The 252,799-nt window shown below is 40.7% G+C and overlaps 10 protein-coding genes across 16 annotated transcripts; all 10 read left to right on the plus strand.

The window, feature by feature from the left end:
• The first annotated feature begins 2,355 nt into the window (after positions 1 to 2,355).
• LOC118917839 (protocadherin alpha-1-like) lies at positions 2,356 to 4,767 on the plus strand. The gene has a single exon (XM_057490536.1). It carries the CDS (start codon positions 2,356 to 2,358, stop codon positions 4,765 to 4,767), a length of 2,412 nt encoding a protein of 803 aa, XP_057346519.1.
• A 6,745-nt stretch (positions 4,768 to 11,512) lies between these two features.
• Positions 11,513 to 145,047, plus strand: LOC118917847 (protocadherin alpha-2-like). The gene is given in 4 exon segments (XM_036896106.2): positions 11,513 to 14,074; positions 14,076 to 14,194; positions 142,199 to 142,257; positions 144,986 to 145,047. Coding segments are annotated over 2 exon segments (2,385 nt in total). The 5' UTR covers positions 11,513 to 11,803; the 3' UTR covers positions 14,190 to 14,194; positions 142,199 to 142,257; positions 144,986 to 145,047.
• LOC130680287 (protocadherin alpha-3-like) lies at positions 17,922 to 20,318 on the plus strand. Its single transcript, XM_057490537.1, has one exon. The coding sequence runs from the start codon at positions 17,922 to 17,924 to the stop codon at positions 20,316 to 20,318; it is 2,397 nt and encodes a 798-aa protein (XP_057346520.1).
• Positions 33,832 to 36,225, plus strand: LOC130680288 (protocadherin alpha-5-like). The gene has a single exon (XM_057490538.1). It carries the CDS (start codon positions 33,832 to 33,834, stop codon positions 36,223 to 36,225), a length of 2,394 nt encoding a protein of 797 aa, XP_057346521.1.
• Positions 41,737 to 185,855, plus strand: LOC118925177 (protocadherin alpha-C2). 7 transcript variants are annotated; one of them, XM_036896038.2, is made up of 5 exons: positions 131,600 to 134,308; positions 142,199 to 142,257; positions 144,986 to 145,074; positions 183,108 to 183,209; positions 183,654 to 185,855. In XM_036896038.2, exons 1-5 carry the CDS (start codon positions 131,744 to 131,746, stop codon positions 183,722 to 183,724), a joined length of 2,886 nt encoding a protein of 961 aa, XP_036751933.1. In that variant the 5' UTR covers positions 131,600 to 131,743; the 3' UTR covers positions 183,725 to 185,855. The 7 variants fall into 7 exon arrangements, with proteins under 7 accessions (XP_036751922.2, XP_036751960.2, XP_057346953.1 ...); XM_036896027.2 differs by lacking the exon at positions 131,600 to 134,308 and adding an exon at positions 41,737 to 44,286 and having other exon boundaries at positions 183,108 to 185,855; XM_036896065.2 differs by lacking the exon at positions 131,600 to 134,308 and adding an exon at positions 47,680 to 50,210 and having other exon boundaries at positions 183,108 to 185,855.
• Positions 52,154 to 54,924, plus strand: LOC130680426 (protocadherin alpha-8-like). Its single transcript, XM_057490971.1, has one exon. It carries the CDS (start codon positions 52,345 to 52,347, stop codon positions 54,841 to 54,843), a length of 2,499 nt encoding a protein of 832 aa, XP_057346954.1. The 5' UTR covers positions 52,154 to 52,344; the 3' UTR covers positions 54,844 to 54,924.
• On the plus strand, positions 79,387 to 81,897 carry LOC118917855 (protocadherin alpha-13-like). The gene is given in 2 exon segments (XM_057490972.1): positions 79,387 to 81,780; positions 81,782 to 81,897. Coding segments are annotated over 2 exon segments (2,319 nt in total). The 5' UTR covers positions 79,387 to 79,530; the 3' UTR covers positions 81,851 to 81,897.
• PCDHAC1 (protocadherin alpha subfamily C, 1) lies at positions 89,703 to 96,707 on the plus strand. The gene is given in 5 exon segments (XM_036894196.2): positions 89,703 to 89,717; positions 94,220 to 95,856; positions 95,858 to 95,897; positions 95,899 to 96,175; positions 96,178 to 96,707. Coding segments are annotated over 5 exon segments (2,481 nt in total). The 3' UTR covers positions 96,690 to 96,707.
• Positions 185,856 to 225,801: 39,946 nt separating the features above from the next.
• On the plus strand, positions 225,802 to 229,288 carry PCDHB1 (protocadherin beta 1). Its single transcript, XM_036896006.2, has one exon. The coding sequence runs from the start codon at positions 225,923 to 225,925 to the stop codon at positions 228,377 to 228,379; it is 2,457 nt and encodes an 818-aa protein (XP_036751901.2). The 5' UTR covers positions 225,802 to 225,922; the 3' UTR covers positions 228,380 to 229,288.
• A 19,168-nt stretch (positions 229,289 to 248,456) lies between these two features.
• PCDHB2 (protocadherin beta 2) lies at positions 248,457 to 252,107 on the plus strand. The gene is given in 2 exon segments (XM_036895993.2): positions 248,457 to 250,593; positions 250,596 to 252,107. Coding segments are annotated over 2 exon segments (2,352 nt in total). The 5' UTR covers positions 248,457 to 248,619; the 3' UTR covers positions 250,974 to 252,107.
• Positions 252,108 to 252,799: the final 692 nt, after the last annotated feature.

Consider the following 252,799-nt stretch of genomic DNA (forward strand, 5'->3'; position numbering starts at 1 on the left):
TCCTTACATAACAGGAATAAATCCCACTTGCTCATGGTGTATAATCTTTTTAACATGTTGCTGGAACTCAGTTTTCTAATATGTTTTTGGAGGATTTTGGCAGCAATGTTCATAAGGGATATTGATCTGTAGTTTTCTTGTAGTGTCTTTATTTGGCTTTGATATCAGAGTAATTCTGGTCTAATAGAATGAGTTAGAAAGTCTTCCTTCCTCTTCAATTTTTTGGAAATATTTGAGGATGGTATTATTTCTTCCTTAAATGCTTGGTAGATTTCATTAGTGAAACCATTCAAGTCAAGAAATTTCCTTTGTCAGGAATTAAAAAATTGTTACTGATTAAATCTCTTTACTAGTTATAGGTCTATTCATATTCTATAGCTATTTTCTTTGTAGTTACCATGGAAATTACATTTCATATCTTTAAGTTATAACACTCTAATTTGAGTTTATACCAGCTCAGCTTCAATAACATACACTCTGATCTTTTAACAGCTCTGATAACATTTTTTTCAAGGCACTAACCTCTTATTTGTTTTCATATTGAGGATTATGATCACTACCATGAAATGAAGTCCATTATTAACTATTTTCAAAGTTTCAATTAAGTGTCATCTCATTAATATAAATGACAATTGTCTAGAAAATATGTCCAAATCTCATCAAAAGACAAAAAGGATGAAATGTTACAATATGGTTTGTAGTCAAAATTATATTTAAAGACTATTGTAGTTCTCAATAATAAAATATCAAAATTGTATAATTTTCAATTCACTATAGATATGTTTTAAGAGGTAAAATAAGTTTTTAACTGTAAAAAAAAGTATATTTAGCTCAATAGTTTTATGTTTGAGGTATTTGAATGCGAGTTGATTGAATTAGCATTTATTCTGTGTATTCTTCATAGTAATAAAATGTATCACAAGGAAACTTGTAACACATTAAAGTACTTTGCACATCAAATATTGACAGATTATCCAAATCACCTGACGTTAGAAAATGTCCAAGTTCTAAATGTGTTTCTTTTTGAAAACAGGATATTGATGGATCTTGTATTGTTGTATCTTTGTAAGAAAGTAATTAATATACTGAATATAACTATTAAAATTATAACTTTTTTAAAAAAGCATCATTTCGTGTATATCTTAGTTATCAAGTAAACAATGATTTCACTTTCTTATTATGAAGACATAATATATTAATCTTATTAACATGAATATCCTTAAATACCCATAATATTCAAAGTAGAAATGTTAAGGCTATTTTAAAGAAAATTAACTAGTGATAGTTTTATTCAGACCACATTTCTAAGACAAAATTTGAGTAGCTATGGTGTTCTGATTATGAACTGGACTGAAGTTGAAAGAGAAGTTTATTAGTAGGGTATTCTCAAAGAGTTTCTTCTGAAAACCTGATCTACACCTTAGATTTACATTAAAAATTTTGATTATGGGCTATTACACAATTCTCAGAAATTTGTACTTGATAGTAAATATTTATATTGTTTATATTAAAATATGACAATATTTTGTTTTAATAAGAAAAAAATATGGCCAAAAACTTGATGTAGGAATAAAGAGCCAATGGACACTAATTCAATTTGGAATAATGACTTTTGGAGGACAAAGTTATAAGATCAGCACTTATGTAGATGTTATTTAGCGAGCAACAAAGGGAAATGCCACAAATATCATTCTCCTAAGATTTAAAGTATCAGAAATAATGTCATTGTTCACACAAAACTGAAGGAATTTTAAATGTATTTCAGAAACATTTCTAAAAGTTTCATATGTAAGAACCAGATACATCGTTTAAAAAATAAACAACCAAACTATCCTAGGATAAGGCGAACTTTAGTGGTCAAAGACCCTTATTTTAAAACTCCAGTATTCAGTTACAAATATTTAATAATAAAAATACATGAGTTGATAAATTATTTTAAGTAAAAAGATATAAGGTTATTTTACATATCTTGATTTTCCCCAAATTCCTAATATCTTTGTGGTAACAGCTAAAGGAAATACTGAAATACATACTCCTAAGTGAGATTTGCAATATTCTGGTCTTTAAAGGACATAAAATAGAAAATGTGCTGAGTATATTGCAAGTGAGTATAGAAGACTATTTTGAACAATGAATGCATTTAAAATCTACATCATTAGCCACATGATGTCGCTGTGTACCACAAAGTCTTGTACTGGAAATGTACTGGCAACAAAACCTAAGGAGGAAGTTCCATTTCGTCACTGCCCATAAAAGATAAAATCGGTAAGGAGAAAAATTACTGAAAATACGAAGTAAAAAAAGCATAATTTTTAAGTAAGGAACGAGCGGTACGAAAGGGGTCGTGCTTTTGCGATGCTGTTGCCCAGGCGAGGAGGCCCGGGAGTCCGGCGTCTGCTGCTGTCGCTTCTGCTCCTCACAGCCTGGGAGGCGGGCAGCGGCCAGCTCCACTACTCGGTCCCCGAGGAGGCCAAACACGGCACCTTCGTGGGCCGCATCGCCCAGGACCTGGGGCTGGAGCTGGCAGAGCTGGTGCCGCGCCTGTTCCGGGTGGCGTCCAAAGGCCGCGGGGACCTTCTGAAGGTAAATCTGCAGAATGGCATTTTGTTTGTGAATTCTCGGATCGACCGCGAGGAGCTGTGCGGGCGGAGCCTGGAGTGCAGCATCCACCTGGAGGTGGTCGTGGACAGGCCGCTGCAGGTTTTCCATGTGGAGGTGGAGGTGAAGGACATTAATGACAATCCACCGGTTTTCAGATGGAGAGAACAAAGGTTGTTTATTCCTGAATCTAGACTGCTGGGTTCTTGCTTCCCTATTGAGGGCGCTGCTGATGGGGACATTGGTCCCAACGCTCTTCTAACATACACCCTCAGCCCCAATGATTATTTCTCTTTGGATGTACAGGCAAATGATGAACTGAGTAAGTCACTTTCTCTTGAACTGAGGAAATCTTTGGATAGAGAAACAACACCAGAACTTCATTTGTTATTGACAGCCACTGACGGTGGCAAACCAGAGCTGGAAGATACAGTTCAGCTGCTGATCACGGTGCTGGACGTTAATGATAATGCCCCGTCGTTTAGCCAGTCCGTGTACAGAGCATATTTGTTAGAGACCACGGCAAATGGAACATTAGTGACAACGTTAAACGTCTCTGACGCTGATGACGGTGTAAATGGCGAAATTGTCTTTTCCTTTGGCGATGATATTCCCTTTAACATTCAGAAAAACTTCAAAATTGATCCCAGCTCAGGACAAATTAGGCTAATTGGCAAACTGGATTATGAAGAAACAAAATCCTATGAAATCCAGATAAAAGCAACTGATAAAGGAAGTCCTCCCATGTCAAATCATTGCAAGGTTTTAGTGAAAGTGCTAGATGTAAATGACAATGCTCCGGAACTGTCAGTCACATCGTTGTCCTTGCCTGTTAGAGAGGACGCTCCACTCAGCACCATCATCGCCTTCATCTCCGTGTCCGACCGTGACTCCGGTGCCAACGCGCAGGTGATCTGCACCCTGTCGCCCCAAGTCCCCTTCAAGCTGGTGTCCACCTTCAAGAATTACTACTCGCTGGTGCTGGACAGCGCCCTGGACCGCGAGAGCGTGGCGACCTACGAGCTGCTGGTGACAGCGCGGGACGGGGGCTCGCCTCCGCTGTCGGCCACCGCCAGCGTGTCCGTGCAGGTGGCCGACGTGAACGACAACGCGCCGGCGTTCGCGCAGCCCGAGTACACGGTGTTCGTGAGGGAGAACAACCCGCCGGGCCGCCACATCTTCACGGTGTCGGCGCGCGACGCGGACGCGCAGGAGAACGCGCGGGTGTCCTACTCGCTGGTGGAGCGGCGCGTGGGAGAGCGCGCGCTGTCGAGCTACGTGTCGGTGCACGCGGAGAGCGGCAGGGTGTACGCGCTGCAGCCGCTGGACCACGAGGAGCTGGAGCTGCTGCAGGTCCAGGTGAGCGCGCGCGACGCGGGCGTGCCGCCTCTGGGCAGCAACGTGACGCTGCAGGTGTTCGTGCTGGACGAGAACGACAACGCGCCCGCGCTGCTGCCGCCTGGGGCGGGCGGCGGGGGCGGCGCGACGAGCCAGCTGGTGTCGCGGTCTGTGGGCGCGGGCCACGTGGTGGCCAAGGTGCGCGCGGTGGACGCGGACTCGGGCTACAACGCGTGGCTGTCGTTCGAGCTGCAGGCGGCGGCGGGGGCCGCGCGCAGCCCGTTCCGCGTGGGGCTGTACACGGGCGAGGTGAGCACGACGCGCGCGCTGGACGAGGCGGACGCGCCGCGCCAGCGCCTGCTGGTGCTGGTGAAGGACCACGGCGAGCCGGCGCTGACGGCCACGGCCACCGTGCTGCTGTCGCTGGTGGAGGGCGGCCAGGCGCTCAGGGCGTCGTCGCGGGCGTCGGCGGGCGCCCGGAGCACGGAGGCGGCGCTGGTGGACGTCAACGCGTACCTGGTCATCGGCATCTGCGCGGTGTCCAGCCTGCTGGTGCTCACGCTGCTGCTGTACACGGCGCTGCGGTGCTCGGCGCCGCGCCGCGAGGGCGCGTGCGGGCCAGGGCGGCCCCCGCTGGTGTGCTCCAGCGCGGTGGGGAGCTGGTCGTGCTCGCAGCAGAGGCGGCAGCGGGTGTGCTCTGGGGAGGGGCCGCCCAAGGCCGACCTCATGGCCTTCAGCCCCAGCCTACCTCTGGGTTCGAACACTTCAGAAGGAAACGAACATCCAGAAAGAAATTCAGATCTTTGTGATAATGTAAGTTCACCTTTCTAGTTTTGGTTTTAATTTTTTTTAATTGACGTTATCCAACCAATTTTCAAATGCCACTCTTTAAAAGGTATTAAAGGTATTCGCTAATATTGAAACAAATCTTACCACTTAATGTAGATACTTACTGGGTGACTTGCAGTTGCACGTTGAATGGAATTTGGGACAAAAACAAGGACAAATTGTCATATGCCTTGATTAAAATAGGATACTAAATCACTGAAATTCTTAGTTGTCTTGAACATATTTAACACAGGATCCAAGTATAATCAAATACAGTAACATCTCAGGTATATTTATTACCTTATATCTCATAGTGAAATTCAAGCCCTGACAAAAAATCACAGGTAACATTACAGAAACCGTCTGACTTCACTGACTTCAAAGTGGGCAATAAAAAATCATTTTAAGCGATAATTTAAAATATATTTATTGTGTCACATTTTACCTTAAGTCATACAAACTTTACTTCATTGTCAGTATGGGCAATTTCCTGAAGCCAATGACCTTCTTGTGTTCTCCTGGGTCTAAAAGGCTTAATAATTTGTTATCCAGAGGATCCAGTTAGGAAAATATTATTGAGCCCCTTTCATTTATCCACAAATGTTCGAAAAACGCTGTATTTTTAAATTATCCGCCTTTCCAATAACTTTGTGGATACTTTAGTCGCATGTTGTGGATAAAGGTGCTGAGGTTCAGAAAAACTAAGTTCAGTATTTTTACCAAGTTTTCTCCAAATTTCCCAAGGATATCCAAAACTTGCTTGATTTAATGCACTTCTTTGCCTTTCATAAAATATTTAAGGTAACTTACAATGGACAAAAATTGCAAGAGCAAATTTTTAAAAGATCTGTTTAAAAGCCAAAGTAAAAGACCAAGAGAAGTGTGGGAGCAACTTATCCAAAAATCAAGCATAGGCTAAGTGTTAGTCCTGGAAGTGAATAACAGAAATATGAATCTAACAATAAAAAGAAATGACACTAATTCTTAGGGAGAGGAAAAAACACTCTTCCTGCTATACATTCAAGGAAGAGTTGATACCTGATTATTTAGTAAGGGTTTAGCAATATACTGAACAGTATGTTTGATAGCAGTTTTTCAAAGCCAGCTGAAAAATATTTAATAAAGATAGTATTGTATTTTCTAGTCATTCTGAAGTTACAAAGCATTAAATTAATATATTTTTGTTTGCAAACATTAAGATAAACATACAGGAAAAATTCCCATGACAGTCCCCTTGTGAAAACAGTCTGTAAGAAATTAATATAATTTGGTAGTTAAGTGTTTGGAGATTTGAGTTGATACAGAGCCATTGCTTAGAGCATTGCACAAAATAGGCTGTAATTTTTCAAATTTTAGTATCATACCCAGCTTTTTGGCAAAAATATTTTGGAGTCAGGTTGCTAAGAAATTATCAGGTCCTCTAAATATGAAATAAATTTAGCAAGATTATAAAATCCTGACTAGGGAGTCACAGAATAATTTCTCTTCCCCAATTCATATTACTATGTCCCCATAGCTACATTTGCTAATTATATTAATGTCCAGGCTTAGTATTTCCTCTAGAGACTTTCAGTATTTACTTATGGATCCATTCCACAAGCACATATGGAGAGCCTCCTATATACCTGCTGTAAAACCTAGGGACACAGCAACAGTGAAACAAGGTAGGCAAGGTGTCTGGCTCCAAGGAGACCACATTCTAACCTATGTAAAATAACAAATAGCCTATGTAAACTAACAATAGTCTTTTCAAGAAAGGACTTGAATTTGGTGTAATATTGCTTTTACATTTTTCTTTGTCTAACCAAAATGTCTGTGAAGGAGGATCTCATTCTATTTGTGACTTTTTAAAACATAGGCAATGAAATGCTGACTGCTATTAGCAAGTTTCCTGGAAACAAAGCAGATGAAGGCTTTCTTTATGCTAGTAGTACTCAGAAAACTATGTGTAATTCTCATCGCCTTAGCTGAAGAGAAATATAGTCAAGTAGATAGAAAATGCCCTAGAAAAGGGAATATTTTTAAATGATCAAAAAATTGGGAGGGATAGCGAGGTAACTGTTTTGAGGCCAAATTGAAAATTACAAATAGCATGCAAAAGGTAAACATATATTTTCTTCTGTGAAGCCAGAAAAACGAGTTAGAGGCTGGCATTTGAAGCTAGAGTAGAATAACTTGAGTTCAAGAATCTACATAGGTTGATGAAGCCATTATCTAGCTACCTCACCTAGAGGTTAATAATAACATTATTACTGAAATTGAGCATCAATTGTTGAATATCAGTTGCCTTTTAATATGACCTGAAGATATTAACATGGATGTGAATCTCAAATATTAGCAAATGACCAGTAAACCAAAGACTACAGAGTTTGAAAAGCAACTTTTTATGAAAAGGTAATTTTGCAATGGAGGAAAAGATGATTGTGGAGTGGTATTGTTACTTAGTATTTATTTTAATATAAAAATGAATAGATTTCCCATTGGTAGTTAATGTTCTTGTCCCATTCAGAATCTTAGTGTAGTTAACCTAACTTTCAGTAGTTTTATCTTTCTTTATCAGATTTCTTCCAGGAAATGTATTGCTTCCTCTCTTCTTCCTTATAAAGACAAACTAGCTGATTTATTTTCCTACTTTTCCGCTTGTTTTTTCCAATGATTAATGTGTTATTCACTGAATATTTTAGTATTAATAAAAGCATAGAATAATATAGATTTATGAAAAAATATATTCTTAAGTACTTGTTTCATGGTATATTTAAAATTCAAATTAATTGTTCATTTAGGGAACTTATTGACTTAAAATTGGTCTTATCCTCGAAAGTGAAGTTCTGTATGCTGAGAAATTATTACCAGATTATAATCATTGTTATGATTGGATTAATTTTGGTTAATATTAATGATCTATTCAAGTTAGCTGCTTCACACCTTTGTTATCTATTTGAAAAAAACTAGGCAAAGATCCTTGTCCTATATACATACTGAGAATAACAGTTTGTTCTCATTTTTCTGTAGAGGCTCCAATTTTCAAATACCCCAGTGAAAACAAATTCGGAGGGAGGGAGAAAGGTATTCCAGGTCCTTAGAAACATTGAATAACTGCAGTATATGCCTTATACCTCCAGTATATTTCAGTAAAATACTGAGAAAACATACGTTATTATCTTTCAATTATTCAATTTCAGTAATTAGTTTCAGTTTCATGACTATGAGTTTAGGAACTGTAATTTTATTGTCAAGTTACCTTGGTACACTGATACCGATGTAATTTCATCGGTAGGGAAATATTTTTACATCGCCTGAAATACAAGGGACAGCACTTGAGACGAATATTCCTTGTATGTTCCCTCTTTTTCAGGAAACTTCTTTGCTAAGAGTAGAATTATAATTCTATTTTTTGGAATAACAATAAGTAATTAGAAAAGTAAGGTATCATTTGAAGCAACTTTGAGACTAGTGGTCATTCAAGAATATAAACATATGAGAATGAGAAATAGTTGTATGTTTGAGTAGCTACTATGAATATTTCTGTTCTCTTTCTGGGAACACTGAAGGATTTTACTTCTCTGTTACCTTGAGGGGTGATTTTCTTTAACCAATGAAATGTGAATGATGTAGGTCACCTCCAAGCAGAAATATGTAACTGTGAGTGCAAGACTCTTTTCTGCTGTCTTTTCTTGTCACAGCAGTTAGAGAAGCACAGGTTGATGTTGAGATGCCATAAGATCAAAGCAGTCTGGGGTGCTAAGCAAATATGTGGAGAAAAGCTGTCCTAGGCAGTCTCCCATTACCGCAGAGGACTTTGTAGGAGACAGAAATAAAATTGTGTTGATTTCAGAGGAAAAACTAAAATAGTCTATGTAGAGCAATGTATTCCATGGGGTTCCACTGCCATTAACCTAATATGAACAGAATAAACTTTAAAAGGAGAAAATTACAATAAATAATAATACAATTGATAGGAGAACATTATTATTATTGACCTTTTTTTTTTTTACTAAGGCATCTGACCATCAAGCATATTAGATAACTTGGATTCCACAGAAAAAATTATTGTGTTTTGATTTCTTTTTCTTATTTATAAAAGGTAGAAGAAGAAAAATAAACTAAATTTAAAATGTTTTAGTCACCCCTTCTTTTTTTGTTCTTGCCTACCACTTCCCCACCCTTCCTTTTTTGAACTTTTGGTGCTTTGTTGTAGTTTTGTGAAAGACTGGGATGAAGATTTTGCAAAAATGAATGCTCAGATGCATAAACCTTAGGAATTGACAGGTGGCTTTGATAAGTGCAAAGGATATAATTTTAGCAGTGGATTCTATATTAGTTTTGTAGGCTGCTGCAACAAATTACCACAAACTTCGTGGCTTAAAACAACAGAAATTTATTCTCTTAGGGTCCTAGAGGCCAGAAGTCCAACATCAAGGTGTTGGCAGGGCCACATTCCCTCTGAAGACTCTAGGGGAGAATTCTTCCTTGCCTCTCCCAGTTTCTGGTGGCTCCTGGCAGTCCTTGGCCTGTGGTAACATAACTCTAATTTCTGTCTCTCGTTCACATATTATTTGATTTGTAGCCCACCTTAGTCTAGGATGATGCTAGGGTTAGGGTTAATTCAATTATATCTGTAAAGATCATAATTCCAATTAAAGTCACATTCTGAGGTTTTGGATAGATAAATAGTAGCCCTTTTGGGGGCTACTATTCAATCCACTACAGATACCAAGAGATGTCAAGCTGGGTGGTATTTGTTGACCATGGCTTGTCAGTCTCCTTTTCCCAGTGGGGCAAGTGTGCTTGGATTTCTGGCAATAGCACTCAGTCTCTCGGAGGGAGGGAGAGAGGTATTCCAGGTCCTTAGAAACATTGAATAACTGCAGTATATGCCTTATACCTCCAGACATGTTATTTTGAAAATCCTGCAAAATCACTTTGTAGGTTTGCAAAAGTTGCCTCAGGCAGGCATGTTTCCTAGAGCTAAAGCCTGGATTCTAGATATAACTCCTTAATACATCAAACAGAAGCTGATATGTTGACCACTGACTAAATAAAAATTACTGGGTATTACAACTACATAATGATGTGATAGCCAGTCTAGTCACGTGCAATCAGTTTAAGCTCCCGGAGAATTTAGATACATGAGACCTTGCACTGACCTTCAAAAGAACTAACCTCCTTATTTTCAGTCCACATAATTTAGGCATGGCTGATTTCATCTCCTGACTTCAAGAATGAACTAGCCCATGTTTAGCCTAAGAACCATTACAGCTCTTGACTAAAGCAAAGATATGTCATCTAAACTGGGTCAAAGAAAGTGACAGGCTACAAATTTTGCTGCTGCTATTAGGAAAAGGGCACCTTTTTTCTATTGAGAGTCACTAAATGTACGATAAAGGCCACTTTGGCCATTTTGCCATCACATGGCAAAAGCCTACCTGAGAAGAAAGTCAGCAGAGGAAAATAAATCATAAATATGGAGATATTTTCCTTATGGTATTATTGAGTTGTGTATATCCAGCTCTGCCTGAAACCAGTTAATAATTATCCATTTCCTGATATAAGACAATAAATGATCCTCTGCTTTTCTGCTTAAGCCAGTTTACTTGAGGTTCATTGTTAAAGTATGATTAATATAAATATACACTTCTGAGGATCGGGTGAATAAGCATCTTAAGATACTGAACTCAAGGGAGAAATTAATATTGATCTTCAGTATCAGGAAAAGTTAGTTTTTTTAATCAAGTATTTTGTTTTCCTTTTGTGGACACTGTAAATCATGCAATTAATTTTGTTTTCCTCTTTACTGAAAGCAAAATGTTTGACCTCAGCATAACTGGCATTATGCATTTTAAATATTGACCCACCACTAATTCATTTTATTTCATCCCTATGATACCTTTATTCATTTTCATATTGTTTCGGTGTGAAGGGTCCAGCTAAGAATTAATAAAACAAGGTATTTTTTAAAAACACTGAAAAAGAGATCAATTGTACTGTTTTCCACAAAAATCCAAATTCAGTAGACAAGGGAAAATTGCTCAATTAAGAACACATTATCCAAATGCAGAACAAGTAAATGATCAATTTCCAAACAACTGCAGTTCAGAAAACAAAATTAAATCACAAAAAAGCCAACAATGGAATATACATGTATTTTCAGTTGACTGAAATACCCTTTGATTGTTTGATTCCTATGTGCTTCATTTGAAGAAATGGTAAAAAAAAAAAAAAAGAGGTAATGTACCCAAAAGAACTGAAAAGCAGGGTCTCAAAGAAATGTTTTCATATCCGTGTTCATAGCAGCACTATTCACAACAGCAAAGAGGTGGAAGCAACCCAAACGTCCATACACAGAGGTATGAAAGCGTAAACAAAATGTTATACATATATTAGAATATTATTCGACCTTAAAAAGGAAGGAAATTAGTCACATGCTATGATATGGATGAACCTTGAGGACATTATGCTAAGTGAAATAAGCCAGTCACAGACAAATACTGTATGATTCCACTTATATGAGGAACCTAAAGTAATCAAATTCATATAAAGTAGAGTGGTGTTTAGCGGGGGCATAATATGGTGGTAGAAAAGGGGAGTTGTCTTTTCAGAGTTTCAGATTTCAGAATGGCAAGTTCCAGATGTCCGTTTCAGAGCAAGGTGAACACACTTAAAATTAATAAACTGCATATTTAAAAATAATGAAGATGGTAAATTTTGCTATGTGTTTTCAACATGATGAAAATGGGAAATGACATATTTCAGAGTTTAAAATAAGGAATTTTTCTAAGCTGAGTGTTCTTAGTAAACTTAGACCAGACAATTGTCTAGTTTTAAATCTACAGGATAAATACTAGAGCCTACATTTTGGCCACATGATGTCGCTGTCTACCACAGAGTGTTTTCCAGGAAGAAAAATACCCAGATGCCATTGGCACTCAAGAGAAGCAGAACAATAGAAGTAGCAGGACTTGAGCAGAGACTAGAGGGAAATATTTAAAAATTTGCACAACATGATCTTTTAATTTGATCAACTCACTGAGGATTGGTAATGGTGTCTTCTATGAGAAGGGGCCGGGAGGTTGGGCGACTGCTGCTCTGGCTTCGGCTCCTCGCAGCCTGGAGGGCCGGCACCGGTCAGGTCCACTACTCGGTCTCCGAGGAGGCCAAACACGGCACCTCCGTGGGCCGCATCGCCCAGGACCTGGGGCTGGAGCTGGCAGAGCTGGTGCCGCGCCTGTTCCGGGTGGCGTCCAAAGGCCGCGGGGACCTTCTGGAGGTAAATCTGCAGAATGGCATTTTGTTTGTGAATTCTCGGATCGACCGCGAGGAGCTGTGCGGGCGGAGCCTGGAGTGCAGCATCCACCTGGAGGTGGTCGTGGACAGGCCGCTGCAGGTTTTCCATGTGGAGGTGGAGGTGAAGGACGTTAACGACAATCCACCAGTATTTCCAGCGGCGGTAAGGACTATCCGGTTTCACGAATCCAGGCTGCTTGACTCGCGGTTTCCTCTAGAGGGAGCATCTGATGCAGATATTGGAGTAAACGCTCTTCTCTCCTACAAGCTCAGCTCCAGTGAGTTTTTCTTTCTAGAAGTAGAGACAAATGATGAACTAAGTCAGTCTTTGTTTCTTGTACTGAGGAAATCTCTGGACAGGGAGGAGACTGCCGAGGTTAATTTGTTACTGGTGGCTACTGATGGGGGCAAACCTGAGCTCACAGGCACCGTCCAATTGCTCATCAAGATATTAGATGTTAATGACAACGAACCTATTTTTGACCAATCAGTTTACAAAGTACAGTTGTTAGAGAACACCACGAACGGAACATTATTGGTTAAACTAAATTCTTCTGATGCAGATGAAGGATCAAACAGCGAGATTGTGTATTCATTTAGTAGCGATATGCCCTCTACTATAAAGACCAAGTTCAAAATAGATCCCAGCTCAGGGGAAATCAGAACTAAGGGACAGTTGGACTATGAAGAAACGAAATCCTATGAGATTCAAGTCATTGCATATGACAATGGAAGTCCATCAATGTCTGGGCACTGTAAAATTTCAGTAAAACTGGTGGACATTAATGATAACATACCAGAAGTCTCCATAACCTCTCTTTCACTACCCATCCGAGAGGACGCTCCGCTGGGCACAGTCGTCGCCCTCATCACGGTGTTCGACCGTGACTCCGGTGCCAATGGGCAGGTGACCTGCACTCTGTCGCCCCACGTCCCCTTCAAGCTGGTGTCCACCTTCAAGAATTACTACTCGCTGGTGCTGGACAGCGCCCTGGACCGCGAGAGCGTGGCGACCTACGAGCTGCTGGTGACAGCGCGGGACGGGGGCTCGCCTCCGCTGTCGGCCACCGCCAGCGTGTCCGTGCAGGTGGCCGACGTGAACGACAACGCGCCGGCGTTCGCGCAGCCCGAGTACACGGTGTTCGTGAGGGAGAACAACCCGCCGGGCCGCCACATCTTCACGGTGTCGGCGCGCGACGCGGACGCGCAGGAGAACGCGCGGGTGTCCTACTCGCTGGTGGAGCGGCACGTGGGAGAGCGCGCGCTGTCGAGCTACGTGTCGGTGCACGCGGAGAGCGGCAGGGTGTACGCGCTGCAGCCGCTGGACCACGAGGAGCTGGAGGTGCTGCAGGTCCAGGTGAGCGCGCGCGACGCGGGCGTGCCGCCTCTGGGCAGCAACGTGACGCTGCAGGTGTTCGTGCTGGACGAGAACGACAACGCGCCCGTGCTGCTGCCGCCTGGGGCGGGCGGCGGGGGCGGCGCGACGAGCCAGCTGGTGTCGCGGTCTGTGGGCGCGGGCCACGTGGTGGCCAAGGTGCGCGCGGTGGACGCGGACTCGGGCTACAACGCGTGGCTGTCGTTCGAGCTGCAGGCGGCGGCGGGGGCCGCGCGCAGCCCGTTCCGCGTGGGGCTGTACACGGGCGAGGTGAGCACGACGCGCGCGCTGGACGAGGCGGACGCGCCGCGCCAGCGCCTGCTGGTGCTGGTGAAGGACCACGGCGAGCCGGCGCTGACGGCCACGGCCACCGTGCTGCTGTCGCTGGTGGAGAGCGGCCAGGCGCCCAGGGCGTCGTCGCGGGCGTCGGCGGGCGCCCGGAGCACGGAGGCGGCGCTGGTGGACGTGAACGCGTACCTGGTCATCGGCATCTGCGCGGTGTCCAGCCTGCTGGTGCTCACGCTGCTGCTGTACACGGCGCTGCGGTGCTCGGCGCCGCGCAGCGAGGGCGCGTGCGGGCCGGGGCGGCCCCCGCTGGTGTGCTCCAGCGCGGTGGGGAGCTGGTCGTGCTCGCAGCAGAGGCGGCAGCGGGTGTGCTCTGGGGAGGGGCCGCCCAAGGCCGACCTCATGGCCTTCAGCCCCAGCCTACCTCAAAATCCAGGCTCCGCAGAACAAAGACAACAACCTTCTGAGTCAGAACTCTTAGGAGGGGTGAGTCTCTTAATTTTTCCTGTCGTCTAGAATTGTTTTATTTCCTTTATTTTTTATGATTCTGTTACTTATTTTGATTCATAGCTCTGCCTTTATTTTGATATCATCATCCTGTTCTGCAATGTATGATATGAATTACATATCAGTTTCTTGGCATTGAGATCTATTTACTTCAATAATTTTCTTATTTTTACATTTGTCTTTCCATAATTCATTCTCTCTATGAATAATAGGACCTTAGAGGATTGAAAAACACTTGAGAATAATTTGGAAAGAACATTATCTGCAAATATGTTTCTCAATTTTAAAAAGTCCCAATTGAAAGAATTTAAAGAGTATGGTTGTATAATACATATTTCCAAGTTTTACCATCTATCCATTCTGTCAGAATATGTTGGAATAAGACTATAGTATATACCTGGACATTTCCTAAATTATTCTTTTGATCAAGAATTCGTTTTGTCCTTATCTGTTTTTTCTTTTCCTTGTATTTGCAAGCTGCCTGAATGGATCTTTTCATGCCAGTACCTCCAAAAGTGTCTTTCATAGGTTATTACAACATATGAAATCACTTACAAATAATTGCTAATCTTAGGTCGATCTTTCAGTTATAAAATAGCCTGTCACTTGTGATAAAGATTCCACACTTGCAAAATCCTCGGAGTTTTAAGGCGCAATAGTTAATGGAGGAAAGAGTCCCCTCTCAATTTTAATTTTAAAAACTTAAAAAATCACGTTATGAGGTGGCCTCGTAGTGGGACTTTTTCTTCACAGAAGTGGAGAGAACTCTAACCCAGTCTTTGTATTAGTGGGCTGGTCAGTCATCCTTCCAGTACCAGTATCACTGTATGCAGGCCCATGTATGCAGGCCTCCCAGTGTGCAGAGATTAGCCACCTGCCTCTGGCACTACACTCTGTTCCTGGGACAACAGTTTTGACGACTGTGAGCTCACTCATTTTCTCCTGATAGCATCCATATTCCTACCGAACTTGGAGTTTTTCCAAAAGGTAAGTGTTAGTATTGGATGACTACATTTTCATTGGAAACTCCTGTGATAGGTAATTAAAACACTAAACTTGACAAGTAAATGTTACACTTGGAAGAGAATTTTTTAAAACTTTCAACCAAAGGAAGATGTCTCGAGGTGAAATAAACTAAATAGTTTAAATACTAAATACACTAAAACTTTCTTCTACTCTTGGGTTCTTAGTTATATGCTGTTTTCCTAAATGTATGTGGATATTGAGCATTCATAGAAATTACTTCCACTAAATGATCTTAGCTTTAGTCACTTCACAGACCACAGTGTCAATTTCCATCTGGGATTTGTTTTTAAAGGAACTAAGGAGTTTGATGGAGAAATCTTGAACTCCATTTAAGGATAGTCTGCTCCTACAGGAAACGTATTAGTTCCTTGGAGTTGATATGCCTCTTTGCTCAACTTCCAGTGTTTATTTTTCCTGGGAATCAGAAAAATTCATCTGAGTCTTTATAGAGAAAAACAAATGGCTTGAACAAATGAGGAAGAAGTTCTTTTTTGGGAAGATACCTGGAGTATCATCTGCTCACCACCTTCTTGAGACACAAAGTATGAATGGTCAGGTGGAATCTGTCCTACTAGAAGTCTGGCCACTGTGTTTCTACTATAGGTAAATGCTGAGCTTTAAAAAATATATTCAGGTATGCCCAGACCTCTGAGAACCACAATCTATCACTGCATAAGTTCCTATTGGTTTATTATTCTGTATTTACATTTTTTATTAAGTTGCCTGAGGAGATGTCTAAGTGAGGGTAAATGTTATTTACTGATATCCTCACATTGGCTCAATCTTCTAAACTTACAGTATACTTTCATCTCCTAATAATCATTATGGAGCTATTCTGGTATAAATTCATTGTGGCATCCCATTTTGCATTTAGTATACTCTTAAATGTCAAATGTATAGCATTACAATAAGTTTTCAAGGGCATTTTATCAATAACTAGCTCTGAAGAGTCATCAAAACTCTAACAGGTATATTGATATTTATAATTATTTCCTAGATCCATGCTTTTTCCAAAACAGTTCTAAAATGTTTACTTACTTCTTCATGAACTAGTACAATAGAATGTATTAGAAATTATGAAAGTTTGATATTACCAAATATCATTAATATATCTTACCTCTTATGTTACTTGAGAAAGCTGGTTTAAAAGGTTCACTTATTTACCCATTAAAACATTAACTGATGATTTGGTCTATTTTAAATATGAATGATAAAATATAAGTTAGTTGTAATCCTGGCTTTACATTCAGTGAGTACCCAGAAAAAAAATTGTTATGAAAACTTTTCTTCTAATACTTAAGTCACCTTTAAATTAAAAGGGTCTTATTGTGTTCAAATTTTGGAATTATCTTACCCATCTAAATTCAACCTCTTCTCATGAATTTTCTTTGCTCAACTTCCAGTGTTCAGAGAACTCATGCATCTCACTGAATTCACAGAAATCTTTAGAATGTTTCATTGCTTCATCTTGCCTATGCTGAGTAGTGAGTCATGTTCCAAAGTTACTTTTCTCTCTTTAATGATTGGTTAAATCACCAATGCTTTCAACTAGCAAGTTTTTAGGAAAATGGAATCCAGAAATTCATCTAGAATGCAGATTGTTAAAAACACAATTATTTCATATTGTGAACATTTTAGGATACATAGATAAATTGAAATACAAAATGGTGTGGAGACTAAAAAAACGAATATACTGTTAATTGGTGTGATATGACTGAAATAAATAACCAAATCACAGTGTTGTCATGCAGCAAAAAACAAATTTACAGAACGGCACTGTAAAACTTACTTCTGATATTTTAATGTAAATAACAGTTAAGACAGCTAACAAGGATATACTTGTTAGACAAAGGACACAAAAGTGGTTTACAGACATTCAACAAATAATAAAATGAACATATTTTGCACATTAACAGTTATAATACAGAAGTAAATATGTTTGTGTCTATAGATAGGTATACACATATATTTTCAGTGTTTTGAAGGTCACAAATATCAATGGCCTCATTGTTCTATAAAATGTAGAATTTAAGGTCAACCCCACCCTAACACCACCAGTTAATATAATTTTTTAGTTATTTAATCTAGTAATGAACCTAATAACTGTTTCCACTTGCTTGTTTGTAAAAAGTCAATCATTCTAATACCTGTCTCAGAGGGTTGTTGTGAAAATTAAATGGGATAACCCCATTAAAACAAATAAACAGTGCTTGTCACATAGAAAATATTTCCATATAGGTATGCACTACTGTTATAACAGTAATCACTATTTTACTACATTTAGCTGTAAGCCATGGGTAGGCATAATTGAAACAGACAAATTAGCATAAAAGGTCTAAGGATATGTTTTGGTAAGATATATGGATCTTGAGATTTGCTCGAAGGAAATTACAACGGAAATAGAAATTTTGGAAATAGAAATTCTACAAATGAAGTATAAGGAAAAGATAAATACATGTATTTAATACTTACAAGTTTAGCCACATGATGTCGCTGTCCACCGCGTCTTTCACCACAAAAGAAAACAGCGCGCATTGCGTACTCAGATACGGTTTTTTTTCACCATCTCTAAAATATGGGCTTCCTTAAAGGTCATTTAAGAAATGACGAATAAGGAACTCATCATATTTTTAATTTTGGATAGACGCAAGAGCGATCCAATATTTGGGAAAGGCTTGCAATGGTATTTTCTCGGAAAGAAAATCTCGGGGCCCGGCCAGTACTGCTTTTGTTTCTGCTCTTTCCGGTCTGGGAGACCAGTACTGGCCAGGTCCACTACTCGGTCCCAGAGGAGGCCAAACACGGGACCTTCGTGGGACGCATCGCCCAGGATCTGGGGCTGGAGCTGGCAGAGCTGGTGCCGCGCCTGTTCCGCGTGGCGTCCAAAGGCCGCGGGGACCTTCTGGAGGTAAATCTGCAGAATGGCATTTTGTTTGTGAATTCTCGGATCGACCGCGAGGAGCTGTGCGGGCGGAGCCTGGAGTGCAGCATCCACCTGGAGGTTGTCGTGAACAGGCCGCTGCAGGTTTTCCATGTGGAGGTGGAGGTGAAGGACATTAACGATAATCCGCCGGTTTTTCAAATGACAGTAAAAAATTTGTTTATTTATGAATCTTGGCCGCCTGGTTCTCGGATTCCGCTAGAGGGCGCATCAGATGCAGATATCGGAGCGAATTCGTTGTTGACCTACAGTCTTAACTCACATGAATATTTTACCTTGGATATTAAAAGAAATGATGAGGAAATGAAATCCCTTGGGCTCGTGTTGAAAAAACCTTTAAATAGAGAGGACACTCCTGAGCATCAGTTACTAATAACGGCAGTTGATGGTGGGAAACCAGAGCTCACGGGTACTACTCAACTGAAGATCACAATTCTAGATGTAAATGACAACGCCCCAGAGTTTGAGAGGGCTGTCTACAAAGTCAGATTATTCGAAAATTCACCAAACGGGACCCTAGCAGTGATTGTTAACGCCTCTGATTTGGATGAAGGAATAAATAAGGACATTGTATATTCTCTTAATACAGACACGTCAACAGATACTTTGTCGAAATTCCACTTAGATCCGGTTAATGGATACATCAGGGTAAAGGGTAACATAGACTTTGAGGAAACTAAATTATATGAAATCCAGGTGGAAGCGACAGATAAAGGAAACCCGCCAATGTCAGGGCATTGCACGGTTCTTGTGGAAATTTTAGACACCAATGATAATGTACCTGAGTTGGTCATAAAATCACTATCGTTACCTGTGTTAGAAGATGCTCCAGTTGGCACGGTGATTGCCCTGATCAGCGTGTCCGACCGCGACTCCCGTGCCAATGGGCAGGTGACCTGCACCCTGTCGCCCCACGTCCCCTTCAAGCTGGTGTCCACCTTCAAGAATTACTACTCGCTGGTGCTGGACAGCGCCCTGGACCGCGAGAGCGTGGCGACCTACGAGCTGCTGGTGACAGCGCGGGACGGGGGCTCGCCTCCGCTGTCGGCCACCGCCAGCGTGTCCGTGCAGGTGGCCGACGTGAACGACAACGCGCCGGCGTTCGCGCAGCCCGAGTACACGGTGTTCGTGAGGGAGAACAACCCGCCGGGCCGCCACATCTTCACGGTGTCGGCGCGCGACGCGGACGCGCAGGAGAACGCGCGGGTGTCCTACTCGCTGGTGGAGCGGCGCGTGGGCGAGCGCGCGCTGTCGAGCTACGTGTCGGTGCACGCGGAGAGCGGCAGGGTGTACGCGCTGCAGCCGCTGGACCACGAGGAGCTGGAGGTGCTGCAGGTCCAGGTGAGCGCGCGCGACGCGGGCGTGCCGCCTCTGGGCAGCAACGTGACGCTGCAGGTGTTCGTGCTGGACGAGAACGACAACGCGCCCGTGCTGCTGCCGCCTGGGGCGGGCGGCGGGGGCGGCGCGACGAGCCAGCTGGTGTCGCGGTCTGTGGGCGCGGGCCACGTGGTGGCCAAGGTGCGCGCGGTGGACGCGGACTCGGGCTACAACGCGTGGCTGTCGTTCGAGCTGCAGGCGGCGGCGGGGGCCGCGCGCAGCCCGTTCCGCGTGGGGCTGTACACGGGCGAGGTGAGCACGACGCGCGCGCTGGACGAGGCGGACGCGCCGCGCCAGCGCCTGCTGGTGCTGGTGAAGGACCACGGCGAGCCGGCGCTGACGGCCACGGCCACCGTGCTGCTGTCGCTGGTGGAGAGCGGCCAGGCGCCCAGGGCGTCGTCGCGGGCGTCGGCGGGCGCCCGGAGCACGGAGGCGGCGCTGGTGGACGTGAACGCGTACCTGGTCATCGGCATCTGCGCGGTGTCCAGCCTGCTGGTGCTCACGCTGCTGCTGTACACGGCGCTGCGGTGCTCGGCGCCGCGCCGCGAGGGCGCGTGCGGGCCGGGGCGGCCCCCGCTGGTGTGCTCCAGCGCGGTGGGGAGCTGGTCGTGCTCGCAGCAGAGGCGGCAGCGGGTGTGCTCTGGGGAGGGGCCGCCCAAGGCCGACCTCATGGCCTTCAGCCCCAGTCTGTCCGACTCTAGGGACAGAGAGGATCTGCAGGCAGCAACTGGGAATTCCCTTTCAAAGGTTAGTTTATAAATATGCTTTATTTAATCTGAAGTTTCATTTTTTAATTCTACCAACTTCTTTAAAAAATTCTCAGAGTGAAATTTCTTTTCTTAAATATCTTTGCTTTTTGTTGTACACCCATTTTAATTAATATCTTTTAGTAGCATAGGACAGCAAGGCAATATAAGTTGTGTTATATTTCATCTTCATTATTCATTGCATATTCATATAACTAGTGTTATGAATTTTGTGCTTACTATCTTCACCTATTTATATTCTGCTGTAGTCAGCTGTTTAGAGACTTCATCTTTTTCTCTTTATATCTATTTCAAATAATGCTGCCATTAATGTATTTGTAGAAATGTCAGTGTTCTTATACACACTTTTCTGTGTTATTTAAGTAGGATTGAGATTAGTGGGATATGCAATATGTGTTTATATTCATTTTTAATATACTAAACAATTTTCCAAATATTTTCACCTCTTTATACTCGTGGTAGCCATGTTTGAGAATTCCTATTGCTTTATATCATCTCCAAATCTTGGAATTTTCCGATTATTTCCATGGTTGTCATTTTCTGGGTGTGTTTAATGTTCCCATTTTATGTTGCCTGAATTATAAATGAGGTTGACCTCCTTTCTTGTTGGCCATCTTAATATCATATTTTGTGCAATAGCTATTCAGGTCTCCTGCCTGTTTTCCTATTGCTTTTTGAAATTTTCTTATAATCTAGACATAACTCCTTTCTTGGTTTTGTACACTTTTACTTTATGACTTGTTTTTTTCATTCTTTTGTATTTTGGTGACTAGGAAATTTTATTTACGTTTAATTTATCAATCTTCTTGATTCTATGTCTGAAGATAATTCCTTTGCTGTCTTTTGTTTCATTGGCCACATTAGATATACAATCCACTGGAATTTTTTGTCTTTGTTGTGACATAGGGACCAAGATGAATTTTCCCCCAAGGACATTCAGCTGAACCAAGATCATTTCTTAAAAATGAGTTCCACAGTTTTTACAAAGCAATTGTCCATTATGTAGGCATGGCCCTTTGTTGTTCTAATCTATTTAACGTGGAGTTTTGTGTTCATTTTTACATCAATGCCATGTTGCTTCTTTCATCTCCACTTAAATTTCTATATAAAGTCCATTAAAACAACTTGGTGAAATTTTTATTTGGATTGCACTGAGTCTATTGAGAAACAAGAAGCAAGTTGACACTTTACAATAATAAGTCATTCAGTTCCTAAGCATGGCCTATTTCTCTACATAAAATAAAATAAAAGTGTCTGTGTAAAGGTCCTATACATCTTTCATTAGATTTATTCTTAGGGATTTTCCGGTTGTAATCATTATGCATATGTTTTAAGTTAATTTTTTTTCTCTTCAGTAATGGTACATATTAATATATGTTGCATTTTTGTATTGACATGTTATGTAGCTAACTTGCCAAAATTACCAATTAATTCTAATAATTTATCTATAGATGCATTGTATTTTTCAATAGAGAAAACAATACTGTCAGCAAATAATGAGAGTAGTATTTTTTCCTTCCCAATTTTATATCTTTCATGTGCCTATGGCATTGGGTAGGACCACTAGTACTATGCTAAGTAGAAATGGCAATAGTGGGCATCCTTTCCTCATTTATGAAGTCAAAATGAAAGTTTTATTTATTTATTTATTTTTATTTTTTTATTGAAGGGTAGTTGACAACAGTATTACATTACATTAGTTTCAGGTGTACAACACAGTGATTCAACATTTATATACATGATAATTCTAGGTACCAGCTATCACCATACCAAGTTGTTACAATATTTTGACTATATTCCTTATGCTATACATTACATCCCGGTTACTTATTTACTTTACAATTGGAAGTGTGTTTATATATATATACTTTGTGAGGGCATCTCTCATATTTATTGATCAAATAGTTGTTAACAACAATAAATTTCTGTATAGGGGGGTCAATACTCAATGCACAATCATTAATCCACCCCAAGCCTAATTTTCGTCAGTCTCCAATCTTCTGATGCATAACGAACAAATTCTTACATGGAGTACAAATTCTTACATAGTGAATAAGTAACATAGTGAACAGTGCAAGGGCAGTCATCACAGAAGCTTTCGGTTTTGTTCATGCATAATGAACTATAAACAGTCAGTTCAAATATGAATATTCATTTGATTTTTAAAATTGATTTATATGTGGATACCACATTTCTCTATTATTATTATTTTTAATAAAATGCTGAAGTGTTAGGTAGATACGAGATAAAGGTAGAAAACAGAGTTTAGTGTTGTAAGAGAGCAAATGTAGATGATCAGGTGTGTGCCTGTAGACTATGTGTTAATCCAAGCTAGACCAGGGCAATAAAACATCCACGTATGCAGAAGATTTCTCTCAGAACATGAGGGGGGAGGTTCTAAGCCTCACCTCTGCTGCTCCCCATTTTCTCACCAGATGGCCTCCTGCGACTGTGCCTGTCTTAGGTTGTTCCTCCCTTGAGGAATCTTACCCGTCTCTGGCTAACCAGTCATCTTCCGGGGCCATACAGGGAAATGTAAAGTTGGTAAGTGAGAGAGAAGCCTTATTGTTTGAAAAGGTTAGCTTTTTACTTCTTTGCATATTTATGCCCTGTGGCTTCTATGCCCAGCATTTGTCTTGAGGTGTCTTTACCACTTGGAAGAATTATGATACTCGGTAAATTCGACATGTGGCACGAGTTCTATTTAAAGGTTGTGATTCGGTAGGAAGAATAAAAGCTATAGAAGTAGCAGGCAGAAGAAAACCTGGGAAGATTGATTATTTCTTTGACATATCTTCTTGTAGAGTAACTTCAGCATGGATAGGTTTTAAACTACTAATTAAATTGTGCACACACATTAACATAATAGGAATATAGTTACCTAACCAAAGCATACCTGTAATTACCAGCCATCTCAGTGAAACCAAGAAAACCAGTTAGGCACCTTAGGCATTTGTGAAAACTTATCTATGATATGGTGGATATTGTCCGACTGAACTTAAACAGTCTGAGAGAATTCAGATAAACTAGAACAACCCATTCCTGGGGACTGTTCATATCCCATATTTTCTTTTAACAATAAATAGTCTGTGGTTGTAAGATTTTGGAGTGCTACAATTTGCACTTCTCCTAATTCTTGGTTGAGTTCCAACAGTATAAATCCAGTCCAATTTTTTGTTTTACTGTATGCACAGGCCAGCTTAGATATCTCCTACATCATTCCCATGGCAAGTCCAGGAGCTGGTGGGATGAGTGCATCTACACCTGTGGCAGTGCGTGGATCTTTGTTGGAGTTTTTTTTTTTTTTTTGCTGATCATCTTCTGTCATGAGTCTTCCCGAGAGTGCTGATGTTGGAAGTTCTTTTTCATATCGTATCTTAGTTCATTTTCGGGGTAGCCAAATTAGGCTTTGATCCTCTGTATAAACACAAACAGACCCTTTACCTACACTTTTATATGCCCTTTATACCGTTGTGTAGAACTCATTGGAGGTTACCACACAGGAACTGCTTTTTTTTTTTTAATCATTAATCTACACTTATATGACGAATACTTTGTTTACTAGGCTCTCCCCTATACCAGGTCGCCCCTTTATACTCCTTTACAGTCACTGTCCATCAGCGTAGCAAACTGTTGTAGAATCACTACTTGTCTTCTCTGTGTTGTACAGCCCTCCCCTTTCTCCCACCCCGCTATGGATGCTAATCTTAATACTCCTCTTTTTCTGCCCGCCCTTATCCCTTCCTACCCACCCATCCTCCCCAGTCCCTTTCCCTTTGGTACCTGTTAGTCCATTCTTGAGTTCTGTGATTCTGTTGCTGTTTTGTTCCTTCAGTTTTTCCTTTGTTCTTATATTCCACAGATGAGTGAAATCATTTGGTATTTCTCTTTCTCTGCTTGGCTTGTTTCACTGAGCATAATACCCTCCAGCTCCATCCATGTTGCTGCAAATGGTTGGATTTGCCCTTTTCTTATGGCTGAGTAGTATTCCATTGTGTATATGTACCACATCTTCTTTATCCATTCATTTATCGATGGACATTTAGGTTGCTTCCAATTCTTGGCTATTGTAAATAGTGCTGCGATAAACATAGGGGTACATTGGTCTTTCTCATACTTGATTGCTGCATTCTTAGGGTAAATTCCTAGGAGTGCAATTCCTGGGTCAAATGGTATGTCTGTTTTGAGCATTTTGATGTACCTCCATACTGCTTTCCACAATGGTTGAACAAGTTTACATTCCCACCAGCAGTGTAGGAGGGTTCCCCTTTCTCCACAGCCTCGCCAACATTTGTTGTTGTTTGTCTTTTGGATGGCAGCCATCCTTACTGGTGTGAGGTGATACCTCATTGTAGTTTTAATTTGCATTTCTCTGATAATTAGCGATGTGGAGCATCTTTTCATGTGTCTGTTGGCCATCTGTATTTCTTTTTTGGAGGACCGTCTGTTCAGTTCCTGTGCCCATTTTTTAATTGGGTTATTTGTTTTTTGTTTGTTGAGGCGTGTGAGCTCTTTATATATTCTGGACGTCAAGCCTTTATCGGATGTGTCATTTTCAAATATATTCTCCCATACTGTAAGGTTCCTTTTTGTTCTATTGATGGTGTCTTTTGCTGTACAGAAGCTTTTCAGCTTAATATAGTCCCACTTGTTCATTTTTGCTGTTGTTTTCCTTGCCCGGGGAGATATGTTCAAGAAGAGGTCAGTCATGTTTATGTCTAAGAGGTTTTTGCCTATGTTTTCTTCCAAGAGTTTAATGGTTTCATGACTTACATTCAGGTCTTTGATCCATTTTGAGTTTACTTTTGTATATGGGGTTAGACAATGGTCCAGATTCATTCTCCTACATGTAGCTGTCCAGTTTTGCCAGCACCATCTGTTGAAGAGACTGTCATTTCGCCATTGTATGTCCATGGCTCCTTTATCAAATATTAATTGACCATATATGTCTGGGTTAATGTCTGGATTCTCTATTCTGTTCCATTGGTCTGTGGCTCTGTTCTTGTGCCAGTACCAAATTGTCTTGATTACTATGGCTTTATAATAGAGCTTGAAGTTGGGGAGTGAGATCCCCCTACTTTATTCTTCTTTCCCAGGATTGCTTTGGCTCTTCGGGGTCTTTGGTGTTTCCATATGAATTTTTGAATTATTTGTTCCAGTTCATTGAAGAATGTTGCTGGTATTTTCATAGGGATTGCATCAAATCTGTATATTGCTTTGGGCAGGATGGCCATTTTGACGATATTAATTCTTCCTAGCCATGAGCATGGGATGCATTTCCATCTGTTAGGGTCCCCTTTAATTTCTTTTAAGAGTGACTTGTAGTTTTCAGAATATAAGTCTTTCACTTCTTTGCTTAGGTTTATTCCTAGGTATTTTATTTTTCTTGATGCAATTGTGAATGGAGTTGTTTTCCTGATTTCTCTTTCTGTTGGTTCATTGTTGGTATATAGGAAAGCCACAGATTTCTGTGTGTTGATTTTGTATCCTGCAACTTTGCTGTATTCCGATATCAGTTCTAGTAGTTCTGGGGTGGAGTCTTTAGGGTTTTTTATGTACAGTATCATGTCATCTGCAAATAGTGACAGTTTAACTTCTTCTTTGCCAATCTGGATTCCTTGTATTTTTTTGTTTTGTCTGATTGCCGTGGCTAGGACCTCCAGTACTATGTTAAATAACAGTGGGGAGAGTGGGCATCCCTGTCTAGTTCCCGATCTCAGAGGAAATGCTTTCAGCTTCTCGCTGTTCAATATAATGTTGGCTGTGGGTTTTTCATAGATGGCCTTTATTATGTTGAGGTATTTGCCCTCTATTCCCATTTTGCTGAGAGTTTTTATCATGAATGGATGTTGAACTTTGTCAAATGCTTTTTCAGCATCTATGGAAATGATCATGTGGTTTTGTCTTTCTTTTTGTTGATGTGGTGGATGATATTGATGGACTTTCGAATGTTGTGCCATCCTTGCATCCCTGGGATGAATCCCACTTGGTCATGGTGTACGATGGTTCTGATGTATTTTTGAATTCGGTTTGCTAAAATTTTGTTGAGTATTTTTGCATCTACGTTCATCAGGGATATTGGTCTGTAGTTTTCTTTTTTGGTGGTGTCTTTGCCTGGTTTTGGTATTAGGGTGATGTTAGCTTCATAGAATGAGTTTGGGAGTATCCCCTCCTCTTCTATTTCTTGGAAAACTTTAAGGAGAATGGGTATTATGTCTTCCCTGTATGTCTGATAAAATTCCGAGGTAAATCCATCTGGCCCAGGGGTTTTGTTCTTTGGTAGTTTTTTGATTACCACTTCAATTTCGTTGCTGGTAATTGGTCTGTTTAGATTTTCTGTTTCTTTTTGGGTCAGTCTTGGAAGGTTGTATTTTTCTAGGAAGTTGTCCATTTCTCCTAGGTTTCCCAGCTTGTTAGCATATAGGTTTTCATAGTAGTCTCTAATAATTCTTTGTGTTTCTGCGGGGTCCGTCGTGATTTTTCCTTTCTCATTTCTGATACTGTTGATTTGTGTTGACTCTCTTTTCCTCTTAATAAGTCTGGCTAGAGGCTTGTCTATTTTGTTTATTTTCTCGAAGAACCAGCTCTTGGTTTCATTGATTTTTGCTATTGTTTTATTCTTCTCAATTTTATTTATTTCTTCTCTGATCTTTATTATGTCCCTCCTTCTGCTGACCTTAGGCCTCATTTGTTCTTCTTTTTCCAATTTCGATACTTGTGACATTAGACCGTTCATTTTGGATTGCTCTTCCTTTTTTAAATATGCTTGGATTGCTATATACTTTCCTCTTAAGACTGCTTTTGCTGTGTCCCACAGAAGTTGGGGCTTAGTGTTGTTGTTGTCATTTGTTTCCATATATTGCTGGATCTCCATTTTGATTTGGTCATTGATCCATTGATTATTTAGGAGTGTGTTGTTTAGCCTCCATGTGTTTGTGAGCCTTTTTGCTTTCTTTGAACAGTTTATTTCTAGTTTAATGCCTTTGTGGTCTGAAAAGTTGGTTGGTAGGGTTTCAATCTTTTGGAATTTACTGAGGCTCTCTTTGTGTCCTAGTATGTGGTCTATTCTGGAGAATGTTCCATGTGCACTTGAGAAGAATGTGTATCCTGTTGCTTTTGGATGTAGAGTTCTGTAGATGTCTATTAGGTCCATCTGTTCTAGTGTGTTGTTCAGTGCCTCTGTGTCCTTACTTATTTTCTGTCTGGTGGATCTGTCCTTTGGAGTGAGTGGTGTGTTGAAGTCTCCTAGAATGAATGCATTGCATTCTATTTCCTCCTTTAGTTCTATTAATATTTGTTTCAGGTATGTTGGTGCTCCTGTATTGGGTGCATATATATTTATAATGGTTATATCCTCTTGATGGACTGAGCCCTTTATCATTATGTAATGTCCTTCTTTGTCTTTTGTTACTTTCTTTATTTTGAAGTCTGTTTTGTCTGATACCAGAATTGCAGCACCTGCTTTCTTCTCTCTGTTGTTTGCTTGAAATATCTTTTTCCATCCCTTGACTTTAAGTCTGTGTGCGTCTTTGTGTTTGAGGTGAGTCTCTTGTAAGCAGCATATGGATGGATCTTGCTTTTTTATCCATTCTATTACTCTGTGTCTTTTGATTGGTGCATTCAGTCCATTTACATTTAGGGTGATTATTGAAAGGTATGAATTTATTGCCATTGCAGGCTTTAAGTTTGTGGTTACCAAAGGTTTAGGCTTAGCTTCTTTACTATCTTACTGTCTAACTTAACTCACTTGTTGAGCTATTATAAACACTGTCTGATGATTCTTTGTTTCTCTCCCTTCTTATTCCTCCTCCTCCCTTCTTCATATGTTGGGTGTTTTGTTCTGTGCTCTTTTTAGGAGTGCTCCCATCTAGAGCAGTCCCTGTAGGATGCCCTGTAGAGGTGGTTTGTGTGAGGCAAATTCCCTCAACTTTTGCTTGTCTGGGAATTGTTTAATCCCTCCTTCATATTTAAATGATATTCGTGCTGGATACAGTAGTCTTGGTTCGAGGCCCTTCTGTTTCATTGCATTAAGTATATCATGCCATTCTCTTCTGGCCTGTAGGGTTTCTGTTGAGCAGTCTGATGATAGCCTGATGGGTTTTCCTTTGTAGGTAACCTTTTTTTTCTCTCTGGCTGCCTGTAATACTTTGTCCTTGTCTTTGATCTTTGCCATTTTAATTATTATGTGTCTTGGTGTTACCCTCCTTGGATCCCTTGTCATGGGAGTTCTGTGTACCTCTGTGGTCTGAGAGGCCATTTCTTCCCCTAGTTTGGGGAAGTTTTCAGCAATTATTTATTCAAAGACATTTTCTATCCCCTTTTCTCTCTCTACTTCTTCTGGAATACCTATAATTCTTATATTATTCCTTTTTGATTGGTCACTCAGCTCTCTTAAAATTCTTTCATTCCTGGAGATCCTTTTATCTCTCTCTGCATCAGCTTCTCTGCGTTCCTGTTCTCTGTTTTCTAGTCCATTAATGGTCTCTTGCATCTCGTCCATTCTGTTTTGAAGTCCTTCCAGAGCTTGTTTTATTTCTGAATTCTCCTTCCTTAGTTCTTGCATATTTCTCTGCAAGTCCATCAGCATGGTTATGACTTTTGTTTTGAATTCTTTTTCAGGAAGACTGGCTAAATCTATCTCCCCAGATTCCTTCTCAGGGGAAGATGTAGCAGATGCCAAAGCTGTCTGGGTTAGTCTTGTCTGAATCATATTTTTCTGCCTTTTCATGTTGACAGGTGCTATTGACTGTCAGCTGGGAGGGCCAAAATTTTCACTTGCTACTGGCCTTTCTTTACTGGGACAACTGCGACCCCTAGTGGCTTGTGTTGGGTAATTGTGTGTAGACTGGGTCTTTGTGTCTTGCCTGGCCGGAAGGGAGAAATTTCCCTTTCTGTGGGCGGAATTTGTCTCAGGCTGCTTCTCTGCTTTCGCAGCGCCCGGTGGGGTGATGGATGGGGGGGCTGCTTGACTGTTTGCCTCCGTGAGGTGTCTCAGAGCTGTTGCCCAGGGGGTTAGTGCACCCGGTTTTCCCTGTAATTTCCAGCTGCTGTACTGTGACCTGGGCTGTTTCCGTCAAGCTGTTAAGTCCCTGTCCCTTTAAGACTTTCAAAAAGCCCCCGCTTTTCTTTGTCACAGGAGCATCAGCTTCGGCACCCGCTCAGAGGTCTTACTCCCTGTTCCCCCAGTATCCAGGGCCCCCTGGGCACGCACTGTGTCTGCGCTCTGGCCCGGATGGCTGGGGCTGGGTGTTCGGCAGTCCTGGGCTCCGTCTCCCTCCCGCTCTGCCTGCTCTTCTCCCGCCGGGAGCTGGGGGCAGGGGCGCTCGGGTCCCGCCGGGCCGGGGCTTGTATCTCACCCCTTTCACCAGGCGCTGGGTTCTCGCTGGTGTAGCTGCAGTCTGGCCACTGTCCTGCGTCTTCTGGTCTCTCTTTTAGGGCTAGTTGTGTTTGTTGTATTTTCAAAAGTCTATATGTTTTTGGGAGGAGATTCCCACTGTCCTACTCATGCCGCCATGTTGGCTCCGCCCCTCAAAATGAAAGTTTTTATGACTTTACCATTAATTATATTTGCTGTAGTTTTTTTCTAATTCTTAAAGTTTACTTCTATTCCTCCTATTTGTCTTCATCCCGATTTATATATTGTAATTATTTTATTTTCCCTATTTTTAAAATTCACATCCTTTTACTAATTCTTTCTTGATTTCCTGGATATTGAAACAAACATCATGGGCTTGTTAAAATGTAAATTAAATGAATAGTTTTACCAGTTACAGATAATGCTACATCCTTGAATAGTAATTTTTTTTACTTACTCCCACTTATTTTAAGTGCTGTGCATTTTAATTGTATGTAAATTATAGGCACAAATTACATGATCATTCTTGTTTTGTATAATTACTTTTTTTCCTTCCTGGGATCACTTTTCTTCTGAATAAATTCTTTAATATTTCTTTTGGTGGTAGTAAAGAATTGTCTATTTATATATCAGAAATATGCTTATTTCACCATCATGTTTGAAATATACTTTTGCTGAGTATCAAAATCTGGGTTGGAAGTTATTTTTTTCCCAGTATGTCCAAGATGACCTTCCTGAAATAAATGTCATTCTTGAGATGAATGGCTGTCAAATTTATTTTTCAGGTGATGAGCCTTTTTTCTTTGTCTCCAAATTTGCCTGTAACTTTTTCCTTGTTTTTGACTTCCAGTAACTCCATTATATGACCAGTTTTAGTTTTCTTTGTTTTTACCTTGCTTGCAGTTTTAAAAGCTTCTTGAATATGTAGCTTCATGTTTTCATCAATATAGGAAAAATTTCAGCAGTCTTCCTTCAAATATTTCTTTTACCTCACTCCTCCCGTATTCAAGGTATATGTGTGTTAAATCATTTCAGCACATCTCTTGTATCTTCCGTGCCCTTCTCTTTTTTAAAAAATCATTTTTGGTCTCTTTATTACATGCTAGATATTTTCTTATGGCCAATCTTCTATTTCAGCAATTTTCTCTTCTTCTTAGTTTAATGTATTAAACTCATCAACTGAGTCTAAATTCAATTATGAAATTTTAAGCTTTAGAATTTTGATTTTCCTTTTAGAAATAGATTACAGTTTTCTGGTGAAATCATTTACCTTATGTATTCATTTAATACATTAATCATAGTTTTTTGTGATCTGTGAGATCACTATAATAATTGGATCATCTGGGTGTCTTTTTTATTTTTATTTTTTCTCATGATCTTCTTGCTTGGTAGGCCTAATAATATTGTACTGAGTTCTGGATATTGTGCATGAGAAGTTGTAGTTGTTCTAAATATAGCTATATTCTTCCAAAGCTGGATAAGGAACTTATAAATTCTGATGGAAAAGCTTAAGTTGAAATAAATATTTTCTCTCTTTCCTTTTTTTATGTACACAATGATGTCAGTCATTGCAAATATTCTGAACCTTTAAAAAATCTCTCCTATACATTCCCTGGTTCTATTTTTGTAGTCTCATATAAAATCAGTAAAATAAACATTTTTTACTTTATTTTAAAACCTTCTTCCTTTCTTCCCCTCACTGAATCATAAAAACCAAGTTTACTGAAGTTTATTACTGTTTAATGACCCTACTATCTTCTTGTTTACCCTGGACACTGGTTAAGCTATGAGAATATTGCACCTCATCAAGTTTCCACTCACTTGAATTAGAACCTTAAAACTGGATATGACCTAAGAGATTGTCATTTCTGTCAGTTTAAGATGAATAAACTGTGGCTCAGAGACATAAAAACTTGCCTGAGACCAGATGGATATAAATGTGAATACATAGAATTGAACCAAAATTTCCTAAATTTAGTTCCATTGTCCCTTTCCACTACTAAATAAGTTCATCTGACACATATGAAAACAATGGGATTGTGATAAAATATACTTAATTTACTTATTCTTTCAGAGGTCCTTTAAAATGAATCTCAGATTATCTCCCCAGAATAGCTATATGAGTATTTTAGCACAATATTTTATAGGGAAGTTGAACCATTATAAAAGTAATGTAAAGATGCACACAGTGGGCTTTCATGGGATAAATTATTTTCCATACATAATTAAATTTGGTCAAATTTGATGCAGCTGCATAAATTTTTAATAAATCTTTAATAGATTGCTTCAACTTCCCCTATTATTTCTCAGAAATTTCTCAAATTTCTATTTGGCAGACCTATATCATTTTTTACAAATAGGAGAGGAATACTGCTTTTTATATCTATTTCTGGGGTTTCATTGAAAATGAAGGACATGTAGACTCCAATGCAAAATTAAATTTTCTATAGTAATGTCTTCCTGAATTCTCCTCAGTAAATTCAGTGGAGATGCCTCAAAACTTTGGTTTTCTTAACTTAAATTCATGTTAAAGGAAGGAATTTTATTTTTGCAGTGGGGATTAAATATAATTGAAATTTTTAGAGAAACTGTTGAGTGACAGAATCAGTCATTAAAGTAATCTATGTCACTGAAAGTAGTTTGGAAAGTGATTTTAAAAGAATTTTCTCTACCTAGGAGTTGTCTATGGAATTACGACTAGAGAGTTACAATTATTGAGACAATGGCCTTCAGAAAAAGAGTGGATCACTGAAAGACGAATGCAGGTGATGATTTAGAAAGTTAATATAGTTAACAGACATGAAGTTGGGTCAAATGTCAAGAGCCTTGTTTTCTCCCGAAGTATCTATATATTTACATGAAAAAAAGACATTCTGAAAGAAGTATCTGATCCTGTTGATGACATATTTTCCATTGAGTAATTTTTTAAGTATTTAAATATATGCTGAAAACATTCTGTAAATTACTGTGTACACATTGTTAATACCACGCTGTCAGTTTGGCAGTTAAAAATTAATGTTTTATTTTTCCAAAAATAAACTAACATAGTATAGTTTTGGAATTTCATGTCCATCAGTGTTCTATTATAGGTGAATCAACAGTAACTGATTATATATTTATAATCATATCCTTAATTTCCTTTTTACCCTTTTACATTAAATATTTTAAAATTATTATTATCTGTAACAGTTAAGTACATAGTCTGGAAAACTGATGTACACTTTCTGAATGTACATCAGTTGTGATTAGTCAGTAATAGTAACTTGAAGAAATGCTGTTCAGATTAAAGTAATTTGAAAATAGTGTCAAAATGTTTAACAAAATTATTTTATTATGATTTTGGCTTCAAGAAAAACTGTATCTTCACCTTACAATTTTTGAATCAACACTAAAACTAGGTAGGTGATATAGAGACATAAAATATATGGGTTTTCAGCAATTTGAAAATCAGACTTCTAAAATAGAACTCAGACACTCAGACAATAATGCTATTCAATTTATTTTACTTTGAAAATAACATCAAGAAAGAGTCAATACTAAATGTTGCAAATAGGAATATAAATTTGTTCTATGACTTAGTGGATGTAATATACAAACATCCCATGAAAATATTACAGAAGAACTCAAAACTTTTAATAAGGTGCATTTAAATATTGAAATGAAAGCTAAAACTTTGATTAAAGTAACTTAGGGAATATGTAGTCTCCCTGAATAGAATAGACCAATACAAATACTCTAGTAAAGCTTCCTGTGGCATGACTTCAGTAATATTGATACTGCAATATTTTAATGAAAATAGGTATTTTCATTAAAAATTTAATGATATATTTTGATTCGAAATAAGGGAAATAGGAGTAAATAAAAGTCATTGAAATAGGGAAATAATGAATTTTAGGTAAATAAAGCACAACATAAAACCCTTTCATCCACATGATGGCGCTGGAAACTGCAAGTTTGTAATTTTTTTTTTTACAACAAAGGAAATACAGTGAGTTTATCTTACTTAGAAAGGAAAAGACCACTCCATTTTTTACTCTGCTTCTGAAGCTGAACACGTGAGTAAATAAAAAATTATAGCAAATTTGGAGTTAAGTTTCCCAAAGCTATTGTGGTAGGGCGGTAGACATTTGAAAACAGCAACGTATTTGCGATGGTATATTCCCAGAGACGAAGTCCAGACGCCCCGCGCCTGCTGCTCTCGCTTCTGCTTGTCGCAGCCTGGGAGACAGGGAGCGGCCAGCTCCACTACTCGGTCTCCGAGGAGGCCAAACACGGCACCTTCGTGGGCCGCATCGCCCAGGACCTGGGGCTGGAGCTGGCGGAGCTGGTGCCGCGCCTGTTCCGGGTGGCGTCCAAGGGCCGCGGGGACCTTCTGGAGGTAAATCTGCAGAATGGCATTTTGTTTGTGAATTCTCGGATCGACCGCGAGCAGCTGTGCGGGCGGAGCCTGGAGTGCAGCATCCACCTGGAGGTGGTCGTGGACAGGCCGCTGCAGGTTTTCCATGTGGAGGTGGACGTGAAGGACATTAACGACAACCCGCCCAGATTCTTCCGACACGAACAAAAATTGTTTATTTTAGAGTCAAGAATAGCGGATTCTCGGTTTCCACTAGAGGGCGCTTCTGATAAGGATATTGAAGCAAACGCAGAATTGAGATACAAGTTAAATTCCAATGAACACTTTGAGTTGGATATTAAAACAAATGAAGGAACAAACTCTTTGGAGCTAGTGTTGAAAAAAACAGTAGATAGAGAAGAAACCGAAGAACATCGTTTATTGTTGATTGCAATCGATGGAGGAAAACCGGAATTAACAGGTACAGTTCAGTTGTTGATCAAAGTATTGGATGCAAATGATAATGCCCCAGAATTTGATAAATCCATTTATAATGTCAGATTAATGGAAAATACTCCGAATGGGACATTAGTTATTAAACTGAACGCCTCAGACGCAGATGAGGGCATTAATAAGGAAATAGTGTACCGCTTTAGTAACCTTGTTCTTGACAATGTAAAATCTAAATTTATAATCAATTCTAATAGTGGGGAAATAACAGTTAATGGAGAACTGGATTACGAAAACTGTAACTTATATGAAATTAATATTGATGCTGTAGATAAAAGTACATTCCCATTAACTGGACACTGCAAAGTGATAGTGAAACTTCTGGATGAGAACGATAATACCCCAGAGATGGTCATAACCTCCCTATCACTGCCTGTCCAAGAGGACGCTCCGCTGGGTACAGTCATGGCCCTGATCAGTCTGTCGGACAGCGACTCCGGTGCCAATGGGCAGGTGACCTGCACCCTGTCGCCCCACGTCCCCTTCAAGCTGGTGTCCACCTTCAAGAATTACTACTCGCTGGTGCTGGACAGCGCCCTGGACCGCGAGAGCGTGGCGACCTACGAGCTGCTGGTGACAGCGCGGGACGGGGGCTCGCCTCCGCTGTCGGCCACCGCCAGCGTGTCCGTGCAGGTGGCCGACGTGAACGACAACGCGCCGGCGTTCGCGCAGCCCGAGTACACGGTGTTCGTGAGGGAGAACAACCCGCCGGGCCGCCACATCTTCACGGTGTCGGCGCGCGACGCGGACGCGCAGGAGAACGCGCGGGTGTCCTACTCGCTGGTGGAGCGGCGCGTGGGAGAGCGCGCGCTGTCGAGCTACGTGTCGGTGCACGCGGAGAGCGGCAGGGTGTACGCGCTGCAGCCGCTGGACCACGAGGAGCTGGAGCTGCTGCAGGTCCAGGTGAGCGCGCGCGACGCGGGCGTGCCGCCTCTGGGCAGCAACGTGACGCTGCAGGTGTTCGTGCTGGACGAGAACGACAACGCGCCCGTGCTGCTGCCGCCTGGGGCGGGCGGCGGGGGCGGCGCGACGAGCCAGCTGGTGTCGCGGTCTGTGGGCGCGGGCCACGTGGTGGCCAAGGTGCGCGCGGTGGACGCGGACTCGGGCTACAACGCGTGGCTGTCGTTCGAGCTGCAGGCGGCGGCGGGGGCCGCGCGCAGCCCGTTCCGCGTGGGGCTGTACACGGGCGAGGTGAGCACGACGCGCGCGCTGGACGAGGCGGACGCGCCGCGCCAGCGCCTGCTGGTGCTGGTGAAGGACCACGGCGAGCCGGCGCTGACGGCCACGGCCACCGTGCTGCTGTCGCTGGTGGAGAGCGGCCAGGCGCCCAGGGCGTCGTCGCGGGCGTCGGCGGGCGCCCGGAGCACGGAGGCGGCGCTGGTGGACGTCAACGCGTACCTGGTCATCGGCATCTGCGCGGTGTCCAGCCTGCTGGTGCTCACGCTGCTGCTGTACACGGCGCTGCGGTGCTCGGCGCCGCGCCGCGAGGGCGCGTGCGGGCCGGGGCGGCCCCCGCTGGTGTGCTCCAGCGCGGTGGGGAGCTGGTCGTGCTCGCAGCAGAGGCGGCAGCGGGTGTGCTCTGGGGAGGGGCCGCCCAAGGCCGACCTCATGGCCTTCAGCCCCAGCCTACCTCAGGGTTCCAGCTCTGCAGACATCGTGAGTGGCAAAAATCTTATTCATACTAATTTTTCGTCATAATTCTTTAGTGCTAAATATTTAATATTTCACTCCACCCTTTTGAATTTTAATGATGGTTTTATAATTACATTGTAGGGGTTTTTTAGATGTAAATTCTCTCTTGGTCCTAAGTTATTTACTGGAAATACAATTCACTTAAGTTTGTTGGAGGTAATGACTCTGCTCTATAGAATATTTTAGTAGCATTCCCACTTTTATGAGATTTTTAAGGTTGGAGCTAACGGATCAGTTTTTTTTCTGGCTAGAAAGTATTTTCAAAGTTAGTTTTTTAAACATACATTTTAATCTTCAGTCTTTAGAAATGTAGAAAGATACGTGTAGAACATACTTTTGGAGTTATTCTCTCATGACTACATTGAAATATTTTAGTATTCTGTCAGTTTGCCTTTTGGTTTTTGTTGAATATCAATTATTTTGGTGTTTCTATTACACCAATTAATTACTTTTTTCAGTAATATTTGTGCACAAATGATTCCTTTCAGGTTTGAACAGTTGGCCTTTGCATAGTCATGATGAGTTTGATATTTATAATTAAAAATTTTAGCTTTAATGGCTTTATTTTATTCATTTTTTGAGTACAAAATACATTTACATGTTTAAAACTGTTTCTTTTCTACCTCCAATATCAAGGCACTTAATATATCTCCTTGAATAGTTTAAAGGTTGCAATTGTTCGGTTATCTTTCTAGAGATATTTTCTTTATATGCAAATATGCTCCCTCTCCTATTTTATTTTATTTATTTATTTATTTTTTTTTTTAAATAATTATTTTTTATTGAAGGGTAGTTGACACACAGTATTACATTACATGAGTTTCAAGTGTACAACACAGTGGTAGAACATTTATATACATAATTCTAGGTTCCAGCTATCACCCTACCAAGCTGTTACAATATCTTGACTATATTCCTTATGCTATACATTACATCCCGGTTACTAATTTATTTTACCATTGGAAGTCTGTCCTTTTTTTTGTTTTGTTTTTTGTTTTTTGTTTTTGTTTTTGTTTTTTTTGTGAGGGCATCTCTCATATTTATTGATCAAATGGTTGTTAACGACAATAAAATTCTGTTCCCTCTCCTATTTTAAAGCATAATATTCATGTCGCTTTTCTTCTTGTTTTCTTCATTTAATGTCTTCGCAATTATGATATATCAGTATTTAAAGAGATTGGTCAATTTTTTCTCATATATATGTTGTCCCATTTTGCAGATATATCATAATTTTTCTCCTTAATATCAATATTTAGTGGAACACTGATTATATTTTCTCTTGCTTTTTTTCCCATTTACAAGTTATATTGGTGGGAAGAAAATGTGAACTCTTACAGTTGGGAAAAATCTTAACATTTTCAAGATGTAAAACTTTGGTATTTATTGTAGTTTTTTTTCATTTTTTCAGATAAAAAAATTGTTTCATGATACAACCCCCACGTTGAGTTTGTTGTTTGTCAGCACAATTGTTAATAATAAAGCTGCACATGTGAATCTGCCACAGGCAAGAGCACTTTCCATCTCAAATACAGAGAACTGGTTTTTGGAAAACTTTAAGGAGAATGGGTGTTATGTCTTCTCTGTATGTTTGATAAAATTCCGAGGTAAATCCATCTGGCCCGGGGGTTTTGCTTTGGGGTAGTTTTTTGATTACCGCTTCAATTTCGTTGCTGGTAATTGGTCTGTTTAGATTTTCTGTTTCTTCCTTAGTGAGTCTTGGAAAGTTGTATTTTTCTACGAAGTTGTCCATTTCTCCTAGGTTTTCCAGCTTGTTAGCATATAGGTTTTCATAGTATTCTCTAATAATTCTTTGTATTTCTGTGGGGTCCGTCGTGATTTTTCCTTTCTGGTTTCTGATTCTGTTGATGTGTGTTGACTCTCTTTTTCTCTTAATAAGTCTGGCTAGAGGCTTATCTATTTTGTTTATTTTCTCAAAGAACCAGCTCTTGGTTTCATTGATTTTTTCTATTGTTTTATTCTTCTCAATTTTATTTATTTCTTCTCTGATCTTTATTATATCCCTCTGTCTGCTGACCTTAGGCCTCATTTGTTCTTCTTTTTCCAATTTCGATAATTGTGACATTAGACTATTCATTTGGGATTGTTCTTCCTTCTTTAAATATGCTTGGATTGCTATATACTTTCCTCTTAAGACTGCTTTTGCTGCGTCCCACAGAAGTTGGGGCTTTGTGTTGTTGTTGTCATTTGTTTCCATATATTGCTGGATCTCCATTTTAATTTGGTCATTGATCCATTGATTATTTAGGAGCATGTTGTTTAGCCTCAATGTGTTTGTGATCCTTTTTGCTTTCTTTGTACAATTTATTTCTAGTTTTATACCTTTGTGGTCTGAAAAGTTGGTTGGTAGGATTTCAATCTTTTGGAATTTACTGAGGTTCTTTTTGTGGCCTAGTATGTGGTCTATTCTGGAGAATGTTCCATGTGCATTTGAGAAGAATGTGTATCCTGTTGCTTTTGGATGTAGAGTTCTATAGATGTCTATTAGGTCCATCTGTTCTTGTGTGTTGTTCAGTGCCTCTGTGTCCTTACTTATTTTCTGTCTGGTGGATCTGTCCTTTGGGGTGAGTGGTGTGTTAAAGTCTCCCAAAATGAATGCATTGCATTCTATTTCCTCCTTTAATTCTGCTAGTATTTGTTTCACATATATTGGTGCTCCTGTATTGGGTGCATATATGTTTATAATAGTTATATCCTCTTGTTGGACTGAGCCCTTTTTCATTATGTAATGTCCTTCTTTATCTCTTGTTACTTTCTTTATTTTGAAGTCTATTTTGTCTGATACTAGTATTGCAACACCTGCTTTTTTCTCTCTGTTGTTTGCATGAAATATCTTTCTCCATCCCTTGACTTTTAATCTGTGCATATCTTTGGGTTTGAGGTGAGTCTCTTGTAAGCAGCATATAGATGGGTCTTGCTTTTTTATCCATTCTATTACTCTATGTCTTTTGATTGGTGCATTCAGTCCATTTACATTTAGGGTGATTATTGAAAGATATGTACTTATCGCCAGAGAACTGGTTTTTTACAATTCTTGAAAAGACAATGTGAGCTTAGCAGGTATTAAATATTCTAAATTCCGTGTAATAAAATCTCAATTCCCCTTTTATTGCTTAGCCTATTTCTTGCATGTTCACATGTATATAAGTTTATTAATACACTTGCATAGGACTATTTAAATATTTCTGATATCTGATATTTTGAGGAAGTCCTAGAAATTAAGGAATTCTCACCACTGTAGAAATGTATAGTTAACAATTGTCAGCTTTTAAAAAATGAAATTATTTAGTTTTAAAACATAAACTCATTGATTTATAACTGAAATCTTTTGTTACTTGGGGAGGAAGCTGTTCCTAAATTGAGTAAACCTTTTTTTTCCCTCTATATAATCATTTCCCTTAACCAGAATGAATTTTTTAAAAAGCAAGAAAAATATAAGCTGTTTCTTATGAGAAGACCAGTATTTTCCTTCTTATTATTAATCCATTTTACAAGAAGGATTTCAGTAACAATATCCAATTTTCTACCTGAAGCCTATGAGTAGAATTATTTCAACTGTTCCAATTAATTGTATTAGCAAGTTTCTGGAAATTGCTAGAAACTGCAGTGGAAAGACAGATTTGAAACTTACTTTTAAATAACTAATTTAAAAATTGAGATTCAGAATAAGAGACTCTTCACTTAGAGTTGAATTTATGGAAAACCTTAACCACTATAAAAAAATCCTTCAGCAAGACCACAGGGCAATATAGCTTTTGTCAAAGCTTATCTTCCTGTAAGTAAAAGAACATTTTATTTTGGGGTAATTATTGGCCAGCAACTGAACTGTTTGTTCATAACTGCAATAGAAGGTCAGTGATAAAGACTTCATAGACCTAAGTTAATTATTTTAAGATGGAGCCTCTTATACTGGTGGGGGTTGTCTATATTACAGTTGTTTGGGAGGATTTTACAAAAGTGTATCATAATTTAAAAAGAGGATGGGTGTTGGCATGTGTCCAGGTGAGTGAAAAATCTTTTATATAACCGTCATTTTCTCCTCTTGAGGAAGAGTTTAATCATCTTCATCTGATGACAGTATAGATGAATTCATGGTAAAATGGACATTTGGGTTTGACTTGATATGAGAGTAACATTTTTACAGGGTAAGATGGAAGTGATTTTTACATTTTACAGAGAGTAACATTTTACAGGTAAGATGGAAGTGATTTTTAAAAACAATTTGAACAAAGGTTGAATTGAAGAAGACAAGCAAGTGTTTTACACTGTCTGCAAAATAGAATTCACATTGGAGAATAGTTGAAAATAACACTGGAAATGTTGACTTGTGATCACAACTGAGGTTGGGTAGAAGTGGTTCTAACATCTTGGAATTTCTCTGTTTACTGAATAAAACAATATAAGCTGTACTCATGAGGATAAATCTAGTGATATGTGAAAACAGAAGAGTGTAGGCAAACTCTGGATAGGGCAGGTAAGGGAAAAAGTAATAGAAAATAAAATAAATAAAAAAGTAATTTAAAAACTCACATAGGTGATATGTAGAATATTCATTCCATTAAATAAAATGAGAATTTCAAGCATTTGAATTAGAAGGTTATTAATGATTTCTCTTCATAATCTTCGAATTATAATCAGATTATTTTCCAGGAGTCAACAGAATGTATAGGTGAAAATGACAGAACCACAGAAGTGGGAGAGGGGGAAGATGTAGGTTCTCAATAAAAGTTTATTTGAAATTAGAAGTGGATGAGAACACTTAATGGGAAACCATATAAAAGACTGAAGTTGAGAGAAAAGGATGAAGTATTTTAGGAGCACCTGAAGGATTAGAGAAGCAAAGAACAATGGATAGAAATTCCACGAGAATTTGCAGTGATAGAGAAATATGTGAAGGAAAATGTTTTGAGAAAGAGAATTAATATAAGGTGCAGAGAAATTAAGAAATGTAAAGAATATGCACTTAAAATTTCATCTTTAGTTATTAAATAAAATAAAATACTTAGGAGTATTTTATATTCATTAAACAAAAAAAGAATGGACTTCATAATCTATAAGGTTTAAAAAGTGAATAAAATTGAAGTTACATTCTTTTCCCATAGGAAAATATAATAGCGTATCCTGTGACAGAAATATATGCATGTTTTTTCCCACACAATGTGTGGGATAGTATGCACTTCTAATTTCCAAGCTTAGTTCACATCACACTTAAATATTTTAGGCTGGTTGATAACACTTTTTAAATTATTAGAAGGAAAGTTGCTCCACTATGAATAATCCGATCCCTTACCCTACTGTAAGTTAATAAAAGAATTCAGACAAGATGAAACAAACTCTACAGATTACATATATTAGTATATTTACTCTTGAAGTTTTTTATTTTTATTTTGAATTTAAAGACATATAGCATGGGGAAGTTTTGTGATTTGATTTTTTACTTAAACGTTTCCCCTTTGGGGCCGCATGATGTCGCTGTCTACCATGAAGTTATATCCAACTGTAATTCAAAGTACGTCCCTCAAATCGCGGCGTTGTTTCAGAAGTGCTGAATGGTAACGGGCAAGAAGAGTTGGATTAACAGACTGGAGGATCATAAAATATTTCATCTTAATGCAGAGACAAGATCTTCAGATGGAAATAAAACAAGTCTTTTACATGGTAATTACCCTGGAAGGCCAATTGGGATCTCGGCGCCTGCTGCTGTCGCTTCTGCTCCTCGTAGCCTGGGAGGCAGGGAGCGGCCAGCTCCACTACTCGGTCTCCGAGGAGGCCAAACACGGTACCTTCGTGGGCCGCATCGCCCAGGACCTGGGGCTGGAGCTAGGGGAGCTGGTGCCGCGCCTGTTCCGGGTGGCGTCCAAAGGCCGCGGGGACCTTCTGGAGGTAAATCTGCAGAATGGCATTTTGTTTGTGAATTCTCGGATCGACCGCGAGCAGCTGTGCGGGCGGCGCCTGGACTGTAGCATCCACCTGGAGGTGGTCGTGGACAGGCCGCTGCAGGTTTTCCATGTGGAGGTGGAGGTGAAGGACATTAACGACAATGCGCCGGCGTTCAGTTTAAAGGAACAAAGACTGCAGATTTACGAATCTAGGCTGCCAGATTCTCTGTTTCCACTAGAGGGCGCGTCAGATGCGGATGTTGGCTCAAACTCCTTACTAACCTATAAACTCAGTTCCAGTGAATACTTCGCATTGGATGTGAAAACAAGCAGCGATGACAATACACAAATAGGGCTCGTGTTAAGGAAATCCTTGGACAGAGAGGAAGCTTCGGAACATAACTTATTCCTGACAGCCACTGACGAAGGCAAACCTGAGCTCACTGGCACTGTTCAGCTGCTGGTCACCGTGCTGGATGTGAATGACAACGCTCCCAGTTTCGAACAGCCTGAGTATCAAGTAAGATTATTCGAAAACTCAGCCAACGGGACAATAGTTATCAGACTGAATGCTTCTGATCGGGATGAAGGACCTAATGGTGAGATTTTGTACTCTTTTAATAGCCTTGTTCCCCCCATGGTTAGTGATCAGTTTAGCATAGATTCAAATACTGGAGAAATAACAGTCCGAAAGAATCTGGATTTTGAAAAAGCGAATTCCTATAAAATCCGCATTGATGCTACCGACAGAGGACACCCGCCGATGGTGGGTCATTGTACAATTTTGGTTAAAGTCTTAGATATTAATGATAATGCCCCTCAGGTTTCCTTGACTTCAGTGGCCCTTCCGGTCAGGGAAGACGCTCCTCTCGGCAGTGTGATCGCCCTCATCAGTGCGTCCGACCGCGACGCTGGCGCCAACGGGCAGGTGACCTGCACCCTGTCGCCCCACGTCCCCTTCAAGCTGGTGTCCACCTTCAAGAATTACTACTCGCTGGTGCTGGACAGCGCCCTGGACCGCGAGAGCGTGGCGACCTACGAGCTGCTGGTGACAGCGCGGGACGGGGGCTCGCCTCCGCTGTCGGCCACCGCCAGCGTGTCCGTGCAGGTGGCCGACGTGAACGACAACGCGCCGGCATTCGCGCAGCCCGAGTACACGGTGTTCGTGAGGGAGAACAACCCGCCGGGCCGCCACATCTTCACGGTGTCGGCGCGCGACGCGGACGCGCAGGAGAACGCGCGGGTGTCCTATTCGCTGGTGGAGCGGCGCGTGGGCGAGCGCGCGCTGTCGAGCTACGTGTCGGTGCACGCGGAGAGCGGCCGGGTGTACGCGCTGCAGCCGCTGGACCACGAGGAGCTGGAGGTGCTGCAGGTCCAGGTGAGCGCGCGCGACGCGGGCGTGCCGCCTCTGGGCAGCAACGTGACGCTGCAGGTGTTCGTGCTGGACGAGAACGACAACGCGCCCGCGCTGCTGCCGCCTGGGGCGGGCGGCGGGGGCGGCGCGACGAGCCAGCTGGTGTCGCGGTCTGTGGGCGCGGGCCACGTGGTGGCCAAGGTGCGCGCGGTGGACGCGGACTCGGGCTACAACGCGTGGCTGTCGTTCGAGCTGCAGGCGGCGGCGGGGGCCGCGCGCAGCCCGTTCCGCGTGGGGCTGTACACGGGCGAGGTGAGCACGACGCGCGCGCTGGACGAGGCGGACGCGCCGCGCCAGCGCCTGCTGGTGCTGGTGAAGGACCACGGCGAGCCGGCGCTGACGGCCACGGCCACCGTGCTGCTGTCGCTGGTGGAGAGCGGCCAGGCGCCCAGGGCGTCGTCGCGGGCGTCGGCGGGCGCCCGGAGCACGGAGGCGGCGCTGGTGGACGTCAACGCGTACCTGGTCATCGGCATCTGCGCGGTGTCCAGCCTGCTGGTGCTCACGCTGCTGCTGTACACGGCGCTGCGGTGCTCGGCGCCGCGCCGCGAGGGCGCGTGCGGGCCGGGGCGGCCCCCGCTGGTGTGCTCCAGCGCGGTGGGGAGCTGGTCGTGCTCGCAGCAGAGGCGGCAGCGGGTGTGCTCTGGGGAGGGGCCGCCCAAGGCCGACCTCATGGCCTTCAGCCCCAGCCTTCCACCGTGTCCAGTAGTGGCGGATATCCGCGAACATCAGGATTTAAATGATGATCATTGTGCCAAAGTAAGTTTGAATTTTCATAATTAAGTTTTTATTTATTTTTAGGTAGTATAATTCTTTTCCTTATGTTTCTGTTTAAACTTCCTTATTTTTAAATTTTCGACTAATATTACGAATACACAGTATTTCTTCTTCTTTGAATTATTATAGTCTCTGGTTTGCTGTGAATCTTAAGGTGGAATCTCAGACATTATTTACATTCTATACCTCAAAAAAATTTTTGTTAAAGCTCAAAATTTCATTTGATATTTCACTTTATTGTATTTTTAAATTAGCATTGGTAGTTGGATGTTTAATGGTAAATTCTGTAGTTTTTTCATTTCTTTGGTTTTGATCTTCGGGGAAGTTACTTCACATTTATTCACTTTGTGTAATACAGTATATTGAAATTTCAGTACCACTGTATTACTTAATGCTTTTGTCCTTTCAGTTTCTTTATTTTCCTCTTTTGTTTTTGCTGATACTTTTATGTAGCCAGTACTTTCAAGTTATCTAGTTTGGGTCAGGAGTCTGCCAATTACATCTTATTTTGTACATGCCCCGTGGCTCTGGCGATTCTAAGAGTCTGGTATTTTGGTCTTTTGAACTATTTTGGGATAAAGAACAAGACATTAGTAACTGGACTGAACAGTTCAGATTGGGAATAGGGATATTTCATACTGTTTTAATAATCATGTGACACCATATCATTGCTCAATTTACCAAACAGTGGAGAAATAGAAATTCAAGGAAATTTGGACTTTACAATCGACTAAATTCATATAAAATCTGCATACCTCAGACACTGTAAAAATCTCTTACCTATGCTTCCATTTTATTTGGTGGGTTTCTTTTCATGGAGAGCTATTTCTTCTAGTTTAATGCTCTCACTAAACTTTTTATTGTGATTTTAAATCTTCAGTATTTCTTTACATAAAGGCAGATGTGAGTATTGTTAAACATTGAATTCTGAAGCCATCCTTCCTTGCCTAAATGTACATCCCTACCAATTTTTTTCTGTATAGCACTGATAATTGTTTAACCTGTTTCCAGTTTTCCATTGGTAAAGTAGGGATTATAAACAGTAGTATCTATCATAGAGAATTGTTTTAAGCGTTTCATAAGTTGATAGTTATAAGGTATTAGACCTAAGGTATATAGTTAAAAGGCATTAAGGTATACTTGAGTAGTATTAACTACATAGTAAGTGCTTAATAACGTTTAGCTCTTATTCTGAAGAGGAATAGGAAAATATAAAATGTCAACAAATTGTTATTGTGGCATCCATACTATTTTTATTTTTGGTAAAGATTATTTGTTTTGTCATTCATAGGGAAGCTGTATGTACCAAATTAATGTTAAATATCTATAATGTTTTGAATGCCTTCCACTACATTGAAAAAATTATTTAAATCAGTTAATAATTGAATTAAGACTGACAATAGAAAAGCTTTTTGGATTTTAGAAAGACAGTTAAGCTTCTGAGCCCTCAGTGCTCTACTGAGGTGATTTAAAATTTTTGTATTTTACCAGAAAATATTAGACAACTTTAAACTTGAATGTTCTATTTTCCCACATTTGAAAGTTTCTCAAGGTGCATCAAAGGGCTGAGTTGAGGTTTGTGCTCCCCAATGTATGCATTTTCCATTCTTGAACATTTCAGAAACCATTAGCGGTGTTTTCTGGTGTTTCGAAGTTAAGTAAAGACAAGATAATTTTTGAACACATGCTTAGATATGACAAAGTAGGCTATGGCTATGCTAAATGGTGTCATTTGTATAGGTGGTTATATATAAGAATCTTAAAAACAACACACGTTCTTGGGAAATGATGAATAACTATAGCTATCGCTCTTGAGTAAACATTTAAAAAAGGTTCTAAGAGGGGCTCTAAGAGCATGATAGTATGCCAAGAATCACTGAATTAACAAGACCCAGTCCTTGGATTCAAGAAATTCATAGGTAAATAAAGATACGTGTCATACGTAAATATGACCATCTTAGAAGGAAGATTAGAAGAGGTGCAAGAAATGTAAATCAGTGTGATTTTAATTGAGAGGAAATAGCAGCCCATTTCCCTCGTTGAAGGAGCCCTTCAAGAGTTAGGATGTTTTTAGTGGTTTTAAATAGCAAAGTTTTCTCTGGGAGAATATTGATCGTAATAGGTATTGTCGGGAATGGAGGAAGTTAAGTAAGTGAATACACAGAAAATCCCCAATGTGCCTGGAAACAGAATAGTTTGCTTTGGTCAAAACATATGGTTCCCATAGCAAAGAATATCAGATAAGGCAGGAAAAGTAATATGAGAAAAGTCTCTTGGGTACCTTTGAGTACTAGACTAGAAGTTTTGATTCACCTCTAACATCATCTGAAAGCTGTCCAAAAGTGTGAAGCAACAGCAATAAAAAGTGTTTTTCAGGAAAATGTGATGGATGAATGTGGTTGTGACAAGATGGTGCAATAAGAAGCTTTTGCAGTAGTCCACGGTAACAGCAATATTTAAACCTCATTTAGGCAGATATTAAACTTGGAGAGCATTAGAATACAGATGCAATTATTTTGCTTACAGTTGGGAAAATGGGAGTGAAAAATTCAAGAAAACTTGCTTTGTTAAGTAGAACTAAAAGGGGTAAAACACCCCAAGCTTGATTAAAGGACTGTTCTAAGAATGATCGCAGAGTACCAACATTTATCTAATGATAACGAACATTTATTATAACATAAATAACCTAAATCATATTAGAGATTGTAAAAACCAGTGTATATTAACAAATACAAGGCTTGGGAAGGATGGAAGAATGAAGAGATATAAGAATCATGAATTCCTGAAAAATAATTTATAAATTCTAATGAAGAGTGAAAATCAGAATACTTCATCCTCACAAAATTCACTTAATAGAAATGATTCCTCTTCAATGCTCCCCCAAATATTTTCCTATTGTTTTCTTAAACAAAGTATATGAATGATTTGTTTATAGTCCTTGCTTCCTAAAAACAAAAATCCTTTGTTAGTTTCTTTTCCATTAGTAGATTGTCGAGATCCTAGGTACCTAGAGAGACCAGAGTTTTAACAGAAATCTAAGAAATGGAATTACTTGGATTCTGAAAAAAGGATTTTAAAACATACTGTTGCAAATATGATTCACTCTGTTGTCACTTAGATTTTTATCTTTAATTAAACTTCATGGGAAAACATATTTTCAAGGCATAGGGAAACCACACTATGGTCACACTGAATTTTAAGTGATCAGTTCTCTTAATGTCTACAGCAAGTGTGAGAAATGTCTTCCTACACTTTAACAGAAGTAAAGGAAAAATAAAACAGCAGTTGAAATAAAACTTTGCATCTTATTAATATAAAGTTGATTTTTGTAATTCGGACTTACCATGTGGGCCACATGATGTCGCTCTTTACCGCGAAATTCCCTCACATTCAAGTAAAAATTAAGTCATCCATTTTCACATTGGAAAGATTCTTTCACTCTCCGGATGCTGAACAATGGTGGCACATCAGGATACTAAAGAAGGGATGGGAAGATTCCTCTAACTTTTGAGACACCTTGCGCTGATTAGAACAAAAAACAGTAACTTGAAATGGTGTACTTGAATCAAGGCGACTTAGGGGACCGGCATCTACTGCTGTTTTTTATAGTTCTCGCAGCCTGGGAGGCAGGGAGCGGCCAGGTTCACTACTCCGTCCCAGAGGAGGCCAAACACGGCACCTTCGTGGGCCGCATCGCCCAGGACCTGGGGCTGGAGCTGGCGGAGCTGGTGCCGCGCCTGTTCCGGGTGGCGTCCACAGGCCGCGGGGACCTTCTGGAGGTAAATCTGCAGAATGGCATTTTGTTTGTGAATTCTCGGATCGACCGCGAGGAGCTGTGCGGGCGGCGCCTGGAGTGCAGCATCCACCTGGAGGTGGTCGTGGACAGGCCGCTGCAGGTTTTCCATGTGGAGGTGGAGGTGAAGGACATTAACGACAACCCGCCTATGTTCCCCATAACACAAAAGAATTTGTTTATCGCGGAATCCAGGACTCTTGACTCTCAGTTTCCACTAGAGGGCGCCTCCGATGCAGATATCGGGGAGAACTCTCTGTTGACATACCGGCTGAGCTCCAATGAATTTTTCTCTCTGGACGTACCAACCAACGAAGAGCAGGTAAAACCTCTCCGACTTGTATTACGGAAACCTTTAGACAGGGAAGAATCTCCTGAACTTCATTTAGTACTCACAGCCACCGATGGCGGCAAACCTGAGCAGACTGGCACGGTTCAATTACTAATCAAAGTGCTGGACGCCAATGACAACTCCCCAGCTTTCGATAGAACACTATACGTGGTGAAATTAGCAGAAAATATTCCTAATGGAACGTTGGTAATTAAACTTAACGCCTCAGATTCGGACGAAGGCTTGAACGGGGATATTATCTACTCATTTTCCAGTGATGTTTCTCCAGATATAAAATCTAAGTTCTACATATACCCTGTAAGTGGGGAAATTATAGCGATAGGACCTATCGATTTTGAAGAATGTAAGGCCTACAAAATTCGAATAGAGGCCACCGATAAAGGCTATCTGCCACTGGCTGGTCACTGTACAGTTCTTGTAAAAGTTTTGGACACTAATGACAACGCTCCAGAATTGACTGTTACTTCCCTGTCTCTCCCCGTCTCAGAGGACGCTCCATCGGGCACAGTCATCACCTTGATTAACGTATCTGACCGAGATTCTGGAGCGAATGGGCAGGTGATGTGCTCAATAACACCCCACGTCCCCTTCAAGCTGGTGTCCACCTTCAAGAATTACTACTCGCTGGTGCTGGACAGCGCCCTGGACCGCGAGAGCGTGGCGACCTACGAGCTGCTGGTGACAGCGCGGGACGGGGGCTCGCCTCCGCTGTCGGCCACCGCCAGCGTGTCCGTGCAGGTGGCCGACGTGAACGACAACGCGCCGGCGTTCGCGCAGCCCGAGTACACGGTGTTCGTGAGGGAGAACAACCCGCCGGGCCGCCACATCTTCACGGTGTCGGCGCGCGACGCGGACGCGCAGGAGAACGCGCGGGTGTCCTACTCGCTGGTGGAGCGGCGCGTGGGAGAGCGCGCGCTGTCGAGCTACGTGTCGGTGCACGCGGAGAGCGGCAGGGTGTACGCGCTGCAGCCACTGGACCACGAGGAGCTGGAGGTGCTGCAGGTCCAGGTGAGCGCGCGCGACGCGGGCGTGCCGCCTCTGGGCAGCAACGTGACGCTGCAGGTGTTCGTGCTGGACGAGAACGACAACGCGCCCGCGCTGCTGCCGCCTGGGGCGGGCGGCGGGGGCGGCGCGACGAGCCAGCTGGTGTCGCGGTCTGTGGGCGCGGGCCACGTGGTGGCCAAGGTGCGCGCGGTGGACGCGGACTCGGGCTACAACGCGTGGCTGTCGTTCGAGCTGCAGGCGGCGGCGGGGGCCGCGCGCAGCCCGTTCCGCGTGGGGCTGTACACGGGCGAGGTGAGCACGACGCGCGCGCTGGACGAGGCGGACGCGCCGCGCCAGCGCCTGCTGGTGCTGGTGAAGGACCACGGCGAGCCGGCGCTGACGGCCACGGCCACCGTGCTGCTGTCGCTGGTGGAGAGCGGCCAGGCGCCCAGGGCGTCGTCGCGGGCGTCGGCGGGCGCCCGGAGCACGGAGGCGGCGCTGGTGGACGTGAACGCGTACCTGGTCATCGGCATCTGCGCGGTGTCCAGCCTGCTGGTGCTCACGCTGCTGCTGTACACGGCGCTGCGGTGCTCGGCGCCGCGCCGCGAGGGCGCGTGCGGGCCGGGGCGGCCCCCGCTGGTGTGCTCCAGCGCGGTGGGGAGCTGGTCGTGCTCGCAGCAGAGGCGGCAGCGGGTGTGCTCTGGGGAGGGGCCGCCCAAGGCCGACCTCATGGCCTTCAGCCCCAGCCTACCTCAGGGTCCAAGCCCTTCAACCAATGTGAGTCTAAATAATTATTGTTTTTAACAACTTAAAAAACATTTTGTAATTTTTATAACGATGTATTTCTTAATTCTATTTTCATTGATCGTCTTATATATAATTATGGTTTTTAATGCTATATTACTATTTGCACTTTTTCATTACCTTTCAATCCCCTTTTCTATGTTATTAATGTTTATGCAAGGTTTTTCAATACATTAGTTGTTTATTTGCTGTAGCCAGGGAAAATATTACTGTGATTACGCGTTATTCGCATTCTCACACATCTGGATTGCTAGGAACTAGAATAAAAGCCATTTGTGAGACTTAAATTTTAAAGATGAAAAATCTTTAACTAGGGCTAAGTTTACGAGAAACTTACCTGTGAAGAAAAATGTTAGTGTAAAGGGTGCTGAGTCATATCTTCTATGAAGCCTTTTCTGATTGCAAGAAAAGGAATCCTTTGTTTTCCCAAATAACTAGAATAGAAGGTCAGTAATGAGTACTTCTAAAGAGAGATTCCCATTAAATATATTAAATAAATATTTCATTAAGTAAAAGTGTTTTAAAAAATTATAATCACCTGTGAGGCTATAAGTATGCTAGAATCTTGAATAAGGGAGGGCATTTAACAAGCTATTTGCAAATTTTTTCCCCTTGAAAATTGCTTCTATATGAATTCAAAGGAGAACTTAATCACCTACAATTAGGGCATTGAAGATGATAAAGTGGAGAACTAACTTGTGAGATGGACTTTGAAAGGTAAATAGGATTCTGACAGACAAAGATGAGGTAACAGAAGAAACCCCTTGAACAAAGAGTGTGTTGAGGAAGAGACAAAGTCTTATGGTCACATACTGGCTCTCCCCATGACTTTAATGACTTGGCACTTTGTTCACTAAAAGGTAAACTTAATAGAGGTTTTACTGTACTTCAGTTAAAGCTATACTCATAAAGAGAAAAGTTATGACAACTAGAAAGAGTTGGAAAAAGTTATTTCAATCTTTAAATATAACAGGCACTGGAAAAGGAGTAAAAAATACATACAAGTAAATTTGTAGAAGGGTCATGATATAAAGGAAAGTGTGATTTTCAAACCTTTGGATTTGGGAGTAATTATTGGGTAGACTTAAAAGTTTTACTTAACTTGTTTTCTATGTATGTTAGTATATACCAGCTAATATACCAAGTAGAAAAATGAAAATCAGGGTTGGAGATTTGGATTTAGGAATATTTCAAATAATAGGCTTGTTTGAAGGTGTGGAAGTGGATAGGAACACTTAAATGAAAAGGATTTTAAAAATAAGGCTAAAGGTATAACTTTGAAAATGTCCTTATTTTTGAGAAGTAGAAAGATGAAGGGCCGTTAGAGAATACCAGTTGTGAAAACACTGCTAGGGACTTCCTTTGATGGAGAAATCTATAAAGGAAAATGCCTGTCTTAATAAGCTGCAGAGGTATTAACAAGTATTGTAATGAAACATGTAAATTTTTCTTGAACTATTAGAACAAAGTTTGGGAAATTTGACATTCATTTGGCATTCAGTTTCAGAAAAGCAGAAACTTAATATTGCACTAAAAAGATGAAATATTGAAAAGTTATTACTCATTCCAGAGTAAAATATACACACATTTTGGATGACCAGATAAATGTGAACATATTACTCCGCGCAAAAGCATGGAGTATACTTTCTATCTGTAATGTCCATGACATGTCTAGATACTAATTGATTCCAATATTCAGAATATTGGGAAGAAATTTATTTCCTTATTAAGAGAGATCCTTGGCCAAAACAAGATTAATGTTCAGAGCCAAGTGGTAAAGATAAAGGTAAAGATCCGCTAGGTAGATCCACTAAAGATCCATTAAGTAGGATAAAGGAAAAGAAAGTATTTGTTGGATTAAAAGAACCCAATTACAGCTGACATTAAGTGAATTTACGTAATCCTTACCCTTCGGAGCCGCATGATGTCGCTGTCTGCAAACAAGTTCTGTCTAAGCCAAGATCCAGACTTCCTTCAAGCAATATCTGTCTTTAAATGCCAAACAATGGCGGATGCAATCGAATGGGACTAAAAGACTCCAAGCAATGCAGTAGTTCCTCTTTATCTAGAAGAAGCTTTTCTGACACCAATAAAACGAGTACTTGACATGGTGTTTTCTTGGCGAGGAGGCCCGGAACCCCGGTGTCTGCTGCTCTCGCTTTTGCTCCTTGCATCCTGGGAGACAGGGAGCGGCCAGGTCCACTACTCGGTCCCCGAGGAGGCCAAACACGGCACCTTCGTGGGCCGCATCGCCCAGGACCTGGGGCTGGAGCTGGCGGAGCTGGTGCCGCGCCTGTTCCGGGTGGCGTCCAAAGGCCGCGGGGACCTTCTGGAGGTAAATCTGCAGAATGGCATTTTGTTTGTGAATTCTCGGATCGACCGCGAGGAGCTGTGCGGGCGGCGCCTGGACTGTAGCATCCACCTGGAGGTGGTCGTGGACAGGCCGCTGCAGGTTTTCCATGTGGAGGTGGAGGTGAAGGACATTAACGACAACCCGCCAGTGTTCCTGGTTAAAGAACAAAAGCTATTTGTTTCAGAATCCAGAATGCCAGATTCTCGGTTTCCGCTAGAGGGTGCTTTTGATGCAGATATTGGAGCTAACTCCGTTTTAAACTATAGGCTTAGCTATAGTGATTTCTTCATGCTAGATGTGTATTCAAAAAACGAGGAGAATAACCGAGTTGAGCTCGTGTTAAGGAAATCCTTGGACAGAGAGGAAGCTTCGGAACATAACTTATTCCTGACAGCCACTGACGAAGGCAAACCTGAGCTCACTGGCACTGTTCAGCTGCTGGTCACCGTGCTGGATGTGAATGACAACGCTCCCAGTTTCGAACAGCCTGAGTATCAAGTAAGATTATTCGAAAACTCAGCCAACGGGACAATAGTTATCAGACTGAATGCTTCTGATCGGGATGAAGGACCTAATGGTGAGATTTCGTACTCTTTTAATAGCCTTGTTCCCCCCATGGTTAGTGATCAGTTTAGCATAGATTCAAATACTGGAGAAATAACAGTCCGAAAGAATCTGGATTTTGAAAAAGCGAATTCCTATAAAATCCGCATTGATGCTACCGACAGAGGACACCCGCCGATGGTGGGTCATTGTACAATTTTGGTTAAAGTCTTAGATATTAATGATAATGCCCCTCAGGTTTCCTTGACTTCAGTGGCCCTTCCGGTCAGGGAAGACGCTCCTCTCGGCAGTGTGATCGCCCTCATCAGTGCGTCCGACCGCGACGCTGGCGCCAACGGGCAGGTGACCTGCACCCTGTCGCCCCACGTCCCCTTCAAGCTGGTGTCCACCTTCAAGAATTACTACTCGCTGGTGCTGGACAGCGCCCTGGACCGCGAGAGCGTGGCGACCTACGAGCTGCTGGTGACAGCGCGTGACGGGGGCTCGCCTCCGCTGTCGGCCACCGCCAGCGTGTCCGTGCAGGTGGCCGACGTGAACGACAACGCGCCGGCATTCGCGCAGCCCGAGTACACGGTGTTCGTGAGGGAGAACAACCCGCCGGGCCGCCACATCTTCACGGTGTCGGCGCGCGACGCGGACGCGCAGGAGAACGCGCGGGTGTCCTACTCGCTGGTGGAGCGGCGCGTGGGAGAGCGCGCGCTGTCGAGCTACGTGTCGGTGCACGCGGAGAGCGGCAGGGTGTACGCGCTGCAGCCACTGGACCACGAGGAGCTGGAGGTGCTGCAGGTCCAGGTGAGCGCGCGCGACGCGGGCGTGCCGCCTCTGGGCAGCAACGTGACGCTGCAGGTGTTCGTGCTGGACGAGAACGACAACGCGCCCGCGCTGCTGCCGCCTGGGGCGGGCGGCGGGGGCGGCGCGACGAGCCAGCTGGTGTCGCGGTCTGTGGGCGCGGGCCACGTGGTGGCCAAGGTGCGCGCGGTGGACGCGGACTCGGGCTACAACGCGTGGCTGTCGTTCGAGCTGCAGGCGGCGGCGGGGGCCGCGCGCAGCCCGTTCCGCGTGGGGCTGTACACGGGCGAGGTGAGCACGACGCGCGCGCTGGACGAGGCGGACGCGCCGCGCCAGCGCCTGCTGGTGCTGGTGAAGGACCACGGCGAGCCGGCGCTGACGGCCACGGCCACCGTGCTGCTGTCGCTGGTGGAGAGCGGCCAGGCGCCCAGGGCGTCGTCGCGGGCGTCGGCGGGCGCCCGGAGCACGGAGGCGGCGCTGGTGGACGTGAACGCGTACCTGGTCATCGGCATCTGCGCGGTGTCCAGCCTGCTGGTGCTCACGCTGCTGCTGTACACGGCGCTGCGGTGCTCGGCGCCGCGCAGCGAGGGCGCGTGCGGGCCGGGGCGGCCCCCGCTGGTGTGCTCCAGCGCGGTGGGGAGCTGGTCGTGCTCGCAGCAGAGGCGGCAGCGGGTGTGCTCTGGGGAGGGGCCGCCCAAGGCCGACCTCATGGCCTTCAGCCCCAGTCTTCCACCATGTCCAGTAGGAGATATGGAAGTGCACGGTCAGTCTTCCGGAGGAGATAACTCTGGGAAGGTAGGTTATTACTTTATTACTTTCTTATTTTGTTTCGGTACAGTATTGTATTTCAACCCCATTTCCCTTAAATGTATCCTCTTTATCCTTTGTTATATAGCATAGTATAATACCCGAAATGTTTCTGGTAATTCTTTGTGTAATATAGTTCATTCTAAAAGTTCGTTTTGTATTTTATCTCTTTTACCTCATACGTCAATGTTTTATTCATATTTCAAATTTAAAATGTGCCATTTTTTGAAACTTCTTTATATTTTCCAATACAAATCTTTCATATATGTTGCCTGTTTGATTTTTTCAGAAATCGTATTTTTTCTCTAACAAATATTTGTAAGATTAGTACTTTAATTTCTAATTTTACTTAATTTCACATCAAAATCTGGGTAGTGCAACATAACTTATAATGCATAGTAGATATTGACTATTCAGTGTTTACATTTTACTTTTAATAACACAGTATGTAGACTCAGAGTTCATTCATACAAGTGTTCTAGTCTATGCAATTAGATGTCTTGATTTTTTTTCATGTAAAATATTTCATAGTGGTGGTACCTGTGGTGTGTATATTATTCCTTTATTTTCTGACAAGAAAATTTCATAATTATTTACATAATTTTATACAGCAGTTCATTATCTTCTCTGTTATCAGCATGAGGCATTGCCAATGAAAATCAAGTATTAGGTCTTCCACTTTGAAGGGGTCATGCTTATACTTAATATTTGAATTTTGAAAATCACTTTAATTTCAAGGAGATTGAAAATGATTATGTCAGTCTAAATTAATATTAGAAGTTTTAATAGACAATTGAATTATCCTCTTAGAATATTTTCTACTCATCTGACATATAGTGCATTTAATATTACAGCTTCTCTAGTCTCTTGTGTTGTTATAGACTCAGAAATACAAGACCTTTAAATTACATGGTGCTCACATTACCCTATTCATTGTGCCTTTCTGAAAATGGTTGTTCCCTGATATCTATGATTTCATTTTTTGTTTATTTGATTAATTCTAGTGTTACCAAATAGCAGTGCAACTAGTTTATCATTTTTACTCTGGTTCTCAGCAATTAATTTTTCCTTTCTGTGTGCAGACTGAATTTTTACTCTGTATGTGCTTCATAAATAGCTTCTAATAAAACTTAAAATCTTTTCAAGTTTAAGAATGCCAGAAAAGACAATTGTGACAGGAATTTAAGCATGGCATTGCCTTCAGTGTTAATACATTCTGTGGATAGTGTGTAACTCTTAGAGTTTACAGATGACTTTTATAAGTACTGCAGCAAGGAAAAGAGTATATCATAAATACTGCAGAGTATTTAAACTTGTGTACAGAATCCCTTCCTCTTGTATCTGCCCTCTCTTTCAGCCCTTTATAATTTCAGTGTGCCCTCTACAGAAGTCTTGTCCAAAGGTACTTCTTCGCCTGAGCTATTAATAACATAGAATTACATGTATACTAATGTAGTCCTATTTACTTTACTTTACCTTCTTTTGGAATATACAACTATTAAAATAGAAGTAAATTACAAATATTCAGAAAATAAAGATACTTAAAAATACAAGTATTCACAAAACATTGATACAAGTGAGCATTTTATCCAGTAGCATAATAATCCTAAAGTCTACGGAAGTGCAGAGAGGGGTGGAAATGATAAGAGTTCAGAACAAAAAGTCGAGGAACAGCAAAGAAAATTTTTACCGATTTTAGTCTTCTTCTGGCTCTGTTACTAAGATAAATATTTTTTAAAGCTTTGTGGACAGTTTCTTCCATTCAATTCAGAATGTTTGAAATTTCAGAATAAAACCAGACATTTTCCGGTACCAAGGACCAGTTTTATCATTAGTCATTTCTTTTAAAGCTATAACACCTTAACTTAATCATGCTTAGCATGCTCTTTATTTATTGGCATTAAAACAATGCTAATCAGGAGTATTCTTTAGCTCTTGATGGCATGTATTTGACATAGTCTGTTTCAAGATGAGTAACCAATCCATAGTTTTATTGGTATACTATAGTTATTTAGCTATATGATAGCCTTTGAAATATTGGGCTTTAAAAACTATCTTTTATAGTACTTAATTAATAAAGCAACCCTTTAAAGCAAAAATGGAATGGACCTTCATCATGGAGTCATTCCCAAAGGGACTGGATTATTTTAATCAGCACACACACGAGGAAGTTTATTTCTTAGTCACACCATTTCCTGAATTTAGTCACACCCACATGCTAAAATTTTTCTTGCTCTTCTTTTGGCAGTTATACTGGTCTTGAATTTATGACTTCCACAATTAAAAGAAGAATTACAAGCAGTTAGAACTACAACTTTTCGGCATAGATTTATAATAATTGAATCTATTAAAATACTATTTTATAAAGCATTCAAAATGAAGACTGCAGTCCCCTATTACATAACATCTAAGATTCTCTTAGATAACATTTACAATTTTTTTTTAGTAGAGAAATATGGGATTTTCCCAATGGCTTCCATCTTACAGGAAGAATTTCAGAGATTGGATGGTTGTTTCCTTGACAGTCTTGAGACTACTTAAAATATTTTCTCTTTTCTAAGACAGCACTGATAAACTTTATGACAATTTATAGCAGTTGTTAAGCAAAATTTAATTTTATTTGGTATTTGATGCAAAAACAGGAAAATAAAATTAAGTGAATGAATGAGATTTAGAATATCTTTATACCTTAGTCTCCATACCCCAATTCTGGAATAAAGTGGGCATAAATAAACAGACAAACATAACTTGAATTCCTGATTTAGCAGGGTTTTCTTATTAGAAAGAAATTATTTTTTAAACAGCAGTGGATATAATGCAAAGTTAAATTATTCTTCAGAATGGAAACTACCATATTTACCCTGAGCAGATACAGTAATTCAAAAAAGCTTTATAATGAGAGAAAGATAAATATACTTTGTATTTCCAGGAGTCAGTACTTGGTAAGTTCATTAATATCAGAGAAAAGAAATCATTGGATAAACTGATACGTAGCTCGCCTATCAGCATTGATTTGAAACCACCATTATTTTGAAGTGGCAACTTGAACAATTTATATCCTGAGTTATCCTCTACACAACTGGATTAAATAGAATAATTTAACATAGTATAATGATTAAGCAATAGAAAATTATGGAGTGCTAGCAATGGAGTAGACTTCAAAAATGCCATTCCAAAATGATCAGTTTCTAAAAACAGTATCACTAGTAACCTACAAATATGGACGTTTCATGTTCGTATACATGATAATATAACTCTTGCAGTAGTAGTTCTCTTAGATGTCTATATCCAAGATAAAACTCTTCCTGGATTCTCATTTTAAAGACAGACCCACATAGAAGAAAAGACTTAGAAGTCCACAAGGAAAAGAAGGACCAATATGAAGGAATCACTCAAGCAATTTAAGTGAAATAGTACAAACACAAACGCACTTCCATTTTGAGCCACAGGATGTCGACCTTCACCAAGGAGAGGATTGGTTTGAACAGAAAAAAATTAAGATTATTCCCGCACCAGAAAGACGCCTCTGTTCCGGGGCTTTAACGACTATAAACACGCCCGTATTGTTAAGCTTAGCTGGGATCTCAGGAACAAAGACTCAAAAGAAAGGTTTCAAAAGGACTCTATACCACTCTACTCATGAAAAGTTGGTTTACTAACCAGAATCGAGCCATGATGTTAGCTTCAGGACCAGATGGCCAGGGATCCCAGCGTCTGCTGCTCTCACTTCTGCTCGTCGCAGCCTGGGAGGCAGGGAGCGGCCAGCTCCACTACTCGGTCTCCGAGGAGGCCAAACACGGCACCTTCGTGGGCCGCATCGCCCAGGACCTGGGGCTGGAGCTGGCGGAGCTGGTGCCGCGCCTGTTCCGGGTGGTGTCCAAAGGCCGCGGGGACCTTCTGGAGGTAAATCTGCAGAATGGCATTTTGTTTGTGAATTCTCGGATCGACCGCGAGGAGCTGTGCGGGCGGCGCCTGGAGTGCAGCATCCACCTGGAGGTGGTCGTGAACAGGCCGCTGCAGGTTTTCCATGTGGAGGTGGAGGTGAAGGATATTAACGACAACCCGCCAGTCTTCCCAGCGACCCCCAAAAATCTTTTTATTTCGGAAACCAGGGCTCTTGACTCTCATTTTTCAATAGAGGGCGCCTCTGACGCAGATATCGGGGCTAACGCTCTGCTGACTTACAGACTGAGCCCCAGTGAGCATTTTTCTCTGGAAGTACCGACCAACGACGAGCAGGTAAAACCGCTGGAACTAGTACTAAAAAAAGCTTTAGACAGGGAAGTAGCTTCGGAGCTTATCTTGGTGCTCAAAGCGACTGATGGGGGCAAGCCTGAGCTGACAGCTACCGTAGAGTTACACGTCACAGTGCTGGATGTAAATGACAATGCCCCAGTGTTTGACGAAGCAGTCCATCGTGTAAAATTACTGGAAAACGCAAGGAACGGTACACTGGTTATTAAACTTAATGCCTCGGATTCGGACGAGGGTTCAAACAGCCACATACTTTATTCCTTTGCAACGGATGTCTCCCCTAATACAGAAGCCTCCTTTTGCATAGATTCAGCCAGTGGAGAAATTAAAGTAAATGGAAAAATAGATTTTGAAGAAATCAAATTATGGAAACTTCAAATAGAAGCAGTTGACAAAGGAAATCCTCCAATGTATGGTCACTGCACACTCCTGATAGAAATCTTGGACATCAATGATAATGCGCCTGAGTTGGTAGTGACTCCACTATCGTCCTCTGTACTAGAGGACGCTCCACTGGGCACCGTCATCGCCTTGATTAGCGTGTCCGACCATGACTCCGGTGCCAATGGGCAGGTGACCTGCTCCCGTTCACCCCACGTCCCCTTCAAGCTGGTGTCCACCTTCAAGAATTACTACTCGCTGGTGCTGGACAGCGCCCTGGACCGCGAGAGCGTGGCGACCTACGAGCTGCTGGTGACAGCGCGGGACGGGGGCTCGCCTCCGCTGTCGGCCACCGCCAGCGTGTCCGTGCAGGTGGCCGACGTGAACGACAACGCGCCGGCGTTCGCGCAGCCCGAGTACACGGTGTTCGTGAGGGAGAACAACCCGCCGGGCCGCCACATCTTCACGGTGTCGGCGCGCGACGCGGACGCGCAGGAGAACGCGCGGGTGTCCTACTCGCTGGTGGAGCGGCGCGTGGGCGAGCGCGCGCTGTCGAGCTACGTGTCGGTGCACGCGGAGAGCGGCAAGGTGTACGCGCTGCAGCCGCTGGACCACGAGGAGCTGGAGCTGCTGCAGGTCCAGGTGAGCGCGCGCGACGCGGGCGTGCCGCCTCTGGGCAGCAACGTGACGCTGCAGGTGTTCGTGCTGGACGAGAACGACAACGCGCCCGCGCTGCTGCCGCCTGGGGCGGGCGGCGGGGGCGGCGCGACGAGCCAGCTGGTGTCGCGGTCTGTGGGCGCGGGCCACGTGGTGGCCAAGGTGCGCGCGGTGGACGCGGACTCGGGCTACAACGCGTGGCTGTCGTTCGAGCTGCAGGCGGCGGCGGGGGCCGCGCGCAGCCCGTTCCGCGTGGGGCTGTACACGGGCGAGGTGAGCACGACGCGCGCGCTGGACGAGGCGGACGTGCCGCGCCAGCGCCTGCTGGTGCTGGTGAAGGACCACGGCGAGCCGGCGCTGACGGCCACGGCCACCGTGCTGCTGTCGCTGGTGGAGAGCGGCCAGGCGCCCAGGGCGTCGTCGCGGGCGTCGGCGGGCGCCCGGAGCACGGAGGCGGCGCTGGTGGACGTCAACGCGTACCTGGTCATCGGCATCTGCGCGGTGTCCAGCCTGCTGGTGCTCACGCTGCTGCTGTACACGGCGCTGCGGTGCTCGGCGCCGCGCCGCGAGGGCGCGTGCGGGCCGGGGCGGCCCCCGCTGGTGTGCTCCAGCGCGGTGGGGAGCTGGTCGTGCTCTCAGCAGAGGCGGCAGCGGGTGTGCTCTGGGGAGGGGCCGCCCAAGGCCGACCTCATGGCCTTCAGTCCTAGTGTTCCTCCTGGTTCGAGTTCTGGAGATAGTGGAGACCAAGTAGAGATTTCCGGGAATGTAAGTACAGTATTTCTGTGATATATTTCATGCTTATTAATGTCAATCACAGTTGACCAACATACTGTAAATTCATTGCTTTACTGATTTGTTTTGTTTTTTTTCTCGGGATGGTTTATTTTAAAGCACATTGGAAGTCCCGCCTTTTTAATTAACTTTTCACCAAAGTCTTCATGAACTCCCCAGCAAAATTATTTAGTTGCTAGGAACAGTAGTAGTAGTAATAGCAATAATGAAATTAGATGGCCAAAGCTTCTTCTAAATAAGGAAGTTAATTCATCCAGGAAGAATTCAGGGATCACTGATGGGTAATGGAGGGTGTGGCCAGAGCTGAAATCTACTCATCAATTTTGCAGTAAGTTCATTCTTCCTGTCCATTTTCTTACTCTCATTGGTGTCCTCTACTCATTATGTTTATGCATTCAAAATTACCAGAATGATACATAATGATACATAAGTTCATAATATCATTGAGTTTTAAATATGTTTAAATTCTTAGCTTCCTATAAACTCTATTACTAATGGGCATAGGCTTTTGAGATGGCTTCATTTATTTTTATTTATTTTATTTTATTTTATTTTTTATTTTTATTTTGGTATCATTAATCTACAATTACATGAAGGACATCATGTTTACTAGGCTCCCCCCTTCACCAAGTCCCCCCCACATACCCCATCACAGTTCACTGTCCATCAACATAGTAAGATGCTGTAAAGTCACTACTTGTCTTCTCTGTGTTGCACAGCCCTCCCCGTGCCACCCCCACACTATACATGCTACTCGTAATGCCCCCTTTCTTTTTTCCCGCCCTTATCCCTCCCTTCCCACGCATCCTTCCCAGTCCCTTTCCCTTTGGTAACTGTTAGTCCATTCTTGGGTTCTGTGATTCTGCTGCTGTTTTGTTCCTTCAGTTTTCCTTTGTTCTTATATTCCACATATGAGTGAAATCATTTGGTACTTGTCTTTCTCCGCCTGGCTTATTTCACTGAGTATAATACCCTCTAGCTCCATCCATGTTGTTGCAAATGGTAGGATCTGTTTTTTTCTTATAGCTGAGTAATATTCCATTGTGTACATGTACCACATCTTCTTTATCCATTCATCTACTGATGGACATTTAAGTTGCTTCCATATCTTGGCTATTGTAAATAGTGCAGCAATAAACATAGGGGTGCATCTGTCTTTTTCAACCTGGAGTGCTGCATTCTTAGGGTAAATTCCTAGAAGTGGAATTCCTGGGTCAAATGGTATTTCTATTTTGAGCATTTTGAGGAACCTCCATACTGCTTTCTACAATGGTTGTACTAATTTACATTTCCACCAGCAGTGTAGGAGGGTTCCCCTTTCTCCACAACCTCGCCAACATTTGTTGTTGTTTGTCTTTTGGATGGTAGCCATCCTGAGATGGCTTCATTTTATAATCAAGTTTTCTTATTTATCATCAATGACATGCTTCTTTGGGATGGTGAAATTTCAGTTTTATCTTTGGGGATGATTTTACTTTTTTTGTCTTTAATCCTCTCATAATTTCAAGCTCATTTTTTTCATAGTCTTCAGCTGCTTCAGATAGATTTTTTTTTTACATTATTGTAACATCCGTTTTGCTAATTGCCTGTTGAGCTCCTTACTGTCTGTCCATCGGATTACTTTCTTGAATTCATTCCTCTATTTTATTTGGATGGTTTATTTTATCATTGATCGTACTTATATTTCTCCCATTCATGGTACATGTCATGTATGGAAGGAAATATTTTAGGGTAGGAAAATTCACAGTTCTTTGTAATTTGAATTTAAGAGAATCTTCCCACATATGAGGAAGTGTGATACTGCTGTGTGTGTTCAGCAAGTCACTTGGTCTTCCAAATGACATTGCTTTAAATAACTTAAGCATAACAGCCATGAACTATCTACAAAGGCACTTACACGTGACAATGTTGTTGATCACATTTCAGCATTTAACATGGTATGCGTTAGATATATTTGATGCAAACTCCTATTTGTCCCAATGCTAGATTCATGTAAATTGTTTTCTTTAAGAAAATCACACAGAGAACTTGTATTTGGAGCTGTAAGGGTGTGAATCAAATAATGTGGAAATTGATTTTGTTCTTTTTGGCCTTAATGTGCAAATTAGAGGTCCTTAAAAAAATTAGAGGCCCTTTAATTGTGTTATGTGGAGAAATAAATTATATATGAAATATTGACATGTGGGAGAACAATATTATAGATAGGGTAAAGTTAGTAGAAATGTTGAGAAGATATTAGTGGTTATTTTCTACCTAAAAAGTAGGATGATTTCCATAAAGATAAACATTAGAAAGATTTCACAAAAGGGAAAGCTATGCCATAATTTATGGTACTGAAATTCTCTCCGTTTGTAGCTATAGGATAGAAGAGCAAACACTGGTCACTACCTATAATAAACCACCATTATTTCAGCTATTTCTATTTGTTAGACATGGGGTGAAGGATTTAAAATACATAATTTCATTGAATCCTTATAACAACTTGTAAAATACATGTGATTATCCAAATTTTAAAGATAAGAGATTGTGAGATACTCATCTATCTTGTCCATGGCCAGCCAACTAATACATGATAGAGATAGTCAAGTGGGACTCTTAGATTTCAGAGCGATTCGTTTATTCACTGCAGAACTTTCTACACCAAATCTTTTATTTGATCAGATGTAGTTCTGGCTAGGAAAGTCAAGCACAAACTGCATACAAGTGAATCCTTTCTCAATTGCTTAGGAAAAAACCTTCATGATTAATTTTCTACAATACCATAATTGAGATAGGAATTAAGATTTTTAAAAATGATGTTAAGTGATTCTTTTCTTGGAAGAGTTCATGATCATCATTTGTCTTATTACCACATCGAGATAGGTATTTACATTAATCAGTCAATTAATAGCTAAGAGCTGTCTTTTATGGAGTATGGATAAGTTGTTTGGAAATGATATAAATAAAAATCATTTAATACATGAGAAAAATCAGAAGTCTGTGGTCTGAAATGTTCTAGTAGTGCCCCAAACCCAAATGATACATACAAAAATGATCTTGTCATTTTTAGTCTGAATAAGGATAATGTTTTAGGGAAACATAAGGGGTAATATGATTACTTCCAGAGTCCTGAACATCAACAAAGGGTTCAGTAAGTGTTCCCCAAATTGCATACTTCAGTAACACCTTATAAATGTCCCTGAAAATCTTTGTATTTGTGTACGTCTTTCAGGATTCAGTCTACTTCAGTCTTACTGTTGTCTGAGAGGGTTGTGCCAACTGAACAGATGATCTGTGATCAAGTAAATATGAGTACTTGAATAAACCAAAATAGCCCAGAGTGAACATACCTGTGTATATCCTACAATTTTGTTAATATTGGATAGTACTTCTAATCTATTGATTTCAAAGTACCTCCTAAGTTTCCAAGAAAGACTTCAAGGTTTATTTCTCTGTTTTCAATAAATAATAGAACTAGACCCATTACAGAATATTAGTGGATATGATGAAGAGTAGAACATTAAACCATGCACTCTAATACATGACTGGCAGAACATGCAGCTGAAACTTAAGACTAGCCAGGGTGATTTAATAAAGGTCAGGCACAAAGTTCCCCAGTGTTTTTAATCAATTTTACAAAATCAATGTTAATAATGACACTAATGTAACGTATTGACATTAGCTTATTGCCAGATCTCAAGTCCATTCCCAAAGATGAGTTCAAAGATGACATAATCTCTTCTCTAGAGGCTAGTTGAGATGGTAATATCTGAAATATCACAGCCAAAATGTAAAAGATGAGTCTTTGGCTCATAAAATATATCAGACTCTTATATGACTTGGTGTTCATCCATTGTCACTCCACATACTTAAAAAATACCACATTACTAGAAATAATTCTCAAGTTAACACCTGGTTTAATTCAGATAAGTAGTATCATCTCTCTTGGGTATACTTTCTTATGTTCATCTTTCTATCTTTGAAGACTGAAATTGCATGTAATATGTCAGTCCCCAATTTCCATAACGAAGTGGTTGGAGGTTTGTTGCTTCTTCTTTCTCCAAAATAAATCCGACAGGCTTCAGTATCATGTAAAATCTACTGTTATCTAGTCTAATGTTATATATTGTTAGAGGCCCATTGTTTTACAGATACATGACAGAATTCAGTATCATAAAAGGCAATCAATTTGCTTATTGGTTTTTAAAACAAATTTAGTAAGAATTCTAGCAGAATGATAATATCAGAAAAAGTAAATTTGAGAAAAGGGGAACAAGATCTGAAATTAGCAATAGAACATGTGTGCATGTATTCAAGATAAAGAAAAAATATTAAAATACAGAAGAAGAAAAGTTAGAATGTTTGGTGCCTTGATTGGAGCAATGGTAATGTGAATGCATACACGTCAAAATTCATCAAGCTGTGTAATAAGATTTGTGCATTTTATTGTATGTACCTCAGCTTAAGAAAAGTGAAATTAAAAAAATCTGGGAAGCACAAAAATAAATAAATTTAAATTTAAAAAAGAAAATAGTAAAATAGAAATAGATACACCCAGTATTTTTTCATGTCATTGCAAAATTTTTAGATTGGAGATGAACCATCAAAACCATTCAACCAAAAACTCAAGCTAGAGTGATATTTATTCAAATCACCATCTACTCTAAACATCCATGTGTTCTCTTCTCTCCATAAATCCCAAGGTTTTTAGAAAAGACAAATGTAACCAGATTACAATGAAAACTCACTCAACAATTCTCCATTTTCTATTTGGTATTTTTTGAAGTTTGAGTTCCAAACACTAAGGTCATTTGCCATTGGGTTGAATTCTTTGATTATTTTCTAATTTTTTAGAACAAATATTAGTCACTTAAAGGAGATATAATTAGAAATAATTCCCTTATTTTGGATATATTTATAATCTCAAACCCAAAATTCTTTCAACAAGAAACAAGTTAGATATTTTCATGAATACATCTTGTAAATATACACAAATATACGTCATGTAAATATACACAAACTGATGTTGGTGACTTCAAAATACCAATATGGCACAGACACTTTCCTGGTGATTTTAATTTTTTTCACTGAATGATAATAAAGCTTATTCTATAGTTGAAAGACAACTTCTTTCCTATCACTTACATCATTGCATAAAGTGTCATTTTTTGATACTCCCTATTATACTATTAGCAATGCAACTTACATGAGAAATCATACATGTCAAATATAAATGTCATCTACCTCAATAGATTTTTCTCTTACGAATTCTATGCTTTAAATTACTGAATTTGAAAATATACTTTGTTTTTCTTATTCTTCAATGGGTATAAAGTTGCTTGTAGCAAGAACACAACTAAATGTGAGTAACAATAAAGAATCAGAACTAAAGAAAATAGATATGAGTAGAAGGCAAGTGCTCATAGATAATAACACACCATGTAGAACTTAAAAGACTAAAGAATTGCTATTACAACTTCAAATTTGATTTTGAGTTTCCTGGTAGCCAAAGTAACAAGGTAGACTAGAAGTAAAACAATTCAAATTTGATTATTTTTGTAAGAAACAATATCGCAAATGTTTAATCCTACAGAACTGAACTCTTCTTTCTTTGTGTCTGTGTATTTATGTAGTACATAAAATGATAATTGTATAACTCAAACATAAGGAAGGTTTAGATTTGATGTTTAGAATAAAATGCCATTTTCCACATACAATCAATTTCACTAGACATAAAATTTGAATGGTCTCTAAATAAGCTCTTCGAAAATATTATTTTGGGGATAAAATACCATGAAACTCCTGAAATTCTGTGTGTTGGATGTAGTGTACAGTACTCACAATTTCAGGCACAAGGTGTCGCTCTTTACTTGGTGGAAATAGTTAATTCAAAGGTTGGTCTGAAAGCCAGGCACGCCCCACACCAAAAAAACGACTCCATCATGCCGGAAGCTACTGTTAAAAGGGCCTTTGAAACTTCTCAAAAATCCAGTGAAATTATTATTCCGAAACTGGAGTCTCAGGTACTGTAGGTGTAGAGAATGTTATTTCGGAAGTCAATGTCGTATGCGATGATCTGGTCTCAAAGAAGGGAATTGCGCACTCAGCGTCTGCTGCTCTCGCTTCTGCTCGTCGCAGCCTGGGAGGCAGGGAGCGGCCAGGTCCACTACTCGGTCCCCGAGGAGGCCAAACACGGCACCTTCGTGGGCCGCATCGCCCAGGATCTGGGGTTGGAGCTGGCGGAGCTGGTGCCGCGCCTGTTCCGCGTGGCGTCCAAAGGCCGCGGGGACCTTCTGGAGGTAAATCTGCAGAATGGCATTTTGTTTGTGAATTCTCGAATCGACCGCGAGGAGCTGTGCGGGCGGCGCCTGGAGTGCAGCATCCACCTGGAGGTGGTCGTGGACAGGCCGCTGCAGGTTTTCCATGTGGAGGTCGAGGTGAAGGACATTAACGACAACCCGCCTAGGTTCTCACTCAGAGAACACAAGCTGCTGATTTCTGAATCTAAGCAACCTGATTCTCATTTTCCTCTAGAGGGAGCTTCTGATGCGGATATAGGAGAAAATGCTCTATTGACCTACAGACTAAGTCAAAATGAGTATTTTTCTTTAGAACTACCAACAAATAGCAAGCATACTAAAAGACTATCACTTACATTAAAGAAGTCCCTGGATAGAGAGAAAACTCCAGAACTTAACTTGCTACTGACTGCTGCAGATGGGGGGAAACCGGAGCTCACTGGCACTGTTCAGCTCTTGGTCCTTGTCTTGGATATTAATGACAATGATCCGGAATTTGAGGAATCGGAATACAAGGTGAGATTAATGGAAAACGTAGCTAAAGAAACGTTTGTGATAAAGTTAAACGCCACAGATAGAGATGAAGGAGGCAATGGGGAGGTAACATATTCCATCATGTCGATTAAGCCCAATGGAAAACTCTTATTTAAACTAGATGAAAATAATGGAGAAATGAGGGTCAATGGAACTTTAGATTATGAAGAAAATAAGTTTTATGAAATAGAAGTACAGGCCACAGATAAGGGGATTCCCCCAATGGCAGGTCACTGTATTGTCTGGGTAGAAATCTTGGACGCCAATGATAATGTACCTGAAGTCACTGTGACTTCCCTGTCTCTCCCCGTCTCAGAGGACGCTCCATCGGGCACAGTCATCACCTTGATTAACGTATCTGACCGAGATTCTGGAGCGAATGGGCAGGTGATGTGCTCAATAACACCCCACGTCCCCTTCAAGCTGGTGTCCACCTTCAAGAATTACTACTCGCTGGTGCTGGACAGCGCCCTGGACCGCGAGAGCGTGGCGACCTACGAGCTGCTGGTGACAGCGCGGGACGGGGGCTCGCCTCCGCTGTCGGCCACCGCCAGCGTGTCCGTGCAGGTGGCCGACGTGAACGACAACGCGCCGGCGTTCGCGCAGCCCGAGTACACGGTGTTCGTGAGGGAGAACAACCCGCCGGGCCGCCACATCTTCACGGTGTCGGCGCGCGACGCGGACGCGCAGGAGAACGCGCGGGTGTCCTACTCGCTGGTGGAGCGGCGCGTGGGCGAGCGCGCGCTGTCGAGCTACGTGTCGGTGCACGCGGAGAGCGGCAAGGTGTACGCGCTGCAGCCGCTGGACCACGAGGAGCTGGAGGTGCTGCAGGTCCAGGTGAGCGCGCGCGACGCGGGCGTGCCGCCTCTGGGCAGCAACGTGACGCTGCAGGTGTTCGTGCTGGACGAGAACGACAACGCGCCCGCGCTGCTGCCGCCTGGGGCGGGCGGCGGGGGCGGCGCGACGAGCCAGCTGGTGTCGCGGTCTGTGGGCGCGGGCCACGTGGTGGCCAAGGTGCGCGCGGTGGACGCGGACTCGGGCTACAACGCGTGGCTGTCGTTCGAGCTGCAGGCGGCGGCGGGGGCCGCGCGCAGCCCGTTCCGCGTGGGGCTGTACACGGGCGAGGTGAGCACGACGCGTGCGCTGGACGAGGCGGACGCGCCGCGCCAGCGCCTGCTGGTGCTGGTGAAGGACCACGGCGAGCCGGCGCTGACGGCCACGGCCACCGTGCTGCTGTCGCTGGTGGAGAGCGGCCAGGCGCCCAGGGCGTCGTCGCGGGCGTCGGCGGGCGCCCGGAGCACGGAGGCGGCGCTGGTGGACGTCAACGCGTACCTGGTCATCGGCATCTGCGCGGTGTCCAGCCTGCTGGTGCTCACGCTGCTGCTGTACACGGCGCTGCGGTGCTCGGCGCCGCGCCGCGAGGGCGCGTGCGGGCCGGGGCGGCCCCCGCTGGTGTGCTCCAGCGCGGTGGGGAGCTGGTCGTGCTCGCAGCAGAGGCGGCAGCGGGTGTGCTCTGGGGAGGGGCCGCCCAAGGCCGACCTCATGGCCTTCAGCCCCAATCTCCCCCCGGGTCTGGATAAAGAAGTCGGAGGGGAAAGGCTGGAGACTGGAGCGAATCACCCTGCACAGGTATGATAAATTCCTCCTGTTTTAAAGTCTATGGTAAATGTTTAAAAATCCAGTTTTACATAGAAAATTTTAATGAAAACTTTGTATTTTGGATATTGCTTTAAAAAACAATGTTAGTGAGATGCAAATGATACACATATCCAATTTTAATCATAGGAAGAGCCAGGGTTTAAGCCAACAAATGTCGTATTTCTCCTAATGTTTTGGTAGAAATAAAGTGTAAGAATGACTTCTTGTCATCACTTTATTAGAAATAATTTCTGACTGGAGAAATGAGAAATAATTTTCAATGATCTAATATTGTGATTTCATCTCTAATTCTCACTAATGTAGATAATCAGTATGGATTATGTAAATTAATTCATCCTCTTTGTCTTTGAACCGTCTTTGCCTTGATATTTTCACATTAGATTGCTTAAGTTTTCTCACTTCAACTTTGTATCAAGGATTGAACAGTGTTCATTAGGTCTGAAAGGATTTACCTTTCTTTCTCTGTGGTGTTAAATATTCATCATACATTTATTGTCCATTAAATGATTTTTATTAAAGTTTTTCCTCAACTGGTTAGATAAAACCTTTTTTATATTATTTGTGGTAAAAAGTAGTCTTGCACTGTAGTATGTTGCTTTCATGAACATAATATAACTAAAAGTTCTGTCCACTTTTCATTTTGTTCCATGAAACAGGTAGAGATTTATCTACTTACATGCTCAGATTTATGCTTCCAAATAACCAAGACAAAGTTGCTCATATTATTAAATAAAGTCATTCAAACTTGCTAAAGGCATTCATACATGCCTATACTAGCTGCAGTATTTGCTAATTGCCCTTTCCTCGTTGTGTGGATTCATCTAGATAGGAAGACGTTATCTCCATTGAAGTGAAGCATATTGACAATTATCAGTTTCATCCATCTGTTATGAATTTCCTGTCTTTAAATGCTTTATCTCTAGTGTTTGTGAAATTTTCTTTCCATGTGGTATGATAATATATAAAGATTCTAGCAAAGATCATTTACGTCTAGATCGTTTTTCTAATTCAGTGTTTCTTTGCTACATATAGGGTGTTGCAATCACCCACTTCATTGACAATCTGATGAAAGTCATATATGGCTATTCTCTCCTTAACATTACACAGCATACCTTTTGGAATTATACTCAGGGACCCCATGCTGAAGCCCATTCTTGTACATTTGTTCATGAACCTTTGTACCTCAATATTAATTGGCTACAATATTCTTTATTCCAAAGCAGGCAATCAGATTAAAATATAAACTATTTCAGACTCAAAAGTGATTAAACCATCATATCATTTATGAAGCTTTGTAAATATAATAAATGTGAATGTTGGATAGGGCACACATTATTACTCATCTCCAAATGAAATTCTTGGAATGATTCAAAGTCATTTAAATTTAATAAAGAAAGATATTGGAATGTTTCAAGTACAAATTAAATGTTTGCAAATCATTTCTTTTATGGCACAAAATAATAAAAGCACATTTTAGATGATTCCAAATTATGTGCACTAATTTCTACCACATATAGTGTCATTTATACTTATTCTTAATTTCAGGATTACATTCTGTGGTGTAAAATTATAATTTCAATGTATTTTCTAGTTCAGTTGTTTAACTATTAAGGTAAATTTAGATGTTCCTATCTGCTTAATAGGAAATTGTTATGTTAATTATTAATATGTCTACCAGTGTGTGAGGGCTATATAACACACTACTTTTTCAGTAAAGTTCCTGAGCAATTATGGTACATTGACTACTTTGAAAATGGAAAATAGAAAAAGAAGCTTGGTGGTGATATTAGAGTATTTAAGTATCAAGTAGCATAAAAATTAAAACGCTTTTGATTAAGAGCCAGTTTTATAGTTAATTTAAGTTATCTTGTAGAACCATTCTTAGTTATTAATTTTTGGTTGTGAGGATTTCATATCTCAGTTTCCTTTATTATTATATGTAAAAGGAATGGAGACAAATTTTCAGTTTAAAGATTTTGACCTGAATTTTAATGAGCTTATAAAAGCTATATTTACTTGTTCACAACTAGCTGTGGGATCTTATCTATGTTTCATTTTTCCCTTAAAGCTGGTCTTGAATTAATGAATAAAATTATGAAAAGTCTTTTGATTCTCCCTTGTATCATAGTCACTATTATGATTTTCTGAAGAGAAGCATATTCTGAGTAACTACTAACTGGCTTGAAGGGAAAGACTTAAAGGGAAACCAAAAGGTCATTATGAAGTTCATAGTCTTTTGACTTAAGTCAATGAGACTGGGATCCAGAACATTTCATGGGATCTTTTTCATATTAGTGCTCCTTTGCCACATTAGAATATTGTGAAATTTTGAGGCTTTGACCCAACATTTTACATGAAAACACTTTACTCCCGCTAGAGCAAAACTTTCTAGAGTCTATACCCAAGTCTCATTTTAACATGTTATGGGAATGACAGTTGTGTATAGAATCATCACATTTGAGCATCAAGGAACCAAAACATCTTCCACACTTATGATGAATTCCATTATTCACCAGATTTATGAATACAATAACTTATATGAATGGAATATTTATTTAAAAGAAATATTTTAGTTTTTTTCCCTTTACTAAATGGGGGGATTCTTGACTTTCTCCTGAAGTCCTACAATGCAGTGTTTTGAAGGAAAAAGTTACAAGTGTGAACTATAAGCAATATAAGGGTGGGGTGATGTACATTAATCTTAATTTTATTCTCCATGATAGCTTGAGAGTAACTTCTGACATACTGTATTTCAATGATTATTTTATGATAAACTTTGAAGTAGAGTATCTTACAAACTTACAAAAATGATGGAAGCATTTGTGCTATGTTACTTATATCACATATATAAATGGACATTTACAAATGATCCATGAAAATAACCGAAAGTTAGAACAGAATTTAAACTGACCCCGGTAGTGGCTGAACTAAAAAGAACCTCAGGATCTTTCTGTACTTACATAATCAGTCACTTGATGTCGCTGTATACTCAGAAGGTGAAAAAGGAAAATTCCGTCTCAGCGCCTAGATTCCAACCATTCACAGAATAGAACTGACTCCATATTGACTGGAATGCTGGGTAAAATTTACTAAATATATACTTATAGAAAAGGGAGACGTCTTATAAAGATTCGCAGGCGAACGATCCCTTACACTGACAGTCACACCTCAGAGAACTCCCTATCTGCAATGGTGTTTTCCTGGCGAGGAGGCCCAGGAGCCTGGAGTCTGCTGCTCTCGCTTCTGCTCGTCGCAGCCTGGGAGGCGGGCAGCGGCCAGGTCCACTACTCGGTCCCCGAGGAGGCCAAACACGGCACCTTCGTGGGCCGCATCGCCCAGGACCTGGGGCTGGAGCTGGCGGAGCTGGTGCCGCGCCTGTTCCGGGTGGCGTCCAAAGGCCGCGGGGACCTTCTGGAGGTAAATCTGCAGAATGGCATTTTGTTTGTGAATTCTCGGATCGACCGCGAGCAGCTGTGCGGGCGGCGCCTGGAGTGCAGCATCCACCTGGAGGTGGTCGTGGACAGGCCGCTGCAGGTTTTCCATGTGGAGGTGGAGGTGAAGGACATTAACGACAACCCGCCCGTGTTCAGAAAAGGAGAACAAAAAGTACTTATTTCTGAATCTGCACCTCTGGACTCTCATTTTCCTCTAGAGGGAGCTTCTGATGCGGATATCGGCGTGAGCTCTCTTCTTACTTACAGGTTAAGTCTAAATGAATATTTTACTCTTAAAACAATAACGAAAAACGATAAAACTGTATTGCCTGAATTAGTTCTTAAGAAATCATTGGATAGAGAGGAAACGGCAGAACTTAATATGTTGCTGACCGCCCTGGATGGGGGTAAACCTGAGCAGCTAACAGGATCTGTTAGGATTCAAATAACCGTCCTGGATGTGAATGACAACGCTCCGGAGTTTGATAAGCCGGGCTATAAAGTAGTGCTGTTTGAAAATGTCCAAAACAACACAAGAGTGATTCAACTAAACGCTTCTGATCTAGACGAAGGAATGAATAGAGAAATTTCCTATGGAATAAGAATGATTTTACCAGCTAGTGACAAATGTATATTTTCAATAAATCCAGAAACAGGTGAAATAAGAATTCATGGGAAACTGGATTTTGAAGAGAATAATGAGTATGAAATTCAAGTTAACGCCATTGATAAAGGGATTCCTTCTATGGAAGGTCACTGCACGGTCCTGGTAGAAGTTCTAGACCTGAATGATAATACCCCCGAGGTAATGATAACTTGGCTGTCGCTCCCAGTGCGAGAGGACGCTCAGGTGGGCACAGTCATTGCTTTGATCAGAGTGTCCGACCTTGACTCTGGCGCCAATGGGCAGGTGACCTGCTCCCTAACACCCTATGCCCCCTTCAAGTTGGTGTCCACCTTCAAGAATTACTACTCGCTGGTGCTGGACAGCGCCCTGGACCGCGAGAGCGTGGCGACCTACGAGCTGCTGGTGACAGCGCGGGACGGGGGCTCGCCTCCGCTGTCGGCCACCGCCAGCGTGTCCGTGCAGGTGGCCGACGTGAACGACAACGCGCCGGCGTTCGCGCAGCCCGAGTACACGGTGTTCGTGAGGGAGAACAACCCGCCGGGCCGCCACATCTTCACGGTGTCGGCGCGCGACGCGGACGCGCAGGAGAACGCGCGGGTGTCCTACTCGCTGGTGGAGCGGCGCGTGGGCGAGCGCGCGCTGTCGAGCTACGTGTCGGTGCACGCGGAGAGCGGCAAGGTGTACGCGCTGCAGCCGCTGGACCACGAGGAGCTGGAGGTGCTGCAGGTCCAGGTGAGCGCGCGCGACGCGGGCGTGCCGCCTCTGGGCAGCAACGTGACGCTGCAGGTGTTCGTGCTGGACGAGAACGACAACGCGCCCGCGCTGCTGCCGCCTGGGGCGGGCGGCGGGGGCGGCGCGACGAGCCAGCTGGTGTCGCGGTCTGTGGGCGCGGGCCACGTGGTGGCCAAGGTGCGCGCGGTGGACGCGGACTCGGGCTACAACGCGTGGCTGTCGTTCGAGCTGCAGGCGGCGGCGGGGGCCGCGCGCAGCCCGTTCCGCGTGGGGCTGTACACGGGCGAGGTGAGCACGACGCGCGCGCTGGACGAGGCGGACGCGCCGCGCCAGCGCCTGCTGGTGCTGGTGAAGGACCACGGCGAGCCGGCGCTGACGGCCACGGCCACCGTGCTGCTGTCGCTGGTGGAGAGCGGCCAGGCGCCCAGGGCGTCGTCGCGGGCGTCGGCGGGCGCCCGGAGCACGGAGGCGGCGCTGGTGGACGTCAACGCGTACCTGGTCATCGGCATCTGCGCGGTGTCCAGCCTGCTGGTGCTCACGCTGCTGCTGTACACGGCGCTGCGGTGCTCGGCGCCGCGCCGCGAGGGCGCGTGCGGGCCGGGGCGGCCCCCGCTGGTGTGCTCCAGCGCGGTGGGGAGCTGGTCGTGCTCGCAGCAGAGGCGGCAGCGGGTGTGCTCTGGGGAGGGGCCGCCCAAGGCCGACCTCATGGCCTTCAGCCCCAGCCTTCCACAGACAGGAGATTGTTTAAATCCTTCCAGTGAAGTAAGTCTTTTATATAATTTAAGTATGTTTGTTTTCTTTAAAATCTTGCTGTTGGTGTATCAATAGATTCTCCTTTTCTTTCTGTTTTCTTCATAATGTTATAATTTAAACCATCAAATATCTTCTTTTCTATTGTGTAATCATTTATCACTTAGAACTTTTTATTTGTCCAAGTTTTATGCATTAAAGAATGAAATAGATGTAATGAAGGCCATGGATCAACACACTTTAAAATTTTGTCTATCAGTTTTCCTATTACCTATGAATGACTAGCTTTGAAGAATAGTACATTACAGTATGAACTAATTATTTGATAACTCTTAAGTTTAGTTTTCATGGAAACTTAATTTCTTGATTAGAGAAAATTTGCAAGATTAGTACAAGAGTTTCCTGATACTATTAACTGAATTCATGTTCTGTTCCTCTTGTGCATAGGTTTGTAAAATAGCTTCGTGTGTCACTATTCTTATTTCAGTATTCTTTCTCTTCATATATTTAAACAATAATAAAAGTAGTTGTTATTAATTCTAAGATGAATAAGTTTCTGCTGTTCACACGGAGTGCTTTCATTCAAGTGGGATTGACTCCTGTACTATCCTTAATTAAATAAAAGTAATAATTTCCTATTTAAAATATTATGAATATTATCATATCCACCTAAATCAGGTTGTAGCTTATAATTGATGGTTTATAATAATTTAATTGGCTGTTTTTCTTTGTAGCACATAGGTAAAAGTACATCTTACACTTAATGGCATTTTTAAATTCAACAAAATATAAGAATACTTATTGATCTCTTATTTTCCAGGACCCAAGCTAAGATCTTTAATTGCATTGTCTCATTTAATTATCAAATCAGTTCTATGGTGCAGGTACAATATTTATCATTGCCTTTTTCTCATGAGAAACCTGAAGTTAAAACCACATTGATAGAAGCGGCTCAAACCTGTTTTGGAGGGTCGCAAACCCATTAGGATATACTATTGCTCTGAGACTATTAGGTGAATCTTCCAATTGCATTTTACATCTTGTAACGTTCTTCCACAAAAGTATCGAGAGGCGTCTCTTTGACCAGAGAATAAAGCCTTAAATCCATCAGTCTGATGAAGGTATTAAACTTTCCTGCCTTCTGCCTACTACTCTGTCACATATCTTTAGTTTGGCACATGGGATACAGCATATGCTCAATTAATAATTTTTAAATAAATATATTGTATTGAAATAAACTACCTGGGTTATTCCCTCCATGTTAGAAGTAGGAATGGGCTTCAGAGATTAATCAATATTTTATTGAAGAATGCCTTGAGAAATAGATAACATTTCAACAAGAAGGTATGACAGATGGATAGATAAGTTTGAATAAATGAGCATAGTTTGCTCTAGTGAATATGTACTTGAAGGATTGAGCAGGGGAGATTCTGAAGGTAGGAAAGAATCTTGTATAATACTCTAGGTATCAAGTAAAGAGGCAAATTATGACAGTCAAAGTGGATTAAAAAAACATGTACAAGAGGCATTGACAAAGTAGAAGCAGCCTGATAATGACCAACTCAATACAAATGCTAGAAGAAAGACAAAAGTAGAAGATGGCACCAACTTTCTTAGGTCACCTGGGAGGATGAGATTGCCATTAACTGAGGTGAAGAATGGAGTTGGAGAGACTGTGTATGGTTGTGCACCAAGGAAACAGAGAGGAACATTTAAGAAATGTTACTCTTGAGCTTCTAGGAGAAAACTTTTGTGGTTGGAAATATGGGTCTGGGACACAGGGGAGATGATCGATACAGATTTGGGAATAAATCCCTTAAGGAAAAAAATAAATACATGAAAGGATAAAATCACTGAAGAGATACTGAAAGTGAAAATTAGTGTATCCAAGTAAAGAATTTAGGTGGGTTGGTGTGTTAGTTCCTGGGGATACTGTAATAAATTACCAAATATTGGGTGGCTTAAGACAAGAAAAATTCATTCTCTCACATTTTTGGAGACCAGAAGTCCAAAATCAGGACTGTACCTCCTTTGGAACTCCAGGAGAGAATCTGTTGTCTCTTCCAACTTCTGATGGCTGTCAGCCTTCCAGCTTGTGGACACACCACTCAAGACTTCTCTCATCTTCATGGTCACATTGCCGACTCTTCTCCACGTCTTCTCTTCCATGTTTGTTTTATAAGGATACATGTGATTGCACTTTAGGGCCCATTTGTATAACCCAGGATAAACACCTCTCAAAATTCTTAACTCAATCACGCTTTTTGCCATATAAAGTAATGTTCAGAGGTTCCAGGGATTAAGACATGGGCGTATCTTTGGGGGAGGGGGCTACCACTCAACCTACGACACTAGGCTTCAAATCAAGAGGTTAAACAACAAACAGCTGAAGTAAAATTTAAAGTGCAATATACCAAATAAATGATAGAAGTTAGAGTAAACAAGAGAGAAACAGAAAAGGCTTTGCCAACCCCCCCAGAAGCAGAAAGTTTAAATATATGGATATACAGTTGGCCCTTGAGCAATGCAGGGGTAGGGGGACTGACCCCTGCACAGTCTAAAATCCACATTTAAATTTTAACTCCCCCAAAACTTAATAGCCTACTGTTGACCAGAAGCCTTACTGATAACATAAACAGTTGACTAACACATATTTTGTGTGTTTTATGTATTATAAACTATATACTAGTAAGCTAGAGAAAAGAAAATATTTTTTAAAATTGTCAGAGATCTCCAAAAAATTTCAGTATTTCATTGAAAAAAATCCATGTATAAGTGGACCTGTGCAGTTCAAACTCATGTTGTTCAAGGGTCAACTGTATGTTTTAGTTAAAGACATTTGGAGTGTTTTTGTTAATGTGAGAGAAAGAAGCAAGAAAAGAAGATACTAAAGATGAGACAGGCAGAAGATGAAGATGAAAAAATATGAATGAGAATAAAATAGAGAATAATTTTTAAGAGTTGGCCTTAAAAGTAGGGACCATTTTTCCTTCGTAGGGAATGAAAAACAGAAAATAAAAAGAAAAATGTTGATCTAAGAAGATAGTCATTGAATTCCCATTTGATAACATCTCTCTGGTTAAGTCATCTGAGAACCAGGTGGGGGCAAGGAGGCTGGGAATCTGAAAAGAGGGAAGAGAATATGGAAGGATCTCTGTAGGCAGGAGGGAAGAGTCAATCATGACCCAATCAAGGTCAAGGTGAGAGTAAATTCTGTAGAGAATATACTCTCCATGGCTAAGCGATTACCTTATATTGGGAAGCTCACTAGGAGGAATGGAGAAAGTAGATGGTTCAGCTGTGTTCTGGAAGCTAAAGAAAATGTTACAAGAGTAATATAAGTAGGTGAGTGTTTCTAGGATGTCTGGCATGTTTTAAGTCATTGAAAGACAAAAACAATTAGAAGGACTCAAGGGAACAGTCTAAGAGTGAAGCTATGTTAATACAGTTAGTGGAGCTGGACTAGAGGATGAGGGTAAAAGAATACCAAATACTTATGTTTTCAGAGGGAAGCAAAGAGAGAGAAATGAACCTTATGGTTCATTATTTCTTATGGTTGTGCACAGAACAGGTAAGACAATTACTGGAACTATTGCTATATCTTTCATAGGACTATTTGGCCTTGAACTTTGTGCTTGGCATGGATAGTTATAGCAATAGATAAAAGTAAAATTCTCTCCTTCTCTTCCTTGCGAAAGATGTGTTAACATATGTGTCTACTTGTTGCTTGGAAAACCAGAGTCTATTTAAGTGATAGTTATGTTTTTCCCATAAAAGTGATGGTGTGAGATGGGGAAAAGAGGGAAGTTTAACTTATTGGTATTAATTTAAATTTGATCAAATACATAGGATGGTAGTTCTTGGCATGTTTAATACAAAGGGAATCCAGAAATTTAAAGCTTTGTTATACCTAAATGTTCTCCATTATTGTGTGTTTATGCAACACAAGCTCACATACACATTCACACACACTGAACACTTCTTTCAAGTACAGCTACTGTATCCATATTTCAGGAGAATTTATGAATGTGACTTATTTATTTAAAATTATATCACTTACTACCAATATTTTCCATATCCACCCATTTTATTCTTGTGATCAATTATGTTTCCAGTTAGAGTCAATGGCTGTTGTGTGAACATGTCTCAAAAAATATTACAGAAAAAGGATATTCTTGCCAAAACCTATAAAGCTGTGCAGAACTATATCTTGATTTCCAAAAGCAAATGTAGAATATTCCCCCCTTTTAAAATTCTGCATGGAAATTCTAAACATGCAGAAATATATTTGTGGGAAAATGGAACTCATCAATCAGTTTTAAACTAGCATCCAATGCTAGACAGAATACAGTGATTTACCACTTCTGGAAAGAAAAATTTAATCTTCAGTTACATATTTGCAATGAAAAAGTCATCAAGTGCAAGAAAAAAAAGCCTTTATCAACGGAAAATATGGAGTCATTTTTACACTTACACATTAATGCGCATGGTGTCGCTCTTCACTGAGAATGTTTCCCCAAAGAAAGCGCCCCGGCTTCTTCCTGCAGAAAATTTCTCAAATAGTGGAAAACCTTTAGCGAGTCCTCCTGCAATAGAAGGCCGCAAAATTGGACCTTGAAAGACTTTTTGAGGTAAGGTATTCTATATACTTCAGATATCTCTGAAGTCTTTTGGATGTACCATGTTGTCTTCCTGGCGAGGAGGACCAGCAGTCAGGCGCCTTCTGCTCTCGCTTCTACTCTTCACAGTCTGGGAGGCGGGCAGTAGCCAGGTCCACTACTCGGTCCCCGAGGAGGCCAAACACGGCACCTTCGTGGGCCGCATCGCCCAGGACCTGGGGCTGGAGCTGGCGGAGCTGGTGCCGCGCCTGTTCCGGGTGGTGTCCAAAGGCCGCGGGGACCTTCTGGAGGTAAATCTGCAGAATGGCATTTTGTTTGTGAATTCTCGGATCGACCGCGAGGAGCTGTGCGGGCGGCGCCTGGACTGTAGCATCCACCTGGAGGTGGTCGTGGACAGGCCGCTGCAGGTTTTCCATGTGGAGGTGGAGGTGAAGGACATTAACGACAACCCACCAGTGTTCCCTGAAAGTAAGAAGAGAATAATCATTGCAGAATCTAGACCTCCGGAAACTCGGTTTCCACTAGATGGCGCATCCGATGCAGATACTGGAGTAAACTCGGCTTTGACCTACCAAATAGATCCCAACGATTATTTCGCTTTGGACACAAAACACAATCATGAACAAACGTCTTCGTTGTCACTTGTGTTGAGGAAATCATTGGACAGAGAGGAAATTGAGGAACATAGCTTACTACTGACAGCCAATGATGGGGGTAAACCCGAGCTAACCGGCACAGTTCAGCTGCTGATCACAATTCTGGATGTGAATGACAACGCCCCAGAATTCGACCAATTCATTTATAAGGTGAGTGTGTTAGAGAGTGCATTTAATGGAACATTAGTGATCAAGTTAAATGCCACAGATTCCGATGATGGTGCAAATGGAGATATAAACTACTCATTTAGAAGGCCTGTATCGCCAGCAGTGTTAGATGCGTTTATCATAAATCCCAACAGTGGAGAAATTAGGACAAAAGGTAAACTGGACTTCGAAGAAAAGAAGTCGTATGAAATATCTGTGGAGGCAATTGACAAGGGGAATATTCCAATGGCGGGTCATTGTACCATTTTGGTTGAAATACTAGATATAAATGATAATGCCCCAGAAATTACGATCACTTCTCTGTCACTCCCTGTGCGGGAAGATGCTCAGGTGGGCACCGCCATCGCCTTAATTAGCGTGTCCGACCATGACTCCGGTGCCAACGGGCTGGTGACCTGTACCGTGTCGCCCCACGTCCCCTTCAAGCTGGTGTCCACCTTCAAGAATTACTACTCGCTGGTGCTGGACAGCGCCCTGGACCGCGAGAGCGTGGCGACCTACGAGCTGCTGGTGACAGCGCGGGACGGGGGCTCGCCTCCGCTGTCGGCCACCGCCAGCGTGTCCGTGCAGGTGGCCGACGTGAACGACAACGCGCCGGCGTTCGCGCAGCCCGAGTACACGGTGTTCGTGAGGGAGAACAACCCGCCGGGCCGCCACATCTTCACGGTGTCGGCGCGCGACGCGGACGCGCAGGAGAACGCGCGGGTGTCCTACTCGCTGGTGGAGCGGCGCGTGGGCGAGCGCGCGCTGTCGAGCTACGTGTCGGTGCACGCGGAGAGCGGCAAGGTGTACGCGCTGCAGCCGCTGGACCACGAGGAGCTGGAGGTGCTGCAGGTCCAGGTGAGCGCGCGCGACGCGGGCGTGCCGCCTCTGGGCAGCAACGTGACGCTGCAGGTGTTCGTGCTGGACGAGAACGACAACGCGCCCGCGCTGCTGCCGCCTGGGGCGGGCGGCGGGGGCGGCGCGACGAGCCAGCTGGTGTCGCGGTCTGTGGGCGCGGGCCACGTGGTGGCCAAGGTGCGCGCGGTGGACGCGGACTCGGGCTACAACGCGTGGCTGTCGTTCGAGCTGCAGGCGGCGGCGGGGGCCGCGCGCAGCCCGTTCCGCGTGGGGCTGTACACGGGCGAGGTGAGCACGACGCGCGCGCTGGACGAGGCGGACGCGCCGCGCCAGCGCCTGCTGGTGCTGGTGAAGGACCACGGCGAGCCGGCGCTGACGGCCACGGCCACCGTGCTGCTGTCGCTGGTGGAGAGCGGCCAGGCGTCGGCGGGCGCCCGGAGCACGGAGGCGGCGCTGGTGGACGTGAACGCGTACCTGGTCATCGGCATCTGCGCGGTGTCCAGCCTGCTGGTGCTCACGCTGCTGCTGTACACGGCGCTGCGGTGCTCGGCGCCGCGCAGCGAGGGCGCGTGCGGGCCGGGGCGGCCCCCGCTGGTGTGCTCCAGCGCGGTGGGGAGCTGGTCGTGCTCGCAGCAGAGGCGGCAGCGGGTGTGCTCTGGGGAGGGGCCGCCCAAGGCCGACCTCATGGCCTTCAGCCCCAGCCTACCTCCTTGTCTGAGTTCATCAGAACAAACAGGTGAAAAAGAAGCAGATTCTAAACATTTGAAAGAGGTGAGTTCGAATTTAAAACTATTTTAGCATTTCTTACAGTTTTCCGTTTAAGAATCTTCAAAATTTTAAAGATGATTCTTTAATTTTATTTATGGTATTTAATGAATGTTAACCGACATTATAGGTTTAATTATGCTTAATATTTAAATCTTAATGCATAAACAATAAATTGTCCACATGTCTAATTTTTTTTGGTGAATTCTTTGTAGTTTAGGAATTATTTATTGCATATGTGAGCACTTACAAGAATTGTGAGTACATTTACACATTGTGAGCACTTAAGCATTTAGTAACCATTTGTTTTAATGAAGGTAACGATAAAATTTTAAACATTTAAAGTTCTTTGTTATTTAAACTTATACATATACCCATACATGTTTTAAAGTGTTATTTTTACATAAGTGCTTTTTTATTTCTTTTTAAAAATTCTTTTGGGTTGTCTGTTTCCTCTGGGCATGTCAGTGTTTCTGTGTTGAGTATGCAATATGAGAAATCTTGTGATTTTCCTGTCACATTTTTATTTGCAGTCACGTAATTGTTCATATACATGCATACATATATCTGGTGTGTTTTTGTTACCACTACTTGTTTTCAGAAGTTTATTAGTACAGATGATGTGTTTCTTCAGTCAGCAATACCTTGTAGAAATCCCTAAGACTCTGATAGTTTTACTAGCTGCATAGTACTCCACAGTGTGGGAGAATTGTTTATTTATTCAGTTATTCACCTGTTGATGGGCAGGTTGTTTCAAGTGTTCTTTTGCCTTCATAAATCGTGCTGTACTATCATTCTACACATTCCTAAAATATTGGTGCTTTTATTTCACAAAATTCATTTTCAGATGTGGAATTAATGCATGAAAGATTAATAATTTTGATTTTGAAGTGTGTTGATAGATTACTTCCTAAAAATTTTGTATTATTTTTCAGTTTCTACCAAGAGGTTGAGATTGCTCTCCCATTTATCTCTAAAAAGTAGGGTTCTTATACTCTGCCAGGGTGATTTGTATAAAGTGATATCTTATTGTTACTTTAATTTTAATTCCTATATACCACTAGTGAATTTGAACATATTATCATTTGTATTTGCTTTTCTTTGATGCATCACTTAAGTTCTTTACCCATTTTTTAATTTAAAAAACTTGACTGTGTTTTTAAACTTGGTAAATTTCTCTGTAAAATATTGATATTATCTTTTATCTCCCCCCCATATCACTAGTACATTTTCCTCCTATATAATTTATATTGAATTGTATATGGTACATTTTGCCATATAAAAGTATTTTTAAAATTTCTATATTAAAATATGTTTATTTTTCTCTTATGGATTTTAAGTTTTCCACTTTAGTAAGGAAGATCTTCCCAATTCTTATACTGAACATTCACTAAGTAACTTCATTTAATAAACATTTATGTTTTAAACTAAAATTTAAAAATTGAGGTATAATTGACCTACAACATATTAGTTTCAAGTGTACAACTTAATGACTCAATATTTGCGTATATTTGGAAATGATCTCCATAGTAACAGTAGTTAACATCCATCACTACCCATAATACAATTTTTTTCTTGCATTGAGAACTTTTAAGACCCACTCTTTTAGCAACTTTCAAATATACAATACAGTATTATTATTAACTATAATCATCATACTGTGCACTACATCCCCAGGACTTATTTATTTTAAAACTGAAATTTGTACCTTTTGACCTCCTTCACCCATTTTACCCACTCCCCTGATATTGCTATAAACATCCTTCTTAGCACTGATTTCGCTGCATCCCATACAATTGAGTGTGTTGTATTTCTGTTATCATTTAAGATACTAATTATTTCCCTTTAGTTTTATCTTTGACCCACAGTTTTTCAGTAGTGTTTTGTTTAATTTCCATTGTTTGTGAATATCCAATTTTCCTCCTGTTATTGATTCCTAGTTTCATACCATTACTAGTTTCATACCTTCAGATATGTTCATATTTGCTTTATATATGTGAGAAAAGATTTATTATATGATTTTTGTCTTAAAGTTTGCTGAGACTTGTTTTGTGAACTAACATATGATCTATCCTAGAACATGTTCCATGTGTGCTTGAGAAGAATGTGTATACTGCTGCCACTGGGTAGGAAGTTCTGTATATGTCTGTTAGGTCCATTTGATCTAAAGTATAGTTTAAGATCAATGTTTCCTTATTGATTGGTTTTCTACCTGGATGATCTTTCTATTCATGAAAGTCCCCTACTGTTAGTAATGTTGTCTGTTACTGCCTTCAGATATGTTCATATTTGCTTTATATATGTGCTCTGATGTTGGGTGCACAATATTTACAGTTGTTATATCTTCTTGATGAAGTGACCCCTTTATCATCATATGATGACCTTCTTTGTCTTTTGTTACAGTTTTTTTTGTTAAGGTATCATTGATATACAATCTGATAGTTTCATATGAGCAACATGCGTTTACTACATTAACTCACATTATCGAGTCCCCCCACACCCCATTGCAGTCACTGTCCATCAGCGTAGTAAGATGCGATAGTGTCATTACATGTCTTCTCTGTGCTATACTGCCTTCCCCCTGACTCCCCTACAATATGTGTTAATCATAATGCCCTTTATTCTCCTTCTCTCTTCCTCCCCACCTGCCCTCCCCTACCCCTTCCCTCTGGTAACCGCTTGTCCCTTCTTGAAGTCTGTGAGTCTGCTGCTGTTTTGTTCCTTCAGTTTTGCTTTGTTGTTCTGCACCACAGATGAGTGAAATCATTTGGTACTTGTCTTTCTCTGCTTGGCTTATTTCACTGAGCATAATACCCTCCAACTCCATCCATGTTGTTGCAAATGGTAGGATTTGTTTCTTTCTTATGGCTGAATAATATTCCATTGTATATATGTACCACGTCATCTTTATCCATTCATCTACTGATGGACACTTAGGTTGCTTCCATATCTTGGCTATTGTAGATAGTGCTGTGATAAACATAGGGGTGCATCTGTCTTTTTGAATCTGGGATCTTGTTTCCTTTGGGTAAATTCCTAGGAGTAGAATTCCTGGGTCAAATGGTATTTATATTTTTACTTTTTTTGAGGGACCTCTATATTGCTTTCCACAATGGTTGAACTAATCTACATTCCCACCAACAGTGTAGAAGGGTTCCTTTTCTCCACATTCTCACCAGCACTTGTTGTTCCTTGTCTTTTGGATGTTGGCCATCCTAACTGGTGTGGTTTTTAATTTGAATTTCCTGATAATTAGTGATGTGGAGCATCTTTTCATATGCCTGCTGGCCATCTGAATTTCTTCTTCGGAGAATTGTCTGTTCATATCTTCTGCCCATTTTTGGCTGTTCTGGGTGCCTTGCATTTCCATATGAATTTTAGGATCAGTTTGTCAGTTTCTGCAAGGAAGCCAGCTTACATTTTTTTCAAATTAAGGTATCACTAATATACAATCTTATGAAGGTTTCACATGAACAACATTGTGGTTTCAGCATTCACCCATACTATCAAGTTCCCACTTCCAACTGCAGACACTGTCTGTCAGCATAGCAAGATACTTTAGAGTCAATACTTGTCTTCTCTCTGCCAGCTTACTTTTGATAGGGAGTTTGTTCAATCTGTAGATCAATTTTGGGAGTATTGCCATCTTAACAGCATAAAGTTTCTGATCATGAACATGGGATTTATTCTCCATTTATTTAGATCTTCTTTGTATTTTCAGCAATGTTTTGATGTCTTAAGAGTATACATTTTATATTTTTTGTTAAATTTATTAATGTTTTCATCTTTCTGATTCTATTGTAAATGGAATTTCTTTTATTTCATTTTTTGGTTCATTTTTATTTTGGTTCATGTATAAAATATTACTCCTATTCTTTGGAAGAGTTTGTGAAGAATTGCTATTAATATTTATTTAAATGTTTGGTAGAACTCATTCATGATGCTTTTGGTATTTCTGCTTCTTTTTATGTTGTTCTATTGTTACTAATTCAACCTCTTTACTTTTTATAGATTCATTCAGATTTTCTATTTCTTTTGACTCAGTTTTGATATTTGCGTATTCTAGGAGTTTGTTTCACCTAAGCTATTCATTTATTGGCATACAATTGTTCATAGTATTTTTTATAACCTTTTTATCTCTGTAAGGTTAGTATTAATGCTCTTTCACTTCTGGCTTTAGTAATTTTAGTCTTCTGACTTTTTCTCTTGGTCAGTCTAGGTAAACATTTGTTGATCTTTTCAAAGAACCAACTTTTGGCTTCATTGTTTTTCTCTACTGCTTTTTCATTCTTTGTTTCATTTATTTCTGCTCTAATCCTAATTATTTCCTTTTTTCTGCTTTTAAGTTTGGTTTACCTTATTTTTCAAGTGTCTTGAAGTGGGAAGTTAGTTGATTTGATTTGGAGTCAGTTGACTTGAAGTGAGAAGTTATTGATTTGAGATATTTCTTCCTGTTTAATGTCAACATTTACAGGAATTCCCTCTAATTCCTGCTTTACTGGCATTCCGTTGTCTTCATTTTCATTCACCTCAGAGCATTTTCCAATTTTCCATTCTTTCTTTTTTGACTCATTGGTTGTTTTAGCATATATTGCTTAATTTGCACATATTTGTAAATTCCAAAGATTTCTTTTTGTGACTGATTTTTAATTTCATTCCATTGTGGTCAGAGAACATGCTTTGTATGGTATCAATTCCTTTAAATTTATTGAGGCTTATTTTATGGCTTAGTGTTGGGAAGGCAGTCTCATGCACAGTCTTTCAATCCCCATTCAGTCACTTAAGAATGGGTGTTGAGCTTGGAACCCTTCCTTGCCAAGAGATAAAGAGCCCATCCTTTACCAAGAGATAAAGTGCTGGGCTTATCACTTTGAGTAGGGATATCTGTCTTTCCTTCAGGCTCAGTGAATGCTCTTTTGTTTCTGCTTAGATCAGTGTATCATGTGGTACCTGGCCAATCTCACTGGTATATCTGTTCCTCTGTGGAGAGAGGAGAAGGTCTTTCTACGGCAGCGCAAGGGTAGTACATGTAGGCAAATTGCCCTGCACTGGCCTCTAGGAGAGACCCACTGGGCTTGAGGGACCAACATCCATTATTGAATCTGATCTTGCTCTGTCTCTTCTCCGTGTAAGTCAAGTGTTGTTCCATCCAGAGTTTGACTGCATTGGTTCTTCTTGGTGATTCTGACACCAAGATGCATTGGGAAGCGTTGAGAATTCTCCCTTGGGATTGATGGCTGGTGCACAGTAATCTGCATGACACTTAGCATGTGGTCTATCATAGAAAACATTCCATGTGCAATTGAGAAGAATGTATATTCAGCTGTCATTGGATGAGTGTTCTATAGGTGTCTTTTAGGTCTAGTTGGTTGATAGTGCTTTTAAAATCTTCCATTTCCTTATTGATCTTCTGCTTGGTTCTATCCATTATTGGAAGTAGGATATTAAAGGCTCCAGCTATTAATATTGAGTTATCTATTTCTCCCCTAATTTCTGTCAGTTTCTGCTTCATGTATTTTGGGCTTTGTTGTTCCTGCCTATATGTTTATAATTTTTTTACCTTCCTAATTGATCCTTTTGACATTATAAAATAAACGTCTTTATTTCTAGTAATATTTTTGTCTGATATTAGTAAGTATAGCCACTCCAGCTCTTTTGTGGTCACTGTTTTCAAAATATATGTTTTTCCATCCTTTTACTTCCAACTTATTTGTATCTTTGAGTCTGATGGTATCTCCTGTAGGGAATATATAATTGGATCTTGTTATTTTAAAATCTAGTCTGATAATTCTGCTTTTTGATTAGATTGTCTAATCAATTCACAGTTCACTTATTGATATAGTTGGATTCACATTTGCCATTTTACTTTTTGCTTTCTTTATGTCTTAATTCTATTTTGGTTTTACATTCCTCCTTTACTGATTTCTTTTTATTAAGTGAATATTTTCAAGTGTGACATTTTAATTCTGTCAATAAATTTTTGAAACTGTATTTTTGAGTTAGTTTCTCAGTGATTTCTCTTGAGTTTACTGTATACATCAGATTCATACTAACTTAATTCTATTGAGATATAAAAATATTACTATTATATAGCTCTATTTCTTTCCTTCTTTTTTGTCCTATTATTATTATGTCTATTACATCCTATAGTGGGTTGAATTGCAGCCTCCAGAAAGATATGTCCACATCCTAACCCCTGGAACCTGTGAATGTGACTTATTTAGGAACACAGCTTTGAAGATGTAATTAAAAATCTTGAGATGAATTCATCTCAGTGGGCACGTTCCAATTTCAAGTGTTTTAATAAGAAGAGAAGACACAGAGCAGAGGAGAGGGTCATGTAAAGATAGAGGCAGAAATTGGAATAATGCAAATAGCCAACAAAAGCTGGACAGAGCAAGTGGGGAATCCCCACTGGAGCCTGCAGAGGGAGTACAGTCCCACCAACACCTTCAGTTTGGACTTCTTCCCTCTAGAACTGTGAGAAAAACTGTCTTAAGCCATCCAATGTGTGGCAATTTTTTTATAGCAACTCCAATACACATATATATTACAAACCTAACTATGCATCATTATAATTATTATTTTATATAATTTTATATCTTTTGAAGATGCTGTGAGAAAAAAGGAGAGCAATTATATATTTGTAGTGTTTTTTATTTAGCATTTCTGAGTGTTCATTTGTTCCTATGGATTCTAATTACCATCTGGTGTCATTTCCTTATTCAGTACCATCGTTCCCCCATCCATCTCCTTTGCATTGTAATTGGCAATGTTGTTACATTTCCCTAAGTTATAGGCCCAATAATACATTTATACATATTGTTTCATACAATTACTTTTTAAAAAGAATGGAAAAGCCTCTGGACATATTTCACAAGGCTTACTCTTCCTTTCTCCTTGCCAGAGCCACAAGGGGATCTTTCTTGAATGTTCACTGAGTGTTTACAGTTGTCTTTTAGGTCCTGGTGAGAACCTGGTAGGATTCCTGAAGGTAAAGCCCATAAAATGCAAGGGCTTTCTGAAACTGGGCCTCCAGGAGTTTCTCACTTTCAAAATAGTCCACAGCTCAGCTTCCAGCAATTTGGCAGAATTTCCATTTAATTTTCCATACCCATCTCTGGCTCCGCTGCCTTCTGTTGCACATAAGCAGATGTTTCTTGGCTGTGACTCTCTGTATTTTCTTGTATCTCCAGGTTTCAGGGTGGAGGTTTTCCCTGCAAGCTCAGTTCTCTGCTGGGTTCAAGAGAAATCATTTATCCAGCTCTTTTTTGTTGTAAGGACAAGAGGGACAGATTTCAAGCTCTTTATATGTCAGAGCTGAAAGTGGAAATACAAGTGTATGTCTCATCAGTTTAAAAAAATCTTGATAAAAAATGCATCTTCTTATATCTGATAGTCAAGGAAAACTGCCTGCTGCCCTTGGTATTCCACTAACTGCAGAAAAACTAGGCTTACATTGCTGGGAGTTGAAACTTGAAGTTTATTTGTATCTTGAAGATTTTTCTTGAATGATATCTTTGGATATTTTTCTTTTCTTGTGTTTGCTTTCTTTAAAGACAGCTTAGTATGTTAGATCTCCTATTTCTGTGTTCTAATGCTATACTTTTCTCTTTACTTCTTTTAAATTCTTTGTCTTTTTTCCACTCATTTTTCTCAACCTTCTCAAGTGATATTTCTTGTTTTTGACTGTGTACCAAGCAGAGCCTTTTCACCTTTTTTATTGTTTGCAATGTACCTTTAATTTCTGTGATGATTTTGTATTTCATTTCCATTTATTTCATGAAATTGCCAGCTCAGTTTTCATGGTCTTCTGTGGTGTTTTGTTTTCTCCCTAAAATTCTCATTGTGTTTTGAGTTCTTAATTCTCTGAGACCCTTTAAAATTGCTTTGTCAATCTTTCGATTAGAGACCTCTAGTCAAAATTTTTATCTGCTTGGTAATAAACATTTTCAGGTATATATTCTTATCTGTAATATTGCATATTTATTTCCTTATTTCTTTCTTGTCTATTTATATAGATCCTATGTTGGATCTTTTCTGGTTACTACTTCTCTTTGAGATAAATTTCTTCAGGACCAGATATCTGGAGGCAGGGAATATAAATAAATGGATGGGACAGTAATGCTCTAGACTAACATAAATATTTTCTTATTTACTGTTGGTTGAGTGGTTTGTATATACCTTAGCTTTTACATATATTTCCAGTTGGTGAGAACTGGCAGCTGCAGAGCAATTTGTTGCTCAGAGTTTTCGCTTTGCCTTACCGCATCAGCATCACTATTGAAATAATAGTGCACCTGCTCACCTGCTCACCTGCTCACTATAACATTCAGTCCTGCTTTCTCTCCTATTTTGTGCTGACAAATAGTATTGTGGGAGAGTCCTGCCTGATTCAGCCTATGTATCTAGATCCTTTTATTCTAGACAAGGGATCACTGGTTTTGCATCTCACTGTGAAGCAGTACTCTAGGAAACTCCTACCAGCTCTTCCCAAGGGGTTAAAATCCTCTCAGCATTCTCTCATATTTTGGTGCAATTTTCACGGCACTTGGTAACTTCTCTTCACATGTATTATGGTTGAAGCTCAAACATTTTATAGAGCTTCATCAAACATACAACTTTATTTTATGTCAGCTGTTCTTTTTGTTGTTCTTGGTGGGTTTCATGGGAGAAAGACATTAAAGTGTCCATTTTCATTTATCCTACCCTGTTACACTGGAATTGGACACTTCATTAATCTATTTTATAGGATTAATATTTAATGTCATCTTTTAAATTAGTTTAAAAGTACATAATACATTCCCAAGGAATAATCTTAAGGACTAAGAAAATTTTGTTTAAAGTACAATATCATTTTGCTGACAGATTCTTTCTTTGATATCAGACTGCTGTTTGACTTCAAGATCTCTATAGGGAGCTTATGCATTTTGGCTAGAAATCTATCAATTTATAGTTTAAGGCCAAGTTTGGTTGGGAGGGAGAGTTTTATAATAATAGCCTTGGCAATAAAGGCTAAGAGAACTCAGGGTTATTTTTTTTGCACAGAATCCACTTAAAGTTGTACTTGCACCTAATTGAAAGCTTGAAAATGCCTAGATTATGAGAAGCTGTGGAAAATGCCATACAATGGCAAAACGAAATATTAGAAAGGAAAGGTTCTGCTAAAGAGAAGTTTTGTTAATTCATTATTTTAATGTTCACCTAGTCATCTTATACTAAAGGAAAAATTCTTGAGACTTCCTGATCTTTGAGGTATCTAAATTTCACAGATATCTCCTAAATAATGCTTTCCCACAAATCCCAGTTATGTCTAAAGATAGGGAGGCAGATGGGACACATCTCAGTAGGTGAGTACTCTCCACTTATTCTTGACACAAATTAAATCCTTTGAAAATGAACATCAGTGTCAGTTTAATAGAAATATGAAAAAAAAAAGGAAGTAAAAAGTCTGCGAATGCTGTTTCTCGGTGAGTTTTCCCTTCTCCCTCTTCCTCCTGCTCAGAGTTCCTGAGTCAAGTATAATTGGAAGCTTGATTGCAGTTCTAAAAGTCAGTGGCCTTGCAAAATCTGAGTACATCTCCCCAGGTGTATTTTGTATTCTATGGAAAAGTGAAAAGTATAACCCTTTACCCCAAAACAGTTAGCTTAATTAGCAGCATAAAATTTTTTTTATATCGTTAATCTACAATTACATGAGCAACATTATGGTTACTAGATGCCCCCCATTATCAAGTCCCCACCACCTACCCCATTACAGTCACTATCCATCAGCGTAGTAAGATGCTATAAAGTCACTACTTCTCTTCTCTGTGTTGTACAGCCCTCCCCATGTCCCTGCCCCCACATTATGTCTGCTAATCATAATGCCCCATTTTCCCCCTTATTCCTCCTTTCCCACCCATCCTCCCCAGTCGTTTTCCCTTTGGTAACTGTTAGTCCATTCTTGGGTTCTGTGAGTCTGCTGATATTTTGTTCCTTCAGTTTTTTCTTTGTTCTTATATTCCACAGATGAGTGAAATCATTTGATACTTGCCTTTTTCTGCCTGGCTTATTTTGCTGAGCGTAATACCCTCTAGCTCCATCCATGTTGTTGTAAATGGTAGGATTTGTTTTCTTCTTATGGCTGAATAGTATTCCATTGTGTATCTGTACCACACCTTTATCCATTCATCTACTGATGGACACTTAGGTTGCTTCCATTTCTTGGCTATTGTAAATAGTGCTGTGATAAACATAGGGGTGCATGTCTTTTTAAAACTGGGATGCCAGCAGCATTTAATTTAAATGAGGAAATGAAAAGCCTAATCTCTGACACTGAAGTGAATAATTAGTTTTGGTTCTGAAATTTGGTAAAGAATAATTTAACTTTTATTGGTTATTTTACATTCTAATGAGAATCCCCAGTGATGGCTATATTTTTGACTCTATCTAACACTTTAATGTGCTGACATGTTTCTTGCTTTAATTTTATCCAAGACTTGGTGTCACGGATTTTTGATTCCTTAATTCAGAAAGATAAATTAGTCAGGGGCATCTACTACTTATATTGCCTTATGTTGTAATCTGCCTTACTTCCATGGATGAGATAAGGGATGGGTTTGTGATGTCCTGGGGAGGTGATTGGTTCTAGTGGCATACTTAGTCACCAACCCCACTTTTAGTTTTAAAACCAGAATGCTGGAGCTGCCTACTTACCCCCATCATTTTAATAAGCAATTAAAAAATTATAGAACCATCCAAACATCCTAAAGTTCAGAGAACTGTGAAGTTAACTCCCATGTTAGCATCAGCACTCAGATTCAATAATTATCAATAGTTTACGGTAGTTTTTTTTTTTTTTACCAGGAAATATAATGCCCTGAAAGCTTCAATTTCTGATCTGTATTCAGCTTTTATCTTTCAAATTTTGGTTCTTCGAGCTTTGGGTAATGCAATTGTATTAAGAGAAGAATTTGAATGAGGAATTGAGTGTTTAATGGTCATTTAAGTCAGTCAATTTTTCAGCTTGCCCCCACCTCAGGGAAAGCCACTGGTAATAGGGTGCTGGGCAGAATTGGGAGGCATTTCTTGTAGTGCACAGGTGTTTTTCATAGGATTGATCGCTGTCCCAATTTCCGTGCAGGAGACTAGCTTAAAAACGAAGTTGGAGAAAGTATGGATATCTAGCCTATTCTGACCCTGCCTCAATGCTGTTTTCTAAATATTGACAGAGCAATATTTTTACAGAATAGTTTCCTAGTCACACTCTGGATTGTACCTTAGTACTTTCCCGTTCACCCCGCACTCGCCGTTTGAGGGTGAGTTGTCAGTCCGAGATTTCTGCGTTTCTGGTGTTTGCTATTGACTGGTCAAGGGTTGCTTGCAAAGCACTCCCAGGAGGGCCGCCTGGGTAAAGAGAAACTGCTAAACCACAGTAGCGGAACGCTGAACCATAAGCTTTGCGCTCGCCCACTTTGGTGCCTCGAAAAGCTGGAGTCCTGGGCAAGCTTGAAGAGAACATTATTTCCCAGTTTGCCCCTCGCTGGTCTCCTCTGTTGAAATGTTGGCTGCTCCAGGGATAAAGAAGGTGAAGAGAGTTTAACCCGCAGCGGAGAGGCTGGGAATCCAGCACCAAATGCACTACAGCACTTAGTTTTGGGGCTCCTGTTTCCTTAAGCCTCGAAGGCGTGGTCGTTCCCGTTCACCGCCAAGGTTGTGCCTCTCTCTGCCGGGGCTCCGCGGTTTCCCTCGGAGATCCTCCCCCTTCGCGTGCGCTGCAAAGGGCCGGGGGTCCGAGCGCCTGGGACTCGGTGCTCCGCTCTAACAGTTGGCGAGAGGTGCCAGGCGGGCTCAGCCCGTTACACGCAGTCTTCTAGCGGAGGTTGTGGAGATTCAGACCGGGGCTGTCTGAGGGCTTCGTCCTAGGAAACGCCGTGAAGGGAACGAACGTGTGTTAGCTTCTCGGAGCGTCTTCCCTGCCCCGCCCCGCTCCCGCGCGGGGACTCGGGGCGACATCCTCGGCGGCCGGGAACGGAGACAGCGCCTCCCAGCCCGGGCCGTCTACCTGGTCTCTGCACCCCTAGGCGGCGCTGCGCTCCTCCGCACAGGGCCGGCGGCGCTTTCCCAGACGGCTCAAGTCTCACTTCCAGCCGCCAGCGCAGGGCAATCCCGGTGTCTCCAGGAGGCGGACCTTCGGCTGTCTCTGCACCTCCAAGTGGCGGCGGGCGCCGGCCGGCGCCTGCTCTTTACCACGGTTAGCGCTCTCCGGGAGTCCGGAGCACGGTCCCAGGTCACTGCTGGTGGAGCAAGGACGCCGAGAGGGAGGATGGTGCGCTGGAAGGTGGCAGTTTTCTGTCTGTGGGTGTCCTGCCGCTCTGCCGCGGGACAGCTCGAATACTCAGCGCTGGAAGAGACCAAGCGGGGCGTGGCCGTAGGCAGTGTGGCCGCGGACTTAAAGCTGTCAGCGGCCACTCTGTCCTTGCGGAACTTTCGCTTCCGTTCCAGCCACAGCGAGTCTTACTTCGGGGTGGATCTGTCCAGAGGTAGCTTGGTGGTCCGAGAGCCGGCAGACCGTGAACGGCTCTGCAAGGCCAAAGGTGCCTGCGTCTTGATCAATGAGCTGGTGCTCGAGGACCCGCTGGAGCTGCACAAGATGCGCGTTCGTGTCCTGGACACCAACGACCACTCACCTCTTTTCCCGGCTGGCGACGTGCAGCTGCACATCGCAGAGTTCCTGATGCCTGGAGCCCGCTTTACCCTCCCTAATGCCCAAGATGCCGACGAGGGAAGCAACGGGGCGCTAAGCTACAGCCTGAGCCCTAGCCAGCACTTTCGCTTGGACGTGGGGTCCCGTATCGACGGCAGCTAATACCTAGAGTTGGTACTGCAGAAAGCCCTGGATCGCGAGCAGCGCGCCACCCAGCGTTTGGTGCTCACCGCCCGGGACGGTGGGCAGCCCGCCCGCTCCGGAGATGCACAAGTCACCATCTTTGTGGTGGACACAAACGACAGTGCGCCTGTATTTGAGCGCACAGTATACCGCACCAAAGTGCCAGAGACTACACCCAACGGGACTGTGTTATTCCGAGTTCAGGCCTCGGACCCGGATGAAGGTTCCAATGGGGAAATCCGGTACTCCTTAAGCAACAGCACGCAAGCAAAGCTGCGACAACACTTTAACGTGCACCCTAAAAATGGGGAGGTGCGGACAGCTGCTGCAGTAGGTCCGCCTGAAACACTGTTGGAGGCATACATCAAGACGAGGGATGAAGGTGCCTTCGGCCTGGCGAGCACCACCAAACTGCTGGTGGAAGTAACCGATGTGAGAGATGATGCTCCTGAGGTGAACCTCGTGACTCTCTCTAGTCCAGTTTCCCAAGACGCTGCCCCTGGCACAGTGATTGCTCTCTTTAGTGTAAGGGATGAGGACCTCGGTCCCAATGGTAAGGTCATTTGCAGCATGTCCAGAGGCGGCCCTTTTAAGCTGAAGGCTTCCTTTGGCAACTACTATAGTTTGCTGACTGATGGGCCACTGGACTGGGAGCAGGTCAGCAAATACCAGGTCCTGATCACCGCCTCAGAGGGTGGCTCACCCCCACTTAGCACCCGCAGGACACTGACTGTGTCAGTTGCTGATGTAAACCACAATACACCAAGCTTTCCTCAACAGCAAGAAGAGTTTTTTGTGGCTGAAAATAATGGCCCCGGGGCCTGTCTAGATCGTATGTTTGCCTGGGACCCTGACCTAGGGAAGAATGGCCTTGTCTTCTATGAGCTGTTGGATATTATCTCTGAAGGGCAGACTGCTTCTAGCATGGTGGCAGTAGAGTCATCTAGTGGGACTCTCACTGCCAAAACTTCCTTTGACTCTGAGCAGCTCAGGGGGCTTCACTTCCAGGTGGAAGCCCGAGATGGTGGCATTCCTCACAGGAGTGCAGCAGTGACTGTGAGCCTGTTTGTGGTAGACAGGAGTGACAATTCCAGTCATCTTGTTTCCCTTGCCCAGCAACGGCTCTGTCCCCAGTGGAAATTGTGCCTCACTCTGCCAGAACTGGACATCTGGTTGCAGAAGTCGTAGCAGAGGATGCAGATAGTGGCGCCAATGCCTGGTTTTCCTACCACATCTCTCAGGCTTCTGACTCTAGCCTTTTCCGAATTTCAGCCAATATGGGAGGCCCTCTTACTGCTCACTTAGTTCTTCCCACTGATGCAGTAAGGCGAAGGGTGGTGGTAGTGGTTCGGGATCATGGAGACCCATCGCTTTCCGCCTCTGTCGCACTGGGTGTGCTGTTGAGCAACTTTTCTCTCACGTGCTTCCTGACTTTGAGGAAACCTGGGAAACAGGAGGGCACCTTTCTGCCCAGAACCTGTATTTAGTAATTGCCCTGGCCTGTATCTCCTTTTTATTTCTGGGGTGCTTACTTTTCTTCATGTGTGTCAAGTTGATCCAGAGCCCAGGTTGTTGCTCTCAGAGCTGCTGTCACTCTCCAGAGGAGCCGAGGTATGGAAGGAAGATGGCTTCAAGTCCTTGCATGACATCAGCCACAATAGATGTCACTACAGTCGAGAGACTTTCTCAGACCTATCTCTACGGGGCCTCTCTAGGACTTAGTTCTCATAATAACGGTCAGCTGTTGCATGGAGAATACAGTGCTGCTGACCTGAGAAATCTGATCGCTGGGGTAGGACTGAATTTGCCAATATCGCGTATTCAGATTCAGAATAGGAAAGGGGATCACGCAAATATCAATGCCATGGTAAGCAAATTTATGGGATTTTATTTCTTTGACCAGCTGCTAGTTATGTTCTGAAATGTTTCTTAGATGAGCCTTTGGCAACATTCAATCCAGTGAATTGAACACTGTTGCTTAGCACCCCATGTGCTAAGTATTCTGAGAGAATAAATGTATTAAATGATTGTCCTTGGCCCCAGGGAGCTTAGAGTTTATTTTTGAGAAACAAGGGTAAGAAATTCAAACCTGTTAAAGAACAATAAAAGTAATATAGCATAAAGATCTAAAATAAAAAATAGCAAGGTACCAAAGTTTCTGGTATAGGTAATAGATGACATGGTCTATCTTTAAGTAATTGCTCTTGGGAATTTCTTTTATAAAAGCATCCCTTCATTCAAAAAAATATTTTGACCAACAGATTTGGGCAAGGCATTCTGATACCAAAGTGGGAGTGAAAAATATGTTAGAGACTTTGCATAATACAAGCATAATATCATGGAAGATTATTATAGTGCATGATTTCAAAATGATAATAACTTAAAAATGTAAAAATAAACTGCAGTGGATGCTCAAAGATGGGAGAGAACATGAGAGAACATCTGGACAGGGAGGAGGGAATTAAAGAAGGCTCAGTAGTAGCGATGGCATTTGCCATGGATCTTGAATGATACACCATTTAATAAAATGTAGCATATTCTCTAGACTATACTTTACATGAATACCACTTTGCTAAAGTAGCCCTTTCTGGAGAATGATACTCTAAACATTGCTAATAGCTCCATGCAGTGTTTGTAGGTACATAGAGTAAGGTGAATAATTGTTATGTCAGAAACATTTGTGTGCTCAAAGGTGCCCTTACCAAAGTCCATTCAACTTGTATTTAATTTTCTTATTATTTTAGAAGCCAGTATACTTAGAGATGAGTAAATACCATATTTCAGAGTAATGCATAATAAACGTTAAATTATTCAAATGCTTCAATTTATCCATAGTGGCCCTTGGCATTTCCAAACTTTTTGAATGGAGTAAGGACATTTTTCTAACGATTTTACAATGTTACTTTCTGACTTCTCATACAGATTATGGATACAAGGGAAGGAGGTGTGCAGACATTAGGGAAGGGAATGGAAGATTCCTTGTTTTAGTATTCCAGGTAATAAGGGGAAAAGTGGGTTATAAGTTATTTCCTTCAAATAATCATGTGAACTGCAAATGAAGTAGATTTACATCCATTATAATTTTGCATGCTTAATATTCTCATGTGAGAGAATCCAATATATAAGATATAATTAGTAAATAGTTGCTGAATGAATAAATAAATGTATGAATGTATAAATTGGGTGGTAGCATTGTTAACTGTGGAGGGAAAGTTTTAACTTACTTTTCTATTGTACATATGTATATATAGTTGACAGTTAACAGTTTATGTAGGTCACTTTTAAACTTACTATTTCAATGGTAATTTTCTTCCTTATGATATATAATAATGAAACAACATAATAGAGGGATTTTCTGGTCCTAGAGCTAGCATGAAAAACTTCAGTGCTGTATTCTGGGGCTAAATATGAGTCCAATTTTTGTAGATGACAGTGATTAGTAAGGACACACATCATTACACTGTGAAGTTTGCAGTACATGCAAATTAAAATACATTTAATTTTAAGGGAAGAAATTGGTGCACTGTAATATTAATATTTCAGGTATCAAAACATTTATTGTATAAACTCTCTTGCTAGCAAGAAAATTCACCACTTATTTCTTTTATTTCATTGCTGTTTATAACAAAAAGAGATGAGAATTCCAGTAGTGTCTATGAAGTTTGCAGTCAGGAATTGTTTGAGAAACACATTTTGTCTAGACAGGAAGACCAATGGATCTGAAAAGTTAGAAGGAAAATAAGCTACTTAAAAGAAAAAATATAGCTAGCCAGTAACGGAGAACAATGTCCCCTGCCACCAAAATTTTAAACTTATAATAGGGATAAAGTATCAGAGATATATTGTTCATACATTCAGAAATATTGTGCCATTCCATCATCATTCATGGAAAAAGCAATCTTTTTCCATTATTATGAATATTTTACTTTTTAGGTAGTCCATGTCTATAAATTGTTTTTGTGGGCTGGGTATTTCCTTACATATAAAGTATGATGTGTAAAAACATGAATAAAATACCTTCAGTAGGGCTGGAGTATTTGTAAATCACTTGGGCATGTATTACTTACTTCTTCCTATCTGATGGCATATTTATTGATCCAATCTTGATTCTTTAGAAAAGAATGCTTGTCCTACTGTTAATTGAATGCCTTAATAACTACAAAATTCTAGAACTAAAATATTCATTGCTTGAGGTTTATAAAACAAAACCTTTTGAAAAGAGTGCAATTTCATAACAATTTTAACTGTATGCCTGAGTCAGAATCATGTTGATGCATATGTGTATATATTTTGTTCATATTCTAAGGTCTTCTGTCTTTTATTTTAGTTTACAGTATATGTTAACATAGTTAATAATATTAGAATCTATCAGTTTAAGAAATTCAGGAAAACATTTTTATCTAAATCTCTCCTATTGATAATATTTTCGGATTTAGGCAAAATTGACCTCCTGTGCAACAAGTAGCATGTCTCATGTCAGTTTTTTGACTTTTGATGAATAATTTGTTAATTTTATATTGGGATCTAAGATGGTATATTTGAGATATAAATTTCTTTTATTTATTTATTTTGATATACAATATTATATTGTTTTCAGGTATACAACATAGTGATTTGACAACTATATACTAAATGCTTACAATAAGTGTAATTGCCATCTGCCAACATCCAAAGATGTTACAATATTACTGACTGTATTTTCTAGGCTGTATTTTCATCCCCATGACTAATTTATTTTATAATTGGATGTTTGTACCTCTTTATCCCCTTCACCAATTTCTCTCATCCCCCCAACTCCCTGCCTTCTGAGATTTAAATTTCTACTTACCATTTAAAAGTAGTTGCATTGGAAAGTTTTTTAGATAATAAATATTAATGTAGCAAAAATACACAACAGGATACAACTGACTATTAAATACATGAAAATTAGTTTGAATATTACCAATATACCATTATATTCTGTTATATATTACATTATGTTGTATTAAGTGTATCGTTCTGGAATTAAAGCAGTTTCTCCTTATAGTTATACCTATAAGGTATAGGATATTCTGTCTTTGCAGTGTCATTTGTTAACAGAGTGGTAGAATGTTTTTGGCTTTTTAGGTGTTTTTATTTGTTAACACATATTCTGTAACTTGACTTTCCCAAAGGTTAATTAGATGTTTCCTTTTATCTACTTTGGCTTTGAAGCTGATATCCACATTTAGAAAAATTTGATAGTGCTGTAACTAAGGAAGTTTGCATGGCATGTGAATATATTCACACTTAAAAAAAACCCATGTAGACAGTACAATAATATTTGTTATATAATAGAGAAACCTCAAAGTAGTAAAAGCGAAGGAAAAAGCACATAATTACTTGAGTGAACAGGAGGGAAAAACTAATGCCTGGGAAATGTATGAGGGAAAGTTTCAACAACATATCTGATAATGTTGATGATCTATTGATTTTTATTGCCTTCCATATTTGCAATTATAAGGAAACAATAATATTCCAGAAACTAAATACTGGGATGGGGATGAAGGTGGACTAAATTGCTAAGAGGTTTTTACATTGCTCAAATGCAAGTAATATGAATATCAGAAATAATTAACATTTGGCAGAATGTCAGATGGACATGGATCACAACCTATGATTCTGACTAAAGTGTTTTGGGAAGTAAGGAAGTTGTTGGTTAGGATTATTTTTAAAAACCGAAGCTAAATGATAAAGGTGGTTATTCACTTTGTTCCTAATTTTTCATCAATGAGATTGGTTCAGGATATAGATAAATTAAATGTCTCTTACTCTGCATTTATGAAAAAGAAAGAATTAGGATAATAATTTCCTCCTCAAGCTATAAACACAGAAAGTTTCTGTATTCTTCTGGAATTTGTCTTGGAATCTGGAAATGAATATACAATCACATATTCTCCTGTGCTGCAGAGAAAGGAGAAAACCTTTCTGTCCCATCCCAAATTCTTGGCTTTTCCTCGAGCCATCTGATTGCCATCTACGTATACACTATTTTCATAGCAGAGCTCTAATGACATACCATTAAAAAGTGTACCCTCTGAATTCAGGTATACTCTGCTTATTCTTTAGAATCCTTAAGCAAAGATTACAGATGTTTTATTTAGACTGAAAATGATGTTCAGACAAAAACAACCAACTCACCCATCTTAATAGTAGATTTTTGCATCTATATTCATCACATACGATTGGCTTCTAATTTTCCCTCCTTATAAAGGTTTGGTATCAAGATTATGTTAGCCCTATTAGAAGTTTTTTTTCTCTCTTCTTATTTCTATTCTCTGGACATATTTGTTAAAATTGGTGATATTTCTTTCTTAATATTTAGCAGAATTCACTAGAGATGTTCTCTGTGCCTTAAGGTTTCTTTGTAGGAAAGTTTTAAATCATGAAATCAAATTTCAGGATTATTCATATTCATATTTTTATTGTTTCATTTTTGTAAATTTTCTCTCTCCAGAAATATGTTAATTTCACCCAAAACTTTCAAATATTTTGGCATAAAGTTGTTTATAACCTTTTTGGCATCTGTGGGATCTGTGATGATGTTCCCCTTTTCTATCCTGACATTAGTCATTGTCACATCTCATTTTTCCTGACTAGACTTTGGAAATCGTTTATTAATTATATTAGCCTTTTCAGGGACTAACTTTCGGCTTTTGGGATTCTCTTTGTTGTATATTTGCTTTCTACTTTATTAATTTCTTCTCTTAACCTTATTTTCTTCCTCAGACTTTCTTTGTATTCAATTTGTTTTCTCATATAGCTTTCTGATTTTCAGATTTTGTTGTTTCTAATGTATGGATTTAAAGTTGTAAATTTCCAATAGCATGGTATTAGCTGCTTCACGTGCAAGTTACTTTAAAAATTTTTAATTGCAGTGTAACATACATAAAAGTTCATGTGTCATAAGTGTACAGCTTGTTGAATAATCCAAGGTCAAAACAATCATGTAGCCACTACAGAAGTCAGGAAGTAGAGTATTACCAGTACCCCAGAACTCCCTCAGCCCTCCTCTACCATTACTCCCTTCTCAAATATAACCCTTATCATGAGTTCCAAAACCATAAAAATGGAACCATATGGTACAATTACGTTTTTGCGTGTGATTAATTTCACTTAATATTATAATGTGGTGTTCATCTGGCCTGCTGTGCATAGCAATACTCCATCCATCAAATTGCTGTATATTGCATTGTATGAACATACCACAGTTTATCCATTTTTCTGTTGATGGCCAGTTTTTCAAGTTTATTTTTTGTTTTATGAACAATTCTGCTATGTATATTTTCCTATGTCTTTTGGTGCACATATATTTGATTATAAAGTGTAAGCACGTTCAGCTTTAATAGATACAGCCATCAGTTCTTCAAATTAGTCGGTCCAATTTATTCTGCCACCAGCAGTCCTCAGGAGTTCCAGTTGCTCCACATTCTTGTCATAATTAATATTAGCTTTAAATTTTTTCATCTTTATAGTGTTGAGTAGTAGTATCTCATTTTTTTGTTCTAGACCTGTGTTACTTTTTTTCATGCTGTGTAACAATTGAATACTGAATAATCTACATAAAGACTATTAAAATTCTAACACCATCTCTCCCTTTCATTACATATATATTTAAAAGTCAGGTTTGTTGATGGGGAAATATTGGTTCACTGAGCTATGCAGATCTTCTGTATGTGTACACATTTTATCATACAATAATAAGAAAATCACATTTGTCAGTACCAGCCACCAATCTCGTCACAGTCTTTTAGTATTGGGAAGCTAAAAGTTCACAGTGGTGGACACAAGTTTCCAAAATTACAGTTCTCATTCAAGATCTTAAATTTGTCATTTGCAGCAAACACTGTCAGTTTTCCTTGCAGTGACAGCCTCATTCATTCATTTTAAGAGAATGTCTGCTTTCTAGTATTACAGATATCCAGGTTCATCTTGTAAATTTCCTGTCTCAGCCCTGGAGTCAACCATTCTCCAAAGATCCTTCAATTCTTTTTTGTGGGAGGTGATGTTTCGAGATATAATCTGGACAACAGCTGTGCTTATCCCTGTAAGGCTGTGTCAGTGTTTCTAGGTATTTTTAGTTACTGAACTAAGGGATATGCATTTAAAATGCACCACAGGTTCATACTAATTTTTCCAATTCAAATTCAGCACTCTAAGGTTTTTACTTAATTCCATCAATCTTCAATATTTGTATCTCCTCTCTCCTGCAACAAAATTCCAATTTTGATTTATACCAACATAATTACTCATTTGTTACCCCATTCTACACAAACAACTGACTTAGAAAACAAAACCAGCACTACACCAACATCATGATGGCAATGACAGTTGAATATTCTTGCTATTCTTTTCATTTGTTGGATATATCCCACTAGCCATGTACAAATTACTGTATTTATACAATGCTCTGATGTTAACTAGTATTACACTGAATCTGTAGAAAATAGGGGGATTACTGACATCTTGACAATATTTTACTTGATGTTTATTGACTATAAAAATATAAGTGCTATTAAAACAATGACAATATCCACAAATATCTTGTTCATTAACATGGTATATCCCTTCATTTATTATTATTATTTTCTCTCAGTGTTTATGTTTGTTTTCATACATGTATATGTAGGAATACTGTATATCATTCATTAGACACTTGATATTTTGATGTTATTTTTAAATGGTATTTTTTAAACTTTAATTTATAATTGTTTTTGTTGCAGATATTTAGATAAAAGTTTATTTCTTTTTTTGACTGGGTGATTAATGAATGTTGTGCTTAATAATCAGTCCAACACATGTCCTAGCTCTCCCCACATCAACATAAAGTTAGCTACCTCCTCACCTCACAGAATAAGGGACAACATTGGATGTACAGGATATTAAAGCAACCACAATGGGCAACTAAAGCAAAATATTGCAAAGGAAAATTATTATTATTTATTTTTATTAAGGTATCATTGATATACAAATCTTATGAAGGTTTCCTATGAGCAACATTGTGGTTACTACATTTACCCATATTATCAAGTCCCTCCCCACACACCCCATTGCCACTGTCCAGCAGTGTAGTAAGATGCTGTAGAGTCACTACATGTCTTCTCTGTGCTATACTGCCTTCCCCATGACTCCCCTACATTATGTGTGTTAATCATAATGCCCTTTAAACCCCTTCTCCCTTCCTCCCTATGCATCCTCCCCAGTCCCTTTCCCTTTGGTAACCACTAGTCTCTTCTTAGAGGCTGTGAGTCTGCTGTTGTTTCATTCCTTCAGTTTTTGCTTTGTTGTTATACACCACAGATGAGTGAAATCATTTGGTACTTGTCTTTCTCTGCCTGACTTATTTCACTGAGCATAATACCCTCTAGCTCCATCCATGTTGTTGCAAATGGTAGGATCTGTTTTCTTCTTATGGATGAATAACATTCCATTGTGTATATGTACCACATCTTCTTTATCCATTCATCTACTGATGGAAACTTAGGTTGCTTCCATTTCTTGGCTATTGTAAATAGTGCAGCGATAAACATAGGGGTGCATATGTCTTTTTGAGTCTGGGATCTTGTTTCCTTTGGGTAAATTCCTAGGAATAGAATTCCTGGGTCAAATGGTATTTCTATTTTTAGTTTCTTGAGGAACCTCCATATTGCTTTTCACAAAGGTTGAACCAGTTTACATTCCCACCAACAGTCTAGGAGGGTTCCCATTTCTGCACATCCTCACCAACATTTGTTATTTCTTGTCTTTTGGATAGTGGCCATTCTTACTGGTGTGAGGTGATGTCTCATTATGGTTTTGATTTACATTTCTCTGATGATTAGCAACATGGACCACCTTTCCATGTGCCTATTGACCATTTGTATTTCTTCTTTGGAGAAATGTCTGTTCAGGTCCTCCACCCATTTTTTTTTTTTTTGTGAGGGCATCTCTCATATTTATTGATCAAATGGTTGTTAACAACAATAAAATTCTGTATAGGGGACTCAATGCACAATCATTAATCAACCCCAAGCCTAATTATCAACAGTCTCCAATCTTCTGAAGCATAACGAACAAGTTCTTACATCTCCACCCATTTTTTAATTGGGTTATTTGTTTTTTGGGTATTGAGGCATTGGAATTCTTTATTTATATTTTGGATGTTAAAACCTTATCAGATGATTTACAAATATATATTCTCCCATACATAGGTTACCTTTTTGTCCTTTGCTGTACAGAAGCTTTTTAGTTTGGTACAGTCCAATTTATTCATTTTTTACTTTGATTCCTTTGCCTGAGGAGATGTGCCCAGGAAAAAATTGCTCATACTTGTGTTCAACAGATTTTTGCCTATATTTTCTTCTAAGAGTTTTATAGTTTCATGACTTACATGCAGGTCTTTGATCTATTTCGAGTTTACTTTCATATATGAAGTTATTCAATAATCCAGTTTCATTCTCTTACATGTAGCTGGCCAGTTTTCCCAACTTTTCCCCATTGCATATTCATGGCTCCTTTATTGTATGTTAACTGACCATATATGTGTGGGTTTCTATCTTGGCTCTCTAGTCTGTTCCATTGATCTATGGGTCTGTTCTTGTGCCAGTACCAAACTGTTTTGATTATTATAGCTTTGTAGTAGAGCTTGAAGTCAGGGAGTGTAATCCCCCTAGCTTTATTCTTCTTTCTCAGGATTGCTTTGGCTATTTGGGCTATTTTGTGGTTCCATATGAATTTTAGAACTATTTATTCTAGTTCATTGAAGAATGCTGTTGGTACTTTGATAAGGATTGCATTGAATCTTTAGATTGCTTTAGGCAAGATGGCCATTTTGACAATATTAATTCTTCCTATCCATGAGCATGGGATAGGTTTCCATTTATTAGTGTCTTCTTTAATTTTTCTCATGAGTGTCTTTTAGTTTTCAGGGTGTAGGTCTTTTGTCTCCTTGGTTAGGTTTATTCCTAGGTATTTTATTCTTTTTGATGCAATTGTAAATGGAATTGTTTTCCTGATTTCTCTTTCTGCTAATTCATCATTAGTATATAGGAATGCAACAGATTTCTATGTATTAATCTGTATCCTGCAACTTCAGTTACTAGTTCTAAGAGTTTCTTGGTGGAATCTTTAGAGTTTTCTATGTACAATCATGTCATCATGTCATCTGCAATTAGTGACAGTTTAACTTCTTCTTTTTCGATTTCAGTGCCTTTTATCTCTTTGTTTTGTCTGATTGCCGTGGCTAGGACCTCCAGTACTATGTTGAATAGAAGTGGTGAGAGTGGACATCTTTGTCTTGTTCCTGATCTTAGAGGAACAGCTCCCAGCTTTTCACTATTAGCTGTGGGTTTGTCATATATGGCCTTTATTATGCTGAAGTGTGTACCATCTAAACCCATTTTGTTGATAATTGTTATCATGAATGGATGTTGAATTTTCTCAAATGCTTTTTCAGCATCTTTTGAGATGGCATGTGGTTTTCATCCTTCTTTTTGGTAACATGGTATATGGTATTGATTGATTGATAAATATCATACCATCCTTGCGTCCCTGGAATAAATACCACTTGGTCATGATGGGTGATCTTTCTGATATGTTTTTGAATTTGGTTTGCTAATACTTTGTTGAGGATTCTTGCATCAATGTTCATGAGGGATACTGGTCTATAATTTTCTTTGTTGTAATGTCTTTGCCTGGTTTTGATCTTAGAGTGATGCTGGCTTCATAGAATGAGTTTGTAACTATTCCCTCCTCTTCTACTTTCTGGAATACTTTGTGAAGGAGATGGGTATTAGCTCTTCTTTAAATGTTTGGTAAAATTTAGCTATAAAGCTGTCTGAACCTGGATTTTGTTTTTTGGGAGGTTTTTGGTTACAAGTTCAATCTCATTGCTGGTAATTAGTCTATTCAGATTTTCTGTTTCTTCCTGGGTCAGTCTGGGAAAGATGTATTTTTCTAGAAAGTTGTCCATATCAGAAAGGAATGTATATTTTTCAGTTGTCAGATGTAATGATTCATACATATAAATAATTATTATTCAGATTATCTATGCCTTTATTGGTTTTTTTGTCTAGTTCTATCATTTGCTCAGTGAGCAATGTTAAAATATTTATTATTATTTTGCTTCCTGCATTTCAGGATCTATTATTAGGCAGAAATACATTGATGATTGTTATAAACTTCCTGATTTATTGATCCTTGTATCATCAAGAAATATCTCTCTATTGCAGGATTTTATTCTTTTTTATTCTTGAAGTATATTTTATCTGATATTAAAGTGGCCAGTCCAGTCTCCTGTTTACTGTTTACATCCCTTTTTGTCCATTTACTGTCTGTCTCTTTAAATTTAGTGTGCCCTTATAGAAAGAATATTCTTGCATCTTGTTCTTTTATCCATTTTGATAATCTCTGTCCTTTCATTGAACTGTTTCATCCAGTAACGTTAGTATAATTATTGATGTGCGTGACTTGTGTCCTCCAATATGTTTTTTTATTCTGTTTACACTTCTGATTTTGTTCCTTTGTTCCCCTTACCTGCTGTCTTTTGAATTATTTGAATATTTATTAGAATCTATTTTAATTTTTAGATATACCTATTTTTAGATATATCTATTTGCATTTTTTAGTGGTTGATCTAAGTATGATAGCATACATCTTAACTTTTCTCAGTCTACTTAGAGTGACTAGTATAACATTTTCATGAACTGTACAAACTTCACAACCATGTACAAACATTTAGTTCCTCATATGCTATTGCTTATGCTATAAATTTCATTTGTATTAATACAATATTAACACCACAAGACAAAGTTATAATTTTGTTTAAACAGTCATTATGTATTTTAGAGAAATTAAGAAGAAAAAGTTATTTCTGTTTATCCAGATATTTACCATTTTCAGTACTATTAATTTGTTCCTAAAAAGTTGAGTTTCCTCATAGTATCTTTTCACTTCAACCTGAAAAACTTGATGTAGCACTTCTTGTATGCATATTGTTGCAGTGATTTCTCTTAGTTTTCCTTTATCTGAAAACGTATTTTTTTCTCGTGCATTTTTGAATGATACAGAATTTTGGGTTGATAGTCTTTCTTTCTTTCAGCATTTGAAAGATTTTATTCCACTGTCTGCTAATCTCCCTGGTTTCTGATGAGAATTCTATTGTCATTTGAACAATGGTTCCCTTTCTTTAATATGGTTGTTTTTGTTACTCTTGTCTATGGGTAAGGAGCACTGATTTCAAGGTTTTCTATTTGCATTTGATTCAGAAATTATTTGTGGTTTTTACATATTTATCCTATTTTTGGATTGGCTGAGTTTATTGAATCAGTAAATTTATGTCTTTCACCAAATTTGGAAAAATTTTAGTCTTTATTTCCTTATTTCAGTTCTATTCTCACTCTCCTCTTTCTGGACTTCAGTTGCCTACATATGATACTCTTTAATATTGTCTGTTTTCATCACAGTAGGGTTAAAAGTTTGGTCCTTTAAGAATATTTTTTCCTTGTATTTCCATATTCTGGGATTACACATAAGTAAAAGGGAAGATAGACAGTTATCTGTTAATGGTGTAGTCTATAGGAGAAAGGGATTTGAAAGGGGTTTCATTTTTTTTGCTTGATACAATTCTGGATGAATTGAATTTTGTACAAGGAGCATACATTTTTAATATTATTGAACCTAGATAGAGCAAATAGAAGACCAATATAAAATAAAGATAAATCACATGGGAAGTAGAAGCAAAATTTATATCTTTTAAGAACCTAAAATATATGGGCATATTGTATTCACTGATTCAAAAAGCAGGTATGTGTACAAGAGAGGATTTTTTTTTCTACAGGAGTGTAAGCAAATATACTTTTGCTGAGTAGTGGTCCTCAGATGTTTTTTCTTTCATTAGTTGCTTCTAGGAATATCCAGAACACAAAGTACCCTTTGCTTTGGGTAGGTCATTGATTCTTTACAACTTTGTAACAACTTCAAAAAGGGAACTATATATAAAAAATAAAAAGCATTGCTGTAGTGGGAAAGGAAAATAACACCAGTACAGGAAGTTCTATTAAAGGATAAAGGGTAGCAGCAGACTCACAGAACCCAAGAATGGACTAACAGTTACCAAAGGGAAAGGGACTGGGGATGATGGGTGGGAAGGGAGGGATAAGGGTGGGGATAAAGAAAGGGGGCCTTACGATTAGCATGTATAGTGCATGGGGGGAACAGGGAGGGATGTGCAACACAGAGAAGACACGTAGTGATTTTACAGCATCTTACTACGCAGATGGACAGTGACTGTGAAGGGGTATGTGGGGGGTACTTGGTAAAGGGGGAGCCTAGTAAACATAATGTTCTTCATGTAATTGTAGATTAATGATACCAAAAAAAAAGGATAAAGGGTAACTGCTACCACTTTTCCCAGTGCCCACATTCATTCAGAAAATATTTATTCACTTCTCATCTTAAGTTCTTCAGCCCAGACCCTTCTGCTGAGTTCAAACTCTCATAGCTGATTACCTATCTCTTCTTGGCTTTCTCAAAGAATTCACATGTCTAAAATCAAACCTGTGATTTCCAGACCTACTCAGACCATCTGTTCCCACTTTTTTAGAAACTGATACTACTGCCCACCCAGCTCTTCATACCAGAAACTGGAGAGTCATCTTTCTTAAAAAATTTTTTATTAAGGTATGATTGATATACACTCTTATGAACGTTTCACATGAAAAAACAATATGGTTACTACATTTACACACATTATCAAGTCCCCACTGATACCCCAATGAAGTCACTGTCCATCAGTGCAGCAAGATGCCACAGATCCACTATGTGCCCTCTCTGTGCTGCACTGTTTTTCCCATGATCCCCCACACGATGCGTACTAAACATAATACCCCTCAATCCCCTTTTCCCTCCCTCCCCACTAGCCCTCCCACACCCCTCCCCTTTGATAAACACTAGTTCATCTTGGAGTCTCTGAGTCTGCTGCTATTTTGTTCCTTCAGTTTTGCTTCATTGTTATACTCCACAAATGAGGGAAATCATTTGGCATTTGTCTTTCTCCACCTGGCTTATTTCACTGAGCATAATGTCCTCCAGCTCCATCCATGTTGTTGCAAACTGTAGGATTTGTTTCTTTCTTACGGCTGAATAGTATTCCATTGTGTATATGTACCACATCTTCTTTACCCATTCATCTACTGATGGACACTTAGGTTGCTTCTATATCTTGGCTATTGTAAAAAGTGCTGTGATAAACATAGGGGTGCATATATCTTTTTGAATCTGAGAAGTTGTATTCTTTGGGTAAATTCCAAGGAGTGAAATTCCTGGGTCAAATGGTATTTCTATTTTGAGTTTTTTGAGGAACCTCCATATTGCTTTCCACAATGGTTGAACTACCTTACATTCCCACCAGCAGTGTAGGAGGGTTCCCCTTTCTCCACATCCTTGCCAGTATTTGTTTTTCTTAGTCTTTTCAATGCTGGCCATCCTTACTGGTGTGAGGTGATATCTCATTGTGGTTGTAGTTTGCATTTCCCTGATGATTAGTGATATAGCATGTGTCTGTTGGTCATCTGAATTTCTTCTTTGGAGAACTGTCTCTTCAGATCCTCTACCCATTTCTTAATTGGGTTCTTTGCTTTTTGGGTGTTGAGCGTGTAAGTTCTTTATATATTTTGGATGTTAACCCCTTGTCAGATATGTCATTTACAAATATATTCTCCCATACTGTAGGATGCCTTTTTGTTCTGTTGATGGTATCTTTTTCCATACAGAAACTTTTTAGTTTGATGTAGTCCTATGTGTTCATTTTTGCTTTTGTTTCCCTTGCTTGAGGAGATGTGTTCAGGAAGAAGTTGCTTATATTCAGGAGATGTTTGCCTATGTTGTCTTCCAAGAGTTTTATGGTTTCATGACTCACATTCAAGTCTTTAATCCATTTTGAGTTTACTTTTGTGTATTGGGTTAAACAATAATCCAGTTTCACTCTTGCATGTAGTGGTCCAGTTTTGCCAACACCAGCTGTTGAAGAGGCTGTCATTTCCTCATTGTATGTCCATGGCTCCTTTATCATATATTAATTGACTATATATGGTTGGGTTTATATCAGGGTTCTCTAGTCTGTTCCATTGGTCTATGGGTCTGTTCTTGTGCCAGTACCAAATTGTCTTGATTACTGTGGCTTTGTAGTAGAGCTTGATGATGGGGAGCATAATCCCCCCCCAGCTTTATTCTTCCTTCTCAGAATTGCTTTGGATATTTGAGGTCTTTTGTGGTTCCATATGAATTTTAGAATGATTTTCTCTAGTTTGTTGAAGAATGCTGTTGGTATTTTGATAGGAATTGCATTGAATCTATAGATTACTTTAGGCAGGATGGCCATTTTGACAATATTAATTCTTCCTATCCATGAGCACAGGATGTTTCCATTTACTGGTATCTTCTTTAATTTCTCTCATGAGTGTCTTATAGTTTTCAAAGTATAGGTCTTTCACTTCCTTCATTAGGTTTATTACTAGGTATTTTATTCTTTTTGATGCATTTGTGAATGGAATTGCTTTCCTGATTTCTCTGTCTTTTAGTTCATTGTTAGTGTATAGAAATGCCACAGATTTCTGTGTATTAATTTTGTATCCTGCAACTTTGCTGAATTCAGATATTAGATCTAGTAGTTTTGGAGTGGATTCTTTAGGGTTTTTTATGTACAATATCATGTCATCTGCAAACAGGGATAGTTTAACTTCTTCCTTGCCAATCTGGATGCCTTTTATTTCTTTGTGTTGTCTGATTGCCATGGCTAGGACCTCCAGTACTATGTTGAATAGAAGTGGGGAAAGTGGGCATCCTGGTCTTGTTCCCAATCTTAAAGGAAAACCTTTCAGCTTCTCTTTGTTAAGTATGATGCTGGTTGTGAGTTTGTCATATATGGCCTTTATTACGTTGAGGTACTTGCCCTCTATACCCATTTTGTTGAGATTTTTTATCATGAATGGATGTTGAATTTGTCAACTGCTTTTTTAGCATCTATGGAGATGATCATGTGGTTTTTGTCCTTCTTTTTTGTTGATGAGGTGGATGATGTTGATGGATTTTCTAATGTTGTACCATCCTTGCATCTCTGGAATAAATCCTACTTGATCATGATGGATGATCTTTTTGATGTATTTTTGAATTCAGTTTGCTAATATTTTGTTGAGTATTTTTGCATCTGTGTTCATCGGGGATACTGGTCTGTAATTTTCTTTTTTTGTGGTGTGTTTGCCTGGTTTTGGTATTAGAGTGATGCTGGCCTCATAGAATGAGTTTGGAAGTATTCCCTCTTCTACTCTTTGGAAAACTTTAAGGAGGGTGGGTATTAGGTCTTCTCTAAATGTTTGATAAAATTCAGCAGTGAAGCCATCTGGTCCAGGGGTTTTGTTCTTTGGTAGTTTTTTGATTACTAGTTTAATTTCATTGCTGGTAATTGGTCTATTCAGATTTTCTGTTTCTTCCTTGGTCAGCCTTGGAAGATTGTATTTTTCTAGAAAGTTGTCCATTTCTTCTAGGTTATCCAGTTTGTTAGCATATAATTTTTCATAGTATTCTCTCATAATTCTTTGTATTTCTGTGGTGTCCATAGTGATTTTTCCTTCCTCATTTCTGATTCTGTTTATGTGTGCTGACTCTTTTTTTCTTGATAAGTCTGGCTTTGGGTTTATCTATTTTGTTTATTTTCTCAAAGAACCAGCTCTTGCTTTCATTGATTCTTTCTATTGTTCTATTCTTCTCAATTTTATTTATTTCTCCTCTAATCTTTATTATGTCCCTCCTTCTACTGACTTTGTGCCTCATTTGTTCTTCTTTTTCTAGTTTCATTAATTGTGAGTTTAGACCACTTATATAGGATTGTTCTTCTTTCCTGAGGTAGGTGTGTATTGCGATATACTTTCCTCTTAGCAGGGCCTTAGCTGCATCCCACAGATTTTGTGGTGTTGAATTATTGTTGTCATTTGTCTCCATATATTGCTTGATCTCTGTTTTTATTTGGTTATTGATCCATTGGTTATTTAGGAGCATGTTGTGAAGCCTCCATGTGTTTGTGGGATTTTTCATTTTCTTTGTGTAATTTATTTCTAGTTTCATACCTTTGTGGTCTGAGAAGCTGGTTGGTACAGTTTCAGTCTTTTTGAATTTACTAAGACTCTTTTTGTGGCCTAGTATACGATCTATTCTTGAAAATGTTCCATGTGCACTTGAGAAGAATGTGTATTCTGCTGCTTTTGGATGTAGAGTTCTGTAGATGTCTGTTAGGTCCATCTGTTCTAATGTGTTGTTCAGTGCCTCTGTGTCCTTACTATTTTCTGTCTGGTTGATCTGTCCTTCAGAGTGAGTGGAGTATTGAAGTCTCCTAGAATGAATGCATTGGATTCTATTTCCCCTTTTAATTCAGTTAGTATTTATTTCACATATGTAGGTGCTCCTGTGTTGGGAGCCTAGATATGTATAATGGTTGTATCTTCTTGTTGGATTGACCCCTTTATCATTATGTAAAGTCCTTCTTTGTCTCTTGTGACTTTCTTTGTTTTGAAGTCTATTTTGTCTGATACAAGTACTGCCAACTCCTGTTTTTTTCTCTTGGAGAGTGATTCTTGACAGCTCGTCTGTCAAGGGGATCTTGTCCTTCCTTTCTCATTAATCAGTCTTATAAATTCTACCTCTGAAATTTAATTGATAGGTATCCATCTTCAACTGACAACCATTACCTTGGTCCACATCAGCATCTTATCTCTCCTGGATAAATGCAATAGCCATGTAATGGGTTTTCCAGCACTCCCATCCTCCACTCTGCTCTCCATAGACCATTTGCAATACATCAATTAAGGTCTATTTAAAAATATATACCTTGGATTATCTCACTTACCTTGGAATAAATGGAATAAAATTCAAACTGTTTATGGTAATATACAGGATTATAAGATCAGCCCCTGGTTGTTTCTCACTCACCTGATGCCAGCCTCCCACGGCTTCTTATGCTTCAGCTACACTGACTCTCTGTCTAATCTTCAAGTGTACCCTGACTTTTTCTACTTTAGCCCCTTTTACATTTTACATTTGCTGTTCCTCATGCAAGAAATGCTCTCTCCATTATTCTTTGTATGGCCTAATCTCTTCTCATCCTTCAGGTCACAATTTAAACGTCACATCTTCAGAAAGGCCTTTCCTGATATCCATATCTAGGTATAGTTCCTTCAGATGTACTGTAATTTCTGGATTATTTCCTCTATGACATTGATCACTTTTTGCCTACTTATTATTTGTTCACTCCTTTATCACCACCTCCCACATTACACTACTCCATGATCAATCTCATGTCTACTTCTTTTGCCACATTTCTCCAACAGCCAGCAGAATGTCTGACACAGAATACTAATTCGATATTTGTAGCATGAATGAGTAGACTATGCCCTTAAGAACATTTAACAGGGGAGATTAGATATGTGCATACCTAACTCTAATTTAATATATAAATTAAAACTATACAATGAAAGGCATCAGGAAAGTGCTACAGAGACTGTTTAGCTCAATCTTTGTCAAAAAGTTAATGTTCAGTAATGTGGAATGAATGAAAAGTTCCAGCAGCAGAAAGTGGACATGTTTTCTTTCAAGAAGAGTGTAGTGAGATTGTTTGGTTCTGATCTCTTCAATTCTGACTGATCTCTTCAATTAAGATTCTGATACCCTAACTTGAGATGATTTTTTAAAAGTTAAATATAGTTGATATACAATATTACATTGATTTCAGATGTACAACATAGTGATTTCAACAATTATATACATTACTAAATGCTCACCATAATAACTATAGTTACCATCTGGCATCATACAAAGATACTACAATATTTTTTACTATATACCCTATGTTATACTTTCATCCCTGTGACTAATTTGTTTTGTAATTGGAAGTTTGTACCAATATATTTTCTTTCTTGACAAATTTTGATATTTAAAAATAAAAAACAGAATAAAGATAAGGTTAAAATAAATGGAAATACAATGCAATAATGTATTAATCACGGATTAGTCTCCAAAATAAGTGTGTGTGGTGAATATTATGTTTAAGTAATATTGAACTTGAATACCACATAAATCTTTCCAAGTACTATTTTCCTAATTGTTGGTAACCTCTTACAAAAGAATTCTCATGTATGCCAAAGCTTGAAAACCACTAAACTTATCTCAGCCAGGTAACAAAAAAGTGTCTGTATCTGGACATTAAAACTTTTCTGTCTTTAAGATAAATGATGAATGAGGGATTGTAGGAGAATTATAAAATTCCCTGCTTATCTACAAGGTTTACCCCAAATACTTCTAATGTTGATTCAATAACCTTAATGCATAGTAAAATATCTCTTTAATGAGAATCAAATTTGGTGATATATGTGAGACCACTTAGCTCTGGGACTGGCACATACTAGGTATGAATGCTTGATAAATGTGAATTTAAACCTTGCTTCACTAGACCAACATACAAGAGTTGTTAAAATAGTTATGGAGAAGAATGTGATTTCCTGCTTCCTATATTTCCAATTTGACATTTCCTGTTGTAATGCCATTGGATCTCTCCATGATTTTTTTCAAAATACACTCGAGGGAATAAGAATAGGGAATAACCAATGATAATTATCTGTGCAACCTCCAACAGTTGCCAAGTTCTCAGAATTACAGCAGGCTTATTCATCCGGGAATGCAAAATTCATCCTTGTACCCAGAAAACTTACAACCTGACTTTATCAGAATTGTTGCTACTTTCTTAAAACACCTTGGGAAGAGTGACTTTTTGTAATTCAAAAATCCCCTTTATTCCTCAACTCCTGCTAGTTTAAGGAGCACTAAGCCTATATATCTGGGGAGGCATAGCTGTCCAATATATTCTATGTATATATTGATTTATGAACCAATAAATGTTTCATATGCAGTTGAGATTTTAAATGAGCTTATGATAATTGGATCAAAGGAATACTAGTCTAGCTTGAGTACTGCAGAAAACTAATCATGGGAAGCTGTGATGAAATTTCAATCATAAAGGATATTGAATATCCTAGGGTGACAACTCTTATAATGGATGTAGCATTGAATTGGAAAGAGAGAAAGATTTTTACCCAGTTCTGCTTGAAGTCAACTCTGTATTTCTAGTAAATTATTGAACCATTCTGTGTTTCAGTTTGTATCTTCATTATAGTTACCATTGCATTGTCTTTGGATCACTAGATTTATTAGAGAATTGCCCAATCGGTTTAGATAAGGAAAAGTCACACATTAAAGTGTTGATTGATTGGGGAGTTTTGTGTATGTTTTACCTATTCAGGGCTGAAAAAACAGAAGTTGGCAGCCTTAGTTCAAAGGTACTATATAGATAGAACCAGTACTATATTTTCCTTTTCAATTCTGTCTCAAGTAGAGAATGCTTTCTTTACTTGTGATGAAAAAAAGAGAGAGAATGCATAAACTTGAATTTACCATTTCTTTTGACTCAGCTCTCCTTTTTCCTCAGGATTTGGATAATTTCCTAAGACTTTTATCATCATGCTACCTTCTTCTTTTGTCTAGTTAATAATCAGTGAGAATTTCTATAATGCAAGTTTTACATGCTTAATCTCCATAAATGTCTAGCAGCAACTGTAGTAAGTCCTATGTTTTCCTTACTTTACTAAGCTGAGGTTTAGAGAAATTAAACAATTTTCCCAAGGACACAGAATTAATAAACGGTAGAGCTAGAGCTGAATCATAGACTGGTTTTACCTCAAGCAGGATTATTAGAGCACCCTATGTATGTAAGTTCATGATTTAAGCATGCAGTGTGACAAAAAACCTTGAAGGGAATAGATGTTTGTAATTGCTAGTGGGATTTAATCCTAGATCTTACTACCTAAAAGCTGCTCTGTAAAAAATTCTAAGGTTAACTTCAGCATTTTATTTAAAATAATAATAATAATAACAATAATAATAAGGGAGAAATGTGGGATTCACATATAAATCAAGTATAAAAATCAAACGAAAAAAAATCAAATGAGTAATCATATCTGACTTGATTGTTTATAGTTCATGATGCGTGATCAAAACTGAAAGTTTCTGTGATGCCTGCCCTTTCACTGTTCACCATGTAAGAACTTATTCACTATGTAAGAACTTGTTCACCATGTAAGAACTTGTTCGTTATGCTTCAGAAGATTGGAGACTGTTGAGAATTAGGCTTGGGGTTGATTAATGATTGTGCATTGAGGCCCCTGTACAGAATTTTATTGTTGTTAACAATCATTTGATCAATAAATATGAGAGATGTCCTCTCAAAAAAAAAAATTCTAAGGTTATCACAAAACTGTATAAATTAGGTCTTTTCTAAATAACTAATAGGAGGAGCTTTGATAAAGAGAAGTTTTAGATAACATTAATTATCTCATCAAAATGCCTTAGAGGATCTTTGAATATTCACAGAAAGCACAGTACATCTTAACTTAGCTGATTTAGAGGATTTATATTTTACCCACCTTATAATGTGTTAATACACATAACTGCTGAAGGAACAAAATCTATCACAAGGAATATATTAGTGGGATTTATACCAGAAAAATCCACGTCATTTGCAAAACCCTATTATTTAGGCAGAATATTATAGGTGGGAAGATGGTACTGAAGGAAGAGGTTGGGATATGTAATAAAATCTGTTTTGCATCATGGTTTTGCTAAGGTCAGCCATTTAAAAAACATATATGTAAGAGCCAAATAAAGTGTCTGAGAGAGAAGAAAAGAAAATTACATTGTGAAGACAGCTGAACAGATCCCACGTAAAATATTTAGAAATTAACAACTTGAGAGTAAATAATATGTAGTGGTCAGATTTTGTATTGGAATCTCAAGATTCAGAGGCATGGAAAAAAGTTTCCTGGAGATTCTGATCCAGTTTCTTCATCAGTACCAACCTCATCAGGCTCTCATGAGGATTAAATGAGATAATATGTACATAAATAATAAGTAAACCGTTAAGTGCTAAGTTATCAAGATGAAAAACAAACCCAGAAAGCCAACAATTACTTTATGTTTTAATATATGAGCAGATATTTTTGACAACCAACCCTTCTTAGGCAGAGGTATAAGTTTATTTGCTTTTTCCAAGCAGCAAGAAAACTGTGGCCTTTGTTTAGGCTGAGCTCAAGTTGTATCTTGGAAAACAGTTCAAGTTCATGGCACCTCAACATTATCTACATTTTTTGAAATAGAAAAAAAATGTAATGGCTAAAACCCACTTGGAAACAAGGATGTTCTTTAGTGCCAAATTCCCATCTTATTTTATTCTATGGCTAAAATCCCAAGAATTACAGAGGAGAAACAGAGCCAAACAAGGTTTTCTATTAAAATAAGAGGCCCCAAGTGATGAATGGAAACTTGGAACAGGTTTTAATGGCAATGCTAGAAGCCAGACATTAACTTAAGTACAAACTTATGAATTTCTGAAATGTATTGAGTCTCAAATGGAATATTGGTACTAATGTTAGTGAATTAGAAACATGCTTTAACCTAGGCAGTTGTTATTCATTCCAGAGAGCTCACCTTGCTGTAGGATTGGCCTGGACATTTATGTTTCCTTGTTTTTGAGTCATTGATAAAATGCTGAATGAGATGAGACTGATGGTGGATCTCTCCAGTCACTTACCAGACTTCTTCTTCCAGGCTGAAGGATTCCATGAACAGACAGTCTTTGACACTGTTATTCAAACAATTACAAAATCTCCTAATTATACTGCCTTGCAGCCTTTCTCTTTTTCATTTTGTCTGCAAGGATATATTGGGGGACTTGGTTTGATGTGTCTGTGATTCCAGATAAACTATGCCTGCTATAGCATTTTCCTGATCAGTTATTTTAGTGACTGAAAATTTTAATGCCCATGTGAATTTTTTTTAAGTCTCTGTGATTGGTTTGATGTTACCAGTTTTTTGTGGGGTTTTTTTGTAGATAATTATTTTTTATTGAAGGGTAGTTGACACACAGTATTACATTACATTAGTTTCAGGTGTACAACATAGTGATTCAACATTTATATACATGATAATTCTAGGTACCAGCTATCACCATACCAAGTTGTTACAATATTTTGACTATATTCCTTATGCTATACATTACATCCCGGTTACTTATTTATTTTACAATTGGAAGTGTGTACTTTTTTTTTCTTGTTTGTTTGTTTGTGAGGGCATCTCTCATATTTATTGATCAAATGGTTGTTAACAACAATAAAATTCTGTATAGGGGAGTCAATGCTCAATGCACAATCATTAATCCACCCCAAGCCTAATTTTCGTCAGTCTCCAATCTTCTGAGGCATAACAAACAAGTTCTTACATGGAGAACAAATTCTTACATAGTGAATAAGTTACATGGTGAACAGTACAAGGGCAGTCATCACAGAAACTTTCGGTTTTGCTCATGCATTATGAACTATAAACAGTTCAAATATGAATACTCATTTGATTTTTATACTTGATTTATATGTGGATACCACATTTCTCTCTTTATTATTATTATTTTTAATAAAATGCTGAAGTGGTAGGTAGATACAAGATAAAGGTAGAAAACATAGTTTAGTCTTGTAAGAGAGCAAATGTAGATGATCAGGTGTGTGCCTGTAGACTATGTGTTAATCCAAGCTAGACAAGGGCAATAAAACATCCACGTATGCAGAAGATTTCTCTCAGAACAGGGGGGGTGAGGTTCTAAGCCTCACCTCTGTTGATCCCCAATTTCTCACCTGATGGCCCCCCTGCGACTGTGCCTGTCTTAGGTTGTTCCTCCCTTGAGGAATCTTACCCGTCTCTGGCTAACCAGTCATCTTCCGGGGCCATACAGGGAAATGTAAAGTTGGTAAGTGAGAGAGAAGCCTTATTGTTTGAAATGGTTAGCTTTTTACTTCTTTGCATATTTATGCCCTGTAGCTTCTATGCCCAGCATTTGTCTTGAGGTATCTTTACCACTTGGAAGAATTATGATACTCGGTAAATTTGATATGAGGCACGAATTCGATTTAAGGGTTGTAATTAGGAAGGAAGAAGAAAAGCTATAGAAGTAGCAGGCGGAAGAAAACATGGGAAGATTGATTATTTCTTTGACATATCTTCTTGTAGAGTAACTTCAGCATGTATAGGTTTTAAGCTACTACTTAAATTGCACACACACATTAACATAATAGGAGTATAGTTATATAACCAAAGCATACCTGTAATTACCAGCCATCTCCAGTGAAACCAAGAAAACCAGTTAGGCACCTTAGGCATTTGTGAAAACTTATCTATGATATGCTGGATATTGTCCAACTGAACTTGAACAGTCTGAGAGAAATCAGACAAATTAAAACAACCCATTCCTGGGGACTGTTCACATGCCATATGTTCTTTTAACAGTAAATAGTCTGTAGTTGTAAGACTTTGGAGCACTACAATTTGCACTTCTCCTAATTCTTGGTTGAGTTCCAACAGTATAGATCCAGTCAAGTTTGTTGTTTTACTGTATGCACAGGCCAGCTTAGATATCTCCTTCCTCATTCCCATGGCAAGTCCAGGAACTGGTGGGATGAGTGAATCTACAGCTGTAGCAGTGCGTGGATCTTTGTTGGGGTTTTTTGATGATCATCTTCTGGCATGAGTCTTCCAGAGAGTGCTGATGTTGGAAGTTCTTTTTCATATCGTATCTTAGTTCATTTTCGGGGTAGCCCAATTAGGCTTTGATCCTCTGTATAAACACAAACAGACCCTTTGCCTACACTTTTATATGCCCTTTATACCCTTGTGTAGAACTCGTTGGAGGTTACCACACAGGACTGCCTTTTTTTTTTTTTTGGTATCACTAATCTACACTTACATGACGAATATTATGTTTACTAGGCTCTCCCCTATACCAGGTTCCCCCTATAAACCCCTTTACAGTCACTGTCCATCAACATAGCAAAATGTTGTAGAATCACTACTTGCCTTCTCTGTGTTGTACAGCCCTCCCCTTTCTCCCACCCCCCCATGCATGCTAATCTTAATACCCCCCTACTTCTCCCCCCTTATCCCTCCCTACCCACCCATCCTCCCCAGTCCCTTTCCCTTTGGTACCTGTTAGTCCATTCTTGAGTTCTGTGATTCTGTTGCTGTTTTGTTCCTTCAGTTTTTCCTTTGTTCTTATATTCCACAGATGAGTGAAATCATTTGGTATTTCTCTTTCTCCGCTTGGCTTGTTTCACTAAGCATAATACCCTCCAGCTCCATTCATGTTGCTGCAAATGGTAGGATTTGCCCTTTTCTTATGGCTGAGTAGTATTCCATTGTGTATATGCACCACATCTTCTTTATCCATTCATCTATCGATGGACATTTAGGTTGCTTCCAATTCTTGGCTATTGTAAATAGTGCTGCGATAAACATAGGGGTGCGCTGATCTTTCTCATACTTGATTGCTGCATTCTTAGGGTAAATTCCTAGGAGTGCAATTCCTGGGTCAAATGGTAAGTCTGTTTTGAGCATTTTGATGTACCTCCATACTGCTTTCCACAATGGTTGAACTAACTTACATTCCCACCAGCAGTGTAGGAGGGTTCCCCTTTCTCCACAGCCTCGCCAACATTTGTTGTTGTTTGTCTTTTGGATGACAGCCATCCTTACTGGTGTGAGATGATACCTCATTGTAGTTTTAATTTGCATTTCTCTGATAATTAGCGATGTGGAGCAACTTTTCATGTGTCTGTTGGCCATCTGTATTTCTTTTTTGGAGAACTGTCTGTTCAGTTCCTCTGCCCAGTTTTCAATTGGGTTATTTGTTTTTTGTTTGTTGAGGCGTGTGAGATCTTTATATATTCTGGACATCAAGCCTTTATCGGATGTGTCATTTTCAAATATATTCTCCCATACTGTAGGGTTCCTTTTTGTTCTATTGATGGTATCTTTTGCTGTACAGAAGCTTTTCAGCTTAATATAGTCCCACTTATTCATTTTTGCTGTTGTTTTCCTTGCCCGGGGAGATATGTTCAAGAAGAGGTCACTCATGTTTATGTCTAAGAGGTTTTTGCCTATGTTTTCTTCCAAGAGTTTAATGATTTCATGACTTACATTCAGGTCTTTGATCCATTTTGAGTTTACTTTTGTATATGGGGTTAGACAATGGTCCAGTTTCATTCTCCTACAAGTAGCTGTCCAGTTTTGCCAGCACCATCTGTTGAAGAGACTGTCATTTCGCCATTGTATGTCCATGGCTCCTTTATCAAATATTAATTGACCATATATGTCTGGTTTAATGTCTGGATTATCTAGTCTGTTCCATTGGTCTGTGGCTCTGTTCTTGTGCCAGTACCAAATTGTCTTGATTACTATGGCTTTATAGTAGAGCTTGAAGTTGGGGAGTGAGATCCCCCCTACTTTATTCTTCTTTCTCAGGATTGCTTTGGCTATTCGGGGTCTTTGGTGTTTCCATATGAATTTTTGAATTATTTGTTCCAGTTCACTGAAGAATGTTGCTGGTAGTTTCATAGGGATTGCATCAAATCTGTATATTGCTTTGGGCAGGATGGCCATTTTGACGATATTAATTCTTCCTAGCCACGAGCATGGGATGCGTTTCCATCTGTTAGAGTCCCCTTTAATTTCTCTTAAGAGTGACTTGTAGTTTTCAGAGTATAAGTCTTTCACTTCTTTGGTTAGGTTTATTCCTAGGTATTTTATTTTTTTTGATGTAATTGTGAATGGAGTTGTTTTCCTGATTTCTCTTTCTGTTGGTTCATTGTTAGTGTATAGGAAAGCCACAGATTTCTGTGTATTGATTTTGTATCCTGCAACTTTGCTGTATTCTGATATCAGTTTTGGGGTGGAGTCTTTAGGGTTTTTTATGTACAGTATCATGTCATCTGCAAACAGTGACAGTTTAACTTCTTCTTTACCAATCTGGATTCCCTGTATTTCTTTGTTTTGTCTGATTGCCGTGGCTAGGACTTCCAGTACTATGTTAAATAACAGTGGGGAGAGTGGGCATCCCTGTCTAGTTCCCGATCTCAGAGGAAATGCTTTCAGCTTCTCGTTGTTCAATATAATGTTGGCTGTGGGTTTATCATAGATGGCCTTTATTATGTTGAGGTACTTGCCCTCTATTCCCATTTTGCTGAGAGTTTTTATCATGAATGGATGTTGAACTTTGTCAAATGCTTTTTCAGCATCTATGGAGATGATCATGTGGTTTTTGTCTTTCTTTTTGTTGATGTGGTGGATGATGTTGATGGACTTTCGAATGTTGTACCATCCTTGCATCCCTGGGATGAATCCCACTTGGTCATGGTGTATGATCCTTTTGATGTATTTTTGAATTCGGTTTGCTAATATTTTGTTCAGTATTTTTGCATCTACGTTCATCAGGGATATTGGTCTGTAGTTTTCTTTTTTGGTGGGGTCTTTGCCTGGTTTTGGTATTAGGGTGATGTTGGCTTCATAGAATGAGTTTGGGAGTATCCCCTCGTCCTCTATTTTTTGGAAAACTTTAAGGAGAATGGGTATTATGTCTTCCCTGTATGTCTGATAAAATTCCGAGGTAAATCCATCTGGCCCGGGGGTTTTGTTCTTTGGTAGTTTTTGGATTACTGCTTCAATTTCGTTGCTGGTAATTGGTCTGTTTAGATTTTCTGTTTCTTTCTGGGTCAGTCTTGGAAGGTTGTATTTTTCTAGGAAGTTGTCCATTTCTCCTGGGTTTCCCAGCTTGTTAGCATATAGGTTTCATAGTATTCTCTAATAATTCTTTATATTTCTGTGGGGTCCGTCGTGATTTTTCCTTTCTCGTTTCTGATACTGTTGATTTGTGTTGACTCTCTTTTCCTCTTAATAAGTCTGGCTAGAGGCTTAGCTATTTTGTTTATTTTCTCAAAGAACCAGCTCTTGGTTTCATTGATTTTTGCTATTGTTTTATTCTTCTCAATTTTATTTATTTCTTCTCTGATCTTTATTATGTCCCTCCTTCTGCTGACCTTAGGCCTCATTTGTTCTTCTTTTTCCAATTTCGATAATTGTGACATTAGACCATTCATTTGGGATTGTTCTTCCTTTTTTAAATATGTTTGGATTGCTGTATACTTTCCTCTTAAGACTGCTTTTGCTGTGTCCCACAGAAGTTGGGGCTTAGTGTTGTTGTTGTCATTTGTTTCCATATATTGCTGGATCTCCATTTTGATTTGGTCATTGATCCATTGATTATTTAGGAGCGTGTTGTTAAGCCTCCATGTGTTTGTGAGCCTTTTTGCTTTCTTTGTACAGTTTATTTCTCGTTTTATGCCTTTGTGGTCTGAAAAGTTGGTTGGTAGGATTTCAATCTTTTGGAATTTACCGAGGCTCTTTTTGTGGCCTAGTATGTGGTCTATTCTGGAGAATGTTCCATGTGCACTTGAGAAGAATGTATATTCTGGTGTTTTTGGATGTAGAGTTCTATAGATGTCTATCAGGTCCATCTGCTCTACTGTGTTGTTCAGTGCTTACGTGTCCTTACTTATTTTCTGCCCGGTGGATCTATCCTTTGGAGTGAGTGGTGTGTTGAAGTCTCCTAGAATGAATGCATTGCAGTCTATTTCCCCCTTTAGTTCTGTTGGTATTTGTTTCACATATGCTGGTGCTCCTGTGTTGGGTGCATATATATTTAGAATGGTTATATCCTCTTGTTTGACTGAGCCCTTTATCATTATGTAGTGTCCTTCTTTATCTCTTGTTACTTTCTTTGTTTTGAAGTCTATTTTGTCTGATATTAGTACTGCAACCCCTGCTTTCTTCTCGCTGTTGTTTGCCTGAAATATGTTTTTCCATCCCTTGACTTTTAGTCTGTACATGTCTTTGGGTTTGAGGTGAGTTTCTTGTAAGCAGCATACAGATGGGTCTTGCTTTTTTATCCATTCTATTACTCTGTGTCTTTTTATTGGTGCATTCATCCCATTAACATTTACGGTGACTATTGAAAGATATGTACTTATTGCCATTGCAGGCTTTAAATTCGTGGTTACCAAACGTTCAAGGTTAGCCTCTTTAGTATCTTACTGCCTAACTTAGCTCGCTTATTGAGCTGTTATATACACTGTCTGGAGATTCTTTTCTTCTCTCCCTTCTTATTCCTCCTCCTCCATTCTTCATATGTTGGGTGTTTTGTGCTCTGCTCTTTCTAGGAGTGCTCCCATCTAGAGCAGTCCCTGTAAGATGTTCTGTAGAGGTGGTTTGTGGGAAGCAGATTCCCTCAGCTTTTGTTTGTCTGGGAATTGTTTAATCCCACCATCATATTTGAATGATAGTCAAGCTGGATACAGTATCCTTGGTTCAAGGCCCTTCTGTTTCATTGTATTAAATATATCATGCCATTCTCTTCTGGCCTGTAGGGTTTCTGTCGAGAAGTCTGATGTTAGCCTGATAGGTTTTCCTTTATAGGTGACCTTTTTCTCTCTAGCTAGCTGCCTTTAAAACTCTTTCCTTGTCCTTGATCTTTGCCATTTTAATTATTATGTCTTGGTGTTGTCCTCCTTGGATCCTTTCTGTTGGGGGTTCTGTGTATTTCCATGGTCTGTTTGATTATTTCCTCCCCCAGTTTGGGGAAGTTTTCAGCAATTATTTCTTCTAAGATACTTTCCATCTCTTTTCCTCTCTCTTCTTCTTCTGGTACCCCTATAATACAGATATTGTTCCTTTTGGATTGGTCACACAGTTCTCTAAATATTGTTTCATTCCTGGAGATCCTTTTGTCTCTATGTCAGCTTCTATGCGTTCCTGTTCTCTTTTTTCAATTCCATCAATGGCCTCTTGCATTCTATCCATTCTGCTTATAAACCCTTCCAGAGTTTGTTTCATGTCTGTAATCTCCTTTCTGGCATCTGTGATCTCCCTCCAGACTTCATCCCATTTCTCTTGCGTATTTCTCTGCATCTCTGTCAGCATGTTTATGATTTTTATTTTGAATTCTTTGTCAGGAAGACTGGTTAGGTCTGTCTCCTTCTCTGGTGTTGTCTCTGTGATCTTTGTCTGCCTGTAGCTTTGCCTTTTCATGGTGATAGGAATAGTTTGCAGAGCTGGGATGAGTGACGGCTGGAAGAACTTCCCTTCTTGTTGGTTTGTGGCCCTCCTCTCCTGGGAGAACAGCGACCTCTAGTGGCTTGTGCTGGGCAGCTGCACGCAGACAGGGCTTCTGCTTCCTGCCCGGCTGCTATGGAGTTAATCTCCGCTGTTGCTGTGGGCGTGGCCTGGCTCCGGCAGCTACTCCAAAATGGTGGAGTCGCGTTGGAGCAGGAGCGGCTGGGAGGCTATTTATCTCCGTAAGGGGCCCCCCTGCTCCCTGCAGCCCAGGGGTTAGGGTGCCCAGAGATCCCTGGATTCCCTACCTCTGGATTAAGTGTCCTGCCCTGCCCCTTTAAGACTTCCAAAAAGCACCCACCAAAACAAAACAACAACCACAAAAAAAAAAAAAAAAAAATTTTAATTAAAAAAAAAAAAAAAAGTTTGCCGCTCGTTTTTCTTTATTCTCCGGCGTTAGCTCACCGGTCTTGCTGCCCTGTTTTCCCAGTATTGGGGTCCCTATCCCTTTAAGACTTCCAAAAAGCGCTCACCAAAACAGAACAGCAAGAAAAAAAATGTTCTCTCGCTTTTCTGGTGTCCTCCGGCACCAGGCCTCCGGTACCCACTCACCGTTCTTGCTGCCCTGGTTCCCTAGTATCCAGGGTCCCCCTGCGCACGCACTGTGTCTGCACTCTGGCCCGGATGGCGGGGGCTGGGTGCTCGGCAGTCCTGGGCTCCGTCTCCCTCCCGCTCTGCCTGCTCTTCTCCCGCCGGGAGCTGGGGGGAGGGGCGCTCGGCTCCCGCGAGGCCGGGGCTTGTATCTCACCCCCTTCGCGAGGCGCTGGGTTCTCTCAGGTGCGGATGTCGTCTGGATATTGTCCTGTGTCCTCTGGTGTTTATTCTAGGAAGGGTTGTCTTTGTTATATTTTCATAGATATATGTTGTTTTGGGAGGAGATTTCCACTGCTCTACTCACGCCGCCATCTTGGCTCCCTTGATGTTACCAGTTTTTAGTTGAGCCAAAATAGTCCCTAGTATGAATGCCTTCATTTCTAAATGCTCATATATAATCATTTTAGTGATACTAGCTTTTAAAAGGAATCTATACTAAACTCAGTGGCACTTTTTAAAAAACAGGGAGTTTGGTTCTCTGGGCACAGTTCTTCCTGTACCCTGGGAGATGATTTATGATAGTGAGTTTAAGTTCCACTTAAGTACATTCTTCAATGAGAAATAAAGAATTTGGGGTAGATACTTTCTAAATATCTCTCAACCTTTAACATTCTGTGATTCTTGTTAGGCTGTCTTAACTGAGAATACTGATACAGAAGCAAAGCCCCCAAATAATCAAGCAGTTTGACTTTATCTGTTAATATCACACAATCTGCCCCAATCCTTTAACCTACTCTCCCTTTTGGTTGTTATTTGTTCAAAGACAGTTTGAGTCCTTTTGTTTATTCGAAGCAATTTTCAGATGTGTCCATCAAGAATCAACAGTATATAGTTTCTCAGAACCAAAAATTTAGAGGATCTCTCCCTACAAGCTACTGCATTCCCTCTGGAGGGAAGGGAATGTGAAAAAAACTCAGCTGTCGTGTTAGGTGAAAAGTCTTTTATCTCCCATCCACTAGGTGCTCTACCTGTAAAGAATGCTGTAATCATATTAGAAACTATTTTCCTTCTGGAGTTGTATAAAGCTCAGAAATCCTGTTCTCTTATAATAAGATGGAATTTTTAAAGTACCTTGGACCACACTCAACACTGGGATGTACATTTGTCTTTTTAAATTATATATCATGTGCTCAGTTTGTGGAACAACATAAACATGTAACTTAAAGATGAAAATCAAATCCCTCCCTATTTGGCAGATGCTCTCATAATGGTCACTCCAAAGCCTGGTCAAACTAATGAGCATGTCCCTTAGCCCTGTGGCCAAAAGACTCCAGGTTTTTTGGTTCCGCAAAGTGAAATGATTTGTAATGATGTGAATAATAGAGAAAGGAAAACTTATGTGAATTAGGCGAGTTCACTGAGTGCCAGTATTTTTCTTATAGGCTTAATTTGGTTGTGTTGTGATTGGTTTTGCTCCTGTGCCCAATGACCTCATGACAAATGCATTTTACAAATATAATTATGGGATACAATTGAGGAATACTATTTCAGAGTTCTCATCTCGCAAAAGAGTAAACAAAACCAAGTCTTACTGCTTTTCTTGTTAGCTGTAAGGAAGGCATAACTTTATAATTTGTAATTATAAAGTAGAAAGAGTAATAACATAATAGTTTTGGGCAGAGTCTTTCTTAGACTCCAGCGACTTTATTAGTGGGATTCAGTTCTCCAGGTTTGAAATACCAAGTATTTCAAATTTCAGAGGAAGACATCGATAGTAAAATCATTGTAGACTCTTGAGCTCTCTCTCCATTAGACACAATCTGTCCATATACAACAAAGGGGAAGTGCTGAATTGTAGCAGCTCTTCTTGAATTTGCTAAAAGTGAATCTGAAGAAAATGAAACAGTACCATTTATTTGTTTCTAAGATTTCCTACATTGTGAAGAATACACAGAAATATAAGACATGGCTTTTGCTTGCAGTTTGCTTATAAATTCAAGAAATAATATTAAAGCATTTGGGTGAATTAAAGGATGACACGTCAGCATTCAGAAATACATGGTAGACTATGAAAGGGTGGAGGAGGCCATTATGTTTAGTATAGACAATGTTTCATGGATTAGGTAAATTTTAAGCTGGACCTTGAAATATATAAGATTTAGAAAAGGGAAGAGAAAAGAAGGCGGAGTTTCTATTTGAGAAAATGGCACAAGTTGTAAATTTAGTTCTTTTCAAAAAGCATTAAGTATCTCTGTGCCAAGCTGTATACTGGCTGCTGGAGATTACCGCATGTTCTGCACTCTGTTGCTGAAGTATTTTCACATATCCTCAACAGATCCCTTGAAGGAATTCCCATGACAGAAGTCCCTTTTCCTTGGTGATATAGGAAGGGGCTGGTTTTTGTTTTCAAAATACAGGATAAGCTCTAGAAATAATTGGGAAAGCTTAACTTTGGTGCACACTCACCTTCCCCATCATCACTGACTTCCTATCTAGCATAGTAACAGATTCTCCCTTATCTGTGTTTGATACCAAAGATTCAAGGCCACACAGTCATTGGCAGGGGTGTGACTGACTCCAAAGTCTGTCTTCCTAATCACCGAGCTATGCCGCTTTTAATACAGGGTTCTTGAAAGTCACAAGGAAGGAATGCATAATTCAGTGGTTGAGGCATTAGCATTACTACTTGTATACAGGGCACTTGCCAGCAATCCCATTCCACCAACTAGTAAGGTTGGCAAGAGGCTAAGTACAATAGTGTGAGGAACAAAATCATTGTAGTGCCAAATACAGAGTATACCATCTCTTTAGTACAATGTCTGTGAAAAGGTGGCCGATTGTGTTGGCTCTGTTTGCTTCTCAGTCACTGTGGGAGAAATACTAGTGGAAGCTTATGATCCTACTATCAAAATGGACAACCTGGCAGGTGTCCTTGCTCGAAGACAACAAGATCTTTGCTAAAAGACCAGCCCTGGTTTTTCTCCTGAGATGTGACACTTGGGGGCATCCATTAAAAACATCACCAATATTTATTTTAATCTCTTCACTTTAATCTCTTCCTTAAGTGCCTGTGTTCTTTTCAGGGGCACAGGTCCAGGCATGGTCAGTACCTCCATGGTTTCCCCAGTGGGCAGAGGTGACTGACTGTGAGGAGATGAGGGAGGAAAAGGTCACTCCTCCTGACAACTTATAACTTGACTCCACTTACAAGCCATTTATTTTCAGAAATAAGTAATGGGTAAAGACATAGGCCAGGCCTCCAATTCTTGCATTTGAGAGTGTACAGCTTTCTTAGATCAAATTACCACAGCAAACAGAGACAGAGTTACTGTAGGGACATTTGGGGAGGAAGCAGACAGAGAGGGAGAAGCCAGAGACCTAAGAAAGGAGACAGGAATAGAATGTGATGGAAATTGCTTCCTACTCTGCACCCTTGAGGGAACAAAGAGGACAAATAAGACGCTGCAGTGATAGGAGGAAGCTGGGAGCTTCTCTGAAATAAAATTGGTGAGGTTGTGGAGTGTTGTCAGTGAGTGCACTTGGTGGGTGGAAGGAAGAGATGGGCCAATCCAGGCCCTTGAAATCTGGGTGCCAGGGTCATTGCCTTGGCCTCTTAAACTATCCCTGCAAAGAGAGAAGTGTGCCAAATGTCAGGGCTCACTCTGGTTTTGTTCTGGTCCATAGATAGAAAATGACCCACAGAAGAAGATCTAGGAGTGAGAGGATGCTGGGAGATGAGGAGAGAGGATGTTTTAGTGAGTGCTTTTTGCACATGGGGCAATGGATTTTAAACTCCTGTGGAAGAGATGAGAGGGCCTGGGAAGAGTGGATGTTCAGAACAGAGAAGCAGAGGCCGTGACACAGCACAGGAAAGCTTCCTCTGATCTTCTGCCTTCTCGTTCACTAAAGACAACTGGTTGTCTTTTTGTTGCTTCTGCAGCAATGCGAGGGGGGTGTCTTAAGGGAACAGAGGCCCAGGTGTGTAAAGGAGCATTATATTTATGGAAGGTGAGCTGCACCCACTGAAACTGCTGGCTATTTTAAGATAAATCCCAGTCTCCCTACATTTTACCTAATAACAGCAGAGTTTTCACAGCAAAGCTTTAATGGAGTCCAAATTCCAGCCAGGCTTGGGAGATCAAGAGTAACTCTCTTGATGAAATGGTTTTACAGGCTCTTGAAGACACGTCATCCATTAAGGGAAAAATTTTAAATCGCTCTTGAGAGAACAAAGAAAATGTCTTGGGTGATACATGAAAAAGAAGTAAAATAAAGAAAAGCTTGAGGAAAGAATCACTTGAAAGTTTTACCAGATTTTTCCCACTATGATCAAAAAGGGTTAAATAAGAGCTTAGCCTGCCGCTTCATGGAGCCAGTTTTTAAAGAAAGAATTTTAAAACCTGAAATACTGGTTACCCGCCAAGGCACACACTGAAAGCCAGGCCCACCTGTCTGGGAGTAGAATCGAGTGCTGAATCCCCCCAGTGCCAGTTTTAAGCTTGCTCAGCGAGCGAGAACACTTGCCGCCGCCTCCCTTTGCCCTGGGACTTGAACGCTTTGCGCAGTACTTACGAGTATTCCAGGGGATATGCTGGGGGCAGGCCAACAATCCCCATCATCAGTAAACCCAGGGCGCCCCCTTTGCGTTCGTTTCCTTTGCACGTGGAGCCGCCGCCCAAGCACCCATACTTAACTAAGGCCGTCACTTTATTTTCCTGATTTGCGCTTGGAAATTTTTTCCTGGGAAGCTGATAGCCCGAGTCTTAGAGACTTGACTGCTTTTCCTGAAATACTCTTACAGGGCGCGTTAAGCAGCCGCGGAGACTGAATGAGCAGGACGGTGGGGGCAGGGCGGAGGGAGTGGCCGTGGCCGCGGTCTGCGGCGGTCCGGCGGGTCCAGGGTGAGGGGCCGGGGCTGGCGTGGCCGGGGCGCCTGCTCAGGCCGGGTCGCCGTCCGCCGCCTCCGTGCGGGGCCGGAGCCGACCTGCTGCGCACGCTGCCCCCTCCCCGCCCGCTTCCTTTCTCAGCCCCCCAGAGCCGCGGCGGCGGCGGCGGGAGGAGGCGAAGCCCGGCGGGGCGACCTCGGCGCGGGCGGAGGAGCTGGGAAATGGGGGGTCCCCGGGGGCGGCGGGGCCAGGGGCCCTGCGGAGGGCCTGGCGAGGAGCGGCCCGCGGCGTCCGCCAGCGCGTGAGCCGTGCGGGCGCGGGCGCGGCGCGGCCGGGGCGGAGGCGGGGCCCGGGCGTGAGCGCGGCTGGGGAAGCGGCGGCCTCCCGCCCTGCCCGGCTGCCTCCGCCGCGGCCCGTGGCCATGGAGCGGGCGGGCACCCGACGCGGAGCGACGGAACGTCCGCGACCGCGGCCGCCCCTGTGCGCGCTGCGGCTGCCGCCTCTCCTGCTGCTGCTGCTGCTGCTGCTGCCGGGCCCAGCGGCCTGCCACCTGCGGTTCGCCGTGCCGGAGGAGCGGGCACCCGGCGCGCTCGTGGGCGACGTGGCCAGCGCGCTGGGGCTGGAGCTGCGGCGCCTGGGGCCGGGCTGCCTGCGCATCAACCATCTGGGCGCGCCCAGCCCGCGCTACCTGGAGCTGGACCTGGCGAGCGGAGCGCTCTTCGTCAACGAGCGCATTGACCGCGAGGCGCTGTGCGAGCAGCGGCCGCGCTGCCTGCTCAGCCTGGAGGTGCTGGCGCACAGCCCCGTGGCGGTGAGCGCGGTCGAGGTGGAGGTACTGGACATCAACGACAACTCGCCGCGCTTCCCGCGGCCGGACTACCAGCTTCAGGTAAGCGAATCGGTGGCGCCGGGAGCGCGCTTTCACATAGAGAGCGCGCAGGACCCCGACGTGGGCACTAACTCCGTGCAGACCTACAAGCTCAGCCCCAGCGAGCACTTCGAGCTGGACCTTAAACCCCTGCAGGAGAACAGTAAGGTGCTGGAGCTGGTGCTGCGAAAGGGGCTAGACCGTGAGCAGGAGGTCTTGCACCACCTGGTTCTCACAGCTGTGGATGGAGGCAGTCCCGCCCGCTCGGGCACGGCCCAGATCTCTGTGCGTGTCCTGGACACTAACGACAATTCCCCTGCCTTCAACCAGTCCACCTACCGCGTTCAGCTTCGGGAGGACGCGCCTCCAGGCACATTGGTGGTGAAGCTGAATGCCTCTGACCCTGACGAGGGCTCCAATGGCGAGCTCAGGTACTCCCTGAGCAGCTACACGTCAGACCGGGAGAGGCAGCTCTTCAGCATCGATGCCAGCACGGGGGAAGTGCGGGTAAGTGGAGCGCTGGATTATGAGGAAGCCTCTTCCTACCAGATCTATGTGCAGGCCACCGATCGGGGTCCAGTGCCCATGGTGGGTCACTGCAAGGTGCTGGTGGACATAGTGGACGTGAATGATAATGCACCAGAGGTGGTGCTCACAGACCTGTACAGCCCAGTGCCCGAGGATGCTGCCCTCAACACCGTGGTGGCCCTTCTCAGCGTCAATGACCAGGACTCAGGCCCCAACCGGAAAGTGAGCTTGGGCCTGCAGGCCACACTGCCTTTCCGACTGAATGGCTTCGGAAACTCTTACACACTGGAGGTGAGTGGCCCACTGGACAGGGAGCAGATGGCTGCCTACAACATCACAGTGACAGCCACTGACGGGGGAGTACCACAGCTCACATCCCAGCGGACACTGCAGGTCGAGATCTCGGACATCAATGACAACTCCCCAAGCTTCCTGAAGGACTCCTACTCCATCTACATCCAGGAAAACAATTTGCCAGGGGTGTTGCTCTGCACTGTGCAAGCCACAGACCCAGATGAAAAAGAGAACGCAGAGGTGACTTACTCCCTCCTGGAGAGGGAGATTCAAGGGCTGCCCGTCACCTCCTATGTCTCCATTAACAGTGCCAGTGGCAGCCTTTATGCTGTTAACTCCTTTGACTATGAGAAGTTTCGAGAGTTCTTTGTGGCTGTGGAGGCCCAGGACAAGGGAAGCCCACCTCGGAGCAGCACTGTGACAGCCAACGTGTACGTGGTGGACACGAATGACCATGCCCCTCTCATCTTGTACCCTACCTCAACCAATTCTTCAGCAGCCATTGAAATGGTGCCTCGAACTGCCTCTGCTGGCTACCTGGTCACCAAAGTCATAGCCATGGACTCAGACTCTGGGCAAAATGCTTGGCTCTTTTACCATCTGGTACAGACTTCTGACCTGGACCTTTTTAAAGTAGAGCTACACACAGGAGAGATTAGGACTACCAGGAAGGTGGGAGATGAGAGTGGAACCACTTTCAACCTGACCGTGGTGGTCCGAGACAACGGAGAGCCATCCCTCTCTGCTTCTGTGGCCATCACAGTGGCTGTGGTGGAGAGGGTTTCCAGAATCCTCCCTGATACTCACAGACATGTTAAGAGTTCTCGGACATACTCTGAAATTACACTTTATCTAATAATAGCATTAAGCACAGTGTCTTTTATATTTCTTTTGACAATCATTGTTTTGAGCATCGTCAAGTGCTACCGCTACACTACATATGGCACTGTGTGCTGTGGCGGCTTCTGCGGAGTGAGGGAGCGGTGCCCCGCAGAACTGAGCAAACAGGCCAATAACAACATTGATGCCAGGATACCACATGGCCTCAAAGTGCAGCCTCACTTCATTGAGGTGCGAGGGAACGGCTCCCTCACCAAGACCTACTGCTACAAGGCCTGTCTGACAGCAGGCTCAGGGAGTGACACCTTCATGTTTTACAACACAGGGGCCCAGACAGGACTGGGGCCTGGGGGAGCACAAGCAGCCATGAGTGACAGCAGGCACCTCACAGGCCAAAGTGGGCAGAGTGCCGGGAACCTGATTATTCTCAAAAATGAGCCTATTTCTCAAAATGAGGTGAGATAGCAATCAAGGGGTCTTCTACAAAGCCATGCATTTGCACATCCCCTGGCCGCAGTCTTCTGGGGTTGGCTTTATTGAGTTAATAACAGTGATAGAGGTTAAATGGTAAATTGAGTATGTACAGTATCTGTGATTGGATTATAACCTGCTAAGTTTCCTCTCTGGAAAAATAGCCATAGAGAATTGTTTTGCTCCCCTTTTTCCTTTCAGGTATTTGAAGCCTTGGCCATAAAACTGTTTGAGAAATGAGGATTAGTCTTAAATATTTGATGTTAAAGCACAGCTCTGTAAAGAAATAGAACAGGCTTGGGAGTAAGACAATGCTAAAAGGGTACTGTTATAAGATTCAAGGAGAAATGGCCTCTGCTATATCATCCAGATGGAAGATTCTCTTTTGAAGTCCTATCAGAGTGTTGTTTTTTTTAATGCTCTGAAACCTCTAGGGGCTGTGGCATAGTATGAATTCACGGTAAGAGGATTTCTCTGCATTTAGCTTAAATGCAATCTGTAAACCTCTGATTTCCTGTTGAAGTTCTTAAAGTTTTGATGAGATGTGAAGCAGCCTCTTCAAGCACCTCATGCCTTTAAGTTAGATGACAGTGCTTCAACAATCCTTCAACATATTCCAAAGCACACATTCATTTTCTGGATCTAAAGTTTAGTTTTCAATAGCTACAAAAGACTTGGAAAATGCAGGGCTTACTATATGTGGAAGATGGGTGTTAGTCAGTACACCACTGTTAAGCTTTAAGTAGGCATAAGGCCAGCTTGCTCGTTATTGTGAAGAATATATGTGAATTACTGTACAGTGCATGAATGTGTGGATGTGTTTTTGTGGTGTGTTTGTCTCCACATGCATGTTTGAAATAATAGAGGTCTGCCTTAGGAGACTTTCTTCTTGGATTTCAGAAGCCAAAATCTTGTCCCATAAATAGCGATGGGTTGTTATCTTTCCAAATAACTACTTAGGAGCCAGGACTTCTAGAAGTACTAGAACATGAGTTAACAATATTTGTCATGCCTATATTTTTGTAATGTATTGTCATTGATGTATTGGTGTCTTTTTACTAATGTCCACATTCTGAACTCATATTAATCTTGAGGAAAGTAATGCATAGGCACAGAAAAACAACAGAGCTGGATTGAGAAGATTTCCCATGTGCACTGTAGGTAGATTCATCAAAAGATCCTATGTTAGTGCTGTGCTGCCATGGGAGACAAATTGCAGATTTACAAAGCAGGGAAAAATCAAGGAGTTTCCAGAATTCTTTAGGTCATAGCTTTTGGGAGCATTTTCTCCCAAGAAAGCTTATAAAAGGGTTTAGCTTTAAATAAGGATGCTGTAGACATTTGCTTATCACATTCCTCTGAGGTCCTTTTGGGCCCAGGGAGTGCTGCTGGTGGTGAAGAGGCACGGAGAGCAGACCAGGCAAGCTTTGCCACTAGCTGTGAGCCAGAAGCTCCAGGGAGTGACACTCTTACCCTCCCTCCTCTGGCTCAAAGGTTGGGGCAGTTTGATACATGAACTGTTTCTGTCTTACAGTGACCTGTGTGTTAATTTGTCCTTTGGTACACAAACCTTTAATCGAGGGAGAAAATTATGTCAGAGAAGTGCTTGCTCTTGTGGGATTTTGCCAGGAGAGTGAATGATTTTAATAAAGACAAATTTCCGCCAGACGCTTTTGAAAATCCAGTGAAGAGTCCTAAGATGCACAGCTCCTAAAATCATTGCAGTTGTGGGGAGAGAGCAAATCCTGATATAGCAGGGCAAAACGGAAACAAAAATCCTTACCTCTGAGAGTCATCACTGCTAGGGCAACCTGTTAAATTCCCATGTTAGGCTTTCTCTTTTCCCTACCTAGTTACTGCAGATGGCCAGAGAGTCGTGGGGTGCAATTAATGCCATGAACCTACATAAAAATTAGATGGGGATTGGATTAGTTGAGTAAGGAATTTGTACTCACTGACCACCTTGCTGTCTAAAAATGTTCAACTTTCTGTGCCATATATGTGTAGTTTCACCACCTGTAAGTCATACATCAAACATTTATCAGCATCTAATACAGGAGGAAACAAGCCCAGAGAGGTTAAATAACATATGCAGCCACTCTGCTCGTGCCATTTTAAGTCATGTCTGACTCCAAAGACTGTGCTTTTTGAGATAGTCAGATGAATAGACAGAAATCCTGATGTTTCTACTCCTTTTGATATGTGATTCTCATGCATTTCTGGCTACCACTGGTTTACCTTGTAGTGGAAATGAACTGCTTTTGGAAAAAGAATAATTGCTTGCATAGAAGTAGGTTACAAATGGGAGATCAGTGAGTGAAAATGTTACTACCAAGCTAACACATTTGTATTTGTTTGTTTTACTATTGGCACAGCCTGTTAAGATATTTTTATCTCTGTTCTTTTTCTGATTCCTCTTGTTGCTTATTAAACATCAGCATTTAATACCAGACTCTAATCTTTTGGTAGATTTTACCCCCAGCGAGGTTATTTCATGAGCAACTTGTGAAGTGAGGTTTTTGAAGTAACTGTTTAGCAGTGGGGCAGAATTTCTTTTTGGAGATTTCTGAAAACCTGACATTGAAGGTGGTTCACAACGCTTCCCAAGTCTCCAAGGAACTAAATCTTATGGTGGATTCTGTGCGTGTGTGATCCTGTGGCTGCTAATGAGTCACTGAGTGCTCTGGGCAGATTTGTCCAGCTGTGCCTCAGCAGCGCGAGATGGGGAAATCACAGAAGACTAGCAGAAATCACTTGTCAGCACTCACTTTCATATATTTTAAAGCAACTTGTAGTCACCAGATCTTCAGTCATTTCTGCCACCGTGAGAACATATTCACCCTAACTCCAGATGCAGTGACCTAAAAGCATTAACCCTTCTTTTAGTGCCACTTAGTTTATTTCCCCCAGCACTGGCTTTTCTCTCAGATGACTCTGTCCTGGGTCAGAATTTACACTTAGTATAAAGTAGCATGGTGGGTGAATTCATAGAAAGCACACAATGGTGAGAATAGGCAAAGATATTGTATCTGTGAACTTGCATTTCAGTGTTTCATCCTCTGATGGTCACTTCTGGGTTGGTGGGGCTGTTTTGTTTTGCCCTTTCCATGTCGGTTATAGGACTGTTCTTTCTGAGGAAAGGCTTATTTTCTTTGGTCTGATAACATAATAATTTCTTCAAATTACCTCCTTCCTCCCTTTTTCTGCAGATCTGCCGAGCCAGATGGAATTATGGCTGAGCTCCTCTGTCTCTCTTTCTTGCACATATTCTGACTGAGGAAGAAATCTATTTATTGTAGCTCAAATGTCATTGGTGTACCCTTTCCTCTGACCCAGGAGGTAGCCGTCACACGGGCATCTGGTCTCCCTCCAAGCACTCTGCAGGGACACAGCCTGGCATATTATAAATTGTCTATTGGCATACTGTCTGCTCAACAGAATAGCAGAATCAGTTCTGGATACTTGCCTTGATTGGCCACCGATTTTTGCTCTCAGTAAGAGGTCAGGATGATGGCACTTTGCAGTTGTTTGAGGAAAAGTTGTCATCACCAAGGCCAGAGGTTTGGCTGAATTTAATGGGAATTTACAGCTGTCTTTGAATGTGACTTTTGTGGCACTTTGCCTAGCTCAGTGTTCCCGTGCACATTATAGTATGAATATGAGTCTAGCTTAACTGTATGATACTATTTTGAGCACTGTAATCTATTAACATGTTTTCAAAAATCAAAGGTCAAGATTCCTTGGTGATGTGTTAAATCTGCTAGCCTAAAAGTCATACAAGTTTTTTTCCTTCAAGAATTTGAACTTGACAAATGCAAAGAAATACCCAACACTGCAAAGGTGAAGAGAAGTGGTAACTCCTTGGCCTCTAAGCAACATCAGTTCCTTTCTGGCCTCGCAGGGTCAGACTCTGGGCTCTAGTGAAGTAAAACTGTGAGTGAGAGAGTAACTGCTGTGCATCCAGAACTAAGCAAACCTAGCATTTTCTGTTTTACCGGAACCCATTAGGTGTATTTTAAAGTTATGTTTATTTTATTCTCATGCTGTGTGGATTAAGGGCTGTAAATGACTTCAGAGGGAAGTAGTTCACCTAGAATTCTCGTATTTATCATCTCAGCAATATTCTTTGCTAGAAGACTAATATGTAACAAAAATGATTATTTTAAGTGTTATATTCCTTTTTGCTTTGATGACCAACAGTTTATATATTCATTTTCTATTGCTTTTTAGCAAATTTACCACAAATTAGTGATTAAAACAGTACTCTCACAGTGTAGTGTCTCAGAGTCCTGCAGGATGTGACGAGGTTCGCTGCTCGGGTTTTTACAAGGCTGAAACCAGCATGATGGCTGGCTGAGTTCTCTTCTGGCGGCTTTGGGGAAAATTCTGTTTTCGAGCTCATCCCAGGTTGTTGGCAGAAACAGGGTCCTTGAGGACAGAGATCCCCATTTGCTTACATTCTGTTGGCTGGAGGCCACTCTCAGCTCCTAGAGGTTGCTCTCAGGCCCTTGCCCCATGGTCCCCTCCATCTTCAGACTCAAGAACAGAGACTCTTTGCTCACATGGAATCCCTCTCATGCTCAAATCTCTCTAATTTCTGTCTCTGCTCTCTAGACCCGGATTTAAAGGCTCCTGTGATTAGGTCAGTCCCATTCAGATGATCTTCCCTTCTTAAAACCAACCGTGGTGTAAAACATAACCTAATCATGGGGTGAGAGCCATCATACTTGGTCTTGGAGGTTATGCACGGCATATATGCTAGGTTACAGGACCTTGGGGACCATCAAGGTTTCTGCCTATCCTGGTTTATATCAATGTTCACAAAATGTCACTGTGAAAAGTCTGCAGTGGATACAACTTTAACAGAGTCTTATTAGGAAGGAACGGGAGATGCTATATATGGTCTCATGTCTCAGAGAGCCATTTATCAATAGCTTCAACATGGATTTCCATGATGAGAAGATAGTATATTATTTCCTGAGTGGTATAGACAAAATATGTGTTTGTGAATGACATAGGGTATTTTTAACCTATTTTATTTTCAGTGTGCCTTGGAAGAGGTGGTTCACCTTTCTGCAGCTCAGATATTCTATGGTATAAATAAAAATACCACTACAAGATAAATTGTTTGCTATAATTTTGATAGAAACTTAAATGGGTTCTTGTTTTTTCAGTAATGCTATATCACCCATATGGACTGCCTAATTCAGGTTTTCTATATCTGGAGTTTTGTTACTGTTATTCTACTAAAGGATCAAGCTTTGAAACAACAGAACATACTGCGGCTTTTTACCAATAGAAATTAAACATTGTACATCCAGGTCTCCACTGAGTCAGGTCTATCAGTCATCATCTTTCAACCTGAAGTTTTTCAAGTTTAATCAAAGTTGAATGAAACCCTGGTGCATTTTATTACTTAACAATTTTTTTATCATGTTAAATCAGTATCTGGGAAACTCAGAAGTAAAAAAAGAAAAATACGTGTTATTCCATGTAGATTAATTTAAAACACCAGCTTTTGTCTCAAGGAGACATACACATGACTGTCAGCCTGACCCACCAATCAGGCAAGTAATTTTAATCTCTCTAAAGCTCAGATTTCTCACTTTTGTAATTTAGGTACAATAATGTTGCCTTTGCATGATAGTCATTTATTCAAAAACCTTTTAAAAACCTGTCAAATTACCTGAATCCCACTAGGCTCTGAGGATATAGCTGTGAGCTATGAGTGTCTAAGGGAATTCATATGTTTATGAACAAAACAGATATAATCTCCTTTATAGAATTTACAGTCTGATGAAGAAAGGGTTCAGATAAATGCAACAAGTGTAAAGGGCTTATCCCGTTTCCCAGTATTGTGTGGATACTCAAAATATTACTTTCTTTCTCACCCTTTCCCTGCCTGATCTTACTGCTATAAGACATCTCATAACTATGATTCTGACAAATGAATCTGAGAAGCATCTTGTTGCTGATGGACTATTACAGAAAATGGCAACGTGACAAATTAAATGTTGTTGAGGAAGTAAGATTGTATAATGCACTGTTTCCTGGTCAGTCCTGCTAGAGCTGTGCCTTTCAGCAAAAGGAGGTTGGTGATTTCATTCCAAAGATCAAGTTGCAGCAATTTTCATCATGCATGTTACCCAATCATAGAAGAATTGGCAACATTTGCTCAACAGATGTCAATGTCTTTCTTGAAGGAATATCTCACAGCTGACAAGCTGACACTAGTGTGGCTGATGGTGAGAGGAGAGATGGTGATGATTAATAACAAGTATTTCAGTCACATTTTCAGGTCTGCAACATGATTTGCAAAGATTTTTTTTTTTTTCCTTCTGACACCGCTGGTAGAAAATTGGGAACCCCTTCTTGGCATCTGTAGACAGTTTCATGCTACTTTATACGAAACATCCATAGCATTCTGTGAACTGGAAAACCAAGGATGAAGTAGTGTCTTGCCTGCTCCTGTCTCTCCAGTAGAGTGGAAGGGACCAACCGGGGAGGGCAGTTAGTACATGCGGACATTTGAGGGAAAGTAGCCTCGAGTTGTAGCTTTCTCTGGATCTTGACCTTGGCCAGCTCTCTGAATGCCATCTAGCCATCCCAAAGTCTGTCTGGAAGTTGAGATGCTGATCCCTTCTTCTCTGGCAGTTGAGAAAGAGTGTGTTAATGAAATACTGTGCATTCCTTGAATAAAGTATAAGAATGATAGGAATAAGAATCATTGCCATTTTGAAATAGTTTACTGGTATTAGAGGCTTTGGGTGTACCAAATACGATCATGATAATCCAGAGGAAAACACAGACATCTCATTGCACTCAGATAGACTTCAGTATCCAGTGACAGGACCACTTAAGTCTCTGCCTATGAAAACGCATTGAGAGGAACATTCTAGCAGAGGTGTTTTTTTTTTAACAGTAACTTTTTTGCTAATAGATGCAAGATAGTGATGTGGTTGATTTTGTCTCCAGTGATTCCTGAGTAGCTTCTACTCAGCACGTAACTCCCCAGATAGTCTTTAGGTTGCCTATATTTTCCTCTTTGTCCCCTCCACTTTGAATTGGCAGTTTGCAGACAGAGGGCAGCAGACCTTTCCAGCACGTAGGTGGTGCAGAGTGAGTCAGACTCCTCTTGGGCTTCAGCTGCTGCCTGCTTGACAATCAGAGCTTAGTGACAGTAACGGAGTGAGCAAGCAACGCACTCAGGGAATTAGACGAGCAGGGAGCAAGTACAATTTTATGAAAAGGATTATGTGGCAGAACAGGGTCAAACTGTGCAGTGGTTTGTTTTCCTCTCCCCAGCAGTCCTCTTCAATCAGCAGCAGAGGCAACTCCCTGTTGCTGGTGTTGTGACTGGACACATCCGTCCTGGGCCCAGCATGCTGCAGTCTGCCCTGCCGGCAGCAGATTACAGTCCTCTGTGGTCCAGCCAGATGGGCAGACTCATGTAGTCATGTACCCTATTATAGCTGGAATACCAATTTGGGGGTATTCCCTTACTGGGGCATTTGAGGGGCAAAAACAATGAAAGCTTTTCCTGTCTCAAAGCTGACTGTCTTTGCCCCAGTGCTGCTTTAAGAACGTAGACCTGTTTTGAGCAGGACAAAGCCAAAGGTGGCTTCACAGCACCATTGGATATGGTTTTCTGTGATGTTTAGTCTGTGCAGGGACCCTGATGGGCTAATTTAATTTTCTCTTCAAGCATGATACATATGGATATCATCTTAGAGTTGCACATGAAAGGGTTCCTTACTACTTTTTTTTTTTTTTTACATGCATGGAAAAATGTAAGGAACAGCTAATCAAATAACATCATCACTGGGGGATCATTGTTTTGCCATATTAACAAAAAACCCCTTTGTGATTTTGCAGCCACGACAGCCCAACCCTGACTGGCGTTACTCTGCCTCCCTGAGAGCAGGAATGCACAGGTATGTATTACCTTCCTTTTTTCACTCACAAGTAAGTTTAACTTTGGATGACTCAGATAAACTGGTCTCCATAGGCCAGGAGCTGCTGTTAGAACCGAGACACTTTAGATACTTTGCCAGGGAAATTCAATTACTTGAGTCTCTGTGTCTGTTCCTTGAAACATCGGAAGTGGTCGGTGTCAAATCCTCATCAAGTGCTGGCATGTGAGTCCCTTGCAAAGTCACAGAGACAGGCTGCTGTGTGCTTTCTTTCCTCAACATTTCTATAAAGAGATAATCCCAACTTCTTTCATCCCTTCCCCACCTGTACTTTCTTTCCCTCCCTTAAAAGTTGTAGTTAACAGTGATGCTCTTGACTTGTGCACAGTGTGTAATGTATGTATACGCGCTGTCCTTGGTTTTCCATCGCACACTGGCCGTTACATCCTATCAGCCACAATGATTGGTTGTTACTATTGTTCATGTTCACTCCTATTAGAGTCTCTTTATCTTTTCCATCCTGTTGCTGTCTTATTACCATCGGTGGCATGGGCTCTTCAGAGGATGAGCCATGTGAAAGGCCTTTATTGAATATCTGGAGACCGAATCTAGCCTGTGTTAAATTAACTGTAGAGTAAATAGCTTTGCTCTAAGACTCAGATTAAATATAATTTTTGCTCTTTCTACTTTGTCTCTTTGACAGTAATTGATAAACTACCATTATTCCCAGAGCTGATGTAGTATCCATGCCATGGGGTCAAATAAAAGATTCTTTGTGTTTTTGGAAACCAAGAAACTAATGTTCTCTAGCACACAAAGGATTTAGTTTTAAAGAAGAAATAAACTTAAGCCCCTCAGACTACTTGGGCAGCTCTTAAGTAGATGAACACCAAATCTAGATCAATTTCTAAAGAGAGAGCTTACAACGTATGTGTTGAAATAATGGAAAATTAGTTTTAGCCCATTAAAAATGTATTAAATTAAAATAAATTAACATATTCTCAAGTATTACATTACAAATTGAACAGAGATCATATAATGGGTGCTAGTTCTGAATAAGAAGCAATGAGTGAAAGGCCAAAAATCGCTAGTTGGCTGTATGGGATGTCACATCGGAACTGGGGTCATGATTTTAGGCCAGAAACACTCATGCTGACGCCAGAATACCAGCTATCAGATGTATTCTCTATATTTGTTAGAGAACAGCTTGTGCTCTTGCCTGCAACTGCGCTGTCGTGGAAAAAGCATGGTTTGTGATACCAGCTCTTTCTCTCACAATTAAATTCGTGCCTTACTTGGAAAGTATCAAGCTATGATATGTACCTTAAAAACTACATTAAAAAAAAATGCTAAACATATCACTTCCTTATCCCATTTTTAAATGAAAAAGAAAAAGCCAAATGTGCCTCTGTTCAGTTTTCAATTAAGATATTAGGAGATTTAAGTAGGATATGAAAGGAAATAAAAATTGAAGCTAAATGCAATTCATTCCTCATATTATAGTACATTGAACATATGCTGGAGTTGTGAACTTAAGCGATACTCATCCTGTTCACACGGGGTTGGCTTCTTGGCCTTTCCAGCCTCAGGCATCAGGCACCATTCCTTCGAGAATTCTGTTTTGAGCTGAGCTGGTTCCAGAGTGGTTACATCTTCAGAATGAATCTGATTGAACCCATATAATTTGCTGGCAGGATCCAGAAGCACCTGGATACTAATATTTGAGAAAAAGAGAAGTTCTAGGACATAGATGAAGGGAAGAATAACAGTAGGGCAGAGCTTAATGAGTGAATTTTTATTAGATACACTGTTTGCACTCAAGTGTAAGAGAATAGCGAATTTATAGGTGGCCTTCCCCCACAATTGTTCAAGTCTCTCTCTTCAGACAGTAGTATAAGTAACTTTTTTAGTAACTTAATTTGTGGGATGAACCTATGTCTAGTTTTAAAGAATCCTCTTATTTGGGGATGGCTTTTTTTGGATGATATTTACCCTTAGGGTCCCATTTGTTCCCTCCTTCATTCATTAATCCAACAAATATTTGAGGGTCTAATACGTGCTAGCATTAGACATACATAAATGAATGTGACGTCCTCTTCAGTCTTTGAAGAGTTCATGTTCTATCTCAGCTTGCCTCGAAGGGTCTCCCAGTTCTGGTCACACTCCCTGCAGTATTTCATGTGAATCACTCTCTTCTGAACTGGGATCTGTGAGTGGTGGCAATGAACTTCCTCTGGTCCCAGGAAATGTAGGATGAGTAAAAGACACAGGAAGAGTTAAACAGAAAATGAGGTTAAAAATTAACTGGGTAGTTAAATTAGAATAAAACCACAGATATCAGACATAATTTTTGTGTGTTTTCCTCTTGGCTGTAGAGAACCAGCAAAAGAGGCTTGGGACTTGGGAGAACGACCTCTCCTCATCTGCCTCAGCATTGAGAGGTTAAAAGGGCATTAGCCCTATGATGGGCTTCCCGTTAGATTTAGTGAGGCCCACATGGCATTAATGAAAACGAAAGTGCCGTAAATATAAAGCATGTCCATTGCCTGAATGTATAGCCAGCACTAAGTCAGCAGTGCTTTTGCGGTTTATGCAAGGTGACTACTCAGCAGTAATTGCTTCAGTTCAAGCCCGAGTAGAATGTGTTAGCTGCAGCACTGCCTCCAGAGATGTAAGCACTTTCTGAGGGTGGAAGGAGATCTGGAAACACATTTTTGTCTAACCATTCTTTGGGTCTGTGTTTACTCAGCTCCGTGCACCTGGAGGAGGCTGGCATTCTGCGGGCTGGTCCGGGAGGGCCTGATCAGCAGTGGCCAACGGTATCCAGTGCGACACCAGGTAAAGACCCAGGGTCGTCTGTCTCTTGCTTAGATTCTGGAAAGCGGTCAAAAGGGTCAGATGAACTGTTTTTGTAAGACCAGGAATGTTAATGTCTCTCTTTCCAGTCTTCCTTTTCTTACATGCACGACTTCCTTACTACCTACATGATTATCATGGTTTTCTACTTAATGTCCTTCATAGCTGAAAACAGATAATATAAGTGTGTGTGTATGTGTCCAAAGTTCTTTTTTAAAATAACCAGGTACCTTTCAAATGCTTAGACTATTTAGCCACACAGAGATGCACAGGATGACACTGCTTAGCAAAGATCTTTTGGTTGAAGACAATGGAAACCCACTCAAAGTAGTAAACAAAAGGAAGGGAGATAGATAGATAGACAGACAGACAGACAGACCGACAGGTGGAATGGGGTTTCTCATGGAAGTGGAGTTATCAGAACCAAGGCATCATTCTCTTTGCCTTCAATCCAAAGTCGGGCCTGCTTCTTTCTGCACATCCACACCGTTCCACAGACTTTTGCTGCCTGAAATGCACATTGCTGGACACGATTGCCTCACAGTTTCTTAGTCCAGAGAATGAATGAGGGCCAATTCCTAAGCCAGACTTTCAGGAAAGAGAACCTGCCAGTTAGAACAGGAACCTAATGGCTGGGTGAGCATAGAAAAGTTTCTTAAACTCACATTTCCTTAGTATCCTTACTCTTGCTCAATCACTAAAACAATATCATTATCATAAAAATATGGCTTTGGAGGCCCATCTCTGTGGCAGTTTTCTGAAGGAAGGATTTTGGAGACTAGATGGTGTCTATTATAATCCTCTATTAACAGAATGTCATGATGATAATATAGTTACTAATTTTTGAGCCATAATATACCGGTACACTGTGCCAAGCATATAATGTGTGTGATCTCATTTATTCCTCATGATATTCTTACAAGGGATTTATTCTCTCTATTTTATGTATGAGAAACTGGAGACAAAGAGAGTTAATTAAGAAACATCTCCAAGTTCACATAGTTTATAAATGGCAGAGGTAGGATTCGAACCCAAGTGTGTCTAGCTCCAAATCTAAGTGTTTCTAGCACTTATATTCATAGCATGGCTGGCTTGCAAGAATCCATCCAAATTCAAATACATACATACATACATACATTACAGATGACATAAAAGTGTGTATAAAAAGTTCTTTCCAAAAATAATCAGGTGCATTTCAAATGATTAGGCTATCCAAGTAACATGTGCAGCTAAGGGCCCATTTTTGCTGGCAACTCTCAGGGCTTCCATTGATGCTAATCAGCCAGCATTTGCTATTTATGAATGTTGCGTAATTCAACTAAAAGTCACATTTGTCAAAAAAACAAAAGCACAAGTTAAAGCAATTCATTAGAGTGCTAATATTGCCAGATGGCAAGGAGAAGAACATAAAATTGTTCATTGACAAATCTGCAATACCAGTACCAATAATGGAGTGAAGAAGTGATGGAGGAGGTTTTAGACTATCAAGTGTTGCAAGATGGGGAAGCATCTGGAAAGGGAAGAGCTACTCAATGAAAGCAGCCACATGAAACCACGGCCTGCTATCCTGCCTTCATTGCAGAACTCTTCTTGTTCCCATTCAGAGCTTTTCTTGTTCTCACAGAGGCTTTGTCAGGTCTGGTGAGCCAGGAACTAACTTTGAAGACATTCTCCCTTTCACTGGAGAGGCCGGTCAGTGCAGATTCCCAGGCAAATGTGAGTTAGGAACTCTGTACTGATTATTCACCTGCATCTGGCCCAGCCTATCCTTTAGATTCAAAAGAATGCTGATAGAAGGTAGGAAAGGAGTCTCCATCGCTCCTGCTGTGGAATCAGTTCCATTCAGGACTGTGGCTGGCTGCTGACTCATGAAGCACCTTCCTCATGGACCCAGCTGGACAGAGCTCACACCTTCTAATAACTCCAGTGGTGACCTAGCCACACTTTTCACCATACCTCCACACCAAGGACAGGAAGTTAAGGAGGTGCTCCTCTGCCTTCTGCACTGGCCTTTTGGTACTTTTGGGTTTTAGGAATCAAAATATGTTTGGAGGGGATATGGCATAAAGATTACGATGATGATTTGGAGCCAGATCTGAATTGAATTCCAGGTCCAAACTTACTTGCTGCGTGAACATAAGCAAATTACTTAAATTCATGTTTTCTTAATTACCCCAACTGTAAATTGGGTATAATAATAACACCTATTTTATCAAGTTGCCGTGATAACTAAAGAAAAAGAGCTGAATATAGTGCTTATCATACAATATTAATAAATGTCTACCCCTCTTACTCCTTTGTTTCTGAGCTACTTTCTGCAATTTATGATGTGGCCTTCGCTGATAACCTGGTGGCCAGAATTCAGTCGTTCTCATTTATAAGCTCAGGAACAGACCCTTTAAGATTGTCTGGATCATCCGGATATCTACACACTTGTCACCCCGCAGCCGCCCTCCTGGGGATGGAATGAGGAGAATTTATTAGTTCTGCCCAAAGAAAAGGAAAATGCTTCAAAACATTTAGCTGTTTCCAGTCCCAAGTAGAGCCTGCCTTTTGTTGATTCGCTTGCCCTTAGGGCTTCATGATGAAGTTGTGGTTGCTTCCAAAGGCTTCCTCCTGCTGCCTGAGTCTCCCCACTTACGTCTGAGCCCTTCTCATGAACCAGCACCTTCTCATACCAACACCTACAATAGCTGTAGCTGTAAAGGGAGCATAAAGGGAGAGAGGCCTGCAGTGTGTTAATCCTCATCCACACGTGTTCCTTGCAGCTGTTTTTCCTCCGCTGATGAATTCTTTTGCTTTGTCACTAACCTGGTCATTTATTTTCACAGTCCATACAAGCCCAGGATAAGATGCTAGGCTCTGAAGGGATCCATGGGGGCATCACCAGGTGATGTTTCCTGCACCTGCAGAATAAACACTCAGGCATAACCTGTTGATGCTGATGACCAGCCCTTTTCTCCAACCTTGCTTCTGCATGAGCAGACCGAGATCACAGGCTTCTCCTTTAGCAGTTTCCCAGGAGACTACACAGAGAAAGATGAGCTAAACAGGGCGTGCACAGCACGCAGTGATGGCCTCGGCTTCAGGGAAGTGTTTAGAGAGGAGGGGCATTAGAGGGCTAGTCGTTCGCATTTACAACCCTAACTTTCTCAGTGTGATGAATGCTCTGAAGAGGTTTTAATGAGTGCCCTCCTGTGACCAGTTCCTAGAGGGAATCCCGAGGGTTATAAAAAGACCTCCCGCCCTTCCAGAGAGCTGGTCTGGCTTCTGGGCGCCAGGCTGCTGTGCTGTCTCCCAACTGGTTCTCCGGGCTCCTCTTTCTACATTTCAGGAGATCTTCGGACTTACCCTAAGGCAATAGTAAATTATTTTTGGAGTGGGAGATACTCACTGTTTCAGAAGTGCTTCAGGGAATTCCAAAACTCTCAGCACTGCCAAAGATAACACTGTAGTCAGAGTCGAGCAAGGCCCCTGGAGAGGGCTTTGGGACAGAACAGGAGAGACTAATTAGGTAGGGGAGGCAGCCACAGCAGTGAGGCTTAGCTGGAGACCTGTGGCTTAGGGTGACTAGGCAGTGGTTCGCAATATCATCTTCGAGTAGCACCACTGATGTTCCTATGGAATCGGAAGTTCTCAGGGTGGGACCCAGCAGTCTGTGTTTTAACAAGCCCTCCATGTGATCTCAGTGTATCCTAAAATTTAAGAACTGGTCTAGAGTCAAGAGTGAATATTCCTGAGGTTGTCTGATATCTTCGGAGGTTCAGAAACTATGTAAGGAAGGCATCTGCTTCTGATTCTTGCAAGAAACAGTGGCCTTTCCCCATGTCAGAGAAAGTTACTTGGGCTCTGGGTCAGAGTATGAATTCCATCTCTGCCACTCAGCAGTCCTAAGTCCCTGGCGCCATTATTTAACTTTTCTCATTCCCAGTTTCTTTCTTTACAAACTGGAGATAATAGTAGTGTCCACTACATGGGGTTGTTGCAAGAATTCAATGAGGCGATGTGCATGTGTTACGGACCGAGGCGAACAGTGGTAAATGGTAGCCATTTTTATGATCTTTGAAGGAATGAATTGATCCTTCAACTTCAGAATTTAGGACTGAGTGCTTCTGAGTCATCTCTGAGGGAACACTATTATACAGAAGATATTTTTTTAAGTGCCTGTCTTTTTGTGCCCTTGGGGGATTGTTTTTTTCCTGGTTTGTTGTGTCTCTATTCTGTGGCTAATGGACACAGGTTATGGGCCATCGTTTTATAGGGAGATTCATGCTTTTATTTGTGTTAGGGATTCCTACTTCTCTGAAAAAACTCAATTCCCCACGGGCCCCAGGGGAACTCCATTTCTGATTCTTCCCCAGAAAGAAGCCATGATTTTTTTGGAATCCATTTAGAAGCACTGCCAACATGAATTTTTCCACTTGGTGCGTGAGAGCAGCCTGAGGCCTTGTTAGAGAATTTAGAGTGCATGCTGGTCCACTAACCTGCTCACCCCCAACCTCTGCTGTTGTCATGGCAATGATGGCCCTGGGAAGTGTGTGCATATCCGTACTGGGGGAGAAACGAGATCAGGGCTGTTGCGGTGGGGCAGCTTCCTCCAGTCAGTGGCCTCCACTCTCACCTTGCAATTCAGAGCCCAGGAGGGTGAGGCTGGCTTAGCAGTCTCTAGCTCAGGAAGCCGAGTCCTGGTAAAATGCATTTTACCTTCTGAGGGCGAGGAGTTCATCACGTCTGCTGGAGTTCTCTATGTTATGTGTTCTGACCCGGCCTGGCGGGAGGGAGCGAGATGGCTGAGAAGGGGAATTAGAACCCTCTACCTCAGAGAAGCCGTGAATTAAGTCTTTGCGGGCTCCATCCATCCGTGCTTTTTTTCATTGTCTTAGAATAACACTCTGCCCCTTCTATTTTTTTTTTCAACAATAAAACAATCTGATTTTTTTTGGTATCATTAATATAAAATCACATGAGCAACATTATGGTTCCTAGATTCTCCCCATTATCAAGTCCCCACCACATACCCCACTACAGTCACTGTCCTTCAGCATACTAAGATGCTGTAGAGTCACTACTTGTCTTCTCTGTGCTATCCTGCCTTCCCTGTGCCACCCCTATATTGTGTGCTAATCGTAATGCCCCTTATTCCCCTTCTCCTTCCCTTCCCACCCACCCTCCCCAGTCCCTTTCCCTTTAGTAATTGTCAGTCCATTCTTGGGTTCTGTGAGTCTGCTGCTGTTTTGTTCCTTCAGTTTTTGCTTTGTTCTTATGCTCCACAGATGAGGGAAATCATTTGGTACTTGTCTTTCTCCACCTGGCTTATTTCACTGAGCATAATACCCTCTAGCTCCACCCCTTCTGTTTGTAATGGCCATGTAAATAAAAAACTAGAATGAAGACCTCCTAGTTTTTCTGAAATTAAACATTTCTGTTTAATAAGTAAATTCTGAGATGGTTCTCTCCCTCCACCCTGTATTTCATGCACCTCTCTCATTTTTCCATTACCACTTCTTCCAGGATTGGTAGCCATTGGCAGACAATGGATTGGCACCAGGATACAATAATAAAAGGATTTCTTCCCTAACAGTGGCAGCAGACAGAGATCATGTGCCTGCTTAAGATCCAGTCCCATGTGCACTCAGTTCAGAGGGGGGGAGTGAGAGAAAAGAGCAGCAAGAAGCGTCCCCTTAGGCTGTGGGTCCCTCCAAATCCCATGAAGGCACAGAGGCAGCTAATGCAGCGTCAGGAAGTGGAGGCTCATGATGGTTCCTTTGTCTTTTATCGATCCATTTAATGTGCTGCTGGAACAGTCCAGTCTGACTCCTGAAAACTTCATCTTGAGAAACAACTTTTAAATACGTCTTAGGAAAAGAATACACTTGATCTAAGAGTGTTGGATGGGACAGGAGAGTTTCCAAGTTACCCCCTTTCTAGTTTTCTCTACACACCAACCTTTGTAGGCTGATTTTTAAGCCTCTTGTCAAAGGGAAATTCAAGTTTCTACTGGGGAGATCCTAGAGTCTCAAAGGGCCAAGAAAGGAGGTGGTCACCAACTCTGCCTCCAGACTTCGCTCAAAGATGACAGGCTTCCCGTGTGTTTGAGAGCTTGGCTGGGAAGTGGGAGTGGAGGGCGAGAGTCCACGCTTCATTCTGAGGAAAACATTGCTTGGATTGTTCGGAACTGGTGGGCTTACAGCCCCTCTCTGGAGGTGCTTGGACAAGAAGGACCTCTTAGGACCTGGACTGAGGGCAGAGGAGTAGTAATAGCTTGCAATTCCTTTAAGCTTTGCAGCTTCAGCAAGCGTTACGCTCAGCCTCATTGATTGTGGTAAACTAGAAATGAAAGCCTGTCCACAGCAATAGCAAGGATATTTAATGACAAATATTTTCAGAGAAACTCAGCCCAGATTCCAAAGGAACTTGAAAAGTTCATTTCCACAGAGGCAGTGAACTTCACAGTTGAGAAGGTCATTGCCTAACCTGGAAAATCATATTCAGATCAAGCACTGGCTGAGACTAAGGGTCTCTAGGGGAGGGCCATAGAGTGCTCACCGCCAGACAGCCTGGGAAGAGCATGTGGATAGGAGAGGTGCCTCTTCTGCCTCAGCTTTTGGAGCTGTTACCCAATCAGAGGGAGGAGGAGCCAAGATCCGGGTATTCCACTCATCTCAGTGAGACCAAGGGTTTCCTCAGCCGCAGCCCTGCCTGGAATGGTCCATCTGCAGGGGAGTGGGCATGGGGGAAGGCAGTCCTGAAGCTAGCAGTACATCTGTAAGGGGAAAAAGGATGTTGGTACTAGTATTAAGCAGGAAATTGAGAGCTTTGTGTAAGTCAGACTCAAGAGGTAAAACTCTAGAAGGTTAGGATATGAAAAAGTAATTTTTAGGAACAAATCTGGATCCACAAGAGAGCAGGAATGATGAGAAGCTTATTGTTGTTAGAGTTGTGTCCCTTGACTGCTGAATCCCAGTGTCCCCTGGGCCTTTAGATTACAGCTGCCACTGAATGTGATAAATAGCCAAGTGAACTTAAAATATAAGTAAAGCCTGTCCTGTAACAAAACGTCTGAACCAAGTTTGTTGGTGAGGGTCCAGGAGAGTTTGGGCTTACTTTCACCACTGGACCCATCCCAGGTCCAGAGCCATTGTTCTCGGCCACCTGATGGGCCAGGCTGAGTAGTGGTGTGGCATTCCCCCTCTTCCCTCATGTTTTTGGACTCTGCCTCATTGATACTTTGTCACACTGAGCACACATGTCACATCTCTGTTCACATATTCACCTGGAGTCACCCAAAGTCTGTCAGGCTAGATGCCTCAGCCAGCGTGAATGATTTACATTAGATGCACACCAAGCTGCGTGTCAGGGTTTTGGGGGGAGAAGAACATCCCCAGGTGTGTAAACAGTGTGAGGCGGACACCTTTGAGTCTGTGAGTTTGGCGCTGTGTTTGACCGTGAGCAGTGGAATAGAAAAGTCGATTAGCAAGGAAGCGTGTGTGTGGTAGGAGGGTCTTTGTTTTTGAAGTTTCAGAGTCTTCAAATCCTGTGTTGCTGCAGCCTGGGTTGTAGAAATAGTCTTTTAGAACAAGAGAAAGGAAGACTTTATAATATCTACTATTTATTGGGAACTTTGATAAGAACTTTACATGCATTGCATACTTGAACAAGAGAAGTACATTGTTATTCCAGTGTTGTAAATAAGGAAATTGATGTTCATGGGAATTAAGTGACTTTCTTACATTCACACATTTAGTGTCCTCTGCACACCATTATATTCCCAGTGTCAAATAAGGTGCCTGCTGCACAGTGGTGCTTAATATTTGTTGATTTGTTAATGCATACAATGGCAAAGACGATATTTGAGCCTATGTCTGCCTACTGCTTGACTAACACAACTACTATCACTTTGTGTCACATGACAGGTGAACAGAATAACTTGGTAACTTGGAGAGGACTGTTCATTGGCTGAGCTCCAGTTTGCTATAGGAATCTGTATTAGTTTCCCATTAATTAAAGAAGTAGCTTCTTTGGTCTTTTTCTCTTGCAGTCACGACCTTGCTCCCAGGACACTAGCCTTTGCAATGGTGTTGATTTGAAGAACCTCACAAACCCACCTCACAGGCAGGTCCCTAGAAGTGGGGGAGGACAAATGTAAGGGAATAAGATGGAAATATCACAATGTCATGTGTAAGGACAATGTGCTATAACAAGTTACCACAAACTTCATGGCTTAAAACAAAGCAACTCTACTACCTTGTGGTCCTGGAGGAGTGAAATCCAAAGTGGGTTTTACTGGGCTAAAATCAAGGTGGGTTCCTGCCACTCTATAACAGGGATCCATTTTCTTTCATTTTCCAATAATGCGTTTTTCATTTGCATTTGAGCCTTCAATGGCAGCACTTTTTAATTGCCTGTGTCTGTAACAGTCTGCTCATGACAATTTAGGTATTCCCTAAGTAGGTTCTCTCTCCCATGCCCCTCACTTCTTCTGAGTCCTCACTAGCAGGGTCATTAGCGTCCACATTTCTACTAATAATCTGTTCAGGGTACTTGAGACACTTTCTCTCGTGCTCCTCAGAATTCTTCCAGTCTCTGTCCACTGCCCATTCCAAAGCCACTTCAATGTTTTAGTTATTTGTAACAGCAACACCTCATTCCAGGTACCAAAATCTGTATGAGTTTCTTAGGACTGTGGTAACAAATGACCATAAACTAGGTGGCTTAAACCAGTACAAATTATTATCTCATAGTTCAAGTCGGAAATGGGTCTCATGGAGCCCCAGTCAAGGTGTCAGCAGGGCCGCATTCCTGCTGGAGGCTCGAGGGGAGGGTGCCTTGCCTTTTCCAACTTTTAGAGGCTGCCTGCATTTCTGGGCTCCCGGCTCCTTCCTCCGTCTTCAGTGCAATGCCAGCAGTCTAGCATCTGAAAATCTCTGACTCTGACTCTCTTGCCTCCCTCTTTCTCTTATAAGGACCCTGTGATTACATTGCCCCCCCACCCCAATAATCCAGGCTAATCTATCTCAAGATCCTTAATTTAATCACCCCTGCAAAATCCCTTTGTCATGTGACAGCATATTCACAGGTTCCGGGAATTAGGATGTCAGCATCTTTGGGGGACCACTGTCTGTTTACTGCAGGGTCTTCCATGTTCAGGCAGAGGAGGCTGTGCCCGTCTGTGTGTGTAAACCTCAGTAGAGGTGAAGGTAACATGAGCTGCCTATAGGACTGTGAAGAGGGGGTAGGCAGTGTAGACTAAACTTTAAACACCTTTTGAAGGCTGCTAACTGTCTGAAGTTAAGTGGTGACCAGTTAACCACCCCCTTTTCTTCCAAGTCTTAACTATGAACAGATGTAAGGAGCTAACTGAGGGATCAAAGTTCAGAATCAGATTGATTATTGGTAAAGACGGTCTGGGGAATGCCACCGGGCCTCCCACCCCCCAGAACGCAAGGGAAGAAAATGAAGAAGCGCAGGCCTCTCCCTCCGTAAGGCGGGGAACCGCACTGGTGTGATCACCAAACAGAGGCTGAGCCCCCGCCAAGAGATCTTAGAGGAGAGGGTATCGTGGCTGTTGATGCTAACTTAGCCCAAAGAAAAAGCACGATCTATGTAAAATATGGTTTACAGCCATCTCTTCAATCAGACAAGTAACGGTTCCGTCCTGGGAAGAGTAAATAAGGAAGTGGAGCCAAAGGTGAGAGCCCCCCTTTAGGCCATCCGCCGAGGATGGAAATGTTGGTTGGTGGGTATCCTTTTCTCTACGGGCAGAGGTAGAAAAGCAGAGACAGGAGGAAAATGGTCCCCACTGCACCATCATATTAAGGGCCAAGAGGTGTTGTTCTGCCCCAGGCTTATGAGGGTTTTTCTGAGTTGGGGAGCAACCAGGAGAGGACAGTGCTCTTCGGATCTCTGCAGGCTAATCTGGGTGAAAGGGCAGAGTGGCTCGCAGAGAAGTCACCGTCCCCAGGGTGACGCCGGGGCAGGGACAGCACATGCCGCCAGTCCTGTGTACATCAAGCATCTGGCTCGGGGTGAAAGCAGACTGAAACGTGCACGCAGGGCTTCCCTAAGAAGGAATGCGGCGCCGGGTCAGTGTGTGCGAGCCGGGGGCCAGGCAGTGCGGGGGAGGAGCTGCTTCAGCCAGTATTCCCCAGTGCCGCTTGCTTACTTTCCTCACGATGTGTCCTGTGTCAGGGTCAGGGGTCAGGGCGGTTATGGGCCAGTTCTGTGAGTACACGTGCACTCACAATTTGTTTGTCTTTTAGGAGCGTTTTGCATAAAAAACCTATTCTCACACTAGCTGCCTCTTTGAGATCTGAACAGGCCAGGCCCCTCCAAAGCCTGGAGCCCCTCAGCACCATCCACAGCTCTGACTGGAGACTAAATCCATGACAGCGATTAGGCATGAGACCCGTGAAAGAGCCTCCTTGGAGGCCAGCATCCCCTGCAGGCTCCTTGTGTCACCAAGGTGTCAGTCCAGCTGCCGTCCTTGCAGTCTGCAGTCAGTGGGGCTGTGTTTAGTCAGTGATCAGTGTCATGTCAGTTACCCTCAGCTGGACCAAGTGTAAATTGATTCTAAATATTTGCCTTGGGGAAATTTCTTTAGGGAGAGTAAGCTGTCTCTAAATCTAAGGATTTAGGGATATAAAGTAGCTTCTTTGGTCTTTTTCTCTTGCGGTCACGACCTTGCTCCCAGGACACTAGCCTTTGCAATGGTGGTGATTTGAAGAACCTCACAAACCCACCTCACAGGCAGGTCCCTAGAATTGGAGAGGACAAATGTAAGGGAATAAGATGGAAATATTACAATGTCATGTGTAAGGACCATAATAGGGCCATGCACAGGCAGGGCCAGTGATGGGGGAGGAAGCCGGGACAGACCACCAGGGCCTGTCACTCCAGAAGGAGACCCAGCGTTGTAATCAATGAATCCATGTTGTGATCAATAAAATCCCATGTGAGTATGGTAAGCTGGCTCACCTTTCCTGAGAGGGCCCCACATGTTGTTTTCACAGGGCCCAAACCATCCCTTCGCAACCATAAATACTAGATGTTGTGGGAACCCAGAAAATGGAACTGGGGGTTTAGGGGACCAGATCTGAGACATTGTGACATTTGATACTAGGTATTGAAGGAAGGTAAATAGGATGTGGGAAGGGAGAACATTCTAGACAAAGGGAATAATGCATGAAAAAAAAACCAGAAGTGCATAATCGGGGTAAATAGAATGAGTGTGTGGGTGGTGTGGGATGGAGGATGGTTGGGAAATGAGATCAGAAAGGTAGGCTGGAGTCAGTTTTTGTAGGTCCTTAAAAATCCCACTAAAGAACTTGTTTCATTTGTTGGCAATAGAGAGCCACTAGGTTTTTTATTTATTTTTAAGAAAGGAGGCTCTGTTGAGTCCCCTTAGCTCTACTGAATCTTAAAGAATCATCCTCTAATATGTCAAGACAAGCTTATGAGCCATCAACTTTAGTGTTTTTCTCCACTTAAACTAAGGATTGGAAACTGAGTGTCTAGAAAAATGAGACCAAAAAGGAGGTGAATGCAGCTTTTTGTGAAAAGGACTGGCCGTGGAAGTGTTCCTAGGTAATTCTGGTTGATTTGATGTGCTCATGTCTGAGAAAATGTGGAGGGTGGAATGGCAGGCTTCTTTAAATTTTGGCTTGTGTTGGCTGAGGAGTAAGTAGCATGGCGTTGTAGTGCCCCCCACCCCTGTTGTACCACTTATTGTCTGTGCCTCAGATTTATTAATGGGTAAAGGAGTAAAGACTGGAGGCTGTTATAAGGATTCAATGAGACAACACAGGCAACATGCTTAGCACAGTGCTTAGCTCATGGTGAGCACTCAAAAATGTCATCATTTTCTCAATTTAACACTCCTGGCACTTAGCACAATGCCTGGCACACAGTAAATGGGATTCAAAGTGTTTTTGCTAGATTAAATGGCCTGGTATTCTAGTGCAGCGGGGAGGCCAGGGCACTGGGGGAGGTCAGTGGTGACAAAGAGGGTTCTCCCCAGTGACACATGTCCTCTTGCCCTCCTTTCTGCTGCAGTGTCTGATGGCCGCTCCATTTTATACCCTCCATGCAGAGATATCACTGCTTGTCTAGAAATGGTTGCTCAAGGCTGAGATGTGACACAGCAACACAGAGGCTGGGATTGCTGCCAAATTTTAAGAAGCACACATTGTAGCAAAGTGAGGGGGCGGGAGAGAAGAAAAATTTGAAAACCCAACCAAACCCAGAAGCAGTTTTATGATTGGGTCAAGTGACTGTGCGTCCGTTTCAGGTGGGACAGGCAGTGTGCCGAGTCCCTGGCAAGTTGTGCTGCAGGAGGAGTCCAGCTGCGGGCTCTGGGGTCCCAGCAGGAGCTTTGTGGGGCCCCGCACCGAGGTCGTGTTTCACTTTAAAATATTATGCTCCCACCATCTTGAAGTTCTTGGTAACTTTTTAATAAGGAGCCCTCATTTTCACTTTGTAGTAGGCCTTACAAATTATCGAGCTCGTCCTGGGCCCAGGCTCTCTGATATGGTGGCCTTTGTCTCAGCTAGTTTTTGAGTTTGCAGCAGATTAAACAAACAGTGGCTGGGTTAGTCTTTTTAAAATTTCTTTCTTTCTCACTCTGATTAAATTATACAAGGCCAAATCGTGACAAGTTAAATCTGTACAAAACTAAAATAAAACGAGTAGTGCCTTATTCCCAGCCTCCAGTCAGGCTCCCCAGAAGTAACCCCCACCAATAGCTTCGTGTGTATTCCCCGGTTTTTTAATCATGATATAAAGTACTGTTTTATAAAATAATATGCAATTGTGTTATTGATATAAATACTAAACAGTACTGCATAATTTGCATGAAAATATTCCATTTTCCCTTCCTCCTACTCCCCTTCAGCACAACAACAGGGTTAACAGTTTTGTGTGTATCCTCCAAATATTTTTTAATAAATGGACTTCATTTTTTAGAGCAGTTTTAGGTTCACAGCAGAACTGAGCAGGAAGTAGAGAGTTCCCACACGCCCCTGTCCCCAAACCCGCACCACCTCCCTGGCTGTTGGTGTCCGGCACCACAGTGGCACAGGTGTTAACAATAGATGGACCTCCGTTGACGTATCACTGTTGCCCAAAGTCAATAGTCTACCCTAGGGTGCACTCTCCCGAATTAATTTTTCGAATTAATTTTTCAAATTAATTTTTAGAGACATAATTGATATATAAATGGATTTTTCTGTTTATTGAAAAAAGGCTTTCAAAAGGCAGAATGAGATGTTATGCATATTAGTACACAGCCTGGTTTTTTTTTTGACAAACCTTTCCAAGTCAGTCCATATAGACCCTGCCCCATTCATAATAAGGGTATACTCACTTCGTTGTATGCCTGTATTATAATTTATCCAGGTTCCTATGGTATCTATGTTTTTTAAACAATGCAATAATGCATATTCTTACAAATATATCTTATGTGCTCCTACTAGTGTTTATATAGGATTGATTTCCAGATGTGGGATTACTGCGTTGTAGGGTATGAAAATATGAAATTTGCATTCTCTTGTCTGTATTGGATTGCATTTGTCTGATGCTTCCCTCTGACCCCACGTCTAGCTAGTACTGTGTGTCACCTGGCGATGCCTCCTCAGTGGACTTATCCCTCAGGGATGAGAAAACTGAAGCTGAGAGATAAGAGAATTTACTTGTGAATAGTAATAGCAATAGCTAACCTGGTAGTATTCCAGCACTGGTTTTGTTCAGTCTTCATAAGCCTTGGGTCTCTTAGTAAGTAAGTGTCTCTGGTCTATCATCCTCACGCTGAAGGAGAGGCTCTCCAGTCAAAGTCACCCACGACCACGGCTTTGGGAGTGTTAAAGTCGAGGTTGTGGACGCGGTGGATGAACAGTGAGGCGTTGCCGAATGACCTCAAAGGGCACATTCAGGTTCTTTACCAGGTGTATCAAATTAACTCTGTCCAGGGCTTCGGCTTGTGCAAGAGTCCTGGGGAAACCACCCAGCAGCCAGCTCTCCTGGGCGTGGTTTCTCAGCTCGTGCAGGGTCAGCCGAGTCATGATGCCGCCGGGATGGGCTTCCCCTGTCGATGAAAATCTTGGCCAGCACACCAACTTCCGTGTCCCTCGGCATTGCTGTCTCGGAGCAGGTTCCCGCTCAAGTATTTGACGATGCGCAAGGACAGTGTGCTTGCCGGAGCCCACGGCGCCCAGGAGCGCCGCCCGCAGGAGCTGCCCCGACGTCCCCCTGGCTGCTGAGCGGCCTTCCTGGCAGGGGCGCGACCGGTAGGGACTCTGCCTGGCCTGCGCCCTCCCGCGCTCTCCGGCAGCTGCGAGGACGCGCGAGGGCAGCACCCGTGGTGGAGACTGACACATAAAAATGGACTCTGCAGAAGAGCAAATCCTTGAGTTTAAGATGAGCCACGGGCGCTCCCATGATGCAGTTCTAAAGAAGAGATTGTAGGTATGAAGGAAAAATTAAGAAACAAAGTGATTTAAAAGTTCCACCTTTCACAAGTCGAAAGTGGAGACGGTGGAGGGATGCAATATTTAAATAAAGAATACACAAGGATTTTCCAGAATTAAAGAATGATATGAGTCACAGGAATAAACAATGGAACGGTCCAGAACATCTAGTAGCAAATATTGGGAAAGGTTTGAATAAATAGGTCTCTCACGCTCCTCTGGTGAGGTGTCCCCACAGCTAATTTGGAAGGCAACTTGGCAGTAGCTGTGAATTTTTTTTTTTTAATTACTTCTCCTTAACTTCCTTAGAAAAACACTCTCACTTAACAACAAGAAGGCACATAGAGGATGTTCAGCCTTATTTATAACAGAAAATTAACAATCTAAATGTTGACTAATAAGAGCTAAAGGAACCTTAACCACACTATGGAATCTAGTACAGCTGCTAAAGAGACAGAGACAGATTTCTACATGCTCATGTGAAAAGATCCCTAAGACATTAAAATGTAAAAAGTTGTAGAATGATATCATTTATCTTAAGTTTATTTTAAAGTATGATAATGATTTATGTTTAAATACCCATTAAGTGACCTGAAAGGCAGATTGCAAGCAGTGGAAAGACATGACTTGACTTCTGATTTTAAAAGATTGTTCCATCTGTAAGAATGGAAGCAAAGGGAGATGTCAGAGAGCTGTTTCAACAAACCAGCTATTTTAACTTGAATTCCTTCAATATGAGTGTGATGGTGCATCTTTCCATTTGGTTATGGACCATTTGCACATTATTTTCATGTAGAATTTTTAAACTTACAGTTACCTTCTGATCACATCCTTGGGAAGATGCTTTAGGTTTTATTTACTGCACAAGTCACGGAGGACATCCTCAGCTTTGGGCTGGGTGGTCCAAATGCACTGGTTTCATACAGCCTCAGACCGGGCATCATACAGGTGGTGTTGCTATGCGAGGCTGCTGGACCACCATCCCTGCGCCCACTGCACTCACTATCCCTGCCCGAGCCACTCCATCTCTAAAAAGATTCATAAACTTGATTTGATGGTTGTTCTCATTCTATAAGCAAGAGAGATCTATTTCCAGAACAAAGAGTTTGGGACTAGAAACCTAATTTCTATATTTGTATTTTGTGGCAGCAGAGCAAAACTGCTGCTCTAATTTCTGTGACTCTTTTTTTATTGTTTCTGCTATTTTAGGTCTTTATGAAGTTAGCCATATAATCTCTTATTGCTACTATATTCAAGAGTTACAGTGAATATGTGAGAAGATTCAAAAGGCATATGGATATTTAATAGAAATTTGACCCATATCCTCCAGCAAAGGAAAAAAATGATGTTATATTTTGTAACGGTATTTAGTATAACACTATATAACACTACTTGATTTGCATAATAAAACAGCACACTATTACTGTCTTTAGGATACTTAATTATGCAAAGAGCAATCGCACCAAGGCCTTTGCACTCTCCTGGATAGATTTAGACTTCTGGTATATTCCGCCTTTAAATGAGATATCTAATTTGGTACCAGACTCTGATCCCAGAATATCCCAGAGAGAGCAGGTCGCATCCGCTTGGCTGCAGGTGTGAGAGGGAGAGGAGGGGCTCTGAATGGCTCATGCGCTTGTTCGCGTTGGCCTGCGGGTACGCGTCACACTCTTGAGCACTCTGATTCATTTCTGGCTCACGAGACCACCTCTCCCCTTCCTCCTTTTCTGGACTGAAGTCACAGAAGCCAGTTGAGGTAAAACTTGGTCTTCATAGCATCTGATAGATCTTTGACCAAATACATAAAGAGAGCAGCTGAGTAATCTCATGGAATACATTTGACCCCCTTTGGCAAAGAACATCTAATGCCAGCCAAATATGATTGTGGAAGTTGCTTTAAACTTTCTGGACACTTTTCATAATAACAGAAGTCAAATGGCAGGGCAGTAAAAGAAAAACAGCAGGGCCTGCTCAGATTAAGCCTGGCTTTGCAGTACTAATCATTTTGAGGTGAAAACGACTGAGTTAATTTATTGTCCATTCCCTGGGGACAGGGAGTTAAAAGCAGGTTAGGGCATCTGGAGACAGAGCTAAAAGCCACAAGGAGGATAAAGGGCTTGATTATCGTTCATTCATTGATTCAGCAAACTTTAAGTGGGCATTTATCTACATGTGACGAGTTGTTCTAAGTACAGGACATGCAGCCTATGAGAAAGAATGAAACCTGAGTGTCTGTCCTCATGACATTGACCATGTTGGGACCATTATAAGCCAGTGTTTCCAAAGTGTGACAACTGCTCCCCTGGGTATGTGACATGATTTTAGGTCTCTGCGAAAGAACATTCCCCTTCCCCACACTTCAAAAAGTATGTTTGATTGTATTTTCTAAACGATTTTATTATGAAAATGCCAATGGTACATAAGAGAGGGAACGATACAGCCCCACACACTCATCATCTAGTTTCAACAGTGATCAACATTTTGCCAATCTTGTTCTAGCTTTAATTTTTTTTCTGGAGTATCTTAAATAATAACACCTTTTAATTTTAATGATGAATGTGCCTGTTTTAAGGTGCATAAGAAAAAACAACTAGCACATCAAACCTAGTGCTTCACAGTATTCTTGCTTAGAACAAGACTAAACAATAAATTTCAGTTTTAAAAGTGCTACACAGATATGGCAAAATTCAACCACAGAACACACAGTTGGCTCAAGTTTATCAGGCAACAAGAGATTAAGAGGAGGCGATAAACATTCTCCTTCATCCCCCCTCTCTCAGCGAGATTAGAATAGTCAGAGGAAACGTCTTCTGTAGAAAAGGCTTAGCACCATGCCTGCCACTTAACAAGCACCAACAAAAGAGAAGCTGGTACTGTTTTTGGAAGGCATCGTGGATTCCAGAGAACTGACACCGCCTCGTATTTATTAAGCACTTACTGTATTCAGATACTGTGGTGGGAGATGTACATATATTTTCCCACTTCTTCTTCAAAGCCACACTATGAGTAAATGTTATGATCCCCATTTTTGGACTTAATGTTTTGTTGTAGGATGAAATAGTTTCTCCACAGAATTTCTAGTCAGATTTTCTGACAGATCAGGAATGGGTAACAGTGATATGAAGGAGAAATATTAGGCCTCCATTTTCATTTAAATTCAGATTCGTTTGTTGCAATTTCGCCATGTTCTACCTTTCATTACAAATTTTATCTTGGATGTAGGTGGCTCCTTATAGACCTTCCATTGATATAAATCGGCTTCTCTAGCTTTCATCATAGCAACTTTTATTGAGAATATTTAATGTGAAAAACACCTTAAAAGCATTATCTTCCTCTGTTATTCCAGTCCTCTGAGATAGGGACTATCATTATCCTTATTTTGCATATTAGAAGATCAAGCCTTAAGAGGTTAAGCAATGAGCCCATGGTGATACTGCTCCTCAGAAGCAGAGATGGAACACAAGGCAGCATTTCAGAACATTTAGAGAAAAATAAAAAGGGAGATACAAGACAGTCTCTCATTGTTGATTTCTTTTCAGAAGTAAGATCTATAACTTTGGATTAGAATATTCATGTTGTCTCGAGGTTATTTTTTCTTCAAGTCACAACTATTCCCAGTCAATAATAATCACTGAAATATTTAGGTGTAAGTTTCAGCAGTACAGTTCATAGGGTCAATCATGATATTTTACCCTATTCAGTCATCAAAGATACAATCTCACAGATGAAGTCATCCTTCCAGGATTGGAGGGAAAAAATTTGTGTCTTTGATATTTTGTGTTTCTTCCCTTGAAATTGGTCTTCAGCAATAAATTGTAAATGGACAACACACATCTGAAAGAATGTTCAACCTAAGATAAATGCAATGAAACTTTGAAGAATAAAGTATTTTTTTCACCTTTGAGTTTAGTAAATTAAAGACTGATAATCCATGTTGGTAAGAAAATGGGCAAGCAGTCCTTGATGGTGGGTGTATAAAAGGAAATAATAATTGTAGAGGGCAATTTGCCAATAACTCTGTAAACTTTGGACATAGCTATTCTACTTCTAAGAAAATTTCCTGTATCTCAATTAGGCAAATAAATGAGAAAGGCTACTACTGAAACCACATACAAACTGTGTGACTTAGGATGATTAAACTATCATACTCTTTCTTAACTCACTTATAAATTGGAGCTTTTAGTACAATCTACCTTGTTAAGTGTTTTATGCAGTAATCGTTAAGCAATAAATTTTATCTAGCATCCATAATTTTGCTTTAATCTTTTAAAAAATAAAATGTTTATTACCTTTAATTAACTTTATTTTTAAGTTGCAAAAGTTGTATATATATTTGTTAGAATATGTAAAACAGTATGAGATGCATACATTTCCTCCCCTCACCCCAAGTTGTGGAGCTCAATACATATATATAATATCTAGAACATATAAAGGACTCTCTCAATAATAAGAACCCAACTAAAAGATGGGCAAAAAGCTTACACAGACAACTCACAAAAGAAATATGCAAATGATAAGTACAGGAAAAGATGTTTAGCAACCCTTATCATTAGGGAAATGCAAGTTAAAACCACAAAATACTGTGTCTGTTAAAATGGCTTAAAAATACTTAACACTATCAAATACTGGTGAGGATGCAGGGAAACAGAATTACTCATAGATCAGTGGGAATACAAAAATGGCAGGGCCACTATGGAAACTGGTGAGCAGTTTTTAAAGAAGGTATACTCTTACCATATGACCAAACACTAACACTCTTAGGCATTTATATGAGAAAGATGAAAACAATTTATCACAAAAACCTCGACACTAACGTCATAGAAGCTTAACCTATAATCACCAGTAATGTGAAACGGCATAATGCTCTTGTGAATATATGAGTCACTGAACTGTTCTACATCACGAAATGGAATACTCAGCAATGAAAGTAATAGACTATTAATATATGCAATGACTTGGCTGGGTTTTAAGGGAATTATGTTTGAAATAAAAAATGTAAAAATCTCAAAAGTTTATTTACTAAATGATTCCATTTATATAAAGTTTTTGATGTGAAAAGAAAGTAGAGAGAGATGGAGAGTGGTCACCAAGAGTTAGGGAAAGGAAGGAGAGATGGGACTGACTAGCAAGAGCCACGTGAGGGGTTTGCTTTGAGGAAACAGAACGTCTGTGTATCTTGATTGCAGTGATGGGCATATAAATCTACACATAGGAGAAAATGCCATAGAATTATACTAGAAAACATAAGAATGACACCTGCTAATGCAGTGAAATCTGAGGAAGGTCTGTAGTCTGGCTTATGGTATTGTTCCAGTCAACTTCCTTGTTTGGATAATGCACTGTGATCATGTTGGGGGCGGCGCATGATGGGTAGATGGGACCAACCTGGACTGCTTTTGCAACCTCTTGTGAGTTTATATCAACATTTAAAAGAGTTTGCTTTCTTTTTAAAGCTCAGCAAATCTTAATAATAGAAACTAAAAAAAAGTAAAAACCCTACCAGGACACATCATAACCAAACTGTTCATTATCGGAGGTAAGGAAAACAAATCTCAAAAATGAATGAGAAATTATTTTGAGCCTCCATTTATGCCAAACAGTGTACTAGGTGCTTTAACCTGTGTCTGTTACTTTCACAATCCCTGTTATTTTAGGTAACACGCTCTCCTCTTTGAAGATGAGGGCACTGGCCCAATGTGTGCAAAGCTGCTAAGAGTTGGTAAAGAATTTAAGCCTGGGTCTACTCTACTGAAGTCCAATTATTTTGTATACATATGTAAACCTTCTCAACACAGCTTCCTAATTAATCAAGAACATAGCATACATACTGAGTATATGTATAAGTCCCTTACTGCTTCGGTATAAACTCAGAGGAATATTGTGTGCTACTCCTTCCTAGGCTATCCCATTTCAGTGATTACAAAGGAAGAAATTATGTTAAAGCTAATTTGCATATCCATTAAGATATGTTATATTACAAACAACAGTAAATGACTCAGGCTAATTGAGACGAAACAAAGATTTATTGAAGGGCTAGTAAGGATGCTTAGTTAGTTAAAGTAACGGCTGAAACAGCCAAGTCCTTCAAAAGAGAGGAGCTGAAAGTAAGTCCAGTAGTAGTGGCGCATGGACCTGAATTTGAGTTGCAGACAAAAGATAAGCTATTAGCGCAGATTGGCCCAACACAGATATGTATGTAGGGAAGGCGGTGGATACATTTAACCAAAGTGGGTATCATGGCTGCTAAGAGATGAAGGCCCTCAGTAGAGTCTGGACTACTTCACTTGCACTTTCCTAGGGCCTGAAAAAGTCTATGTACTTGCAGGAGGCTGTCTTCCTGCCAAAGTGTTCTTTGGTCTACCATCTAAATGATCGTGCATCGACTCTCCTCCTCCTCTTCCTCCTCCTCCTCCTCCTCATCGTCTTCCTCCTCTTCCTCGTCTTTTCTTTCTAATTCTTGTTATTCAGCCAAGACAAAACATGAAGGAAAACCCGGCAGCTGAAGCCCTCACGGACCGCATTGTCCACGTGGTCCTGCAGGACCTCCAAGCTGGGGAAAACCCGGCAGCAGCCCAGGCACCTGAAGCTGCTGTGCAGGGCCACCAGCCACTCAGGCGTCTTGGCCCTGGGGCTCTCCTCCTGGGCTGGGGGCTCCCCCGCACTGCCAGCCTGCTCCCCCTCCTCTGGGGCTTCGCTGTCATCGCTGACAGTCAGGAGTCCCTGTGTAGACAAGAGGGTCCATATGTCTGAGGCCTCTTCAGAAAAACCAAATTCTTCTCTTTTGGTCTTCTTTGAGGCGGGCTGCAAGACTTCCACCTCATCCCATGACACAGCCACACCTCTTTTCATCTGGACACGCCTGTAGTATATCTTCTTGACGCGTGCCGTTCCCAGGTATGGTGGAAAGGAGTCTTTGGGAGAGGGGAGGGGAGCTTCCCGTTCCTCCAAGACCTGGGGTTGAGTCATCTCAAGAGGCCCAGTATGAAGAATATCCTGATGCAACTGAGGGATTCCTCCTCCTCCTCCTCCTGGGAAAGGAAGTTTCAGACATGAGAAAACTAGAATAAGTGTGTGAAGTCTGTAGGAGTTGAGTTGGTCATGAGGATATTCCTATGTGGGCACATGGCCTGGAAGTACATGCATATGTGAAATCACAGAATGCCATATGACACAGTTTATCTGAGGTATGTGTGTGGTGTGATTATGTGGGATTGAGGGTGTGGAGGTCTGTGTATGTTCTGGAACATACCTGGTCAGTGTTTCTGACATTGGTAAGGGGGTGGTGAATGACAGTGTACATGTGTGTGTGGTGTGACAATACACGTGAACAGGAGTGGTACGTGTTCTTATTGTGAAACAGTTAAAGACGGAGCGTGTTGGAGGAAGTGTGCTTGAGCTTCCCAGAAGTCCAGCTCTCTGAGGGGCTGAAGGCTTTGGGCTGAAGGTTTTGTGGGTGAAGTGGTGTGTGGAATAGAAAGCCTGTATATGAAAGTGCATTCATTTCAGGGCCTGTGAGTGTTTGAGTGCTTAGGCCGGCTCTAATGGGGGAGCTGGAACAAGTTACCTGTGTGAAAGGGTGTACATTACTTATGGGTTAGTGTGTAGACAGCAGAGGCTGAGAAATTGTGGGAGGAGGGAAGGTGGAAATGTGTATCTGTGTAACACTCATAGAGAATGGGAAGGACGCGTCTGGAATGAAGGGATGTGTATATGAGAGAAAAAGTGAAAGGAAGGAATAGTGGGGCTCTATCTGGTATGAAGGAATACAGGGTGTGTGTGAGTGAGTTTGTGCTGATCTGAGGGAAGAGGTTGTAATTGAATTCCCACACTGTTACCAGCACAGCCCACCATCTCACAGCTGTTCCAGTGTTCACATGGGGAACTGCCCTATCCTTGAAAGCACACCCCCAATTTGTCCCTCTGCAGAGGCTGCAGTCTTAGTTCCTCTGCCCTGAAGCCCTTTCCTGTGTTTGAAGGGAAAATGAAGTAAGTAGGGATCTGGCTGAGCCACGCCAGCTATTCATCCCGTCCAGCCTCTGTGTCTCCCTTACCGTCCTCAGCAGCAGCTTGAAGCTCTCCTGGGGTGGACGGATGGGAGAAACACTCCGAGACAGGGGGCTGTTCTCCTGGTGTCTGATTGTTCTCTCCGACCACCACATGTCCCTCAGGCTCAGGAGGATCCCCTTGAGTCTTCTCAAATTCTGAGGAATGAATACAAGAAAAACAGATGTAGCATTTTCTGGGATCTGGATCCATTTAAAAAAGACATGTTGAGTGGATAATCACGTTAGGCACTGAAACCCCTTCCATGGAATTAAGCATTTGAAACTTCACTTGCTCCAAAATATAAGGACACAGCAATTATGAAAATTGTGTGTAGTAGATATCAGTGATACTGGGTATCTTGTATGTGATATTTCTAAAGATGTATACAGAATATCAAAAACTAGTGACTAAAGTTGGATACTAGCTCTTTTTTCCTCATGAGAAATTATGTTAATTAGAGGACATGGGGTACAAGTTTTAAAAGACTTCCGCATGTCTGCCTGCCTGCCTGCCTGTCTAGATTGGTATCTATATTGAGGTATGGAAAGATAGGGATGTCAATATAGATATAGAGAGGGGTAGAGATACAGCATTTTTGCAGGGAATTCCTGGGCAGCAGCCATGGTGCTGGAGATGCTCTAATGAAGACTTTACGCACTCGCCCCAGACTCCTCTTCTGGGAATGTATTTCTGTATTTCTCCAAGACTCGTAGCCTCCCTATTCAGATCTTTTGAAAACCTCTTTCAAAGGAGGCAGACACACCCACGTGCTACATTTCTGCCTGGGGATTGGAAACGGACACCCCGGGCAGTTCTTGGGCAAGGGGTCACTTATGGTCCTGCTGAGGGAAGGCACTCAGTTCTGAGCCTGGGCCATCGCGTTGCCCCGTCTCCCCGCCTGGCTCCTCCTCAGCCCCTTCTCGCTCTCAGCCCACACCACGGTGACTCAGACTGTCTCCAGCAGAGGTGGGACAGTGGAGTGTGTGCCAGGCTGGGGAGCATGAGCTGCCAGTGACTGCAAGGAAGAAAAGCCTTTCTCCCAACCTGCCCTCTTCCTGGACTTGTCTTGGTTTCACCGGTTTCAGAGGGGGCCTTGGCCCTGGGCCTGGAATGCCCTTCCCCCTGGAGCTACAGTAGTTCTCACCATGTGAGTAAGTTTTCTGCAGTTGGAAATGATTGGCAAGGACACGTGCCCCAACCAGGCATAGGCATGAAGTCCTCCTCTTCCCTTTTCTAGCTTACTGGGATGTTGATAACCTGGGGTCTATTTGAAAGCTGAGTGTTAATGATAAAAAGTTTCTATCAGCAGGGAGACTTGCCCTATTCCTTCACATACACTGATTGTTACATAAGAAATAGATAGTTTCCTTCGTGCATTAGTTACTCAGGCCTAATCTACTCCAACTAATGAATCTTGAGTTGAGTTTTGAGAAGCAGATAATTGGACCTGGTACATATTAAGCAAGCCATTATATTAGAAACTACTCTGTGTCTTCCCTTGGCTTATTTATGCTATATAATAAGCCAAGGGAAAACACAGTCACCTCACAGTCACTACAACTATTTCAGTTTCCCATTTTTCCAGAAAGAGCCGAACTTTCTCAATTCAGCTATCGTGCTTAAATGGTATTTGTGTGTGTGTGTGTGTGTGTGTGTGTGTGTGTGTGTGTGTGTGTGTTTGTCCTGCTGGTTTTTCTCTTTCATAAAGGAGCCTCACATTTACATGTCTATACTCTAAGACAATGAAAGAAAGGTCTCAATGTCTGAGACAATCTAAGAAATCAATTCATTTTCTGTATGACTTTACACTCATCCCTGCACCTCCAATTTTAGGCACTCAAACTTTTTTCCTAATTTTTCATTTACCTCTTCGAGCCACACTTTCATCATTAACTGGAAAAAGTATTATTGGAAAACTTGTAACATTGTAAAAAATGAAATAAAGGGAAATACATTATATAAGAAAAATCATACTAATCAATCACTACATCTGTGATGCAGTAACCCAGAGCAGCATGATGTAGGGAACACAGGTCCTGCACCACAGAGACAAGGACCTAGTCACAGGAACCTCCTCTTGTTCCTCAGATGATCTGATCCCTTAGAAAGACTGGCGCACCCCCACCTTTTCCTCCCTCCCACCTTCCTGCCCTTTCTCTCCCATAGGTAGGAATCTTCATTCCTTTTTTCTGTATAAGACAGTTTCTAGATCCCCAGTGCTCAGAGAATATCACTGACACACACCTCCTGACATCCTGGCAACTTTGGGGGAACGTGTGGTTTCAAGATGTTTCCTTTTTCGTTTGTGCTTCATGGCTCAGCACTTCAGTGAGTGACTTAAAATCAGATGCCTTCCTCCCCAGAACTCTGCTGCCAGAGGTTCAAGTGATGACAGCCAAGAATCAAGTGAACAATTCAAGAACAACAAGCGACTGAAGAGGCCCTCTCCTCTCTCACTCCCTCACTCACTGGCCTGGCCGGTGCTTAAGTACAGCAGCAGGGCCATTAGGATGTAAGTGAGACAGGGTTCCCTAGCGTTCTGACACGTGCGTCAGGGCAGACCACTGACTGTGGGATCCCTTTTACCCAGTACAAATTCTACCATCAACTTGAATTTTTATCTTGCACCTCATATCAAAACTTCTTTCTTTCTCCTCCAATGATGTGGAGAGGGAGAGGGAGAGGAGGAGGGAGGGGGGAGGGGGAGGGGAGGGGAGGGGAGGGGAGAGGGTGGGGGTAACGCGGAGTGGAGAGGGGGAGGGGAGTGTGAGGGGGTGGGGGAGGGAGTAGAGGGGAAGGGGGGAGAGGGGGAGTGGGAGAGAGTGAGGGGGAGGGGGACGGGTGAAGGGGAGGGGCACTTAAACCTTGTTTTGTGCACTTAAGCCAGATACTGTTCTAAGCACTTTATATGTATTAACTCCTTTAATCTGTATGACCATCTCCACAGAGAAGTCTGTTATTCTACCCATTTTAATGCTTAAGAAACTGAGACACGTGGGGTTAAGTAAGGTCACACATCTGTCTAGTTACGTGGTGAGGCCCGGATCTGAAGCAGGGCCCTTTGACTTCTGAGCCTGTACACCTAACCTCTGAACACAGCATCTCTGGAAAGTTTAAGGCCATCTTTATGCCAAAGTTCCTCTACCTTGTTTAGTCCTTAAACCGGCATTGTTTTTATTCATGTGCTTGTCTTTTTCTATACTGTAATTCTTCGAGGGCAGGGTACCTGTCCTAATATTATTCATATCCCTACCCCTAATTCCTAGCACAATGTCTAATTAATTGTACACAATAAATAAATTTAGTTGAATGAATAACAGTGTCTCTGGAGGTAGTAGCTACTGTATCCATTTTACAGGTGAAGAAACTACAAGTCAGTGTCAGCCAAATAGTGTAGTAGAAACTAGTAGAAAGCAGAATGGTGGAGCTTCGATTTGAACCCAGGGCTTTTGATACCTAGTCCAGTGCGCTGTCCACCACATCTGAACTGCCTCCTGCCTTCCAGCTTCAGAGGGCCCTGGAGATTGGCTCCCTACCCAGCAACCAGTTCTAAGCTGGAAAACTTCACAGCTAGACGTCTTAAATGATCCTTGGGAGGGGCAGAGCCTGATGGGAGGCTGGCCCTGAGGAAGGAGAGTTCCTGGAAGTACTGCCTCCAGGAATAGGTTGTTAGAGGAGGAGGCAGGGTCCTCAGAGGACTACTGTGTAGTAACAATGCCTATCCTTTATTTCAGTTTCTGCACGCCAGACTCTGTTCTTTGTGATTTATGATCATTATCTCTTTTCAATGCTCACAGTTCCGTGAGACATATATGTTCTCTTTTTTTTTTTATTTTTTTTTATTGAAGGGTAGTTGACAACAGCATTGCATTACATTAGTTTCAGGTGTACAACACAGCGACTCAACATTTATATACATGATATTTCTAGGTACCAGGTATCACCATACCAAGTTGTTACAATATTTTGACTATATTCCTTATGCTATACATTACATCCCGGTTACTTATTTATTTTACAATTGGAAGTGTGTTTATATATATATATATATATATATATATATATATATATAGTGAGGGCATCTCTCATATTTATTGATCAAATAGTTGTTAACCACAACAAATCTCTGTATAGGGGGGTCAATACTCAATGCACAATCATTAATCCACCCCAAGCCCAATTTTCGTCAGTCTCCAATCTTCTGATGCATAACAAACAAATTCTTACATGGAGTACAAATTCTTACATAGTGAATAAGTTACATGGTGACATGTATGTTCTCTTTGTTTTACATATGAAAGAATGGGGACTGAGAGGCCAAATGACTTGCTCAAGGTTATACAACAAATTTAAACAGATTCCAACTCAAATCTGTACATCCCCAAACCTTCATTTTAAGCATTCTACTACCTCCGGGTTATAACAGGCGGCTGAGGTGGGGTGGGAGATGGGGGTTGGGGGGGAGGAGGGGCATTGCTAAAAGAAGACTATAAGGGGAAATTGCCCCCCTCCACCCTGGGGGACTTTGGCAACTAAGAAATAAGGTAGAAAAAACTCATTCAGCATGAGCCCTGCTAGGTCAGGGGTCACAGAAAGAAAAACTGTGATTTATTTTATTTTATTTTTATTTTTATTTTTTAGCTGACTATGGATAGCCAGGAAGGTTTGAGACCAGCCATTTCAATTTTTGAATCTGGGTTCACAGCACATGATGGCTTTATACTCTTAACCTAGAAATGGTAGTTATTTTGGGCACAAAGCAAGAGCTGTGGCTTTAAAAATATGCCGCCGTATTTATCTCTTCCGCTCCAAGATTACTGAAAATCAGCCCAGCTGTGGCCTGAAGCACCAGGCAGCCACAGAATCTTCCAGATCACTCAATCCACCCTAAAGGAGTGAGACGTCTCAGAGTGGCAGCCTCTGGGGGGTGGTAGATCAGCTGCCTTCTGATCACACCGTACCCCCTACTCTAGGGACAGAAAGCAAGACCTATGGATGAGCTCCACTCTGTCTCCTCCCCCATCCCCGAGGCTTCACAAGCAGTAAAAAAATAATGGCCATTCTAGTACTGAGTTGGGGAGTCAGTGCAAGAATAATTTTTCAGCTTTATCACCAAATCTCTGTGTGATTCCAGGCAAATTATCTTGCTGTAATTTAAACTTTCACTTTCCTTATCTGTGAAATGAAATCTTTATATATGAATATATATATTTACTTATAAGTAAATATGTATGCAAATGCTTAATAAAGAGCCTGATCCATAATATGCGATCAAACAGTATTCCCTAAATGAATAAATCTGCTGCTGCTCTGATTTTACTAACAACCAAAAGGTAATGAATTTTTCCTTTGTGCCAGGCACTGTGTTATATGCTCTATAAGGATAATTACATTTAATCTTATAACTACCCTATGAGGTGGGAGCTGTTATCTCCTTTACACATGAAAACTGAGGCATAAGAGATATTGATTTGCTTAATGTCATAATTTACATGATGTAGCCAGATTTAAATCTAGCATTCTGATTATAGAGCCTAAAGTCTTACATAGAACCGGGAGTGTATTTTTACATTCCCTTGTTTCCATGGAAAATTCTTTCCACTCTCAGTTGAAGGACTAAGAAGCAATGGAGAGATGCTGGAAATGCCAGCCCAGGTGGTTTGAGCTTCCTTTCCTTCTCTCCCATCCTGCACAGGATTTAGGCATCAGACTACGGTTCTCCTGTGTTTTGTGGGCTGTAATCATGTAGATTAACACAGCCCAATTCGTAAAGGATTGAGTGAGGGAGAGGAGGCGGGGCATGTCCAAGCAGTCCACAAACCCCGCAGATGGTGGGATGGGGGTGGGGAAGGAGGCAGAGATGTTTTACAACCTGTTCTTTCGGTGGGTTTGATGGCCAGTGTTTTTTTTTGCCTCTTGGTTGGCTGATCACGTGTAATTCTACAGTCTGCGAAGTTCTGCTAGAGAGAGAGGGACAGAGACACAGAGACGGACAGACAGACACACACACAGCGACAGAGAAATGAAATGGTTGCTCAAAGCCACGAGGCAGAAACGAAATTGGAGCAACTTGAAAGGCTGCTGTGTCTGGCCCGGGTGGGAAGAGGAATCCAGAAAGAGCGAGGGGCGGCGTGTTCCTACACTGAAAGCCGGGTGTTCCCTTGCAAACCCAGAATCTCAGAGCTTTCGTGCCCTGACTTTTCCCCGGGCGGCCAGAGAAGGAGCAGTGCAGGGGAGCTGTCTGGAGAGGCCGGAAACAGCTTGTAATCGTTGAATAGCCTTTGCGGGCTGCACTGACCTAGCAGAGTGGGCGGTAGGCGGGCTCCTGGGTGCTGGCTGGCAAGACAGCCCGGGCTTTAATCAAAACGATGGATTTTTCTGGAAGCTCTTTATTAACCTCAGCACCCAAATCTCGGAGATGGTAACAAAGGGTTGAATGGGGAGCGAGGGGGAGGGGCTGAAACCCGCAGACTGGGACGTGATTTTCCAAGCCTGTCACTCCACGGCCGCACCCCTCCCCCACCTCTACTCCGTCCCGCTGCTGCTCGCTTAGGGCTCCTGCCCGCACCAGTCTGAATAGTGACAAAAGTCGATATAATCAGTAATTGCTAACATTTGTATAATGCTTGGGGGTTTTCAAAGGGCCTTCCTATACAGTTTAGGATGTGGGTCTTAAAACTGGAGTGAGACTGCCTAGATTTACATCCTGGCTCTATCAGGGAGTAACTGTGAGACGTTCGGTCCGTAATCTCTTCATCCATAAAACAGACATGGAGACTGGAAGTATTTACTGCATATGGTTCTACTGAGGAGCAAAAATTATATTGCAGGCAGATCTGCTTAGCCCAGTGTTACACACATAGGAAGACCACAGTAACTACAGCCAGAACTCTGTGGTGTAGATGCCAAGGCGATTGTCTCCATTTTATGAATGAGGAAAATGAGGTTCAAAGATATTTATGTAAATTGCCCAGGACTACATTTTATTGATAGAGCCAGGGTAGGCCTCCAAGTTAGGAGGAGCAAAGCAAGAGGAAAAGAGGAAACATCCTCCAACATTCTCCAGCCTGTGCCTCTGCGAGAGCTCTCCTAAAAGTATCCCTGGTCCAATAACTTTGTGTTGTTCTGTTAAGGAACCCAGTGTACATCAGAAAACCCTTAGCCGCTTGTCCAGAGCATTTCCGAATAGCGATCGGGTTGGGTTACAAGGCCTGGTTACAAGTCCATGGCAAAGTTCACGACTTCCCCTGGCATCTGTGCTGGCAAAGCATCCAGCCTCATCATTCTCAGTCCCTGAGGCTGAACTCTGGCCAGAGTTCGCTTAGCACCAAGGAGGGAAGTTGTCAAAAAGACCCTGGGTGAGCCTAAGGGAAGTGCCTAAAGTGGATTACAGGGTGAAGTGAAGAGGCCAGCTACCTTCAGAGGGCAATTTTTTAAAATTGCAGATGTATATGCTTTTTTAAAAAAAAGTATATTCTGGTTTTGAAATGTATTCATACCTATTGTGGAGACATCAGGCAATACAAAAAAAAAAAAAAGGAAGAAGGTAAAACCATTTAGTATAGTTATGATCCTAATCTATTCGAACCACTAAATCGCATTAGGTTCTTATCTGAATGTTAGGGAAGGGCTCTGCCTAAGGATCCAGACCCCCACCTGCTTGATGTGTATCTGTCAACTACATCTCAGCCTTGTCTTTCTCTGCCAGTGATCTAGGTGCCTGGGAGCTGAGGGGAGGGGACTTGTGGGAGGTCCCAGTGGGGGGAAGGGAGGCAGCACTGCAAGAGGAAACATTTCCTTGATAGACTGTTTGCAGAGACTGGCCCTGCTGTGTCTTCCTTTCTCATTTCCAAAGAGGAGTATCTCTTTGATTCAGCCCCCAAAGGTCTTTAGTGCTCTTGGCCAAAAGGGACTCAGATTAGGAGGTCAAGAAATGTTGTTTGTCAGATCCTTAAGCTATTTTTTCACCTGAATGAGCCCTCAGAGGTGTTTACTGACACATCAACCAGAACGGATTCGGTGCAATGGTCTGTGAGGGACTGGAGAAGCCAGATAGTGTTCTGCCCCGCAGAAACTGAATATAAGGAGGATGTACCTGAATGGATGTCTCATTGCTTATTGGAGTTCAGGCTGAGTCAGACCCAACCTACACTCCCAGCAAAGCCTTGAGAAGCTCAGTGACATGTAAAAGAAGCTCATTAACTCCTCAGTAGACCTGCTGTGAGGGGCTCCCTTGACCTATAGGTATAGCCATTACTGTCCTTTAAGTCTGCAAGATAAAGATACCTCTGAGCTCTGCCTCCCCGGACAACAGGCCTTAGGCCTCATTCCGAGTCCTGGCTGTGGATGGAAAAAATTTCCATCCTGACTCCGTGAAAGCAACTGAAGGACTGTGGAGTGGTGATGAAACCCAGTTCTTCTAGATGCCAAATCAGAGGCTTTTAAATTTCTTGGCTTTTGTTTCTGTATCTCAGAGACAGAGCCTGTATCCGAAAGGTAAACAGGCAAGATTTTGGCTGAGCTCAGTGACTGGTTTAATTATTATCTTGGGTGGCTCGAAGAAATAGTCTTAGTTTCAGAGAAAAAGTATCTATTACCCTATGTCCAGAGAGCTATAGTGTCAGCTCTGCCAGGGAAAGCATGAAGCAGGGAGAAGGGTTTATAGGAGCGAAAAGTTTCTTACTCCTTTCCCTACTGCCTGCTGATACTTGGATTAAATTTGTACTATCTTTACCCTGCCTTCCTAGCCCCAAGAGCTGTACCATATATAGCTGTCCATATGTGATTGCATTTATTGAGCGCCCACATTGTGCTGGAGGTCAGGCTCAGCACTATTACCTTGTTGCCTTTAGGGACTCCAAAAGTGTGGCCAATGGGGAGTTGTTTGATCTGCTAGCCCGTGGACATCACTTGCATTTCTCACCCCAGTCCTTTCATTCATCCATCCAGCAAGTATTTATTAAACACCTGTTAGGGACCAAGAATTGTGTTAGACACAGGTTATATATTAGGAATAAGCAGATCTATTTTCTGTCTCTGTGGATACTGCAGTTAGAGAGAGAGAGAGGTGAAGGCAGTGCTGGGCTGGGACAGTCAGAGAGTGACTCTCTGAGGAGGTTACATTTAAGGTCTGGTTTGAAGGATGCTAAAAATGAACAGGAAATCATTCTAGGCAAAAGGAAATTATGTGTACAGATTGCGAGGCAGAAACAATACCAAGGGGTATTTGAGGAACTGTAAGAAGGCCTGTGTGGCTGGAGGACAGTGGTAAGAAGGAAACTTGCGGATGAGACTGGAGAATAAAAATATCGGATTATTGAAAGGCCTTATATAACATGTTAAGGAGTTTGATTTTTCTTTTTCTCAAGGCAGTAGAAAGTCTCTGAATAATTTTGAGTAGGGAAGTGATAAAATCTAATTTCTGTTTTTTGAAGGATTTTACTCTGTGCATGCTTTACTTCCGTTTTTTAAAAGGGGAGAATGACTTTAAGGAATAAAGATGACTCTGGCTGCTGTTAGAGGCAAAAGTCAAAGCAGGCTTAGACCAGAAGAGTCTATTGCTGTAATTCACATTCGAAATAGTGGTGTCCTGAAAAAAGATAATGGCAGGGAAATGGGGAGAAAAGGACAAGATTATTTAGGAGGCAGAAACAACAGCTCTCCATTTATGGTAAATGCAGCATGAAGGATAGAAAAAATGGCTCCGAAGTTTCTGGCAAGAGCATTGTGATGAATGGAGAGTCATTTATTGAGTCTTCAGGGATTTAGAAAGGAATAGATGAGAAGAATGGAGTTTGATTTCAGATTCCTTGAGTTTGAGATGCCCAGGAGACTTCCAAGAGGAGATACCAGAGAGGCAGCTGGATACATGAGACTGGAGCGCAGAGAGGTACAGGTTTTCAATATAAATTTGTATCTCATCAGCCTATTTAGATAGTATGTATATCTATGGACACACCTGAGATCCCAAAAGGAGAAAGTGAAGAGAAAGAAGAGAAGGTCTAGGGCCCAATCCGAGGAAGGGCCAGCACATAGGTGAGGAGGCTTCTGCAAGGAAACTGGCAAGGGACAGCCAGAGAGAAAGGGCCGGAGAACGGTTCGATAAGGAGCTCAGAAAATAAGTGCTTCAGGAGAGGGCACGACAAGTGCTGCTGAGAGGTTCCATTAAATAAAACGAAAACACTGGCTTTGGGAAGAGCGTAATCAGCGAGCTTACCATGAGCAACGTTAGAAAAGTCCTGCTCAAGGATGCTGAATTAGAGGGCTGAGAAGTGATAGGAGGTGAGGAGATGGAAATAGCAGATGTAGAGAATTACTACCCGCATGTCAAACATAAGTGGTTTGTCTGGTGGAAATTCCCACACGGCCACCACAGAGCAGTGTCAGACACATGAACACCGCTGTGGTGTCAAAGGGTTCCAATGTCACGGCCCCTGGGATTACTTTGCCCAGACAGACCATTACTCTTCCTGTCTAGCTCTGACCTCTCCCCTTCAAGAAGCCGTTGGTGTACTTTATGATGTGTCTTCCAACTAGACTGGAGAAAATCTTGCATTGAAAACCCCTGTAGATACATAATTATTTTCCCAAGTCTTGATGTAAAATTCACCTCTCTCCTCTGGAGTCTCCTTTGACTTTCTCAAATATAATTAATAATTTTCTCTTTTGGAGTCCCCAAATATTTTCCATGTACCTTGGTTATTGCATGTATCAAAGTGGTTTGTAATTGCTTGAGTGTATGTCACAACTAGGCTGTGAGCACTGAGAGAGGGGACTGGGTTTGGGAAGTTCTATTGGCTCTCAGTGCCTTACCCAAAATAAGAGGCCCAATTTACAACAGGACTCTATCCCCTTATGCTGTGTATGCCCACACTTCTTCCTTCTCTCCTCTGCTTCATCCCACCACTAAAGGTTGTCACAATAGAATTAAGATAAAATCATTGACTCCACTAATTCATCCTTTGTTTTGGAAAAATTAGAGGGTCAAAATACATTTGAAACCAAAGTCTTCTCTAATTCTGCACTAAAAGTAGCAATTCTGATTTTAACATCTTAAACTGTACCTTTAGTTTACTTTCTCTTCCCCCATTAACCGATGACAATTAAAGCATTTAGAGTATAATTGCAGACAAGGGTTTTGAAACCCCTTGGCAGTTCTTAGTTTGCCGATCACACAAAAGATACTTAGGTAGCTGCCTTTTCTGCTACCATGATTATTGAAACCTCTATTTAAAAATTTCTTATAGAAAATTTGGAGACCCCACAGGTTCCAGAGACTGGCTTGAAAAACAGTATTGTAGCACCTGACATTAGATGAGATTCAAGTATTTCAGGGTTATTTTTATTATAGTAAATGCCCCAGGATAGTTTTCATTGTAGAAAGGTTAAAAAAAGTTAATAGCACTGATTGTTCCAGGAAATGCCTTGTTTACAATAGCTCTTAGGATCTCAGGTTTGGGTTTGTTTTTTTTTTTCTGAAAGATTTTCTTTAATAATACTATGTATATAGTGACTATGTTTATGTTTCTTAAATGAGACGTAACTGACATATAACATTATATTAGCTTCAGGTCAACAATGATCTATATTTGTAAACATTGTAAAATGATTGCCACAGTGGCTTTAGGTAATGTGCACCACTGTAGATTGTTACAAAAATATTCTTTTCTTGTGATAAGATCTTTTAAGATCTACTCTCTTGTTTTCAAATATGCAGTATGGTATCATTAACTATAGTCATCATGCTATACATTATTACATCCTCATGACTTAGATATTTTATAACTGGAAGTTTGTATCTTTTGTTTCCTTTCACCCATTTCACTCACCCCCCTCCCCACCAATCTGTTCTCTGTATCTAAGGGCTGGTGGGGATTTTTTGTTTTTAGATTCCACATATAAGTGAGATCATGTGGTATTTGTCTTTCTCTGACTTATTTCAGTGAACATAATGCCTTCAAGGTCCATCCATGTTGTTGCAAATGGCCAGATTTCATTCACTGGGTGAATAATATTCCATTGTGCACATTTTCTTTTTTTTAATTTTATTTTGTGTGCACATTTTCTTTATCTGTTCATCCATCTATGTACCCTGTAGTTCCCGGCTGGAGTGGGTTCCCATTCCCAGCTTCGAGCAAGTTCACTATGGATTCAGTGAGACCAAATAGCAACGGAATGCTGGGGGGAAAAGGGGCTCATACCAAGCTTTATTCTTGGTAGTAGGTCGAGTGCTAGAATTCTGTCTGGCTCAGTTTCTGCCCCAGGTGCTGCCTCTGCTTAAGGCTCTGTCTCCGCTTCCAGCCTCCGCTCTCTTCTCTCCTTCTTCCCTCTGCTCTCCTCCCCAGGCTCCTGCTTCTGTTTTAGGGTCTCCTCTAGCACTAGGCAGAACTCTTTATATAGCAACACAGGCATTAATAGTTTATTGCCAATGGGTATACAAGTATGTGCCTGCACAGTAGGCTAAGTATTACACTATTGCATGTATACAATGGGTATCAGGTGAGGATCCTGGCCATGGAACTTCATTTTCCCTACAGACATGGAGGTTGTTTCCATGTCTTGGCTATTGTAAATAATGCTGCAGTGGACATGGGGTGCAGATGTCTTACTGAGTTAGTGTTTTCATTTTCTTCAGATAAATACTTAGAAATGGAATTATGGGATCATATGGTAGTTCAATTTTTAATTTTGAGGAAATTCCATACAATAAAATCCCATAAAATAAAAATTCAATTTTTAAATGAGAAAATTTAATTTTGAAATTTCCATAGTGGTTGCACCAGTTTACATTCCTACCACCAATGCAAAGGGTTCTCTTTTCTCCACATCCTCACTATTGCTATTTCTTGTCTTTCTAAGAATAGCCATTCTAACAGGTGTGGTATGTCTAATTGCGATTTTGATTTGCATTTCCCTGATGATTAGTGATGGTGAGCACCTCTTTGTAGGTGGCCATCTGTAGATCTTCTTTGGAAAAATGTCTATTCAGATCTTCTGCCTATTTTTTAATTGGTTTGTTTGGAGTTTTGTTTTTTTTTTTGCTATTGAGTTGTATGAATTCTTTATATATTTTGGATATTAACTCCTTATCTGATAATGATTTACAAATATTTTCTTCCATTCAGTATATTGCCTTTTCATCTTTGTGAAAATGAAAAAATAAAAAGCTTTGCAGAAGCTTTTTAGTTTGATGTAGTCCCATTTGTTCATTTGGTCTGTATTTGTGCCAATACCATACTGTTTTGTTTACTATAACTTTGTGATGTAGTTTGAAATCAGGAAGCACAATACCTCCAGCTTTGTTTTCCTTTCTCATGATTGCTTTGGCTATTCAGGCTATTTTGTGGTTCCACATGAAATTTAGGATTGTTTGTCCTATTTTTGTAAAAAATACCATTGGAATTTTGATAGGGATTGTGTTGAATCTATATATTGCTTTGAGTAGTATGGACCTTTTAACAATATTAATTCTTCCCATCCATGAGCATGGAATATCTTCCCACTTATTTGTGTCTTCTTTAATTTCTTTCACAAATACAGTTTTCAGTATACAGGTCTTTCACCTCTTGGGTTAAATTTATTCCTAATTCAGAACAAATAATTCTGAGAAAGAAGAACAAAGCTGGAGGGATTATGCTCCCTGGCTTCAAGCTATACTACAAAGCTATGGTAATCAAAACAGTATGGTACTGGCACAAGAACAGACCCATAGATCAATGGAACAGAATAGAGATATAAACAAGCCCAGATACAAACCCACGCATACATGGTCAATTAATATATGATAAAGGAGCCATGAATGTACAATGGGAAAAAGACAGCCTTTTCAATAACTTGTGTTGGGAAAACTGGACAGCTACATGCAAGAGAATAAAACTGGATTACTGTCTAACTCCATACACAAAAGTAAACCCAAAGTGGATCAAAGACCTAAATGTGAGACATGAAACTGTAAAACTCTTAGAAGAAAACTTAGGCAAAAATCTCTTGAACATAAGTATGAGCAGTTTTTTCCTGGACACATCTCCTCAGGCAAGAGAAACAAAATAAAAAATGAACAAGTGGGACTACATCAAACTGAAAAGCTTCTATAGAGCAAAGGACACCATCAGCAGAACAAAAAGGCATCCTACAGTATGGGAGAATATATTTGTAAATGATTTATCTGATAAGGAGTAAACAGCCAAAATATATAAAGAACTCATTCACCTCACCACCAAATAAAACCAAATAACTCAATTAAAGATGGGTGGAGGACCTGAACAGACATTTCTTCAAAGAAGAAATACAGATGGCCAACAGGCACATGAAAAGATGCTCCACATAGCTAATCATCAGGGAAATGCAAATTAAAACCACAATGAGATATCACCTCACACCAGTTAGAATAGCCACTATCCAAAAGACAAGAAATAACAAACGTTGGCGAGGATGAGGAGAAGTGGAAACACTCCTACACTGTTGGTGGGAATGTAAATTGGTGCAGCCACTGTGCAGACAATAGGAAGGTTCCTCAGAAAGGGTTCCTAAAATTGGACCCAGTAATTCCACTTCTAGGAATTTACCTGAAGAAAACAAAATCCCTGATTCGAAAAGATATATGCACCCCTATATGTATTGCCACATTATTTACAGTAGCCAAGATATGGAAGCAACCTAAGTGTATATCAATAAATGAATGGATAAAGAAGATGTGGTGCATACACATAATGGAATATTATTCAGCCATTAAAAAATGAAATTCTGCCTTTCACAACATGGATGGATCTAGAGGGTATTATGCTGACTGAAATAAGCCACATGGAGAACAACAGCTACAGTATGATTTCACTTATTTGTGGAATCTAAAAACAAAACAAAACAAAATGAACAAAGCAGCAGTAGATTCAGACACTGAGAAGTGACTGGTGTTTACCATGGAGGAGAGGTTGGGGTGGGTGGGTGGGGAAGGTAAGGGGTATAAAGGGGCACAAAAATTCTCAATCATAATATAAGTTGGTCACGGGGATAGTAGCACAGCATGGAGAATATAGCCAATGGGCCTGTAACATCTTCCTATGTTGACAGTACCTGCAAGTGGGGATGATTAAAATGTGGGTAACTATTGAACCACTGTGTTGTATACTTGAAACTAATATAAGATTGTATATCAACGATACTTCAATTTAAAAAAATTTATTCCTAGTTTCTTTTATTGCATATTCTGCTTTAATCCAGTACATTTCCTGTCCCATTCCCAATCAGGATAATCACAACCATATTCTTTAGGAAATTCTTTACAAGGAACCAAAAATATGTTACTAAAACAGATTGCTAGCCCCTGTGGTGAGAAATATGCCCTCCTGCTTGTTTCCAACCACTGGCCTTGCCCTCAGGCTTGAAGAAAGAACCCACGATTTCTTGGGGGCCTGTCTGTGCAGCTTCTCCTGTATTCTACCCACTCGTGCATACATGGTGGCAGGGAAGGTGTGTGTTGGCTCTGTTACTGACTCGTGATATTTTGTCTTTCAGAACCAGAGGCAGGAGAGGTGTCCCCTCCAGTCGGTGCTGGTGTCAACAGCAACAGCTGGACCTTTAAGTACGGACCAGGCAACCCCAAACAATCTGGTCCCGGTGAGTTGTCAGACAAATTCATTATCCCAGGATCTCCTGCAATCATCTCTATCCGGCAGGAGCCTACTAACAGCCAAACTGACAAAAGTGACTTCATAACCTTCGGCAAAAAGGAAGAGACCAAGAAAAAGAAGAAAAAGAAGAAGGGTAACAAGACCCAGGAGAAAAAAGAGAAAGGGAACAGCACGACCGACACCAGTGACCAGTGAGGTCATCTAATGGAAACAAGCCACTTAGCCAGTTTTCTAATAATGGCAAATATCTCCCATGTAGCACCTCCCAACTCCCTTCTCCTACCCACACGAGCCCTCTCTTAGAGACCTCAGACGTCTGCACAAAGTTCCCTGTGTCTGTCTAGATCGCATTTAACAGAACAGGTTTTGTCTTAAAAGCTTTACTAAGTCTGGTGTTAACTCTTTTCTCTCCACTCTGGCTTGTTTTCAGAACCTAAAAAGCAGACCCAAGTTTCCTTTCTCCTCCGCCGCAAAGGAGAGGCTTCCCAGCCCCGCCAGTGAGAGGTTGGACTCTCTGCCCTGTGCTCCGGGGATCCTGTCTTGATGACACTTGCAGGGCAGGCGGAAAGGTTTTGAGATTGAGCAGCCTGGGTGTCCATGGCGACTGGGTTGTGTGGCCGCCGGCGTGCGTGAGTGCCAGATGTGGGCTGGGGTGGGCGAGATTAGACTAGTTGGTGCAAGGGGGGGCTGGTAAACAGAATCAAAGGCAAGTAAACAGAGGGAGTTACCGATCTGGAGGGGAAACATGAAAACTAAAAGGAACCAGACTTTCTAAATCTGACAACTCAAGAGGCAGTGGCCAGCCTCCAGCAGACAAAACTACCCCCACTGACAAAACTTTAGAAGTCCTAAAGTCTGTTGGCTGTGGAGTCATATGCCTAAAAAAATGCATTATGCCTACAAGCCAACGGTTCAGTGTTAAACAGGGGCCAGACAGAGCAACAGAAGCAGATCTGATGTGTTTGCCGTGTATGTCCTTGTGCTCGCTTTATTAAAAATTCTTTTGCACACAATGTTTATGAAAAGGCCAGGTCCTTTTCCAGCAACACATATGCAAAAGCAAAAGCAAAAAGAAAACCCCAACACCTCACTTTATGCTGTTTGTTGTTTGATAGATTTATTTCAAAAAGAGAAAGTCTATAACTATAAATCTTTAAAAAGAAATATGATAAATACAATTCCCCTAAACTCTCCTCAAAAGAGAATTGAGTCTACAGCCATTTAAATGATCATTGCTGCTACAGAAGTGCTTTAAGAGAATTGCCTGAAACCATCTGTATTATACCGGCCACCTGCCAATCACAGCTTTACTCTTTCAGGTCACTCTGGGGCTGCCTCTTGCATGTATTGATTACTAAATTAAAGGATCTTTCTCTCTCTCTTTTCTAAGAAACAATTATGTGCACTTTGAATACACAACCTTCTCTAGCCAACTGTATCAAGACCGAGAAATTAAAGAAAAATACTGTTTTCTCATACATATAGTGAGCCGACTTCTCAATCCTCTAATTCTGTGATTTGTCTTGGTGTGCTAGCCTACACCTTCTCTTTGGTTTAGTTTTCCTTTTCTATGACACTCTGAATTGCTAATCTTGCTAACACCTATGATGTTACCTGAATTCAATCTCCTATATGTATGCTGTATGCTATTATAAGACTCCTGAAATATACTTACTCTGTGCTTGTGTATGTGAATGTTAATGCAACTATTACCTAGAGTGAACTTTAAGCTTTATTGTTGAATGTAATTCCATTATATTCCTTTTGTACACCTGTGAAAAAGTGGAGTAGTGGTTTTTTTTTTAACCATTGTTAATCAGCTTTTGTGTATGAAAGACACAGTAAAATTTCTTTCTTAAATCAAGATACTGGTGATTCAAGGAATTTTATTTATGGTCAGCCATGAGCCGTCTCTTGCCAAGACTCCTGCTGGCAAGGGAATGGATAAAGCTGTTTTTTTCTAGTAACAATTCTGGAATGAATACCGAAGATATTCTCTGAGGGTGTGCAAGCACAAAATTGACCAACCTGGCCTCTTTGAAGGCGCAGAATGCTTTGAAATTCTAATGATATCTGGAATATCAGCTCATAGAGAATAATAAAATTTGCTGTCACCTTAAATAAGAAATCTTAATTTTTGTTAAAATGTACAATTTAGAAGTTTGATTACTTATATTTTAAAAGTTGACATTAAAGAGGTAGGAGTCTGTTATTAAAACAAAAGCATTAAATCTCAGAAAAAAAACCTGTGTTGTCTACTTTTAGCTTCATTCTCCCATATTTTGAAGGGTGTGTAACTTCAGCTCTGCAGGATTGCATGGGGTAAAACTTGTTGCCAACACATGAACCATTGCTACATTGTAGGTTGTGATCATTTTGCCCCACTGAAACCCATGTACCTGACCTTACGTGCCTTTGGAATACTAGGAGAATCGGGCTAATTTAATAATGATGATGATTATAATGTATTTGTACAGCACTTGTACATTTGCAGAGTGCTTTCCAATCCATGTTAGTTACTAGTTATTACAGCTGTAAGGATAAAACACGTCGTGTGGATTCATTTTTAATTGGTGCTATTGGTATTTCTCCTGTTATTGCTAATAAATGGAAAATGGTGGTATGAAAGAAATGGTGGTCATTTCTAAGTATAAGAGTAGGAGAAAATGAGAATGCTGATTATCATTAGCTGTTATTACTGCAGAAGGTTGCAGTATGGAGCTCACTGTATCAGTCTGGCTATCCCCCTGGCTTTTTATGTTCATTACTAAGGCAAAACACCCGCTGGAATCAAGAAGCAGACTCCACGGTATTACTAGAAGGGCAGCCAGGAGGTTTCTGGGTCACTTACCAGTACACTACTCGAGTCTCCTCTAATAAGAATTGCAACAACCCAATTTTATCATAAGAGCTCTCCAGTCATCTTATTCTCTACTTGTTTAACCTTTGCACCTCTCTGCAAAGGTAGTCAAATAGTGCCCCCAAGGAATAAACTTGTGTCGAGTACAGGGTATATGCTAGCCACTGTACTGGGTAGGTTGAGTTCATAGTGCATGTTCTGTAACAAATAGATTAGATTTTCCTTCTGTAGTTAAATTTTTTTATGAGCATGGGATTTGGACGCAGTTATTCTTAACTGGGAGCAATTTTGCCCCTGAGGGACACTTGGCAACATCTGGAGGCATTTTTGTTGTTGTTACTTGGGTGGGGGATGCTATTGGCATCTAGTGGGTAAAGGCCAAAGATGCTACTAAATGCATGAGATGGCCCCCACCACAAAGAATGTTCCAGCCCAAGATTTCAATAGTACCAAGATAGAGAAACTTGGGAGAGAGTGACAATATCATAAATTGTCAGGTCTGTTTTTGAGTTGGACACCATTAATCATTACTTTGGGATACAAGATGCCAGCTGGGACTATTGCAGGCAAGCTGGGACATATGGTGCGTCTACTTACAGGAAGAAATAAACCAGTACAGCTCTGCCACTTACTAGCTGGAGAACCATGGGCAAACCACTGTGTCTCTGTTGTCACCCTCAATGTTGTCATCTAAAAATGGAACTCATTATAGTCCAGACCTTAGAGATTTGTGGGGACGATTTAGTGAAATAATGTCAAAAAAGTTTCAGCACATGTCTGGCACACCATTGCACTCAATAAACAGTTGTTATTATAAATCCTTTTCTTCCATCTCCTCACCCTTTTTTCAGAGATTACGCTATTACATTGAGGGCACTTTTCTACTGTTAACATGTGAATGAGGGATGGCAGGATACATCAACATAGACTTTGCAGTAAAAATATTTTTACTGCTCCACTTTTTGGTTCACCCCTGAAAGAAAAGTAAAATCCATTTCCTAACTCTTTACCTATTTCTATCATAAATAATAATCAGGCCTCTAAGTGGTCAAGTGACCAACCAATCAGCCAAAATGGTTTATAGCTGTTCCCTGATCAATGACATGATCAGTTATAGCTGTTCCACTGATCAGTGAAAGCCAAGGACCAAGGGGCTTGAAGAAGTCCCTCTGCATGTTCAAATGAATAAATTCCACGTAAGCCTAAGTACAGCAACTTGGGAGAGAGAGTCACTGCCAACAACTTCTTTTTGGCAAATGGGCAAGACACCAAAAGATCCATAGACTTGCCTTGTGTCTTACAGCTAATCAGGAACAAAGTGTATTTCTCTTAATGGCCAGGTTACTTGATATGGGCCTCAATATAGACAGGGCAGGATCCACTCTTTAGAAGAATTGCAAGTCATCTTATTTTAAAAGATGAGGTTCCTCAATGAGTGTTCAGAGTCTTAGCTGTTGGCTTTTACTCTAAGGTAAGTTTCTGAGTCCCAGGATCTCATATTAGCATTCTTTATGTTTTATAAATTCAAAACTCAGCTCCAAAGCACAAATGTAGTTGGTCAAACACTAATGCAATTCTTGTGTTAAATTTAGATGTTAAAACTACCAAAATATCAAGAAGCACGTAAAACAAACATGCAAAAGACTACAGATAAACTAATTTAGGACTTGAAGGCACCAAGAGCTTCTCTGAGGGAACAGGAAATTAGTTGCTCTTCGGCTCTATTTCATCCTTTTTCATGTACTTCCTCTCCTTGTAGAAGACGCTGATCACATAATTTCCCCAGAATTAGCAGGATGTATAACTTACAATCTGAGAAATCCCTTCTGATTTTAGGCACGCATACATACACACAGAGGGCTACTCCTGTTACAATTAGAAAGGGGCCTTTCTAGTAAAGGAGCATGTGCCTCAGAGTGGTATATAGCAACCTTATGTCAGGACTAGTTAGACGAAATGTTTGTTGGTTCTCATTTTCTCCTGGGGTGGGGAAATTTGCCTGCTGACACTTTAAAGTCCGTGAGTTTGTCTCTGGGTTTAAGCTCCTATGAGATAGACACTGGCAGATTTATTTCCGTAATATGGAGTCTAGTCTGCATGAAGAAATGAGGGAGATTGAGTAGTGAAAAACATAAAGCCCAGCAATGTGTTAGACTTGCAGTTATCAGGTGACCTGGCAATCATCAATCCACAAAGAACATGAACAATTCCGACAACAATCCAGTAGCTGGATTTAGAGCACAGCTAAAAAAAATGGACAACCGAGGCATATTCAGGAGGCACAATTAAACAGATCCTGTTTTTAAGCTTTGCTTTCACTAGCCAAACTTTACTTAATTTTATGTGACATTGAGTTTTTATTACAAAAGGAATACATGTTCTTTTTTATAAATTATTCAGAGGAGCATAAAGAAAAATTGTTAATCTTCTCACCAGCTTCTTTCAATTCTCTCTGACACAGGTATCCAATAATAACATGTTCAGGTGTGTTTTTCTACATCTTTCTCTATGTGCACGCATGTGCACACGCATACACACACACACACACACACACACACAGATACTCATAATCAGGAATGACTCTTCAGTCAATGAGCACAGTGCCATTCTCCTTTGAAGTTGTGCCTGAGTAGTGCAGATATAGTACCCCTATTGTCATGTTGGGGAGGCAGCATTTTCCTCTGCTTTTCAAGGTTCTTCTCACTAGTCAAAGGATCAAAGTGAAATGAGATTAACAGGAGAAAAAAAACCAGTTTTATTACCATGTACAGAGGCCCAATAATGAAACTGAGACCCAGAGAAAAGACCAAGGCATTCAGGTTTATATATTTTAGACAAAGAGACATAAATCTCTGAGGAATTGAAAGGACAAAGAAAACTTAGGTTTGCGAGCTTCAGTTAGTAAGAAATTCTAAACAGTATTTGGTCTGGGGCAATAAATTAGTAAAGTAACAAGGCTTATTTCTATAGGCTTCTTTGGCCTTGAATTACCTGTCTGATGATAAGGATGTCTCGCCGCCTCCTGCTGCAGGGTGATTTATTCCCTGGTTTCACGGCCAGGGGGACAGAAGCAAGTCAGAGAACCCCTCCTGCCTCTGCTCTTTCTCCAGTCGTTTTCATTCAAAGTAACCAATATGCCTGCCCTGGGCCCCCAACAGTCATAACCAGTTAGGTATAATGTAGAGAATTAAACTTATGTGATGTATATCACATATATATATATATACTTACATATTACATATACACACATATATCACTTACATATTAATTTGTTTTCTCTTTAAAATAAAAAGATAAAAAAAAGAATACCACGTGTATTACTTTGTGGCTTTTTAAAAATTTATTTTATTTTTTATTAAAGTATCATTGATAAACCATCTTATGAAGGTTTCACATGAACAATAACATGGTTTCAACTTTTACCCATATTATCTGTAGCTTTTTTATTTTCAATTTACAATAACATGGAGATTTGTCCAAGTCAACTCTAAATCATTCTTTTAAATTTCTGTACAAATTCCATATAACGGCCAGATCATCATGCCCTAATGCACTCACCTTTTCCTCTATTAATGGACATTCGAGTTATAGCCAGATTTTTGTAATGAGAAACAAACAAATAGCACTTGTGTGCAATGGCAAATGTAGTACCTGAGCCTTATGAAACCTGGTCTGGGTCGATCCCAGAGAGGAAGTGGGGAAGGCCGCTGGGAACTTCATGGGACACTTGACAATAACCACAGTTCCTCTACCTGAACACGTGCTCATTTTTTGTATCCAACAGTGAATTGTGGCTCTATTTATATAGATGAATGATGAAAAACAGAACACATTCACAAGAGAGGCAGAAGTTAGAAAGATTTGTCTTCATTTATTTACCCCAAATCATTTCCTGGGAGCTCTATTTCAATAGACTTTCCTTCCTCCAGTCACGAACCGAGCTGCATGTAGGACAGAGGGAGCCTCAAAGCCAATTCAAATGCTTGTTTGGACTTCTGATGGGTTAATATTATCTGGTTGAATATTGCATAGAAAGCAATCTGATTTTCTTCTAGGTTGTTACACCTTAGTTGAGAAGTAGGCATATGAACTTAGTCCATGGAGCTGATTTCGTTTTAGGGAAAATAAGTTTTCTCAATAATGACTCTGAGACAAACAAGGATCAAGGCAGCCATTCATGTGTTAAAATAATCTCAGTGACCCAGGGAAGGCAGCACAGCACAGAGAAGACAAGTAGTGAATGACTCCATAGCATCTTACTACACTAATGGACAGTGACTATGACATGGGGGTGAGGACTTGATAATATGGGTGAACATTGAAACCACAATGTTGTTCATGTGAAACCTTTGTAAGATTGTATATCAATGTTAGTTTAAGAAAAAATCTTAGTGACAAAACCGTCTGACTCATAGCTTTGGAAGATCTTCCTCACTAAATTATTGATACAAACCAGCCTTTCCAGAAAGCAATACACTCCCAAGTCCTTAGGTTTATTCCATTTTCTATGGCTAACATCCAGATCCAGATGAAGCACACATTTCTTCTCAACTGCAGTAGTTTTCCAGATGGACTTCCTCTTTGTCCTCCTCAAGCCGAGGGCCAATTTTCCAGGAACAATGGAGTCTGGAAGCTTCATCCTTCCTTTCGCAACTTCGACAATGGCACAGCTAGCTTACAGTCAACTGGGATGTCTGGTAAGCCAGCTATGGAACATAGTAGGTGGTTTTTATGTTTGGAAGCAGTAGCTGGGCTAGACAGTGCTAGATCTAGCCTGAAGTTGCTTGTAGTGCTGGGAGGTGGGTTTCTACTGGCTGAGCTTAAATCAGATAGAAGTTTGGGATCATTCAGTTACTTCCTTTGCGTGGATTTGGAATGATAAGGCCACGGGGCTCTGAGGCACGTCCCTGTCTGCTGGCAGAGATATGTGTTGTACAATAGATTATTTGACTGCAAGTTAAAGAAACCAACTCCAATTAGAGAACGTAGATTAGTGTGAGTACTGAATCTAGGGACTGCTAGGTGAGCCCCAGAATTACAGGGTTTCCACCCCAGTATTGGGCAGAAAGACAGCAGGAAGGAGCAGAAAAGAACTAGTACTCCCAGCAGGCAGCTCAATTCCAAGAGGAAAAGGGAAGAATTGAGCCAAGAATGAACTGTTTATTCTTCCCACTGCCAATCAAGTAAGTCCCTCCAATGCCCTGTGAATAAATGGGCACAGAAAAGCTTAGAGTGTACTCTGAGTTCCCTTTGCACGGAGGGAGCATCAAGAGTGAGGAGATAAATTTTTCTATAAATATGTATATACACATTTTAAACGATCATACTAGTACCTTCTGTAACTTGCTTTTCCCCACACAAATATAAATCTTTTAAATTATTTACATATACTTCATGATATGGTTATACTATAATTTATTTAACCAATCCGTTAATAAATATTGATCGTTTTCCAAATTTTTACTACCATAAACAGTGCTCCAGTGAGCACTCTCTTACCACATTTGACCTATTAGTCCAACATTCCTTCAGGAGAAGTTCCAAAAATTACTAAGTGAAAAAAACACGCACATTAAACTTTTTATACATATTAACAGAATTGGCCTCTGGAAATGCAGTATCCTTCCAACTACAGAAAATTTCTACACCTTGCCTAATATTGGTTATTATCTGTCATCCTCATCTTCGAAAATACAATAAGCATAGCATTGCGGTTTACTCTGGTTTTTTTATTACCATAAAGGTGCACTTTGCTTTTCAATCTGTGCCGTTGGAAGATTACGACTTGACTGGTCTGATTTCCTTTTGTAGCAAAATCCCTGACAGTTGGCTTTTCTTTTTGTAATGCAAGTGCCTGATTTAAGCTTTGATTACCCAGGCATCCACTTCAAAGACTGCTATTCTCACAAAACACAACGCCAGCTGCCGGACTAGGTAAAGAGCCAGGCCCCAGCTCCGTCTTAATTGAGTTTGATACTTACCTTTTGGGCTATTAGTGTTTTCTCTTCCTGAGCTTTGAATTTCTGCTCTTACGTTTTAAATTCACCAATGGTGAGCCTGTAAAACCCTAGGTGTCCACCCTAGATCCTGCTAGAAGAAACCCAGCCTCCATGCAAGTGTGTGTTCTGTCTCCATGACCTCACTGTGTGGCTCCAGATTTACTGTAAGTAATAAATCTTTCTGTTTTTTGCAAAGTTTCCTGATGGCTATTGCTGAGGGTGTCTTGCAATAATAGTAAGAACCAGAGGGCAGGTCCAGCCACGACACTGGTTATTGAAAGGCTGAGACCGGCCCAAAAGGGGTGTCAACTATTTACCAGAACACAAGATGACTAAGTATCTGAGCTGCAAATTTGGCTTTAAAACAGTGTGAAAAATTGATGGTGTTATTTGGCCCAGTAGATACATTAGATAGATTACAGTGTATCATCTCAGAATCAATGTCAGTCCATATAGTCATGCAATAGATAATTACTGTGATAAATGCAGACCTGACATTTCAGTAGAAGGAACATAGTGCATTAGGGCCCGTGTCCCAGGGGCTGGCTGATCAGGCACCTGGAAACCGTCCAGTGCAGTGGGCCAGGTAGTTGCCTTGCATCTAGGGCTCTACCTTTCAGTCTTTATAGTGACCCAAGACCAAACCAGAGAATGTAAGAATTTGTCTTCATTTTCCTGCAAGGAGGCTGCATGTCATTGTTCTTGGTTCTCAGGGCACATTGACAGAAGTTTGATGAATCCCAAGGAGAACCTGGAGCCTGTTCTGTGTGGGTCTTAGATTATTGAAAGAATTGGTAATGTGTGTCAACAATACTGACAAAGTAAATGTAGACCCTTATGTCTAATTATGCATCAGGAGCAATAACTGCATTAAAATAATTAATATCTATAGGGATCTTAGGACCAGGTTAGGCACACAGGAAGCACTTAGTAAATGTGAGCCGTTTTTAAAAAGTTGACAGTAAGGCACATGAGCCTATTTTCAATACCTGGGAGTCGGTTTCTGTTTCTTTCTCTTCCTTCTCTTCCTTTATCCTCCAACTCCCCAGTTTATCTTCTTTTCCATGCTCTTTGCCGTCTCTGTTGAGTATTTTCTACTCCTGCTCACCATTTTTTTTCTCTCCTCATCTTTCCTCTTTTTATGCTCCCTTTGTAACTCCGAGGTAAAATCCTGGGGCAAAATACCTTTGAATCCGAAATCAGTCAAAGGGAGAAATAAAGTGGGAGAAACCCACTTCTGCTCTCCCGTGTCTCTTGGGACCCAGCTGCAGAAGAAGAAGCCCCCACCTAACCTCTCCGCTCCAGATAGGCCCTAGCTTGCCCTCATAATTACCTATTGATATGGAGATGAACTACTTCTCTCCAACTCTTGGAAACACCTATTGTGTGGAGATTCACTAAAGCCAGGCGAGAGATTCTGGAGATACTGCAATTTTACCTACACTCACCTTCCTGTGCTACTTTATTAAACCCCTTTCTCATCTTCTTCATCTCCAGTGGGAGTCAGATTATGGTTGAAATTCTTAATAAGAACTCAGAAAATCAACAAACTACAGAAAAATCAATTTATATAATGTGAATCTACATAATGTTTAATGGGTCGAAATTTAGTTTTCTCAATGCAATGCACTTCACATGGGACATGCTGAACATATTCTTTTCTCATATTTGCATGCTTTAAAAATAAGCTAAGTTGAAAGAAAAAACTGAAGGAACAAAACAGCAGCAGACTCACGGAACCCAAGAATAGACTAACAGTTACCAAAGGGAAAGGGACTTCAGAGGATGGGTGGGGAGGGAGGGATAAGGGGAAAAAGGGTCATTACGATTAGCACATATAATGTAGGCGGGTGGGGGGACATGGAGAAGGCAGTATAGCACAGAGAAGACAAGTAGTGATTCTATAGCATCTTACTACGCTGATGGACAGTGACTGTAATGGGGTATGTGGGGGGGACTTGATAATAGGGGGAATCTAGTAACCATAATGTTGTTCATGTAATTGTACGTTAATGATAGCAAAATAAAATTAATAAAAATAAAAATGAAAAGCTAAGCTGACATTCACCCGCCCACCCCCAACATTTCCAAAGTTTCTACTGGGTATTTTCAGAGTACTTTTATTTCGAATCAAGAGAACATACACATTTTAAGCTACGAGTCAGGAGAGAGTGTCCAGAAAGAGTTGGCCACTTGCAGAGAGAATTATTCCCTCCTACTTAAGAAAACAAAAACCACATAGTTTTTCTTTTATTGTTTGTTTCATTTCTTCCTCTCTTTGCTTGCCTATAGAGTAAGTGGGCCAGCAGAGGGCTAACAGGAGGAAATGTGGAGACATAGGTGGGCTGAAGGCAGACAGAAGAATGGTTCTTCACCCACACTATACAACAAAACATAAATGCCACTTGGATTAAAGAGTTAAATATAAATTAAACCAATAGAAGAGCAAATCAAAAGTGCATGTCTATTCAACACCTTTTGGGGAGAAGGACTTTCTAAGCTTAAAGGCAATAAATAAACAGTACAAAAATAGGACAGATTTGATTACATAAATTTATTTTATATCCCTAAGTTAAAAGGCAAATAGACTGCCAAGAATATTAACAGAAAATACAATGAAGGATAATTTTAATATAAGCAAATCATACAAATTGTTAAGGTTCATGCTCTAAGAGATATGAATAAACCACAGAATTATAAAATATTTTGGAATGTTCAACTGCTTATAATAAAAGGTAAAAAAGGAGACAACTAGATACCATTTGTCACCCATTATTAACTCCTTTTTAATCCATAATTTCTGATCCTTATAAAGATGTGAGATGACACTTCTCTGCAGTTTTTCCATTCTTGGGAAGCACTAATGACTTGGTCTTCCAGTCTTTACCTGAGCTCTCACTCCTTAGAGGAAAAGACTTACTTACCTGATAGAGTTTGAAAGGATAAATTGGCATGGACACCCCATCTCTGTTCCTTTTTCTTTGTCGTCGATCAACCTCCTCACCCAGAGCCAGTGTTCTACTCCAGCCCTGTTGATTTAGTTCTAGAGATCAGTATAAGAAGCATGTTTTCCTGAGGATATTAGCACAGCCCAAATATCGAATTTATCAGTGATTACGGTGATATGTTGGTCTCCATTCATCTTCTTTGTTTTCTATCTCTATTGTTTTAGATACTGGCCACAAAGAGGAGTACTGCTTATTGGAACCTGTCAAAACTCAACATTTTATCAGTGTGTACCCAAAACTTAAAAGATGTTCAAAGCTTTTCATCCATTTCTGGGAGCATTTAAACAAAGCTTTATGCCCTTCATTATGTTTTATTATTAGTGATACAGTAGTGGCTAATGAACCTATGTTACCTCCACTAACAAAATTGTCACTAAAAAGCAAAAATCAAGCTACAAAAAGATATACCTACTCAATTCATTCAATCAATATTTTTTAACTTTCACTGTAAGCCAAGAACTTTGATATGCTTTGCTATGTAAGTTATTAAAAAAAGCTAAAAGGAAATATACCAAAAATCTTAATAGTGTTGATTTTTAAGTAGTAAGACAAAGACTGATATCCTCTTTCTCATTATATGCTTATTTGTGTCTTTTTAAATTAGCATGTGCTATTTTATAACTATATAAAGGTATATAACACCAAATAAATTCAAGATGAAATAAAACACATACCCTGGGGGCAGGGTGGGGAGGAATAATAATACTATTAAAAACGAATATGATGCATCTGGTAGGATTAGCTTAGGTTAATATAATTTTAAAGATTCAAAATAAAAATGATGAACGTTATGTCTGTCTCACAGAAGTGTGGAGGTAGAGAGTCAAAGCTGATGGGTAGCTTCACTGTGTCATTAGGGAGGAAGGGTCCTGTCTTCTGCTCTGCCGCCCTCACATGGGATTCTCATCACCAAGGTCTCCCAGAATTCAGTATGTCTGCTAGATCTCCAGTCACTTCAGGAACAGGAAGGAGGAAGGGAAGTTTTAAAGAAGGTTTCCCACAAGTCTCATCTAATGTTTCTGTTTACATCTCACTGGCAAAAAAAAAAAAAAAAAAGTCACACAGTCAAACCTAGATGCAAGGACATGACCAGCTAAAAAGCAGGGCTCTCTATCTAAAGCAAAAAGAATACTGGGGCAATAGCCTCTGCCACAAAATGGACAAATTTTTACAAATAATCTCAAAGTGGAGCTAGAGGGTATTATGCTCAGTGAAATAAGTCAGGCAGAGAAAGACAAATACCAAATGATTTCCCTCATTTGTGGAGTATAACAACTAAGCAAAACTGAAGGAATAAAACAGCAGCAGACTCACAGACTCCAAGAAGGGACTAGTGGTTACCAAAGGGGAGGGGTGGGGGGGGGTGGGGGGGAGGGGGGGGAGAAGGGGATTGTGCGGTATCATGATTGGTGCACATGGTGTGTGTGGGGTCACGGGGAAGACAGCGTAGCTCAGAGAAGACAAATAGGGACTCTATGGTATCCTACTACACTGATGGACAGTGACTGCAGAGTGTGCTTGCTGGTGGGGGTGAGTGTGGTGACCACATTATTTTTCTTGTGAAGCCTTCATAAGAGTGTATACCAAAGACATCTAATAAAAAAATAATTATCTCAAAGTGGGGAATGATTTTAGAAGTGTGATAGAATACTAAAAAAACATAAGAGAAAAATTTTGTATAAACAAATTTTTTAAAAATTGCACTGCAAAAGCCACCATGAAGAAAATCAAAAGATAAAATATCTATTTATATCATAAATAAGGGCTAATTTCTATACATATAAATAATTCCTGCAAAATAATAAGCAAAAGCCCTCAAAGCCAATAGAAAAATGTGCAAGCACATTTCACAGAAAAGGAAAATACAGATGTTTCGAACATATGCTTCAAACAAATTAAAAAGTGCAGCTAACTGAAACATCACTTTTTCACCTGTTGATTAGAAAATGGTCAAGTTTAATGACACACTGTGTTGGCAAAGGTGCAGGTCAAGTACACTCATATGCCACGTGTCAAATACTTCTTGTTTCTCATTTCATATCCTCTAAACTTCACCTCTGAGTCCAGCTATTTTTGCAGTAAAAAAAAAAAAAAAAGTTCTCCATGGGTTTCATTTCTAGCTGACAATGTCTTGCCCCAAACAGGCATCTAAATCTTTTGCTTTCTTTCCTAAGGCTTTTCTTTTTGGGGGGAGGTGATGGATATATTTCCTTGATGTGGGGTAGTGGAATCATAGGTGTATGCATATATCCAAACTCATTAAAATACATACGTTATCCAAGGGCTTTTCTGATGTCTGATAATGGACTCTCATGGCTGAAGATACAGGTTTATTCTAGAAGTATGGGACTTTACTCCTCTGGGCCAACTTTCAACCAAGGAGGGATGAGGACTGATGGACAGGTGTTTTCCCGTTGATCTTGGGTGAATAATTACAAGAGGCATCCTACACCCTCCTTTGACTTTCCTGGCTGGCTGAAGCCCAGCTGCCCACAGCGCTGACCTCGGTAACGCATCCTTGTGTTGGCTTTTCTGTTTCACTTTTCCCTCACCTCTGCTCCTTGGATCACCTCCCAAATGAATTACCTGTGCACAACCTGTGTCTCAGTCTTTAACTTTAAGAGTAATTTGAGCTTATACATACTGCTAATGGGATATAAATTGGTAAGAGTAAGACTAACGGTTACTAAAGGGAAAGGGACTGGGGAGGATGGGAGGGAAGGGAGGGGTGGGGAGGATGGGGAAAGAAAGGAGGCATTATGATTAGCATGTATAATGTGGGTGGAGGGGGCACGGGGAGGGCTGTGCAAGACAGAGAAGACAAGTAGTGATTCTACAGCATCTACTACACTAATGGACAGTGACTGTAATGGGGTGTGTGGGAGGACTTGGTGATGGGGGGAGTCTAGTAAACATAATGTTCCTCATGTAATTATAGATTAATGATACCTAAAAAATACAAATGTTAAAAAAAAATTGGTAAGAGTAATTTGACTATTTACTACAAAGTTTTAAAATACTGACATAAGAATTCTACTTTAGGAATTTCATATTGTAATATTTCTTTGTGTGTGTGTATATATATATAGACTATCCCTGGGAAGAGACACAGGATTCAACACTGGACGGTTGTCTCTGAGGGGAATTTGGTGGCTGTAGGTAAAAGTGAAAGATGAAAGAAAGATACTTGCTCTTATTATATATAATTTTATACTTTTAAAGTATTGTGCCATGTGATTATACTGCTATTTCAACTTTTATGTCAAGCAACACTTTTTTTTGTTTTGATTATTAATATGTCATGAGTTAGTATTACTTTGTTATTTTGGAATCTGGATCCTGTCTGAAAGTCTGAAATGTCTGTTACATCTTTAAGTGCTTTTTTAAACCTCAAAAACAGCATCAAAAGTTTCAAGTACATCTCACTTATTAGTAGAATCTGAAAACACACCAAAACAAAATGAACGAAACAGCAGTAGACTCACTGAGAAGGGACTGGTGGTTACCAGGGGGGAGGGGTTGGCCTGGGTGGGCAGGGTGAGGGGGATAAAGGGAGAACGAACATTCTCAATCATGATATAAGTTGGTCACAGGGATGGAAGTGCAGCATAGAGAATATAGTCAGTGGTTCTGTAACATCTTTCTATGTTGACAGATAGTGAACACTAGTTGGGGTGAAGATTTAACAATGTGTGTAAATGTTGAACCACTGTGTTGTGTACTTGAAACCAGTACAATACCATGTATCAACTATACTTCAAAAAACAACAACTACAGTTTACACTTGAACATGGGTCTGAACTGTGCGGGCCCACTTACACATGAATTTTGTCCATAAATATGTTGGAAAAATTTTGGGGAAAAAAGTTTCAAAGACATAAACTAGAATGAATAGTACTATGAACCCTCATGTAGCCCTCATTCACCTTTGAGCAGTTATCATCATTTTGCCAATTCTGTTTTATTTATCTCCCCACTTTTCCCCCTGGAGTGTTAAAGCAAATCCGAGATATTTATCATTTCACCTGTAAAAATCTGTTACTTCCAAAGCTTTAGTGTTTCACTAATTGGACTTGACATTATATATTTTTAAGTTTTATTAATTGCATAAAGGAATACAAAACAATAATAGCAAATAGAAAAATGGAAGTAAATATTAAAAGGGTAAAATTCAATGAATCACATGAAGCTTAGTAGAATATTAAAATGTTTATTAGAAATATGAAAATAATAGCTATTTAATATTCCTTAGAAACTAACTAACAGGCTAAAAATGAATTTTTGAACTGCCTAGAAATGGGTAAAAATACTTTTAAAAAGAAGAAAAATTATTCAGAAAACATCGAGTAAACCTAGTCCAATTTGTATGATCTACATAACTCAAGCAGAGGTGGTTCATTCTAGCTAAATCTACAGTTAGAGTTGACAGATTTAGCAAGTAAAAATATAGGACAGCCAGTTAAATTTGAATTCAGATAAACAGCAAATTATTTTTTAGTATAAATATGGCTCACGCAATATGTCCCATGCAATATTTGGGACATATTTATACTAAAATATTATCACTGTTTTATCTGTATTGTTTATCTGATAACGCCTGGGCTCTACCAAGGGCAAAATAAATCAGAAACTCTGGGGTTGTAGCCCAGGTATTAGTATTCTTAAAAAATTCCCCAGATCAGATTCACCTGTCACACCTAAGATTACAAACCACTGCTCTAGAAAATGTTAATTTTAGCTGAATTAATTAGGTGAATTGGCATCAGGAGAATTGCCTTGAGGTGAAATGGTCTCGGATGGACTAAATCCCCATCACTCCCTTAGCATACAGAAGGCTGTCTGTCCTCTTTGGTCCATTTTGGCCTTCTAAGAAACTTACTCATTTTGTAGGCATTATTTCAGGGTTACACTTCAAATCTGGCGGAAGTGAGGTTTCTTCTGAGAGGAGCAGTTTGCAGCTCTTGCCTATTAGCAAAGGCCTAGAATGGAAGATGGGGACATTTTCTCCAACCTGGAGGTTGAAACACCTTGATTCTAAGTCTGCAATAGTTCAGAAATCCTTTGACACTTTCTGAGCAGTTTGATTTTTCACTTGTATAGATGGAGAAACTGTAAGAATAAGTTAGTGACTTGTAAGTGTCAGGGACATAAGCAGAGGCAACCTCAGGTATCCTAAGTCCTACTTAAGTTGATTTAAGAAAAGATGTGTTGAAAATCTCCACCATTGCAGTGTTGCTCAGAAAAACAGATCAGACTTTTACATTTCTAGACTTTTTCCAAAACAAAATGTCACCTGAAAGTACTTCTTTCTTCTTCTCTGCAGCTAAGGTGCTATCTGTCTCTCATCAGCTCCCAGTGACCATGATGGCAGAGAAGAATGGGCTGTTATTTGATGCCGAATTGAATCTGCAGAGATTCAGTGAACTAAGACTAGAGAATTATTACAGTGACTCAGTATGTGTGCGTCTACTTGTGATTTTTAGCATTGATAGCAAACAAGCCTTCCTTTAATTTCCTTTTAAATATTAGGCTGTTTCAAAATGTCCACAGTTACTGATTAGGCCGCTGTGTTTCTGATCTTGGTGATAGAAAGTAGCCAACTTTTAAACTTCAAAAAAAATTCATCTGGGAAGCTCTATGAACTTTCCATATTTCTGCAGTATCCTTCCTAGCCATAGGGAAACGTGAGTACTCTCCAGCTCATTGCTGCTCTTTAGACACCCCTTCTGCCCTTGGGTTGTCGCAGCCCTCGCCCCAGGTGAGAATTGGAAGCACAGACAGCAGCTGTCATCCCAGTGCCCCGATCTCCTGAGAAGCATGGCTTCAGCAGTGGATTTGTCTTAAAAAATGCATAGAAAGCCAGAACCTTGATTTCCTCCTTCTATGGACGATATCCAAGGCAGCAGAAGGGAACTCTCATGCCAGATGGCAGCTGCCCCTTGTCTCTAGCCTCCAAACCTGCATTGATAGGGGTCAAAAGCAGTCTCTGCGTGGCCCTGTGCTGTTGGAAGACATCAGTTTCAGCTAAGTTGGAGCCCCAGAATTTTTCCTTATAGAGCTGTTCACCATCTAATATATTATATACTTTATTTGTCCATTTTCCCTGTCCCACCCCCAAGAATATAAACTCTATGAAGGCAGGATTTTTTTTGCCACTTACTATTTTTTATATTTGGTGCCAGAGAGCTGTTTTCTGAAAGGTAGGGATGTTATCTTTGTAATTAGCAGTAGCCTTCTGCTATTGTCATGGGTATAATAACTAAGTCCACTCCATCAAATGCATTCTAATACAAGAAATTTCTGTTTTTCAAGCCTTTAGGAAGATACTGTCAAATATTCAGTTGAACACTTCTATGCTAATGAAGTAATTGTTAATAAAAGATGAATGATTTTCATCTGTTGTAAAATCAAATCCAGAATGCTTAGAAAGGAAAATTTGGTTAATCAAAGATTGTTAATAGCAGGTAACCATATCTACATACCATTTACTAATTACCACTATTCAAAGAATTAGAATAATATACCATTAAAACTATACCAACCATGAATGAATTTCTCTGAGGTGATTCAGAATGTGATGTAAAACATTTGCAGTAATTCAGGTTCATCTGTATGCAAATATGATTGTTTTATGTAGTTGTGCATGGCATGTGGCTATAAGAATGAATGGCAAACATAACCTCACTGATTATTTACTTGAAAATTATGACAATATACTATAAAGAAAACAATCATGTAATGGCATGATGTTTCTAATTTCCATGCCATTTTTACATGTGTTAAGAAAATAAATGCTTCTTTATTTCCTCTCTGATCTGATCCTATCTGATTCCTCCTATCTAACTTCCTCCCTGATGTCTTTATTCTGCTGGGTATATGGGAAGAAAACTGTCTCCTCTAGTATATCAGTGTGATCCCATAGAATAATAACTTTAAGTAACTCAGTCTTTGTTTTGTCTTCAATCGTTGTGTTGACTGAAGCATTTAGTTCATTTATATTTCTTAGAATACATATTTGGATTTAATTACTTATCTGCATTTAAGTTTATATCATAATTTGTGCAATTTTTTCCATCTGTTTTTCTCTATTTTCTTCCCTTTGTGTGTGTGTGTGTGATTGGTTAGTTATTTTTTTCTTGCTTGAATTTCCATAATTGGGGGTATGTGATCTCTATTTTTATTGTTTTAGTGGTTACTCTGATAATTGCAACATGTATATATCTTACTTGGTAATGCTTAAGTATTTTCCCCTCCTGAACTAAACAAGATCTGAGACATGTTAAATTCACTCACCTCCATAATCATTTATATGCTATAGTTTTAATGTGTCTTAATTTTTCTTTTTCTTCTTTAAAAACCTCCAGATATTCTTGTTGTTATTATTATTGGATTTATTCATTCTCTTCTTTTCTCCTGGTTTCTTTATTCCTTCTTGCATTCCTCCTTGCATCTCCTCTCTTCCACATATGCTGAGGTTACTTTTGCCTAAAATACAGTCTTTAGAATTGCTTTAGTTTGTGGTCTGTTGAGAGATATTTATGCTAAGCTTAAAATTCTAAGTTAACTGTAATTTTATACCTTTAAAGTGTGAATTTTACTGCATGGAAGTTATACCTCAATAAACCCAACTGAAGTTCAAATGTATCCAGTTCTGTAAATGTCCCTGGTGTGAAGCTGATATCAGGGCTCTGATCATCTCTCTGGCTTTTGTCTATTCACTGCTGTATCCCTAGGACCTACAACAATCCTAAGTATCACAGGTCCCCTATAAATACTTGTCAATTTTGTCAATAAATACTTGACAAAAAAATAGATTTCTAAGAAATAGCCCTCAAATTTTTAAAGAATCAAAAGCACTTTTATGAGAGACAATGATAGTCTATCATGAGAAAAGCACTAGACCTGGAGTTAGAATCTGATTTCCAGAACAAGTGTGTTGGTACCTTGCAGCTGGGCCATCCCATTCTCTGGGCCTCAGTTTCTTCATATGTAAAATGAAATCTATAGTGGGTATTTCTTCAGTGTCTCACAGACAGGAAAATGACAATTCTAATTCTCCACATAACACCTAATTACATGTTTTATCTCTTCCTGGAGGGAAAGTGGAGTTTCCATGGCCAGGATCTTCACCTGACCCTGATATACTTGCCCACTGCACATGTGCGATGCTTGCAGGTGCATGATTGCAAATGTGTTGGCAGTGAGCTATTATTGACTGTACATAAAGAGCTCTGTCCAGTGCTCTGGGGGTGGGGGAGTGAGATGGTGGGCAGGACTAGAGGCAGAGACTGGCTTGCTGCATGCAGACTGCCCCAGAGATGGATGGAATTCTAGCACTTGACCTGCCACCATGAAAATAAAGCTTGGTGTAAGACCTTTTACCTCAAGAACATTCCGTTGTCATTTTGCAGTCTCACTATGGATTCATAGCGAACTTGCCCTGGGCTGAAACCCTCAGGCAAGACATTTGGCATAGTCGGCAGGATTTGCTGTAGACTAAAGAACAAAACAGGCTGCCCTAATGGGTGGGATGCTTCAGGAGGCTGCCCTTATGGCTGGGGAAATACTACAGGAATCCCTTATGGATAAAGAGGAATTTAGGTGTCTCCAGTGGGCATGTGGACCGAGATGACTTTATTCCTAAAGGAGTGGGCCCCTCCCTGAGACTGTGGGGAGGTGGAGGTGACACCTGAGGTGGTGACAGTGGCCCTCCACCAGATTGGGAGATTCTTAGAGAAACAGAGTGCCTGCGAGGTGGTGGGAACCAAGAGTTGGCTACTCCTCCCAGTATTAAAAAAGTCCATGGAGGAAAAGAACAAACTCTTGCAAGGAGCACAAGAAGAGGCAGTACAAGAATGCAAGCTGCAAGGTGGTTCTGCAGAGGAAAAAGATTTGTTGGAGAATGAAAAGGCATCACAGCAAAGCACTGAGGAATAGGTACAGGCCATGCAGGAGGAGGACATGCCTGCAAGAAGCATGAGAAGAGGCAGCACAAGAATGCCAGCTGCGAGGTATTGAAGGAAAGGTAAGAGAGTTGTTGAAAATTGAGATAGTGTTCCTGTTAGACACTGTAGGAGGGGTAAAGGATGTAGCAGAGGAGGTGCTTGGGGGAGCAGTGAGTTAGCTGCCATCAGCTCTAGAAGCAGTAGAGGATACATCAAGGAAGGAGAAAGCCCACCTGTTTGTAATAAAAAAGATAAAGATGCAGCAACCACAGGTTCCTCTGGGAGAGGTGCAGCCCCCTCACCAACTTGTGGAGCACTCCATACTCTGCCCCTATATACAGGCTGAGCTGATGGATTTGGGCTCTCAGTTTTGGCAAAAGCCCTAAGAGTCCATATCACCTTGGCTGCTGTGCCTTTGGGATGCAAGGGTGGATGGGATCATTCTGTTTGGATCAGAGATGGGAAGCCTGGCTTCCCTGACAGTGCATTCTGTCTTGCACAGTAACTGCAAAATGCACATCACACCCCAGAGAATCATTCCCTTCTTGAATGGCTGGTGGCCACCCTTCTCACTATATGGCAGAATCAGGATGACTTACCATCTTTTCCTGCTAGATGGCAGATGTATGCTGAGCTCCAACAGGTGTTATGGGAGTTAGGCATGAAAAATGCCATTTATAGCCCAGTGAATTTTGGTCCTGATGAGGAGCCATTTACTGTGGGGATGAGGAATGTGGTGCTTCAAATGGCTCCCCTGTCTCTCTTTGGGCCCCTAGTGGCCATTCTTGCACCTCCCTTAGGGCAGCCCATAAATGAGGCTACCTGTAAGGTAGCAGATTTGGAAGAGGTTGAAGCAGTGTGAGCACAGAAGGAAATACCATCTGCTACTCAGAGGGAGCATTTAAAGGGCCCTGTGAAGGTCACAAGGACCCAGATGATCAGGAGCAGACAGAGAGAAATTAGATGGAAAGTCAAATAAAATCCTACTGGAGCTGTGGCAACAATTAAATCCAGAGCAGTGGTTTTGGTAGACAGCTAAAGTGAGGATCAGGAAATGGAAGCCAGAGACAAAGCCACAGACAAAGTAAGACTTCCTGCTGGAGAGTGAGCCTACCCTTCCTGAACCCACACAAGAAGATAATTGGGTGATACAGTTTGACTGAGAGGAGGGTCAAGGCACCTGCCTTGGGGGACCTGGTGGGGACTAGAGGCCACAGGTTGAAATATCAATTCATTGGTCCCCAGTGAATGTGCAACATGTCCTGGCTCTGGTGGACACAGGAGCTGAATGTTCGCTGATTTATGGCAACTGTGAGCAGTTTCCTGGGACCCCTGCTATTATACATGGATATGGGGGATAAGGCTGTTAGAGTGAAACAAGCCTGAATCATGTTGGGAATAGGGTGTCTAATAATGTGTATGATGTCATGCTTACTTTTTATTCTCTTACAGACAAATGTGGCATTACTGCAAGAGTATTTGGGTCTTTTAGGCTACTGGAGGGTGTTTATCCTGCCATTGGCACAAATTCTGAGGCCCTTATACCATTTGGTACAAAAGGGGGTCAAGTTGGCCTGGGATGAAACGTGTGCATTTGCATTTGATGTTGCAAAGTGAACAGTCAAAACTGTGCAGACCTTGAGTGTGATAGACCTATCAGAGCCCTGTGAGCTAGGTGTTCATGTGACTGAAGATGGTTATGGCTGGGGTCTCTGGCAGTGGCTTGAATGGACTCACCAACCTATTAGATTCTGGTTGCAATTCTGGAAAGGAGCAGAGGTCTGGTACACCTTTAGTAGCAATTAGCTGCTTGTGTACCACACCTTGCTGGCTACAGAGCACATCACTGGAACAGCCCCAATAAAGGTAATAACCACCTGTATCATCATGGGGTGGGTACAAGACTGGGCCCAAAAACAACGGAGTGGTATGGCACAGATGCCTACACTTACCAGGTGGGGCACATACCTCCAGCAGCATAGCGCCTTCTCTGCTAGCTCCTTGAGTGAAGAACTCCAATACTTGGGTCAATGACATATACCAGTGAAAGGCAGGAAGAATTTACTTTAGAGCCATTAGTAGCACAGAACCCTTATCGGAAGGGAAGAGCCCCTATACCCGAAGATGCATGGTACACAGATGGCTCCAGCTGTGGGCACCCCCAAATGGAGGGCTGTAGCTTTCTATCCTAAGACTGAGACAATATGGATGGAATATGGTGAGGGGAAGAGCAGTCAGTGGGCAGAGTTGTGTGCAGCATGGCTTGGGGTCACCCAGGAGCCCTCCCAGATAGTTGTCTGCACTGATAGCTGAGCCATCTGAGGCATAACTCTGTGGCTACTGACATGGCACCATACCAACTAGTTAGTTCGTCACTGAATCCTTTAGGGTCAAGAGTTGTGGCAAGACTTACGGACCTCTGGTCAGACTAAAACAGTTATAGTATATCATGTGACAAGCCATTTGCCGCTGGCATCCCCATAAAACAATGGAGCAGATAAATTGGTCCAGGTGTGTTGACTAGAAGGAAAGCCTGCCTCTGATGTTGCCCAATGGTTACATCAATGTTTGCTGCATGCAGAACAGAAAAGAATGTGGGTTGTAGCACATTGGTGAGGCCTGCCTTTGAAGTCAGCAGAGCCTGGCAGGAGTGCATTGTGTGACCAAGTCCCACAGCAATCTGGAGACTGTTCAGTGGACATGGCCTTGGATGTTTCAACACATGGACCATGATGGCTCACCCTCCAGGTAACTTGGGGACAAGTCTGGAGGCTGGCCTCCTGTGTATTCCTGCAGTAACAGTAGAGTGGCCCCTCAAGATCATAGTAGTGTACCCTAAACAGCTGGATAGTAAGAGCATCTTACTGGGGAATTTTGCTTTATCTTCATGGCCAGTGCATGTACCTTCAATAGCACTATACAGAGACTGCTCTGTAACCCTCTCAGGGAGATGGGTAAAGGATGGTACACTAGACCTGGACAGGACCCCTTCCTGCCATGGTCCTATCACAGGACTGTTCTCTTGCATGCATCCTAACTGATGGACAAGATTTGATCTTCTCTAATGTCTGTGTGGATTGGGTATGCACCCTAGCAAAAACTGCTTGTTGGGTGTGCACAGAAATAAAACATACTAACAAAGGTATGTAGATTAATACACAAAAATAAACAACTAAAAGTTAAAAAATAAAATTTGAAAGAATTTACTCTAAGAATGTAGGATCCCAGTTTCAAAAAGATATGTGTATCCCTGTTTATCACAGCACTATTTACAATAGTCAAGAAATGGAAGCAACCTAAGTGTCCATCAGTAGATGAATGGCTAAAGAAGATGTAGTACATATACACAATGGAATATTATTCAGCTATAAGAAGAAAACAAATCCTACTATTTGCAACAACATGGATGGAGCTACAGGGTATTATGCTCAGTGAAATAAGCCAGGCGGAGAAAGACAAGTACCAAATAATTTCACTCATCTGTAAGCATAAGAACAAAGCAAAAACCAAAGGAACAAAACAGCAGCAGACTCACGGAACCCAAGAATGGAGTACAGTTACCAAAAGGAAAGGGACTGGAGAGAGTGGGTGGGAAGGGAGGGAGAAGGGGAATAAGGGGCATTATGATTAGCACACATAACGTAGTGGGGGTCACGGGGAAGGCAGTATAGCACAGAGAAGACAAGTAGTGACTCTATAGCATCTTACTACACTGATGGACAGTGACTTACTGGGCCCATGGACAGTAATGGGGTATGTGGTGGGGACTTGATAATGGGAGGAATCTAGTATCCTCAATGTTGCTCATGTGATTTTATATTAATGATACCAAAATTTAAAAAAAGAAAAACACCAAAAAAAATAAAAAATAAAATTTGACATTTATCTATAGTAATGAACAATCAATTTTTTTGGTATCATTAATCTACAATTACATGAGGAACATTGTTTACTAAACTCCCCCCATCACCAAGTTGCCCCACTTACCCATTGCAGTCACTGTCCATCAGCGCAATAAGATGCTGTAGAATCACTACTTGTCTTCTCTATGTTGTACAGCTCTCCCCGTGCCCACCCCCCACATTATGCATGCTAATCATAATGCCCCCTTCTCTTCCCCCACCCCCTTATCTCTCCCTTCCCACCCATCCTCCTTGGTCCCTTTCCCTTTGGTAACTGTTAGTCCATTCTTGGGTTCTGTGAGTCTGCTGCTGTTTTGCTCCTTCAGTTTTTGCTTTGTTCTTATACTCCACAGATGAGTGAAATCATTTGGTACTTGTCTTTCTCCACCTGGCTTATTTCACTGAGCCTAATACCCTCTAGCTCCATCCATTTTGTTGCAAATGGTAGGATTTGTTTTCTTCTTATGGCTGAATAATATTCCATTGTGTATATGTACCACATCTTTATCCGTTCATCTACTGATGGACACTTAGGTTGCTTCCATTTCTTGGCTATTGTAAATAGTGCTGCGATAAACATAGGGGTGCATATATCTTTTTCAAACTGGGCTGCTGCATTCTTAGGGTAAATTCCTAGGAGTGGAATTCCTGGATCAAATGGTATTTCTATTGAACAATTGATTTTTAAGGTAGTTTGAAAGTCACTAAGAAGTGTTAAGGCAGATCACCCTAAAGGAGAGAAAAGTAAAGTTTATCCCTTGCTCACAGTATTCTTCAAATGCCCTATCCTTCCATTCTTTAATTGCCTCTACATTTGTATACCTGCTATTCCCTAGGTCACTGTTTGCCTTCCTGGATAACTTTCCATCTTTCAGAGCCTGGCATTTCCTAAACTCCATCTCTCACCTTCAGTTTGAGTTCTATTATCCTGTGTTCTTCTGGTAATCTGTAACCTATCTATTGTAACAATTTAATTGCCTATTTTACCCGTTAGGATTCATGTTTTATGAGGCTGGAATGGTGCCCTCCTCATTTAACATCCTATTTTCTGACCCTAAGACAGGCCAAACACATACAAGGTGCTCAATAACATTAAGTAACTGAATGACTATGGTGCAGATTGTTAGGTGAAATGAAACAATCTTTTGAAGAGAAGTCCTTCTATTGAACACTTCTGTGAAGAAGAGCTGGCATTGGTTATGTAGTGATCAGATTCAAGAACTTCCTTACTGGGCCCATGCAAAGGACTTAAGAGCTCTGTGGAGTGGAGAATTTGCAAGATTAAGAGGCCTAGTGATCAGGAGAGCAGTTATTGGAAAGAGCCTCATCATGATGTGAACACAACAACAGAACTAGTTTGCAAACATCAGTGCTTTATATGGAGGTCTTAAAACTGCTTTGAAAGCCCTTGGTTTAGATAAAATAGGAAGTTCAACAAAGAGCTCATCATAAAGGTGAAAGTTTTTCTGTTTCAAGGTAGGTATTATAATTACTTCAGAAAAGAAGAAGAATTAAAAATTATGATTTCCATTATTTCAAATTACAGGCAGAGAATAAAATTAGTTATCTTCAGAGCTATGAAAAAACTGCCTCAGTATTTCCCTTAGGCAGCCACTGGGACAGTGAAGCAATCTACATACTTTGATCTAATACCAAGGAATTGTGAATTTAGAAGTTAACTAATTTATTACATGTATATAGACCACCAATCTTGGCAACTCATATAATCTTTACTTCGGTAGCATTATATAAAAGGAATTCAAACTATGTATTTTCCTAATGGATTGTCACATTAGATCCAGTTTTATTTTATCACTTGATCGAATCTGCTCTGCCAAGGTCATAAGGGACCTCCATCCTTACATCTCAAATTTTACCTTAATACACTCTCAGTGTTACTTCCTTGCTTCTTGAAACAGTTTCTCTACAGGACTTTTAGGGCAGATTCTCTCCTGAATTTTCTCCTACCACACTGGTTACTCCCCTTCAGGGTCCTTTGCTGACTTCTCCCCCTTTTCTAGACCTCTGCAGGTTGCAGTGTCCTAGGACTGGCCATCTTCTCAATCTTCATTGATTCTTTAGGTGACCCCATTCAGTTTCACTGCTTTAATTACAGTTTTCCTAAAATTAATATTTTTAGATGTGGCATCTCCCCTAAGTCCTCAGACCCAAATATTTGATTGCCCAATCCACATACATGTTCAACAAGCATTTCAAATTTAATATGTCCAAAAGTCTTGTTTTTCCATTCCAAAACTAACCTTTGCATTCCCTACATCAGTAAATCACCAATCACCAAGATACCCCAAACAAACTGAAGGCCATTCTTTCTTTTATTATGTAAAATTCCACATCCAAACCCATCATCAATCATGTCAATTTTATCTTTAAAGTATGTCCCAGAGCCAACCAATTTTTACTAATTCTAGCAATTTTTATTAACTCTAGAGTCACCCGAGTTCAAACTACCATTATCTTTTGCCTGTCTTATATCTTTTGTCTTCTAACTGATCTCTCTTCTTCCATCCAACAACCAGACTTATCTTTTTATAACATAAATCAAGTCTCCATTCAAAACCCTCTATTGGTTTCTCATCGTCCCCTTTCTTATTTATAATGCTTGCCATACCTCAAGAATATTCTGTATCTATTTGTAGACTACCTAAAGGTAAGGACTTTGTATTATTCATACTGTATACTCAGAGGTTAGAAGAGTGCCTGACACTTAATAGATGATCAATAAATATTTGTTGGCTAAATGAATGAAGCACCAAGTATTTGAGAAAAAAAACCTTGGTATCTGATACTATATCCTGCTAAAACAGATGAACAATGATTATGTGATGGTACCTACCTTTGTAGCTGCATCCTAGGATCATACGTAGAGCCTCATGCAACATACTTTTTCTCACATGACTAACAAAAAATTTCAACTCTTCATCCCAGTTTAATTTTTTCTCAGCAGCATGAGTCCTGTGATGTACTATTTTCCAGAAGGAAGTAACTTAAAAACTATCCAGATGAAGATATATATGTGACATATATGGCCTCTATCTGGGGACCTGATTTTTTACAGTGAGTTAGTATAATGGAGAGCTTAAAAAAAATCTGTGCTATGAATCCTCCGGAAATCCCCCTCCTGTCAAGGCACAATATTTTTATATGAGAAGGAAAGATAAAACCAGAGCTAAGTGTCAAAGCTTAAACTCATAGACCTAAACTCATAATCATTTATTTATTCTTTCCACTAGTATTTATTGAACTACATTGTTCCAGACAGTATATAAGCACTGGGGAAACAGCTGAGAACAAGAAAGATAGGGTCTCTGTTCATAGAATTTACATTAGAGTGGTTAGATAGTGAACAAGTAAATGAATATATGAAAATATTACAAATTGTGATTAATGTTCTTATAGGGAAATAAAAAGAATGCTGTGCTAGAAAAAAAGGGGGGGCTGTGGTAGGCAAAATAATGACCTTCTCAAAGATGTCCACATTCTAGTTCCCAGAACTTGTAAATATGTATATTACATAACAATGGGGAATTCATATTGCTGGTCAGCTGACCTTGAGATCAGGAGATTATCCTGCATTACCTGGGTGGACCAACATTATTACAAGGGTGGAGAAGAGAGGCATGGGAGAGAGTGTCAGAGTCAGAAGTTTGAAGATGCTGCACTGCTGACTTTGAAGATGGAAGGAAGGGGCCACAAACCCAGAAGTGCGGACAGCCTCCAAAAGCTGCAAAGAGCAAGGGAGTGGATTCTCCCCTAGAGCCTCCAGAAAGAAAGCTCTCCTGCTGACACCTTGGTTTTAGCCCAGTGAGACCCATTTCAGGCTTCTGACCCTCAGAAGTCTAAGATAATAAATTTGTGTGATTTGAAGTCACTAAGTTTGTAGCAGATGGGGAAATAACACAGAGACTTTAGATAGAGTCAAAGAAAGCCTCTCTGAAATGGTGGCATGAATCTGAGAGTTGAAGGATTAGGAGGAGCATGTCATGAAAAGAGCTGGAGCAGTTCTTCAGAGGAAACAGTAAGCTAAGGGTCCCAGGATTGAGAAGAGATGGATATGTTCCAGAAATTGATGAAAGGTTGGAATCAGTCAAGTGTGATGATGGAGGGAGAAAGTGGTTAATAAGATCCTGGAAATTTAGGTAAGATCAGTCTATATGGGGTCTAATGGGCTATACTAAGGAATTTAGATTGTGGCCTCAGTGTAATGGGAAGACTTTGAATGGTATTAAATATGGATATGACATGATCTGTCTTGTGTCTTTTTATAAATATATTTCTTATTGCAGTATAACATACTTAACATGTACAAACCAGAGTGTATAGCTCAATAGATCACTACAGTGAGCACACCTGCATAAACAACACCCAACAGCCCTGAAACCTCATGCCCCCTTCTAGTCTTTAATCTCCACCAAAGGCAACCACTATTCTGATTTTTATCTGCTCAAAGCAGTTTCTCCAATTACTGAGCTTTATATAAATAGAATCATACAAAGTGTTTTATTTTGTTTCTGATTTTCTTCTACTCGACATTACATTATATTTGTGAGTATACAACTTATACATATTGTTGCATGTCATAGTGACATAGGCAGTGTAGTTCAGGAAAAGGGCCAGGCCCTAGGTGAGTCAAGAAAAGAGCTTGAGGCCAGTTGGTGTGGCCAGCTGGCAGAACAGGCTGAGAAAACAAACTAGCTGGATTCTAGGAAAATAACAGATAGCAAAACAGAACGCGGTTTCTAGCCAGTTCAGAACAACTGGATTTAGGATGGGGAACAAAAATAACCTAGTTACTCCAGAGCTTATTATGTGCTCATTAGCATATTAAAAACCACACCCCTTGGTGCCAGGACAGTTCCAAGGATGACCGTATCAGGACAAAAACAGGGCAAAGCCCCATCTCCCCACCAAATACCCTCCCTGTTACAAGAAAGCCCCACCTATCTTGATGAATATTCCACCCCTGCTCAAACTCCAACTGTAGGACCACCCAACCTAAACCTCACCTCTCAAACATACACGCCCTCCCTTTTTGAGTGTGTACTTTTGTTTTATTAAACTACTCTTTGCTTGCACCTGCTTGACCTGCTCATGAATTCTTTCTCAGTCAGAGTCTAGAACTCTCTCCCAGGTAGAGGTCTCATCTAGCCTGCAGGGAGACCTCCCCGGATTGGATTTCCTGACAACAGTAGGAGTTGTTTTTTTTCAAGTCAATGTTGTATATATCTCTTTTCGCGGTGATAACAAGATATTTATCCATTCCACTGCTGAGATACATTTGGGTTGCTTCCAAGTTTGAGCTATGGTGAACATCCTGTATGTGTCTTTTTGTAAGTACATAAAAGCATTTCTATTGGTTATATATCTAAGGGTGGCATTATTGAGTCATAGGGTATGCGTACACTGAAATTTAGTTAACACTGCCAGTTTTCCAGAGTGATTGTAACAATTTACACTCCACCAGCAGTGTGTAATAGTTGAAGTTGCCCCATCTTTTCCACACTTGAAAATGTCAGCTTTTATTATTAATTAATTAGTTAATTAAGCCATTCTCTTAGATGGGTAAAGGCATTTCACTGTGGCTTAAAATTCCATTTATTTGATAATGATGTTGAAAACTTTTCATATGCTTATTGGCTATTTTGGATATTCTCTTTTATGAAGTGCTTGTTCACTGACTTACTACTTTGTTTTTTAAAGATAATTCTGGCTTCCATGGGGGAGATTATATTAGCCAATTTTAAGCACTTGTTTGAATCTTGGTGCAATGTGAATGAAGTTTGGCATAAACATACAAAATTTATTTTCCAAGTGCACATGTGCAGAGGGAATGCCACAAAATACAGGTGTGCATACCATCAAAGTACAGTTTATCTGAAACTGTGACTCAAATCATACTTTCTGAAAAGTGTTACCAATTCTGTTAAAATGCCTTAATCTTGTCCTCCCCTGTAATGAACTTTAAAAGTATTATACTATGTGATGAATTGAATTTATTAATGAAATGGTGTCCTTTAAACACAAGCTTCATAGAAATTTAATGACTGAAGGAGAGAAAAATGCAACTCTGCATAAAATTTAAAGGCCTCCAGAAAAAATTAATTTTACTGGTCTGAAACCAGTTAGATGAATTTTGAGACATAAATATGTGGAGGAGAAAGGGCATGTCCAATTAATGGGATTTCTGGCTGCCCACCCAAGGAGATTCTGCAAAATCTTACAGTACAAGGGAACAGACTCCTCTGGGGAAGTAAGTGATATGCCTATCCAGAAGGCCGAGGGCTCTGCCCAACAATAAATTAAGTCTGTACAGCATGCTTGGTTGCTCTGCCCTGCATTCTGCCAGGCTTTTTCTTATTGTCTCTGCCCCTAAGTGACTTGCTTTGCTTATTCTGTATTAAAGATGATTCAGCCAGATGACTTAGTTTTTCCTTTAATCTTCTCCCTTCCCTACCCATCCCCATTCCCCATTTTTGATCCTTGAGTGGCAAAGCAAGAGCAGAGCCTTTTTGTTGACATTCCAGAATCCTGAGCTAATGGCTTCCAGAGGTACACTGCTTCTTTTCTCTTTAAAACCTTCACAGGTTACACTCATCATCTAACTAACCTACCTACGTCTGGCTTTCTCAATTCTCTGAAGCTCGTGATCTCAAATATCCCCAGCTGTTGGGGATTGGGCTGCTTTTATCCCTGCTCCCTCCTGGAACAACCCCTGCAATCCCCTCCACAGCCCAGGGCAAGGAGACACGACAGCAGCCAGATCCTAGGCCGCCACCGCCGAGTTCTCCGCGCTGCTCCCCTTCCACCACACCTTCCTCGCTGGTCTGTATTTGAATTGCCTAGTAAATTTATTTCCCTAGAGCACGGGACGAGGGTGGGGTGTGGAAAGACAGGAGGAGGGTGTGTCTTAAGGGCCAAAAATGCTGCCGACTCGCCCTCTGCTGGTTAAGTATCTGGATTATCGCCTCCAAAACAAAGTGGGAAAAAGAAAGCAATCCGTAGGACATGGATAAATTGCAGCTAACACCCAGCTTTATTTAGTCTACTTGTTCATCTTAAATAGCTACTTGTTCCCCTTTAGCTCTACCTGCTGCCCCAGCGCTGAGATTGAATTAAACTCTGATTCTAAACCCCAGTCCCTGTTAATATGTTTTGTAGTCCTGAACCCATTTTCACTTTGCCCTTGGGTCTTCCACGTTCTGAGACGCTAATTAAAACCCGCAAACGTGCTTTTTTGTTCTAATTTGTTGCTAGGCAACTGGGTAAATAACACCTAAACAATCCATTTTAGAGCACACTGTGTCCAGTCTCTTTGGCTAAGATAGCAATGTCATGCAAACAAAGACAGCTGCTGTTTGTATTTTCGAGACTAATTAATTGGAAAATAATGCAGAAAAAGCAGTCTGTCCCCATGCTGGTTTCTTAAGAAAGCAAACAGCATTGCGCAGGACGAGGCATTGGACGCCATAACTCATACAGACTTTGGTACCGCCTTTGCTGTTTTACGCATTTTGTCGGAATAAACCAACACACCAAGGTTGGATCTAATATCTGTCGCACAGCAAGACAGCATAGCATTTACAAGAATGTACTTAGAATGCGGCCGGTATTGAGTTAAAAAATGTTGGAATTTTACAATACGGGATATTTCTTAATATCAGCTGGTTTCCCTGCCAGCACCCATGTCCCAAATCAAGGGATTCTTACCCCCCTCCATATCTGGCGCTGTAAATCGGCCAGTCACGCGTCTCTTGGAACCAGTTTGGATTGGTCAATTCCTTTGTCAGGTGAAAATCTCCGCAGAGAGTCATGGGATTCAACTGGGCGGTGTCGCTGTCCGCCTCGAGGGTGCTGAACTCCAGGCGTGGCCACAGAGGTTTCCTTTCCATGACAACTTCCGGTAGGGCGGGGTCAGGGTCGCTCTCCAAAAAGTGGATCCACCTGCCACCTGGTGGTAGATAAGGAAAATGATTTTGATAAAGTTAAAAAAGAACAGGACTGAGACCGCAAACTATGAAACAAATTAGAGGGGCTTAGGATCTTGGACCTCAGGAGGTGGTTTTGGGGAGATTTGCCTATTTTTAAAAGCCATAGAGAGGTATAGAAGAATTGAGAATTTCTGGGGTGATCTCTCACTTCTACCCAAGAAAATTATTTGCAGATGCATTTAAAATTTCCCAAGCATTTCTTGCAGCACATCTTGTTTTTAGAAAGGTATTTGAGAAGTATTTGTAATACAGATATTTAGAAATATTTACTAAAATATTCACAGAGTACATTTTACGAAAATAAATGCTATTAACGTCTGTCTTGTTAGCCAAATACATCCCGGGAAGCTTTGCTGAGAATGCTGCTCTGATTTTAGCTCCTGGAAGGAAAAAAAAAGTGTAATTACATTAGATGCAATTACTGTAATTAGATATGACAATAGGTAATAGGAATTACAGGAGAAAAACTCTGATTTCTTTTCTTTTTCTTCCAGGACTAATGTATAAGCTATCAGAAAGTTAAAAATATAGGAAACTTAAGGTATACTTATTATTGTTACTTTGTGTTTTTTACACTGTGTACTTTTACACAGTGATGATTAAGTCACTATGAATTATTTACCTTCAACTTCATATGAAAAGCCTTTTAGGTTCCTGAGTAAATAGAGATTCTTTGAAAGATAATGAGAAAAAGGCAGGAAAAAGAGGCATTTCATTACAAAATACTATGGAAAGGTGTGTACATTGTTTTAAGAGGCTATGAAGTCAAATTCCACCTGATCATCAAATTTTTATGTCTCTCATGGTAACCTCTTCCTCCTAATTAAATACAATTTTTCTCATCTTTTGAAACAAGAGACTGCTATTTAACTATATGTTCACATGTATGGATTACAGTATAAAATAAGTTCTAACAAGTTGAGAGTGAAATAATTTTTTTCTCAAACAAACTTATCAACCTCAGGAAGCACACTTGGCTTTGTTAGCCAAACAAGTTAATATTTAGGATTCTTATAGCTATTTTCTCATTTTCTCTTTTTTGGATCCTTACATGAAAATTTTTTTTATATATTAGTGTTTTAAAGGCATAAAAGTTTATTTCCAAAATACTAATTTCAGTAAAAATTTAGGTACTGAATTTGGGGTTGTAACTGAATTGTCTTCAATTATAAAAAGGAGGAACTGGTCAGAGATTAATAAGGAAAAGAAGTATCGTTCTTACCTAAGCCCCATTTGATTAAGTTGGGAAGTTTTCCAAACACTTGTCAGATTTCATGGAAAGAACATTTATAAGCTATGCTACCAGACTTAACACGGAAACAAATAAGTCCTGAATAAGGGCACGAAAGCCATCTGTTTAAAATAAGAGTGTAAGATAAATCTGGCCTATAAATGGTATTGGTTTATATTACGGTTTCTTATATTACTGGGGAAGACAGAAACATTATACGCACATGCACATGGTAGACAATAAGAAGCATTGTCATTTAAAGCAACAGGTGGTAGGTCAAGAGCAGCTGCAGTGAATTGAGCTGCCTAAGAAGGACTTCTAGACCCCTAAAGCCTCCTTTCCCTGCCAAAAAGAGTAAGAAACCTAAAATGCATGAAAAGAATAGGATTTGAAAAAATTATGATAGACTAAAACTGCAGGTGTGACCTCAGTGTTTTAAAGTACATCTGTTCTTAAAATAGTTTTTTCAGATTTAAGCGTATATATGATGACTGTATAGCAATGATACTTCAATTAAAAAAATATGTATATACAAGTATGAATGTGTATAAATGCAAAAAAAGAGTTTTTATATGAAAGAAAATTAGGGGGAACCCAAGACATTAATATGATTATAAATACAACTATAACATTATCATAAATATTAAAACTCTAAGACTACTTGGAGAAACAACAAATGGAGAGATTCTCTAATATTTTAGGGTATTTTTTTCTGAAAAGTTGAAAAAAGTGGCAAAATTCTCAGCAGAACAATTTTGAAAGCATTTAAAAATATGTTGTAAAGGTAAATAAATAAATAAACATAAATCACACATTTTCCATAAATGTTAGAATAGATTCTAATCTAAACTAATTTTATAAAGAGAAAATATAGAGTCTTATAGGGTAGAACTTGCGGTAAAAAGAATTTGTCATCCAATATGAGACTAATTAAATTTCTTTTGCTTGTCTGAGTAAATTTTCAAACAAGCAAACAAAAATATTGGTACCCACATAGTAGTGTAATAATCCCAAATTTATTTGGTGTATATATTTGTAAATAGCCTGTTTTTTTAAGAACAGCTTTAGGTTCACAGGAAAATTGAGCCAAAAATTACAGAGAGCCCCCATGTACTCCCTGCCCCCACCACAGCCTCCCTCAATATGAACACGTTGCACCAGAGTAGTGCATTAGTTACAGTGGATGAGCCAACAGTGACATATCATTATCTCCCAAAGTCCACAGTTTACACTAGGGTTCACTCTTGGTGTTATACTCATGGATTTCTTTTCTACAATTTTTTAATTTATTAAGGTATCATTGATATACAATTTTATGCTTAGATTTCACATGAGCAACACTGTTGTTACTACATTCCCCTTATTATCAAGTAGCCACCATATACCCCAATAGTCCCTGTCCATCAGCGTAGTAAGATGCTATAGAGTCACTACTTGTCTTCTCTGTGCTATACTGCCTTCCCCATGCTCCCCTCATATTATGTGTACTAATCAAAATGCCCCTTACTCCTCTTGTACCTCCCTTCCCACCCACCCTCCGCAGTCCCTTTCCCTTTGGTAACCGTTACTCCATTCTTGGGTTTGGTGAGTCTGCTACTGTTTTGTTCCTTCAGTTTTTGCTTTGTTGTTATACTTCACAGATGAGTGAGATCATTTGGTACTTGTCTTTCTCTGCCTGGCTTATTCACTGAAGATAATAGCCTTTAGCTCCATTCATTTTGTTGCAAATGGTAGAATTTGTTTTCTTCTTATGGCTGAATAATACTCCATTGTGTATATGTACCACATCTTCTTTATCCATTCATCTACTGATAGATACTTAGGTTGCTTCCATTTCTTGGCTATTGTAAATAGTGCTGCGATAAACATAGGGGTGCATATGTCTTTTTCAAACTGGGCTGCTGCATTCTTAGGGTAAATTCCTAGGAGTGGAATTCCTGGGTCAAATGGTTTTTCTATTTTTAGTTTTTTGAGGAACCTCCATACTGCTTTCCACAATAGTTCAACTAATTTACATTTCCACCAGCAGTGTAGGAGGGTTCCCCTTTCTCCACATTCTCGCCAACACTTGTTGTTGTTTGTGTTTTGGATGTTGGCCATCCTAACTGGTGACCTCATCTCACTGATGGTTTTAATTCTGTATTTAAACTGATATCTCATTGTGGTTTTAATTTGCATTTCTCTGATGATTGGCTATGTGGAGCATCTTTTCATGTGCCTGTTGGCCATCTGAATTTCTTCTTTGGAGAAGTGTCTGTTCAGATCCTCTGACCATTTTTTAATTGGATTATTTGCTTTTTGTTTGTTGAGGTGTGTGAGCTCTTTATATATTTTGGATGTCAGCCCTTTATCAGATATGTCATTTATGAATATATTCTCCCATACTGTAGGAGGCCTTTTGGTTCTGTTGATGATGCCCTTTGCCATATAAAAACTTTTTAGTTTGATGTAGTCCCATGAGTTCATTTTTGCTTTTGTTTCACTTTCTTGAGGAGATGGGTTCAGGAAGAAGCTGCTCATGCTTATATTCAGGAGATGTTGCCTATGTTGTCTTCTAAGAGTGTTATAGTTTCATGACTTACATTCAAGTCTTAGTCTATTTCAAGTTTACTTTTGTGTATGGGGTTAAGCAATAATCCAGTTTCATTCTCTTACATGTAGCTGTCCAGTTTTGCCAACACCAGCTATTGAAGAGGCTGTCATTTCCCCATTGTATATCCATGGCTCCTTTATCATATATTAATTGACCATATATGGCTGGGTTTATATCAGGGCTCTCTAGTCTGTTCCATTGGTCTATGGGTCTGTTCTTGTGCCAGTACCAAATTGTCTTGATTACTGTGGCTTTGTAGTAGAGCTTGAAGTTGGGGAGCATAATTCCCCCTACTTTGTTCTTCCTTCTCAGGATTGCTTTGGCTATTCGGGGTCTTTTGTGGTTCCATATGAATTTTAGAACTATTTGATCCAGTTCGTTGAAGAATGCTGTTGGTATTTTGATAGGGATTGCATTGAATCTGTAGATTGCTTTAGGCAGGATGGCCATTTGACAATATTAATTCTTCCTAGCCAAGGGCATGGGATGAGTTTCCATTTGTTAGTGTCCTCTTTAATTTCTCTTAAGAGTGTCTTGTAGTTTTCAGGGTATAGGTCTTTCACCTCCTTGGTTAGATTTATTCCTAGGTATTTTATTCTTTTTGATGGAACTGTGAATGGAATTGTTTTCCAAGTTTCTCTTTCTGCTAGTTCGTCATTAGTGTATAGGAAAGCAACAAATTTCTGTGTATTAATTTTGTATCCTGCAACTTTGATGAATTCAGATATTAGTTCTAGTAGTTTTGGAGTGGATTCTTTGGGGTTTTTTATGTACAATATCATGTCATCTGCAAACAAGTGACAGTTTGACATCTTCCTTACCAATTTGTTCCCAATCTTAGAAGAAAAGCTTTCAGCTTTTCACTGTTCAGTATGATGTTGGCTGTGGGTTTTTCATATGGCCTTTATTATGTTGAGGTACTTGCCCTCTATACCCATTTTGTTGAGAGTTTTTATCATAAATGAGTATTGAATTTTGTCAATGCTTCTTCAGCATCCATGGAGATGCTCATGTGATTTTTGTCTTTCTTTTTGTTGATGTGGTGGGTGATGTTGATGGGTTTTCGAATGTTGTACCATCCTTGCATGCCTGGGATGAATCCCACTTGATCATGTGTGTGATCCTCTTGATGTATTTTTGAATTCAGTTTGCTAATATTTTGGTGAGTCTTTTTGCATCAATGTTCATCAGGGATATTGGTTTGTAATTTTCTTTTTTGTGGTGTCTTTGCCTGGTTTTGGTATTAGAATAATGCTGGCTTCATAGAATGAGTTTGGAAATATTCCCCCCTCTTCTATTTTTTGGAAAACTAAAGAGAATGGGTATTAGGTCTTCTCTAAATGTCTGATAAAATTCAGCGGTGAAGCCATTTGGCCCGGTGGTTTTGTTCTTGGGTAGTTTTTTGATTACCGATTCAATTTCATTGCTGGTAATTGTTCTGTTCAGATTTTCTGTTACTTCCTGGGTCAGCCTTAGAAGGTTGTATTTTTCTAGAAAATTGTCCACTTCTTCTAGGTTATCCAGTTTGTTAGCATATAGTTTTTCATAGTATTCTCTAATAATTGTTTGTATTTCTGTGGTGTCCATAGTGATTTTTCCTTTGTCATTTCTGATTTGGTTTATGCGTGTAGATTCTCTTTTTTCTTGATAAGTCTGGCTTGGGGCTTATCTATTTTCTTAATTTTCTCAAAGAACCAGCTCTTGATTTCATTGATTCTTTCTATTGTTTTATTTTTCTCCATTTTTTTTTATTTCTGCTCTAATCTTTATTATGTTCCTCCTTCTACTGACTTTGGGCCTCATTTGTTCTTCTTTTTCTAGTTTTGTTAATTGTGAGTTTAGACTGTTCATATGGGATGGTTCTTCTTTCCTGAGGTAGGCCTGTATTGCAATATACTTCCCTCTTACCATGGCCTTCGCTGTGTCCCACAGATTTTGTGGTGTTGGATTATTATTGTCATTTGTCTCCATATATTGCTTGATCTCTGTTTTTATTTGGTCATTGATCCATTGATTGTTTAGGAGTTTGTGGCCTAGTATATGATCTATTCTTGAAAATGTTCCATATGCACTTGAGAAGAATGTGTATTCTGTTGCTTTTGGATGGAGTGTTCTGTAGGTGTCTGTTAGGTCTATTTGTTTTAATATGTTGTTCAGTGCCTCTGTCTCCTTACTTATTTTCTGTCTGTTTGATCTGTCCTTTGGAGTGAGTGGTGTGTTCAAGTCTCCTAAAATGAATGCATTGCATTCTATTTCCCCCTTTAATTCTGTTAGTATTTGTTTCACATGTATAGGTGATCCTGTGTTGAGTACATAGATATTTATAATAGTTATATCCTCTTGTTCAGAGCTAGGCCATGGTGTTCTCCAGTTAAACAAAACCAATGTCATAGAACACCAAAGTTACACAAGGTCACTCTGTGACTGATCAAGAGAAAAACAAGAAAAACAAGAGCATGCCATAATCAGGTCTGAACACAGACAAAAGGGACTATTGTCCAACCCACAAAAATGACCAGATATCTCTTTATCCTGACTAATATGAATTACCAGTTACAGCTTGTTTACCAACTATAGCTTTAGCCTCCTCCCATTCTTTTCACCTTCTACATGAGAATTATTAATATACCCAGTCATAGAATTAACTAGAATTAACTGACAGCATGCAAGCCAGTGCAAAGTCCTGCTTCAAATCACTGCCCAAATCACCTCACACAAAACTAAATACTGTGAGTCCTTTCTTTTTTTTAAGTGTATTTTTTATTGAAGTATAGTTGACATACAATGTTGTATTGGTTCCAAGTATACAACACAGTGGTTCAACAGTTACACATGTTATTAAATCCTCACCCAGCTACTGCAGTTGCTATCTGTCAATGTAGACAGATATTATAGAACCATTGCCTATATTTTCCATGCTGTACTACTATCCCTGTGACTAATTTATATTATGACTGAGATTTTTAAAAATTTTATCCCCCTCACCTTTCCCACCCACCTACCCCAACCCCTACTCCATGGTAACCTAGTCACTTCTCAGTGTCTGTGAGTCTATTGCTATTTTTTTCATTTTGTTTTGTTTTGTTTTAAGATTCCATAAATAAATGAAGTCATATGGTATTTGTCTTTCTGCACCTGTCTTATTCCACTGAGCATAATACCTTCTAGGTCCATTCATATTGTCACAAATGGCAGGATTTCTTTCTTTTTTATGACTGAATAATATTCCATTGTATATATGTACCAGACTGTCTTTACCCATTCATCTATTGATGGACACTTAGGTTGCTTCCATATCTTGGCTATTGTAAATAAAGCAGCAATAAACATAGGGGTGAATATATCCTTTTGAATCAGATTTTATTGTCTTTGGGTAAATTCCTGGAAGTAGGATTACTGGGTCTCATGGTATTTCTACTTTTAGTTTTTTGAGGAACCCCCATACTGCTCTGCATAATGACTACACCAATTGACATTCCCACCAACAGTGTAGGAAGGTTCCCTTTTTTCTATGTCCTTGTCAACACTTCTTATTTTTTGTCTTTTGGATAGTGGCTATTCCAGCTGGTGTGAGGTGATATTTTATTGTAGTTTTGATTTGAATTTCCCTGATGATTAGCTATCTGGAGCATCTTTTCATGTGCCTGTTGGCCTTTTGTATTTCTTTTTTGGAAAAATGTCTGTTCAGGTCCTCTGCTCATCTTTTAATCAGGTTATTTGTTATTTCTGGTGGTGAGGCATATGAATTCTTTATATATTTTGGATGTTAACCCCTTATTGGATATATCATGTATGAATACGTTCTCCCACACTGTAGGCTGCCTTTTTGTTTTGTTGATGGTCTCCTTTGCTGTATGGAAGCTTTTTAGCTTGAAGTAGTCTCACTTGTTCATTTTTTAATTTTGCCTCCCTTGCCTGGGAGATGTAGCCAGAAAAAAAGTGGCTCATGCTTATGTTGAAGAGATTTTTGCCTATGTTTCCTCTAAGACTTTTAGGTTCATTAGTCCCTTCTAACATCCTCTTGCTGTGGTGCCCCGGGAATCTCTGTGGTGTTCAGTCACTTGTTGCAGTAAATCAGAAAATACAACTTTGTTCAACTACACATATGTCCCTGATGGTCCGTGTCCCAAAAGCATTGAGAATACACTGGAATTCTACACATTGGAAATGAATGAACTAGAGCAAAACAGCAACATCAATCTCACACTGAACTAAAAATTAAAGAAAGGAACTAGATTCAAAGGATTACCTACTGAAAATCGTATGTGTGTTTTTGCCATAAAAAATTATCTTCTGAAGAAAACAGCAGTAGACTCATAGACACTGAGAAATGACTAGTGATTACCAAGGGGGAGGGGTTGGGACAGTTTGGGGAGGAGGGGAAGGGGTAAAGGGGCACAATAATTCACAATCACAATATAAATTGGGCATGGGGACAGTAGTACAGCATGAAGAATATAAACAATGATTCTGTAACATCTTTCTACATTGATAGGTAGTAACCACACTAGAGGGGGTGAGGATTTAGTGGTACGTGTAACTGTTGAACCACTGTGTTATACAGTTGAAACTTGTATAAGATCATATATCAGTGACACTTTAATAAAAATATTATCTTCTATACACCTTACTTTATATACAAATTTTTAAAGAGGCAAAATTAAACTATTTAGAGATGTATACTTAAGTCAGATTTAAGATATCTAATAGAAATTGAGGGATCCATGAACTCCTTCATGTCAGGATGTCATTAACACTATAGACACTATTTTCATTCACTTTTTTTCCTCACTTGGAAAATATGGTTTAGTCTTCTCTGAGCTCAAATAGGAAATCACCAAGTGCTTTTGATAATGAGCATGAGACAGAGCATTAGAAGACAGCTTCTAGTTCTTATACTCCCGTGAGTAACTGTGTGAACTCAGCAAGTGATTTCATCATTTGGACTTTAGTTTATTCATCTATAAAAAAGGGAGGAGGAGATTGGCTCTCATCTTCTTGAGGCACCTTGTCGTTCTTAAACCATTCTTATGATCCCATGATTGTAAAAGAAATTCTCAATAAATACCCCCCAAATTTCTATTAGGCCATTTTTTTAATATGTGAGTACATTATCTCATTTCCTTTAAAATCCAAAGCCAAACATTTATCTTCGTTTAGTTAATTCTTATCTGGAAGCAGAGTAATATACTGATTAAGAGCATAGACTTTAGAGTCAGGCAAATTAAATTGAGTTCTTTCTCTAGTGCTTACTAGGTGGAGGACCTTGGGGGAGTGACATAACCTCTCCAGTCTCAGTGTCTTCATCTGCGAAAGAGAAATAATAATAATGTGAACCTCATATAATTTTTTGCAAGGATTAAATTAGATAAGGCATGTAAATCACTTAACGCAGTACCAATATATAGAAATCACACCCAATAAATATTACTTCCCCATAATCTTAATCATACATGACAAGCCAGCTCTTCCTAAGCGCTTGAGAGTTCTGGGGGAAGGTATGGATTTGTGCAAATCAAGAGGCTAGTTGGCGGTTCTCCTATCAGTGTACATACTGGACCTCAGGTTCCCTGAAAGAAGACTTCTGCCTGTCCCCTTTCCTTTTCCTGCCGAGCACTTCCTCCAAGCCCTCCACCCTCAGCCCTATCCGTTTGGCTCTAGAGACTCTAGAAGACACCGCAGGATCTTGTTTGTGCCTCTGTCTTGATCTCTGCGCGGACTGCGTGGAGTGTGCGGTGTAGCTTGCTTACTTACTCCTAGCTGTTTGCCGGTAGCTGCAGCGGCCCCAGCCCGCTCCCAGATACGCAGATACGGTGACTTCAGCTTGAGCTAGTATCCTCATTGGCTTCTCAATTCCCAAGGACTCTTATCTGAAAGGGAATTAAAAGGCGAGTCTGCGGTTGCTTTGGCAACAACTTTCAACCTCTACCTAACTCTCCGGAATGAGAACATATCTATTAATACATTCGACAGACTGGGGAGTTGAGTTGCTTAATGCAAATTTTCTTCCAAGTGCAAAACAGCTTACCGCGCTCCGCTAGCCATTGGCGGCGCTGCGGTGAGAGGCTCCAAAGCCGACAGCAGCCCTGGGCGGAAAGTGAAAGTATATCCTCAACAGGTTGGCGGCTGCTGCAGGAGCGCGCTTGTGAGAACGGATGGCGGTTGCGCGCAGAAAACTCTTGCAAAGCAGGCAGGTGAGGGCTCTCCTTCTGTTTCTGTGCCTATCTGTGGGGGGTGCGGCAACCATCCGCTATTCCGTGGCGGAGGAGATGGAGAGCGGTTCGTTTGTGGCTAATGTGGCTAAGGACCTCGGGCTGGAGGTAGGGAAGCTGGCAGCGCGCGGGGCGCGGCTCGTTTCCGAGGGCAACAAACTACATTTCCGGCTCCACCGCAAGACCGGGGATCTGTTCGTGAAGGAGAAACTGGATCGGGAGTCTCTTTGTGGCAAAGCCGACCCGTGCGTTCTGCACTTTGAAATAGTGCTGGTGGAGCCGCTGCAGTCCTTTCGTGCGGAGGTCAGGGTATTCGATATCAATGACAATGCCCCGGTTTTCCTAAACAAGGAGCCACTTTTAAAGATTCCGGAGAGCACTCCCCTGGGTTCACGTTTTCCTCTGCAGAGCGCCCAGGATCTGGACGTGGGTCTCAACGGCCTCCAAAACTACAGCTTGAGCGCCAACGCGTATTTCCACTTGCACACCCGCTTCCGCAGCCACGGGCCCAAATATGCAGAGCTCGTGCTGGATAAACCCCTGGACAGAGAGGGGCAGCCCGAAGTCAACTTGACAATTACAGCGGTGGATGGCGGGTCCCCGCCCAAGTCTGGCACCGCCCACATCCGCGTGGAGGTTCTGGATGTCAACGACCACGTGCCCCAGTTCTCCCGGTTGGTGTACCGCGCTCAGGTACCCGAAGATAGCGCCAATAGTTCTTTAGTGGCCACGGTGACTGCCACGGACCTGGACGAGGGCTCCAACAAGGAGATAACTTACTCTTTAGCTCAAAACCCAGAAACAATTCTCCAGACGTTTCAGATTGACCCTCAAACTGGAGAGGTTCGGCTACGAGGGCCCCTAGACTTTGAAACTATTGAAACATATGATATTGACATTCAAGCCACTGACGGAGGAGGCCTCTCGGCCCACAGCAAAGTCCTGGTGGAAGTGATAGATGTGAATGACAATCCTCCTGAAGTGACGGTCTCCTCTGTGTCCAGCCCTCTCCCTGAGGACTCCCCACGGCAGACTGTAGTGGCCCTGTTCTCTATCCGAGACCGGGACATTCGAGTGGGAGGAAAAATCACCTGCTTCCTCAAAGAAGACCTTCCCTTTGCAGTCAAACCTACCTTCCGGAATTCGTACTCGCTGGTCACTGATAGAGGCTTGGATCGCGAGGAAGTCTCAGGCTACAATATCACCCTTGTTGCCATGGATACCGGGCCACCCAATCTGTCCACGGAGACTTTGATAGAGGTACTAATATCTGACATTAACGACAACCCCCCAATATTTCTAAAAGACTCCTACATCTTGACTGTTCATGAAAACAACAGCCCTGCAGTTTTTATTGGCAAAGTCCATGCTGAAGATTTAGATCTGGGTGAGAATGCCCAAGTAACGTATTCTCTGCTGCCTCCAGAAAGTGGAGATCTATCAGTCTTTGCTTATATCTCCATAAATTCAGACAATGGGAAGCTCTATGCACTGAGAACCATGGATTATGAAGCCATTCAGAATTTTCAGTTTATGGTAAAGGCAACAGATGGAGGCTTCCTGTCACTGAGTAGCCAGGTTACTGTCAGAGTAGTCGTCCTGGATGACAATGACAACCGCCCAATGATCTTGTACCCACTGCAGAATGGCACACTGCCCTGCAATGACCTGGTGCCCAGGTCTGCAGAGGCCGGCTATCTGGTAACCAAGGTGGTGGCTGTGGATGGTGACTCAGGTCAGAATTCTTGGCTTTCATATCATCTGCTTAAGGCCACCGACCCTGGGTTATTCTCTGTTCAACAACAAAATGGGGAAATTCATACCTCACGGCAGATATCTGAGAGAGACCCCATGATACAGAGACTGACCATTCTTGTCCAGGATCATGGACAACCAGCTCTTTCCACTACTGCCTCCCTCAACATCCTGGTGGTAGATGGCTTTTCTGAGCCCTACCTGCAGTTCCGGGATCCAGCCAAGCATCCCGCAGGGGTAAATCCTTCCACTAAGTATTTGGTCATTTCTCTGGCTGTGCTTTCCTTTCTCTTTCTCCTCTCTGTCACGGTGATCTTCATTATACACATCTGCCAGAAGATCAAATACAGAGAAAAGTTCACAGTTCAAGAGCATTTCTATGATGACTGTAATTTCCCTAACGACCTGGTACAAGGAGGAGCTAATGGACCTTTATCCCAGCCTTGCCCCTATGAACTGTGCTCAGCCACTGGCACCAGCAGTAGTGAGTTCCGGTTCCTTAAGCGCTTTATGCCCAACTTCCCCTTTCCCCATGGCACTGGAGAGGTAAAAACAGAGGCTGGCTCCAGTTTACCACCAGATTCTGATAGGAATAGGTCCCGGGGGTCTGAGGGCCATGCCCGAGTACCTGATGACTATATGTAGCTCATGTTCTTGAGCTACATGTAGATATTATTCATGTCTCCCCAGGAAGTTCATTGGTCCTGTCCCTGGAAGTGCTTATTAGTTCCATAGAGATATCCTGTTATTTTGACTTTAAATGATATTTTCCAGGAGAACATGTTACGCATGCATAGGGAAGAGAACTAGCTTCCAATTTTGATGTATCAGGAATCGACTGGGTTTGAGAGGAAGAATGTAGTTTATCATTATTCAGAAGTTTCTAGGTTTTTGTCCCTTCATGAGTAGAGGTCATCTTTGAGTCAACATCTTATATGCCATCATTCATAATCATGCAAATGCCTGGTGAATGGTGGTCCTCATAGATAATCAGTTAAGATGAAGGGTAAAGAAAAAAAAGGATTTGACTTATATGCAAATACCAATTAGGACACATATACGGCTAAAGAGATTCAGTTCAAGAATATACTCCAGTTGTTAGATGTAGGTTTCTTAATGGCTGTTTGAGGCATTTTTGAGTGGTCTCAAATCTCTCTTTATACACTTTGCGCTTTATGCCCAACTTCCCCTTTCCCCATGTCTATCCTATTCCATATCAGAGAGCAGTTATTTGAATGTGTGCAATGAAAGGTGGATAAGGAAAAAATAAGTGAGGCTTGTTGTAGTTAACAAGTGCTATTGATTAACTACAAAATAAAAAGATATTAAAGTAAAAAGCTCATCACAACCAATTCAATAGCCTTAAAAAAAAAAAAAGATACATCTTCAGGTACTACCAGACTTGATTTAAAGCCATTTTGTCCTCTGAGCATTCTGAAGTAATGACATGGAAACTGAGAAAAAGAAGTATTTCCTAACAAATTATTCACAAAATAAAATGGAGTAGGGGAACAAGTTTGGCTTCTTTTTGATCATCACTCTCTGCCTTCATAAGCTATTTTATTTTATTTATTTATTTTGGTATCAATTAATATACAATTACATGAACAACATTGTGATTACTAGATTCCCCCCATTATCAAGTCCCCACCACATACCCCATTACAGTCATAAGCTTCTTTAAATTCTCTCACTCTAAAATTAAAGAAACTAAATAAAACACTAACATATTTTGAGAATGCTATCAATACTACTAACTGGGTCTTAGAAGTTAAAAACTTTGCATTAACGAAGCTTTAATTACTTGCCTTATTTTATACAAATGTGTGTGAATTCAGACCTATGAGGATATGTCCTGCACAGAAGGGCGCAATATGTATACCTGGAATTCCAAAGGCAGAACGGTACCCCTTAAAACGTTTCTCAAATATACCAGATCATATTTATTGATATCAGTCTTATACTTGGAATTACGATTGATACGTAATGGTACCACCTAGCTGTCTAGCTGGTTGCCAGAATATACTAAAAAAGTGTTGTTATTTTTAAAACTTTGTAGATGCTTAGGGCAGAATTGGTGTAACCTATGGCTGCCTTCAATATTCTCCTTAGTACTTTGAGAATAGATCAAGTAAATGCAGAATATCAATGAATTATCTTTCTCATTAATATGAAATATTTTCCATAAATTGAGTTATAATCCTGGTCATTTGGAGTAAAGGTCTTTCCTGCACAAAACATAGTATTCCATGTATTTAGGTTAGGATTGCTTATGGTATGCTGAAATCAGAGACTTGAAATGAGAAAGGACATAGAAATAACTTTTGTGGGTTCTAATTAGTTAAAATATTTTTAACTAAAAGCAACTGCATTTGAGTAGTATTTGTCACTGATTTACTGTATTTGATCACAGTTAATGATGTGAACATAATGGAGCCTGGGTGACGTCAGTGATGAGGAAAGAAAGTGGTATAGATAAGTGATTTTGAGACACTGAATTCCAAACAGCAGTGAAGTTCACACACACACATACACAAAATGGACAGGAGGTATACTACTAAAAACTTTATTTTTCTGTGTATGGACATTAAATTAAAATGAAACAAAAATCTCTCATTTCATATCATGATTTCATGAAATGATATTTTAATATAAAAATGGTAAGACAACTGAAGGAACAAAACAGCAGCAGACTCACAGAACCCAAGAATGGACTAACAGTTACCAAAGGGGAAGGTACTGGGGAGGGTGGGTGGGACGGGAGAGATAAGGGGAAAAATGGGGCATTACGATTAGCACACATAATGTGGGGGAAGCATGGGAAAGGCAGTATAACACAGAGAAGACAAGTAGTGACTCTATAGCATCTTACTATGCTGACAGGCAGTGACTGTAATGGGGTATGTGGGGGGGACTTGATAATGGGGGGAGTCTAGTAACCATAATGTTCAAGTAATTATACATTAATGATATCAAAATTTAAAAAAATGGTAAGACAATAATCCCATCAAGGAATTTATCCTTTAAATTAAAAAATACAGTTTTGTAAAAATGTATTTTGCCATTATTTTTTATCATTTTTGCCTTAGACAAGTGAAAATTTTGCTACTGGCTTCCCATTGAGAACTACTGGATTAAATGACTATCCAATCTCATCTTTATTCAGACTTCAAGTTCTCAACAAAATTCCAATTGTACCTGATGATTAAAAACTAGAAACATCTCTGCATCAATTTGCTGAATATGATGTGAGCCATTTATATCTGGAGATAACTCCATATACCAGCTGAGATTTAGTCCAGGTTTCCATAAGCAAATTAAAGAATGAAAGGTAAAGAATGAAAATAATTAGGAGAATTACTCTCCCCCAAATGTCAAGTGACATTAGAACTATTTGTATTTATTCAAAGACATAATCCAATTGTCTTGAAGTGCTCTTGTATAAATAGGCCATGATAAATATTTCATTAAAAATATGTAACTAGTTTGGGCAAATTGCTTCAATTACCTATTAACTTTGAAATGTGTATAGATAAATATTTCTACTGGAAGTTGTAAGTTACAGAGAATTTGTAACTTTTAAAAGAATTTTTATTATGAGGTAATTTTGGACTTATAAAACTGCAAGAGCAATTTGGATTTCCCGTATACCTTTCACCTAGCTTCCCCTAATGTTTACATCTCATATAATTATAACAATTACTAAAATTAAGACATTAACCTTGGTACAGTTCTATTAACTAAACTACAGACTTTATTCATGTTTTACCATTTTTTTCCTTACCGTGCTTGTTTCTTTTCAAGGACCCAATCTGGGGTCCCACAGTGCAGTTGGTTATGTCTCCTTAGTTCCTGTCACCTGTGATGGTTGCTGAGCCTTTCTGTATCTTTCATGACCTTGAGATTTTTGAAAAATACTAGTCAGTTATTTGGAAAATGTCCCTCAATTTTTTTTCAGTTTTACTAAAATATAGTCGGCATTAACACTGTGTAAGTTTAAGGTGTACATCATAATAACTTGACTTACATATATTTTTTAATGATTATCATGACAATTTTAGTGACAAACATGTCTCTCAATTTGAGATTGTCTTTGTTTTCCCATGATTAGACTGATGTTATGCATTAATGGGAAGGATACCACAGAAATGATATTGTGTCCTTCCCAGTCATTAGTATCAGGGGACACATGATATCAGTATGTCATATTAACTAGAGATGTCAGTCTTTTTTATTGTGGTAAAAGTCATAACAGAAAATTTATCCTGTTAACCATTTTCAAGTATACAGTTAGTAATATAAAGGTGATATCAACCTCAGTCACTTGGCAAAGATAACATCTGCCAAGTTTTTCCACTTTAAAATTACTATTTTCCCCTTTGTAATTTTTAAATACTTGGGGAGAGATGCCTTGAAACTATGCAAATATCATGTTTCTGCTTAAACTTTTGCTCATTAGTTCTAGTATCCACTGCTGGACCCTTCATGTGGCAATTAATATTGTAGCATTCAAACAGTGATTTTCTATTCCTCTTATTCCTTCTAAATTAATTAATTGAAAGTTTTCTGTGAGAAACACTTGTCACATCTCCATTTATTTCCTTAGTTACTTCTTTATATATGGACTCATTTACTTTATTATTTGAGTTATAACCCAATGTTAACATTATTTTATTTTATTGTTCAGCAAACTCTTCTATCTGGGATGAAGCGCAGATTTTTAAGATGAATTACCATATAGAACACATTTTAATCAAAATTAATATTTCTTTGTAATCCTGTATGTTAAGATTATCTTAAACAAGCATAAATTTATTTAATATTTTTAAGGTTTATTCATAATGATGTTTAACTTTAAAAGAAAATTACATGAACGTGATATAAAATTTCCATTACATTTACAGAACTAGTAAATAGATGGTAAACTATGGAAAACTTAAATTTCATTATGTAGACATATTTATATATTTATAAACTATGCATAATACAGATGTGATTTAAAGTAGATTTATATGCTGAAATCAAACATACAGATATATAAGAAATGGGTTTGGTTGTCTGGTTTTTACTTAATTGGTCTGTCTGGCTTTAATTAAATAAATAAAAACATTGCTTTTTCCATCATATCCGTGCATTTTGTTGTTGTTTTCTTTTTACAGATGTATTTGTCTCATTCTTGGAAGCAGAATTCATCCATGTAATTCTCCCATATGAGGGTCTATTTTCTGTAGAGTTATCATCAAAGTATGTGACCTGCTCTTCAACCAAAAGTTTGACTTCATTTCTAAATCTGTGTAACACTTTTTCTTATAATATTATTAAAGTATTGCTTGTGTTTATGTAACACTGAAACATAATGTTAAAAAATAAAAATAACACAGGTTTTCTGGGTAAGCTGGTGAAGCAAGCTTATGCTTCTATGCCCCATGCTCTGCTCTAAGTACAGAAATGATAGATAAAATTAAAAACAGAAAAAATTTAAAATGCACAACCAGAAATGGAACAAACATAAAATGGTGAACAGGGATAAAGTCCTTGTATTTCCAAACTACAGGAGGGGAAGCTGAAATCCATTGCCATTTGTGTGGCTTTTGTGGGCTCTCAGGAAGAAAATGTTCTCTGTGAAAGATGGAGAATAAAAGCCAGGGTCATTGCCTAGAGCTAGGAGCTAGGATGAATATATCTTGTTCATGAAAAAGTTTGAAAAACCACTGCAAAATGATTTTTGAAGTAGTATGTTATAGCATGTGGAAGTTGGAGGACACAGACTATGAACTAAACCTTGCAGACAACAGGCTCAGTGAAGTCAGCTTTGTACTATTTCAATTATGTTGGGCCAGTAGCCCAAATCACCTTTATAAGGACATGATTCTAGACCATGATAAAATTTAGTCTGGGAGCTATTGAAGAATGAATTAGTATATGACTAAATAATTCATCCATAACAGAACAAAAAATAAAAAGTCTAAAAGAGTAGTAAAAGATGTTGCCATTATCCAAAGTTACATAATATAGCCATATAAAATAGCAATTTGTTATGCTCAGGGACTCTGTGGATAAGGGATTCACTGGGGCTCAGTGGAGATGGAATGTCTCTCTGTCATGTCTGAGGCTTCAGGTAGAGAGGCTTAAAGACTGGGGGTGATACGGTGGCTACGGGCTGGTGTCATCTGGAGATGACTTACATGACTGATGCTGGCAATTAACCAGAAACTTTCACGTGGCCTGGGACTTTTTTGCAACATGGTGGCAGGGGCAAATATCACTTTCACCATGCTTTCTGACTTTGTCAAGTAGTCAGAGACCAGATTCAAGGGGAGAGGACATAGGTAATGATTTGAACAGAGGAATATCAAAAAACCTTGGGACCAAGTTTTGAAACTGCCACAGAAGACATGGAAGATAGATTGAAAACTTTAATATAGATCCAGTATAAGTTCCAGAAGAAGTTCCAAACATTTAAAGAATAATTAATACCAATTCTTTTTACACTCTTCCAAAATACAAAAGAAGAGAGAACATATCCAAACTCATTTTATGAGGCCAGCATCACCTTGATACCAAAGCCAGACAAAGACACCACAAGAAAACTACAAGCCAATATCACTGAACATACATGCAAAAATCCTCAACATAATACTAGCAAACCAAATTCAACAGAACATTAAAATGATCATACACTATAACCAAATGGGATTTAGCTGTGTGATGTAAGGATGGTTCAACAAAAGCAAATGAATGTGATACACTACATTAATAGGATGAAGGACAAAAATCACATGATCACCCTAGAAGATGCAGAAAAAGCAACTGACAAATTGAACATCCTTTCATGATAAAAACTTTCAACAAGTTGGGTATAAAGGGAACCCAGATCAACACAGTAAAGGCCATATATGAAAAGCCCAAAGTTAACATCATACAAAATGATGAAAAACTGAAAGCTTTTCCTCTAAAATCTGGAACAAGGCAAGGATACCCACTCTTGCCACTTCTATTCAACATAGCACTGGAAGTCCTACCCAGAGAAATTAGGCAAGAAAAATAAATAAAGGTATTCAAATCAGAAAGAAAGAAGTAAAATTATCTCTCCAGATGATATGATCTTATATGTAGAAACCCCTAGATGCCATGAAAAACTCTCAGAACTAATAAATGAAATCAGTAAAGTTGCAGGATACAAACATCAATGTTCAAAAATCATTTGCATTTCTTATACTCTCACAACTATCCAAAAAAGGAAATCAAGAAGACAATACAATTTGCATTAGCATAAAAAGTAAATACTTAGGAGTAAGCTTAACCAAGGAGGTGAAACACTGAAACTATAAAACATTGTTGAAAAAATTTTAAACAACACAAACAAATGGAAAGACACCTTGCATTCATGTTTTGGAGTAATTAATATTGTTAAAATGCCCATACTACCCCAATCAATCCACAGATACAAAGTAGATAAATCAAAATCAGAATGGCATGTTTTACAGAAATAAACAATCCTAAAATCTTAAAATTCATATGGAACAACAAAAGACCCCCCCCCATAGTCAAGAAATTTTTAGCAAGATAAACAAAGCTGGAGGCATCACACTTCCTGATTTCAGGATATACTACAAACCTGCAGTAATCAAAACAGTATGGTACTGACATAAAAGCAGACATATTAATCAACAGATTTATTAGACAATGAACAGAAGAGAACCCAGATATAAAACTACACATATATATGATCAACCGATCTTTGAAAATAGTGCCAAGAATACATAATGGAGAAAGGGTAGTCTCTTCAATAAATGGTATTAGGAAAACTGGATATTCACATGCAAAGGAATGAAATTGAACCCTTATGTTACACCATAAGCAAAAATCAACTCAAAATGGATTAGAGACTAAAATGTAAGAGCTGAAACCATAAAAGTTCTGGAAAAAAACATAGGGAAATCTTCTTGATATTGGCCTTGGCAATGATTTCTTGACTATGACACCAAAGCATAGGTAATGTAGGAATTTGAATCATTAAACAGTTCGCTACACTGAAATAAAATTTTGCCTAAAATGATAAGAGTGGCTCATTGTGTTTTATGCTAAACAGCTCTACTTCTTGGCATCTGGAATTGTGGTACATGCTAGGCAGAGGAGTGTGAAATAACCAGCCCCCAGTTAAAACCTTGGGCTCTGAGTCTCTAATGAGCTTCTCTAGTAAACAGCATTTCCCACATGTCGTGATTTGGTGCTGGAGGAATTAAGTGCCCAGTATAACTCCAGAGGGAGAGGATTTGGGGATGCTTGTGCCTGTGTCTTCCAGACTTTGCCATATCCCGTAACTCTTTGCTGATTTTGTTCTTTTTTACCAAAAATTTATTGTTGAATATAGTATAACATAGGGATCTACTTTGTTTGTTTGTTTGTTTTTTACAAGTGATTAACCAGAGCACTGTTTCTTTTTTTTTCCCCTGAACATCCAGGATTTTTTTAAATTAAAATATTGTTAATATACCATCGTATGTTGGTTTAAATATACAGCACAGAGGTTCAACAGTTACCCATATTATTAAATCCTCACCCCCTCTAGTGTGGTTAATATGTATCAATGTAGTAAGATATTATACAGTTTTTAACTGTATTCTCCATGCTGTACTACCCTCCCCATGACCAACTTATATTGGGATTGGGAAATATTGTGCTGCTTTATCCCCTTCACCCTCTCCATCTACCCCAACCCTTCCCCCTTGGTAACCACGAGTCCCTTCTCAGTGTCTGTGAGTCTACTGCTATTTGTTCCTTCTGTTTTGCTTTATTTTTATACTCCACAAATAATGAAATCATATGGTATTTATTTCTATCCACCTAGCTTATTTCACTGAGCATAATACCCTCTAGATCCATCCACGTAATTACAAATGGGAGGATTTCTTTTCTTTTTATGGCTGAATAATATTCTATTGTGTACATGTACCACCTCTTCTCTATCCAGTCATCTATTGATAGACACTTAGGTTGCTTATATATCTTGACTATTGCAAATAGTGCAGTGATAAACATAGGGGTGCATATGTCTTTTTGAATCAGGGATCTTGTTTTCTTCAGGTAAATTCCTAGGAGTGGAATTACTCTGTCAAATGGTATTTCTATTTTTAGTTTTTTGAGGAACCTCCATACTGCTTTCCACAGAGGTTGCAACAATTTACATTCCCACCAGTAGTGTAGGAGGGTTCCCATTTCTCCGCATCCTCACCAGCATTTGTTATTTCTTGCCTTTTGGATGTTGGCCATTCTAACTGGTGTGAGGTGATATCTCATTGTGGTTTTAATTTGCATTCCCTGATGATTAACAATGTGGAACACCTTTCCATGTGTCTATTGGCCATTTGTATTTCTTCTTTGTAGAAGTGTCTGTTCAGGCCCTCTGCCTATTTTTTAATTGGGTTATTTGTTTTTTGGGTGTTGAGGCAAATGAGTTCTTTATATATTTTGGATGTTAGCCCCTTACTGGAAAAATATTTTACAATATATTCTCCCATACTGTGAGGTACCTTTTTGTATTGCTGATGGTGTCCTTTGCTGTACAGAAGATTTTTAGTTTGATGTAGTCCTACTTGTTCCTTTTTTACTTTGTTTCCCTTGACTGAGGGTCTATGTCCAGGAAAAAATTGCTCATGCTTATATTCAAGGGATTTTTGCCTATGTTTTCTCCTAATAGTTTTATGGTTTCATGACTTACATTCAGTTCTTTGATCCATTTTGAGTTTATTTTTGTGTATGGAGTTAGACAATAATCCAGTTTTATTATCTTACATGTAGCTATCCATTTTTCCCAACACCAGTTTTGGAGAGGCTGTCTTTTCCCTATTGTATATTCATGACTCCTTTATCATATATTAATTAACCATAGATGTGTGGGTTTATATCTGGGCTCTCTGTTCTTGTGCCAGTATCAAATTGTTTTGATTAATGTAGCTTTGTGCTAGAGCTTGAAGTCAGAAAGCATAACCCCCAGCTTTGGTCTTTCTCAGGATTGCTTTGGTTATTCGGGGTCTTTTGTGGTTCCATATGAATTTTAGAACTATTTGTTCTAGTTTATTAAAGCATGCTGTTGATATTTTGATAGGGATTGCACTGAATCTGTAAATTGCTTTGGGTAGGGTGGCCATTTTGACAATAGTAATTTTTCCTATAGATGAGCATGGGATAGATTTCCATTTATTGGTGTCTTCTTTATTTTCTCTCATCAGTGTCATAGTTTTCAGAGTAAAGGTCTTTCATCTCCTTAGTTAGGTTATTCCTAGGTATTATATTCTTTTTGATGCAATTATAAATGGAGTTGTTTTCCTAATTTCTCTTCCTCTAATTCTTTGTTAGCATATAGGAATGTGACAGATTTCTGCATATTAATTTTGTATCCTGCAACTTTACTGAATTATTAGTCCTAATAGTTTTTTGGTGGATAATTTAAGGTTTTCTATATATAATATCATGTCCTCTGCAAATAGTGACATTTTAATTCTTCCTTACCAATTTACTGATTTTAGTTTTGTATCTTTTTGTCCTGATATCTCTTAATTGTGAGCAAAACTAAATGCTGGATCCTATGAGTCCTCCTAGCAAATCACCGAAACTGGGGGTGGTCTTGGGGATATCTGATGTGCCCTTCAACTTGTATTATACTAAAACTGAAGAAAGAAAAATTATTACTTGATATAACTATCAACATATGCAAAAATCCTAAACAAATGGAGCATGTTCCTAGGGCGCAAATCACGTTCAGTATTAGAAAAATAATCAGTGTAATCTACCGCAGGAGAAAAATCGTATGATCATATCGATTAATATAGAAAAAGCATTTCACAAAATTCACCACCCATTCATGATCAAAACGCTCAGAAAAATAGGTACAAAGGGGAAATACCTCAGCTTGATAAACAGCACTTACAAATATCTTACAGCCAACATTTACTTAACATTGTAAGTGTAATGTTGGGATAAGGTGTAAAATGGAATGATTTCCCCGATTTTGGGAACAGGGCAAGGATGTCTGCTGTCACCACTCTTATTCTGGAAGTATTCTGGAAGTTCTAGGCAGTGTAGTAATAGGTAAAGCAAAAATCGGAGACCTAATAACGGTGAGGTAAGAATTGTGCCACTAAACGATGTGCCTGCGAACGGATTCTGTTTCTGACCGGAAGCACTGGACATACCAGATTTTCAGTTCGAACGCCTGGTGGTGCTACAGGCTAAAAGGTGGGAGGAGGAGCCTGCATCGCCGCAGACTCCATCTTAGAAAAGAAAGTCTGAAAGGTGCTGGGCATGGACGCGGCTCGGAAAACGTCGGCAGCAAGCTCAGATTTGGGGCCTTTCTTCGAGTGCGGGTTAGACATGTTAAAGAAATAACAGATGCTGGCGAGGATGCGGAGAAATGGGAACCCTCCTGCACTGTTGGTGGGAATGTCAATTGTTGCAACCTCTGTGGGAAGCAGTGAGGCGGTTCCTCTTACCAGGCTTTCGAAGGCTTCTAAACGACAGAGCACTCAGAAGATATGCAGGACATGTGCGCGAGAAAACCTGGCAGAAAAGGCAAGTGGTGAGTTTTCCTTTCCTTCTGGGTGTCACGCAGGCGATCCAAGAAAAGGCAGGCTGCTACGTACGGCCAGTTTCCGGAGATTTGGAGATTTGGAGCTGGGAGCGGAAAGCGGAGCGTCCGCGGACGGCAGGAGAGCAGTCGCGGAGCGGGCAGGGTGGTTTCCCTGAGATCGAAGAGTATTTGAGATTCACTTACAGAAGAGGCTTTGCGCCCGGGTAGGAAACCAGACCTGTAGGAGCTCTGCATTTTCAGTTATTACCTGTAAACTTTTTTGTTTTCTGAGAAAAAGCTGTGAGTCTGAGATTCCCCCCCCCCATTGGAAAACCCTTCTGAACGTTCCAGAATGTGCACCAGGGACGTGGATGAGATTTGGGTGAATTTTCCTTCACTGAAACTACACAGTCAGTTCAGTTTCCACTTTCACAATAAAGCGCCACACAATTGTGGGGTAAGTAATTTGCCCATTCGTGGGAAACAAAATCGCTGGAGGAAGAACCAAAGGTAAGTTTAACTCTCCGGAAAAGAATGGTAGGTATCAACACTAGTATGGGACCTCCCAGTCCTAATGGTGACAGTCGGTGACAAGCCTTGACATACATGCCTGTCAGCGATCCGCTTGTTGAAGTCTCTGCTGAAGATCTAGAGGCAGTAAATAACAGCTCGCTGAATTCTCCAGTTCACTGAATTCTCCCACCTCTGGGTAGTACTCACCAAACATTTAAATACTGCTGTTATCTGTGCATTATAACACCCACTTCAAGAAAATTACCAGGCGATTTCTGGGCGCCATGCCAAGGACTCAGGCAATTGACAGAAGAAATCGTTTCAGAACTATTTTTCTTCCTGTGAAGGCTGTTGGTATGACAGTCCCATTGGATGACAATTCCATAGAATTGAGAATTGATCGTGCTGACACATCTGGTCATCCTGGACTACTTCCAGAAACGAACTTCACCTCTTTAAGGGTCATAATCTAAGCACACTGGAATAAAAAGAAAATCCCTTGCTCTTTCTTCCAGAATGTTCTTTCCATTGAATGTTAACAATATTCCATATCCTGCCAACCTAATGCAGGACAGAGGGAAGAGAGACATGCAACATTACTTTATCTCCAATGAAATTAGGTTCTCAGAAGCTGAAAAGACAGCAGGAAGAGACAGATATTCTTGGCATTGTTGCTTCTGGGCTTTGGATAAAAAGAGGAAAACATCTCCTTTCTGAAGAGTGGTATCGTTTTATGGTTCTACCTTCAGTAGTGTTTTCTTCTGGAGCTAGCTAATTGTTAATTTACAGACAACAGGTACTGATGGTTAAGCTATTTTTCTTTTCACTTACCTCACAAAGGTCTTTGTTTAGAAGCCCAGTAGCCTCTTTACTGTTAGGTGCAGAAAAGAAATGTGTTTTTTCCTGCTCATACCTGATTTCCTTTGATCTTCAAAGGTAAGGTACCCCCAAAACTTTGTATAGATTCTACTAGCAGGTATCCCAGCTCCTGACAAAGAATTCATTCCAGGTCTATCCATAAAGTGACAGCCTTCATAATTTCCCAGAGAAAGTCAGGCTATTTAAAGCCATCTTTTGCTTTTCTTGATATTTCATTGATGATGGCTGATAAATTGTGATAGTCTACTTTTCAGCAGGACTGGTCTCCATCCATATTCAAGTAATTTTATTTGCTTGATATTATGTAGTTTTTACTTTTTATTCAAAAATTAGTTCATTTGATGATTTTGATGACATTGATGATACAAAATCAAATACAGATATAGAACTACAGGGAAAAAATAATTGATAGAAATAAATGTCTCATTATTTAAGCATGATCCGCTGTGGGGCTGTGTAGTTAATTTATGGTAATGCTAAATTTGGATTTGTTAATTTTTTATTTACTAATAAGTTTTCTCATTTATTAAACATCAAAATCATTCATTCTTTTGCAATCAATATCCCAGCATTTCTAGTACATTAAAAGGAAATGTCATGTAATATGGATCAGCAAAACAATCTCATCTTTCTTCTCTATGTGTCAGTGTTTAATACTCTCCAGTATGGTTTAGAGTAATGAAAGGCAGAGGATACAAAAACATGATATGCCTCAAATGAGATCTATTTTTTTTTATTTTTAATGTATTTTTAATAGTTTCTCAGAAAATGAAAAAAACATTCAATATGCTGGATAATGAATATATTACATTGTTATGAAATATTTGATAGTTTTGTTTGCTTTTCTAAGATATTTTTCTTCTTTCTGGACAATTTGAAAAACTAAGAGAGGTCTTATGGTGGCACTGCAGGCTCAGATGGTGAATAAGCCAGACCCAAGTTCAGTACTCTGTGCTCCGTAGTCATAGCACACTACCCTGATTGAGAGCTGCGTTTCCAGCCTGAGACTCTGGTGAGATAAGTGACAGAAAGATTAATGTGGTTGGACTTTGTGCAGGGCCATCTTTACCGGAAGGTATTAGAAGAAGGAATCATGGAACACTTAGAGCACAACCTAAGGCAAAGTCTGATCTTTTTATTTTACTTCATATATACCATGAGGGCATATGCTCTTGCAGAGTTCTGTTCCAGAGGCACTGGGGAGCAGTCCTTTTATTGGTAATTTAGCAGATATTTGGGGTCTGAGGGTGGGGAAGCTGTGGGTGGTGGTGGCAGGGTGGGGGCAGAATGAGGGGATAATTAATATTTCTAAAGATAAAAGACTTGCAAAAGAGAAAAGATTTGCAAATCAACAGACTCAGAATTTGCTAATAAACAGAAACTGGATCCAGAGTTGGTATGCACGCCAAGTGAGACATAGATGCTGAATATTCAGCTGCCAAAGAACAATCCTTTGAATTTTTACAAGTTGAGATTTGCAGATATAAGTAACTGTTTACCAGTGTGTTCTTGCACTTAGGAGTAGCACAAAAAATCCAGAAGCCCATTCTTGTAGCAACCAAAGTTTGTATCAATGGCAGGCCTTGGATATAGACAAAACAGTATTCGTAAGTGTAGGCACAAATTCCCATGCCTGCCCTTGACAACTACCAGGACAATGGTGGCTGGAAATATCCTAAACTTGAATGGTCAGATTTCTCAATGGAAAGAAATAGGTTGAAGTTAATTTAACCATAACAATACTGGGTAGCATGTTATCACACAGATCCAGATCTGCACTGATCTTCACCAAGTTGTAGGTTGTCAGTGATTTTTGCTTAGCTGCAATATAAAGTGGTAATCCCAGAAAAAAATGTCTTTCCCTGGCTATTACCTTTTCTGTGAGAGATCTGGGTGTCAGATATAATGAAGAAACATCTTTTAAGGGTTTTCCGGGCTACTGAATATGTAATTAAAATTTTTGATAAAACATACATACTGGTTAAAAAAGACCCGCTACTAAAACCTATAGATTCCAAGGCAATATTAATGTACAATGTAGATTCTGAGATCATTAGTGATAGAAGAATTTCTGGAAAATACACCATCCTGTTGTAAAAGACAGTCCACCTCTATTAATCCTATCTTCACTTATGACATCACTACACCCCAGGAAGCTAATTTGAGACCATAGTTTCTGTTTTCTGCTTCAGATCCAAACGAGAGAAAAAAGGATGTTTTGTATTCATACTACCACCTTCCTTATGCCCTAAAACCTTCAATAAAGGGAGATTGAGAAAAATAAGAACAATTCTGTTATCACTGCCAGAGATCTGGAGTTTCCCCAAGCTGAAAATGAAACATAATATAATCAGGTCTTTATTTTCACCACACTGACTCTACACTTACCAGGCATGAGAACACGTCTCCAGAGAGCATGCACTTTAGTAGCACAGTGCACTTAGAAAAATGCCCAAGTAACCAATTGCTGCTGGAACCCCACTGGAACCACCACTCCCTCAAAATGAACACCAAGAACCTGTTTGCTCTGACATCCCTGAATTGTAAGGTCTTAAGTTCTGCATAAGGGAAATAGAGCGTTGGTGTGAGGGATGGTGTTTGATGACAGCAGCAATTCACCCTTCATACCTGATGCAGAAAGTAATCTGTGAGGTTCAAGGTGTTGGCAGTGCATGGAGACCAGGTCTGGAAGGCCTTCATGCTCTCTCAGTTACTCAGGGACTTGAGTGTTAGTGTGGTTAGCATACAAGCCCAAGGGAAGGAAGTGTGCATTACCAGGTTTCTGAATGATAGCAATCTAGCCAGCCATGGATTTAAGGCTGTGGTCAAGGGTGTTAAGATGCCACCCATATCCTCCATATTCAGACTGCACCTGTTGCTGGTCAGTTGTTTCTTTCAGCTCTATTGGCCACATCTTGACAGGCCCTAGGAAAGGGTGTAGACCCTTCGCTTAGCATCTGCTTGGCCATTACTATGGTCTTGGTATTCTTTTGGTGTGTTGTCTTCTACTCCTTTTTATGGTGTATGTTCATACAGTATCCCAATGTGACTCTATTAATCATTTTATCTTTTCATTTTTAACATTATTTCCATATATCTATTGAGACTGTCTAAATTGATTACTTCTGCTTTGTATTTGCCCTCCCTACATCTTTGGATTTCTTCATTATTTATCAATTTTCTATATTATATTTAATAGTTAAAACATGCTTAGGAATATTTTTCCTTTTTAAAATGAAATTTCAATTGTGGTCTTAGTAAAGATGCAGTCATCTGCTGGGTTACCTAAAACCTGATACAAGCTTTAGACTATTTTAATGGTGGGAGAGAAGAAGTCTAAGATTCTTGGGAAAAGTCGTATATGATATGAAAACATATAAAACATATACACACATATATATGTATATATAAGCATCTTTAGTAAAGAGAGTCAGTCCAATATATACTCAAGTCAGGTAAAACTCATGGCAATGCTTGGTTAAGACTTTTCAAGGGAACAGTTTGTACTAATAGACTATGCCGATTCTCCTTGAACAAAAAATGCCAAGATTCTTATGCAAGTGTCTCTTTCAAAACCATTAGTTGCAGATTTGTACTGGGGGAGGAGAATAAACAACACCTTCATTTCCCCTGCTTGAATCATCTTTATTTTGAAACCCTGCTTCCTTTATCTTTGTGAAATATGTATCTTGACATACTGTGGGAAAACTCATTTGTATCCTTCATAAGGCAAAGACAAATTGTTTGAGCATTACCACAGGCCAAAAATTTCCACGCTAAGATAATAAAAGATGTCAGATACACTCTCTTCCCATCCTAGAGTATTACTAATGTATTTCCTGCAGGGTCTCAGTGACAGGTCACTGAAAACCCCTCTTTCTTCTGCCATCTGATTGCTGAGTGAGAAAGCTGTTTGTAGGCTGAAGGCCATTGGAGGGCTGAAGATTTCTCTCCTTTACAAAAGAGCTAGTAGTATAATGTCTCTAATTGTTTGACATCATCTTTGATAGGGAACATGGTCATGTAAATCCCTTTGACTACTTTTTCTCTTAGTTCTTGTAATTTACATGTCATGGCAGTCAAGAGAATCAAATAACCCTCTAGTCTAAAAAAGAGAAGTAAGCCAAATTATGACAGATCCTCAAGCAATGTGTTATTTGCTTGTAAAATGACTGATTTTTTTGTCTTGTAGTAAGATTATGACTTGCTTTCATTTTCTTTAATATATTTGAGAATATTTTTCTGTTTGTATATATGAAATCCTTCACTTGTGTATTTTAATATGTTTGATTTTATTGAAAATAATCTTCAAACTATAAAAATGACCCCTAGGATATTTTCTCTGATTGGGTAGTATAAGAAAAGTGAAGTCAGTCATAAGAAATTAAACATAATGTAATAATATAATTCTTCACTATATAATATACTTCCTCATTATAGTGTGATTATCAATATGTAAATATTTATATTTTTAGTATGGTAGATGCTAATTCTTATATGATTATTTATTAAATGAAATTAAGAAAATAAGAGCATTTGTAAGGGTACTCAAGAAGGAATGTGAACTCTAACCAGGTTTAAGGATATAAAGAGTTTAAAAGCAAAACTGAAGGAACAAAATAGCAGCAGACTCACAGAAACCAAGAAGGGACTAGTAGTTACTGAAGAGGAGGGGCTGGGAAGGGTGGGTAGGGAGGGAGAAGGGGATTGAGGGGCACTTTAATTTGCAATCACAATATAGGTAGGTCACGGGGAAGGCAGTACAGCACAGAGAAGACAATTAATGACTCCATAACATCTTACTAGGCTGATAGACAATGACCACAATAGAGGGGGTGAGGACTTATAATATGGGTGAATGTTGAAACCACCGTGTGGTTTAGGTGAAACCATCATAAGATTATATATCAATGATACTTTTATGAAAAAAAGAATATAAAGAGTTTAATAACAGTGGATATAATGTGTTGGAAATTTGGAAACCATCTACAAATACAAAATACTGGTACTGGTGCTATTATCTCTGAAAAAGAAACTTACATTTATTTCTAGATGTATGAATAGCATTAAAACTGAAAGAAGTGTGAAACCTTATGGATTGTGAGAACATATATGACAACATGGGAGGTTTAAAAGTTATTTTGCACAAGAAAACCTAATATGTTCTTGAGTATTTTTCCTCTGAAATCTTTGATATTAAGTTTTTAATTCTTCAGCTTGTGAGAGGTACTAGATTTTGTAATTTTCTTCATATTTCCTACTTCCTTCTTTATTATCCAAAAATTCACCATAGCTGCTTTAGTTCAGAGAACCTACCAAAACAAAATAAACATATGCTTGGTTAAATTTTCAAGTGCTCTGTCAGTCACTATTGACCTTTTTGATATAAGTGACCTTCACTACATCTGTTTCTGACCTCAACTAAGTCTGGCAGCCTGTATAAAGTGCTGTTTTTAAGGACTTGGGTCTTGAGTTTTATTCATCTGGGTGAATTGTGCTAAATGCTCAATGTCAATGAATTAAAATATTTTGAATAATAATAGAAAAAATGCTTTTTTCATTAATTTATTAAAAGCAAAAAATAATATCAATAAAATACAGATATTTATTTCTAAATGTTAAGAAAGGGAGCCTATGATTGCCCGTTTTTTAAACCGAATTACAGAAAATAAGTGAGACCTTTAAAAAGTGTTATGCCATTGTTACATTTAATGAATCATCCATTCCAGTTTTCTGGAAATGCAGGGGATAGGGGAACAGGTTAAATGACACCACAAGGAAACAAGAATTCAGAGTGTAGGACATCCTACAAGACAACTGGTCTGGTTACTTAAAAAAATTCATTAACATAAAAGATGAAACAGTTTTAGAATAAATCGATGTAACACCCAATACAATCATGCAACTTGATTAAGAAAGAAATTTTCTAAGACATTCCTTATAATAAGTGGTTAAAACAGTGCATTTGTAAAAGGAACTCAAGAGTGAATATGAATTCTTATTAAAGTTGGAGAAAATTAGAGAATTTGGAAGGATAATGAAAGAATAATTAATGAGATTTAAAAGGGACTGGATTTTAATAATACAGAATTATTGCTTATTATATAATATGTGCTAGTAGCATTATGATTATGTGGGATAATGTTCTTATACTCAGGAAATCCCTGCTGAAATATTCAGAGGTGAAGTGTCATGATGTATTCAGGTTTTTTTCAAATAAGTCAGCAAGAAAAGGGGTATGTGTGTGTAGAACAAAATACAGATAGAACAAATATGGCAAGACAAAAATTTTTTAATTTGGATGGAGGGTATAATAATGTTTGTTATAGTTCTTCTAACTTTTCTATATATTTGAACTATTTTATAATACAAATATTTAATTAATAGACTTTACTTTTTAGAGCAGTTTAGGTTTTACAGAAAATTGAGCAGATAATACAGAGTTGCCATATACTCATTTCACCCACTCACAGTTTCCCCTAGTATTAGCATCTTGCCTTAGTGTGTTCCTTTTGTTATAATTGATGGAAAATATTGATCCATTATTAATAACTAAAGTCTGTAGTTTACATTAGGGTTGAATCTTCGTGTTGTACAGTTCAATGGGTTCGACAAATCCATGTCATGTATCCATCATTACAGTATCATAAAGAACTGTTTCAATTACTAAATCCCCTGGTTTATCTCATGTTCCCCTCCCCTTTCTCCCTGGCATTAGTCTTTTTAATGTGTTTATACTTTTGCCTTTCCAAAATGACATGTAGTTGGGATAACAGAGTATAGCCTTTTCAGACCAGCTTCTCTCACCAAGCAATATCCACTTACGTTTCCTCCATGTCTTTTTTGACTTGATAACTAACTCACTCCTTTTTATCAAAATGCTTTTAAACGCAAAATGAAATTTAGAAACTTAACAACAAACTGCAACATGTATACCTTGTTTGTTACCAGATCTAACAAATTACCTCTAAAAAGTCATTGAAAAAATAACTGGAAAAATTTCAGTATTTACTGGGTATTTGATACTGTGAAATTATTAACGTTGTAGATGTGATAGTTGAATTGAGGATATGTTAAAAATAAAGTTCTTACCTGTTAAAAAGGAAAATAAAAATAACAACACATTCGCAAGAAGAAATTAATCCAGCTACTTTTGGAGACTTTCATGTGACTCAAACGCAGAAAATTTCAGGGAAATGTCAAGTGCGAGCATTGCAAAAGAGATAAATGAGTAAGGAGAATATTTGTGTCCATGAGAATGCCCTCATTTGAATTTTCCTGGGTGTATGGTTTTCGGTTGGTCCTGAGAGTGAGGATGGTCACCTAACTACAACCGAGATGCACCTCGCCCAAGCTCTGAATAAAAAGTGGGCAATTTTTTTTTTCATTTTTTTGCCTAGGCAAAAGCTTTCTTTCATCCTAGGACTAAAGTTACTCCCTTCCAGTTTCTGAAGTTGATTTCTTCCAGTTTTAAAAGAGTGGCTTGGATCCATGAGAAAGCTGGGATAGAAATTTGCCTGTGCTTTCCATGTCGTTATGGATGCAATGAAAAAGCCTTTCCAAACGCAGAGAAGACTTCTACACCTTGAGAGACACTACATGGAAGTACTCCATTTAGATGGCCATCGGTCTGAAAGAAAGGATTGGGATTTTCTTAATGTTTTGTGTAAAATAAATACTCGACAAGGACGCGGGGTGGCGCTGCAGCATTAGAAGTAGGAGAAAGAAAGCTACCAGCCGACCCTCCTTGCACCAGAAGCTCAGCAAAAGAAGCAAGCAGGAAGAGGAGGCTTTCTAAGGCAGTCGCTCGGGAAATCGGGGCTCTGAGCGACCCCATTTATCCCAGTGGCTGCGAGATACTGGGAGAAAAAATCAGCGACCAAGCGAGCCAGAGGTGGGTCGGGTTTGCTGGGAGACCAGACCGATGGACGCCGGAGAGGAAAAGCAATGCTTTCAGAAACAAAGGCAAGTCTTGATATTCTTTGTTTTGCTGGGCATAGCTCAGGCTGGTTCCGAGCCGAGGCACTATTCAGTGGCCGAGGAAACGGAGGGTGGCTCCTTTGTGGCCAATTTGTTAAAAGACCTGGGCCTGGAGGTAGGCGAGCTAGCTGCGCGAGGGCCTCGGGTCGTTTCCAAAGGGAAAAAAATGAGTTTGCATTTCGATAGGCACACCGGGAATTTGTTGTTAAATGAGAAAGTGGACCGGGAGGAGTTATGCGGCGCTACCGAGCCCTGTATACTACCTTTCCAGGTATTACTGGAAAATCCCTTGCAGTTTTTTCAGGCTGACCTATGGATTATGGACATCAATGATCATTCCCCAGTTTTCCTAGACAAGGAAATAATTTTGAAAATTTCAGAAAGTATCAATCCCGGAACCACTTTCCTAATAGAACGTGCCCAGGACTTAGATGTAGGAAGCAACAGTCTCCAAAGTTACACGGTCAGCCCCACGTCCCACTTCCACCTTAAATTACAAAACAGCTCAGATGGCATACTACCGCAGCTGGTGCTGGACAAAGCGCTGGATCGGGAGGAACAGTCTGAGATCAGATTAACCCTCACAGCACTGGACGGCGGCACTCCACCCAGGTCTGGCACTGCCCTGGTCCGCATTGAAGTCTTGGACATCAATGATAACACTCCAGAGTTTGAAAAGATGCTCTATGAGGTGCAAATTCGGGAAAACAGCCCCATTGGATCCCAGATTGTCATTGTTTCTGCTAGAGATTTAGACATTGGAGCTTATGGAGAAATATCTTACGTATTTTCCCAAGCCTCTGAAGATATTCGAAGAACTTTTCGAATAAATGAAAAATCGGGAGAACTCCTTTTGACACAGAAACTGGATTTCGAATCCATTCAGACTTACACATTAAATATTCAAGCGATAGATGGTGGAGGGCTTTCTGGAAGTTGCGTGGTGTTTGTCCAAGTGATGGATTTGAATGACAACCCTCCAGAACTGACCGTATCAACACTTATCAGTGAGATTCCAGAAAATTTGCAGGAAACCATAATTGCTGTATTCAGCGTCTCTGATCCGGACTCAGGAGACAATGGAAGGATGGTTTGCTCCATTCAAGATGATCTCCCTTTCATCCTTAAGCCTTCTGTTGAGAATTTTTACACTCTGGTGACGACCACAGCCCTGGACAGAGAGCACAGATCCGAGTACAACATCACCATCACCGTCACCGACCTGGGGACACCCAGGCTGAAGAGCGAGTACAGCATCCCCGTGCAGGTGGCCGACGTCAACGACAACGCCCCGGCCTTCAGCCAAAGCGCCTACACCCTGTGGGTCCGCGAGAACAACAGCCCCGCCCTGCACATCGGCAGCGTGAGCGCCACCGACGCGGACTCGGGCGCCAACGCGCGGGTCACCTACTCGCTGCTGCCGCCCGGCGACGCGCGCCTGCCGCTGGCCTCGCTGGTGTCCATCAACGCGGACACCGGGCAGCTGTTCGCGCTGAGGCCCCTGGATTTCGAGGCGCTGCGCGCCTTCGAGTTCGGCGTGGGCGCGGCCGACGGCGGCTCGCCGGCGCTGAGCAGCCGGGCGCTGGTGCGCGTGCAGGTGCTGGACGCCAACGACAACGCGCCCGTCGTGCTGTACCCGCCGCAGAACGGCTCTGCGCCCTGCACCGAGCTGGTGCCGCGCGCGGCCGACGCGGGCTACCTGGTGAGCAAGGTGGTGGCGGTGGACGGCGACTCGGGCCAGAACGCCTGGCTGTCGTACCAGCTGCTCAGGGCCACGGAGCCCGGGCTGTTCGGCGTGTGGGCGCCCAGCGGCGAGGTGCGCACGGCCCGGCTGCTGAGCGAGCGCGACGCGCCCAGGCACAGGCTGGCGGTGCTGGTGCGCGACCACGGCGAGCCGCCGCTGTCGGCCACCGTCACGCGCTGCACGTGCTGCTGGTGGACGGCTTCTCGCAGCCCCACCTGCCGCGGGCCGAGGCGGCGGCCGAGCAGGCGCGGGCCGAGCCGCTCACCGTGTCCTTGGTGGTGGCCCTGGCGGCGGTGTCGTCGCTCTTCCTGCTGTCGGTGCTGGGCGTCGTGGCGGCGCGGCTGTGCGCGAGGGCCCGGGCCGCGTCCGCGGGTGGCTGCTCGGGGCCCGGGGGCAGCTTTGCGGGCCACGTGGTGGACGTGAGCGGCGGCGGGACGCTGTGCCAGGCCTACCGCTATGAGGTGTGCCTGTCGGGAGGCTCGGAGACCGGCGAGTTCAAGTTCCTCAAACCGATTCTGCCCAACTTCCTCGCTCAGGGCGAGGAGAGGGGTTAGTGAGGCAAACCCGTTTCAGGGATAGCTTTGAATTCCGTTACGTTTTAATAAGAGGCTACTGAGCCTAGTCTCAATTAAACTGTGGAAATGTTTTTTTTTCTTAACTGCCTTGCCCATTGGGGTTTATTTACTGCCTTGCACTGTCGAAATATATCTATCTTCATTCCAATTCAGTGCATGTAGTTGGTGTTCCTGAATGTTTTGCTCTGTGGTAAATGTTTGCATTGTTATTGTTGGTTACTCTTAGTTTAACTTAATTCAAATTCTAAAGTGTGAAAGTAAGTTTTGTATTTTCAGAAGTCTTGAAGTTATAGCAACTTTTTCCAAACTCACCTTCCACAATTTCTAGGTAATTTTGCAGTTCAACATTTTTAAATGTTTGCTGTCACTACACGGGGTTATTTTTTGAGCCAAGAATATTTGTGTTTGTATATTCTCTTAGGCTACTGTAACTTTTATCCTGTGGATTCACATTGGCTAAAACCATTAACATAGGTGTAGTCATGAATAACAAAGCACCCTCTCACATTTTTCTAAATATATACTTCTTTAAAGTGTCCATACATGATGATTCTTTAGGGATTGTGAGAACCTTGACTATTGGATTCCACAAACAACTCATGCTAAAAGTGCTCAATAAATCAACCACTAATATTCTAAAGTGTAGTTCAATAGCCCATGTCCAGTCATTTTCAAAGACATGCTAATTCTTCATGCTATCTCAAAAAAATTTCACCTCGACTTAATGCCCTTTTTAAAAAATCAGTTTTAATTATTAAAATCATCTATTAACTTTTAGCTAAAATCCAGGGATTTAAGGGAATTAAATCCCTTGTCCTTGACCATATTTTAGAAACTTCAAATGTTGTTTGGTATTGCATCTTTCCAAATTTTCTGGAGCATTTATGATTCAATCGGAAATAAGCCTGTGGAAAAGAGATTTATTTTGCACTCCCCGTTCTTTTTTTTTTTCCCCACTGACTTCTGGTTTTCCCCTTTCAGTTTCCTAGACTTTTCAATACTTTTTTCTTTTTAGATTAAGCTATGTTTCTTAATAGCTCCCCATTTATTGCATGATTAGCACAATGACTGGAAAATTGTAGGTTCCTAATAAAATTTTTGAATGATTGACTGAAAGAAGTGTTGTTATTTCACCTGTGACTTTTTGATAATTAAATACACTAAAATACTCCAGGACAAAATTTTGCTGGAATGAAGTGCTCTCTGATGTATAATGAATTATATGTATAATTTTTGGTTATTAATTGAACTGATCACTGTTATTCAAACATTATGCAGTTAGCAATCCCTGGTGCCACTTTCCTTCAATACATTTCTTCCTTTTTCTCTTCCTGTTTGTCTTTTTCCTGCCCATTAGCTTAAGGAATACATATGAAATTGTTTTCAATTTTATAATTTAAATTTCCTTCTATAATTCCCTAAATGACTTGTCCAATTTTTTTTATTTCTTGCAGTCCAATTTCCGATCCATACATTAAAATAAATTTTTCATTCTTAATGTTCTTCAGCCTGTTAAAAATTTTTATATCATTTTATGTTTATTTGAATGAGCTATAATATTAAAATTCTAATACGAATTCTAAATGTCTCATTTGGAGAGTAGCAGTGGTATAGAGCACTATCTTGATACCAAAAGTCTCTGATCAACTTATTACCTGTAGGATCTTGGATAAGTCACATTCTGTCTCCCCACCAAAAGATAACAACAGCTGTTTAAATAGTTTGCAGTTATGATCAAATGAAATAATGTAAAGATATTGAAGTGTAATGCTGTTATTTTTAGTATCAGTAATATTAAGTGTAAG

The sequence above is a fragment of the Manis pentadactyla genome, chromosome 13 (assembly GCF_030020395.1).
Source record: "Manis pentadactyla isolate mManPen7 chromosome 13, mManPen7.hap1, whole genome shotgun sequence".
Taxonomy (NCBI): domain Eukaryota; kingdom Metazoa; phylum Chordata; class Mammalia; order Pholidota; family Manidae; genus Manis; species Manis pentadactyla.

What these genes read in the sequence shown, in the direction of transcription:
- LOC118917839 (XM_057490536.1), top strand. Translation starts at nt 2,356, where the DNA reads ATGCTGTTGCCCAGGCGAGGAGGCCCGGGAGTCCGGCGTCTGCTGCTG.
- LOC118925177 (XM_036896018.2), top strand. Translation starts at nt 131,744, where the DNA reads ATGGAGCGGGCGGGCACCCGACGCGGAGCGACGGAACGTCCGCGACCG. An exon ending in AGCCTATTTCTCAAAATGAG is followed by an intron (nt 134,309 to 142,198) that starts GTGAGATAGCAA and finishes GTGATTTTGCAG; the next exon opens with CCACGACAGCCCAACCCTGA. An exon ending in GGTATCCAGTGCGACACCAG is followed by an intron (nt 145,075 to 183,107) that starts GTAAAGACCCAG and finishes TTTGTCTTTCAG; the next exon opens with AACCAGAGGCAGGAGAGGTG.
- PCDHB1 (XM_036896006.2), top strand. Translation starts at nt 225,923, where the DNA reads ATGGCGGTTGCGCGCAGAAAACTCTTGCAAAGCAGGCAGGTGAGGGCT.
- LOC130680287 (XM_057490537.1), top strand. Translation starts at nt 17,922, where the DNA reads ATGGTATTTTCTCGGAAAGAAAATCTCGGGGCCCGGCCAGTACTGCTT.
- LOC130680426 (XM_057490971.1), top strand. Translation starts at nt 52,345, where the DNA reads ATGGTGTTTTCTTGGCGAGGAGGCCCGGAACCCCGGTGTCTGCTGCTC.
- LOC130680288 (XM_057490538.1), top strand. Translation starts at nt 33,832, where the DNA reads ATGGTATATTCCCAGAGACGAAGTCCAGACGCCCCGCGCCTGCTGCTC.